Source organism: Malus domestica, chromosome 04 (genome assembly GCF_042453785.1).
Source record: "Malus domestica chromosome 04, GDT2T_hap1".
In the NCBI taxonomy this organism is placed as follows: Eukaryota; Viridiplantae; Streptophyta; class Magnoliopsida; order Rosales; family Rosaceae; genus Malus; species Malus domestica.
Genome location: NC_091664.1, coordinates 31,255,288 through 31,483,835, shown reverse-complemented (window position 1 = coordinate 31,483,835; position 228,548 = coordinate 31,255,288). Strand labels below are relative to the sequence as shown.

Here is a 228,548-nt window from a genome sequence, read left to right as displayed (position 1 = left end):
GGATAAATAACATAACAAGAAAATTTAAGGAGGCAATAATTGTGAGAGATCAAAATTACAAATTTTAAAATATAGTGCATTTCTAGAAAATAAAATGCAGACTAGGTAGCGACTAGTGGACATTTGGACGGGAGACTGTCAGTTGTGTGTATGCAGGATCTTTTGTTGAGTATGTTTCTTCCTTGATATTGCAATTGAATTTGAATAGGTTGTTGAGTTATATGCTTGATTTCCATCTCTCTTCATCATGCAACTAAATTAAATACAATGCATTGTTATATAACTTGTTGATGCACAAAATCAGTGAGGATTTTGGTACAACAGAAAGTGTTAAGTTTGTGACCTTCGCTAGATTGCTTCGGTCACTAGTGTGGATAAGTATGTAAATGGATAGGAACAGGGAAGCAAACACAAGATGTACGTGGTTCACCCAGATTGGCTACGTCCACGGAGTAGAGGAATTCTCATTAATTGTGAAGGGTTTACACAAGTACATAGATTCAAGCTCTCCTTTAGTGAGTACTAGTGAATGATTTAGTACAAATGACATTAGGAAATATTATGAGAGAATGATCTCTATTTATAGAAGAGAGTTTCTAGTTTCATTCTGACATTGACACGTGTTGTGTTATGATTGGCTTCTGATGTTGACACGTGTCGCGCTATGATTGGCTTTTGATGTCGACACGTGTCGTGCTGTGATTGGCCTCCTGGTTGGAGGGAAATTCTTCTGGGTCCTTGACGGTATAAAGTTGACCAATGCTTAGTAGTTTCGGGATTGGTCAAGTATGGTACAAATAGTGCTCCCCTAAGTTCCCGAGTGAGGGAAGCTCCTCGGTTGGGGACTTGCAAGATCCAAGCCATTGAGTAATCACGAAACTTCTAAGTACCGAAGTGTGGTATCATTTTCACTTGCCTTATCTGTCTCATATGTAGATGTGGCATCTTCTCTGGAAGTACTTTTCCTCCATCCAGGGGTGGTATCTTTAACCGATGAAGATGCACAAGGTAATGTATCAATTTCACTTGAAGCTTACTTTTAGTTTCGGGCTTGGTCAAGTGTGATACAAACTCTATAGTAGGAGTCCCCCAAGTCGCCGAGCTAGGAGATTTGCCGAATAAGGTAACAAACAAGGTAAGCAATTAGACTTCCAAGCAAGCAACCTGGATCGGAGGTTCGACTTTGGCTTCCGGTTGATTGTTCTCCTTCTCCTTGTGTCGTAAACAGCAACAAGGATAAGGAGAAGCAAATGGAGAAGAGATGATATGAGATACTTTTGCTTTTGAAGAAGTAATTTTCCACAGGCCTATTCTTGAACTGGGCTGGAGGGTTTTCTGGTTTCCTCCAGAGTATAAGGCCGACTCAAGAATTTGAGGGTCAAAACAAGTCCATCAAATCTAGAGTATGTTCGACCCTGATGATATGGGACACTTTTTCTATTGACAAAGTAATGGATGTATCGGCACGTGTTCTGTTATGCTTGTCTCCACATGTTTCCTTTTATCCTTCTCACTTGCTATATCTGTTCCTTAGGCAGATGTGGTATCTTCTTTGGAAGCATAAGATGTTGAAGATGAATACTCGAGAGCAATGCTAGGAAAGTAATCAGGCAAGGGGTTCCAGGCAGTCAGTTCCTGACTGGAAGCTTGATTCCAAGTGATGATTGAATGCTCTCTTTCTCCTTGTCTTGCAGGTAAGAACAAGGCCAAAAGAAAAGACAGGGAAAAATCATGATATGGGATACTCTTGCTTTTAACCCTAATGATAAGAGATACTCTTGCTCTGGTATGGCTTGTTTGCAGAGGTATTATCGGGAGGAAAAGAAGTTGAGTATTTCGAGAGACTCTGCTAACATGCCCTCTCGGATGTGAAGAAAAGTTGAGCATTTTTTTTTATTTGCAGGTTTGCCTGGCTGTGAAGGATGGAGGTCGACATATATAGGAGTATCCTTAACAACAAGTAGTAGTGTTATTCCTTTACCCTTCTTGGTTATAGCAATGTAGTGTGAGCTGCAAGTTTCACGTGTTTTAACTTTGTTAGAGCACTTTGAAAAAGTGGTCTGCGGTATCTGGAAAGTTGATGTTGCGTGTGAAGATTGCAGACAAGCTTTATCCAAAGAAATCTGGCTCTAGAAGTTCGGAGAGTGGTGCCTCTTCGGTTTTCGAACCAGCAATCCTGTCGGGGATCTGGCTCTCGAGATTCAAAGAACGATGCCTCTTCGATTTTTGAGAAAGCAATCATGTTGGGAGTCTGACTATTGAGATTCGGATAGCAGTGTCTTTTCGATTTTTGAGAAAGTAATCATGTTGGGAGTTTGGCTATCTAAATTCGAAGGGCGGTGCCTTTTTTATTTTTGAGCACGTAATCCTGTTGGGAGTTTGGCTATCGAGATTCGGAGAGCGGCGCCTCTTCGATTTTTGAGAAAGCTATCATGTTGGGAGTCTGACTTTTGAGATTTAGATAGCAGTGTCTCTTCGATTTTTGAGAAAGTAATCATGTTGGGAGTCTGGCTCTCGAGATTCGGAGGGCGGTGCCTCTTCAATTTTTGAGCACGTAATCCTGTTGGGAGTCTGGCTTTCGAGATTCGGAGAGCGGCGCCTCTTCGATTTTTGAGCAAGCAATCTTGGTGGGAGTGTTTTCTCGAATGTGAGTAAAGGTTGGGCATTTTTGTCAGTTTGCCTTGCCATGGAGCACAGAGGTTGACACACATTGGGACTTTCTAGTTATCAAGCAGTGGTGCTGTTCCTTTACCCTTGTAGGTAATAGTAGGGTAGCTGGACCTTCAAAATTTATGTGTCTAAACTTTGTCATAGATATTTGGCAAAATTATCTGTGGTACCCGATGAGCTGATGTTGCGTGTGGAAAGTGGTGCCTCTTTGGAATCCGGAGAGTTGTGCCTCTTCGATTTTTGAACCAACGACCCTGTTACCCTTTCTTTTATAAGGGCACCAATTGTGTGCAAGAAGTACATTAAGAGAGTTATTGCTTGTAGGAATTTTCCCCTTACTTCATAGATTTATTGCACCTCATTTCTCATTCATCATTTCTGAGAATGTCTGGCCCATCCGATTGTCGTTTTGACTTGAACTTTGGTGAAGAGGCAACCATGCCTCCTCAAGACAACATATGGCGCTCATCCTTCTTATCCCCTATTGGTCTTCTTACCATTGGGGACTCTATGATGAAGAATGATATGACCGCTGCGGTGGTGGCCAAGAACATTCTCACTCCCAAAGATAACAGACTACTTTCCAAACGATCTGATAAGTTGGCTGTTAAGAATTCTCTGGCTCTCAGTGTTCAGTGTGCAGGTTCTGTGTCTAATATGGCCCAACGCCTATTTGTTCGAACCCACCAAATTGAATCATTATCGGCTGAAGTGATAAGTCTCAAACAAGAGATCAGAGAGCTCAAGCATGAGAATAAACAGTTGCACAGGCTCGCACATGACTATGCTACAAATATGAAGAGGAAGCTCGACCAGCTGCAGGAATCTGATGGTCAGATTTTACTTGATCATCAGAGGTTTGTGGGTTTGTTCCAAAGGCATTTATTGCCTTCGTCTTCTGGGGCTGTACCGCGTAATGAAGTTCCAAATGATCAACCTTCGGTGCCTCCTCATTCTGGGGTTCTGCCTAGTACTGAGGCTTCGAATAATCACCCTCTGGTGCCTCCTCTTTCTGGGGCTCTGCCGACTGCTAAGACTTCTCCTGAGCAACCTTTGTGAAGGCTCCCTCTTGTTTGTTTATTTTGATTCATGTATATGTACATATTTGTAACTTATCGGAGATATAATAAACAAGCTTTGCTTCATTTCAACGTATTATGTTAAATACACCAAGGTCTTCTTCACTAAGTTCTTTGAATTTTTCCTTTTGTTGAAGCTTGTATGTTGAAGCTTTGTGAGTGAAGCATGTAGGTTGAGGTAGTGCTCCCTTAATTTCCCGAGTGAGGAAAACTTCTCGTTTGGAGACTTGAAAAATCCAAGTCACTGAGTGGTCGTGAGACTTCCGAGTATTAAGGTGCAGTAGCATATGGCAGGAGTCCCCCAAGTCTCTGGTCGAGGGAGTTGACGAATGAGGCATTTCATTTCTAAGTGGTAGCCCAAAACTCTTTGTTCATATATATTTGTTATGAAAGTTGTAAGGCCCAAAGAAGAGGAGGCCTAGGCAATTTTTTTCTTCGAAATTTTTTTTTTCAATTATTTTTTTTCTTCAAATTTTCGAATTTTCGAATTTCTGAAAATATATATATATATTTTTTAAAGCTTTGTAGGTGAAGCTTTGAGGTTGAAGCTTTGTTGGGTACCATGAATTGATTTTGCTTCACGCTATCTTGATCAAGATAGTGGGAAGCTTTTGTAGGTGAAGCTTTTGTGTTGAAGCTTTTGTGGTGGGTAAAGTTTTTGTTGGTGAAACTTTTATGAGTGAAGCTTTTGTGGTGGGAGAAGCTTTTGTGGGTGAAGCTTTTGTTGGTGAAGCTTTTGTGGGTGAAGTGATGCTTTTGTGGGTGAAGCTTTTGTTGGTGAAGCTTTTATGGGTGAAGCTTTTGTAGGTGAAGCTATTGTGGGTGAAGCTTTTGTAAGTGAAGCTTTGGAGTTGAAGCTTTGTAGGTTAAGCTTTGGAGTTGAAGCTTTTGTTGGGTACCATGAATTGATTTTGCTTCACACTATCTTGATCAAGATAGTGTGAAGCTTTTGAGAATTTGTAGTTGTCCTTCATTAATGAAGCTTTTGTTGGTGAAGCTTTGGAGTTGAAGCTTTTGTTGGGTACCAAGAATTGATTTTGCTTCACACTATCTTGATTAAGATAGTGTGAAGCTTTTGAGAATTTGTAGTTGTCCTCCATTGATGAAGCTTTGTTGAATTTTCCTTTTTTTTTTTTTGGGAAACTAGAAATTTGAAAATGTGGGAGAGACAACATATACAAATTTTGCTTCCACACTGTTGAGCAAGAGATTGCGATGCAAACCATACCTTGTAGTTGTCGAAGGTTTGGATGAACCATATAAATTGAATTTGCTCGTCTTGAATTTGCTTTGAAGGTTTGGGAATTGTAGTTGCCCTCCATTGATGAAACTTTTGTTGGCACCATAAATTGGTTTTGCTTCACACTGTCTTGATCAAGAGTGTGTGAAGCTTTTGAGAATTGTGGTTGAACTCTTTTGATAAAGCTTTTGTTGGCACCATAAATTAGTTTTGCTTCACACTATCTTGATCAAGAGTGTGTGAAGCTTTTGAGAATTGTGATTGCCCTCTATTGATGAAGCTCTTGCTGGCACCATAAATTGGTTTTGCTTCATACTGTCTTGATCAAGAGTGTGTGAAGCTTTTGAGAATTGTGGTTGAACTTCTTTGATGAAGCTTTTGTTGGCACCATAAATTGGTTTTGCTTCACACTGTCTTGATCAAGAGTGTGTGAAGCTTTTGAGAATTATGGTTGCCCTCCATTGATGAAGCTCTTGTTGGCACCATAAATTGGTTTTGCTTCACACTATCTTGATCAAGAGTGTGTGAAGCTTTTGAGAATTGTGGTTGAACTTCTTTGGTGAAGCTCTTGTTGGCACCATAAATTGGTTTTGCTTCACACTGTCTTGATCAAGAGTGTGTGAAACTTTTGAGAATTATGGTTGCCCTCCATTGATGAAGCTCTTGTTGGCACCATAAATTGGTTTTGCTTCACACTGTCTTGATCAAGAGTGTGTGAAGCTTTCTACGAGTTGTAGTGTTTGCATTGTTACAGAGGGGAAATGTTTGAAGCAGATGCAAGGGGGCTGAATAGCTTGATCTTTGTATGCCATGCACTGAAGTTGTTGTTGGCTTGCAATAAGACTTTGTTGGTGACTATAACTCTTGTTGGGCATAAGTGCTCCCCTATTTGAGTTGTCAAGCTTGAGGGTTTTTGATTATTTGTGAATGCTAGGAGTTCACATGTACAAGTTGTACCACTCGTCTTCTGGTAGGTGGAATGAATGGTGAGTTGCTTTCATCACTTGGTTGGTGGTACGAATGTGAGTTCCTTCATCACCTTTCATCATATTTCATCACCTGGTTGGTGGCACGAGGATGAGTTCCTTCTTCCCCTGGTTGGTGGCATGAATGGCAAGTTGCCAAATGATATTAGAGTACAGGTTGTACATTTCATCACCTGGTTTGTGGCATGAAGGAGAGTACAGGTTGTACATTTCATCACCTAGTTAGTGGCATGAAGATGAGTTCCTTCTTCACTTGGTTGATGGCATGAGTGGCAAGTTGCCAGATGATATTAGAGTACGGGTTGTACATTTCATCACCTGGTTTGTGGCTTGAATGGCAAGTTGCCAAATGATATTAGAGTACGGGTTGTACATTTCATCACCTGGTTGGTGGCATGAAGGAAAGTATGGGTTGTACATTTCATCACCTGGTTGGTGGCATGAAGATGAGTTCTTTCTTCACCTGGTTGGTGGCATGAATGGCCAGTTACCAAATGATATTAAAGTACAGATTGTACATTTCATCACCTAGTTGGTGGCATGAAAGAGAGTATGAGTTTTACATTTCATCACCTGGTTGGGGGCATGAAGATGAGTTCCTTTTTCACCTGGTTGGTGGCATGAGTGGTAAGTTGTAAAGTACGGGTTGTACATTTCATCGCCTGGTTGGTGGCATGAAGGAGAGTACGGGTTGTACATTTCATCACCTGGTTGGTAGCATGAAGATGAGTTCCTTCTTCACATTTCATCACCTGGTTGGTGAGGATAAGGGCAAGGTGTCGAGGCACATTGTAGCAAGTGTCGAAGACACAAAGTATGTTGAACCCTTTCGAAGCACAGTTGGCTTATGTATGGATGTGTTGGAATGTATAATGTTTATGTATGAATTGTTGGAATGTATGATATTTATGTATGAATGTGTTGGAATGTATAATGTTTATGTTGATTGATATGAGTGATGCTTATGAATGTTTTGCTATGCATGAAGGGATCCATGCTTTTGATATGTGAACCATGTTGGTTGTAACACTTAGTATCACATACTTTGTGTCAAAGTACGCATGTTGAAGCTTTGAGTTGGAGTATAAGGGTAGGTCAGCGTAGACCAAGTGTTCCAGTGCTAGGAACGCAAAAGACTCATATGAGGTTGTCTGAATTCCCTCTTCTTTAAATATTTGTCAAATGGCTTGTGTGACAAAAGATCTCAAGCGGTTAAGAGTCAAAACATTTGTAATGTGTATGTCTTCTTATAATAGCATTTCCTTCAGTACCTAGTCCTCCACTTTGAAAGAGTAAGGCTTGGCCCCATAGTCATAATAGTTGACGGTACATTCACCCCTGGTTGTCTTGATACGAACTTTTATCTTTCTTTTTGTAATGGGCTTGCTGAGAGTAAAAATCCTTCTTCTTACCAAGAGACAGATACGTTTGGTGACTTAGTGAGTAGCTAAATGAGGTAGGAGATGATGCAATGGGTGTCTGAATGGCCAATATCTCCTTACTTGGTAGAACTTGACTTCCACTTCCCACTTGTTGATAGGGGTTAACCATATGGGGTTCCCTTGGTATGTCATTGCTTCGGCGGAGACGTGGTTGTAAGTCTGTGCCATCAACTCAGAGTAAGTCTTCTACGTGTTGGCATTGATCATGTACTTGAAGAAACAATCATGTAAGCCTGCTGTAAAGGCTTTGAGGGCGGTCTTGTCATCTGCCTCAGCGCAGCGAGAATACTCATGGCTGAAGCGACCGATATACTCTCGTAGTGACTCGTCTGACTTCTGGAGAATAGTGTACAAGTCATCTGTAGAATGCAAGTGATCGGTCTGGAAGATGTGTTGAGAGACAAACAGTTTCCTCAATTCCTCAAATGAGTCTACTGTCTCAGGTGGAAGACGGCAATACCAGTTTAAAGCTCCGCCAGAGAGGGTGGAGGGGAAGAAAAGACATCGTTATTCGTTGGTGTGCATCTGATATGCCATGGTGGACTCAAAGAGGTTAAGGTGTTCAATTGGGTCCTCCCTTCCAGTATAGAGTTGTAAACCAAGCTTTTGTTTTGTCTTCGTTTGAAGGGGGTGTCGAGGATCCTTCTTATGAGAGGGCCATGCCTGGGTTGGTTCTAGTCAGGTATTTCGGCCTGACGTTTAGCCTTCAACTTGTTTACTTCCTCAATGAACTGTAGGACAAAAGGGTCTTGAGTGAAGTCATGTGCCATTGGAATTTTCTTTCATAAGTCTCCATTGCCTCTTGGAAGTAGGAAAGTTTGAGCAAAGGCGTGTGGTTTTTTCTTGGACTCGCCGTACTGACTTCTAGGTCGAGTCTGTCAGAATACCTCAGAGTCCCATATACCTTCATGTTCCTCTAGGACCTGTCGTTCCTTCCCTAGATTGGCAGCTGGCCAGGGTCGTGAGAGGGGACCGAGTCTTTTAGAAACCCTTGGGTCATTGATCTTCGAGCATATGTGGAAGGGATTCTCTCGACGTTGCTTTAGGAAGTCTCGGCACTCACGATAAACGGCTTTCGATCCTTCCAACCCATATGCAATAAGGTGTCTTCTTCCACTTTTTCTACTTCGGGTCGAACCATCTGGGTTGAGAGAAGTCTCATGTTGGTCAATGTTTTGATGATTAGCTTGCTTCTCATCAGGGATACCCATGTCGAATGGAGGTGACCCTCTGTGTTGGGGGGCACCCAGATGATGGTTGATATCTACAGGGGCAACGAGCTCGCGTGTTTAAGTACGCCTAGTTTCGTGGAGCGTCTCAAAGAGCTTCTTATACTGCTTTTGGAGGACCTCATTCTTCATTGCTATCTTGTTGTTCTGAGCTTCTAACTTATCAACTTTAGCTTGAAGAACAACCCTTTTTCCTTTATTCTTTCGTTGCTTCGCACTAGGTGCAAGAAGGATGTCATTCTGTGTGCTATGGCTTCCTTTGCTCCCCATGTTGGAGAGGGATACCTGGTCAAAAGAGAGTGTATGAATGGTGGAAACCAGCTTGGCAAAGCTGAAGAGATTGGGAATAAGTGTTGTTCCCACAGACGGCGCCAAATGTTGATGCACAAAATCAGTGACGACTTTGGTACAATAGAAAGTGTTAAGTTTGTGACATTCGCTAGATTGCTTCGGTCACTAGTATGGATAAGTATGTAAATGGATAGGGACAGGGAAGCAAACATAAGATGCACGTGGTTCACCCAGATTGGCTACGTCCACGGAGTAGAGAAGTTCTCATTAATTGTGAAGGGTTTACACAAGTTCATAGGTTCAAGCTCTCATTTAGTGAGTACTAGTGAATGATTTAGTACAAATGACATTAGGAAATATTGTGAGAGAATGATCTTTATTTATAGAAGAGAGTTTCTAGTTTCATTTTGACATTGACACATGTCGTGTTATGATTGGCTTCTGAGGTTGACACGTTCGTGCTATGATTGGCTTCTGATATCGACACGTGTCGCGTTGTGATTAGCCTCCTGGTTGGAGGGAAACTCTTCTGGGTCCTTGACGGTATAACATTGACTAGTGCTCAGTGGCTTCAGGATTGGTCAAGTATGGTACAAACATAACTCATAACCAAAACCAAACCATAAAAAACAATGTAAGATAATCGAATAGATGCCTTTCCGCAATTAAGTAAATTGTGTCGTTAATGATGAATGTTCACAATCACAGAGTAGTTCACATATTGAAACTCACATAGATTCTTGTGGTATTACACGAGAAAACTTCAAAAACACATCTTACTTAGGTGCTGGACAAATGATTGGTGCCAAACATAGCTTTGATAAAACTTAACACTTTTGACTGCACTTCTCACGTACGTTTCAATCCTTAGTTTCTTGATGGATACCATACCACTGCCTTACAGCCAACCCGAGCAATGATAAAGCCATGAACAACTGAACGAGATAGATTACTCACGCCAACTTACGCGTTCTGAAACCTCTTCTTGCTGGGTAGAACGCTTTGTAAAATTCATGCATATGCATATGCTGTGGTTTCAAATTCCTCGCCAGCATCCGCGCGATTAGCATTTTGCTCCACTCTTGAACAATTTTGAGCCTCTGCTTCCTGAATTTGCACAAGACTAGAAGCCTCCTAAATGTCTTCATCATTAACGCAAGTTGCTAGAATTGCACCATCCAGCCATCCATTCATCTCCATGTTTTGCAATTCACACACTCACTTTCAATTTCTTCATATCAAGTTAAAGAACATGCACATATGAGAGTGGGGGCCGAATAATCGACTAACCCGGCCCAAATAAATCATTTCTCTTCATCAATCAATTTGATCATCGGCCATGCTGTTCGACTGAAGGAATTTCCGATGGGGACGTTTCCTGGCCAACGAGCACACAGCTCCCCGAGAGGTTGGCGCCGGTTGATATTATATGTCAGACTTCTGCTTATTGGCAGGCTGTAAGAGAATGACAGAGTTAATTCTGAAAAATGCCTTTGTGAGGCCTTAGGTGTAGGCCTTGAGGCTCATAATCAAAAAATTAACTTTGAGTGTTCAGGCGTGCCACTGCCATCTTTAGCATGACAGATGTAAAACATATGTTATATCTACCCGAGAGACCAAGTTAGCTATGAAATATGCCTTTGTAGGGCCTTAGGTGTAGGCCTTGAAGCTCGCAATCAAAACTAACCAAGTACTCGAACATATATTGGTTGTTTCATTGTTGCAGAAGTATCACAACTGTTATCCTTTAATCACCCGTGCCCGAAGAGCAGAACGAACCCAGATAAGTGCCTTTGTAGGGCCTTAGGTATAGGCCTTGAGGCTTCCCATCAGAGTTAATTCTAGACTCAAGCGTTCTATGGCAATCATAATATAACAAAAGTAAAACTGAGAAATAGGCTGATTACTTGCACCACAAGTAACTTCGGACTTCTTGTTATCAAGAACTGTTGTTGATGGGTTAAGTCCACATAAAGTTCTTTTTTATGCCTTGAGACCAAAGACTTTTAATTGATCAATCTTGTATGCCCGAAAGGTTAGAACTTAGAAGTCTTTTAATCATAAACTTGCTAGAAATAACTTGGATGCATATGGAAGTATACATCATATTACTAGATTTATGAATAAAAAGACAAAACAAAAAGGGTCGGGCAAGGTTTTCACCTTGTCGGGTAAGACTGATCGTCTTGCAACTTCTTCTCTTTGTGATTTACAAAGGGTTTGAGTGCTAGAATGGGAGATTGGGGGATGAGTTTACAGGAGGGAATCGATACTACAACAAGATTTAGACAGGGTAGCAGAGCTTTTACAAAGGTTTTTTGGTGAAGGTTGATCCCGAAAAGGATGAAGGCTTGGTGCTGACTACAGCTTCGTATGCAAATCTGGCTTGAGCAGAGTTTGTGTATTTGTTTGTTTGTTTGAGTGTCCTTATCTCTGATTTCTCTTTCTCTTTTTATAGACGATTTGGCTTGGCTGCTTGCAGCATTAATCTTGCCCGAATGCAGCTGAAGAGTAGTGACTCATCAGCTTTTTACTTGTACTGCCATTATAAAGTACTTTTGGGCTGATTAGCTGGCTAGTCTACACCACTTGATCTCTAGGTAGGTGAGCAAGTGGCTTAAGTGTTCTGCACTTAGTTGGGAAAAGTGTTTCTTCCTTCTTCTAGGCTTTGGCTGGGCTCCGGCTTCCTTCCCTCTGGATCTTCTTTTGGGCTAACCTCATTTTGAGCCCAAAGTTCAAGTTTTAAACAAAACACCTGCCTTAACATCCCACGAGCCTGTCTGCGGGTTCCTCCGATTTTGGGGCCTCCCCTTCTCACTAGACTACTCTTGTTTTTTTTTTTTTTTTTTTTTTTTTTTTTTTTTTTTGTCAATGTACCACCAATTTTTCTTCAATGCACATTACTATATACACATCTTATTTCAATAAAAAAGAAAAACTTACACATTCGATTAGTAACCGTCTGATCAAAATGAAGACTAACTTAACTTATAACTGGTTGAATGAACCCAAATTGCGAAGTGCATATAGGATAAAATTTGAGATCCCGTGAAAATTGTCCCAAACACACTAATCCTTCAACCAAATGCAAATCCAGATTCCAGATGAACGTATTGGAGATTTTGGAATTTAGAAAGGGAAGTCGAATGCAAAAACTTTTATTTTTCTCTAATGTACAGATACATATGTTCAAATTACGTACAATAAAGAAAAACATGAAATTGATAGTGTTTGGTTTCTAGGTTAGTTTCAATGGAAGTTCAAAGGTTAGTGAAATACACCAAAGAAGAAGGAGAGAAAATGTATCAAAGGATTGTGTCGATTCTATTCACTTCACTTACTGACACACCCCGATCCTAAAATCAAGGCGTGACGGCTAGCACGCCTTGATTTTAGGATCGGGGTGTGTCACTTACATACTAAAAAAAAAACATCTTCAGCATATATGACAGTTAGAGGAGTGAAAAAAAAAACAATTTCACTCACTCTATTACAAAGCAATCACAACCATTCATTCTTAAGTCATCATGTAAGATGCTTACACTTGTCATGAGTTATGACTCATTACAAACTAATCTAAATGCCCTATGGAATATGATCCAAAGGCTCACATTTGAACACAACTTGCTTAACACAAAAACTATCACAGCAAATACATTTACATATCAATACTCCCTTCTAAATGTTTTGCTGATTTCACTCCAAGTGCAGTCCTCAGATACTTAAATCGATCGTTGGGAAGAGCCTTGGTAAAAATATCTGCCAATTGCTCTTCTGTACTGCAATAGCTCAGTTCAATTGTCCCATTTTGAATCACATCCCTTATAAAGTGATACCTTCTGTTGATGTGTCTTGTTTTCTGGTGAAATACTGGATTCTTGGACATGGCTATAACAGAGGTGTTATCACATAGCAAGGGTGTAGCTTCCACTTGTTCCTCTCCAAAGTCAGATAGTACAAACCTCAGCCACATTGCTTATGTTGTAGCTTCCGCAGCACTCACATATTCAGCTTCTGCAGTGGATAAAGCCACACAACATTGCTTGACAGAAGCCTATGAGAATATCCCTGAACCAAAACTAAATCCATAACCCGAGGTACTCTTCATGTCATCCAAACTTCCAGCCCAATCACTATCACAGTAGCCTATCAACACAGCAGCTTTACCCTTCACATACTCAATCCCAAAATCCAGTGTCCCTTGTACATATCTCAGAACCCTTTTAGATGTCCCCATGTGCTTCCTGGTAGGTTTCTGCATAAACCGAGCCAACAAGCATGATGCATACATTAAATCTAGTCTAGTAGCTGTCAAATATAACAGACTACCAATCATTTTCCTGTACAAACTTTGATCAGCATCCTCACTTCCATCTTCTTTAGATAACTTATCAGTGATTGCAAGTGGAGTTTTCACAGCTTTACAGTATTTTAAGCCAAATTTCTCAAGTAAGGACTTGGCATATTTCTTTTGATGAATAAATATGCCATTCTCAGTTTGAATTATGCCCAAACCAAGAAAATGATGCAACAATCCCAAATCTAACATTTCATATTGTTTCATCATATCCTTCTTAAACTCTTGGATTATTTCATCAAAACTCCATGTATAGATAATATCATATACATACAGAGATACAATAAGCACACCTGCATCACTGAATTTAGTATACAAAGTAGCTTCACTTTGACTTTTCTTAAATCCGAACCTGTTGAAGTATGTGTCTATCTCATCGTACCAAGCTCTGGGAGTTTGTTTTAGACCATATAAGGCCTTTTTCAACTTGTAGACCTTGTCTTCTTGTATTTTTACTTCAAATCCCTGTGGTTGATCCACATATACTTCCTCATGCAGTGTACCATTTAGGAATGCAGATTTAACATCTAATTGGAACAATTTCCATTCCTTTTGAGCTGCCAATGCAATTAGAGTCCTAGTGGTATCAAGTCTTGCCACTGATGTAAATGTTTCATTGAAATCAACCCCAGGTTTCTGAGAGTAGCCCTTAGCCACTAATCGTGCCTTGTTCTTCTGCACTGAGCCATCCAGATTAAGTTTTGTCTTATAAACCCACTTTACACCAATTATAGATTTGTCACTTGGCCTATTTACCAACTCCCATGTATCATTCTTTTCAATCATTTCAATCTCTGTGAACATAGCTTTTCTCCAAGCCTCCTCCCATGATGCTTCTTCAAAACACTCAAGTTCCACTACACAGAAATTGCATCTCTCATAAACTTCATTCAAACTCCTGAATCTGAGAGGAGTATGATCATACTCTTATGAATCAATGTGATCCACTTGCTCCTCTTGACTTGAAGAAGAAGCAATAGGTTGATCGTGTTGTTCCTGTAATGATTCTGTGTACTCCACATTTCCTTCATACTCTTCATTCTCAACATTGCTCCCTTCATTCCCATTAGCAACTGAAATAGGCAGGTTCTTCTTAGCACAAGATTTCCAGTCCCAGCAAGTATTCTCATCAAAAATCACATCCCTAGAAATAACAATTTTCTTGGTTTCAGGATTGTACAACCTGTACCCTTTTTCACAGGTTCCATAACCAAGAAGAATGCATTTGACACTTGTTGCTTCAAGTTTCTGTCTCATCTGTGATAGAACTTGTGCATAACATAGAGATCCAAACACTATTAAGTGTTTCATTCCAGGTTTCCTTCCACTATAGGCTTCAAATAGAGTCTTCTTGTTCAGAGCCTTGGTAGGACATCTATTGAGAATATAGACTGCAGTATTAACTGCTTCTGCCCAAAACTCAAACGGAATGCCCTTGAACCCACTTTGTAATTCAACAGTTGCTTTAAACCTTTTGAACACACCGAATGCCTCAGATTTGTTCCTGAGAAAATACACCCATCCCATTCTGGTACAATCATCAGTGAATGTGATAAAATACTTATTTCCTGCTTTGGTAGGTGTTTGCATTGGTCCACATATATCAATGTGGATCAACTCCAATGGTAAATCAGCTCTCCACTTGGTTTCTTTGGGAAATGCATCTCTGGAATGCTTGCCAAGGGCACACCATTCACACACTGTAATGTTCACTTTCAGCTCAGGTAAGTCATTGACCATATCAAGTTCTTGCAGCTGCATTAGAGCATTCATATTCAAATGCCCTAGCCTTCGATGCCATATCTCAGCAGGTTGCCTAACATTGGCTCTCATGACAATTTGAATTCCTGGTTGCAACTTCAAAGGAAAACTTCGATTCCCTTTCATTGGGATCTTGACAACTAGATTAGAACATGTGAGATCATCATAGATTTTGACTTTAGCACCTCCAAATACCAGATAGTAACCATGCTCCATCATCTGTCCTACACTTAACATATTCTTTTTTAAACCAAGTACTAACATAATCTCCTTTATGTACCTTTTTCCATGCTTAGTGTCAACTAGTAACTCTCATTTTCCAACCACATTAACCAATTGTCCTGGACCCATCTTAACTTTAGCAGTAACACTCTTATGTTCACCAGTAGATCTTCTCTTCCTGTCATGTGATTACTGCAGTCACTATCAACATACCAAATGTCTTCATTCTTCTTCACTACAGCAGACATACATACATAGAACATAGTTGGATTGTTCTCCACTTGTTTGACATAATTGGCCTGTTGAGTAACCTTCTTTGACCTGCAATCCTTGGCAAAATGCCCTGGCTTATCACAGTTTTGACACCTTCGTTTCCCCTTGAACCAGCATTCCCCAAAATGTAATTTATCACAGTATTTGCAAGGATTCTTGGCTCCATCAGAGGATCCAGTGAATTTCCCTTACTGATGTATAGGTTTGTTATCCCACTTCTTTCCCTTGGTTTTCCAATTCTTGGTGGGTTTAAAATGTTGATTAGCATTATATATAGGCTTCCTAGGAGCTATACTCAAACTGGAAAATGCTTTTTCAGTATCATTTTCAAAGTGTCTCTCCATCCGTTGTTCATACCCCTTTAGAGTAGCAACAACATCCTGCACATCAATAGTTTCCAAATCCCTAGTATTCTCTATCACATCAACAATACTATCATATGATTTAGGAAGACTAATCAATAATTTTTGCACAATTCTTTGATTTCCAATATCTTCACCATAACTTTTCATTTGTGTAATAAGATCAAATAATCGCACAAGGTACACAGAAAATGCTTCATGCTCTCCCATTCGAGTATATTCAAAATCACGCCTTAAGCTTTGAAGTTTTATAGATCTCACATGTTTGTCTCCAATAAACTCTTGCTTCAGTATATCCCAGGCCTCCTTTGCCGTCTCCAGGATGGCGATCCTTGGGAAAATCTCATTTGACATAGCTCCTTGAATAATTCCAAGAGCCTTAGCATCCTTGACTATGTTCTCCTTCAGATTCTTATACTCAGTTGCAGTGATCTCTTCTTCTCTCTTCGCTGGATGACTGTACCCTTTCTTAACCATATCCCATAGATCGTGAGATCTGAAAATGGTTTTCATCTTGATCTGCCAGAAATCAAAATTTTCTCCATTGAAAATTGGTGCGCGGAGATCCTCACCACTCGATCCAGCCATATTAGACTTGTTATCGAATTACCCAGAAATTTTCAGAGCTTTCTTCAGTCACAACAGAACCTGATTCTTGGTCGAGTTCCTTTGCTGTCACCAACCACGTCACAGTTTCACGCCCAGCTCGAGATCGAACCTGGCTCTGAGGCCATGATAGTGTTTGGTTTCTGGGTTAGTTTTAATGGAAGTTCAAAGGTTAGTGAAATACACCGAAGAAGAAGGAGAGAAAATGTATCCAAGGATTGTGTCGATTCTATTCACTTCACTTACATACTGAAAAAAAACATCTTCAGCATATATGACAGTTAGAGGAGTGAAAAAAAAACAATTCCACTCACTCTATTACAAAGCAATCACAACTATTCATTCTTAAGTCATCATGTAAGATGCTTACACTTGTCATGAGTTATGACTCATTATAAACTAATCTAAATGCCATATGGAATATGATCCAAAGGCTCACATTTGAACACAACTTGCTTAACACAAAAACTATCACAGCAAATACATTTACATATCAATAGAAATTTGTTTTGCTTTTAGTGATATTTATTCACCTGATATTGCTCTAATTTAGTGAACCACCATGTGAGTGAAGATGGTTGCATCGCCGTGCCATCCCATCATGCATCACTGTTGCAGATAAACAAGTCATGCAGAGAGAGAAGTGGGAATGGAAGAGAGAAAATCACTCCCCTATTTTCTTCGCCATTACGGCTTTACCTGCTGCTCATCCATTATTTGTCATTTTGTCACCTTTCCCGTCCGAGATACAGTAAAAACCCTTTATCGTAATAATATTCATATCTGCATAAAAAAAAAGGAACTTTAACGAAAAGCACCCGGTACTGTTCACTTTAACGAAAAACCACATTTTTACACTAAAAAGTCAATCCTGATACTATTCACTTTACCCTTTATTTTGTCCTTATCATTAAAACTCAAAGTTTTCAAGCCCTTTTCATTAGTTTTCCTTTAAAAAAAATTGTTTAAAATGGGTTAATTATGTATAGAAATAAATTTCATATTGTAATAAGTTAAGATTTGTAAGTCTTGTGTTAAGAAAACTCACCTTCATATAGTAAAAACTAAACATATGCTACGTCACAAATAAAAAATTAAGATGAACTAAAATATTTTTTTTAAGTTATTGGGACAATACGTTATTTTTTAGAGTTGTACCACATCTTTGAGCTTGTGGGTATACAATACCTTCTCAACATGTATAACTTCTTATTGAAGCCAAAATACTTTAGTTTCTCAAGCAACAAAAAAGGATGCCCGGTTTGGTACCTTTAGTCTAAGATTAGACAAAGAGCAAGGAGGATATGAAGCACTGCCGGGTAGACCATGGCTCCAACTGGGGTGGTTCATGACTGGGCTAATAAAAAGCAATCTCAAGCAGGGAAACGCGAGATGGAAGGTAAAACGACTTGGCTTTGTTTCATAGAAAAATGACCAAGGAAATTGAGTTCCGTAGTGGCAATGCTAGCGTCAGTTGACCTGATTAAAAAAAAAAGAATATATAAGGGTGATTTTGCTAGACAAATCGCACTAATGCAATTCATTCGCCCTACTATCCTACGGAGCAATTCAAACTCTTAGTAAGATTGGGCTCAGACGACTCGTTCTATTCTATCTGAGGTCGGGTGACAGAGAAATGTTAAAGAGAGCACTATACCCATACAACTTTCGTTAAAGATAACAAAGTAAAAAAAAATTAATATTTTTAACTACACTTTTAAGTATTGTTCAAAAAAAATAAAACTACACTTAAGTAATAACTTTCTTAAAGTTATAAAATTGGTTTGGTCTCTACGACCATATATATATATATATATATATATATATATAAGTTTTTCTGTATTATATACAAAATACATTCATGCTAGATGGTTACTCTTACTCTTAGCCCGCAAATATGTGTTCGTGTATTTTAAAATTATGGTTCTATACATGTTTTCCTTAACCCATGAGAATATAATGTTTATTCCCTTTCAGCTATATATAATATTATATATTCCCAACTCATATAAATGAGGTCTAAAATATCGATAATATCGGAAATATCAGTAGGCAAAAAACACGGAAATTTCGATGGAAATATCGGGATCGATATCGATAAAAATTGAATAAAAACTACGAAAATTGTAAGAAAAACTTTGGAATTTTTTATTGAAACTTTGCAGATGTTTATTTAGTCAATTATTTATTAGTTTATCACAAAAAATTAGAAACAAATGCATTGTATGATGAATTTAATTGATTTAAGTTGATTATATAGCGAGCTGACAAACATTGTGAATGTAGAAAATATGTAGTAATTAATGAAATAAGTTTAAACACACCATAATCATTTATATATAATGAATTAGTACAATATTTTACACTTTATACATTGCATGGTAAGATACATGAATGGCTTAATACCACATAGAGTTCCTATCAAAGTCTAAAATATAGATGATATCGGAAATATCGGTAGTCCAAAAACACGGAAATTTAAATTAAAATATCGAGATGATATCGATATTTTAGACTTTATGAGAGAGAGAGAGAGAGAGAGAGAGAGAGAGAGAGGCGCTGGGTAGCTATTATAGCGAACCTTGGTCATATTGGGGGACGCCCATGTTTTGGTGCGTGCTCTGAATTGTGAAACATAAAGGCCATTAATTCAAGTAATGCATGTAACGTAGCCCATGCTTTGCTTGATCCCGAATTCGCAATCACCACATCCAGATTAGAACGCAGTTCAGCATATCTATCTATAGAAGAGCAAATTATGTTTACGGTCGGCATACATACATTTATAAGTAAGGAAAACTAATTAAAAGAGCTTGAAAACTTTTAGTTTTAACGATAAAGACAAAATAAAGGCTAAAATGAATAGTACCATGTTTGACTTTTTAGTGTAAAAATGTGATTTTTCGTTAAAACTCCCTAAGTATTGCATATGATCACGATTACTACTCCACGATCAAGTCATCATGATCGGTTAGTATGTAGCTATTGATTATATGTCTATACAAACTACATATGCACGTATATTATAGGGGTGTGCTATCCACACACCCTAAATTACTTCTCACACACTCTTGTTAATTTCTATCCGTTGATCTTCTTCAATTCATCCGATCCGACGGCCGAAAATTAGAATGGTGTGTGAGAAGTAAAATGGGGTGTGTGGATATCACACCCCATATTATATATATATACACCGGATTTATGTTATCGATATCAAACTGTATGTGATTTTAGACCAGAAATTCATATTGCAGAAAACAAAGAAGGAACCTTTGCTGGCCTTGAAGACGGTGGAGATCAAAGGGACAGAGGATTTTTTTTTTTAGTTTTTATTAATTTTTTTTAATATCTAATTTTTTTAACTTTTTAATATCCACGTGACGTCCAGTTATTGTTGATATGGACGCCACATCATCAGTTAATAAAGGTTTTAACGGAAAACTTAACAAATGTACAAAAATATCCCAAAACTTGATTGGGATGAAAAAAACTTTATGTATGAAATGTGAAAAGCCAAATAAACTTCAGGGTATCAGACTACAACAAATCCACATTGAGACATACATGTAGATGTGTTGCATCCAAAAGGGAGTACCATTGAATGGAAGCCATGTGTTGATATTGGTATATGTTGCCATTGCCATGTGTATCTCATGCCTCTATTTAAAGTACTTGCGCAATATTTTAACTGCTATATATTGTAATTCACTTCAGGGTCGGTTCTGAGATTTTAGAGGTCCTGTGCAAGATCTAAACGGAGGCTCTTAAATGGCCTAAAACTTTGATTGTTATATTTTTTTTATACTTTTTATTTTTTATGTGTACAAATTGATATAGCACACAAGAAAATAAATAAAAATGAAACATGGTGTGTTGAGTTTGTGTATTTATCTGCCTCCCTTATGTTTTTGGATTCGAAACTCCTTACTTTTTAATAGAAAAAGCATGGTAGGGTGGATATGTACTTATTATATCACTGTTCAAATATTATAATTAGAACCATTCTTGCTCTTTATTATCATCCAAAGTTCATCTCAAGAAAAAATTATGTGTTAAACAAATCATTGATATATAGATCACAAAATGGTTTTCAAACAAAATGAAAATTAGATGACCATCAAATAGTGACTAGAAAATAAATGGTTAAATGATATCATACAAGAAAAGAAAATGAGGCTTTTAAAGATTATATCTTCAAACTTTTAAAATTTAAATTTATTATGATATTCCTAATTATAGATTTACTAGCAAAAGTTATCTTTTATAATGAAAGAATATAGCTACATATATTTAAAACAAAAAAAACAATAGTGTAGCTAAAAAAGCCTAAAGAAGGTAATCGTGCGGAACACTCTGTGGCATCTTTTGCATTAAAAAATGGAGGGAAGTATATTTGGGCATGTGTTGGTCCTCAATTCTTGTTTAATACTTTTGTTGAGGATGTAAATGTATCCATTTGTATCTAATAATATTTATCTACCTTTGGAGAAAAAAACCTCAAAACATGCCCAATATGAGATAAACACAGTTGAAAAAAAAATCATAATTAAAAATAAATCTATCCATTCGTATTTAATAATACTTATCTAGGTTTGGAGAAAAAAGAAAACCCCAGAAAATGCCCAATATGAAATAAACATGGCTGAAAAAAAAATTATAATTAAATATATAGGCAGGCACGGACTCGAACCCGTGCACAAGTAGATAGCAAAAACAACGCTTGCCAAATCGGCTATGACAGCTTTGCTTAACATGCTCACGTTTATAGTATATATATGTAGTATATTACAAAGGTTATTAGATTTAGGGGCCCCAAAAAACGGGAGCCCTGTGCGGTCACACTCCTCACACCCCCTCAAGGCCGGCTCTGATTCACTTCACTTAAGTTGTGGGTGGTCAATGGGTCGACATGGCCACAGGGAGCTAATAGTCATTTCAAACAAAAGACGGTGAAATTTGAAAGATAAATGCTAAGAAAACTGTTTCAAAAGTGGAATTCTTATTATTTCACATTTTATGTTTTTTACACAATATTTTTTAGAGAAATTTTATTTGAACCCTAAAAACTTCTTTCAAACACCTAACTTAAATATTTGGGAAATCTTATTTGAACTCATATAACCTCTTTCTACACCCAACTTACTATCTACACCCATATTTTTTTTAATTAAAGAATTAATATCTCTTTAAACCCAAACTTACAACCTAAACTACCCTCACAAACTCAATTCAAAATGTAAATTTATCTTTACACCCATTTAGAAAATAAAATTCCAAATTGAATAGTTTGGTGAAGTTTCTACTTGTTTAAGGGAATGAAAGCTTTCTAGATTTCGATTTGTGTGGACAAGTCAAATAATTTGATGAATTTTCTACTTGTTTATGAATCTTGTGAGACCACCACAAATTACGATAACAAAAAGTGGGCTAAATATTCTAATCTAACGACAGTCCTCATCACTTTTGGCTTCCTAATGAACCAATTTTCAGTAGCTGTGTCATTGCTTTTTTTTTTTTTCTTTTTTAAAGCAACGGCATGAGTTTGTATTAATAGAGATCCAGAAAAACACAGTAGCAAATTACAAAGTTTGGGATAAATCCTGCAACACTAATCGCTACAATCAGCCAACAATATGCTCATGTACTTTTGTGAGTGTTATTGTAATGATCGCAGAGAGCTACGCGATCGTCATCTTTTCTCCTTTTACTACTTTTTCCTTAATTTTTACTCTAGCAAATCATAAGCAATTAGACTCTTAAAGGTAATGACCACACACAAAGCATAGCAAACCCAAAAACCCATCTTCTCAACTTTCAGTGTTGATGGTCTTGAATTGAAACCCAAAAACTCATATTTTCAAGTCTTAGAAAAATTGAAATCAAACGATTTTTTTTTTTTTTTTTGCATAAATCGATTCATACTTTAGTTAGAGGATTTAAAACTTCAAAATCACTATCCATCAATAAAAAGCTTGTTTTTAGCTCTTAGATATTGAGTGTGGGTTTGTTGATGACTTTTATTTTTATTGTTAATTTCATCTTGCCCTTGATGGTAATAATGTAACAGGATTAAAAAGACAACTCATATTTAAATTTTAAGTTGGGTGTAGAAAAATGTTACATGGGTTGAAATAAAATTTTCCTAAATATTTTTGCCATTAAACTCTCCACTTTACCCCTAAATTAATGTGAGATAAGAAAAATTTATTGAAAGGAGATGAACCCATATCAACCCCACCAACGCCCACTGCTTTTCGGCGTCTTCTTCACTGAGGCGGGTGCATCTTTTGTGTCAACATCTTCTCTTTTCATGCTTTTTTTCCGTTCTCTTTATTCCCATCCTATATTCTCCTCCTCCTCCACCTCCTCCTCCTCCTCTTTGTTGCTCACTTCGTTCAACTGACAAATGCCGAAAGCAAATCGAGGCCTATATAGTTTTTTAGTGTTACAGAATCGACGACGTGGAGAATCACAACCAAGGGTACCTTGTAAGGAAGGTGTTAGATGTCAAAGCTTGTGGAAGGTAAATGGGCTGTTATGGAAGGCAGAAGTTGCCTTGAAAAATCACCAGCAAATCTCTAGTGGGGTTTATGGTAGAAGTGACAGTGGGTGTAAGAAGACATTTTGATTTTGTTTTTTGTTTTTCAGTTTTATAAAAGGGTGAATTAGGAATTTGAATAAAATATTTATAGAGTTGGGTTTAAAAAACGGTTGAATGAGTTTTAATAAAATTTTGCAATTTTATAATATCTACACATAAATTAAAGTTAAAATGTACGGTGGCAGATAATTTATAAAGAGTTCCATATTAGTCTCCTTAGGCCATCTCCAACCGAATGGTCCAGAGGGCCAGAGGGCCGAAAATAGCCCTAAAACCGTCTCCAACCGAGGGCTAGGCCAGAGGGCTCTGGAATCTGGGAGGGTCCCACGGGATCGGAGAGGGCTGGAGGGCTGGCTGCTTTCGGCCAGCCAGCCAGCCCGCTGGCTGGCTATTTTTTTTTTTAATATTTCCTATTGCTGTTGGTTAAAACCGACAGCATTAAAGGGTTTTTTTTTTTTTTAATAGTTCTGCTATTAGTGTCGGTTATAACCGACACTAATAGTTTGAAATATTTTTGAATCTAACGGCTAGCTGAGTCAGCTAGCCGTTGGTTTTTTTTTTTTTTTTTAATTTATTTTAAACATTTTTTTCTTCTATAAATATGGTGAAGTTCTTTCAATTCTTCACTTCATTTGCAATATTTCCTTCTTCAATATTTTTCAATATTTCCTTCAATATATTTTCTAATATTTCCTTCATCTATAATATTTGTTTTAATTTTTCAATATTTCCTTCAATATATTTTCCAATATTTCCTTCATCTATAATATTTGTTTCAATTTTTCAATATTTCCTTCATCTATAATATTTGTTTCAATTTTTCAATATTTCCTTCATCTATAATATTTCTTCACTTCATTTGCAATATTTCCTTCATTTTTTTTCAAAAAAAATGGCCTCATCTGCAATGAAAGGTAGGGCTTGGACCCGAAAAGAAGATGAAGCTCTTTGCAAGGCTTATAGATGGATCTCAGAAGATAGTGTGAGGGGATTTCTCAAACAAGTGAAGGTGTTTGGACTCGTGTGTCCAAAAAATACTTAGAATTCTACGAAGGCACCACTCCACCGAATACCCGAAACCACGAAAGTTGTTCTTCAAGATGGAAGAAACATCTTCATCCAAGTTTGAATAAATGGCATCAAGCACTATTAGCAGCAGCACGTAGACATGAAAGCGGCGCCAATTACTATGACGAAGTTAGTGTTTTTACAGTTTATTTTAAATGTTTAATTATATTACATTTAATTTTGTGAATTAATTTCCTAAAATTTTTTTAATTATATTTTCTAGGTACGCCAAGCGGAGGAATTGTATATGGAGGGCAGCTCAAAACCCTTTCAGTTTCACGGTTGTTGGGAAATTTGTAAAGGGTGGGTGTTATTTGAAGATCCACCTCAACATAGAGTGGATCCTTTGGAAGCTGCATCCCCATCTGTAGATATGAATGAAGATGGATCTCCTACCATTCAACAAACAAGGGTAGAAAATCCGACTCCGTCCGAAATTTCTTTACCTAGGGCCATGGGACGAAACAAGGCCCGAAGGTTGAGGGAAAAGGGCAAGGCAAATGCTGATTACGCCGCTCAACATGAAGTGGCGGCCTCATTTCGATTACTGGCGGAGCAAAATGCCCGTGAGGCGGAAGAAAGGAAGTGTAGACATGAAGAGCGAGCCAAACAAATACAAGAAGAGATGGATGATAAGAATATGGAAAGGAACACTTCGGATTACACTCCAATGAGTAAGGCCTATTTTGATAGGAAAAAAAAAGAAATTATGGCTCGGCGGCAATTGTTTACCTCTGACTATACTCCTACAATGGCGGATGATGAAGATGATATTAATTATGGATATTAAATTTAAGTCGTTGTAATTTTTAAATTTAAGTTAATGTTGTTTTTAAATTTAATTTGTAGTGTTTAAATATAAGTTGTTGTTTTTAAATTTAAGTTGTTGTAGTTTTTAAATTTAAATAATAAATTATGTTTGGTCCTATGGCCCTTTGGCCCTCGGTTGGAGACGGTTTTTTGTGACAGGGCTAAAACGAGCCCTTTGGCCCTCTGGCCCTCGGTTGGAGACGGAGGCAAATATGGCCCTGTACTGTTCATTAAAATATTAATATCTTGGGGAATCTTGGAGGGCTAGAGGGCTCAAACGAGCCCTCTGGCCAGCCCTCGGTTGGAGATGGCCTTAGCATTTCTCAATTTGAAAACTAAGATGTTCTTTAACAAATTTATATACTAAATATTGTAAATAACATAACATGAAAGTTGATGATTAAATTATTACTTAAGTGTTAATTAACGTACTTATTTTTTAGGATAATGCTAGAAATACCAAAATTTTAAACTAAATTTGCAAACCAAATGATGTGTCACCAATAGGAAATAAACACGTTTATCAATGCTTAAGTAATAATTTAATTATCAACAACCACATCATTTGGTTTGCAAATTTAATTTAAAAAAATTGGTCTTTCTAGCATTGTCCTTTTTTTTTATTGGTGACACACTATTTAGTATGCAAATTTTAGTCTACAAATTTAATCTTTCTAACATTATTCTATACAAAATATATAATTAGGGTTAAGCCATTTTGCCGGAAGAGGATCCTCTTCGAATCCATTTGTGGGGAACCTGGGGATCCCCACATCATTATCATTTATTGTACATCGTGCAACCAGTTTTCATCAAATACTATTTATGTTTAATTTTAAATAAAAAAATTAAATGATTTTTTACTACACGATACATAATAAATAATTAAAATATAGAAATTTCTAAAATCCTCATAAAGTGAATCCAGATGGGATCCAATTCTCATTTTGCCAACCCAAGATGGTCACATTGCTTTAGTAGTTCTAGGTCAAAAGTCATACTTCTCCACCTCTCTCTAAAATTTCCCTTGGATGATTTTCTCTGTCTAAGAAGAGGGCTAAGGTAAGGTTAGGCATGATGATGATTTAGATTACCGAGAGCATATTTTTAATTTTTACAGTGGTAACAGGCTTTGATTAATAATTGCTAACTTAGTTATTGATAAAAATAAAATTTTAAAGAAAGGTGGAGGGCCATGTGTTTTACCGTCTTTGATTCCTTCTTTGATGGTCAAACTTGTAGGGAGGTGTTTTTCGAAGCCTTCGAGATGAATCTCTCTCTCTATATCTCTCTCTCTCTGTCTCTCTCTTCCTTTCTGCACCATCTTCCTGGTTCACCCCTTTAATTATTTATTCATTCTCTCTCTCTCTCTCCTTAATTTGTTACTCTCTGTACCCTAACCTTAATTCAAATTTTGAAATAGCATACGTATACATATATACACGTACGTGTACATACATATAAGCGCACATATGTTTTCCTATATACTACGTATATCTAAGAAAATACCCTTCTACAATCAATTAATATTAGTACGTGTATTACTATTGGGGAGATATATATATATATATATAGGTACGTACTTGCAGTATGAAAAAAAATGATAATATGGAGTTCAGTGGAATATATAAATTAATAAGGAGAGATAAGGCAGGGAGGCAGAGTTTTTCTTTTTTGTTGACAAAAAACACTGAAAGTGAAGGGAAGTGTATATATATTTGAGAGAAATGGATTTGAAAGCTTGAGTGAGTAGATATAATAGTGTAGGAATGTGAGTTAGATTTTATAGCAATCGATCTGTCCCTATCAAAAATGACTAAATTGTTGATAGAGAATGAAGTTATAATCAAACTCACCAAAGCCCCACCCGGAAGACAAGGGTTAATGTCCTCGCATGGGGGTGCAGGCTGCAAGCCTCTCTCTCATATATACAATATCTCTGCTAGCTAGCTGCATGCCATGTACTCATGTATCATATAATATTATATGTTTTTCGTTGTTTTTCTTTCACTGTATACATGCTCATATATAATACTTATATAATTAACTAAGACTACTTTAGGATTCCATCCCCTCTGCCTCTGCCTAACTTTGTCTAATTTTCCGCAGTAAGCAAATTAACAGTGTTCTTTTTATTACAAGTGTGTCAGTCATATTCATATCTGCATACATGATATAAGTATATGTGGCGAGATAGTAGCTAAAGGTAGACAGACAGATCGAGAGACCCCGTTTGTAGCGGGGGAGCAGATTAATTATTAGATCATTTCTAAAGTAAATGTTAAATTTTAAACATAAAATTTAAATTTTGACAACTTATGTAGCATTTTGATATATTTTAAAATTTTGTTCTCAAACTGATATGCCAATTAAATTATTATTTTATAAAATAAATTATTAAAAGAATTAAAATTTAATAAAGAATATTTAAAGTTTAATCAGTAGTCTGTTCACCTTTCTTGATTGAAAAGAAGAAAAAAGTTGGATAATTGCATCGGTCTACTCAACATTAATTATAATAAATGATTAAACTAATTAAAATTTAATAAAATACATTTAATAATTAATAAAAAAAACATTTGAAGCTGCTGTCAAATTTGACAGCAACCTCTTTTGCTGACAATCCATGTCATCGTCACATAAGATTTTATATTTCAATTGGAGAATATTAATGTGATCTTTTTTTATTGTTATAATTAATGTGTATATTTTGCCATCTCTTTTTAAAATGTTCTTAGAACGAGGGCATAATATATAGTTAAATAATGTGATACGGATGAATGGAATGTGAAAAAGTTATGGGTGTATTTGTTTGTAGGCGGCAGAGAGAAAGCAGAAGAAGAGAGAGAGAGAGAAAGCGGATGTGCTGCAGGCATAGGCAGAGGTAGAGGCAGGGCAATGCAATGCAAATTGCAGTGAAATGAAACGAAAAGGGAGAGAGAATAGCTGGCTGGTGGTGAAAGGAGGAGGTCGAATCCTGATTGAGAGTGATCTGATTTAATTTCCATAATATTATATCTGACAAAAATGCATGATGAAATGACACATGTCTAAGTGGGTATGAATAAATGGGCGTCGAAGGGGGCTGCCGGCTGCGTCTGCGTTTGAGTTTTTTGTCACACTTCGACGTCAGTCATCAGAAAGCAACTTAATAGAGATAAGAAAGATTATTAACCAAATACATTTAACATATGAATTTTTTTTAATGTTGCGTAATACAACAAATAAATTATTAAAATGGAAAATAAGAATTTTTTCGTATCTTACTAAAGTACTCTAATATTAAAGGATAGCGTTGAAGCTAGACTTATATTATATATTATAGTCGGGATTCTTTTTTCTTTGTTACAATGAATATTAATACTCTAATCTAGATTAAAAAAATATAAAAAAATTTGAACTTGAAATATAATGAGTTAAAGAAAAAAAATCCTATAGGCCAAGGCAATCTATCACTTTCAAGAATCAACATAGATTTTATATTTCAAGTAATTCATGTCTAAGGACAAGGGGAAAAGGAAATTTGATCATGAACAGCTTGCAAGAAAGGAACAATATAATATGTACTGTATGTATGTGGTTACTTTAATTGTTTTAAGATTACGAAAGCACACACGGTCATAGTCTTACTTGTATATAAATTAACATATATATATATATATATGAGACCCATGCATGTGTTAGTCTCATAATCTCTTATAATTATAGTAACTTGATTTGAACCATCTTGTATCCAAAATATATAGAGGTATTCATCAATTCCCCTCCTGAACTTGTGACCATTGGCCAATTTCCCCCCTCAACTTTAATTTTGGTCAATTTCCCTCCACAACTCTCATAATTAGTCAATTTCCCCCCTCAACTTTAATTTGGCCAATTTCCCCTCTCAACTCTCATAATTAGTCAATTTACACCTACTGTTAATTTTTAAAATTTTTCCATCTATTCTTTTTTTTTTCTTTCAATCTTTCTAATAACTTCCAACAAAGTACTAAAATTAGCATAAACTCACCTGCATAATATAGGGTAAAATGTACAAAAACATAATACAATTAGTATGTGATATGGGTTGATTATAAGAAAAAGTTATGAATCGGATTTAAAGCATGTAGAAGAAGAAATAATAATCCTAAACTCATGGAACAGACCTATTTCAATAAAATGGGTTATTCTTAATAAGGAGTCGAAAATTATGAATTGACTATACATTTTTGCACTAAAGCTCGATTCTCCGCAATTTACTTGAACTTAGCTTTCACTTTTATAAAGAAAATTGTATTCACATACAAAAATGTACACATCAATCCTTTTCGTTATCAATTTTGTATAGTAAAAAATCAAATAAAATTACTCCATACTGATTTATTATGACTAATAATACTATCTGTGATAAATTGTAAAATTCTAAATTTTAATCTATTTGTAATAGGATAAAGACATAGGAAAATGATTAACATACATCTTATTTAGTTTCTTACACACACTTGTTTAATTATGATCAAATTAAAAAATTAACAGTATGGTGCAAATTGACTAATTATGAGAGTTGAGGGGGGAAATTGGCCAAATTAAAGTTGAGGGGGGAAATTGACTAATTATGAAAGTTGAGGGGGAAAATTGGCCAATAGTCACAAGTTTAGGGGGAAATTGATGAATACCTCAAATATATAATAGGCTCTGCTTGTTAGATATACACACTACCATTTTTGGATATACGAACACCTAAACGGTTAAATTAATATATACATTCATTTCTAAAGTAGTATACAATTGTAATGGTGTTCAATTTAAAATTCAATTCAATAATAATATTTTTTTCTTACCCTCGTACGTGTACCTTTTTATTAGTTTTGTTACTTCTCATTTTTCAGTCAAAACTTAGCAAGCAATTATTGATATATAGGTCCAATTATAAAAAATCTATAAATTAATATATTAACTCATTTAGTGATCTTGGCACCTGATTTTCATTTGTGTCTTAATAGCGATATAAGAATCACATTCATATAATAGGTCGAAAATTTTGAGTGTAATATTAATATATTAAATTTATGAGCGTGATACTAATATGTTGAATCACACTAGCTAGTGTAACAATAGTGTTACAGGTAAACTATAACACTACTGGTACACTAATGTGAGTTTAATAATTATTAGACTCATACTTTAGAACCTACTAATTTATAAGTATCACACTCTCATGAGTTCATTTTTTTAGTATCACACCAAATTTTTTTTTTTTTGGCGTACTGTAGGAGTGTGATTCCTATATAGGCTCAATTTATTGGTATCACACTCACTTTTTCCGTCATATTGTGGAAGATCTTAAACTTTTCATAGTAGTTTTTAGTATGTGTGATACCTATATATAAGGAATTAGGTATCAAACTCAGATTACTTAATTCCTAAATGTAAATATCACACTCATTCTAACTACGGTAGAATAAAGAAGATAAATATAAATGGACGCACAAGATGGAAAATCAACTAAGAAAACCTACCTACATTATATCAAACTACAATGATCCGAACTATTAGTCAAATAAGTTGCACCTCATAGATCATTCTTACAAAATATTAGTCAAATTAGAAATATTTGAGACATCTAATTGAATTCAAAGAAATTGACGAAACTTTCTATTAAAAACAATGAGATTTCATCGTGACAATTAAATAGGCAAATAGTTTTGGAGTGATTTGAATTTTTGCAAGGATGATCTATGATTGAGACTTAAAAAATAAACGGTTCAGGTGAGGGACGGAGCTACAAATTTCTTTTAGTGGGCCATCCCAAAAATTAACTAATAAAACCTTATTATAGTATGACTTATTCTCAATATGATAATAAGGATGCTTTCAAATGATGATGTATCACAATTCCATGTTACAAAAATTTCAGTATAGTAGTGGAAAGTGGAAAAATGATGAGAAAAATATTAATACATGATAGGTGGGAGATGAGTTTTTAGGTTTGAATGATAGAGTAAGAGCACTTTGTTTTTTTACTTAACAAACGAATTACTTGAGTAGGAGCATCTGTCTCCGTACGTGTGAAAGAGAGAAGTGGAAGGGAAAGAGAGCGTGTGTTAAAAATCTTGAAATATATAATTGCTTTGGAAGAAATGAGAGTCATTTCAATTAATTCTATGTCTGCAAAATTTTGACCTTTCCTCTTCTCCCTTTTGAGTCCCAATAGAGATTATACCCACATACCGCCATGGAAATGGATACTCTCTCTTCTCGCCTTAAACAATAGTTGTTTCTCAACCAGTTGGCTACTTCATCTTCTTCTTCTTCATGCATGGAGTACTAGTTGTCTGATCATCTCTTTTCTTTAACTCAAACCATTAATCAATATATATATATATATAGCTACATAGAATAATTTTGAGATGGGTTCCATGAACTGGTTGGGTTTCTCTCTTTCCCCTCAAGAAGTAGTTCCGGCTGATCCAACGATATCTGAGGGTACTGATCATCGTCATCAGCAGCACGGCCAAGATCATCAGGACTTATCTGACCAGACACTAGTCTCTCGCCTCCGCTCTAAGTACTCGGATGAAATCTCCGGTACCGATGCCTCCGGAGACTGCTTTGATCTCACTAATTCTCATGACGACTCATCTGCTACTCCTACTGCTCCTAATCATCATTCTCTCAACCACCTCCCTACATCTTTTGGGATGCTTCATCAAGCTGCGTTCGACTCCCAAGGTTTATCCACTCTTAACAAAACCCTAATTACCACCCCCCTTCATATAATATTATTATTAAAGACCTTTTCTGTTCTTTATTCTTTTTTGGATGAATGACTTTTTCTTTCATTTCTTTTTTCCTAGAGCTAGTTTTCACCATTATATAGTTGTTGAATTAATTTGTAAATTTTAGTTAATTGTTAATTTGGTTTACCATATTTGTAGCAGGTGCAGATTGGAATATGAACTCACCGGATAGCACCAACTACAAGTTCACATCAGACCACCTCTCTATGCTTAACTCATGCAATACCCTAAACCTTGAAAACCATCAAAATCGTCATCAGCAGCAGCCAAAGCTCGAAAACTTCCTGGGCCGACACTCTTTCATTGCGGATCATCCAGATCATATCCAGAGTAGCACTAGTTCTGCGCATGCATACAATAGTAAAAACACCGCCAGTATTAATACTACCGACAACATCTTCTCCAGAACCGTCTCTTCTTTGCAGCTTCCGTTAGAGATTTCCGATCCCACAAATGTCATCAACGGAGACGGTGCAGTCGGTAACATTAATATCAACAGCAGCAGCTCGAATATTGGGCTTTCAATGATCAAGACATGGCTGAGGAATCAACCGGCATCCCAGCTGCAAGAGATGAACAAGAACGATGTCAATGGCATCGGTGTCTCCAACACAAGTACTAGTACTAGCAGTGCACAGACTCTTTCGCTTTCGATGAGTACTGCAGGTGCTACTACGGCCGGAGATCAAACCTGTTCGTCAGATCGAGATCGAGATAGTAATAAGCAGGCAATTATTAGGACCGCTGCCCCCGCAGCGACTATTCAGTCTGGGATCGATAACCAGACTAGTATTGCTACCGCTATTGAGGCCGTGCCCAGAAAGTCCATTGATACATTTGGACAGAGAACTTCTATATACCGTGGTGTAACCAGGTTTCTAATTTTTTTCTTATTTCATTCATTTACTCCTTTTAATTAATTTTTGGATTTTGGGGGTTCAATGCGTTAAATGAATAAGCTTCTACTCGTTTCAATCTATGCGTACATACAGGCACAGATGGACAGGTAGATATGAAGCTCATTTGTGGGATAATAGTTGCCGAAGAGAGGGACAAACTCGAAAGGGACGGCAAGGTACACAGTCCATTTTAATTTAATTGTTGGATCTTTTAGGAAAAAAAAATGATTATTTCGTTTCAAGTTTATTTATTTATTTAATTTAAAGATACATCATGCATATCATGTTTTTCTTTAACTAATAGTGCTGCTTTTCTTTTGTGCGTTTCTTGATCTGGGCCGCCTTTCCATCTCAATCCTCTTTAATTTGCAGTTTATCTGGGTACGTACAGTTTAAAGGTCTATGCCTTTCTTCGCATGGATTTTTCACCCTTCCGGATCTTCTTTTTCTTTTGATCGATCTGAATAATTAATTCAATCCTTAATCCATAGGTGGTTATGACAAGGAAGAAAAGGCCGCAAGAGCTTATGACCTAGCAGCATTGAAATATTGGGGTACTACAACCACTACCAACTTCCCGGTGAGTTACAAAACGTAATAAAAAAATTAAATAAAGAATGTGTGTCGATTGATCATGTTGCCTATTTTGTTTGCGCAACAAAATCTGCTCAATGTCGGCCATTGGTATTGATATGCGCTCTTAGGTTAGCTTGGAAACTGGGGAAAGTGTTTCGACTACATTTTAAAAAAAAAGTTGTATATACACTCCCAACTGATATTAATTTTTTTACGGAAGTTAATCCCAGAAAATTAAGTATCATTAATTATATATTGTTCGCCGTTGTGAAATTATAGATGCATGCATGTCTTTCATTAATTATTATCTGATAATCATGATGCATGGACAACCTTTATGTTTTCTAATATAATTTGAACTAATGCCAGATTAGCAACTATGAGAAAGAGGTAGACGAAATGAAGCACATGACAAGACAGGAATATGTTGCATCTTTGCGAAGGTACGTACATATATGAAATTGACGGTTTAATTATATGTACTCAATCAGGGACGGAGCTACAAATTTCTTTTAGTGGGGCATCCCGAAAATCAACTAAGAAAACCTACCTACACTACATCAAAATTCAATGATCCGAACTATTTATTTTTTAAGTTGTACCTCATGGATCATTCTTACAAAATATTAGTCAAATTAGAAATATTTGAAACATCTAATTGAATTCAAATAAATTGACGAACACTTTTTATTAAAAACAATGAGATTTCATAGTGACAATTAAATAGGAAAATAGTTTTGAATGAATTTGAATTTTTGCAAGGATGATCTATAATCGAGACTTAAAAAATAGACCGTTTAGGTGAGGGACGGAGCTACAAATTTCTTCTAGTGGGGCATCCCAAAAATTAACTAAGAAAACTTTATTATAGTATGGCTTATACTCAATATGATAATAAGGATTCTTTCAAATGATGATGTATCACAATTCCATGTTACAAAAATTTCAGTATAGTAGTGGAAAGGGGAAAAGTGATGAGAAAAATATTAAGACATGATAGGCGGAGGAGGAGTTTTTAAGTTTGAATGACAGAGTAAGAGCACTTTTGCTCATATAATATTTGATATAGAGTACAAGTAGTATGAAGGTATGTTGGATATTAGATACGTATATTTTATTTAAAAATAACACGTGTATATTATATAACTCTAGTCTGCAACTTAACAAACGAATTACTTAAGTGGGGGCATCTGCCCCAGTGAGCCTTCATTGGCTCTGCCCATGTACTCAATGAATTTTCTTGTTGCAGGAAGAGTAGTGGGTTTTCTCGTGGTGCATCCATTTATCGAGGAGTGACAAGGTAATGCAACATAGAATGCATGTGATGTAATTAAATGTGTTATTGATTTGAAAGTGCATGGAGGCCCCAAGTTTGAGCAGCATTCAGTCATCAAATTATAGATTGGTATTTATATGCATGTTACAAGTATGCCTTATAATTACTTATATATAGTTTGTTTATGTAATTAATTTGGTTGCATGTACAACAGGCACCACCAGCATGGGAGATGGCAAGCAAGGATTGGAAGAGTAGCAGGGAACAAAGATCTCTACCTGGGAACATTCAGTAAGTTTAATTTCTTTTTCCTGCAATATTAATTTTAATTTGACCTTGTAATTAAGTAAGGTACTGATGATAATTAGCTTTTTACTTCATAATTTCCTAATGAATTTCCATTTATATATTCAGGTACCCAGGAGGAAGCAGCAGAGGCATATGACATCGCAGCCATAAAATTCCGGGGACTTAATGCAGTAACTAACTTTGACATGACTAGATACGACGTGAAGTCGATTCTGGAGAGCAGCACATTGCCCATTGGTGGTGCTGCGAAGCGACTGAAAGACGTTGAGCAGGCACATCACCAGCATCTGCACGAGATGACTCTACTGGCCGACGGACACAACAGATCAACGATGGATGATCAACGCGAAAAGCTGATGATGATGAATACTAGTAGTAATAGTCTCGATCAATATCATCAGCAACTGATAAATGGAGATCATCATGGAATGAGAATAAATAACGTCTATGGTACTGGAGCAGGCTGGCCAACTCTTGCATTTAACCAAGCCGCTACCGCTGTTGCCCATCAGGCCGCAGTGCCGCCCTTTGGGATGCATTATTACTCATCAGTGCCATATAATTCTAATGGCGGGCAGAGGGTTTGGTGCAAGCAAGAGCAAGACACTAATTCTCAAAGCTTTTATCAGCCACAAGATCATCATCGTCAAGATCTTCATCATCATCAACTACTTCAGTTGGGAAGTACTCACAATTTCTTTCAGCCAGTCAACCTCATGGGAAATAGTACTACGGATTCTATGGAACATAGCTCAGGTTCTAATTCTGTCATATATAATGGTACTACTGCCGGAGATCACGGTGGCTATATAATCCCTATGGGGACGGCTATAGCTAATGATCATGAGAATAATAGTAATGCTTTTGGAAATGGCAGTTCCGATCATGATCAGGTGAAGCCGGCGCTAGGTTATGAAAATGCGTTTGGCTCAAGTAGTACTACTACCACTGTGGATGCTTATAATCATGCAAAGAGCTTGTATTATCTTCCGGTTCAGGCGCCGCAGTCATCATCAGTTTCTTCAATAGGTGTGTCGACGAAGGGAAGCAGCGAGTATGACAATTGGGTGCCAACAGCAGTTCCAACATCTACTCACAATATGGCTCCTTTCACAGTCTGGAATGACACATAAATTAATGTGCGTACGTTTCAAATGGGTGGACAGATGGAGGACGTGTTACTGGTCTGGTATTAGGATAGGGTGGATTAAGAAAAGGTGTATACATTTGGAACTAATTTCCTAATTTTGATTTTTCATTCTGCATCTGTGCTAATTACTGGATGATGATCACCTAGCTAGCTAGTTAGGGAAGATAGGCATTTTTATAATTTGGTGTTTTGTTACGAACTTAATTTGCAGTAGGCGTACTGTATGCAAATTTGCAAGGGTCTATCTGAAGTTCAGAAATAGCATCTGAGATCTCTACTTTTCTCATTTGCTATGCATTTTGGGAACTTGAGAATATTCTAATGGATCCTCGGAAAGATTTATATATTAACAACAATCTAGATTTGTAGTTTTGCATAACCATGTATTTCATATATTTGATGCAAAGATCGATGGAGTTTTAACACTTCTAGTAGTGTATCCTACAAGTTAATCTCTACGTGTACATGACCAAAATAATTGAATGAAGTGCATTTATACAATAATACACATCAGTTAAATTAGTTGGGAAGTGTTGTTCATGTAGGGTTTAGGGTACGAAATCATCGAAATATACACAATGTGGAATGTGGATTATTTTCACCTTTGGCCGGTTTTGTGGATAACAATTATAATTTTTCCTTCGAAATATACATGCTGTGAAAGTTTTTTTTTGTTGTTGGACTGTGAAACTAAACAAATATAAATAAGATCAAGGATGAACTTACGGTTAATAACATAAATAAACTGTAAAGACGAAAACACATTTCCTTATCTATGCATCCAACCATACACACTTTTGTAGTTAGTAGTTCCACAAATGAACTAACGAAGATGGAACAAGAGTGGAATGAAGATATACGACAAATAAGAAAAATAATCATGGCATGAAAATCGAGGAGATGTTTATTTATAGAAATATTATATCAATTTTCCTTTCAAAGAGAGCCAAAGCCCCTGTGGGAACTGGGATCGCATTGGAGAAATCAGCGGAGCACCCGTGCCTTCTTGGAAATAATACCACAAAACTCCACACCCACTGCGTTAAAGATTTCTCTCTCTCGCACCCTTTATCCATGCAGCAAATATTTTTTTGGTAAATGCCATGCAGCAAATATTACAACCCCGGCCTGAGGCCTCCATTAAAGCAGAGCTTTAATTCCATGTCACCTAAGGAAAAGCAAGACTTTTGTTTCCTAAAGCTAAAAGGGTCCAACCCCTCGTTCCCATACTCTTTTTCCTCCCATCCCATCCGGTCTTGCTTTTTTTTTTTCTCCTTAATTATATGTTAGTTTTACATAAAACGTAATATTCACTTCTTTTTTTCATACACATTTATTTTTTAGTCATTGATTTAAATGAATCAAACAAAAACTATCAATAAGACTAAAAACAACAGTGTGTAGGTGGCTAAAAAGATCGTCTAATAACCTTTAAATAAGTGGAGTAAAAAAAACTTTCTTTGTATCCTTCTAATTTTATAATGTTGCATGGCAATATGAACCGGAGTTTTATATGTCCTTTTAAAATATCAGTTTTGATAAAAATGAACCAAAGTCAGAAACTAGTCATATGACGATCATCTAATGAATAGAAAAATTATTTTTTTCAATTAAATCACTGAAATAATAACAACGTTAGCCAAAAAGTCACATAATTTATCATTTTTTGTTATTTTTTAAAGAGTAAATCTTTAAAAGGCATCTTAAAAAATAGACGATTACGAAATGAGAAGAATTAGAAAGATATAATTTAAGAAAGCATTTCGTAATTACAGTTAGATTGTTAACTCTTCCGCAACTCGACTGAGTTCTTAAATTAACCTTGTCCTCGAATTTGACCGAGTATCCTCCATTAATCTATTATGTGTATGCTGCTTGCATTGCATGCAGAAACAAGGAAATGAATGGTTATTCATTCCATGAATTGGGGACCCTTATAAATTGCGAACCCTTCTTCCTCATGTAAACAAGTCAATTAAGTATAGCAGAGAGAGAGAGAGAGAGAGAGAGAGATGGGATTTGGGCTTTTCATTTGTCCATCGAAAAGGTAAAATAAATAATTAAACCCTGCACCGGCAGGTGGTGCTGTGCGTATGCGTGTCTGTGAGACTGACTCTTACATATCTCCTCCAAATAGAATCATCGCATAAGCAAACAGGTCCTAGGAATGCTCATTCTCGTCTCTTTTACTTTTCTCGGGAGGGGAGAGGGGGGAGGGGTTTTCATCACTCATTCATTCATATCTCTCCTCTCTAAATTATTTGCTCCATTTATTATATAGAATAATTCACATCGAACTCCAAAACCCTAGCCATTAAATAAATAAAATCTCTGTGTTTGGGATTCATACTTTTTTGACCTTTGACCGTGCCATTACCACGCACCATCTCTTCGTTCCACATCCGTCTCCCTCAATCTTCTTTCGGAAAGGTTAAAACAGACAATCTCTTAGAAATGGGACTTTATACGAACCTTTTTTACTTTATATTTTTATCATAATATTTTATAATATTGACGTAACAATTGATGTTAAATTGTGAAATAACAGAAAGTTCATAAAAAATCTTTTTAATCTTTCATCTTCTTTTGAATAATAAATATAATAAAACAAAGTAAGAAAAATAAAAAATTAAATTCTTTCAGCTTTCTTTGGATGTATTTCTTGAAGTTGAAGTTAGAATTTGGAAGCAACAACTAAAATAGATTTAAGTGTTGGTTGTCACTGATTGGTACTTCGGGCCCCGAGTTGATCTTCTTCCTTCCTTACCATGCGTAATTATATATGTGCCAATCAATTATTAATAACACTGGCTCCCTCTGCATTTATTAACTAGAAGGACATGCATGTATGCATGAACTCAAATTTATAAATCAAATTACTGCATTATATATAGCATGGATGGGATAATGGGGTCATGCGTTTGCGTGCGACTGAAGGTGGCTGTCTTCCACCTGTACCACTACCAACTCCTCCCCCCTCCTTCATTCCTGACCTGAGCATGTGTGTGTTATTAATATTAGGAGGACTAAAATTTTAAATTAAATTTATGAAATAAAAATGTGTTATTAATAGAAATTATAAACATTAATTGAAATTTAATTAATAATTTAATCATTAATACATATTATTTGGTCTCTCTCTCTCTCTCTATATATATATTATTTGGTTTCTCTCTCTCTCTCTATATATATATATGTATATATATATCTCTCTCTCTCTCTCTATATATATATATATATATATATATATGAGATTCCAGCTTGTTGATTTGGGTAGGCAGAAACCTTTAAGGGAAGGGATTCCTATTTTTTTTATAAAAATGAGGATTAGTTGTAAGGTCCACATCACATCGAATTTTAACGATCCGAACTATCTATTTTTCAAGTTGCACCTCATATATCATCCTTACAAAATATTAACTAAATCAGAAATGTTTAAGACATCTAATGAGTTCAAAGAAATTAACGAATATTTTTTTATATAAAAAACAATGAAATTTGTTCTTAATAATTAAATAGGCAAATAGTTTCGGATTGAATTGAATTTTTGCAAGGATGATCTATGAATCAATACTTACAAAATAGACGGTTCGGATCGTTAAAGTTCGATGTGGAGGCTAAATGTATCCATCTTTGTGTTTCCCTAGCCCTAGCTATGATTTTATTCAATTCTATACATATATCTGTATAGTAATTCATATTCATTAAAAATTATTGCGGTTCTTCTACTACAAATTAAGTTCGCATGATGTTCTTCAAAAGTGTTTAGTTTAGCGTGTTTAATTATGGTTAAGTGTAATGTTATCTTGAGATTAGATTCTGGTTCACCCTCACATCAGCAAACTTGGCCCTTTTATAGCTTTAATTGATCATCCACTTGCCACTAGCTACCCGGGTAGAAGATTTGTATCTTTAATTTGGGCAGGCCTAGCAACTGCAATTTGCAAACTTGCAAGGGGGCCAAGATTTGTCAAGCATGGCCCATGGGGACTCGCTTTTTTCACCCGGCAACTATACCTTCACTTCACTTGGTTTCCGATTCCATGGTGCAAGAGTATAAGATCGACAAAACGTGTTTTCCATGGCAAAATTCATTCATAGTATAAAAGTAAATGACAATCATGTGATTATTGTAGCGTATGTAAATGTGATTTAAATTTAATGTCACAATACCACCACTCGATTAACTATTCAAGGAAATTAACATGCATACCAACAATATTATACATACAATACTGAAATAACAAATAGCACTCAAAAGTCATAAATAAAGAATTCAGTACAATTTCAAGGTGCTATCGTAGCAATATTATTTTTAAAATGGAATGTCCTTTCATTAAATTTCAAGCAGATCGAAAAAGGATTTCACACATTTGCATGCTTATTTGAAGAGGCGTCTGCAACTTTGGATATCTTAGAATGTCTGCTGACCTTCTGTTCGACTCCCAACCACCTTTGGATATGTTGAAAAACTGTTTTGTCCCGCAATAATTCCCGGTGCCTTGCAGCTATTGCTACTCTTTCCACTGCAGCAAATCCATCTGCCTGTTCAATAGTAATTAAGATAGAAAGTTCGATCAAATTCGCTCAAATTCAGAAACCACAATAATACTTCGCAAATAAAACCCAGCAGGAACTATTGAATAGAGCATATATATTAACACTAGGAACATATGAAAGGTCGGATAGCGCACCTTTGCTGACTCAGCCGGAACTGTTTCATCTCCATCCACATAAGAATACTGAGGCTGGAAAGAAAGAGATCGTGTAAATCACAGAGAGGACATAGGGCATAAAAGCATTAACATCCCAGGGGTGCATAATCTGTGTCAAAACTGGAAGCTACTATTAAAGACTACTTCAGCGATCAGAGATCAAAGGACATATGATCTAGGCTGTTTAAAAGTTAAAACTATGAACCGATGGGATACCTACACACATGACTTGGAGAAAATTCAGGGATTCACAAACAGTAAATAACTCACAATTGAATGGCATATTTCAGACAGGTCCTGTATTGGAGATGTCTCCGAACCGTAACTGCATTAGTAATATATATGTCAGATCACTACCAAATTAACAGTTACATAACTTGATAGGGAAATGATACAGCTTATGAAATAAACAGAATGATACGCCTACTGGATTGTATATTCATCAAACCATTTTGTTTTACAATGTCAAACCCTGAGAACTTCCATTTAAATTTGTTCTGCTAGTCAATTTCTATTAGTTCTTTATTTTATTTTGCAAAATTAGTTCGCATGTGTACTAAAATAATAAACATCTCTGTCTCAACTGAGCAACCAGTCATACCAAGGATTGCAAACCCTGTTCACATGTTTCCTGGTTTGATTTAAGTATCGGTCCAGCTGCTACTTATTTTGAATTTAAATTCCTTACGTATTCCTATTTCATAAAGTAGTTCTCTTACATACCAAACATCAAAAGGGGTGTCGAACGATGTGCCATAAATGTTATAGAAGCTGACGCTATCTGGTAGTTTAGCACTGTTCAAAACTTGGTGAGTCTCAGCAGCCCATCTGAGAATAGAATGGTTAAATGGCAAAGCTACCGTTTTGCCATCATAATTTAGCTGCAATGAAAGAGATTGACATAAGCTCAAGCTATTGATTAAGAGAGAAAGAAGTAATGGCGAGACATTCAGATATGTGCAGGGAGACAAAACTCGGACAACTACTGCAACCCGAAACAACTATTGTCCACTGGCATTGACAACATGATTAATGTGTTACTAGATAAAGTTGTCTATAGTGCTAGGCTGCTAGCATAGTGTATCCATCTTGAGCTCTGATAAGTATTGGATTTAATCATATTAGATGTATAATTGTTTTCCTAAATACAGTACAACACCACACCAGAAAGCAAGATTTGCCCCAATGATTTAGGCACTTGACATAATACATAACAAAACAAGCCAAAATAACACAAGAAATTTTGAAGACTTTTCCCGAGTTTTGTAGAAAGAAAAATCAGAAAAGTGGTACCTCATTATGTTTCAATGCTTCTTCAAACAAAGGAATGCTTTCAATTGGGCCATAAGACTCCAAATCAACCAAAGTTTCCCCATCTGTAGAATTGTTCCTCCAAACCTGAATTTCTGGGCACCTTTTCCATTTAAATTTTGGATTTGCCAACATCTCATAGATTGACGGACACTCAACCAACTATATGTGAAAACAAACTTATTCAGGGTTAGTTCTTCCTAATAGCAACAGCTTATCGAATAAAAAAGGGTAAGAACTGAAAAATGTAGCCAAATACTTGTTATGGATGAAATGCTATAAAGAACAATAATATCTTTATTATTTTGATTGGCTGGACGGATATGCCCAACTTCCTAAAAAAGGAAAATAAGTATGCAAGTCAATTACATATTACAAGAACGACATTGAGCAATTCTTTATGGTGTTCAACTGTTTAATTCAATGTATTACCAGCTGGTGCATAGTCCACCTTGATACAAAAAAGTAACTTTCCAAGCCTTCAACAAACTGTAATCCAGTTAAGAGAGAATCATTGATGCATCCTGGTGCACCTGTAATTTGAATTGTATAATCAACAATCAGGGATGAAAGCATAAATATCACGATTTTTCAAATGCTTTGACTCCCAGTCTAAGAAGACTAAATATTGGGATGTTGAGCAAAAGAGGCCGAAGGGGAATGCATAGTATGGTTTTCTAGCTACCTGAGACGATTCAATGAACAGATTTCACTAAGTACCGCTGACATATGTCCAAATACGAAGACAATTGGCATAAAGGAAACTACCTTGAAAAGGGCAAGCTATGCAGATCCATTTACTCACGTACTTCGAAAATACCTGCCGATGAATGATTTGCCTCTAGTGAGAAGAGGAGTTTATATTTTCTGCATATATTCAATGAAAATTCATAAACTTCAACTAGTCACCAAGAGACAGTATGCGCACATCATTATGGAGTGACATAAAACATGTGACTAGCAGTCCACCCATTGAATGCGAAATTATATTCACTTTTCTACCCCCAGAAGCCTTGTAAGCAGTTTCCAGTTTCACCTTAAGACCTTCCATTAACTTGTCAATTCTGCCAACATAATAACCACGGTGGTCAGATTATTGGAAACAAGGAACCCAATTGTCAGACATTGTTGTGATAGTTCAAACACCAGAAATGGTTGCTTGCATACAATTACTCTATAAAATTTAGCCACCAAAAAGAAGTAACCAGCTGAAAAGGAGTTACCTATTGCTTTGTCGAAAATCATATCCGTATCCAAACAAAGTGGTTCCCTTCTTATATCCACATCCGACAAGCATATCAATCATATCATGGAACTGGTATACCTCTTTCAAACGTATCAATTTGACAAACTGGAAACATGAAGAAATATAATATAAGCCCATAATTCAGTGATGTCATAACCAAACTATGAGAATCCATGGAGACAAGTATAATTCTAACCCAGGAAGGATCTAGAATATCAATTGCATACAGGCCGTAATCGTCATCTGGGACCACAATTTCAGTGTCTTTGTCTAGCGTTTCAGTATAACCTGGAAAGGCAAATGAGTCTAGTAAGAGGCTGATTCTACACAGAACTAGAACATCGAATAACAGATGCAAAATTGGAGATGAATTTGTGATTTCCCTAGACTAACATGTTTTAGGCGTCTTACACGATTCAAATGGTAGGAAACCAACCTGGTGGCCGTTGGATTTGATGCTTCATTCATGTTTATGGGTAGATCATACAAACTAATCTTGAAGGGAAATGATAGCTCTTGAAATAAAATTTTGACTTGGTTATAAATTTTGAATGAAATCGTAACATGATAGATGAAAGTTGAAACATGTTTGCATATATCGAATTGATTCGAAAACATGTGAAGATATCTTAGCAATGAAATGGTAAATCTTAACACTGACTAAAAGTATCATGTTATGCATGGTCTCTTCCCAATCCCAGTAGAATCCAGCAAGCAAACAGTGACAGATGAGACGATTGAAAAAATTCCACACTTGTCTTTATCTTGTCTTTCTTTCCTGCATACATTTTGGTTTGGTTTCCCAATTGCCACCGACCCAATACAAGGTTCTCAATTTCGAAAGAAAACAATAAAAAGACCAACATTTAGACTTGTCTGTCGGAGTCTCTCGCTTGTATAATCTTGCTCCAGAGCTAATTGCAATTGTGTGTGTTTGTGGATGGATGGATATATATACATACAATATTAATATCACGCAAGTATAAACAGGAGGGAGGAAGAGTGTATAGAAAGAGAGAGAAAGCAACCTGTTTGGGGATTGTAGATAGACCACAGCTTCTTCTTGAACTCCAAGTCAGCCAATAAGATCCGGACCCAGACCCGGGTGTCGAACCCCAACTTCCTCCTCTTGGAGTGCAGAATGGAGCCTCCTATGCCAGAAACCAGCAGCACCGGCTCCACCTCCGTGTCGGAGGAGGTGCGGTTCTCGTGTTCGAAGTCGAAACAGGGGCAGAAGCAGCGGCCTGTCATGGATATTGCTATGCCGTTGTTCTCTTCTCTTCTCGTCTCCACTGGTCTCTCCCACAACTACTACGTATGCAGAGTGAGTCAAAGTGACAAGTGAGAAAACGGCATCACATCCACATGTATGTATAATGTTTTTGTTTTTGTTTTTGTGTCGTCTCACACCATCTAATAAAAATTGAATTTATAAATAAAAATTTGTAAATTAAATGATAAATTATCAATAAAAAAATGAACACATTTATTAACGTTTAAGAAATAATCTAATTGTCGATTTCTATATAATTTAAAATTATTGTTATTATTAATTTTTTTTGTCAAACGATAAATTAGATGTTATTATTATTTTGTGTTTGGCTTGTTAATCACCTTGCGCGCATAATTTTTTATTTTTATTTTTTTAATATCAAAATTCTAGTGCAGAAACGAGGAATGGCTCCGTTATTGGGAATGAGCCAAAAAATGTCCTCAAAAGTGAATATTGAAGGATTTCCTTCTTATTGCATTTAATTTTAAAGAAAATTAATTAAAAGAGTTTGAAAACTTTGATTTTTAACAAAATAAAGGGTAAAGTGAATAGAACCAAGATTGATTTTTAGTGTAAAAATATGATTTTTCGTTAAAGTGAACAATACCAAGAGTTTTTTGTTAAAGTTCTCTTTATTCTATGCTTTTATTAGGGGAAGTAGCTCATATTTTGACACTTTCCTTTTCCGTACATGCCACTTTGAATTATCTCATGGATATTAATTTTAAAGCAACGTTTTTAGATACTTGATTTTTACCCAACTCTTTTTTATTACTTAATTTTAAAGTGAAATAGTTTTTAAACTCATCTGCCCCCGCTCCCTCTCACCAACTGCCCTGGCTCTCCCTCTAATTAGTTTACTTTGTTGTTGTACCAAACCGTCCAAGCCAGTGCCACCGGCAATTCAATAGTTATCCATCGACGGATGAGTTTGGATAATGCGAGTGGTCCAACATACTTCAAGGCATCTAAGAAGCATATCCCAAACGAAAATCTCTTACTCACATTCTAGATTCTACCACTGTAAACCGTTAACTCCAAACACCAACACGGAAACACAAACCAGATGGATCCATAACCAAAACATCTAAACAAATCACTTAGGTCACACACACACATTTACCACAAATATCTCGGCATTTTAACATCTAATACCAACAACATTATCATCATCATCCGGCCATAATAATCTTTTTAAGTTCAAACAAAAATAGATTCATTCCATTGCTGCATTCACTAGAATTTGCCCACCAGCTACTCCAAAATCCTTGTTCAAGGGTCCTGAACGTTCAGACCTACAAATCAAAAGTACAAAAGCAATAATTAGCACCGTGGGTGAGCTTATAAAACAAAATAACAGATGGAAGTCCCCTGACTCAACACAAACTACTCTTCTCCAGGATGACATAGAATCCACCCCGTGCTCCACAACCGAAATATAGAACAACAATGGCAACAACATAATAAACAAGAGGGATTCATGCACATTAATTCACAATAAGAATAGACTAGTGCGAGTTGCCCACTAATAAATTACACCAGTCATCACGAAAATTTATACCTGGAGGAAGAGATTGCTTCAACTTGTCGGCCTTCTCAGAATCAAACACACAAAGTGTGTAAAGGTACTTGGAGCACCGAACCTTGAACTTGACAGCATCCTTGGTCCTCTTGATTTTGACATTGCGGGCATCCTTCCTTCTTGCAGTTAGAAGGAAATCCTTGATCTCATGGATCTGCTTCGGCTGTTGGTGCACACACATAGTATAAACATCACAGATCATTATACATTCTAAAGTTTACATCTACGTAAGGCACAATGTATGTTCACATGTTTCAACATCTATTATCCATTACTTGAACAGATTTATAACAGAACCAGATTCTTAGCGAGTAAATTACTTTTTAACATGATTATAAAATCTATACTGGTAGAAGGATACAAGAACAATGATGGGTGAAACACCAACAAAGAGGATTACAAAACACCGTCAGACGCTTCATATGAGAAGACCACATGTGTTTCATTTCAACCAACCTATGCAAAATTTACCACGAGATCGATACTAAAATGAAAGTCGCACTATTCTGTGACCTTGAAATAGTACCATCTGGTTAAAATTTTAGAATAAAAATAGTAACGGAATTTTAGTGCTACAACAAACCAGAAGCATTGGGGACTAGACAAGGCCGGGAGCATCAAAATCATGAAAGCAGTCAGAGTTCCTTTTCCAGAATCATAAGGATGAGAAGCACTGTTTTTACGATGAGCTCCAAAACACGAAATAAACAAGAAAAACAAAGGAACAAACAAAAAATGAAACTAAATTCCAAAAACATTTGAAAATGGCTAATTTCCCGTTATTTTTAATTTGAATCGTATGTTCTCTTCTCACCACTCATATCGATCATGTCGTGAATAAATCAGACATTGAAATATACTCACTTAGAAGTGGTCAATTCTACATACTCAGATCAAATCAAACAAAGGATGATGCTGATGATGAAGATGATGCATAATCTATCTAACAGTCTATCTATCCATCCATCTAAATTGAGTATAAAGAAGAGATGAACACAATTCTTCCTTTGATAATTATATGATACTAGATACGCAAGACAGTAGATTTGGTATCAAATTCATAAAGCTCATCTTACAAATGAAAATGCAAATTCAGACAGCAAAACCACCAAGTTCTAAGTGAGAAGGAAAATGCGCGCAGCAGTAAGAGTGGAAACGCACGTACCATTTTGCTCGTTGCTTGGTCGAGACCAGAGGCTGCAAGTTCTCTCTCAAACTCCGAGGAGGCTATGTACCAGATGAAACCCTAATTTAATTTTATAACTCTTCTTACATTTTTGTTGCCGGTTTTGTCCTTGGGGCTTTGTTGTGTTGTGATGTCCAAAAAGGTTGATGGGTATATGGCTCTCAATCAATTATAAGCCCATTTTGCAATTTTGTAACTTATGTTGGGCTCAATCAAAGATTTCATCAGATCAGCTTGCAGAAGTCTAGCATTTTCTTTGGTGCAAATATGCCTTGCGATTTGGGTTCGGAGTTGGCAGGTATTCTCGGTATGCAGCAAGTTAATGACCCGGGCCTATACCTTGGAATCCATTCAAATTGGGGAAGGTTTAAACGCCATGCACTTTCATGAGATGGGTGCTGATACTTGGGTCGTGAGATCTCCATCTTTTTTTGTTCATGTTCTCAACTACGACGGTCTACCTTGCACTTCTTCTAGTTAGTCCTTCTTGGATTGTTGAGGGGTGACGCCTTGCACTCAGTGCAGCGTCTAGTTTTCTTGATCCCCTCAATGATCTAGTTGTTGTCTGTATTATGTTATGTTCTTTGTTAGCCAAGTGCTTTTTAGCTTTTCTTATACTCAATTGGCTTTAGCCCTGACAACGAATTTACCAGTTTCACAAAAAAAAAAAAAAACTTTGTACTACACCAACAATTGAACTAGCTCTATTGAGCTCAAATGTTTTTAGGCTTCTTGTGAATTTGATTAAAATTAAACTCAAAATTTTCATCTCACAGCAAAAAGGCTTAATATAGGAGTCTCAAATAGTGGGCTGCAACTATTAAACTCGCAACGATACAACAATAGTGTTATAGGAATCACACTCATAATTTGTGTATGTATAAGAGAATCAAATTCGAATAAACTGATGGAATGCTAAATTCTATAAGAATTCATTTAGTTTACAAGAATTCTCACTTTCTTCCTTGCAATTTATTATATAGCGCACTTTCGTCTTTGTAGTTTCATTCCGTAAACATCGTTGGTCCAGTCTTTCCGATATGAATTTTCAAAGAGAAAGAGGAAGAGGTGCACAAAAATGGATGGAAAACCAACTTATTAGACGGATTTGGACTAAAGCGTAATCAAAACGAAACTCCGAGGATGAAAATGTAAACAAACGAAGTCAAGACTCGTTATTGCAATTTGGTCCCAAACAGTGCGAACACCACCACACGTCACCCACAGCGTACAAGCTAGGCGGGTTTTCTTTGTCATCCATACAATTGGACTAGCACTGGAGTCGTAAAACTATGTTGGTTTTGTGCAGAGCCTGAACTTGTTGTATCAGCAGCACAGCAGCTATGGAGCGTCATCTTCGACCTGTGTGCAGCTCAACGGCCATCTTATGCCCCTCGAAGTCTCTAATTACTAAACTGCCACTGTTACTGCAAAAGCCCACTTCCTCTCCTTGCCGTTTCTCCTCCTACACTTACCCTTCCTCTACACAGCTTTCTACCTCTCATCCGCTTCGTCCTGCAGGTTTCAGTTCACGCACTGCTTTTCTTGATTTCCCTCTGCCTCTGCGTTGTTTCCAATTGCTGAGCTTTATGTTGCAATTTTGTTTATGGGATAATATATTGGGTTTGTTCTATTTTTCCGTTTTTGTGAGTGTGTGGTTGCAAATTTGCAATTGGTTTTATATATCTCATTAACTTTTTTATGGGCTTCCACTTTCCAGTTGTTTTTGCATGTGAAATTTTCTGTTTTGGGTTTCTAGTTTCTACTTGCTTTGATTTCTTATGCTTAATATTTGAAAAATTCGATTTGACGGTTGTACTGTGGTGCATTTCACAGGACGTTACCGAAAGCAAAACACTTTAGATGCTCGAGTTTTCTATTTTTTGATATTTATTTTGTTTATATGCTGTGTAGAGAATGAATTCCGAATTGCTTACTGTTGATTTTTGATGTGACTCAGTTTTACTGGCGAAGCCGGAGAGCCAAGCAAGCGGCGGGGTCAACACCGACGCAAGAGAATGGGCAATGCAAGGTCTGTTTTGACTGCTTTTCAAGTTTGATTTGAATGAGAGCATGCGTGGTGTACGGATGGTGCTGCTTTCATTTGCACATCAATCACTGACAATGTTGTAGTTCATCTTATGTCTCACAGATTTTTATTTCTTAAGAAAGGATGTAGAAACTGCCGCAATACGCGTTAAGGAGATAAGAAACTCTGCTTGTCTGCACAAGTGAGAGCAAGAAGTTGCTGACTTGGAGTTGAAAGCAGCTGATACCGCCTTTTGGGATGATCGAGCTCAGGCTCAAGAAAACCTTTCGGCCCTGACTGATGTCAAAGACAGGATAAAATTGCTGAATGAGTTCAAATCACAGGTCTATGCCCAAATTTCTTTAATTCTGTTTAGAATATTGTTTTCGCATCGTTTCTATGGGGTGACATAGCATCGTTGTCGTTTTTCTGGATAATTGGTTGTGCTTGAAGTGTGATATGATGATATGAAGTGGGCAGTTTTAATATGAGTACAAAATCATACTGTCTAGTAGGAGATCTTTTACTAATTTACCTCTGCATACCTATGCTCATTTACAAATATTGAATATCAGAAAGTGAGCTCCTCTTAAATTGCATTGTGGATCAAATTCATTCAATGCAGGTTGAAGATGTAGAAACAATAGTCAAGCTAACCGAAGAGATGGACTCCATAGACCATGGACTTCTTGAAGAGGCTGCCAGTATCATCAAAGAATTGAACAAAGGAATGGATAGGTTTGAGTTAACTCAACTTCTTTCGGGGCCTTATGACAAGGAAGGTGCTGTCATCTTTATTACAGCTGGTGCTGGAGGTACTGATGCACAGGTAATTAGAACATATGCGCAAAGGAAGAGCAACTAGTCCTTTATGGTTCTTATAAGTTCAATGGAAATTTTAGATTCTGTGAGATGCATATGTAGGTGCTGTAACGCCATTACAGTAAAACATATTGCATTTCTCATGAATGAATTTCTTTTAGAAATTAAGACACATCTATCTCATTCATACCTGGCCAAAAGTAACTTATCTTACTACTTTTGAGAATACTGTATGGGGATGGTAAAGCTTTTGTTTCAGCAATTACTGAATTTATCATCAGCATCCCCTATTCATTGTTTAGAGGTCGCACTTGGTGCGATGGCAAGTGCCTTTGCTCATGAGCGGTAGGTCTCGGGTTCGAGACTTGGGAGCAGCCTCTCCATAAATGGGGGTAAGGCTAGCCGACATTCACCTCTCCCAGACCCTGCGTATAGCAGGAGCCTTGTGCACTGGGTACGACCTTTATCCCCTATTCATTGTTTGTGTGGACTTCTGCTTGATTCCATGGTTATGTGTTATTTAAGAGTGTTCAGGTTAGTTCACAAATCACATGTTTATGTTTTTCTTGTATAAAACCTTTGATAATTCTCAGTGCAGGACTGGGCTGAAATGTTACTCAGGATGTATGTGAGGTGGGCAGAAAAGCAGAGATACAAGACACGAGTTGTTGAGAAATCACAGGGAGAGGAAGCTGGAATTAAGTCAGCGACAATTGAAGTTGAAGGTCGTTATGCTTATGGGTATTTGTCGGGGGAGAAAGGAACACACCGTATTGTAAGGCAGTCCCCTTTTAATGCCAAAGGTCTTCGCCAGGTATCTATAAACCTTCTGGTAACTATGAATTATTAAACATTTAATTACAGAAACTGATTATGAGGGGACAGGGTTTTCCATATGTGGAGAGTTGACATTCGTCTTGTTGAGTTGAACAGCCTTAGGTACATAACTAGTTTGCTAAAAATTACTACTGAAAGTGGGCTTTGCACACATTTGGAAGGAGGGGGGAGGGAAAGAGAGTGGGCGCACGTATCCTATATTGTGTGTTCTAACTTGAAGCTGTGTGCAGACAAGTTTCTCTGGCGTTGATGTCATGCCTCTTCTACCTGAGGAGTCTTTGAAAGTTGAATTACCTGAAGAGGACCTGGACATAAGTTTTTCAAGGGCAGGCGGAAAAGGAGGCCAGAATGTGAACAAAATTGAAAGTGCTGTCCGGATGACTCACATCCCCACTGGTGTTACCGTTCGCTGCACAGGTTTCCTTAGCCCCATGATTTCTTTGTTGGTTTTCACCAGTGGAAATATTTTCCCTTGGTCATTTTTTTGTTGGTGGAAGTAAAAGAATGATAGCTTCTGGCCCCGTTTTGATTTTGTATTTGTGAAGTTTAATAAAGAAGTATGTGAGCTTTGTGATGACCTCTATTTCTTGACTACTACAATGCAGAGGAGAGGTCCCAGCTTGCAAACAAGATCAAGGCTCTAGCCAGGTTGAAAGCCAAGCTGTTAGTGATTGCCGAGGAGCAAAGGGCGTCGGAAATTAAGCAAATACGAGGAGATGTGGTGAAGGCAGAATGGGGCCAACAAATCAGAAACTACGTGTTCCATCCCTACAAACTCGTCAAGGACGTGAGGACGGGACATGAGACGTCGGATATCACTTCGGTAATGGACGGTGATTTGGAGCCCTACATAAAAGCTTACCTCAAATACAAATACAGTATGAAGGTGAGCTAATTAAAATTCAGCATGTAATTAATTCTAAATTATCTACACTACTTAATGCTTGAATTGTATAATTAGAAGCCGGGTTAGGTAGACAACATCAAGAAGTAGTATAGCGAATCATACCATACAAAAATTCTTGGGTGCTCCGGGGTATCGGGTGCCCCTGGTATTTTAATCGTTAGATCTTGAAGTTTGGATTTTTATCAAAGATCTAACAATTATTATTCATTGTCAAGAACATTAGTAGTTATGTATCGAATACTAATATTTTTTTTCTTCATGATATTGGAATAATGACTCGTATTTTATAAGAAAAAGGAAAAAAAGATCTATTCGTTTACGTTTATGCAATTATAATGAATTAGGGACTCTAGATTTCAATTTTAATAATAGAAGAATTATATTTTTCTTTAAAATTTATGTAAAACGTTGAATTGGAAAATAGAAAATGACTTAGATAAAGGTGAAAAAACTTGCCACCTAGTATTACGATTTAGTGGTATTTCTCTTTATTTGTAAGTAAGAGGTCTAAAATTTGATTCTCGTCAAAGATAAGTTTGAACCACATTACTATGAATGTAAATAATATCATTTGTTAAAAATAAAAAATAAAAAAAGAACCTGTACAGTACAGGCTACGCCTACAGCCCAGTAAATAATGAAGCACCCTACGCATATCACCCCTTTCACCAAAAATCCCCATGTACGGTACTCACGGGTCTCTGTCCTCAAATTTGAATTCGGATCCTCTTTGTGAGAATCTCAGATATTTGTAAATTGTGTTCATTTATCGTACAATAATAACTGATAAAAATTAATTACATAATATAGGATGAAAGGACACGATTCACAAATTCTTATGATCTCATCAAAAGGAATGTTGAATTGGAAAATAGAAAAATGACTTAGATAAAGGTGAAAACATTTGTCATCTAATACTATGATTTAATGATATTCTTCTTTATTTATAAGTAAGAGATCTTAAGTTTGATTCTCGTCAAAGACAAATTTGAACTACATTATTATGGCTCGTCTATTACGAGTGTAAATAATATCGTTTGTTAAAAAAAAAAAAAATCATCTGACCTGTACAGTACAGGCTACTCCTACAGCCCAGTAAATAATGAAGCACCCCACGCATATCACCCCTTTCACCAAAAATCCCCATGTACGGTACTCACGGGTCTTGGTCCTCAAATATGAATTCGGATCCTCTTAGTGAGAATCTCAATGATTCGTAAATCGTGTTCATTTATCGTACAACGGTAACTGATAAAAATTAATTACATGATGTACGATGAATGAACACGATTCACGAATTCTCATGATCTCACCAAATGAATGTTGAATAGGAAAATAGAAAAATGACTTAGATAAAGATGAAAGCACTAGCCACCTATGATTTAATGATATTTTTCTTTATTTGTAAGTAAGAGGTCTTAACTTAAGTTTGATTCTCATCAAAGATGAATTTGAACCACATTATTATGACTCGTCCTTTATGAGTGTAAATAATATCGTTTGTTAAAAATTAAAAAAAAAAGAAGAATTCATCTGACCTGTACAGTACAGGCTACGCCTACAGCCCAGTAAATAATGACGCAACCCACGCATATCACCCCTTTCACCAAAGAAGGATTCTCTCCCTTCTCCTAATCTCCCTCCTCTTCCTATTTGAACGGTCACAGATAAATTACGTCAACATTTTATATTGATTTTTTTTATAAAGATAATAAGACAAAAAATAATGTATGAGAGTAAGGGAGGAAAGATGATAAGAATAGAAGAGTAGAGAATCCTACTCTTTCACGAAAATTCCCCATGTACGGTACTCATAGGTCTCGATTCTCAAATTTGAATCCAGATCCTCTTTGTCAGGATCTCAGGAATTCGTAAATCAAGTCCATTTATTGTACAACAGTAACTGATAAAAATGAATTACACGATGTACAATGAACAGACATGATTCACGAATTCTCATGATCTCATCACGATTCACGAATTCTGATGAAAGAAGAAAACCCAACGACCCACAAAGAAAGTTAGAGAATCCCCCCTTCCAAGTTTAGTTTTCGACTCTCTCTCTCTCTCTCTCTCTCTCTCTCTCTACACATAATTTGATGAGAACCCAAAGCCCCCTCGGCAAGTTCTTTAAAAAGGTGACTGAGACCGACTCACTCACTCAACGTATAAATTCAATTCAATTCTCAAGTAAGTAATCCACATTTCCTGGAATCCATTCCTTTCCTCCCTCCTTCCTTGAGTCTCGCTCTTTCTTTACTCAACTCTCCCATTAAGTTTTAGTCTTGGCCTCTGCCTACGGGTAGTTGTTAGAATTCGATCCGTCGCTTGTTCTTGTAAGTTGCTAACTCAATCACATTGCTCACTCTTTCGTTCTCTGCAATTTTAATTCTCGCTTTGTTTGCTTTTCACTTTTCGATTTCTTAACGAATCAATGCTTTTGTTCTTGTTCTTGTCTCTTTTTTTTTCAAATTTTTATTTATTTATTATTTATGAAGCAGTGAAGCTATATCGCGGGGAGAAGCTGCAAAACCGGCTGCCATGGAGATCGACGGAGCCCAATTATCCGCTGGCCCTGATCCTCTCCCATTCGCCAGAAGGTCTTGTCTTATTTTTTTTTTTCTTTCTTCTTTTGCTCTTTTTAAATGTTAAAATTTCATTCACTTCGTACGGTGATTGCGGTTGAGTTTTTGGTTGGTGTTGTTGTAAAAGAAGGAAATTTGTTTAAATATGAAGGCTTGGTGAACCTGTCTGTTATGTTTGGTGATTGTTTGCAGTTACCAGCTAGAAGCATTAGAGGCAGCAATTAAGAAGAACACCATTGTGTTCTTGGAGACTGGCTCTGGAAAGACTCTGATTGCCATTATGCTTCTCCGCAGCTACGCTTATTTGCTCCGCAAGCCTTCTCGTTTCATTGCCGTCTTCTTGGTTCCTAAAGTTGTCTTGGTCAAACAAGTATGCACCTACTAACTCACTCTATATAACTAGTTTTACCACTTGCATATCTTAACTCTATGAGATTCTTGCTGTGTCTTTTAATACTAGCAAGCTGAAGCTGTGAAAATGCACACCGACTTGAAAGTGGGTATGTATTGGGGAGACATGGGAGTCGACTTCTGGGATGCGGATATGTGGAAGCAACAATTAGAACAATATGAGGTAGGAGTTTTTTGTTTGCCTTTTTAATACATAATGCTTTAATCTGCTTCATTTATTCAATTCATTTTGGACATTTCTTGTGATTTTAATTTCAAACTTCATACCTGTGACTTCTTGATTTGTTTCATGTTTTTGTGTTCTTCCCAAACTTTCTGTCATTGAAAACTGTTTCATGACCAAAGGCATCTGATTATTCTAAATGCACTATAAAAAAAGGTCGTACCTAGTGCACAAGGCTCCCGCTTTAAAAAATAAAATTTAGAAAAAAAAAACCTTCTATTGCACAAGTGGCAAGAACGTGTTTTGTAAATTCTCAAAGTGTCTGATTAAAAAAACACAATGACCGTTTATGTGGAGCAATTGGTAAGCAAGCCTCCCAAATCTTCAAGATACATGTAAATGCATCAGCACTAATAATTTTCTATTTTGCACCTGTCAAACGTGTGTATTTTATTCTCATCACTTAGGAGTAAACAATTGTGTGATATTCGTTAATGGATGAAAAACATTAGTGTTCTTTAACTTTCAGCTTTATAATTACAGGTGCTTGTGATGACTCCTGCAATATTGCTTAGTAATTTGAGGCATAGCTTCTTCAAACTAAGCATGATAAAGGTTTTAATTTTTGATGAGTGCCATCATGCCAGGGGTAACCACGACTATGCTTGCATAATGAAGGTGAGCGGTTTATCATTAGGTATTTGTTCATTGCCAAAATAATTACAGCGTCTTCAAAGGAAACCTGCTTGAGAGTTGATTAATTGTTTAATATTAGTTCTGTGGTCACTAAACTTGCCAGACTATTTCTGTACATTATTTGTGTGGCTTCTTCATCATGAGATTGTTGTTATAAAAAGGCTTGCTGTAATACTTGAAGGATTGTCTGATGTGCAGGACTTCTTTCACCGTGAGCTACATTCCGGTGAATCTGAACTTCCAAGAATATTTGGAATGACTGCTTCCCCCATAAAATCAAAAGGTAATGCCTTACAAAATAATTTATCATTTCATTTATTGCAATATCCAATGGTTGTCCTTCTATTCTGTTTAATTTTATCTATGTATAACTTTTCTTTTGATATAGGTGGAAATTCAGAGTCATCGTATTGGAAAATAATTGATGAACTTGAGACCCTGATGAATTCAAAGGTCGATTCTGTTTATATGAGGAAAACCTCTCCTTTTTAGCTCCCCCACTTCTCCATCCCTTTCTCGGTGTTGTATTTTTGTGTGATAATTGTTCTTTAAAGCTTTTAGGAACAATGGTAGACTGACAGGAGTTTAAATTTTACAAGCATGAGGAGTGTTTGTCTAGATGTGTAGAGAACACATGCATGTTTTAACCATGTCATTGTTAGAGAATTCTGTTATAATTAGTTGTATTATCCTAGTTCTCTGTAGACATTTTCTTGTTCTGTCTTTAGTTTTTCTCATACAACAATATCTACTTTTCATTGCTGAATTATTGTCCAATATTTTATCTTTTACCTGTGAGTTTAATATATCATTTGCTTGAACATTCTTTAAAATTACTAAACCTTTGCTTCCCCTGCTTCGTCTTGGTGGTTCAAGGTGTATACATGTGCTAGTGAATCCGTGCTTGCTGAGTTTATACCACATTCAACTACAAAGTTCAAATATTACAGGCATGAGGAGATTCCAGGTGGCTTGGTTGCAAATATAATAAACCAGTTGAATGCTTTGAAAGAAAAGGTATGTATCAAAATTTTTTATGATAAGATGTTGGCATTGAAAAATTTGTTTTTATGGGGAAGTAATTTTGCACCGTCCTCTGTAATTTAAAACTTGAATGGACATTTATGCTGCATTTCTTCTCTTCTGTTTCCTAGGAGGTGGAGTGTTATGTGCCTAATGTTTGTCTCTTTGCGATTTTGTTAAAGGGCGTATTTTTTTTTTTCAAATTTGAAAGGCAGTATAATGTTTGTCTGACAGACTACAGTACTAATTATTGGTCTATTTCTTCTCAGCATGAACTGTCACTAGAAAGTTTGGATCTCAGTCAATCTACATCACAATCCATAAGCAATAAGATGAAGAAATTTTATTCAGCTTTAACATTTTGTTTGGAAGAACTTGGTGTTTGGCTGGCTTTAAAGGTATTAAGCAATTTCCTTGGCTCTGTTCTAGTTGTCACTGAAATGAGTGACAGACTAATGGATTTGCATTTGAGGAACAGGCTGCTTGGTTCTTTTCCCAGAAAGAAAATGAATTGTTTTCATGGGGGAAACTGGATGTGTTGGGCGAGAAAATTGTGAGAAACTTCAGTTCTGAAGCTTACCAGGCATTTGCATCTTTTCTACCATCTGGTACGTGTACTGTTCATCTGGCTACTTGTGTAGAATTTGATCTGTAATTGATGCTTACATTATTTCCTTCTTTCCTTTTCTTTTACACCTTTCATTCAGATCGAAAGTGGACCATTGCGAATGACGTTACATACGATTTGGATAAGGGGCTTCTGACTTCAAAAGTTGTCTGTCTCATCCAATTGCTTCACGAATACAGGTTGACTTGTCGTGAATGACCTTTTATGTTTTTGAATATATGTAGAATGGTTTTGAATCTCTTAAGATTCGTTCTTTTAAGATCAAGATGTCCTTTGGAATGCACTGTTCCTTTTTTTGGTAAATCAATTGCCACATACTCTCAAATTTACAAAACATATATATATATAGAGAGAGAGAGAGAGAGTATACAGTTGAATATGGTACATTTTCTGCTACTCGGTTAAACATTAGATGTACTGAGTTTTTTTTATTAACCCAGGGGCTTAAAGGATTTGAGATGTATAGTTTTTGTTGAAAGGGTCATAACAGCTGTTGTCATCGAATCGTTATTTAGTACATTTTTTCCTAAACTCAATGGCTGGAAGACAAAGTACATTGCGGGAAATAACAATGCGGTGCAATTCCAAACCAGAAAAAGGCAGAACGAAATTGTTGAAGAATTCCGTAAGGGCATGGTATGCTTACTTTTTTCCTTTCTGAATCACAATACCTTGTCACTTACCAATTTCCATGTTTGATTTAGAAAATGTATATTTTTCAGGTGAATATCATTGTTGCAACATCGATTCTTGAAGAGGGGTTAGATGTTCAAAGCTGTAATTTGGTCATTAGATTTGATCCTTCCTCCACTGTTTCTAGTTTCATACAGTCTAAAGGTCGTGCAAGGATGCAAAACTCTGATTATGTGTTAATGTTGAAAAGGTAATTGTTCAGTCTGTCTGAAATTAATCTCTTCCCTACTTTTTCTCTAGATGTATTTGTTGCTCTAATGAAACTTGACCATAATTTTGTTTGTGCAAGAAAATTCATATTCTACTCTCTCCTTTAGTGAATTCATATTTAGTTTGACTGTTTAGGCCAATTCTTCTAGGATCAGTTCCTGGTACTATGCCTAATTATTTTTGTCTGCAGTGGTGATTCCAGTACACATTCTCGAGTACAAAATTATCTTGCAAGTGGAGCTATAATGAGAAAGGAGTCCTTACGCCATTCTTCTCTTGCCTGCACACCTTTGGAAATTGATTTGCAGGATGATGACTTTTATCGTGTTGAAAGTACTGGAGCAAGCTTGAGCCTTGCTTCCTCTATTGGATTGATGTACTTCTATTGCTCAAGGCTCCCTTCTGATGGGTTAGTTTAGTGAAACACTCTGTAATTAATGCTGCTATGTATTCTATTCATTGATTTTTCTGATGATTTATTTTTAATTTTTAATTTATTTTTCAGATATTTTAAACCTGCTCCAAGATGGGACAAGGAGACTTGCACTTTGCATCTTCCCAAGAGCTGTCCAATACCTGATGTTCATGTAAAAGGAAATGTTAAAATTTTGAAGCAACTTGCATGCTTCGAAGCTTGCAAGGAACTTCACAAAATTGGTGCTTTAACGGATAATCTTGTTCCAGATATTGTTGAGGAAGAAGGCACACAAGAGCTTGGTAACTTCTCTAACCTTTACTTGCCCATCCTTAGCTTCTAATATCGTTTTGAACTTGAGTATGTTTTTTTACAAATTCTAATTGGGCTGTGTGCAGGATCGGAACCGTATGATGATGTACAGTGCAGCTATGTCCCAATTGAATTAGTCAAGCCCTTTTGCTCAAATGATCCTAGTATATTGTATCATTGCTACTTAATTGAGCTGAATCAGAATTTTGAATATGATATTCCAGTTCATAACATTGTACTTGGTATGAGGAGTGAGCTGGATTGTGATATTGCAAATCCTCATTTTGACTTAGAAGTCGGCAGAGGTAGTGTAACAGTAAACTTTAAATATGTTGGAGAAATTCATCTAAATTCAGAACAGGTATTGTTTTGATTTCCCTACTGCTCTTTCAGTATTATATGATGCATGAGATAAACTAACGTGTTATCATGTTCATATGACTTTATTTGTAGGTACTTCTGTGTAGAAGGTTCCAAATCACAATTTTTCAAATTCTAATTGATCACAATTTGAATAAGCTGGGAGAAGTTTTAGATGGACTTTCTTCGGGAGGAAATGTTGGGATTGATTATCTTTTACTCCCGGGGACCAGAATACATCAGGAAGCTGTGATCATTGATTGGAGATGTGTTACATCTGTGTTATTTGCATCTGAAGAATATTCCAATGATCACGTAAATTGTTCAACGCTTAACGGCTGTTCCCGTTTGGTACATACCAAACAGGGTTTGGTTTGTACATGCATGATCCAGAATTCTTTGGTTTGTACCCCTCATAATGGTACCATATATTGCATCACTGGTTTGTTGAGTAACTTGAATGGAAACTCACTTCTTAAGCTCAGGGATGGCAGAGCTCTTACGTATAAGAAATACTACGAAGAAAGGTATGTGCTTTTGTTGTATCCATGTGAATTTGTTGCCATTGATGAGCTTGTGTATCCAAGAACTTAAATGATATGCAACAAGAAAAGAACATGATGAACTACGTGTGCTAACATTGTATCCCAGCCATTTATGAGTAACTCAAAATGCTTCTCTTGTTATAGACACAAGATCAACTTGTATTTTGATCGACAATTGCTACTGAAAGGGAGACGAATTTTCCAGGTGCAAAATTATCTACAAAGGTGCAGACAACAGAAAGAAAAAGGTTAGATATTCTAATTTTTTTACTCTCATGTCGATAGCCATGCTAAGTGTATGATGAGATTTGCAGGAAAATGACATGCATGCTTTTCTTTATTGCTTTGAAAATCAGTGGATTTTGCATAAAAACTTACAATGCCTATTTTGATTAAGTTGTATAATAATGAGCAATGTTTTTCGATCGTATAAAGAGCACAATGTTCTTGCAATGTTGCATAACATTTCATGTATGAAACCAAAAGGGAATTTATGGGGCAATTCGTATCGGTTTTTCATAAGAATGAGTTAAATTTGGAAATTTTTTTTATAGTGTCAGTGTTGAGATTTTGCCGATTGGATCCCATTCTTGTTTTCATGCTTACTTCTTGTTGAGTAATAAACTTAACGTGTTTTTTCTTTGCAGAATCGAGTCATACATCTGTTGAATTGCCACCTGAATTTTGTTCTATAATTATGTCACCTATATCAATCAGCAGTGTATATTCATACTCATTTGTTCCTTCAATCATGCATCAACTTGAGGCTTTACTTATTGCTGCCAACTTGAAAAGGATTGTTTTGGATCATTGCACACAAAATGTTATCATTCCAACCGTTAAGGTATTATACTAATTTGTTTTGAGGGGGAAAATACTATATTGTTTGTGACTTTTCTCTAATTTGATGAATTTGTTGGTTTGCTAGATTGTTTTCCCTTTCACTTCTGGCTTAGTGTTTTCTTGACATTAGTGAACTTGATCATTGTTTGTGGCTCTGCAATTAATTTGGTAAAGGCGTGAGTAAATTTATAAACTGATATGTTCTTGGTGGCTGTATGACTCCATATGTTTTCATAGTATTGACATGGAACGAGTATAATGGAGCAAAGTTTGAGTAAAACATCTGGATGGTAGAATGTCTATCAGGAAACTTGTGTAGTCTTTGCATATACATGTAGTATTGGTACCTTTTCACTTGAATATGGCACACAGTTGGACTCGGAGCTTCTTTTGTAATTTAATTTTAATTTTTATTTTACACTGCATAATTTTTCAATAAAGTTGTGGTAATGTGGTCCGTGACTATAATTTTGTTTTATTTATAGCTTTGTTAGTCCGTTCTAGTTTATCGTTGTACTATTGATATATTTGGTTTCATTGTGGTTCTGAACATTACATGTTGGTGCTATCTGATATCTATACGTAGGTCTTGGAAGCTATTACAACAAAAAAATGTCAAGAGAATTACCATTTGGAATCCTTGGAGGCTCTTGGAGATTCATTTCTTAAATATGCTGCTAGTCAGCAGCTTTTCAAAACATATCAGAACAATCATGAAGGCCTTCTTAGTGTAAAGAAGGAAAAGATAATATCTAATGCTGCCCTTTGCAGGCTTGGCTGTGACCACAAACTTCCGGTAATATTTCTCTATTCTGTTGCTGTTAGTATTTTCCATCATTTTATTTTCGTTAGTTGTGCTGAAAGTGTTAAATGTCCTACATCGGTGGGTTCAAAGAAACCCAATGGGTTTAAATAAAATTACCCTACTCTAACTAATACTGAGGCATTTTGTGGCAAAACCTCACACCTGACGGATTGGGCAGATGGTAAAGTTGGGGACAATATCGGTGTCGTTAGAGTGGGGCGGGCCCCGTGATCCAAAAATCCAACATGGTATCACAGCAACGGTGTGGACCCGTGCAAGCCAACGAGCTTGTCACCCATAAGGAAACAAGTCTGAACTCTTAATATAGAGACGACTGCTGAGTTCCATTGAAAACAAGTGGGCCTAACGTGAGCCGACCTCTGAGTTTCAATTACCGATGTGTGGATCTTCATGTATGAACCACTAAATAAGATTACACGTGAGGGGGAGTGTTAAATGTCCCACATCGGTGGGTTCAAAGAAACCCAATGGGTTTAAATAGAATTACCCTACTCAAACTAATACCGAGATCTTTTGTGGTAAAACCCCACACCTGACGGATTGGGCATGTGGTAAAGTTGGGGACAGTATCGGTGTCGTTAGAATGGGGGAGGCCCGGCGATCCAAAAATTCAACAAAAAAGATGCATAAAGTATTACCAGGATATATAAATAAATCAATTATGTATTGAGAATGAGTCCCACGTTGATGGGAGGAGGGACCTTGCATAGGCTTATAAGAGGTTGGGCTACTTCTCAAATTTCCAATTGGTTTTATGGTGGAACCCAACTTTCTTCATTCTACAACTCCAGATACTAAAACCCTCATTGTGCTGTTTCAAGTTTCCTTCATGACGTCAAATTCATTTTTTTTCTGTTTTTAGATAAATCACTTGCTGTATTTACGACTTGTTTGCCATTCGTATGATATTGTAGGGCTTTATTCGTAACGAGAGTTTTGACCCAAAAAATTGGTTTATACCTGGAGATTATTCTGGAAGTTATTTACTATATGAGGAGTTGCTTTATGACGGAAGAAAGATCTACACTAGGGAAAGACGGAAGGTAAAAAGTAAGAGTGTTGCTGATGTGGTTGAAGCACTAATTGGTGCATTTCTTAGCACAGGTGGGGAAGTAGCTGCCATGTATTTCATGAATTGGGTTGGTATAAAGGTGGATTTTGTCCATATACCATGCGAGAGGCACTTCCAACTGCAACCGGAGAAGCTTGTCAATGTCGGACGTATAGAGTCCTTACTGAAGTATTCATTCCGTGATCCTTCTCTTCTTGTTGAGGCACTAACCCATGGTTCGTACATGCTTCCTGAGATTCCAGGATGTTATCAGGTACAATGAAATTTATACATGGTATTACTATTTTGTAACTGAATGCCAACCTCCTCACGTGTGATATGCTCACACAATAACAGTGCATACTTTTACTTCATTTCAACTTCTTTGCATTGTCTGTTCAATACTTCAATGCTACATTACATTACATGATAGTAATCTGCTGCATTCGACAGTGGTTTTCCGTGCTCAGCACTGCTTAAAACAGTTTTCCGAGTCTCCATAATGCATCTTATTTCGTAGGCCATATGTTCCTTTACATGACCGGCAACCTTTCATCCTCTATCATCTGTTCTGCTCAACAGTAAATTCTTTCTTGTGCAGCGGCTGGAATTTCTCGGGGATGCTGTGTTAGATTATCTGATCACTATATATTTGTACAATGAGTATCCTGGGATGTCACCGGGAATCTTAACTGATATGAGGTCTGCCTCTGTGAACAACGACTGTTATGCTCGCTCTGCTATTAAGGCTGAGTTGTACAAGCACATTCTGCATGCTTCACACAAACTGCACAAAGATATAGTTTACACAATTGAAAACTTTGAGAGGTTATCTACGGAATCGACTTTTGGATGGGATTCCGAGACATCATTCCCCAAGGTTAGTCATCCGCCTATATATTTATATCTATGCATTAATGTATTCTACAAGAGAACTTTTTGCCTGCACGTCGTAATCGAACTCTCTCTCTGACGTGATGGTCTTATATTTTTCCCTTTATTGATAACAGGTACTTGGAGATGTTGTCGAGTCTCTGGCAGGGGCAATTTATGTTGATTCTGGATATGATAAGGAGATTGTCTTTCAAAGTATAAGTCCTCTCTTACAGCCCTTGATTACTCCAGAGACGTTGAAGCTCCATCCCGTAAGAGAGTTGAACGAACATTGCCAGAAAATGCATTATGACATGAAGAAACCCGTCAAGACTTCCCACAACGGTGAGGCTGCCATTACAATAGAGGTCGAAGCCAATGGGGTCACGCACAAGCATACATCAACAGCTTCTAATAAGAAGACGGCATTGAAATTAGCCTGCAAGGAAGTTTTGAGGTCCTTGAAAGAAGCTACGCAGCCTGCAACAAATTCATGAACATTTGTTCTACTGCTAGATAATAACGTGTTGGAGAACCAACGGTGTAGCCATGTCTAAAGTTACAGTATCTTCTCTAAAGGTGCGGTTGCGGTGCTGTAATTGGGCAAGAATTGGCGGATGGATTATATGTATGGATCTGTCGTTGGCGGATTAATGCAATTTTTGTACTGCTTTGTGCTAAAATATTGGCATACTTGATCCGTCCGTCAGGGAATTCCTCAGAACCCTAAACCTAATCAAACCATAATGCATTTTCGGTATTTTGGAAAGAAAACAGATGTACATGTAAATATGATTGTATGTTTTCCTTCAACATGGTTTCGATGTAGCCCCTCCCATCGAAGGCAGTGTCTCGTGGGTTGCTGCTAAATCAAATACAACAAGCTAGAGCTTCGGATCAAAAGATTCATGATGCCTTCTTTTTCCCAAACAGTAAGCTCAATGAGTAAGTGTTCCCCTTCCGTGCAGCTGCTTCAACTCGATTTCCACCAATCTAGGAATTGTATTAAACCAGCAACTCCATGTCAGTGTCAGAAATGCAGGCAACGGCCGAAAAGGAAAGGGCAAACTCATGCTAACCACAGATAAACCAGAGGTACAGAAATTACCTTGTCCATGAGCCAATAACCAATAGTTGGCATGTATTGCACCAAGTACATTACAGCCAGCACAGGCTACAATACAATCAATAACAAAATATGGATAAGCGTAACTAGGATAACATACATATTATCTTGGTAGTTAGACCTATACAATGGATGGCGATACTAATGTCAATACCTGGTAAGATATCCAAGCTTCTTTCAGACCATGGGTGGCAGCAACTATCGTCAACTCTGCACATCTTTCTGACGACACACGCTTCTGTTAAAACAGAAAAATAACACAAAAGGATTAAGAAACATTTCAATGCTAGAGGTTCAAATTATAACATGTCCCCAGCCCATTAACGCCCTCTCGAGTCAAAACGGGTTAAGTAGGCAGCACATAAGTAATGAATGAAAATAAATTAGATGTTTGGAGATAAACATACACAGCCAAAATGAATAACACATAGGGAGAAGGGGGAAAAAAGAATAATACATACATACATATATATCATCCTGGGGAATGATCCTGTGGAGAGTCATCCACTCAGGATGCCTGTTGATTGCACTAAATAGAAGGTGTGAGTGTGGGTGGGTGGGGGTAGGGTGAGTTGGGGGTTCTCCGCATGTTGTTACCCATACAGGGGGCAGGAGGACAATTTCATGTAGACATAACAAGATCATGGTAAGGACAATAAGAGCTAACCTCACGAGAAGCTTTATTTTCTGAGCTTGCTGCTCCAGAAGCATTTGATGTTTCTATTGGCCCAGGGCAAACAATGGTCACCTGGATTCCTTTCTGACACAGCTGTACTCAGGAAAGATGAACTAGCACCATTTGGTAAATATAGCAAACAGATATTATAGTTATATTAACAGTTTCATTTTGATAAGAATCATTTGAATAACGCATAAACACACCACTCCTCTTTGTGTCGTTATTAAGTCTAGATACAATGGAGAACTTTGATTAGTGAGAATTGTAAAGATTTTCCACTCTTATAAGATATTTGCATCATTCTAAAGTTTCCTATCTTTACCATTCCATTTCTTTGCTCAAAATCCTAAACTACCAGTGCAGTGTGTACTGTCACAATTAGTCCATCGTAAGGGACAAAGTATTAATGCCATTTAGCTCATGAGATATGAAATACATACAAGTCATAGAAATTCTATTTTACCTCAGAACGCAATGTGTGAAAGTACCCGTTTAATGCGTGTTTAGAGGCAGAGTACATGGCCTGACCTGGCGCCGGTGTCTTTCCCGCAGCACTGCTCATCTGCACATAAATTTAAGCAAACAAAAAAAAGATCTAAGAAGGGTGGAGAACAAAAATGGAAAACAAGCACAAAATGAAGATAATAAGAGAATATGCCTGACAATTAACACCAACAAATAACTAAGTACCTAATGTACTTGAATGCATGACAAATCCTATTAACTTATGTCTAGGTAGTCAGCATAACTACAGTCTTGGACATTTGAGATAGTCATGTGCAGGATAAAAAGTATCGATCCATTAGGTTCTTTACTAATCACATGTCACACTGCATAAAGCTATTGTGTAAGTCCTGCTGAAACTAATTAAAATTTATCCAATATATCTTTTCAATGAAATGAGTGGGTATGGCAGAGAATTTTAACAATATTTTCAACTTACCACAACAAAATGTCCCTTCCCCCGCCTCAGCATGTAAGGTGCTAGCAACCGAGTAAGCGTTAGTGTCCCAAGAACATTGACATTGAATGTCTCCTACTTGCAAGAAAGAGTAAACAGGATCACTTTCATACATAAGCATTTTAAAAGTATAAAAAGGAAGGAAAGTAGCAAAACATGGCTCATTGATCCATAGGAGCCGGTAATTTTCTTAGAGATATATATAGCATCAAACAACCCAAGGACTCCACATACACAATACCTTCAGACTCTCCTCAGTAACATCCAAAGCTGAAGTTTTCTGCCATAGGACAAAAAGAACAGAGTTAATTAGTTTCTACTTCTCCTGTCATAAACACAAGTGCTCCAACATACGAGAATTATAAGTAGTTAAATTTCAAATTTTAAGTTTGCATTTATGGGTTTCAATTGATTGTCTCAATAACCAACAATGCCTCACACTCAGAAATTAGGAATTGCCCACTTACAGGACGCTCAACAGCTGCATTGTGGATCATATAATCAACACCAGCATTAAGAAAGAAGGACTCTGCTTTCTCTACAGCATCCTTGAGATGATCTTCACCAGATGCCAAATCCAATGGCAAAACCTTTACACCATCAGGTACATGTTTACCTGGGCATGCTAACCAAATTAAGAGAGAGAGGGGAGATGTACTTAAAAAAGGAATGATAGCTATCCATAAAAGAACAGACCAGTCAGTTCTCTCTTGACACGCTCCAATTCAGCTTCATTACGTGCAGAAATAATGAGCTTAGCCCCCAATTTCGCAAGTTGCTTAGCAAGAATCTCCCCTTCACACAAACGTTACAGAGAGAAAAGTGAGAAAGTTTACGCATGGAAAATGACAATTGAGACGAAATTGAGGGGAACATTGGTTCAAAGTATTTGGGCAATTTTCACCAGATACAAACCACAACAAAGATAAAAGAATCATCCTCATGAATGTATACGTAACATTGCAGCAACATAATATGCACTATCCATTGGGAAGCAGACAAATATACAGTTTTGTTGCTACAACAACTAAACTTATGTACGGAAACATTGTCCATGTACTTGAAAACTGTCATCATTTACCATCCGCCAAGGTCATTGTTGCCAGAATAATAGTAATGATACAAACGGTGGTGATAATAACAATGAAAAGTATGAAAATGGTGACAATAACAAGGACAAGTAACTGAGGCTTTACGAAAACTAATAATCTGCAGAAAATTGAAGATAGAAAATCGAAGAAGAAGATTGAGATACCAATTCCGCGGCTAGCGCCAGTTATCCAAACAACCTGAAGAAATATGAGAATTACCGATTTGAAGAGAGAAATCAAAAGAAAAGAAACAAGCTTTTGATATTGATATGAAAAAATGGGGTTACTTTATCTTCAATCTGGTCGCGCTTCGCACCGCCCTTGGACGTCAAAGTAAAATCCCCTGCAGCACACGCTTGTAAGAGCTCAGAAATTCACAGATACATGTTCCTTGATAATATTAATAAATTGGGAAGACTGGAAATTGGGAAGAAGAAGGAAGAATAATAATGCCATACCATCAGCTGTTGCAAATTTGATTGCTAAAAAAACAAACAGAAACAGAGAAACGAAGACTATCACCGCCACCACCATCGCCATCACTTTCCTTTCACCACCACTCCAGGCTCCAGCATTCGAGAGTCGAGACCAGTGGATTGGTTGCTGCTGCCGGTAAATCGGGTTCGGTTCAGTTATACTATTGCTTTCTTGTTCGGTTGCCTTTCCGGCCCAACCCAACTTCAATTTGGATCTGGATAGATTTTGGAGGGTAGTGTTTTTATTCGTCTCTGAAAAAGCCCACATTTTCCAACAACTTTGTACCCGAACGACGACGTGTGACCCCAGAATGTGGCTCTCTCCATCTCTCGCGGTCTCACCCAACAGAAAAGAGAAGGCCATTTCTCTCTCGCCCTCATACTGTAGCCGACTGATACTGCAGTAGCAGCAGGGACGAGCGAAGAAAGAGCTCTCAATGGCGGCGTCTGCGAGGAACGTACTACTCAAGCACCTGAGAGTGCAGGTTCAAGCCGTGCCTTCTAACCCTAGCTCCACCGCCCCTCTCTTCCTCTCCCCCTTTGCCGCTATCCGACGCCGTCTCTTCTCCGAGGAGGTCAGGGGCACCTTCCTCGACAAATCTGAGGTCACCGATCGGGTCGTCTCCGTCGTCAAGAACTTCCAGAAGGTCGATCCTTCCAAGGTATATCAATCTATCTATAACTGAGATAAAAGCCTCCGATTTTCTCAGAAAATGGAATTGAATGTTTGTGGGAACCATTTTTCTAATGAATTGCAAGTTTGAACTAGTAGTTATTTGGTTGTTGTTGTTGTGAAGGGTGGTCATTTTGTGTATGAGGAGTTGATTTTATACTTGTAAGATCCGTTGTATTGAATAATTAGGGTTTTTGGTAACGTCAAATTTTTGCTGGTTGCACTGTCCAGTCATAGCATCTTATTGAATGTACCCATATCCACAAACAGAACATCTGTATGCCTATATGTTGATGGTGAATTGAAATATTGCTATTTGGGTTTCTACAAATTTTGGGCTGACGATGAAGTCATTTCTTCCAATGCAACAGCAATGGCTGGTCGATTACATTATTCAGTTTTTCCGCTGTCTTGTTTTTATGAGAAACAAATATGCACAAGTAGATATGTGCAACGAGGATAGATATGTGAAGGGCGTAGATCATATACTCTGTCACTAATGTTACAGTATTGATTAACATTGTTGATAAAGATGGGGGGTGAGCTGAGCTCTCATTCCTGCATCTGTTACTAATAGTTGTAAATGTATGATATTTCATGAGCATTCTTTTTTGTCTTTCTTCTTTGACCTTACACAAAGACTTGAATGTGTTTCTCTATTTTGCTTTTGCATCAGTTTCTATATAGGATGAATGTCTCAAGTATAACAGCACGGCCCCTTCTTGTTTGTATTTCTTATTGTTTTGCTTGAGTTGGTGCTTATATGTTCGAACGTGCTCATGTCCATTCACATTTCATACTGATTTCGTTTATAAGGCCATTATATTAATGCATTTTCATTATATTTCAAGAATCTGATCTCCTGCGCATTGTTTTTCTTATTTTGGTAGGTTACACCAAATGCTAATTTCGAAAGTGACCTGGGGTTGGATAGTTTAGATTCTGTGGAGATTGTGATGGCTTTGGAAGAGGAGTTTGGGTTTGAGATCCCTGATAACGAAGCTGACAAGATCAAGTCAATTGGTCTGGCTGTGGACTTTATTTCTTCTCACCCTCAGGCGAAGTAGGGGAAAGGCATGACGCTCCATTTTTAATTTTCTCCTGTTCCCTGCAAGGGTTTAGCTGTTAGAACTGTTGGATTTTTATAAAGGTGCCATTTTGGGATTCCTTCTCCTCCTATGAATGCTGTTTAAAGAGAGTAGTATTTTTGGTATGTTCAAAACTTGAGTGTTGCGGTTCCAGTTTTATGGAAAGTGTGTTGAAAACAACTCTTAGATTGTTTCATTGATGTTTTGTTGAAATAAAAACAATCGAGTTTATTGCTTATTAAACATTGCCGTTGACGATTGGCGGTGGCTTTTGGTTTCAGCTTGCTTGGTAAAAAAAAAAAGCTTAAATGATCTTTACCCTCGAGTACCTAGTTTATACTATATTGCTGGATTGCCTTTCAGTGTTTGTGCTGATTAATTTGGATATACTGCATCTAGAGCTTAAATGCCCATCTTTTTCCACAACTTTTACAACTATACTTCGGTTTGGTTTGTCCCATATAAGATTTTTGCTCTTCTAACTTGTATGGTCGTTTCTCATGAGTAATTGCAGACCTTTATCTTCCTCGTTGTAGTTGTAGACTAGTTAATTCTTAACTTTAAGTGAAATGCAACGAATGAAAGACTAATTTTATATTCAAATTTGAGTTTAGTTAAGTTGGCTACAGGAGTGTCCTCTTTTTTGCATTCAAATTTAACTTTATTTTAGATTAATCTAAGGCTTACTTTTGGCTATGTCTCTGGAACTCGATTTTAATCTCATTTTGCTTCATGTAACTCAAGAGTCGTTATTTTACTTGATGAAACTCAAAATTCGCTTCATTTTGCCTCATTGGGTGTTGGGTATGTTTTCGGAGGTGAACTATTAAGTTTCAGGGAGAATAGAGAGTCTGCAAGTTAAAGTGGAACAAAGGTAGAAGAGGGAGTTCATAAGTCAAAGTAAAACAAATTTTGAGTTTCAGTAAGTAAATTCATAGTTTTTAAGTTACAGGGATAAAGTGAAATTAAAATAGAGTTTCACAAGATGTAGCTAAAAGCCTTAATTTAATGTAAATTATAGTTTTGTATTATCATATTAATGCAGCAAGACCCAATAATAAATGAGTAATACCTATAAAATATAATTTGTAATTGTGCAGGCGAATGGCCGCACCAACGAGGATTTCTCATGCATACAACGAGTACGACAACAAAATAATAATAATAATAATAATAACTACCAACAATAATAATAATTATGATGTAGTAAGATTTTTTTTGAACAAATGATGTAGCAAGATTTAAATTCTAAGAATTTTGATTGGGTGCTGCAACGTCTCGTTCTTCTCTGATTGGTTCAAAACATATAAAAGTCCAGGTCAAGAGAGAAGGTCTTCTTTCTGAATTGACCAAACAGAACGGCAGGTGCAGACTCAGTGGGAGGCCAAGCTGGTGCTTTAACCTTGTACCCCACACGACGACTCCACCAACAATATACAAAGTCAATCAGTCTTCCATTTTCCAAGGGAAAGGAGAAGGGAAGGGCATCGCCGAAATTACACGGGAGACTTTGGGCCACAGCTTTTGCGTCCGTGCTATAAGTAAACCAAAAACACAAACGCTCTCTCTCCCAAGCTGCTTTTGGCTTTTGCCGTTGCATTTTTTGCACTTGTGCAAGCATGGCGAAGCAGCAAAAGCAGCTGGTTTTGCTAATATTGTCGCTCTCCTTGCTCTCCTTTTGCTTTCGTTCTTCACTTTCAGAGATCATTTTCGAAGAGCGCTTCGACGGTATATACCCATCCTTCCTCTCCTTCCACTTCCAACCATCGCTGCAATCTATCTACTTCTACATAATTATAAGTTTCTACTTGAGGTTTTAGTTGCTTTTTTTTACTCTGCTAACTTTATTCTGGTTGCTGCTGAACTGAATGCTAAACTCTCAACCAGCTCTCTCTCTCTCTCTCTCTCTCTCTCTCTCTCTGCTGTACAACACTTGCATCTCCCATTTCCCAGTTTCACTAGCTCTCTCTCTGACTATGAGAAAATATCCATGATTTTCGTTTTCGTCAAAAAAATAACTAAATTTTTTGGTCCGCGTTAAGCTTGTAATAACTAACTTTTGTACAGTTAGTTGACTTGACTGTGTGTGCGCTTGAACATGAGTAAAAATGTAACAAGTAAGGCCAAGAATTGATCTTTCATTCCACCGGAAAATTAATCAGTTAATCTTGATTTGTTGTGGATCAGACGACGAATGGCGAAGCCGTTGGGTGACATCTGACTGGAAAAGCAGTGAAGGTAAAGCAGGCTCCTTTAAACACACAGCCGGAAAGTGGTCCGGTGACCACGATGATAAAGGTATCTTCTGATTACCCCTTATTGATTAATCACTGCTAGTTTCTTATTATTTATCAATTCTTATCTTATATTTTTGTCTATTAAACTGTAATATTGTTGCGCCGTAAGCTGGTAATAACTTACTTACATTCAAGGTGGTTAAACCTGTGGTGTTGATTTACGATGGCATACGAAATCTTGCAGGAATTCAGACATCTAATGATGCCAAGCATTTTGCCATATCTGCAAAGATACCGGAGTTCAGCAACAGGAACAGGACATTAGTCCTCCAGTACTCGATCAAGTTTGAGCAGGAAATTGAATGTGGTGGTGGTTACATAAAGCTCATGTCTGGATTTGTTAATCAGAAGAAATTCAGTGGGGACACTCCATACAGGTTAGAATTCTCCAGTCTCTACGTCACGGGATGAAATGTTTCGAGGCACGTTCGTATGGCCTAGTCCTTCTTTCTTAAGAACACAATGTTGTAGAAAAGGACTTCGTACATGCACATTCGGTTTAGCTTTAGTTTTTTCATACGATGAGAGTTTCGTAGTAGTCAAATGCAGCCATATCGATTTGCCAGTGTGTATATACCATACATGAATGGTGGCCATTCTTTTTAGTTCATACTTCATACAGGGAATTTTCATTGGTATCTGATACCATGGAAATTGCCGACATGTACGAGCCCGGATTGCCTGTTTATATGATGTTCTTCCTTCTTCTTCTCTTTTCCAAATTCTGAATGTTTGCTGGACTTTGTTTTTGTAGTTTAATGTTTGGTCCCGATATTTGCGGCACGGACACAAAGAAGCTCCATGCCATAGTCTCCTACCAAGGCCAGAATTACCCAATCAAGAAGGATTTACAGTGTGAAACTGACAAGTTGACTCATTTCTACACGTTCATTCTGCGACCTGATGCAACTTATAGTGTCCTAATAGACAACCGAGAAAAGGATTCTGGAAGTATGTACACAGATTGGGATATTCTTCCTCCAAGAAAGATAAAAGATGTTACTGCAAAGAAGGTAGATAAACATGTTTATTCCAAAATGAATTCTAACTATAAGATAATGTTTTCAAAACCCAGGAAATCCTGTGAGCAACCACTTCGTAGAAGAATTAAGTTATAAACTTTTAATCTTTGTAATTTTTCATAATTAACTTATAAGTATCATTTTTTGTCCATCATAGCCGGCTGACTGGGATCTTAGAGAATACATTGACGATCCCAATCACATCAAACCTGAGGTATGGGAACTTTTTCCCCCTCTGCCTAAGACATATTTGTTCATTGGATGTATTACGTGCTGCTATTGATGCATATCTTTGTATTGCAGGGTTATGATTCAATTCCGAGAGAAATTCCAGATCCAAAAGCAAAAAAGGTTAGTTGATTACTTACGGAGCTGTACTATATACGACATCTGTTTGGTTTTTTGATGTTGGACTACTATTATACCCTTTAGTTTGATTTTAGTGTTTCCCTCTTGCGATTTGATGCATTCATATGGCAAGATATGAAATTTAATCAAGCAGTTTTGTATTTTCCCGTCTTCTAATTAGCCCGAAGAATGGGATGATGAAGAGAACGGTCTGTGGAAAGCTCCAAAGATACCAAATCCAGCTTATAAAGGACCATGGAGACCCAAGGTCGGTACTGTAGGTTGATTAAGCTTTTGTGAGGTACCAGACAAAACCGGAGGTCAATTCTTTTTTGCAGTATCAAATAACTTGATTTCTTCTGATATGTCAGAAAATCAAGAACCCAAATTACAAGGGGAAGTGGAAGATTCCTTGGATTGATAATCCAGGTAAGTTTAAATAGATAACTAAATAATCTATCTGTCTATATTGGTATACATAATTACAAGAGCCAGTTCCTTTTTGTTCTCCTATGCAGAGTTTGAAGATGATCCTGATCTCTATGTGCTTAAGCCAATTAATTATGTTGGTGTCGAAGTTTGGCAGGTAGGACGTTTTCCATTTGCTAGAGGATCGTATGGTCATTAGATCATTATGTTAATGGAGGTGAAATTATGCGATGCAGGTAAAGGCCGGTTCAGTTTTCGACAACATTTTAATTTGTGATGATCCTGATTATGCAAAACAAGTGGTCGAGGAAGTCTTCGCCAATAGAGAGGTAAGCCTCTTTTGACTGTTACTAGTATTTTCCAGTTCTTTGGCAAATATTTTATCATATGCATTTCTCTTATGGCGTTTCAGGCTGAAAAGGATGCCTTTGAAGAAGCAGAAAAAAGGAGGAAAGCACAGGAGGAAGAGGTTTGTGGCCGAAATAAATGGTTATTAGAATTTCTTGTCAGGCTTAGTTGAATTCCATTCATAAGTATTTTGAGCTCTGATCGTGCAGGAGGCTCAAAGAGCAAGAGAAGAGGGAGAAAGGAGGAGAAGAGAGAGGGGTTATGATCGAGGTCACCGAGACAGACATAGAGACAGATACCGAAGGGTGTGTTTGATTGTTTTAAATAATTTGTTTACAAATTCCATCCAGTATAAATTTTTCTATGATCACCTTTGCAATTAGAGGCATCCAAATCCTGTCATGCCTAACCAGTTAGTTCTCGGTCTCATGATATTCTCTTCCTAATGTTGAAAGAGGCCTCAAGTTTGAATCCCCCCTCCCTGTGATCCAATAATTGAACATTTCGTAGCAATCAATTGACGTAGTCTCAGTGATTAAGTTGCAACTTGAATGTTTCTCTTGCCTACTTCTAACTTTGGGCGTTTTATTTTGCAGCACCGTAATTGGGATCACTATGATCATGTAAGCACCAATATTCATGCCCTCTATGTCTCTCTCTCTCTCTATAAATAAACTCAAGATTTTATTGCACCTGTAAAAATTTATTTATGGATTGGTCTGCGGTTGCAGGACGAGCTATGATTGGGTCTCCTCCGGCCTCCATCTTCCTCTTGGTTTCGTTTTGAAGAGATTGACGGTCACTTTTTTCTGTCTTCGTTCTCAAGAAATGCAGTCATTCTTTTTTCAAGTTTTATGTCATTGTTTTACAATGTCCTTGTTCGTGTAAACTTTATTTCTGAATGTATGCATGGATAATGTATTTTGCATAATACTCAAGTAGCAGCTGCCCGCCTCACAAGCCTGGCTTTGTTTCTCTGCATTTTTTCTTTTCCCTTTCATTCTGCAGCTACCGAATATGCTAAAATCGTAACTAGAGTAAAACACAAAGGCAAGAATCGGGGAACTTAGGAGTCCCATTATGTTAAGTAAACGAGAGATTTTTATGGTCCCGGAACACAAGCTATGTAGTGTATGATTCCTTGAGTTTTAAGAGTTGGCAATAGGGTTTACATGTCTCACTTTTAGGATTTACAATAAAAAACCAATCTGAGTGGAACATTAATCCTAAGTAAATATGCCATATAGGTTTAGGAGTATCCGACTTTCCAATTGATTTCATACTGTTACCTAGGAGAAGGACTTAGATGGATCAGAACATCGTCCACAATGGTGTCTCGGTCAAATAACACAATATTATGTAGAATAAGATTAACACATGGCATCGTGTTCGCCGTGCTTACCAAGGAATTAATGGATTGTCGCTTTCGTTACCTAGACTCTTGTTTAGGATTTGATTATTTCCTATATAGTTGATCATTTCCTTTCTTGTGATGCAAGTCTCTTTCCTTCATCTTCTCTGCCATCTACGAATAAACCCTGCCCAGCTCTATATAAATACATAACAACGAGAATGAGTTGTCTCCGAGTCTGTGCGGAGCCATGAGGAGGATTGATGATCTCCAAGACCGTTTATTGGTTGAAATCTGTTGTCAACTTCCTTGTAAATCCGTTCTCCAATGCAAGTCGTTCGCTCTTATCTGTAATCTTTCTTTTCTTCCCCGCTTCCTATGTCTCCAAAGTGATTGGCAAACACCGACTATGTACTCCTGTTCCATGATATGTTTACAAATTATCCTCATCCTCAGCCATTGTATAATTCCGAATTCCTCGCCATGTCCAAACTTCCAGGGCTTAAATCACGCGGGTTGTCCTTGAGTTTCCTCCCTTGTTCTCAAGATGCGCCTAAATGTGAAGACGGCGAGCCTGCACTTGTGTTAGGTGACGACGACAATGATGGTCCAGCTATTGCAGCAACGTACAATGACTTAGTTTTGTGCTGCACAATGGAGAATAAACAACGTGATTACAACATTTGCAATCCATACACCAAGCAATGGGTTGTTCTTCCTCCCGCCCCTCGATCCCACAAGACAGTAAAAGTGGGATTAATCTGTGATCCTTACTGTTTTAAAGGTACGAATACTACTGGTAGTAGTGACATGACGATTAATGCCGAGTACAGGTGCAGGGTGGTGCGAATTCCCTTCCGAGCAGTTTTACACCCTTTGAATTCAACGTGGAGATGTTCTCTTCCCAGACGGGTGAATGGAAAGAGTTAAATCTTTAATACCGAGTACTGGTTTCCGTTCAGCTGCAAGTATGATTTACAATGGAATGTTGTAGTGGCCGGGTTGTGGCAACCACATTACCAACATCGATCATCAGAAATACTTCTGTCATTTCATTCCCGAGCCTAAGGATATGGTTGGAGAAGCAGCAAACTAGTAAGTGCCTAGGTGAGAGCCGGGGCGAGGTTATGCGGTTGTGCCAGTTGTTAAACCATCTAGGTGGAGATAGTCCATTAGAGACATCTATGCTTCTTGAGTGTTTTGGAGTTGAAGAAAGAAGATGATCAAGTGAATGGACTGGAATGGTGTTTGATAGACGGTGTTGGCAAGAGGCCTTCCTATATGAGCCTCCATGGTGGCCGACGACACGGCACCACCGATAATTAGTAACTACTTTCAGGTTCCGAGAAATGCCAATTGTTTCTGCCAAATTCATGAAGTTTCCAACAATGGTTACAGTTAATAGCTTGCAGTATCATTGTGACAGTTATTTCTTTACTTTCTATCAAGTGTCAATCAGCACAATAAGTTATGAAAATACCTGCACAATTCTCTACTATTCTAATCCCGAAATCTCCACCAATTCAACCTTCCAATATCTATTGCAAATTATAACAAACCTACTAAAAATTTACGACCTCGTGTTGGTCCCCATGGGATTAATACAATCAAAAGGTCGAACCTAAAATGTCATTCACTTAAGGTGCCTCCACATTGTTAAACAGAAATAGCAAACTGACTATCTTCTTCGCACAGCGGAACTTGACCCACGCTGCACTGCAGCCGGCTGCTGAGCTTGGCCTGCTGGCTGACCAGCACCCTCCTCCGCCATGTTCATTGCTTGAGTAATCGCATTCATGACAATGAGCCCAAGAGGGATCAGGTACATCCACTGATAACATTTAAGTAAGGTCAGAAACTTATTTTTTCGATACTATGAACACAATTAACAGAAGGAAGCTATGAAGACAATTAATTCTGTTGATACTCACATATTTAGCCCAAAACGACCTTTCTGGTGGTGGTACAATTTCACCTTCTCCTACCTCACCCCCAACCCCAAGAATCTCCTCAGCGAACACTGGAGCTCTGAGGAAACATTTGGCAATAAAATATTAAATTACAGGGCATTCACAAAGACCTGATGATCAACATAAAGATTTTTCACCAAATAAAAACATAATGATAAAGTTATAAATATTATCAGATCAAATGCCAATTGCTGCATTTCTATCCATCCTTAGGAAACATCCGAAATCAACAGAATTGATATCAAATGCACCGGGAACTCTAAATAAGATTCACCATTTTTCCACTAACAGATGTTGAAATAATTAAAAACATTCTGTAAGAGTTTAAGAAACTAGATCAAGTCAGAATCTGAACATATATTGAAAAAAGAACAAATGCAAAAGAATCACCTTGGTGCCTGCTCACTATTCTTCAAAACCGTGTGAGAGTTAAAGGACCATTTTCCAGGCTGAAAATACAAATAACAAAAGCCATTGGATTAAGGTAAGCTAATTCAACAAAACTATTTCCATCCTCAAAAATAGGGTTCATTGACAAAAAGACCAGGATGAAAAGGTTTGATCCTAACTTACAAGTTTCATTTGCCGAGGATATGGACATGCCCCAGGAGAACCATAATTAACTGCCAAGATGTTAATTCCATCCTGCAAAAACAAATTTAATCAAAGATATTAATTCCAGATGATGAAAAGTTTTAACCAAGATTTTGTTCCATTTGCCTCTGGTTCTAATTTGAAAAGCATGCCGATTGGAGAACATTCTTAGAACTGTTCCTGTTATGATTACAATGACTGATACAATAAAGAGTTTAGAAGTAAAACCAAACGGTAACATGAGAAAACAACAGCAAGAGTTTAGAACTTGAACAAAGTTGAAAGTTACCGTGTGTATAACAAAATGCTCATCCAAACCCTCTCGTGGAAGACATCTCTGGATATTTTGAAACATTGTTAGTAAACCTACAGCTTTACTAATCACATTTATATGCAGCCATAAAACCATCAGAGAGACAGCAGTAGACCCAGAATGCTGTTACAGTAGTAATTTATGATAGAAAGAAGTTCCTCTTACAGAAAGAAAAAAAATAAAAAAGTTTCAGGAACTTCTTTTTCAAGCATAGTTTCTCATTGCAAATATCAACATGGTGCAAAGAAAACAATTAGAAAAATATACAATCAGCTGGAAATAATAGAAGAAAATCCTTGCTTAAGAGAGGGTGCTTAAGACTTGCCGCTTTTACTGATGAAATGACATAATCCCTCCCAGGAGGATTCAAGACGCTGGACGGCAATCTTATCCTATAGAAGTCATCTCCCTTCAGTAGCAGCTGCAAGAAAAGCATTGTCATTTCAAGTCAAGACAGAGACCAATTTGAAATGGTAAAAGCAAAAAGGACCCAGGTTTAGGGGAGAAAGCTTACTGCAAACTTCTCCTTCTCCTCTTCGGTAAAGGCATTCCTCGAAAATCGTAGCTTTGTGAGAGTCTGTGACCAATAAAACCATGTTATAGTTAAGCTACATCGTAGGTTTCTACAAAGATAAAGTGATATACAAGGCCTTAGAGTGTTTAAGTAGGAATTACTACGCTTGACACTGTGTTCGTAAAGGTGCTAAAGTTAATAGTGTAAATTAAAATTCCCAAGTGCATCATCATGTACTTGCATCCATTGCCTTGCACCCAAAGAATTGATCAACAATACATTCATTTCTTTTTGGTTTTCGCCTAAATTTCTATGCAACCAGTTTACAAGAGAAACAAATCCAGTTCAAAACATCGAATTCCGATCTCAAATCCTCAACCACCAGAACCTCAATTCAATGACAACCAAATCCAACGGCAAAACCTGCAGTTGAAAACTCTCTCATTCACAAAAAAGTTTCCTCCTTTTCTGAGCAACCAAAACATACAAGAAAAAAAAACTAAAAAGAAGGAAGCAACCAACCTGACCACCGTGATTCCACGTCTTTAAACGAGCACTGAAGGTACCAGCCGGCGAGAAATCAGAGTCTCCAAAGGCGTGATGAAGCTGAAACTGGATCTTTGAGTCCGAATCCGGATCCGAAAACCTCTTCCGGGTCGGCGACGTAGTTGGTGATGCTGGCGTAGGCGTGGATTTGGTGTATGTGAGATCAGGAGACTTAGTGTGCAGCCCTCCTTCTAGACCGAACTCCTCGTCGTCCACCAAGAGCTCATCGGATTGGAAAGCTGCTGCTACTGTAATAGACAGCACGGCGGAGATTACGAAGATCAACCGCCACTGGGACGACCGAGAGGAGGAGAGAGAGAGCGCCATCGAGTTTCAGTTGAAGTCTGTGACTTTTGTGGAGTGAGAGAGTGAGGGCTGGTTTGGTGAAAAAAAAAAAAAAAAGCTGTAAGCGGCATAGCTCTTCTGACAATAAGCGTGAAAGACTATTTGGTAAATTTTTTTGTATAATAGCTTTTAAGAAAAAAAAGCAGTCTTTTTTCATTAAAGGAGCATTGTAGCTCTGTGTGCTCTAAAAAAAAACCAGTTTTCCAAAGCTGCAAATAACAACTTCAGCTTTTTCCTTTGATTTCAGCTTATTCTCACATCAGCTTCCAAAATAAGCCCCTTTTTTTTAGTTTAACAAACACCTAAAATCCTGATAGCTTTTTTTCATGGATGCTTAAGCATCTTACTCCCAAACTATCCTTAGAAGAACGATAATAGGCCCAAAGAGTGAAAATCGTAATGGGCCTGGGCCTGAATGTAAATATAATAACTCACGAGGGCATATCAGTAAAATAAATTTTGAAAATTACAATCCAAGTCCTCATTGGTATTCTTTTCCCCCAAACTCTCCAAATCCGAAACAAACGAGCCCTAATTTCTCTCTCTCTGATTAAAGCCAACACGCCAACTCGCCAACTGAAGAATCCACCATTCCAAAGCTGTCGAGGACGACGACTGGAGAGGGAGTGTGAGCGGCCATGGACGCGCTGAGGAAGCAGCTCGACCAGCTCATGGGGGCCAACCGAAACGGCGACGTCCGGGAGGTCAACCGCAAGTATTACGATCGTGATGTGTGTCGCCTCTACTTGGTCGGCCTCTGCCCCCACGAGCTTTTCCAGTTAACGGTAAACTAAGCCCCTTGGCGTCTTTTGATTAGTAGCACAAGGCCTTTTGCCGTAATCGTCAACCTTGACGGCGTTTGTTGTTTTTGTTTTCAGAAAATGGATATGGGTCCGTGCCCTAAGGTCCACTCTTTGCAGCTCAGGAAAGAGTATCCTTTTATGCAATTTCTTGCTTCAATTACATTTAATAATCGATGTGCATTTGAAATTTTGAATGAACTGGTGTTGTTTATACAATTCGATGGTACCAGTAGGGAAGCTTAACTCTAACCCAGATACGAAGAAGCGAAAGCGAATGGGACTGATAACTATGACAGAGACCTGGAGGATGTCATAGATAGGCTCATTGTTGAGTGTGATAGGAAAATTAATAGAGCTCTGAAGCGCCTCGAGGATGACGATGCCAAGGCTGCTATTGCCATTTCTGTCTCTGAGGTTACTCAGGTGATCCATCATTCAATCTTTTATCTTAATCTTTTCTTTGCATATAAGGTGAAAGAATCTTATGATTGCCTATTTATTGATTGTTTTGCAATTCCAGACACCAGAGATACTTGAGTTGTCAAAGCAGATCAAGGAGAAGTTGAAAGAAGTTGATCAATATGGTAACCTTTATCTCCTTGCTCCGTAGCTTCTGATGTCTCTTTTGCTTTTATTATTATTCTTCTTTCCAGATTGCTATTTCAAAACAAGCATGCCCTTTCTTGGTTTGCTTGGATTTTGTGTGTGTGCGTGTGTGTTTATTAACAATACATAGATGCTTCTCATTGCTTTTTGAGATTGGTTAATGCGTTAATGTCAATGAGTCACTAATATGTATAAGTAAAGTTTGACATTTATACTACGTTTCCACGGTTATTTTTACTGCTGATCTTATGTTTTCAAGCCCTTTGTTTCCAGTTTGTCTTTATTTATGAAACTTCAGTTTCTTGTATATTTTCAGTTCTTGAATATGTACTAGAAATTTTGTTTTGTGATTCAAATCTGCAGATCTTGAAGGCAAGACAGATCTTAAGATTCGGGCTCTGGAGATTGTAGAAGAACTCAGAGGCAATAGAGCAGATAAACAGGTCCATAGTAGATTCTTGGCAAATTTATTTGTATACTCAAATGTCTTTTGCGCTGTTCCAGTATAGTATTCCCTGGTGTGGTGGACATCTTGACAAGATTGTCAGCACCTTAACTTATATATATATATACAGAGAGCTTAAGGGGAGGGATCCCCATTTTTTTCAAAAAATGGGGATTAGGTGTGGGGCCCACTTCACATCTAATTTCAACGATCCGAACCGTCTATTTTGTTAGTCTCGATTCATAGATCATTCTTGCAAAATATTAGCTAAATTGGAAATGTTTAAGACATCTAATTGAGTTCAAGGAAATGAACGAATACTTTGTTATATAAGAAAATATGAAATTTGATATTGATAATTAAATAGGCAAATGGTTTCGGATTGAATTGAATTTTTGCAAGGATAATCTATGAATCGAGACTAACAAAATAGACGGTTCGGATCGTTGAAATTTGATGTGAAGTGGGCCCCACACCTAATCCCCATTTTTTTCAAAAAATGGGGATCCCTCCCCTTAAGCTCTCTGTATATATATATATATATATATATATATATTTGTGTATATTTTTATTTTTCTGTTAATAGTCCACCTTAACTTATATATATATTTTTTCTGTTAATAGTCCACATTACTTTTGGACGCTTTCAATAAGGATCGGGCAGCTTTACCACAACCCCTACCAAATCCACCTCCTTTGGCACCATTGCCCGTAGTTGTTCCTGATGCTCGAACACAGGAAATGATAAATGAAAAGTTGAAGAAGGCAGAGGACCTTGGTAAGTGAAAATAATACTCAAGTTTTCAGGATTATGGCCATCATGTGGTTTTATCAATTGATAATACATATCTTTTCATTAAGTTCAGGGTAAGGACTTTGGTAACTTAACTAGTTAATGCTCTGATACATCTTGGGCTAGTTTCTGCTCTAAGAATCAGGTCGTATATTGTCCCTAAAGTTCTTTAACATCTTCAGGTGAGCAAGGTATGGTTGATGAGGCACAAAAAGCACTGGAAGAGGCTGAAGCACTGAAGAAGGTATATTAGATAAGATAATAATCTTTTTGAGATGATAGTTAAGTGGTTCACCTACTCTACTAACCTTTTAACATCATTCTTTTGTTCTGAGTTTTGCATTTTTTGTGTTCTTTTTTACTTCCTTTCAATGGCTTCGGAGTGACTTCATTCTTCTCTATTTAGCTGCCTGCGAGACAAGAGCCTATCCTGGATTCCTCCAAGTACACTGCTGCTGATGTGCGAATTGTGAGTTCATGTTTCCTTTATATATAGTCATAGATGTCACTTTGGGCAAGTGTGAGAAGTAGATTTTCATTTAATATCAGGGTTGTACTTGTAAGCTTCTTGTTTTATTTTCTTTCAAGCAACTCTTAACTTGTTCATCATGGTGTTGTTACAGACTGATCAAAAGCTACGCGTATGTGATATCTGTGGAGCATTTTTGAGTGTTTATGACAGGTAAAGGTTGATTTGTTAGTCATGCTTGCTACTCTAGTTACTAGCTTTCCTAGGTACACAAGGGTTTCAAGTGCTTCAGCTTTTGACCCTACGATTATGCCTCCTTGTCACCAGCAGGCTCTTGTGCCCAGTTTTACGAGGATAACTTTTGCAGCTAAAGAATGTGCGTCTATTTCTGTTTTATGTTTATAGATCATGCTATTCTTGGCTAGAAATTTAAGGGGAATCTGCACTGTACATGAACATGACCTGCTGGAGCTATTGCATTTCTAAATTGAATGAATATTCTGATTTTTGTTGTTGTGCTTTTCAGTGACCGTCGGCTAGCTGATCACTTTGGCGGGAAGCTTCATTTAGGCTATATGCAAATCCGTGAGAAGTTAGCAGAGCTGCAGGTAAAGATGATCCATTTTGTAAATATATGAATTTATATTAGGTTGGTTTATTCCTTTTTTTTGTTGGGTAAAAAAATGGGTGGATGAACTGAAAATTTGTACTGGATAGTGGATACTGTTTCTGACAAATATGTTTCTGCATTTTGGGAAAGGTAGATCTGAAAATATATTGTCATAGTATTACATTTTTATCTGCAGAATCTTTGAATTTATTTAAGGTTGTATTCTGAAACTGTTGGTTCAGGTGCTATGGTATTATGTTTCAAATCTATAGAGATTCTCATAAATATGGTATCTGTGAGTATAAATTTATCAACCATCTTTTTCACTGTTATATAATTATTGAATCTGAATCCAAGTCTTGCAATTGTCAAGATATCCTTAAAGATTACGAAGCATTTTGGGGAAAAAAATTGTAATATTCTACGAGGATGTATTCATATCTTTTTGTTGTAGGATGTTTTCTGTCAGCGTCATCTTTGAGAAAGGTGCATGCATAACATATCGTGGTTATGAATTAGGAATGACCTTCCTCACTGTATCATGTACTGAGGCCACACTGTTTAAGTTCTGCTTTGATATTAGTAAGTTTACTACCGACGAAGTATTTTCCTTTTTGAAGAATTTTAGGAGTATGTTAGAACATAGCTTGTGTACCTTTGAGAGTGGGTACGCAATACACCCGTTTGGTTGTAGTCACCATCTATATTTGGTATTCCCTATAATAATCAAATGAAAACTGTGGAAAAAGGGATGATGTCTTTATCTAAGTGATTTTTAATCCACTGTGAAGAATTTTACATGTTGACTTTATTAGTAAGCATCCCCATTATGACCCTGTTAATGCTGAGCTTAAATGTTGCTTCCCAAATATGACCTTGTTATATCTCTCCATCAAGAGATTTCGTATTTCATGCCATCCTATTAACAAAAGGGTTGCCAATTGTACTTTCTTGGCTATTTATTTTTCAGGAAGAGAGAAACAAGAGTCGTAAGGTCGATAGGTCTGATGATAGGAGGTATGTTCTTTCGTTCTTTTACTCTCATAAATTTTTATACATCATGTATATTTTTTATGTAAGGTTCTTATAATTACTATTCTTTTTATCTTCTTCAAATATTTACCATGTAGATCAAAGGAGCGAAGTAAGGATCGGGACAGGGAATCAAGTAGGGATAGAGAATGCGGAGCTAGCCGCGACCGGGGTAGGGATCATGATCGTAGGAGCAGAGATCATGATAGATACTATGATCGAGATCGCAGATATGATCGCGAACATGACAGAGATTCAGATCGCTCCCGCAATTATGATTCGAGAAGTCGCCACAGGTCGCGGTCAAGGGAACGTTCCAGGGATTATGATCGCCACAGGTGTGTGCTCGTCCATGGTGGCTGATTTTTGAACAGTTCTGTTTATTTAACATGCAATTAGTTTTTTGTTCTCAGAACTGTAATAACAAAGCGCCAGAACACATGCAATACTTTCAGAACATTATTTTCCTATGTTTTTTGTATTTGTGCTTTGCAATTTTAAGGAAAAGTGCTATGAGCTTTTTTTATTATTATTATTTTGAAAATAGGCCTAGTGTTATAAGTGGTAGCCTATAACATGCCTTGACCAGCATCTGTATGAAAGAAATTTTTGGCTTGTCAACCTGTGTAAATTCTCCTCCCATTGTCATTTTTCTTAGTCTTACCTATTAAAATCATTGGTCTATTGGAGAGTTGCTACCTTTTATGGACTACAAGCCAAATTAGTAATTGATGACATTGCCTTATCCTGTATATGAATGGTGAACAAGTCAATGTGTATAAAAACTTGGATACCTTTCAGTGATCATTGTCTGATATAGTATTTTGTTCTTCCAGGCGTTATGATCGGTACTAGGTGATCCTTGCCGTGGAAGCATGTGGAGAAAAGGGCGTTTGTGTTCTTGTCTAGGTCAGTTTTAAAACTCATGTACCAAGATAAAGTTATGGTTTTTCCATTTGTTTTTTGCTGGAATTGAGCTGTTTCTCCTGTGATGGGTTTAAGGACCGGTGCTTAGTTTTTCTCAACTTCGTGTTTAAGAGGTATGTTTGGGAGGTATGTTTTACTTTGTTTTTAAGATATTGCTACTTGCATGTTACTTAGATATTTGGCCATAGAGGAGAGTGTGATTTAAGTAGTCACTTGAGCTATCTTCAGTTTGACTTCAGTAAGAAAGGATGGGCTGGGTTGGAGCATCCATTAATCATCATTTAGTGTAATCCATATGGAGTGATGGGGAAGGGTGGTGTCGGAACTTAACTTTACATGATAATCATAAATCCTTGCAAGGAAGAGGACGAAAGCTGTTTCAACAAATTTAGGAGTGAAGTTGTCGTTGGCACAAAAATTGTCTTGTGCGGTTTGTGATACGGTTTTGTTATATCGGTGATCTTGTGCCTAAGCTTCTTGTGAACATAAAATGCGTCTGGGAATGGTAGTTGTCAGGTATTAGCATCGTTGCCGAGATTATTTCATGATATAGTTACATGGTGATGTATGACCTATATCTTGCTTGAGAGAGATACTTTTGAAATTTCGTGTATAACGTTCTAGACCTATTCTTGAGGATGAAACCCCATTTGGGCAATGTTCTGGGAGCCCTTATATTTTGTTTTATTGTTCAATAAAGGGCAAAACTCCTGGCACAACTCATTTCAAAAGCCTTAATATCTAGTGAATATATATATATATATATATATATATATGTATATATTTTTTAAAGAAAAACGTGGGTTATGGAAATGAATGAAGAATTATAAGTGCAAAATTCATGTAAGACTTATATTGTTGAGGATAGAATCTCGTTTTGGAGATGTCTTGAGCCCCACCACGAATTTTTCATTTATTTTGTAGCTTTTGGCTGATTAAAACTACGGTTGTGACTATCAATTCCAAATGTATTATAAGGTATTTCTTAATGCTCAGGAAAATATTTCGGGAAAATAAAAAATATGCATTTTTTTACAAGAAAACGTGGTTTACTCTTGGATCTTACCCGGTTTTACAATTTTGTACAAATTTTAGACAATCTATTTGCTTTGACCTTTTGCCTCACTGTCGGGTTTTAAGAATTTGTGTAAAGACTTTCGTTGATATTCTTGAGGATGGAACTATAATTTGAAAATGATTTAGGTCTCGTGAATATCTTCTTTCCATTTTATTGTTTAGTTTTTTGGCTTAAATATTTTATTAAAAATATGTTTGAAGTTTAATAAATGACTAAACCATTTCCAAGTGTCTTATATAAAGTTTTCTTTAATGCTTGGGGAAAATATTTCATGAAATTAAAAATTTAGATTTTTCTCAACAAACGTGTGTTAACACTCACAATATGTAATCAGTTTTAAAATTTTGTACAAAATTCATTATAAAATTCATTTGTTTAACCCTTGCCTCACCGGGGGGCTTTAAGAGTTCATGCAAGACTTTTCGTTAATGTTCTTGAGTGTAAAATCCTATTTTGACAACGCTTATGGCCTCAATAATATTTAATCTATGCATTCTTTAGTTTCCGGCTTAAATATTCTATTAAAAATGCAAATGGGACTCAGTAAATGACAAAACCAATTCCAAATGCCTTAATACTCGTGGAAATATTTCATGAAAATTAAAAATTTGAATTTTTCCCAAAAACAATATGTTAACTCATGAGTTTTAGTCGGTTCTACAATTATGTATAAATTCATTATAAAATATATTTACTTTGACATTTGTCTCACCATAAGGTTTTGAGAATTAATGTAAGACTTTTCATTTAATATTTTTAAGGGTGGAACCCTATTTTGGCAACGTTTTAGGTCTCACTGTATTTATTTCGCTTATTGTTTAGGTTTTGACTTAAATACTCTATTAAAAATAAATTTGCAGGTCAATAAAGGGTAAAACCAATTCCAAGTGCCTTACAAAGTTTTCTTTGATGCTCCAGGAAAATATTTCGTGAAAATAAAAATTTAGATTTTTCCTAGAAAAACACGTGTTTACACTTACAGTTTTTAGTCGGCTTTACAATTTTGTACAAAATACAATATAACATGCATCTGCTTTCTCCTCCACCCCACCGTGAGGTTTTGACAATTCATGTAATACTATTCATTGATATTCTACTAAATATACATTTGTTGCTTAATAAATCGTAAAGTTGCTTCCAAATGCCTTATAAAGTTTTCCTTAATGCTCACAAAAAATATTTCAAGAAAAAAAAATATTTGCATTTTTCACAAAAAAACGTTGGTTAACTATCACGATTTTCAATTTGTTTTGTAAACTAATGTACGACTTTCTGTCGGTATTCTTGAGTGTGGAACCCGTTTTTCACAATATTTTAGGCCCTGCTACTATATTTTTCACTTACTTTTTTAGCTTTCGGCTTAAATATTCTACTAAATATACATTTGTTGCTCAATAAATCGTAAAACTGCTTCCAAATGCATTATATTGCTTTCCTCGATGCTCACAGAAAATATTTCACGAAAATAAAAAAATTTACATTTTTTCCATAAAAAAATGTGGGTTTACACTCATGGTTTTTCAGTTTGTTTTACAAATTCGTATATAAATCATCATTCAACTTATTTATTTTCACCTTCGCCTCACCGTGAAGTTATGAAAATTGATGTAAGACTTTTCGTTGGTATTCTTGAGGGTGGAACTTGTTTTTCACAATATTTTAGGACACATTATTATATTTTTCACTTACTTTTTAAGTTTTCGACTTAAATATTCTACTAAATACACATTCTATTGCTCAATAAATCGTAAAACCGCTTCCAAATGCCTTATAAAGTTTTCCTCAATGCTCGTAGAAAGTATTTCGCGAAAATAAAAAATTAGTTTTTTTCACAAAAACACGTGGGTTAACACTCACAGTTTTTAGTTGGCTTTAGAAAGTTCATAGTTAAATCATCGTTCAATCTATATTTTAAGCTTCGCCTCCTCATGAAGCTTTGAAAATTAATCTAAGTCTTTACGTTGGTATTCTTGAGGGTGGAACCTGATTTGACGTTGCTTTGGGCCTCACTACTATATTTTTCACTTATTTTTTTAGTTTTCGGCTAAATATTCTACTAAATATACATTTGTTGCTTAATAAATCGTAAAATCACTTCCAAATGCTTTATAAACTTTTCCTTAATGCTCACATAAAATATTTCAAGAAAATAAAAAATTTGCATTTTTCACAAAAACGTGGGTGACTCACGGTTTTCAGTTTCTTTTGCAAACTAATGTTAAGACTTTCTGTTAGTATTCCTGAGGGTGGAACCCGTTTTTCACAATATTTTAGGCCCTGCTACTATATTTTTCACTTACCTTTTTAGCTTTCGGCTTAAATATTATATAAATATACATAAATCGTAAAACCGCTTCCAATTGCGTTATATTGTTTTCCTCGATGCTCACATAAAATATTTCACGAAAATAACAAAATTTACATTTTTTCACAAAAAACATGGGTTTACACTCATGGTTTTTCAATCTGTTTTACAAATTCGTACAGAAATCACCATTCAACTTATTTATGTTCACCTTTGCCTCACTGTAAAGTTTGGAAAATTCATGTAAGACTTTTCGTTGGTATTCTTGAGGGTCGAACTTGTTTTCACAATATTTTAGCCACATTATTATATTTTTCACTTACTTTTTAAGTTTTGGACTTAAATATTCTACTAAATACACATTCTATTGCTCAATAAATCGTAACACCGCTTCCAAATGCCTCATAAAGTTTTCCTTAATGCTCATAGAAAGTACTTTGAGAAAATAAAAAATTTGCTTTTTTCACAAAAAAAACGTGGGTTAACACTCACGATTTTTAGTTAGTTTTAAAAAGTTCGTAGTTAAATCATCGTTCAATCTATTATTTGCAATGTCGTCTCCTCGTGAAGCTTTGAAAATTAATCTAAGACTTTACATTGGTATTCTAGAGGGTGGAACCCGATTTGACATTGCCTTGGGCCTCACTATTATATTTTTAACTTATTTTTTTAGTTTTCGGCTAAATATTCTACTAAATATACATTTGTTGCTTAATAAATCGTAAAATCATTTCCAAATGCCTTATAAAGTTTTCCTTAATGTTCACATAAAATATTTCAAGAAAATAAAAACTTTGCATTTTTCACAAAAAACGTGGGTTAACACTCATTTTCAGTTTGTTTTGCAAACTAATGTAAGACTTTCCATTAGTATTCTTGAGGGTGGAACCCGTTTTTCACAATATTTTACGCCTTGCTACTATATTTTTCACTTACTTTTTTAGCTTTCGGCTTAAATATTCTACTAAATATACATTTGTTGCTCAATACATCGTGAAACCGTTTCCAAATGTGTTATATTGTTTTCCTTGATGCTCACAGAAAATAACAAAATTTACATTTTTTCACAAAAAACGTGGGTTTACACTTATGGTTTTCAGTCTGTTTTGCAAATTCGTACATAAGTTATCGTTCAACTTATTTATTTTCACCTTTGCCTCATTGTGAAGTTTTGAAAATTGATGTAAGACTTTTTGTTGGTATTCTTGAGGGTGAAACTTGTTTTTCACAATATTTTAGGCCACATTATTATATTTTTCACTTACTTTTTAAGTTTTGGACTTAAATATTTTACTAAATACACATTATATTGCTCAATAAATCGTAAAACCGCTTCCAAATGCCTTATAAAGTTTTCCTTAATGCTCGTAGAAAGTTTTTCGTGAAAATAAAAATTTTGTTTTTTCACAAAAAAACGTGGGTTAACACTCACGGTTTTTAGTTGTTTTTAAAAAGTTCGTGGTTAAATCATCGTTCAATCTATTATTTTCAACTTCACCTTTTCGTGATACTTTGAAAATTAATCTAAGGCTTTACGTTGGTATTCTTGAGGGTGGAACCTGATTTGACGTTGCTTTGGGCCTCACTACTATATTTTTCACTTTTTTTTTTAGTTTTCAGCTAAATATTCTACTAAATATACATTTGTTGCTTAATAAATTGTAAAATCGCTTCCAAATGCCTTATAAAATTTTCCTTAATGCTCACATAAAATATTTCAAGAAAATAAAACCTTTGCTTTTTTCACAAAAATCGTGGGTTAACACTCACGGTTTTCAGTTTGTTTTGCAAACTAATGTAAGAGTTTCCGTTGGTATTCTTGAAGGTGGAACCTATTCCTCACAATATTTTAGGCCCCACTACTATATTTTTCACTTACTTTTTTAGCTTTCGGCTTAAATATTCTACTAAATATACATTGCTTAATAAATCGTAAAACCGCTTCCAAATGCGTTATATTGCTTTTCTCGATGCTCACAGAAAATATTTCCTAAAAATAAAAAAAATATACATTTTTTTCACAAAAAACGTGGGTTTACACTCATGGTTTTTCAGTTTGCAAATTTGTACATGAATTATCGTTCAACTTATTTATTTTCACCTTCGCCTCACCGTGAAGTTTTGAAAATTGATGTAAGACTTTTCGTTGGTATTCTTGAGGGTGGAAGTTGTTTTTCACAATATTTTAGGCCACATTATTATATATTTTGACTTACTTTTTAAGTTTTGGACTTAAATATTCTACTAAATACACATTCTATTGCTCAATAAATCGTAAAACCGCTTCCAAATGCCTTATAAAGTTTTCCTTAATGCTCGTAAAAAAGTATTTTGCGAAAATAAAAAATTTACTTTTTTCACAAAAAACGTGGGTTAACACTCACGGTTTTTAGTTGGTTTTAAAAAGATCGTAGTTGAATAATTGTTCAATCTATTATTTTTAGTTTCATGATCGCCTCCTCGTGAAGCTTTGAAAATTAGTCTAAGACTTTACGTTGGTATTCTTGAGGGTGGAACCCGATTTAACGTTGCTTTGGGCCTCACTACTATATTTTTCACTTATTTTTTTAGTTTTCGGCTAAATATTCTACTAAAGATACATTTGTTGCTTAATAAATCGTAAAATTGCTTCCAAATGCCTTATAAACTTTTCCTTAATGCTCACAGAAAATATTTCAAAAAAATAAAAAATTTGCATTTTTCACCAAAAACATGGGTGCACTCACAGTTTTTAGTTTGTTTTGGAAACTAATGTAAGACTTTCCGTTGGTAGGAACCCGTTTTTCACAATATTTTAGGCCCTGCTACTATATTTTTCACTTACTTTTTTAGCTTTCGGCTTAAATATTATATAAATATAGATTTGTTGCTCCATAAATCGTAAAACCGCTTCCAAATGTGTTATATTGTTTTCCTCGATGCTCACATAAAATATTTCATGAAAATAACAAAAATTACATTTTTTCACAAAAAACGTGGGTTTACACTCATGGTTTTTCAGTCTGTATTACAAATTTATACATAAATCATCGTTCAACTTATTTATTTTCACATTCGCCTCACCATGAAGTTTTGAAAATTGATGTAAGACTTTTCGTTGGTATTCTTGAGGGTGGAACTTTTTTTTCACAATATTTTAGGCCACATTATTATATTTTCACTTACTTTTTAAGTTTTGGACTTAAATATTCTACTAAATACACATTCTATTGCTCAATAAATCGTAAAACCGCTTCTAAATGCCTTATAAAGTTTTCCTTAATGCTCGTAGAACGTATTTTGCGAAAATAAAAAATTTGCTTTTTTCACATAAAAACGTGGGTGTTAGTTAACTCATGATTTTTAGTTGGTTTTAAAAAGTTCGTAGTTAAATCATCGTTCAATCTATTATTTTCAGTGTCGTCTCCTTGTGAAGCTTTGGAAATTAATCTAGGACTTTACGTTGGTATTCTTGAGGGTGGAACCCGATTTGACATTGCTTTGGGCCTCACTACTATATTTTTCACTTATTTTTTTAGTTTTCGGCCAAATATTCTACTAAATATACATTTGTTGCTTAATAAATCATAAAACTGCTTCGAAATGCCTTATAAAGTTTTCCTTAATGCTCACAAAAAATGTTTCAAGAAAATAAAAAATTTGCATTTTTCACAAAAAACGTGGGTTAACACATTTACGGTTTTCAGTTTATTTTGCAAACTAATGTAAGACTTTCCGTTGGTATTTATGAGGGTGGAACCCATTTTCATAATATTTTACGCCTCACTACTATATTTTTCACATACTTTTTAAGTTTTTGGCTTAAATATTCTACTAATATATATTTGTTGCTCAATAAACCGTACAACCGCTTTCAAATGCCTTAAAATTTCCTTAATGATCGCAAAAAATATTACACGAAAATATTTTGTCTGTTTTAAAAATTCATACATAAATCATTGGGGGACTGGTCAGGGAGGCTCGATCACCTCGTCTGGTAGTCACAGCTCTTTTGCAAGGGTATCGCCACAAAGCTCCTAAAACCGACGAAGGGAGGTCAGCCAATATGCATCCATTGGTCGGTGACTCAAGTACTCCGACCGCGAAAAGGCAGACGATTAGACCATCTTCTACCATTCGATTGGAAGGGTCTAAGCTGACTATAGTAACGGTCGTGCAACCTAGTAGCGCATCTGCCATTTTCCTGTCTCTTTGCAAGAATGTCCTTTAAGAGGACGACGTCGTTGGCTTCACCTTTGGCGAGGAAGGAAAGGTTAATTAGTAGGTAGCCTTCGTCTTCGACCTCAACACAGGGGTAAGTATTATTTCCTTAGTAAACTTTTTCCTTCTTGATTGAATCTTCTTTTTGCTAACATGCATGTTATCCTTTCATATTTTTTACATGCCTTGTTCGTGCACTACAGAGCGCTCATGTGGTTCTTTAAGGAGATAAAACAGAGCACCGGTCACGAGTAAGCCTTGGCGCAAATGAAGAAGGCCTTGAAGGCTAAGGAGCATGAGCTTGGGTTGTCAAGCTAAGCGGATGATGTAACATCCCACATCGTCCAGGAAAGTGGATCGGGTTCTGTAGGAACTCCGAAGTTAAGCGAAAAGGGGGCTAGAGCATTCCCAGGATATGTGACTCACTAGGAAGTTCTACTCGCATGAGTTCCCAAAAACAAAACCATGAAGGCGTGGTCGGGGCCCAAAGCGGACAATATCGTGCTACAGCGGAGTCGAGCTTGGGATGTGGTAGAGCCCGGGTTAGGATGTAACAATTTGGTATCAGAGCCAATCCCTAGTCAGAAGTGTGCCGACGAGGACGTCGGGCCCCTAAGGATGTGGATTGTAACATCCCATATCGCCCAGGGGAGTGGATCATTTAAGCCTTATATGTACATGTCTATCTCTTCCTTGCACGAGGCCTTTTAGGAGCTCACTGGCTTCGGGTTCTGTAGGAACTCCGAAGTTGAGCGAGAAGGGGGCCAGAGCATTCCCAGGATGGGTGACCCCTTGGGAAGTTTTGCTCGCGTGAGTTCCTAGAAACAAAATCGTGAGGGCGTGGTTGGGGCCCAAAGCGAATAATATCGTGCTACGACGGAGTCAAGCCCGGAATGTGATGGAGCTTGGGTCAGGATGTGACAGATGAGGTTACCAATTAGGACAACGCTTAGCTAAAGCGAATTGAATGACTTAAGAAGAAGCTGAGTGAGGCCACTTCCAGCAAACGCCAAGCTATTTTTGAGTTAGGAGAGCCTAAAAATGCTGCTTAGGCTCTTCGCTGCCAGGGGAAGGGGGCGACGAAAATGACACCATGTCCACCATCAATTTGGACATGGATGATTTTTTTGCACCCTTGAGGTCGTCCACTTCTCAACCTGCCTTCGTCTCCAACTACATGATGTTTTATAAGAAATTGAAGGTGGCTCACCCCGTCTATGATCTGGATATCAGGTGTGACGAAAAAGAGAATGATGGCTCTAAGCAGAATGGGCTGAATATGAGGTTCTTATGGTAAATGAGCCCGCCACCATAAACCTTACCGCTTTGCAACTCTTCGAGCTTACTACTGAGCTTGGTCGTGAGCCCGCCAACACCCATCCAGCTGACCTTAAGGTCAACCCTTCCGTGCATGATGCCCTAGACGCCTATAACTTACCAAACCAGTCCCTCTTATTTAAGCCACCAGTGTTGTTTTCCTTATAATTTTTCTAGTTGCAGACCAATTTTTTCACTTGGGTTGTAATAATTTCTTATTTGGACAATGCCTTATGCGTCGTTATGTTTATCATATGAAGTATGTCTTTTATTTCTTAAAGTGGTGTGGTTGCTTAATGAAATATGGGTTAATTTTAACATGACACTGATAAGTAAGAAAACATGGGTTCTTTTATCAAGAAAAACTAGCTTGAGTTAAAAGAATAATGCTATTGATCCTAGGGCAATCTGCTTGAACTAGTCTTGCGTCGCTCCACTAAGGATGGTCAGGAAAAGTTGAGAATTAGTGGCGTCGTTATTTTCCCGGCCTTCCACGACATAGATGAAGCAATTTAGGTGGTCATACGGGTCGGCAAGTCCTTCATAACTTTGTATCTTGAGAGCCTAGGTGTCACCGCTTATTGGTTCATCGAGTAAGGCTTTAGAGAACGGGAATGAAACTTCCCCTTCTAGGTAGTCTGGGTTCTTGGGTCTGTAGGCCTTTTCTATATCCCCTAACCAATCCTAAACGCTCTTCATTTCCTTACTCATCACATCTCATAGTGTGATTTGTAAGTTGGGGCGGCTCTAGGGTTCTCGTTTGAGTTATGGATATCTGGCTCAGCAGTTTGCGCCTCATTTTCCCAAGCGTCTTCCTTTGTTCAGACTCTTCCTTGGTTTATGACTTCGCGAGCATCCTCACTCCCACTTTCAACGTCTAAAGAGAGGTGACGACCCACATGAGTTGGGTCGCACAGGTGGTCCGTTGTCGAGAATTGCTTTCTATCATCTCTTTTGTCTTGGTGATCTGCTCTAAGAGTTCGACATACTTCTCCTAGTAGACACTGTTCTGGGCATAGAGGAGGTTTCACCTCATTCATTTCCCCCATGCCCGCTAAGATGCTCTCCATCTTCTCCTACAAACTAGCTAGCATGGCCTTCTCGACTTTCCTCATTCGCCTACTAACCCCTTATAAGCCATTGGATGGGGCTTTTTCCTTCATCATTCTACTTGTCATGCTTTTCTGCAAGTGTGTCTGATGGTTCGCCAATAGGCGTTCTTAGAACTGTTTGGTAAAAAACTCAACCAAATTACGTTGAAAGGACTGGAACTTCAAATATCAATCTTTTAACCTCTTAAAAAAATAAGTTGCCAGGATAAGAAATGCACCACCAAACAAATCAACAGACCAAAATTGGAATTGAAATTGGTTTCACAATGGAGCAAATAAAATTATGAAATGAAATTATACAACACAAATGCCCCACCTAAATTGGTACAAGTTGATTTTTTCAAAGCTGCAAACCAGCGAATCAACAACGAAAGGCAGGTACGGAGTCTGACCCAAAATACAGCTAACCAATCCATAAACGAAGCAAAAAAAGGCTCACAAAAATACCATTATGCCCCCATACCATGAGCTTGTACCCTAACTCGAACTGAAAATCCTCTAGACGAGCAATGGCAGCACCAACAACACATCGAGCGTCACTGCCTATATCGCATTGAACCACACATAATGGTTGAAGTTTGGGTTTTCAATGACGCCTAAGTAGAGGGCGAAGAAGGCCATGAAGTTTGTTGATGCACAAAATCAGTGAGGACTTTGGTACAACACAAAATGTTAAGTTTGTGACATTCGCTAGATTGTTCCGGTCACTGGTGTGAATAAGTAAGTAAATAGATAGGGACAGGGAAGCAAACACAAGATGTACGTGGTTCACCCAAATTGGCTACATCTACGGAGTACAAGAGTTCTCATTAATTGTGAATGATTTACACAAGTACATATGTTCAAGTTCTCATTTTGTGAGTACTAGTGAATGATTTAGTACAAATGACATTCGAAAATATTATGAGAGAATGATCTCTATTTATAGAAGAGAGTTTCTAGTTTCATTCTGACATTGATACGTGTCGTGTTGTGATTGGCTTTTGACGTTGACACGTGTCGCGCAATGATTAGCTTCTTATGTCGACACATGTCACGCTGTGATTGGCCTCCTGGTTGGAGGGAAACTCTTTTGGGTCCTTGACGGTATAACGTTGACCGATACTCAGTAGTTTTGGGATTTGACAAGTATGGTACAAACAGTGCTCCCCTAAGTTCCCGAGTGAGGGAAGCTACTCGGTTAGGGACTTGCAAGATCCAAGTCATTGAGTAATCACGAAACTTCTAAGTACCGAAGTGTGGTATCATTTTCACTTGCCTTATCTGTCTCATATGTAGATGTGGCATCTTCTCTGGAAGTACTTTTCCTCCATCCAGGGGTGGTATCTTTAACCGATGAAGATGCACAAGGTAATGTATCAATTTCACTTTAAGCTTACTTGTAGTTTCAGGCTTGGTCAAGTGCGATACAAACCCTAAAGTAGGAGTCCCCCAAGTCGCCGAGCTAGGAGATTTGCCGAAGAATGTAACAGACAAGGTAAGCAATCAGACTTCCAAGCAAGCAACCTGGATTGGAGATTCGACTTCGGCTTCCGGTTGATTGTTCTCCTTCTCATTGTGTCGTAAACAGCAACAAGAATAAAGATAAGCAAATGGAGAAGAGATGATATGAGATACCTTTGCTTTTGAATAAGTAACTTTCCACAGGCTTATTCTTGAATTGGGCTTGAGGGTTTTCTGGTTTCCTCCAGAGTATAAGGCCGACTCAAGAATTTGAGGGTCAAAACAAGTCCATCAAATCTAGAGTACGTTCGACTCTGATGATATGGGATACTTTTGCTGTTGACAAAGTAGTGGATGTATCGGCATATGTTCTGTTACGCTTGTCTCCACATGCCTCCTTGTATCCTTCTCACTTGCCATATCTGTTCCTCAGACAGATGTGATATCTTCTCTAGAAGCATAAGATGTTGAAGATGAGTACTTGAGAGCAATGCTAGGTAAGTAATCAGGCAAGGGGTTCTAGGCATTTAGTTCCTGACTGGAAGCTTTATTCCAAGTGTTGACTGATTGCTCTCTTTCTCATTGTCTTGCAGGTAAGAACAAGGTCAAAGGAAAAGACAGGGAAAAACATAATATGGGATGCTCTTGCTTTTAACCCTGATGATATGAGATACTCTTGCTCTGGTGTGGCTTGTTTGCAGAGGTTTTATCTGGAGGAAAAGAAGCCGAGTATTTCGAGAGACTCTGTTAAGAGTACCTTCTCGAATGTGAAGAAAAATTGAGCATTTTTTTATTTGCAGGTCTGCCTGGCTGTGAAGGATGAAGGTCGACATATATAAGAGTCTCCCTAACAATAAGCATGGAAGAAAATATCGATAATATCGGCGATATATCGCCGATATTATCGTTTTTTTCGTGCACCGATATTTTAGGTGGTATCCAAGGGGTTTTCGGAAAAATTTCGCGATAATATCGATAATATCGCGATATTATCGATATTATCGCGAAATGTCGGAAATGTGCAAGTCGGAGACGAACGCCGGAGCTTCTACAGCTCCGGCCGACTGTAAAACAACCCCCTAGACTCCGATCTAGGTATGAACATGAAATAGAAGACGAGAGGAACGTTTTTATAACGTCCGTTTGCCGTGAAACGGCCGGAGGTGTTCGGAAAGTTCGTCAACACCCACGGCCTCGCCGGAGATGGGTTTCCATGTTCCCGAGTCGAATTCATCCCAAAAACCTTGCAAAAAGAAGAGATAGAACTTCAATTTGACATCTAACCTTCGATCTAGAACATAAAAAGAAAAACCCCAAGCTTACCTAACCGGAGAAATTGAAGGAACTCGCCGGAGCAGGTGCGATGGTGTGCGTGTGGGTGTCGGTGCAGAGAGAAATGAGAGGTGTATGTGGGTCTCGGTGCAGAGAGAAAGGAGAGGGAGGAGCAGAAGGCCGTGGTGTGTGTGTGGGTGTCGGTGCAGAGAGAAAGGAGAGGTGTATGTGGGTCTCGGTAATATGGAACTCTATTTGCTGAAAGGTAATATGGCATCAAACTTCACTCAACTTTTTCTTTGGTAAATGGGTCTAGTCAACTTTTATTGTGACTTGTGAGGATGGAAGCAATAAAGCAACGATCAGATGTGGGGTGCATTCTTGTCGCTAATTGCAGTGAAAAGTAAAGGGAAATTTGGAAGAACTGTGGTACCTTGGTGGAAAGCGACTAGGATATGGTGCATCAAAGGTGGTAATCAAACATGCAAATTGCAAAGAGTCATGCTCACGTATCATGAAAAAGCTATTTATCATAAGAAAAAATGTGTCCACTTGTGTATTCTTGAATTTTAATAGTAGACTGTAAATGACACAAGAAATCGATATGACAAAGAAATTGACGAACATTATGTTCTAACAAACATTAAAATTTCATCATGACAATCAAATGAGGACTTAAAAAATAAACAGTTCGAATCGTTCAAGTTCACTATATAATGAGTCCCATAACTAGTTTCCTTTCTTTAGGAACCGGATCCCCTTCGGACCCAAATGAACTGAGTCCAAAGATCAAATGATTCGAGCCATTGAAATTCGATCCAACGGCTGCAATTTTTATAACTTTTAGAGGACCCCTTGTTTGTAGTCGTTGGATCAAATTTCAATGACTCGGATCATTTGATGAGTGGGCTCAGTTTCTTTGGATCCCGAAGGGATCTGGTTCCCATTTTTTAAAACATAGAAATCCTTTCGAATTAAGACTCTGATATAAGTGAATTTAAAAGTAAAAACATATAAATCCTTTCGAATTAAAACATAGAAATCCTTTCGAATTAAGACTCTGATATGAGTGAAGTTTGATGCCATATTACTCTTCACAATACACTCACTCTACACATAGAGATGATGAAGATAGTGAAAATTTTGAACCTCATAGGAACTCTATGTGGTACTAAGTCACTCATGTATCTTATCATTCAATGTATAAAGTGTAAAATATTGTACTAATTCATTATATATAAATGATTATGGTGTGTTTAGACTTCTTTCATTAATTACTACATATTTTCTATACTCACAATGTTTGTCAGCTCGCTATATAATCAACTTGATAATGTTAAATCCATCATGCAATGTATTTCCTTCCAATTTTTTTTGATAAACTAATAGATAATTGACTAAATAAACATCCTGCAAAGTTTCAATAAAAATTTCCAAGTTTTTCTTACAATTTCCGTGGTTTCCATGTAATTTTTATCGATATCGATATTATCCCGATATTTCCGTGTTTTCAGACTACCGATATTTCCGATATTACCGATATTTTATTCCTTGACAATAAGTAGTAGTGTTATTCCTTTACCCTTCTTGGTCATAACAATGTAGTGGGAGCTGCAAGCTTCACGTGTTTTAACTTTGTCAGAGCACTTTGAAAATATGGTCTGTGGTATCTGGAAAGCTGATGTTGCGTGTGAAGATTGAAGACAAGCTTTATCCAAGGAAATCTGGCTTTCGAAGTTCGGAGAGCAGTGCCTTCGGTTTTCGAACAAGCAATCCTGTCGGGGATCTAGCTCTCGAGATTCAGAGAACGGTGCCTCTTCAATTTTTAAGAAAGCAATCCTGTTGGGAGTCTGACTCTTGAGATTCGGAGAGCAGCGTCTCTTCGATTTTTGAGAAAGTAATCATGTTGGGAGTCTGGCTCTCGAGATTCGGAAGGCGATGCCTCTTCGATTTTTGAGCACGTAACCCTGTTGGGAGTCTAGCTCTCGAGATTCGGAGAGCGGTGCCTTTTCGATTTTTGAGAAAGCAATCCTGTTGGGAGTCTGACTCTTGAGATTCGGAGAGTAGTGTCTCTTCGATTTTTGAGAAAGTAATCCTGTTGGGAGTCTGGCTCTCGAGATTCGGAGAACAGTGTCTCTTCGATTTTTGAGAAAGTAATCCTGTTGGGAGTTTGGCTCTCAAGATTCGGAGGGCGGTGCCTCTTCGATTTTTGAGCACGTAATCCTGTTGGGAGTCTGGCTTTCGAGATTCGGAAAGATGTGCCTCTTCAATTCTTGAGCAAGCAATCTTGTTGGGAGTGTTTTCTCGAATGTGAGTAAAGGTTGGGCATTTTTTCCAGTCTGCCTTGCCACGGAGCACGAAGGTTGACACACATTGGGACTTTCTAGTTATCAAGCAGTGGTGTTGTTCCTTTACCTTTGTGGGTAATAGTAGGGTAGATGGACATTCAAAATTTATGTGTCTAAACTTTGTCAGAGATCTTTGACAAAGTTATCTGTGGTACCCGAGGAGCTGATGTTGTGTGTGGAGAGTGGTGTCTCTTCGAAATCTGAAGAGTGGTGCCTCTTCGATTTTTGAACCAACAGCCCTGTTACCCTTTCTTTTATAAGGGCACCAATTGTGTGCAAGAAGTACATTCAGAGAGTTATTGTTTGTAGGAATTTTCCCCTTATTTTTGTACTTAAGAGATTTATTGCACTTCATTTCTCCTTCATCATTTCTGAGAATGTCTGGCCCATCCGATCGTCGTTTTGATTTGAACTTTGGTAAAGAGGCAGTCATGCTTTCTCAAGACAACATATGGCGCTCATCCTTCTTATCCCTTACTGGTCCTCTTACCGTTGGAGACTCTACGATGAATAATGATATAACCGCTGCGGTGGTGGCTAGGAACCTTCTCACTCCTAAACATAACAAACTACTTCCCACAGACGGCACCAAATGTTGATGCACAAAATCAGTGAGGACTTTGGTACAACAGAAAATGTTAAGTTTGTGACCTTCGCTAGATTGCTCCGGTCACTAATGTGGATAAGTAAGTAAATGGATAGGGACATGGAAGCAAACACAAAATGTACGTGGTTCATCCAGATTGGCTACGTCCACGGAGTAGAGGAGTTCTCATTAATTGTGAAGGGTTTACACAAGTACATAGGTTTAAGCTCTCATTTTGTGAGTACTAGTGAATGATTTAGTACAAATGACATTCGGAAATATTATGAGAGAATGATCTCTATTTATAGAAGAGAGTTTCTAGTTTCATTCTGACATTGACACGTGTCATGTTGTGATTGGATTTTGATGTTGACACGTGTCGCGTTATGATTGGCTTCTTATGTCGACACGTGTCGCGCTGTGATTAACCTCCTGGTTGGAGGAAAACTCTTCTGGGTCCTTGACGGTATAACGTTGACCGATGCTCAGTAGTTTCGGGATTGGTCAAGTATGGTACATACAAAGTTCGAGTAAGGGTCAGCAACATGATCAAGGGTTCAAAGAGGAGACCCAATTTGGGAAATTACATAAATAGGTAGCGATCGTACTATAGGGAGTTGAAGAAAGGAAAGGTGTAAGCGACGACAGAGATTAACCGATCTGTGGCGGGGGTTGGTGTGCTACAAGTAATGGTGAAGGATTTGGGGTTGGATTTTCAATTGACAAATTAAGGAAATGAGAGTGACTAGACAGACAGGGTTGAGGGGAAGGCGCACAAGCAGAGAGAATGTAAGATTTTGGGATTAAGGTTTTAGGGGTGATGGAGAGGTGGATGAGATAGGCCATAACCACTAGCTGCAAGGTTTAAGTTGCGAGTTGCTTTGTGTTGTGTGTTAAAGAGTGAGAGAGTGAAAGAAAGATCAAGCAATGGGCTTGGATATTTTATTACACTTTATTGGGCCAGTAATTAAGGCCCAAGTTGAGCCCAAGATTCACTAATACAACAAGTGCCAAATTAATTAAGGCCCAACTTATATAGAAGGAATTCACTGCCATCATGGAATCCCGGTCTAATCATATAAAAAAAACTTACACATAGCAATATATTATTAGACCGAAAAGCCACATAGTGTTGACCCACTTTATGCAAGTCATTCTCTTCTAGTAGATATGAGCCCAACGAACACAAGGTGGTACAATAATGTTGACTCCTATAATACTAAATTTTAATGCCATAAACTGCTAAATGGGCAACCCCAAGCCAACAATGATCCCCGCTTTGCAATGTGGGTGGGGGGCGTCTACCGTAGCCAGCCTTACCCTTACTTTGCAAACACAAAATTCATGCCATAAACTGCTATGTTACAAAATTTTCGAACTTGAAACTACAAAATGTACTGACATAAAGAAATAATATGTCAAACAAAGGGAAAATGCAAACATATCATGCCTGCCGTAAAAACTAAAAGAACTAAAAACCTCAACATATATTATCACAAAAGAAACTCAATACACAACTCATGTCATTGTATCTATAATATGTAAACTTGAAATGATATAACAATTGACATAAGTTTCAAGAAAACTAGTCACCCAAAACCAACCAACCCGATCCCATCCCTCCCTGTCTCACCCTACTAAATTTATAGATCCTTTAATCTTCATTTTATCTTCCATACTCTCTCTCGCCTTCACCAAAATTGTTCTAATTTTCCCCACAAAGACACAAATTTCCTTGTTTCCAAAAAAAAAAAAAAAGACACAAATTTCAGTCCAACATGTACATATATACAGCATAGCAAACAACCAAGCACACATACTTAAACCTTAGGACCTGCCAAACTAGAACCTTTGACATCCACTTCAGAGAAAAGAAGACCCAACAAGAGCTTATAAAGTCCCCCAAGTTGATTAAGTTAACTTCAATCATATCTCTGCCTGCACAACCTATGAATCGGCCCTCAGCTCACTTTTCCGACCAACTCCATACCCAAGATTAAGTGATTCATTCTGCACAGTTTTATTCAACAACTTTAGCACCAGCTCAATTAGACACAAAAAATTTTACTTGAAAGCAGTACTAAGAAAACATCGACTGACGTGATAATTAGTGACATTATACAACACAAATGCCATACCTAAATTGGTACAAGTTGATTTTTTCAAAGCTGCCGGCCAGCGGCATCAACAACGAAGGGCAGGTACGGAGTCTGACCCAAAATACAGCTAACCAAACCATAAACGAAGCAAAACAAGGCTCACGAAAACACCATTATGCCCCCATACCATGAGCTTGTACCATAACCCGAACTGAAAATCCTCTGGACGAGCAACAACACCAACAACACGTCGAGCGTCATTGCCTGTATTGCATTGAACCGCACATAATGGTTGAAGTTAAGGTGTTCAATGACGCCTAAGTACAGGGCGAAGAAGGCCATGAAGTTCGAGTAAGGGTCAACAACAAGATCAAGGGTTCAAAGAGGAAACCCAATTTGGGAAATTGCATAAACAGGTAGCGATCATACTAGAGGGAGTTGAAGAAAGGAAAGGTGTAAGCGACGGCAGAGATCAACCGATCTGTGGCGGGGGTTGGTGTGCTGCAAGTAATGGTGGAGGATTTAGGTTTGGATTTTCGGTTGACAAATTGAGGAAAGGAGAGTGACCAGACAAACAGGGTTGAGGGGAAGGCGCGCAAGCAGAGGGAATGTAAGATTTTGGGATTAAGATTTTAGGGGTAATGGAGAGGTGAAGGAGATAGGCCATAACCACTAGCTGCGAGGTTTGAGTTGCGAGTTGCTTTGTGTCGTGTGTTAAAGAGTAAGAGAGTGAAAGAAAGATTGAGCAATGGGCTTGGATATTTTAGTAGTCACTTTATTGGGCCAGTAATTGAGGCCCAAGTTGAGCCCAAGATTCACTAATACAACAAGTGCCAGATTAATTAAGGCCCAACTTATATAGAAGGAATTCACTGCTATCATGGAATCCCGTCTAATCATAAAAAAAAAAACTTACACAGCAATATATTATTAGACCGAAACGCCACATAGTGGTCACCCGCTTTATGCAAGTCATTCTCTTCTAGTAGATATGAGCCCAGCGAACACAATGTGGTACAATAATGTTGACTCCTATAATACTAAATTTTAATGCCATAAACTGCTAAATGGGCGACCCCAAGCCAACAATGATCCCCGTTTTACAAGGTGGGTGGGGGGCGTCTACCGTAGCCAGCCTTACCCTTACTTTGCAAACACAAAACTCATGCCATAAACTGCTATGTTACAAAATTTTCAGACTTGAAGCTACAAAATGTACCGACATAAAGAAATAATATGTCAAACAAAGGAAGGGAAAATGCAAAAACATATCATGCCTGCCGTAAGAACTAAAAGAACTAAAAACCTCAACATATATTATCACAAAAGAAACTCAATACACAACTCATGTCATTGTATCTATAATATGTAAACTTGAAATGATATAACAATTGACATAAATTTCAAGAAAACTAGTCACCCAAAACCAACCAACTCGATCCCATCCCTCCCTGTCTCACCCTACTAAATTTATAGATCCTTTAATCTTCATTTTCTCTTCCATACTCTCTCTCGTCTTTACCAAAATTGTTCTAATTTTCCGCACAAAGACACAAGTTTCAGGCCAACATGTACATACATACAGCATAGCAAGCAACCAAGCACACATACTTAAACCTTAGGACCTGCCAAACTAGAACCTTTGACATCCACTTCAGAGAAAAGAAGACCCAACAAGAGCTTATAAGGTCCCCCAAGTTGATTGAGTTAACTTCAATCATATCTCTGCCTGCACAACCTATGAATCGGCCCTCAGCTCACTTTTCCGACCAACTCCATACCCAAGATTCAGTGATTCATTCTGCACAATTTTATTCAACAACTTTAGCACCAGCTCAATTAGACACAAAAAAATTTACTTGAAAGCAGTACTAAGAAAACATCGACCGGCATGATAATTAGTGACATTACATAATCCATAAAAGCAAGAATCACACCATAAATTTAGACGCATCCACTCAGAACTATCACATGCTCTATATAATAATCTCATCTACCAACAGTTGACACGGTAAGTGAAGAGTGATATTTCTTAAACAACACAAAATATCAGCATAAAGAAGTTCAATTGAAGAATAAATAGAATAGTATGGGTAAGTACTAATCCGGACAAAGATCGAAGTGCCTCAACCAATTGATACTGCTTGGGTTCGCAATAATGAATCCTTGCAATTGAAGACTAGTTGAAAATCTTAAAAGGAAACCAAGATAACATCACCAGACAGAAAAGAAAAAAAAAAATATATATATATATATATATATATATATAGAAGAAAAAAAACACTTGAAATTTTAAAAGAAGAGTATATTCAAGTAACGTATCGGCTCCCAACAAATTTGTCTTGATGAAAATTCCTGTAATGTTAGTTTTCTGTCGCACAAAGATGAGTATACAATTGAAAATAATTTAAACCTCAAATATTGTCCTATACTCAATGAATATTGAATAATACATAGACCCTAGGCACAGACAGACAACAATCAGAGCAACAACAAAACTTTACAAACCGTTAGAAGCTACTGAGAACGTATCAAATGATTTCACAGGAATGAAATCTTCAGCATGGATTTAAAACACAATTGAAGCTACTGAGGATGTATTAACTCAACCGGACATAAAACACAGAGAAAGGAGGCAAAGCAAAACCCAAAAAATTAATAGGGAAGAATGTGCCGCATATTTAACGCAGGAATCAAGCGTGTCCCAAAAGCTCCAGTTACTAAAAGAGTCAACAAAAATTTCATATGCCGTGCTACGCAGAGTTTGTGAGTTACGTGAAATTCTACAACCCACCATGTTCCACTAAATAGAATCCCTGTAGACTTGTGTACACTTTACCATTTGATGAGTCCACCACCACCACCGCTTATACTACTACCACCAACACCACAAACGATCACTCGCCACCATTTTGGATATTGGAAGTTTGAAACTAATAAAAACGCCCATAAATCAGATCACTAAGGCATCGTTTGGTAAACATGATTGGATTGGAATGGATAAGACACTACTTTTATAGGTATGCTGAAAAACGAAATGAAACAATTGTGAGCAATTTAGAGGTAGGAGAAGGATTACTCAAGAAGAAAAGTTTTCCATTCCAATCCTTCCCAAAATGGGAGGATTAGATGGGAAAAGTTTTCTTTATGTCTCCTCTTCTAATCCCCAGGCCTCACAATGAAAAATCATTCTCATCTACCTTCCATATGCCTTGAAATTAGAGGGTTATCCCTTTCAATCTAATCCTTTCTACCAAAATGAGCCCTAAAATGCTCATGAGAATCCATAGAAGTCTATTACAATCCACTACAATCTATGATAAAAAGTTTGTCACAATAAAATCCATATAAAATTCACTCAAAAGTCCATGTGGAGTCCATGAAAGCCAATTGAACTCCGTCAGAATCCTTTTAAAATCTCAACTGAATACACCTGCTAAACCTAGGGGTTGGTTAGTGCCGAGTTGTCCACTCCTCACAAATTGTTTCAACCTATGAATTATGCGTGTTCTTTCTTAACTAATGAATTAGCTGAGAAAGCATAACATAGTTCCTAAGTAAAACATAATGAAACCATAGTAAATCCTAAAATTGGAAACCTTAATCAGATCAACAAAACCCCAGGACACAAAATGAAGCAGATTATAAGAAATTTACCTCGAACGACGACGAGCCGGATGGGGAAGGGGAATAGTGGTTGGTGTCCTGAGCGGCAGGATTGAAGTTGGGATCAGAAGGGTCAACGGCGGTGCAATCAGGCGGCGATTCGAAGAGGGAGAGAGAGAACTGCTTATCGACGACGCCGACATCAAAATAAATGAGGCCGGAGCTGGGCACATCGACTCTGATCCCCTTGACCGGAAACCAGAGGAAGAGCTCCTGAGCCGACACGCCCGATAAGTTGGCGATTCGGCCGAAAGACAGAAAGCCGGAAACGTTAAAATCGTAGAGCACCTGGTTCTCGAATTTGGCGTGACAGGGCTGCTCCAGCAACACTCGGAATTCTCCGGTGGTGGCGTTGAGAGAATAGTCGGTGATGCCCTTGGGGAGGAGGCCAATCGGCAGGCCCTGTTTCCGCAGGTGGTCGTAGATGCTCGACGACGGAGTTCCGCTGGCGGGGAGGGGGAGGAGGAACGCTACTACGACAAGGCAGAGGATCGAAACCCATATTTCAGAATTTAGGGATTTTGGAAAAGAACCCATCTTTCCTTCTTACCCTTTGTTCTGTGATTCCGGGTGAGATAGAGGAGAGAGAGAGAGAGCTTCTGTTTGTGTTTGTTGATTGGTTCTGATTTTTTATTTTTTTTATTTTTTTAATTTTTTTAATTTTTTTATATTTTTTATTGGTGAACGGGTTAAGTTAAAAGAATGCAAGCTGGAATGGATAGCTTATTTGGGTTTATCGGTTAAATGGACTTTCACCACCGCAATACAACAAGAAGCCAACCTCCTAATTAGTTTTTATCATTAACAAACAAAACAAAGAAAAATGATTTCACTAACAAATAACAAATTATTTTGGCGTGTGAATAATATTTGTCGTAAAAAATTGTAATTAACGTTAAAAATCTGCAATAAATGACGGGAAAGAAAGTGATTTCCCATTTCCATGCTTTATTTCCAACATACCAAACACAAGCAGGTGTATCGGGAAGAAAAAGGCTGTGGAGATCACTTAAAAGGTCGTACCCAGTGCACAAGGCTCCCGCTTTACGCAGGGTCTGGGAGAGGTGAATGTCGGCTAGCCTTACCTCCATTTATGGAGAGGCTGCTCCCAAGTCTCGAACCCGAGACATACCGCTCATGGACGAAGGCATTTATGGAGAGGTGAATGTCGGCTAGCCTTACCTCCATTTGTTGGAGATCACTTGTGAAAACATAAAAATAAGAAACTTTCAATTTGATTGTACTGAAAACTTCCAACAAACAGAACACATGAACAAGATGATCCATCAGAAGAAACCTTTGGCTGCCGCACATCGTCGACATTGATAAATAGCTGTATTCAACAACTGGAAAACAACAATGATGTAGTTTATTCAGATTTCTAAAGCCTAAGTTTACATAAAATGCAAAATCAAAAGGTGACTGTCTCAATCACCAAGTCTTCCCTTCAACTTGTTCTGAAGCGGTTAGCCTCTGCTATGCTATCGACTCAACAAAACCCTCGAGATACTTCATCTTCTCAAAATTCTAGTCCTCCACCTGTGGACATGAAAAACAAATGATCTAACGCGTTTGATTTCAACTGAAATCCAAAATGAATCCATAACATTGAAGGAAATCACACCCATGCAATGAAATATTTACCACCCACATAGATATATGAAAACAAAATAAAATACGGCATTCTTTTGGCTTAAAATATCATGTGTATAAGACTAAGGCTAAGAATTCACCTAGCTAACAAACAGGAAGCCGTAGAAAATGATTAAAAGACCGGCATAGTTTCAATGAACATAACTTGGGCAAAGAAATATTATTTATTAGAAATGGATAGGCTTCTATACATAAGTTTATATATGTGTATGACTATGGTTCCCATCACTATACTCAATCATGGTGTTCTTCCAGTCTTGCTTTTCCTTTCCTCAAGCATAATAGTCTACGGTGTAACAGTGATCATATTCACCAGAGTTCAGAGTGCCACCGTCCAATGCCCTAACCCACTCAATGTTCCATACAATAGTACATGCCACCCAATGTATTATACTATCAGATTGTGTATCAACAACCATTTTCCCCAAAAAAAGTCTGACTTTGACCTACAACGTGCAATTTTGCTACAACACTCCATGCACATAGTTATTGCTACTCTACGAGGCAATAACAATTTTTCCCAGTAACCACATCAGAGCTTTAAACCAATACAAAAACATACCATGCAAAAAAGGGAGAGGGGAAAGACAATATCAAACAACAAAGTAACAAACACTGTATGATATAAGCTTAAGGTTATGAGTTTGTGAAAGAATCACCTGTCTAATGCTCCGATTTAACTAGTGGTTCAGATCAGTGCTTTCCTTTTTTCTTAGATTTTACAGGTACCACCCCATATGCCATGAGCCTAGAAGCTGGTAATTTTCTTGCAGCTTGGTGACGCCTTCTTCTAGCACTCCTCGATTCTGTTTTACCACCATTTGAGTCCCCTACTAGTTCTTTCCCATGTTCCCGGGCACTCATTGATGATTGCCCTGTGGCACCCTTTGATAAGCTTGAATCCTTAGCTGCATCACTTATTCTCAGCTTCTTGCGATTCTTTTTATTACCCACATTTCCATGTCTGAAAATCTCTTTAGCTTTCTGCTTTATCTCCATTCTCTTGTTGTTGGGTACCTTCCACTCTTTCTCTGTGTAAGGAGCAAGCTTCTTTAAAGACACATATTGATTCAACTCCTTTTCATCCATCGCTAATATCTCGGCAGTAGTCAAGCCATATCTATTAGGTTTTATTTTAGCATACTTGAATCTTGTCTTCAAGTCTCCAATTGTATCCTCATAATCCAACTTATAGTATTCATCCATCATCTCCTTCTTAGCTCTCTCCAATAAAGCTAATTTACGCTTTTTCTCTTGTTTATCTTCCTCACTCATTTCTTCTTCTTCTTCTTCTTCTTCCTCCTCTTCCTTTTCTTCTACTTCCTCCTCCTCTTCCTCTTCCTCTTCCTCTTCCTCTTCTTCATGGTCACAAACATTTTCCTTTTTCCGCTTCAAAACCTTCTCCCTGGCAGCTAAGAACCCATCACTAGACCCAACGGTTTCCCAACCTTTAGGAAGCCCAAGCAACTCATCCTCCTTATCAAAGTCCGGTTTCTCAATCTCATCATCCTCCTCCATATCACTATAACGCTCTAAGTCAGCATCCTCTGCCTGATAATACTCCTCACCGAAAGCCTTCTTCATCATCCTATCATATTCTTGGGGATCATATTCCTTCTCCAACTCCTTTGGATCAAATGTAGACTCCTCACCCTCCTTAAGCCCCGCAATCTCCATTATCTTCTTAACCTTCTCGTCGTTCTCCTTCTTCTTCAAATTCTTCAAATGCCTCAACTCCTCCTCCCTCTCCAACCTTGCAATCTCCATCCTCTCCTCCTTGCTCTTCCTCTGCTCCTTCCTCGCCTTGACCTTCTTCCTCACCGACCCCTCAACTTGCCTGGAATGCCCCATAATCCGATCACCTGCATTCTCCTGGAACCTGTACTCATACTCCTCCTGCCTTTCGATCTCCATCTCGTCCTCGGACACCATCTCCAAATCCTCCTCCTTTAGCTCAGGATCCTTATCCTCCTTCCACAGCTGATCCTTAAAGAACTTCTTGAGAAACATAGCATTTTCATCCGATTCGGGGAAACACTCGTCCAATGCCTTCTCATACTGATCATTATCAACAGTATCATCATTCCCCGCAGCATTCTTATTCTTCTCTATCAAAAACTCACCATCATCATCATCCTCCTCGGCTGCAGCGGCCTGTAAGAATTCTCTCCTTATCCGCTCTTGCTCTTCGTTGTAAACCTTACTGTTTTTATCAATGTTCTTGTCATCCTCCTCGGCCAGTTCCGGGCCATCCTCCATCAAATGCTTAGCATTAACATCTTTCAAGTACATCTTCTTCTTATTCTTTGCCTTTCCCTTTCCTCCATTGTTTCCGATCATTTCAGTTCCATCAGAATTAAACAAAACAACATCTTTGTTTTTCAAGATAGGGTCTTGCTTTTTTACCTTGAGCAGACCATCCAAAAATTCCAATTCCCTCTTCTTGGAATTTGCCACATGGACGTAGTCGTCGTCCGATTCAAAATCCGGTTCAGTGTCTGAATCTTCGGAGGGGTCAGCCACGAGGCCTCGCTTCTTCAGTTCCTCGTAGCGTTGGAGCTCCTCCCGCTTCTTGTTGTGTTCGTACCTGCGAGCGAAATCTTCATTGATTTTGAGCTGCGGAACGTCGTCGTTTCCGTTTTCGTTCTCGGAGTCGCTTCCGCTGTCGAGTAGTTGAAGCCCGCCCATATTGTTTCCGCCGACTATCTGAGTCGCTGCTGCTTCTTCTTCCTCAATTAATTTGGGGGCTGGGGCGGTGGCGGGGGTTTTTAATATTTAGGGTTTCAGAGCATTCGACTCCACTAGCTTTGCTTCTGCTTGAAACTTGAAATGGACTCCCCTTTTATATATATATATATATTTTTTTTTTTTTTTTTTTTTATGACCGAAAATTATAAATTTCACTCGTTTCCTATTTTTGTTTTAAACTTTTGCTGGAGGCAAATTGAAAATCACTTTTATTTCTTCTCAAGGCATCTTAAGTGGAAATTGTAAAACACTACTATAATGTAGTGGTATTTCTGTTCAGTTGAAAGTGAAAGGTTTTAAGTTCGATTCTGCCAAAAATGAATTTGAACCACATTACTGCTAGCCTATTGTGAGGCTCTATTTTTGCCAAAAACGAATATAAACCACATTATTATTAGCTCATTAGAGCAAGTCCACCCTTGTGGATTGCTCGGGGGACAGGCACCAGGAAAGGGCCCGAGGCCCAATGGACAACCCTCCAGCCTTGGAGAGCCCGAATGAGGGTGCGAGCCCGAGCACAAGGGGGTGGGGAATTGACAGGCCTGCAGCTCGAGGGCTAGGCATTTTTTTATTTTTTTTGTGTCAGCCCGAGGGCCAGCAGCCCCATTTCCATGTTTTTTTTAATTTTATATTATTTAAACAAACAAAAAAAACTAATATTTTATTACATATTGCCAAGAGGAGGGCTCCAATGGTGGAGATGCAAAAAGTAATTACTGTTCATTAATGAAAGTTACTATTCATTAAAGGCAGTTACTGTTCAATAGGGTGGATTCAATAGTGAATTGCCAAGGGAGAGGGCTCCAAGGATGGAGATGCTCTTATAAGGCTAACCCCACAATTTCTCCTAGATAATATCCTTTTTTTTTTTAAATTGAAATTTTAAAATATTTTACTCAAAATCTCAAAAACGTATATAATCGTCCTTATGTTCATAGCTTTGGAAAAAAAATAATTTTAATCACTTACATTATGACAATTAGTGTACTGAGTTATATTCCTGCAATTCAAAATAAATAGGATAGAGAAATCAGAAAAATAGGATGGAGAAACCTGAAATCAGGTTAATAAAGGAAGGTAAACAAACTTGGTCGGAAGAGGGAGGAGGGACAGGGTGGTTAGTATTGTTCCGACTTCCTAGTACGAAAAGATTTACAAAGTGGAAGACGTACAACCTCAGCAGCATCACACATTACCAACAGCATACATATTACAGCCTCAGCAAAATAATCTCTAAAAAATCAGGTGTTTTTAGCAGCATTACATTCCGCTAAGGTCCTAAAATCCTTCTTGGCATAATTTAGAAACGCACACAAGTATACTCAAGTATGTCCATCCATGAAACCTGGTTTACTGAGTAGTCACGCTCTTCGCAAGATTCCGAGGCTGATCCACGTTAAAACCTCTTAAAACGGTGAGATGGTATGCCAGCAGCTGCACCAGGGAAGGAAAACAAAGATATCAGATGTACGTGGGAGATCAGACAAGTTCAAAGGAACAACCATCTATCCATCCATCTGTTTATACATTGAGTCTTACTATATACTTAAAAAAGTACAAACGGCTAGCATTAAAGTCCGGCATAAGAAGAAAATGCAGGACCTCCAACCTAAATACTGATAATACATGCAAAATAAAGCCCAAAGAAAAATAGATAAATACCTGCAATGGAATAATATTAACCACGGGTTGAAGACAATCCTCAAGCTGAGGAACTTCAATCACTCGACAAGACCCCCCGGGGCACACTGATGCAGCATCTCCTTTCGAACACATTACTATGAGTCGACCTTTACGGGCACGAAGCTGCTGAATAACTGATTGCTGCTTACTGTAAATCACTGAAGGTCGTTAATAAGAAAATCAGGTAGGTTTTCAAAAGCATGTAAGTGCTCCCAACTGTGAAAGGACAAACCTGAAGCAAGCATCACGGGTGGCAATCACAAATGTAGGGAGAGTTTCATCAACTAAAGCCAAAGGACCATGTTTCATTTCACCCGCTAGTATTCCTTCACTGTGCATAAGGGCCACTTCCTTTACCTTCAAAGCACCCTCTAGAGATGTTGCGTAGTTGTATCCTCTCCCAAACACAAGAAGTGACTGATGAGCTATCAGTTCCTGTGCAAGATCCTTCATCATCTGGTCAAGCTTCAGGACCTCTCTGACTTTGTCTGCAAAGAACATAACAGACAACCCCACAGAGTCATTTTGTAATAATTTCTTACAAGTTACTTCTTGGAAAACAGACTGACAAAGAAATGCACTGCAGTTGACATGGTAAGAAGAGAAAAACTGGAACTTACTTGGCAACTCAAATAAACCGTCAATTATAGCCTCCCTTCGTGCTTGATTGGAAATTGTGTCACCTCCTATAGCTAGTGCTAGCATAGCCATCACCACTATTTGACTCGTGTATGCCTGTCATGATGATGATAAGACTGTCAATTTAAAACACAAAATCAAAAAAGCAAGAATAGAATAAAGTAACAAACTTACCTTGGTGCTTGCCACACCAATCTCAGCGCCAGCATTTATATGAACACCACAGTGTGTATTCCTGGCTATAGCACTACCAACAGTATTTGTTATGCCAACGCATAATGCACCGTTTTCTAACGCATATTCCAAAGCACTCAGAGTATCTGCTGTTTCACCAGATTGACTGACAAAGACAGCTGTATCTTCTCTATATATAGGTCCTTGCCGATCCAACAAATCACTAGCAATTTCCATTGTGACAGGAATACCTATAATGTTTATATGTGCAACAAACCGGAAAAGAATCAGAACTATTAAGTTATTAACAATCGGAAAAGGATTTCTGACAGACAAAAAACACTGACCAGAAAGTTCTTCCAAGATGGGTCTTGCAGCTAAAGCAGCATTGTAGCTTGTACCACAACCGATGAAAACAATTCTCCTGCTTCGCCTAATTGTTTTAAGGTGATCCTTCAGTCCACCAAGGAGAACAGTCTTGGCTTTGCAGGAACCTCCACGTAAAAGCCTCCCCCTCATTGTGGTAGTCAAAGATTCAGGCTGTTCATGAATTTCTTTCTGCATATAATGTTTGTAACTCCCTTTGTTTATTTGTTCAACCTCCATCTCAAGAATGGACAACGCTCGTTGTACTGATGCAACTCTTGAAAGTCCACCATGCTGTCCTTTATCAAACTTCAGGATAGAAACACCTCCATCCTGAAACAATCACCACAAAGAGGAAAAAACAAACAAAACTTATATGAATACAAAGCTCAAGTTTCCCCAAGCATCATGCCAATATGAAACTGCCCCATTAAAACATAATAAAAGACAATACTCAAATAAGTACCTTCAGATGTACCACTTCACCATCCTCGATCACCAACACCTTTTTAGTGTGTTCAACTACAGCATTGGCATCACTGGACAAAAAGAGTTCTTTAGCATGTCCACTTTTTGAAAGGAAATTATCATCGTGAAATGCTGATCCACCGCTAGCATTTTCGTTAAATTCCTAACAGAGATACAATAGTGTCAATATGAAACTATAGTGGGCACTTAAAAATTAAAATTAGCCAGAATTGTGAAACATTAATTCCAAATGAAGCATACTTTGACACCAAGGAGCAACGGACTGCCACGCTTGCAAGCAATCAACTCATTTGGATAATGCTGGCTTTTAAAAATCAGGGCATATGCACCTTCAAGATGCCTCATAACCTCAAGCACAACTTGACTAAATGTGATAGTCTGGTCGCCTGAAAAATAAACATCACACTCTAACATCGCCCTAGATTGTGATTTAAGATTTATGTGAAACAGTAAAAAGTATTCAAACAATACAATCAAAGGAAAATGCAGTTTATCAGTACATGCATAACACAATGATTGGCTTTATACTGCCCCCAACAACAGTAAAAAGAACTCATCCTGAAAAAGGAGGAACTAAATAAATAATTGAGTTGATCTGTCCACTCCTATCCTACAAAAGCACTTTTCCTGCCTTGGCTACTATGTTTTTTGGGCAAATATGGTAGGAACATATGAGCTTCAGGGTGACAAAGAAGCTTCTTTCCTCTAAGAACAATTCAATAGACAAACTTTTTTAGTATTCCAGTAATAAGTTCTGTTCTAATTGAAGACGGTCAAAATATCAGTTCACGATAACTGAAAGTAACATAATTATATGTACTTTATAAATTGCAATTCTACATTTACAAATATAAATTTTGAACTCCAAATTGTAAATTATACTTATGACGCAAATTTTTAATTACTTCTAATCATATATAAAATTACCTTCTCCTTCTTTAGCTTTATCATAAACATATTTGGCAAGCTTTGGAATTACTTCTGTATCTGTTTCAGATTCAAAGGTGAATCCGTGCCGAACTAGTGATTCCTTTAAGGCCTGAAAAAGTAAAGAAGTAAATCAGCATAAGCCATTGATGATAAAGGGTGTTTAATCCAGAAGCCAAAACAACAATCAAGAGCAACATAACAAGTTTCACCACAGAAATCTTAAACACACCTCATAATTAGTGATGACTCCATTGTGAACAACCAAAAATTCATTTCCAGAACCAGAGCTCTGTGGATGGCTGTTCCTTGGAGCTGGCTCTCCATGAGTGGCCCACCGGGTGTGCGCTATTCCAGCATGGTGAGAGAAAGATTCTTCCAAATTTAAATCTGTTTCAGCAACCTCTGGATTTACAAAAATCAAAGTTAATTCTAGGAAATCGGGTAAAAAAAGTGTGACATACACTACTATGAGCTTGAAGGGGGGCTCGAAAATTATTAAATGGATACATATTTGATATACAGTACACGTATGTAATCAGTCAGCGTTCCATAATCATTATATATACGAGCACACATCAAAATCCCAGAAACACAAGGTTCGGTTGGGTGAGCCAATTCAGAAAGCCCAAAGTTAATTGTTAACTTTTGATTAGTTTCTCTTAGTAGTGAAAACTCTGCAACACCCCCGAAACTTGAATTCAAACTCCTATTACCCATATTTATTTATGGTTTGAAGGGCAATATAATTCGTAGTCCCCATAAGGTTTGTCCGAGGACAAAGTGAGGTTGCATGATGTAATAAATGCATAAGAAGGGAAATACCAAAGAGACCGACTTTAAAGAAACTACTGCTAGATATAGAAACCTTTACGCAAAAAAAGAAAAATGTCCAAATTCTAAACTTTTGATGTGCTCTTTCTTTTTTGCATTCCAATTGTCATTCAGTAGGCAAGTTTAAGCTGGCAATGTCTGTGCTATAAACCCCACCCCACTAACAACCTAACCAATCATACTTCATCGAAAAGGAATGAAACAGAGCTATTCAAACTACGACCATTACTACAGGGTTAACCCGCCAAATTAACCGTGACCACTTTAACTGGGTCAAATTTCGTTCCAAAAAGAGTTTACCGTTAATTTTCTACACCATTTTCCCAGCAACCGAACACATGTACAAACAAATTATCCCGAATACCAAGTTAACCATGAAATTTCATTGAAGAAGAATGATACTTCATTGAAAAAGAATGATGCAGAGCAATCCGAACCACGATAATTCTTACTGGTTTAACCCGCCAAATTAACCCAGACCACTTTTTCTGGGTCAATTTTATTTCCGAACAGAATTTAAATGTTAATTTTCTAAACCATTTTCTCGGCAACCAAACAGAATGCAGAAACAAACAAATATGGACAAACAATAGAAAATTTGAGAATGAAGGGAGTTACCTTGGGATTACCAAAAAAGAAAGGAGTTACCTTGGGATTACCAAAAAATAAAGGAGTTACCTTGGTAGACGGATTTGACGAGGGTCTCGATATTTCCCTCCTGGCGGAAAACGAGGGGGGGAGGCGGGGAAGATTGGGGGGTGTTTGGATCGAAGGAATAAGAATGGTCGATTGAAATCCCGGCGGAATCGTAGCCCCGGTATTCCAGACGCCTCAGGCCATTGAATAGCACCTGCAGAATGTAACGCCTCTCTCTGTTGACGTTGTAATTCAGATACGCAAATATCCCACACATTTCTGATTTCTCTCTCTCTTCTCTTCTTCTTCTTCTTCTGCGACTTGTTCTGGGTTCTGGGGAGAGAAAGAGAAGACGAAGGAAAGATCAACTCGTAAATTTGACCTTTGACTTTCTCTTGGGATTTGAATTTTTAACTTTATCGTGTTCGTGGGATCTGTAAAAATGGACTGACAATCGTCTCTCTAGAAGATTGAGACACTGCAGAATGCAGATTGCAGCTTGGGTGGGTGAATGTATGGTTGTTATATTAGAAACATTCCAAGGGTTGTATTGTCTTTTAGCTTTGCATCACTGTGTTACGGTGGCCTCATTTCATTGGCTTGCAACATACATGGGCCACCAAGCACTTAGGGGTAGGACTGTAATTTCAAAAACACCACAAGCTCTTTCTAAGAAGGCATACGGACCTGCTTACATTTCTTTCATTCAAATTTCAACTGCAATTGCAAAGAAAGCGTCCCATGGATACATACAAGTACAGTAATCAGCTCCGGCGGACGTTTTTCTTTACGTTATTAACATCTCACGGAGAAAATTTAAAGGGTTTAGCTCGATCTAACAGCGTCTATAGCAACAACTAAATCGTCGAATTTGGCACCCTTCACCTCTTTTACAACCTTGTTGTCCTTCAAAATCTTGAAAGTTGGCACCACCCTTATCCCAAGCTCCTTCGCCAATGGCTGCTAACAAGAAACAATCACCGTTTAACATAAGACAGAGCACAGCAACGCACTTGAGTAAAAAGTATTCAAGCATGACAGATGGAACCAACCAACCAACCTTATTTTCTTGGCTACAATCAAGCTTTAAAAATACGACATCAAGATACTTCTTGGACAATTCTTGAAATTTTGGAGCTATCACTTTGCAAGGTCCACACCTGCGCAGAACGATGGGGTAACTAATCTCAAGCTTTAAAAATGGCGAAGAAGCAAAAGCAGGATGAGAAAATAAAACAGAAGAGGTGTTCAATCTACTACAGGTTTACATATGCCTTGACCTTAATAACGATCGTTATAAGCAAATACAGTTATGCATATCAGGCATATATGCGAACGTTTCTTCTTTATTGTTTTTCACTTGTTACATATCCCCGCTCCTCTATGGAATACAGAACAAAGTTCATACAACTTACCAGACGTGCTAAACTCGCGTCATACGGAATGATCAACTATTCCATAGTCTACCATTTTAAATTCAGATCACGTCTCAATGGTTGAAACACAGTATATCACCATCTTCAACTTGACATAAGTAACACAGATAGAATGAGAATCATGATGATCTAAAATATAGTCCAAGATCGATCCGAAGGTTCTGAACTACCACTCAAAGACCAAAGCTTTTGTTACTCCCACCTTTCCATCTTCCATGTCTGTACTGTATTTGTAAATGACGATTTTGGATCCCGTAAATGTAGAATAACTGAGATCCATTCAAGCGTAGGTGCATGTATATGGAATCATAATAAGGAAAGGATCATGTTGGAGGTGTGAATTAACCACGACTCTCGACATGAATGCCGGTAAATGAGCAGAAAATCAACAAGGGGGTCACCCTAATCAACGAACAAGCTAGGCCAGACTCAGTGCAAGTATTGTCCCGGGTTACAGTAATTCAATTTCCAAAGGCTTACCTAAACGGTTTGGGGAACTAGCATCTCAAAACTCAAAAAGTTTGTAACAACATATCTTATATAAGCAACTTAAGAGCTGAAATCAACATTCTGAAATTCCACTAAAACAAAATCATAAACTTTCAAATTGCACTTCACTATTCGTTGAAAACTGATCAGTTCACCAATTTTTTTCCCGAAATTAGCCGAAAACTTGCTTAAATTTTCTTGCTTTCTTAATTTCCGTTTCCTTTTCTTTCGAATTTATTCCTGGATTTTCTCGGGAACCAATCAGAAAGTGGAAGTATAAGCATAAAGAGACATACCATTGGGTATACATGTCGAGGACGACGGTCTTGTCGCCGGCGGCCTTGACTATGGGCCAGAAGGTGTCCTTGTCGACCTCCGTGACTTGGCCCACATTCACAGTGGGACCGACAGTGTCCAAGTTCGACCTTACCGTACACCCCCAGGAGCCCATCTTCCTCTTACTCAATCCAAGTCCAACCGCAGCCGCATTCTTCCTCTGCGAGAGGAAGCAGCTCGAACTCGAAGCAGAGGAGGAGCAAATGATCGGGTACTTGGCGGCGCAGGGTAGCGACGTGGATGCACCGACGGAGAGTGCGGCTGACTGCAGAGCCATTTTTGTGATGGAGAAGAGAGGAGAGCCCAGTGAATCAGTTGCAGCCAGAGATTAACAAACGACTATATTACAGAGGAGAGAGGTGATTTTGGAATGACTGATTTGTCCTCTGGTTCGTGGGATCTTATGACATATCCGCGTTCATTTTCGTCACTTCACCCAACGTGTTTTGTGGATGGAGGCCTGGGGATCGCGAGAATGGAATGACAGCATTGCCCTCAGCGTTTTGGGCTGTTTGTGGGAGACTCGGGGACATTTTCGTCGCTTAGAATAGTTTATTCAAGCAAAATGACGGAATGCCACTTTTGGTTTTCGGTTTGACGTGGGAAATATCGGGGTATTTTAGTCAATATGAGAGTTCAAATTTTGTGGGTTGTTTAGCGGATTGTAGTGATACGAATGAGTGGTGGATAGGGAGGGAGAGCTTTTGGGAAGGTGAAGTGATGGAGGAAATGGAAATGATGATGCCTTGTATGGTTTTAAGCATACAGATTTTGAGCAGACTAAAATAGTCATGGGATATTTATTTTGTAATGAAAAACCTAGTGGTGTATAAGTCATTTGGCCCATCATTTTTCAAGCAGTATATTTTGCCTCGTCGATATAAATGAGAAAGAAAAATAATTTACACGCACCACTTATGTCTCTTGATTGTTCTTTCATTTATTTAATCTAAAAATCATAAATAAATATACGCGCACCACTTATTTACTTATGTCTCTTGATACTTTTTATGAATAAAACTAGTTCTCAAAATTGAATCTCACGTTCCAAAACTTTAAACCCCATAAGGTTTGTACAAATGATATTTGTAACATCTCACATCGTCCAGGGGAGTGGATCTTGTAAGCTTTATATGTATATTCTCATCTCTACCTAGCACGAGACTTTTTGGGAGCTCACTGGCTTTGGATTCCGTATGAACTCCGAAGTTAAACGAGTTTGCGCGAGAGCAATCCCAGAATGGGTGACCCACTGGGAAGCCCACTGGAAAGTTCTCGTGTGAGTTCCCAGAAACAAAACCTTGAGAGTGTGGTCGGGATCCAAAACGGATAATATTATGCTACGGCAGAGTCGAGCCCGAAATGTGGTGAGGGCCGATGTGACAATATTAATAAGTTAGGATTTGATTGCTAACCTCGACTAAGTACAAACACCTTGTCATTTGGCTGTCAAATTTGATGAACATATATAGTTTAGTTTGTGATTCTAAGTACTAGTAAGAAATTATATACCCGGCATGTCCCGTGTGTGTGATCCAAGCATAGCAATTAGCATAAGCTGATAAGCAGACGATGTATGCCAAAGTCACTTCTTTTATATCTAATTCAGTTTGAATAATATATTTTGAGGTTACGCCTTGCTAAAAGTTCCATCATGTTTCGACATATGACATGTATAAAACAATAGAGAGAGAGAGAGAGAGGTGAAGGGCTTGAAGCAAAAGATTTCCCTCCAAATTCCAAAACCAAAACTGAAGGGCATCCATCATGTAGCGGCACCACTTTTCTCTCCTTGTGATAGACTTTCTCTCAGTTTCAGAGTTCTTCTCACTGTCTGTATGAGAGCTTCAAATTTGCATAGATCTGGTGGTGCCGACCTTAACTTCGGCTGGGGTTGGTTAGCCGTTCTGCCCTTCCTCTCATTGTCTCCTTTTCCTTTCTTCAACTGTGTTTTCCCCCTGCTCTCTATTTCGATTTGCCCTTTTCTTCTCATCCCACCTGCGTCCCTCTTCGTATTTCATCCTTACTCCTTACTCCTATAGGCATGTCCCGTGTGTGTTTTTTCGGCTTGTAAAGTGTGTGTTTTTTATTTGTAATAAATGTTGCTCTCTTAAGCTTTGATAAAAAACTGAAGAATATCCAGAATACATGGGAAACAGAAATCCCAGTAATTAAGGATAAACTAAAGAATTAAAAATAAATAAATAAATAAATAAAAAAGCAGATAAGAAACCAGAAAATCGACAACGAAACCAAAAGACCAAATGTGAAAATAAGTCAAAAAAAGTAAAACAATTACAAAGTTGACGAAATTTACTATTTTGGAAAGACGTGTCTTTCGCCATTGAAATCCCCCAACAATCTCGTTCCTCGTCTCTCTCTCTCGATTCTCCGTTTTTCTTTCTTGCATAAACTCCCTGTTTACACATCATATGCTTTCTCTCCCTCTCTCTCCCCACCGGGCCACCCACCTTGTTGCCTGCTCGTTTCTCCACCCAACTCGGCCATGATTTTCCCACAAAACCCACACTTCTAATCCAACTTATCACCAATTATTCCAAAATCCGGGTTTTGGCTGCAAAAAAAGGTGGCTGTTGTTTGTCGGGTCCAATCCAAACATTTTCTTTTATTCAATCTCGGTTTGGTTAAGTGACCTTAAAATTTTCGAAATGGCGGCAACAGCAAGGACAAGAGTAGCGCTGTTGGGTGGTTTTCTGGTTTTTTTCGCTTCGGCAGTAAATGTCTCGGGTAACATGGTGTTTCCGGTGAACCATAAGTTTAAGGGTCCTGGGAAGCAGGTGTCTTTGGGTGCATGGAAAGAACATGATGCTCGCCGTCACCGGAGGCTTCTCGCCGGCGCAGACTCCGCTATAGATTTGCAATTAGGTGGCAATGGCCATCCTTCTGAAGCCGGGTGCGTAATTGCTTTCCTTCATCCACAATTAATTGTCTCTTTTTCCAAATTTTTCCTTTGTTGTTTTAACATAAAATTTCGTTAGTAATGTTAAATTGCTAATGTTGGTAAATTAAGGCAATCTCTCTACTTCTGATATTATATAATCTACTTGCTTAACTTAATATGTATTTATATCCGCCGCTTGCACTACAGTTCGATACCTAATTATTATGGTTGCGACAGCCTAATCCCCCATTTATTAGTAAAATATCTCTGTATATTAAAAGCTTAATATTTATAAGCAACTGCGCCCCCTTCCATGTATTGGGAGCTTTCGTAAATTAATATCAATTGCATCATGTGTACTTATGTTGTCATAGTTTTCAGTTGGGTGCAAATTTAATTTTTATGATACTTATAGATTGCATTTGCCTGGCTGGATTTAGGCTCTACATCGCGAAAATCGGACTTGGCTCTCCTTCAAAGGACTTTCATGTGCAAGTTGATACAGGAAGTGACGTTTTATGGGTGAATTGTGCAGAGTGCAGCAACTGTCCTACTAAAAATAATCTTGGTGTACGTTTGCCTCCACCCTTGCCTTCTTTTTTCGCCCTACTTGATGATCTCCACAGCAGTTATCGTTATTGTTATTGTGATACAGTTTAAGCTCACAATGTATGATGCAAAGAGCTCTTCAACTTCAAGCAAGGTTACATGTGATCAAGAGTTCTGCACTTCCTCATTCAACGGTAAACTTCCTGATTGCAAGGCAGATATGCTTTGCAATTATAGTATCTCGTACGGAGATGGAAGCACAACTTCTGGTTACTATGTCAAGGACAATATCCAACTTGATAAAGTCAATGGAAATCATCAAACAACCTCAACATATGGAACCGTAGTATTCGGGTGAGTCTTGTGCCTTTGTCATACTAATACTAGCTCAATAAGAGATACATAACGAGATTACATTCAGCGTCTTTTTTGTTGCTTCCCGTTGTCTGTTTGAATTGGCTGACTTTGAATTTTCATAATTCATTGTTGCTATGCTCTTGCCGTGTGTATTAAGCTGTGTGTGTTGCGGAATAGGTGCGGAGCTAAACAATCTGGGAATCTTGGTAAATCTCCTGGAGCAGTTGATGGGATACTTGGTTTTGGACAGGCAAATGCATCCGTAATTTCGCAGCTGTCTTCATCTGGAAAGGTGAAAAAACAATTCGCACACTGCTTGGATAACGTGAAAGGTGGTGGAATTTGGGCCATTGGGGAAGTGGTGGAACCAAAAGTGAAAAACACAACTCCGCTGATACCAAATCTGTATGTCGCACAATCTCAGAATGCTTCGTAATACTTAACTTCAATAAAAAATATGCTGTAATTCGCATATGAAATTTGTGATAATTTTATTTTTATTGAAATGATCTCAGGCCACATTATACTGTTACGGTGAAGTCCGTTGAAGTGGGTGGCGATGTTGTAGATTTTCCCACAGATTTATTTGGCCTTTTCGAAGACCGGAACGGGGTAGTAATTGACAGTGGAACAACCTTGGCTTATCTTTCACCGGAGTTTTATGAACCTTTTATGAAAAAGGTGGTCACTGAAGATTTTTTCTCTCCATTTTGATTTTGTTGTCTAACCAATTACATTGCTTCCCTTTTTGGTTGTAAAACCTGACATTGTAATTTTTTGGTAAATTAGATATATGCTCGACAGTCTGGATTGAAAAAGCATACTGTTGACGAGCAGTTTACATGTTTTGAGTATTCCAGAAAGTAAGCATTGTCATCTTAGCTATAACATTTGCAGATTAACTTAAGCAAAGCATGTGAATATACGAAGAGCAGCGAGGCTTGCTGAAACCAACCTCACTTTTCCTTGCGTGTTTTTCTTGCAGTGTTGATGATGGATTTCCAGTTGTGAAGTTTAATTTCAAGAATTCTGCTGTGTTGACTGCATATCCTCATGATTATCTGTTCCAGTTAAAGGCAAGTGTTTTAGATTCTCGAACAAAATTAATTACCTTGACCTTGTTCCGTGAGTTCTTAACTAATTTACATTTGTCATGACATATACACAGGATGATGTCTGGTGTTCTGGTTGGCAAACCAACTCCATGAAATCTAAAGACGGAAAGTCCATGACTATTCTGGGAGGTAGAGCCTTGAATCACAAGTCAAAGACATATATTTATTAGTTGGTTTATTTTTCACATGAATTGGATCCTATTCATCGAATATAATCATTGTTCCAATTTGCAGATTTAGTACTTTCGAATAAGCTAGTCCTGTATGATATCGAAAACCAAGCTATTGGGTGGACTGACTACAACTGTGAGTAGCATCCCATTCATTGTTTGATTTGTTAGTGTTTAATCTTATGTTTCATTATCTTATGTCTTTTTCGGTTTGTTTTGATTTAGGCACTTCAAGCATCAAATTGAAAGATGAGAAGTCAGGGCAGGTGTACTCGGTCGGTGCCCACAATCTTTCTTCAGCTTCGGGTCCGATGATTGGAAGGTTATTGGCATTCTTCTTGTTAGTGATTTCCATGCTGCAAATATTGATTTAATTCAACCAGAAGTGTCACAGCAGCCCACTCATTCCTTGCCCTTGATCTGTCTTTCCAGGTGGTGATAATTTTTGTCCACCCTTTCTGGTTCGACCTCTTTATTTTTATCTATTTTTCTGGGATAAGCTTGTTTGCGATTTACATTTGAGCCTCATTGTCCTCGGAAATTCATTAACAACTCATAATGTTGGGTTGATATCTCTGAAGGATTCAGTGCATGCCTTTGATTAGAACATACGATTGGGATGAGCAGCAATCGGCATACTATCCGGGAATAGGATTCTATAGCATAAAGTGTTGATACTAACAGATCAGGAAGGGAAATGAAATCCGCACACCTTTTGCAGAATCGGAGAGTTAGATGATTGAGATGAGGTATAAAAATAAAAAAATAAAAATAAAGACTGGTATTGTTGTATGCTACAATGCTTCTCACTCTTGCTGCGGATTGTTGGTTGTAACGTTGTTGTATTAAAACTCATATTTTTATTATAGTTAACGAGTCTCAAATATTTCAAATGTATTGTATATATTCTGCCTGCATTGCAAGTGTAAAGAGGAAAGGGTATGGACAGTGACGCTACTGAGACTAAAACTTGATTGCATGAGAGAATCTCTCCTGAGGGAGGCTTTACTTTACAAGGTTGTCCTCAAAAGCTGTACAACAAAATAAACCAGTGCCAGAAACAGTCCAATTTGGTATACATCTCTTTGGAAACCGTCATCCCTTTGAAAGAACTGAATCAAATTAGCATGCAAACGATGCGTCAATCGATGGAAGATAGAAAAAAGGAAGGAATTTTAGCGTATGAACGAATAAAGTATTTGTGCTTCGTTTGTTTAATCACTGACCTTAGTTGGATCGCCTGAAGGGTCCGGATAAATTTCTGTGTTCTGTTTTTCTCTGGGGAACTTGCTGGAAATGGTTTTAGCAAGATCAGCCAAGTCCTTTCCACCCTCAATTGTTGCATAAAGACGGCGTGATGTCCAGAAATACGCTTTCGCAATGGCTGAGGAAGCTGATAAATCCCAAAACTCTTCATGTTCAATGACTTGTCCACTTATCTGGTTTAGAGTGAATTGGGAATTTATTCTTACGATCAAATCTCCTCCTATAATGTTCTTCGCCTTGCCTTTGATTGTCCACTTGATACTCAGGACACTCGTTGATAACATGCTCATTTCTTGAACACTCTGTTCGTATGTAACAATAACAACGAAAGAAGTTTTGATGTTGCATTTCTGTTGCTTGCTATACAAGGAATTACAAAAATAAATAAAAAGTAAAGATGAATTCAGAAGACTCACGACAGAGGGCTTTTCTAGTGCACTGGTTATCCATAGCGGTCTCTTGTACTTATCACGGCCGCTAAAACTTCTAACTGGATCCTGCAATAACATAATTAACCAATCTTAACTGGTCAGCTTGAGAGCATATAAAAGCATTAGATCTACTAACTGTTATATATAAGCACATATACCACAACACATTACATGTTAAGTATTAGTTATTTACCTTGTATTTAACAGAAACAGCAAAGGTTCCAAGGGCACGATTGCCTTCTCGTAGCTCAAGGATATCGCGTACAAGTTGTCGAGCTGTAGACTCCACCAAGGGGCTACTAATGCACTCAAACTCATTGCATAGCTCCCCAAAGTTCAATCCATCAACAATTCTATCAGCCACTGTTCTTTCATCCGTCGCCGACAATTCTGATTCAGTAGTACTAGCCGGATCATTTGTTACTGCATGCACCCCGCCACATGATCAGTTACAAGCTAATTTACTCAAACTTTTATTACGCTAGTTAAACTATGTTTCACAGGATATGTTACTAAGGAAAAAGTACAATTTGTTGAATGAGTTGATGAATTCAATCAATTGAACTTTACAAGTGATGTGAACCATGACACTCTACCTCTACCTCTAATCAGAAATTTGGAGTAACAGAAAAGTTCCCATTCCTGCTGATTAATTAGACGTTAATCTTGTTTCTAGCTAGATGTTTGTTTCACTTTTATACGCAAACGGAAGCAAATTCCAACAAAGTACCAAATATCAACATCGTAGAAGAAAGCAAAGAAACAATCTTAAAAGAAAAGCACAAGAGATTAACGTGGTTCGACGTAAAGCCTAGGGTGTTTACCTCTCACTAAATAAACGGCGAGTGTTTAACTCTCACATCCCAAATCCTACAAATTTCAAACCCCAAAAACAAACGAGTAGAGAACCCAAACAAACGAACGAGATCATTCTCTCAAATTGTTCTCTGAACTCTAAAACTCACAAACTGACTCTTACAAATAAGCCTCACAAAGTAAACCGACTCTAAGGCCCTATATATAGAGTATAGCACCTATACAGTGAAAATACTAATAGGAAGTCAATCCAAGACTTAATAGTCAAGGAAATCAAATTCATATCTTAATCAAATAGGTAAATTATCAAAATAACACAAACACGAATAAGGAAATGCGTGAGGATTTCTCTGCCCTTCTCCGATTGATCGCCTGCCATCTCAGATCGACCGCCCTGAAGTCATGACTCTTCAAACGCTGCTTCTTCTTTGCTTCTGTCCGATAGATCCCTACTTCCAGATTTCTATTTCATCACTCTAATTTTGAGTCGTAAATCACAAGACTGTTTTTATTTATTATGTATATTTGAAACCAAATGTACTAAGTGGTGGCATATATTATATAGAAGAACATGAGATGTAATTAGAATAGAGAGGGAATTGCAAATGAAAGGGTAATTAAGTAGGTACCTCGCAGTATGAAAGGGTGGTGGTATTGGGAGGAGGAGGAAGAGGAGGCAGTAAAATTGGGCTTGGAATTGGCGGTGGAGGTGAAAATTATTGATTTAGCTGCATTAGTAGTGGTGGTAGTGGAGGAACTAGTAGTTTTGCGGTGGAGATTGATGTTGGTGGCGGCGGCAGCTGCGGAGTTAGAGGCAATGAGGGCAGTGATGGAAACGGAGGCACTCATCTCTGGGTTCTCTGCTCCCTGCCAGTACTAGTACTAGTCCTTCCCCCCATATCCATATTGGTTGCAGAGGGAGAGAGAGTGTGTAAGCACATGCATGCATTGAGAGAGAGAGAGATGAGGATGGAATTAGAGCCTCTCTTTTTAATTATTTTGGATAGAATTTTTGGGTCTTCTTCTTTGTGTTTGGTTGAATAAGGATCCTCCCCCGATCCATTCATCGTACGTTATTGTGTGGTCAGAAATTATTTTAAATTTTTTATTTAAAATTGAACATAAATAATACCTGACGAAAACTGATTACACGATTTACAATAAACGAATACGATTAAATGATCTTCTGGATCCTCCTGGAGATCCTCATTCTCGTGTTGGCTGTAGCACTGCATAGTCACTCAGATCTTGCCATGTCAGCTAGCTTTGACTCTATTATTGACTTAATGGGCGCCAACTGCCACGGTGTAGTAGGGTAATATAATATATACACATACATACATACATACATACGTTTTGAAATTACAAAGATATGCATTTTCTTATGCATGTAGAAAGCCTTTAAGGGAAGGGTCCTCATTTTTCAAAAAAAAAAATGGGGGCACTCTCTTAACCGTTATATTTGGTTTTAATGAAATTTTATGGTTGAGATTCTGTAGCCTGTGATTTAATCTCAATCACAGAATTTTATTAAAGTCAAATCTAATAGTCAAGAGGGTGTCCCCATATTTTTTGAAAAATGGAGATCTCTTCCCTTAAAGGGCCTGTATATATGTATACATATGTATATACTGTGCGTGGTAGCAAGAGTTCCTAAACTTTATCTCATGTTTAGCTTTTATACTTAAATTTTCATGTTAGTTTTTCTCGTTCTTCAACTTGTTGCCTTTGGTCTTCCTTTAGCCTCATATTTTGGTGATAAATGCCCTTAGTTTCATTGGCTTTATTTTTTCAGTTATGCTTACTGTACCATGTACAAAATTTCACTTTATTCCCACATTTTGATTTTTCTAAAATTTATTTCATGTAATGGCGATTCATGTTCCTTAGAAACGGACTTTGTCAACTAGGTTGAAAGGGGTATTAATTTTGCAAGCGTTTCAAAGGCTCTTTGGTCTTTTCATCCCAAACCCAGCCACAAACCCACCCAGCCGCGCGGGCTTCCGCACCATGCGCCTCTGTTAGCACGTCTCAGACTCTGGAGCTGCTATCGTGCGCACATCGAATCTAAACACCCCCATCTCAGACTATGAAACTGTAGGAAAATGTCCTTTTGCATTCCATTTTTTGTTTAATTTTTACACAATCTGGGATATTATCTCATTCTTTGACTTGGGATTTTGATGCAGGTTTGGATTGAATTAATCAGGTGCCTCCACTTACAACAAGGCAAATAGGAATTGAATTGAAATAATCAGGGGCCTCCGTTTGATGCAGGTTAGTTTTCTAATAAATTGAATTGTGTTGCTTTGGAATTGAATTTTGTGAATTTTGACTTGGATTGTGAATTGAATTGAATTTGGTGAATTTGGATAGTGAATTGAATTCGAATGTTGAATTGAGTTGGATTATTTGAATTGAATTGGAATTGGATATGTTGAATTGTGTTGTGATATATTATGGTGCACTGTTAGTACATACGGAGACGGACAAAATCTCCGACCACCTCTGCAACAAAAGGTATGCCAATCTTCACCTTCAAAATTCGAGCTTGTTTCCTGCTGAATGCTTGCCGATCTTGTTTATCAATCCATTTTTTAGCTTCGATGTGTTTGGGGACTTTGGGGTTCCGCGAATGATCTTTGAATCTTTTTTTCCTTTTTGTGGAATTGGGTTTGCTACTTTGGCTCGTAAACTGATGTGGTTTAATTGCATATTTACGCCTTTTCGGTATGATGTGTTTACAAACAAATTTATATTTTAGATTTGATATTCTATCATAAAATAATAATTCAGGCAATGTATTGTGGATTTAATCTTTTAATTATGTATTTATGGTAATTATACCATGTTAAGAGTTAGTATAATCCAAGTATTTTCTCATATCTTGGCTTTTGTTTGTGTTGCAGTTAAGAATCTTGAGGTTTCTGGTGCAAGATGGTGAACGCTGTTAAAGGACTGTTCATCTCTTGGTAAGATACTTGTACGGACTTTGTATTGCGCTTTTATTAACTTTGCAGAATTTAGCGTGGTTAATAGGTTGTGGTTCCTCCTCTCCTTCATATATTTAGAAATCTACTTCAATGCATATAATGACAAGTTTAAAATCTTGCCTTGCTTAAAAATTATCTTGTCATTGGGTTGGCAGTTCTCTTTCTCTTTTGGGTCTTAGGTTTGACTTGTTTTCTATTGGTAGCTACAACGGAGTGTCCGGTCATCACTGAGTCACAATAGTGTTTTTGATTTGAAAGTGTGCACTTGGATTTAAAGCTCCTGACTTGTGTACATTCTATGATGATACAAAGCGCAATCCACAAGTAGATTTTGATTTATCCAGTGAAGTGATTTCTGTGGAGTTTGTATCTTTAGGCTTTTACTACCTGTTAATCCTGCTGTTTGGTTCATCCTAAAAGAATAGTTTAGTTGCGTCTTTGACCATGTCATGCTCTCTTCCTTGTTTCTGAAAGCATTTGTGCTTCTCCTGTGCAGTGACATACCTATGGCGCAATTCATCATCAATTACGACAATTCACTGCCAGCTTCACAGAGGTTCATAATACATGTCTTGGATAGCACTCACCTTTTTGTGCAGCCCCATGCTGCCGAGATGATAAGAAGCGCCATTGCAGAATTTAGAGACCAGAATTCATATGAGAAGCCTACTTGAATAATTTGGAGACCAAATGTTTGAATCATATCATGGCTTACAAGCTTTACTCCAGCACTTTGTCGACTGAAGCTCTTAGTTAATAGGAATCCCAGCTCCCTCTAAGAGAAATTATATTACCTTGTAGTCGGAAGACATGGAAGTTTGAATGATACCATGCTTTGTATTAAATGTAGTGAACCGTGTTTCGATTGCGATAATAAAATTTTGGTTGATCCTCTGTTTGCTGATCTTTAGCAATTGCTAGCTGTTGCTCAGCCACATGTAGCATCTAAAATGGGCAGAAATTCTCTTCAACGCATTTTTTCTCATAAGTGAACGGTTGAGATTTGACTAAATGAGATTTAGTTAAATCTCAACCGCACCCTTTTGTCATTTCAGCTCCTACAACGGGTGGAAGTAAAGCACAATGTGGGTGCCTTTACTTGGCAATTGCTTGTTCTGGTTCAGCCATAGTGCATGGGCCATACAACATCTAAAATGGTTGGGGAACCTAAAGCTTGAAGCACCAAGGAACTATTACCTAGCTGTTCATTGTCGCAACTCGTTGCAATAAATGACTTTCCTAATTCTTGAATTGAAAAGTGGGCAAACGTTGAATTTAAACTTAAGGGAAGGAAAATAAAACTTGGGTGTTGTGGAACCATGATTTTTCAGAGTTAAGTAAGGCGGAACGGAATATGCATACCTCAAAAGTCTGACTATGTAGGTCTCTAATAACGCAATTAATTATTCGCATTTTTAAATGTGAAATGTAGTAATGTACCCATATTTAAATATTTAGAAAAAGAAGAAAATCTGATGAGATTTCCCACAATTGAAAATTAAAGTAAAAAAATTAAAAGTCCATATTTGGTATTAATAGTATTGCTCCCTTGTAGTCCGATAATCCGATGAGATTTTCTTTGATGAAAGATTGTTTTGGTTTATTTCATAGTATTACTCCTTTATAATCTTATAAATATGTGAATTGAATGGATAAGAATAAATTAATTAAAGTTGGATTTAGAGAATCCTGAAATTTCCCCTTAACCTTTTGTTTTCAACTATAAGTTTATTGCTACGAAACTGCAGGTCCTTGTGAAACTCTTGATTAGTTACAAGGAGGCATTGCGGCCATGGCCAAGGCCAAATTCTCAGTACTCTCACTCTGCTGCATGCTTTTTGTGAGTTTGGTCGTGAACTTAATTGAGGCTGGCCCTCGAAGCTCTCTTGTCACTCATCTTCCTGGTTTTAATGCTACCTTTCCATCCAAGCACTACTCTGGGTAATTCAGTTATTTAATTCCACAAATATATATATATATATATATATATATATATAATGCGTATATATCTGTATATGTTAGAAGGACTACTGCTTTTATAATTTGATGGGAATTTGTTGAATTAATTTGTAGATATATAACCACAGATGGAAAGAATCTTTTCTACTACTTCGTAGTTTCAGAAAGGAGCCCAGAAAGTGATCCCGTTGTTCTGTGGCTCAATGGTGGACCTGGCTGCTCTAGCTTCGACGGATTTGTCTATGAACATGGTAAAACTAATAACTACCCTACATGTTCAAGTTCTATCACCTGGAATCTGTAAAATATGACAAAATCTTATTATTTCTTGGCAAAAAATTGATGTGACATCATTAACTTTGAATATAAGATCAGATTTTCAGGTTAATTTACTTAATTAATATTAAAATCTTAGAGTGAAACCTATATGAACTTGAATACTTTGATTGACAAACAAAATAATAAATTTTTGTATTAATGAAGAAATTTAATAATAAAAATTATTAAATCATTCTTAAATCATGCAGATACTAGGAATTTTTAACTTTTTTACTCAAATTTGAATATTTTGTGAAATCTGATCAGATTTTTTTCTTCTTCAAATTAAATGTTTTATTTTTATTTTAAATGTTGATGTTTTTAAATAAAAAGGGGTACATTTTAATTTAAATTATGTGTACAATATGAATAAATAAAAGTGAATAACTTCCCAGTAGATCATCTGTCATGGGATTGCTCTCGCGCGAACTCACTTAACTTCGGAGTTCCGATGGAACCCGAAGCCAGTGAGCTCTCAAAATGCCTCGTGAATCTCGCGCGAACTCACTTAACTTAGGAGTTCCACTAGCTCTCAAAAGGCCTCGTGCTAGGTAGAGATGAGAATATACATATAAGGCTTAGAGGATCCACTCCCCTGGGCGATGTGGGATGTTAGGTAGAGATAAGAATATACATATAAGGCTTAGAGGATCCACTCCTTTGGACGATATGGGATGTTACACACACACACACACATATATATATATATATATAGTGGTACATTTTTATGAAAAATGAGTACACTATAAACAAATCATGGGTACATTTTTTTTTAAATATGGGTACAAATGAAAGTTTAAAAATATGGGACCAAAAAAAATATATTTGGGTATAAACTAAAACTAAAAAGAAAATTGGTACGTATTAAAAAAAATGGTTGCAAATTAAATAATAGGTACATTAAAAATAGGAATATATAATACAAACTTTAGTCATAAATATGAGATATCAAATGTAATTTCTATCACTAAATGGATCTATGTGGAAATAGTTAAATCATTTTTAATTTAAAATTTATATATGCTTATATGTAAATATTTTTTTTGTTTTGTTTTGAACAAACAAACAATATTATTTACACTAAGGTAAGAGGGGTGGGATTAGCCTCACAATAAGTTAGCAATAGTGTGATTCAAATTCGCATTCAGGAAGAATCGAACCTAAGACCTCTTACTTATAAGTGAAGAAGAATACCACTAGACCGCAGTACTTAGTATAAATATTTTTTATTATTGAAATAATGACCTAGATAAAAGTTAAAGAGCATTGATAAAAAAAAAAATGAGTAAGGTTTTAATCAATGAAATAAAAAAAATGAGGAATGCAAACCTAATTTCTGCTTAATATTATATGTATATGTAGGACCATTTAATTTTGCAGAAGGAAAACCAAAAGGAGCATTGCCTGTTTTGCATCTTAATCCATATAGTTGGTCCAAGGCAAGTCAAATTAAACATTATTCATGTGGAAAGCTTACCATTTGTTTCCCCTTACTATTTTATCATCAATTTCTTTCTCTTGGCCATAAGTAACCAATTAATTGAATAATTATCAGGTTTCCAACATAATTTATTTGGATTCTCCTGCTGGTGTTGGGTTCTCTTACTCTCAAAACCAAACCAAATATATAACTGGGGACATCCAAACTGCTCATGATACCCATGCCTTTCTCCTCAAGGTAACTAATTTATTTTCCTAATTAATTAATCTACTTCTAATGACTCTGATCATTTTACATATCATACGCTTATTGATTATAAAGGAGATTAATGTCTAAGTAATTGATTTATAAAAAAAAAATGTTGTGTATCTTTGCTGCTATATCTTTTCTTTTTTGCTTCGTTTTCTTCTTGTATTTTGTTGATAAGAAATCTGTGTTGTTTATGTAACCACAGTGGTTTCAGCAATTCCCAGAGTTTCAACCAAACCCGTTGTACATTTCGGGAGAGTCTTATGCTGGAGTGTATGTGCCAACTCTTGCTTCTCAAATTGCAAAAGGTATCTAATTAGTTAATTGGTGTTTACATAATTACAACATTACACTAATTGCATATGTATATATGTATCTATTGGATTTAACTTCTGGTCTGTACCAATGTGCTGCATTTTCTACATATATGTATAGGTATTAAAAATGGAACAAAACCAACTTTAAATCTGAAGGTGCGTATTCTATCAAGTCAAGTTATATAAACTGATTTGTTTCACCACGTTATTAATTGTAGTAAAACGTAAGTGTAATGTGTGTAATCAGGGTTACCTGGTGGGGAATGGAGTCGCAGACCGAAAATTTGATGCCAATGCTTTAGTCCCATTTGCTCATGGGATGGGTATCATTTCAGAACAAATCTTTCAGGTAGCTAGCTGGCTAGAGTACTGATCACGTAATTTACTCACACATTATGTTTCGTTTTCGGTTTTCCTTGCTGAATTTCCACTGCTAAAAGTATGTGTGAGGCAAATATCTGAGATGCCTGTATGTTGCAGGAAATTATAGCTACTTGTGGTACTGACCTCCTTAATATTCCTCCTTCCAATCGTAGTCTATGCAACGAAAAGTTTCAACCATTTAACAAGGTGCAATTTTTAGCTCTTTTATTCAGCTTAACTAGATTCAAACTTGTCACATTATTAATTATAATCTAAACACAACTATTTGATTAATTAGGCTCTTGACGGACTAAACATCTACGACACCCTTGAGCCTTGTTACCATGGCCCTGGAACAGATAATAGCAAGAATTCCAAAGGAAATAATACAAGCAGCTTACCGTTAAGCTTTCAACAGTTGGGGACGACGACAGAGAAGCCTCTGGGAGTGAGGAAAAGGATGTTTGGCCGAGCCTGGCCCTTTCTAGCAAACGTAGAAGACGGCATTGTCCCATCGTGGCCTCAGCTCGCAAAGACGCTGAATTCCCGAGTTCCTTGTGTTGTAAGTTACTGTTAATTTAATTAGTTTAGGTTAATCTTTTAATAATTAATTTGGATATTAATTAATAAATTTTTCTGCAGAATGATGAAGTCGCAACGCTATGGCTGAACACTCCAGAAGTTAGGGAAGCAATACATGCAAAACCAGTAAGCTTTGCTTGATATTTCTTTTTCTTTTTTTTCTGCAGAAGTTAATGATCTAAGTAAAAGAAAAAAAGAATGAATGAATGAATGAAGTGTAGCAGGAAAGTGTGGCTGGTCCATGGGAGTTATGCACAGATAGAATAACATATTCACGCGATGCTGGAAGTATGATCCCTTACCACCAAAACCTTACAACCCAAGGTTATAGAGCACTTATTTTCAGGTAATTAATATTTGATAATCAAATTCTAACTGTAAAGTGAAACTGAAAGACATGGATTAATCAAATCTGGCTAATTAATTAAAAAAACACAAATATGCAGTGGAGACCATGACATGTGTGTTCCGTACACTGGGAGCGAGGCATGGACTGCATCACTTGGATATAAGATTGTAGATGAATGGAGACCTTGGCTCTCCTCTGATGACCAAGTTGCTGGCTACTTACAAGGATATGCAAACGACCTCACCTTTCTCACCGTCAAGGTCTGCATGCACTCTCTCTACTATGCTATGAATTATTATTGCAGTATATAGATGTTTCTTTATTTTCTCATAAATTAAAGAAAAATCTGTAAATATATGCAGGGAGCTGGACACACTGTCCCGGAATACAAGCCTCGGGAGGCACTCGACTTCTTCCAACGCTTTCTGGACGAAAAACGCATTTGATTGACAATAATACGACGAAATTGACCAAGCTCAAGCGACTGCCATTCCCTTTTTATTTTCACTTTTCAACACATCTCCCCTTCATTTCTCTATGTATCCATTCATTGAAAGGCCAGTTCATTAGTCCATTGAGTTTAACTTTAGTCTTACAATATCAAAGAAATTATTGAAGGGCGAGCCTTGGCGCAACGAAAGAGCAACTTTTTTCGAGTGGTGGAAACAACCTCTTAATTTGCAAAGAAAGAGTAAGGTTGCTTACAATAGACATTCCCCTCTTCGATTCTTGCAAAACGGGATGCCTTGTTGGCTTCGGATCGCCTTTTTTACAAAATAAGAAATCATTGATTATCTAGTGATTACCAAGAATTTCAATAATTTTCTCTTCTTTTTAAAAAATTATGGGTGACACAAACATAATTAAAACCATGACCACATCTAACCTTGTTATCAAATCAAATTAAGTTCCTTGGAGCATTAAACCAATGAAAACAACTCTACCTAACAATAATATCTGTACCGACGTCGTCATCGTTTCATAAACAAACTCAAATCAACCCTCACCTAATAAATAGAAATTTTCTGGAAATTTCAGAAGAGTTGCATTGAATTTCAGTGCTTATGGTCCTGATGAATGAATGATACTAGTCAGGTTCTGATTGGGACAAATTAAGACATGGTGGAAGGAAGCTTTGGTTCCTAAAGTCAAAAAGTAAAAGGAAGGAATGAATAACAGGGCAGGCCACCAAGTTTACTTTTGGGCAACTTGGCTTGGCTTGGATTGGATGATGCCAACTACCAAAAGGGAGTAGCTGAGATTTTCGGCCACCAGATGTTTGATCATCGAATCCTTGCCCAAGTACCTAACGGCTGACAACCCCACGGTATAAGATCTCTCCACCAATCAATTGCCAAATTAAATGCAAATTCAAAACTCAGCCAACTAACTAACTAACTAACAACAACAACAACACACAACTCATAATTTGCAAAATTACAATTGGAGCAACATTACAATTGCAAGTGTGTACATCTGAACACGACAGGCACTGCTGAAAATAGAAACAAAAGACAATTCAAGCTGAAAACTAAGATGAGCCTTCATTCATTCATCATCACAAAACTATTATCCACACGTCGAAATACATGAATTTCTTGTACGCAGAAAAACAAAATCCAAAAAATAGTCGGAGAGTTGGTTTTTACAAAACAATTCCAATTTTCCCAGACATTGCTAATATAGTCGGGAGCACCCCCACACGACCTCTCCGGTCAAAATTTTAACTTTCATTGACCCTATAGATCACTTATGTGTTGTAGAATAACATAGACAAGAAGGCAAAAGAAGATGAAGACGAGAAAATTTAATAAATAATACAAAACAAAATTATGATAGGATTCGAGAGGCAAGCAGGGGAATTCAAACCTTCTTCCACACCTTCTTGTCTTCTTTTGTGGGTGTAAACCTAGGCAGATTCAATAATGTGTTCACTCGAGAAACTCCTTCCAGAGCTGACCACTCTACACCTGGTTCCGAATTCATATCATCTGCAGCATTCTCCTTGCTTCCTCCTTCTACTTCGTCTTCTTCCTCGTCTGCAAGGATCTCTTCAGCAGTTCGGACAGTCCCCGAGTGGACCAAAGAAGCTGTCTCCGAGAGATCTTCTTCGGCATTTAGCTCATTCACTGTAGTAGGCTGCTCCTTCTCCTTCGACCCGTTATTAGCAGCAGTTGATACTGTGTTTGAGTCTAAGTCAAGGAAGAGACAAACTACAGCACAGTCATCTACTTTGGAAGTTGGGTACTTCTGTCTCCACGCTCGAACTGCTGTCTCTACCAGTGCTCGAGCTGCAGAAGAACGTGCTGGGGCTGTTGCTACAATGTCTACCACTTCTTTGTTAGAGAGGACATCCCAAATCTGCCAAGAAAGTTTTAATCTTAGATTTCAAGAGCACGAGGAATACGAGGGGGGAAAGGAAAGGAAATGTTATATATATCTTTTGTAAATAGCTTAAATTAGCTGGCTACGTACCCCATCTGTAGCCAGGACTATAAATTCATCCCTCTCTGTGAGACGCCGATAGGATACATCTGGTACAGAGATCAGGCCGAAATCCTTGAGGCAGAAATCTCCAAAAGCGCGTGCCATGGCAAGTCCAGGAGAGTCAGTGTTTGGCAGCCAGACCCGAGCAACCTCAGGTTCATCCTGAAGAGCAAAAACACGCCCTCTACACTTACGAATTCTTTCCGCTTCCGCTGTTAGTGAGGAAGATTAGGGAAAAAGCAGGTAAGAAGAAACAACTTAATCACAAGAAGCTAGTAAGCAGATCACAGTTGACCATAGTATGCCTTCCCTGTATACTATTGCATGTAGATGATGAAAGCCATTATCCAATGTACCAGGAAAATTCACTCTCTATAGTTTATGAGAAGTTATTTCTATTATTTCTGGCCCCAAGTTTCACAATACAGATTCAGAAACTACTGAGGCATGACAAAAACAATGTGAATATAGTCATAATTCTAATATAAATCCTACGCCAAAATAAACAGGGTCAAGTCTATGAAAAATATATTTCATATCTGAACATCTTAACAACAGAACAAAGTGTTTTTGGAACTTCAAACAGACCCCCAACTGGAATTTTTTTCATGTATCGAGCATCATTGGAAATGTGACCAGATCAGGTCTTGCCAAAATCATAAACCAAATTTGAAAAACTAGTAAACTGAAAACTATTAAGAGAGAGGAGGAGCCAGCTGGAAGAAAGAGTGATACCTGGAAGATTTGGTTTGAGATCCACAGTCAACTGAATTGCACTTAGAGTGTCATCTATTCTTCTCGTGCATAGAACGGCTCGGGAGTCTCCAACATTTCCAATGATTAAATCCCGACCCTAAGAAACACACCAATACATGCATGATCAAGATGAACACATCACCAAAAAGAAAACAATAACTCAGAACAAGTTGGCAAAGGATATGAAAGCACCTGTTTAATCAAAGTTACTGCTGTTGTCCCACTACAAAAGCAATCAATACTTGGTGTTGTTCGCAGCTCCCTGTCCATAACTTTAAAAGCCTTCAGAAAGGACTCTCTCAGTGTCTGAAAGATCTCAGGGTTTTTTTCTGTTTCATCAACATCCACGGAGGGCCTGAAATCTTCATCAACAGATACAAAAGCAGTATCATCTGAATTCAAGCTTCCTGCAGCGTTGAGGCTAATCTCTTTGAGAACTTCATCATTGACTATGTTCACTTCCCAGTTTGCACTCAATTTCAGAGGAAGAGAGTCCCTCACTCTTTTAGCAACCATATGACCAAATGGACCGTGCCCATCGAAAACACCACAGAAAACTGTGTCTGTTCTCAAACCGAAATTCTGAAATCCATATTTAAAAAATTTTAGACAATAATAACATTGTTCACCGCTGGATATGTTTCCTCTTAAGATACATATATCACAGCAAAATCTCAAAACGTAACATTCAGAGAATGAATACAAAATATAATAGTTTAAAAACACGGATAAAAAAAAGATCAAACTATCTGAAGTGAAGGTTAATATATGCCAAATGAACACATTGACAATGATGGTGAGCCAATTGCTCTGCAAACAGGGACTTGCCATAGCTAAGGAAAACGATCAAACAAAGAATTCAACTGCCACCACAGAACTAAGGCTTGCTAGTTTGGATAATAATATCTTTCGGAAAAATAGGTTGGACAAACTGCAGCCAACTAATACAAACGGATAAAAGGAATGCATTTTTTCTTTAAGAACAATTACAGGAAGCACAAAGGCTGAAGATTGACATCAGAAATCAAATGTTGCACAGGTAAATTTAACATCCAGATACAAAATGATCAATCAATTAATATATTAATTAAGCTGCACAAAAATATATAGAAAATGAAAACAACCGAGTGAAGTAAAAGAGCTTACCTCCCACACAATCATGGCATCTTGATTGGTTCCTTTCTTGCCCTGCTGTGTAAACAAAGATGCAACTTCACTGGACCCATTGAAGAACATTCTCTCGGGAATCCTGTGCAGCCGTTCTTCCCGGCGGTAATCAAAGGAAGAATTTCTCGAGCCCATTCTCTTCTTCGAGCTCTTCCGCCGCCGGACTCCCAAGGAGGGAGACGACGGCGAATCGGGCAGAGGGCTCCTGCTTTCTGCAGACAAGCAGGAACCCATTCTCAGGGCCCTGATAATGCTTAGTAGGCACTCCAGAACAGCTGATGAGCAATACAATCCCCCACTCTTTTTTATTGACGGATCCGTCGTCGCAAACGCCCTTCAATTTCACGGCCTTTGATTAACCATCCAAATCAAATCACTAAATTCACTCACTTTTGATCAGATTAATCCACAATCTGCAATCAAATTGCCAAATTTCGCCAGCAATCACTTGAAACTTTTTTACTTTTTCAGGAAATGAAAACACTATTCTCTTTCAATAACCCCTCTCTCTCTCCCTTTCAGATCAGGAAAGCAGATCTACGTAAGAAGATGTATTTCCGACGAGAAAGCTCACCAATTGCACGACCCCAATGGGTTCCCCTTCCTTTCTCTGATCAAACTTGAATTGTACGAAACCAAAAGAAGAAAATGCCCAAAATTAGAGCAGAGCAACAGAGAGAGAAGGGCAGAGCAGGCAGCTCAGCTCATGGCTCTGCATAAAGCAAGCATCTTTGTGAATGTTATCAGAAGGGAGGAAATGGGTACAGAGCCAATTTTAGAGAGAGAAGGACATGAAGGAGAGAGAAGGAGAGGCTTTCAATGTGAGAAATAATCGCAACGACCAACGGCAACTGAAATATATAAGATTGCAAAAATACCCGCTCTTACAGTATGACCTGACTTTCTAGAGAGAGAAACCGAGGGAAGGAAAGACTCAGGCCCACTAGAGAGAGAAACATCTAGTGTGAGAGTCGTTCGGGTCACATGATTGTCGGGGTTTATTGCATGTATCATACTTAGTTGCTTTGCTTCCCTTAAATAACATAATGCTCGTCTTACTCGTATTCATTGAATCATTTATATTTATGATACCCATTTACTCAATATTATGTCTAAGATAAGAACGAAGATTAAGATAAGAAATGATAGTTTTGGTAAAATGAGAGAGTTTATTGTATAAATATAAAATAAACTTATGGACATTAGGGTCCCACCCATGCAGCTAATAAAGTAATTAATCAACTGAAATCAGACAGTTGAATGTTTGGAGATGTTTGTTTGGTAAAATTGTTATTTTTATAAAATGGATCAGATAATGTAGAAGGACTTAATTAACGAATTTATATGTGGCGTCTCTTATCTAATAATATATTGCTAAATATAAGTTTTTTTTCCACATAATTGTCTATTATTCAATAACATGTAAGTTGCTCTCCAAATATGGCCTAAGACAATTTATTTTCACGGACATTACATATATAACGTTGTAGGTTTTTAGATGTCTCATAAATAGGATATTCAGACAGACATACATTCAACATCAGGATTCAGACATCTTATTTATATAAGAAAAGCGGATTTGTGTAGTTGACTGATTCAACTCAACTCACTGGAAGGAATTTTCGGGCGTAATCCACGAGTTTTGGTTCAAAATCTCTCTTAATGTAATGTGGGTTATTACGTTTTACCTACAATCTTGAGGGCTTTGTGCGTACAGATCATAAATAAGGGTCAATTAAGAAACTCTGATCTGTAGGACAATAATATGGTTTGCCCTCCCATCTTACACACATACACACACACGCATGTATATTCATGGAAGATAAGTGATGTCCAAATCATGATATATACAAACAGTATTGATCCCAACTATATATACGTATACATACACACACACACACACATATATATATATATAACACAGTAGTATTAAGTAGATATATACAAAAGAATTTTGAGAGAGGATACAAAAATGGATTAGGTTTGAGAGTTTCACCGTGTGGAGGCATATATCAGATATATATAATAGAACACAGAAAACAGAAATATAAAAGAGCATGCACGTTCTGTATAAAACGAACAGCTGTGAAAGTTGAAAGTTGAAACACATTTTTTTGTCCCTATAAAAATGCGAGGATCCTCGTCATTTCTACGTGTGACTGTCACTTCTCAGCAATCAGCTAGCTAGCTGCGAATAATTCTATTTTTGTATCATGCATGCATGGCACAGTACCATGTGTCATTTTACTTATCAAATATATATGCATACAAACTTTTACAAGTGCCCGACCAAATTCGTAGATTCTGTCGATCGAGCGGTCTCTTTGTTTTCAAATTAAATTCCAATCTCTTATTTCTTGGCCTAACATATACATATACATATATACATATATACATATATACATATATATATATATATATATAAGTATACAAGGACGGAGTTACCTAAGGTCCAGAGGGGGCATCCGCCCCCACTCAGAATTTTGGGCAATGAAAAAAAGTGTCATGACAATTAAAACAACAATTAAATTTTTGATTTTGGTTCCGAATATTCCACGCTTTCTAACCTAAATCAAACTCAATTGAACTAGGGGTTTCATAAATAGATTGGATTCAACCGATGAAGTATCATAACTTAATATAAAAATTTTACTCTGCAAAGTATTTTATATGAATTTACTTCATCCATTCGTTTGTGGCATTACAATTTAAAATTTAACTTTTTAATTTAGAGATTTTTCATTGTATCTGACCCTCAACAACTTAACACCCATTATTTTACTTGGTTGTTTTAGAACGCCCCCAGTCAAAAACATTTCTAGCTCCGTCCTTGTAAGTATAATGTATTCCTTCCAAGTTTCCAACATGAACATGGGTTCGATCATCTACGTATATATATGCTTTTAGATATCTCCCTCCCTCCCTCATAGAAAATCGAATATTTGTTATATTATATAAATATTAGATGCTAGGCTTGCTAGCTGCCACGTCCACAATTTGTAGCTAGCAAGATAAAACAATCAAGAGAAAACAACGGACTGCGTAGAGATGAATGCCAAATATGATGTGGGTTATCTCTAGTTCCTCTTTGTGGGGATTTTAAGAATCTTTATATCCTACCCGTTCATTGTATATTGTGCGATCAGTTCTCGTTAAGTATTATTTATGTTTAACTTTATATAAAAGATTTAAAATAATTTCTGGTTGTACAATGTATGATAAACAGTTAAGATGTGAGGATTTCTAAGATCTCACGATTTAGATCCGGATCCGAATCCGCTAATATGGAGTTGTTCAACCCAAATTAAAACAGGAGGACAGTGTAAAGCATAAGTGAGCTATTGCTGAGTTGGAGTTTTAATGGATTACAAGTTTATTAATTTAGAATCTTCTTATTCAAGCCTTCAAGGTGTGAATACAAAATATTATATTCCACGCAATATGTATGGACTCAAAGCAAATATTTCAACGAGACCTCTCCATACAAAACAAATATTTCAACGAAACCTTTTAGCATTATTTTTTGTTACGACATGTCCCAAATATTTTATGTGAAGTACCTTTGTGCTTTGTTTATGTAAAATGATCAAAATGTTCTTAGAAGAGGAAGTTATGTTGAATTTTCGGTAAAATTTAATAGTTGATAAGTTTAGTTATGACTTCATGTGAATCGTGGCTTCATCAACCATCCGGATGATGGCTAGCACACTTCGGCTTCTGTGTCATGGAATATCCGTGTCAGGGTGTGTCATTTGTAAAGGCTGCATTACCTAGTCAAGAGGCATAAAAAAACGTTACAAAAAATTCATATGATTAAATTAATAATCACTGTTTCCGTGCATCAATATAATAATTCTACAACATTCATCGGCTAACTACGTAAGTTGTTTATACCATATTTAGGGCCTCTGTATTTAGATCTCATACAAATACTCGGGGGACTTAAATGTAATTATGTAATAAAAGAATGGGCAAATATGTAATAAGTGAAGAGCCCTTATTCTATAAAAGGACTCCTCACCCTCACAATTAGGAAAGGCCAATTCCTAGGCCCTCTCACCCCCTCTCAAAGCTCTCACATTACAGGGCTCTCTCTCCCTCAGAAATACATAATCAGTGTGGACGTAGCCCAAACCTTGGGGTGAACCACGATACATCTTGTGTTATTTACATTTCTTGCAGATTCATGGTCGGATTTACGTTGTTCCAAGACCTCCGATTTTGATTTATATGTTAATTTCGTTACAAAAGAGAAGCAATCATATATGATTAAGTAGTATAAACAGAAAATGTAGTTTAAAAAACTGGAGCAGACGAAGAATGTGCAACATTTGTTAATCTTGTATACGTAGATTATTATAACTGATATTGATCTACTAACCAGACAAATCATAGCTAATTTAATAGTAATCTAATCAATAAGGTTATATTATAATAATTTAATCTAACAAATTGTAGCTAATTTTAGGATTAACTATCTAAAACCCCACAACCTTTTAGTATCAATTCAAATTGTTCTCAACTTTCTTAAACATTCCAAACAAATACCCAACTTATTGAAAATAACACATCCATTAAGCCCCAATTAATTTTCCAAACATAGATCATATTCAAAACGTACCAAGTAGGTATATTATGGTCCACATTAATATTATTTGTCTCAAAATCTAAACTTTAGACATAGACTATAATATGGAGTCCAATGATCAAACGGGTACTAGATTGAATAAAAAATGGACCCAAATTGAAATTACATTAGGATAGCAATTTCCTTACAAAGAAGAGGGTTAAAAATTCAAATATGATTTCAAGAAGCTAGTTTCTGCTCATGTGATTTCCTCATTCCCTAATTCTCAGCTTGTAAAGCTTCCAATTATTCTTTGTGGGGTATGAAGGTGGTGGTGGAAAAGGAGCGGCCAAAATTGAAAGTATTACGTAGCAGAATATGGTGGCGTGAGAAAACTAGTTCTATACTCTTTTGGTGCAACCGAAAGTAGGTGAATATGGTCAGTCTAAAAAGAAGAAAAGGAAAATAAAAGAGGTGAATTATTTGTGTTTTTTTTTTCCTTTAATTGTTTTTAAACAAATAATTAGTTGTTAAATTGATCGGTTATCGCAATATGGGCATAACGGATAACGGATAACGGATGTGCTCATTCTTATGTAGTCAAGTTCGAATTTCCATTTTGTACAGTTTAGAATAGTTAGTTTAAATCAAAACACCCCCTCGTGCAAAAGAAAAGAAATTTTGAATAGTTATCTAAAATTTGTCGGTTACTAGGCCGCCAGGGGGTAGGCTGCTCAGCTGAGGAAGATATGGGCTGGGAATTGCTCGGCCTGACCTGTTTGCTGCTAGTAGCAGTGTCCTCCTCTCCTAGTTTATTCTCCCCTTCCTCCTACTGAGGGTAGCGGGAAGTATCTGATAAAGTTTAGTTTCTTGTACAATAAGTAACTGATATGCATATGTGAATATAAATGAAGAATATAATTTTTTACATTGTATCAGCCTAGGTCTAGGTCTCACCGGAATCGTAGCAATTTTCGATCCCTTCTCTCTTCCTCGCGGCCGCTCATGCTTCTACCATTGATGCACTGCAGCCACTCTCCCTAGCCTCAGTACAGCTCCCTTCATCACGCTTTCTGAATCAAACCATCTTCTGAAGGCTTCTTTAAACCAAGCTATTCCTCTAAGCACTGTTCTAAAAATCCCCGCCTAGCGCCGCCTAGGCCCCGCCTAGGCGCTAGGCCCCAACCCACCGCCTAGACCACCTAGGCACCCCCCTAGCCCGCCTAGGCACCCGCCTAGACCCGCCTAGGTTGCAACTCACTTAGACAAAAAATACATAACTTTCATTTTGCATTTTGTTTTTTTCCAATAAATTGTAAGAGACTTGTTGCATACTTGAATGAACAAACATTATATCCTTATTTCACATGTTTTCATTATGTTCCAATACTTCATGATATATATGCATTCTATTTTGTAGTTTATGATGAAATTATATATATTTCAAGCAGAAGCAGACACTTATTTACATGAAATATGATAGATTTACTTAAATCCGCCTAGTCCGCCTAGGCGCCCGCCTAGGCCCCGCCTAGCCGCCTAGGCGCTAGGCCCCAGCCCGCCGCCCGACTAGCGCCTAGCGACTTTTAGAACCTTGCCTCTAAGGCCATGACCATGAATATCATTGAAGCCAATTTCATTAACTGTTCTTCTGGACAACACCATGCGACATGAAAACGCAAACACTTGTTAAGACTTAATTATGGTTTGTGTTTGCTAGCTATTTCCAACAACGCATGCATTTCAATTCATTTCTGAGGACGAAATGAATGGAATGGCGATAAGATACAAGTTATTCTTCTTCCTAACATTCAATCCCTTACATTCAGTCATATCAAGCTCTTCTAATAACCTTATCTCAGTGCTACTGCCATTTGCATTGGGGAGTTTCCAGTCAAAGTGGTAGAGCAGATGAGAAAGTGCAAGTTCAATACTTGCGGTTGCAAATGATATGCCTGGACACATTCTCCTGCCACCCCCAAATGGAACCAATTCAAAGTTGGTCCCTCGAAAATCAACAGAAGAGCCTTGGAATCTCTCCGGCAGAAAACAATCAGCATTCTCCCAATACTTGGGGTCTCTCCCAATTCCCCAAGCATTGATGAAGACTGTTGCTTCAGTTGGTATATCATACCCGCCAATAGTGCATTTTTCGCTTGCTTGTCTTGGGATGAAGGGAGGAGGGTGTAATCGTAGAGTTTCCCTTATGACCAAATTTAAGTAGTCGAGTTTCTTAATGTCTGACTCTTCAATCTTCCCCTTTCCTCCGATAAGTTGGCGTACCTCGGCCTGTGCTTTTTTCATTGCTCTTGGACTTCTCAGAAGTTCAGCCATTGCCCATTCTGTAGTAGTTGCTGAAGTCTCACTTCCAGCAGAAAACATGTCCTATATAAGAAAAGTACTTATTTGTTCACTTAATGCGCTTTTAAAATAACATAATCAATAGATCAATTTTAATCAAGAAAGAACGAAAGAAAACAAGTAATAAAAGTAAGAGATGTATATATGAAATGGCGCTCATTAATTACCAGGGTGACAGCTTTGATTTGGGTGGTTGTGAGATCACCAGACTCCTGGAGCCGCAGTAGCACATCAACTATATCTTCCTGATGGTCGTCTCCGGCAGCTGATTCCTCATTTCTTTTCACTCTATGATCGCTGATAATTTCATCAAGGATCTTGTCCATTTTCTGGTGTACTTTCTCAACCGCAGGCTTCAAATTTATGACATAACGGAGGAATTTGAGTGAAGGGAACAAATCCGGCACATCAAATTCTGCTGCAAGCCTAACTGCATCCTGGAGCTGTGATAAAAACTCTTGTTGATACTTGCACTTCTTTCCAAAGGCCGCACGGGCAATAATGACGCTTTGCATGGAGAAGATCATTTCACTGAGATTGAACGGATGACCATCTGATAAGGAAATTGATTCAACAAGATTTGATGCCTCTTCTTGTCTTATTGATGCAAATGACTCCACGCGTTTTGCACTAAGGAGCTCCAGCATGCAAATCTTTCGCATTTGTCTCCAAAAATCGTTATAAGGAGAAAAGATGATCCCTGAATTATAGGACAAAATTTCAGCAGCAAGAAACGTTGGGCGTTGTGAGAAAGCAACATCATGCGTCTTCAGCATCTCTTGAACAAATTCCGGCGATGAAATGACTACGGCTGAGAGTTGTCCCAGTTTGAGGTGCATGATAGGGCCATACTTGTTGGCCAAGTCTGTCATGCAGCGATGGGGTAAAGAGCTGGCGGCCATTTGATGCAAGTTTCCGATGAGAGGCAGCTTCCATGGCCCCGGGGGCAGCCTAACAGTTGTAGTACTAGTAGCATGCCTCTTCCAATATATAACAAGGGGGGTAACAAGGGCGACCAGACAAGTAAATATTACAGCGAGGAAAGAAATTTGGATGTCGAGCATTAGAGACATTAGAGAAGCTCTTACCTTTTTGATTGAGAAAAAGAGGTACAACGGCAGTGCCTAGCTTGATCGAGAAATTTTACTTTTAATACGAGTAATAGACAAAAAACAATTCATTTCACAGCAATAATGCATCAAGTTAGGTAGCATAGTCCAAAACATTGAGGACAATTCTCTGATTTCTGCTATGGACCTAATTACTGCTATGGTCCTAATTAATATACGTGGAGGAACCACAACCACTACTGCTAGAGGGTGTTCTATTTGCAACTATTAGCTGGTTATTGTTCTTGCTGCTTGTTATGTTCATCGTATATGCAGTTTCCCCTCCTTTTCTTGTGTACATGTAACTTTGTTTTCGTACAGTGTAATGATTTTCGCTCTCGTTTTTTCCTGATGCACTGCTCCTCATGTTTAAGTCCCTTGATCTTCTTTAATTCATCAAATCCAAGGGCAAGAAAAACCGAGAGGAGCCGCTAGGGGGGAAAACATTGACTACCCATGTTGAATCCTGCTGTGGCCTTCCAACATGTGTATTTGGTAGATTTTCTGTTTTTCACCGAGTAAATCGATTAATGTTGTGCTCATTTAACTAAATGTATCCTCTTTCATTATTTTTACCTTTCTGAAAAATGAAAGGAAGATCCAAATGGATTAGTAACACGTGCACACAATATCTGTGTCATATGTGAATTGTAATTTTATTGTAAAGGAACCGTAATGTTACAGGAGAGAATCAATCCAAACAAAATCATTGATTGGTATCACATTTGTTATAAATTATACACCTACTCACAAACTCTAACCGGACGTAGGAGACTCACCAAGAAACTCTGATCTCAACTGCATTAAAAGCCTGCCCAGATAATTTAGGCCTTCTCCATCCCGACCTCCTCCCCAGAAAAGATCATGTGGTGAAGCTTCAACAAGAACAGATCCAGCAGTTGAGAGCAACATAGCATTCAAATGTGGGTATATCGAGAACTTGCATTTCAGTGCTCTATACATCACTTCAATCTTGACACCTTCCCAGTCCAACCTTACCTGCATAGCACACAGGACAATTTTGAACCAACTTCAACATAAACCAAAAGTAATTGTGAACATGTCAGTAACGTTTAACAATCCTGGTTCCAAACAATTCCTATTTCCTTCTGCTAATTAGTCTTATTGATGCATTATACTAGGTGAGTCAAAAATACATGCGTTCACTCTCTTCAAGAAACCTTAGACTCTACAAAGGATCCTCCTGTTCTGGACATGGAAATTTTCTGTGTCGTCTTCCAAAAGTGTTACTATGATATGATGTCACTTACTACCATTGGGACAAACTATCATTTCAACATCTTCCATAAAGGACCATAGCATGGCATATAATGACTACATCATGTGTCAACACAGTTGATCTACTGAAAATCCAATCAAATGACAAAGTACAATACCAAATCAGGGTGCTTCCTCTGCATTGACCTTCCTATCCGTGCTGCCTCTTCCGGACTTTTGGCAGACTTAATATTTTCAACACAATCTTGTGCCACAGGATCATCCACCCCAACAAACTTCTGAGCCTACATGCTAGCATTGTTCTGTAAGAATGACTACTTTTGTAAGATGGAAGCCAGATTCATACAGAAAAGGAAATACCTGATAGTAATGCTCGACACTCAACCAAGTTGCATAATCACCATTGTCATCAGGCATCTTAATTTGGTGAGGTGAAAAATTTGAGAAAGCGCCGTAAGGGTCCCATGTTTTATAGAAGGATATGATCCTTGATTCATAAGGAGTCACAGTTGGATCAATTTCAAATGTTTCATCAACTGATGGAATAACAGGGGTCACATCTGGTATGGGTTGAAGAAATCCACTAACAAGCATATCAGGTCCAACCTGTTGTTCAAGTTCAGAAGTACAAAATATCCAATCAAGAGGCAGAATATATATATAAGCACAAAAGAATACATTGTTAGCATACAAGATTAATTAGAAAGAATTTATCTCAAGAAGAAATACCCAAAATCCCCACCAACCTGCTCATAGCAGACATCAATTAGATCGAAGGCTTGTGTCATTTCAACCATCCCGAGTTCACCCACAGGGGATGGCGCATTCTTTCCACCAATAATTTTAGGAGCAACAAATGCGAACACCTGCAACACATTGAATGTGGCAGAAGCAAAATCCCTGTTAACAAATCCAGTTTCAACAAAAGAATGATCCAGGATCTCCAAAAATAAACTGTGGATAAGCTTACGTACCACTCCAGCCTAGAGGAAACAACAACTATGACAACATCTCTAAGTCATCAGTTTTAACCAGACAAAAGAAGAAGATCAACAGTTCATAGAAAGAAATAGGAGCTGGAGAAACAAACCTTATGTATTACTCCAGATGAAATAGCTGCTGCAGCTAATGTCCCTCCACACTCCCACAAAAGTGAAAGATATCCACGATTATGGAAGTATTCCATTACTTCTCTGGGGTTTAAGATATCAAACTCCACCACTTCAATTCCTTTCGATGCAAGAACTTTCTGGAAATGCCTTCTTGCACCCCTTTGTGTTGCAACTATAGTAGATACATCAGAGGTATCCCAAAGGTGTGCTTCCTCAGGGAGATCAAGAGTCTGTGACATTACAATCCGCATAGGCATATGCCCACCACCATGTCTTGCAGTTAGTCTTGGATCTGGTTCAAAAGTCAAAAGATAGAACGTAAGAAGTCAGAACTTCAGGATCTGCAACTAGTATTAACACGAACAATCAAAAATTTGAGAAAATGATAATACTTACTGTCCCTGCGCACTGTATTTCCTCCTACAATGACTGCATCACTTCTACCCCGCAGTTCAAAAACTCGATTTCTAGATGTTCTGCTGCTGATCCATGCTGCATGTCCACTGCTAGCAGCGATTTTTCCTGTCAGCACCCAACAAAGACTAATGACTAGTCTAGCAGAAGACTTTATTTGTAAACTTTTTAGGCCTCTTTACAGAATTTCATATTGGAATAAGTTACACTATTCCTAAAAGAAAGCTTACCATCAAGAGTCATGGCATACTTGAGAACAGAGAAGGGGATTCGAGAAGCAGCTCTACAGATTAACGGAGCATTGACAAGCAGGCATGATTTACGCGCTTCCTGTTGGTGTTGGATCAATTATATGACATGTTAAACTAAAATGCTACTCATTTCACAGAAAAGCCTTCGTCTTGTTTTGGTTAAACGATACTTATTTCGCAGAAAAGCTTTCGTCTTGTTTTGGTAAACCACACGTAGTTATTTCAACTGGGAGCACAAGATCCCTACCTAATGCCTATGTTACTCGCCAAGGAATTGAAAAGAAGCGTTTCGCTAAGGTATGAAATGAGCATATTGAATTGATCAAATACCTCAAAGAGTTTACTGTTGAGGTCCTCACCAAGAACATCAACTTGCAAGCCTTGACTTCTCAGAGCCCGAATGGCATTCCCTCTTAAATGCTGCAATGGATGCCTCAACCCAATCACCACCCTTTCAATCCCTGCCTAATCCAAACAAATCAAATATTCAATCATTGTTTCCCTTCCTAATCCAAACAAATCATAACTAAATCATTGTTTTCTTTTCCCTTATACGACGGCTCGGAGGAAGTTGGGAATTGAAAAGGAAGAGAAAAAAAGGCAAAACCTGAACGAGAGCGGAGACGGCGGAGTGGTCACCGTGGCAATCACCGGGCTCCATATTGAGATAAGCGGTGGCGTGGCGTGAGAAGTCGCCAGCTGCATCGACGGCAAGGACCTCGGCGGGCTTGGTGCCCTGGGCGTAGAGGAAGCCCTCGCCGGCGACTTTTCCGGTTTTGGAGGCGATGACGCACCCGAAGTTTGGGTGGGGAGAGGTGAATCCGGCGGATCTGTCGGCCAGCTCCGCAGCGCGCCGGATGTGGGCGGCATCGAGCGCGTGGTTGCCGAGTAAATTGTTGTTGTTACTAGTGCTATTATGTGTGGCGGCGCCTCCGCCGCAGCAGACTCTCATTGGTGGGAAAGATAACGCCGCCATTGGATGCATAGATAGAGGATCATAGACGATACTCAACCGTTGAGTCTTCCTCCTCTCATACTCTAAAGCAGCAGTAACTAGTAACGAACGATATGAAGCTTAATTTTACCGCGATAAAAATAAACTAATTCAATTGGATAAGTCACGAGGCTACAGCCTTTACATTTTACATCACGTGTTTTTTTCAATCTGACCTCTCCACTAATATTATTGTTTAATTAAGATAACTTTAACGAAAAGCACCCGATACTGTTCACTTTAACGAAAAATCACATTTTTACACTAAAAAATCAATCCTGGTACTATTCACTTTACCCTTTATTTTGTCCTTATCATTAAAACTCAAAATTTTCAAGCCCTTTTCATTAGTTTTCCTAAAAATCAACCCACATTTAATTTTCAAAATGTGATGAACAGAGTCGAATCATATCCATTATAGCATCGTGCCAAAGAAATAAAAGAAAATGCATCAAATTATTTATAATGTAATATCCTCGCAACGACGTAGTAGTCATCGTCGTCGTCATCATCATCACCATCATCAAACATTCAACAGGGCACACCAAGCTTAAGTAGGTTTATAGATTATTTATGAGTTTGATTCTCTCCGAGTACACATAGATTTGAGTCATTGACAGTGGCAGTGGATGCTTGAGGCAGGGTACAGGTCCCTCGGTTGAACAGATGCAACAGCTTCATCTGCGTCTATTCCTCCTCTTCTGCCTCCTCCAGCCAGTTCACGAATGGCTCCAGGGCCTTCACAAAAGTTTGCCTGCAAACATTCATTTTCCGTAAACTTACAGTTACAAATGACACAATAAACCCATTGTAAACCACAAGCAAACGCATTAAATATCGTAATCCGATAGTTTAATGTTGAAACCAAAACACACCTGCCCTTGGGGTTTGTTCCTTTGCGGAACCAATGGAGAATGGTGTCTTCTGCAAGCACATCCTGTTCATAGAGGGATCTCACAATTTCAGGGAACAGCTTCATCAGCTTAGCATCCTCATAGCACTGCATCTGAACCTTGTATATCAGTTCCAGCTCAAGCTTCCCATTCGTGCAGAAGGTGTTCAACAGTTTCGCCCATGTTTTCACCTGCATATGTATTGGATATAAGTTAAACACAGCCATTTATTTGCTCGTCTGTATTCATATATGCACCAAGTACTACGGAGTTGGCAACTAATACAACCATTCTTTGTGTTTTTGAAGTTTACAGTGATCTAATATCTCAAAGTAATCAATCTTGATCATGGTGGGTAAAAAAAGCACAGCCTTGGATCTTAAATACACCAGATTGGAATGCTTATAAACATACTCCTCTAGGTAGAACAGTCATTCACTATCCTACATGAACAACAGATAGCTCTGTTTTTTTATTTCTTTTTAAAGTTTTACCAACTGATCTCATCTTGGTTAGCCCCTTAAACTCCTACCTTGCTCCTTTTATGAGTTCCAAACCTGAACTTGTACATACTATAGCACACAAATTATATAGGTATCATGGTGATTACAAGACTAATGTATACCTGGCGAAGAGCTGCATTGGCGTTCTGCTGCTGGTTCTTGCCGGACCACTGCACAGCATCCATAATAACATCCCACAAAATCCGCACAACTTCAACATCAGGCAATTTGGCGTCTTTAACACGCTGCTTCACAGTCTCAATGACTTCAGACATATCTGTTTCCTCTGTTATCTGGGTTGTTAAAGCAGATTTCATTTCCTTGAGCTTCACATCGAAAATTTTCTTCTCGTTGTATTCAACTAAGGCGACCAGCCCTTCCTTACTGAAAATTGATACAAATAAGCACCAAAGTGTGTCAATAAAACAACCTTTATTTTGGTACAAGGTGTGAATAAAACAAAATGAATGTTCAAGTTAACACATACTTCACATGAAAGCCATCAATGAGCAATTGACAATTAAAAATCACATTATCATTTACGGTACGATGTATTCTCATGGGGTGACAAACCAAAGGGACTACTAGGTAAAAATACTTCACAGCGTAATCAAAATTCATATTACAATTGACTGATGATAAAGACCACGAAAATCAACTAAATTTATATGATTCATAGCCTTTTACAAGAGAACCAAAAACTCTAAAATATTTTTCAGAGATCATACAGATTGATGAATCAACAATAAAACAAAATATGGCAACTAAAACATTGCAGTTGGCTGAACAAGTCAAGGATTGCAGCTACTTCAGAATCTCAGTCATGCAAAGAGTACAAAGAAACTGCAGGACATCAAAAGCATTGGCATATCTTAAAAACCAAAGATAAGTCTTATCTCACAAGATAGTCCATAATAAAATTCAATAACAAATCAAACTTACGTGAAATGCTCAGAGAAACTCTCATCAGTTCTCTTTGTGGATGGGAAGAATTCCAAAAGATTGTCCTCCACTTTACCCCGCTTCAGAATGGAGATCAAATCATCAAGGCTATTATCAATCAAATACTCCTTGAAGAAGTCAGTAATGAATGATAGGACTAGCCCTTTGCCAACAAGATTATCCTTGAGCATTGGCTGGAACACCGTTTCCGGTGGAAGTCCTGACAGCTTCTGAGAGAATGCAAGTGCTGTGAAAATAGCCAGCTTCTTCCTTTCATTTTCCTCAAAAAGCTCCAATGACTGAAGGAATCGTCGCATAACATTTTCGAGATTCTTAATAAGAAATGGCCTCCGCCTCAAAATTTTTTGAATGTAGATAACTGATGGCAAGATGAGTTCGCGTGTAGGCTCAGACTCTAGTACAGAGTAAGGGTGGCGCTCACCCTCATCAGATTTTGTTGTTCCAGGTTGTGTACGGCCTCCAGTGAAAACAACCTATATTAAATCCTCCAGTCAATACCATACCACATTAACAAATAAACAATATCTAAGGTTGCATCCAAAGGAAAATATAAAGAGACCAAAAGTCTCTACATTATTACGAAGCTTGCCTCAAAAAAGGTGTCACCGTATCTTGAAAAGTTAAGGTCTGAAGATTCAATGCTCTTGGCAATAAGTTCCTGCACAAAGCAGATACTTGTTTAGTTTTAACAGATGATTAAGTGATAAGTAGACACATGCATACAGATACAAATTAGCCGATCATTTATGCATAGCTAAATATTACCAGATCACCAGCATTATCCAGATAAATCTGGACCACTGCATCCGCAAAAGCTGCAGGGTCCAGCGGCGCTGCAATATTCCGTTTGCGGGTCTTAATCCGCGTGCCACTGTACATAAAGGAGAGAAACAAAGGAAAACAAAATTCAGTATACGGGGCTAAACAATTCAGACTAATGGGTGTGAAAAACTACAGTATGCAAAGATGAGCAGATAAACGTTTTCTATAAATCTTCCAAGTCCAAAACATACTTTCTTTGTTAGATTTCAAAAATTCATCATAACCTCAAATAATTAGAATGCCAGCATTATCAATTCCATTTAATTGAGTAGGGCCTGATGCAACAACTCATTTTACCGTCTTTACAAAAGGTCATAGGTTATAACTAATTAAAATTGATAAAAGTTCCTTCTTTAACATATCATATAGTTATCAGTTAGAGAAACCTTGACTCTGAAACGTAAGAAAAACATGAAAGCATAACCAAAAAACACAGAGGGTAAATCCGATGAGACAGAATATGACGAAGACTTACCCGAGAGTGGGTCTCTCCTTCGAGCTGCTGGTACAGAAAATCTCAATTAGTATACATCTAATGGTTATATTTAGCTATAACTTTTAACGTTCACAACACAAATAAGTTTATTAAGAAGACCAATGGTGAAGACCCTTCAAAAATTATAATTTACGTTCTGGATAAAGGCGAAAGTGCAAAACCCAACTCTAAAAGTTTCAGTTTTACCTGACCCCCACCCAAGAAAAGGAAAAGATTTACAATTGCACCACAATTAACATCCTAATTCAAATTCACACCACAAGAAACCGGATCGAAACGAAAAAGAATCAGAAAAACAGGAAATACCTTCACAAATATCCTGTATTTAGCTAGAATTAAATTTCAAAGAACTAAACGTCACTAACTTGGATTAATTCCAGAAAGGCCCAACTAATAATTAAGCAAATCTAACGAAATAAATGGAAAAAAGAGAGCAATAGAAAAGATTGCGCAAAACCCACCAAAAATTCCAACCTAGTAAAGAATCCAATCAAAGAAACAAAATTTCCATGAAAAAAAAAAAACTTGAAAGACCCCGATTTTTAGGTAAAGAACCAGATCTGTGACCCATAACATATAAACTTTTGCATAAGATTTTAACCTAAAACGCAGATATCACACAGTAGAAGTGGAACGGAAAGATCGATAGCGAGGGAGAGAGAGAGAGAGAGAGAGAGAGAAGGTACCTCATAAACCAAGACGAAAAGGGATCGGAGGCAGACTCTGAGCGTCGAGTGTTTTTTTCGAAGAGAGAGAGATTGGAGAGAGAAGGGGGAAAGATATGTGGGAAGAGGGGTGATGGGGGTGGGTTTGGACGCTGATATTTATTAGAGAGAGAGAGAGAGAGAGAGAGAGAGATGGGGAGGGAGGGAGGGAATCCCTCCCAGTTTCGGTGTCTTCCATCTGTTTGTGTAGTCACAGTTAAATCATTTTAACATTTTATATTACTATTTATTTTTATTTTATTATTTTTATGAAAAATTAATATAAAATATTAACATGGCTTAACTGTGATCACACAAAATAAGAGGCATTAGAGGACACCGAAAGTAGAAGGACAAACAATTGAAGGGAGAAGACTCAAAACAGACACAAAAACAAAAGTAAATAAACTACAAAGACCGTCGCTTGAAGTTACATAGTTTTTTGAGAAACTAATAAAAATTGTTTGAAAATTTTAAATTTTAACGATAAGAACAAAATAAATAATAAAGTGAATAATACAATGATTAACTTTATAATGTATAAATATAACTTTTCGTTAAAATAAACAGTACTATTAGCTTTTTGTTAAAATTCATAGTTTTTTTTTTTAGCCACAGGTTACAACGCAGTTAAGTTACACTACAAAAACAAAAATGTGTAAAAATCATTTTTTTGGCAAATTTGTTTTGTTTGGTTTTTTTTCTTCGGCCCTATGCTATTGTTTACGTGGTGTAAGTTAACCCTCCCTACAAGGTAAAAGGACATCTTTTCGGTCAAACTACAAGTATATAAATAATGTAGTTCGTATTCGGGTATAGTGCTCTTGTTTTATCTCTATTTTCAATGAAAATTCTACCAACATAATCGCGTATCCAATGTACTCTTTTAATGAAAATCCTTCTTTTTACCTTTTCAACCTTGTCACAAATCCACATCATCAACCTTTAATTAGAAGGTTGGTAAAACCATCTGTACTCCGGAATATTTTATATTCCAAATTTTTAATCAGTAGATCTTTGATTATTGTAATTTTGATTAAGAATCCAATAGTTAAAAAATTCGTCATGTGAAACATGACATGGAAGAACGGGACGGCAAGGGGCAAAAACAAAGGCCCTTAATCCGGGGCGAGACGAATGGTAATGCGTTTCTAAAGGAATGAGGTTCCCGAGCTATGCGATCGGATCACCTATGCTATCAGGCCATTGCTTCCTCCTAAAATCACGACCAGGGTTAAGCTTAAACACCCACTTAATTAGTCATCAATCTATCCACCATCCTATTAGGGTTTGGCTAATCCCACCTTGTCCTCTGTTCTGGCCTAAGAAAGTGGTAGCAAAATGAACACACATAACCAAACCCATTTGAGTTTTTGACAAACCCCGACCGGGGAATGTCGAAGCATGCTGGCCATCACCGTGAGGTGACGTAACCATAAAGGTAAGTAATGTAAGAAGTGAATAAATTTCAAACTAACTAGAATTAATGTAATACTAAACAGTGAATGTCATGACAATAAATCCCAACCATATAGCAGAATTTATCACAATTAATATCACTATAACGATACTTGGCAAAATAAGCGTAAAAGTGAAGTAAATACGTATTTATGGAAACTATAAATATGTATAGGTATAAAAACAAACTGCCCACTCACAAATATGTCGCTGGGTCGTAGCCCCCTAGCCTAGCTTGGCCTCGAACGTCCTCGGGATACGTTTCCCCTATAAGTGAAATAACTAAAATAGAATTAATTAAAGCACATATACGGAAACCTAAATAAAACCTCCATAGTTTGCTCAAACATAGGGTTTAAATATATGAACGTGATCTACTTGACGCCATAGACCTACACATATTTTTAGAATCGATTTTGGTCCACCCACGCGCCACCATGCGCCGCCACAAGGTGGTTGCACTGGTAGTGATACGCGGCACGCGCCGCTCACGTGGCTCCCTCACCACGCCCACACGCCTTCTTTACAAAACCTGCGATTTTTGCAGGTTTTGGTCCAACTTTAAGAGCTTTAAACGAGCTCATTTCTCAACCAAAATCCATGATTCAAAAACCAAATTAAAACTAGGAATGTGATGAATCGATCCCTATTCACAAAAAGTTCGAATATGTTCCGCGTTGTTCAGGAATATGACCTAAAAGTGGTCAAATGACCACGGTTTCATATTTCCATAAAACTGAAAATTTCTTCCTAACTTCCAGAGTTGATTTCTAACTCGATTCTTAACCAAACTTGATGATTCAAAAGCTATTTTGAAGTTAGGACTATAAAGAACAAGTTTGTACCTATAAGGAGTTCAGTTGTGGTCGAGGTTGACAGGAAAAATTTGTTGAAAGTGACCAAATGGTCACAGTTCTTGGCTAGAAAACGAGCAGCCTCATTCTCTCGAGTTTTCTATGTTAAACCGTATGTTCAAAACATAAACAAGAGGTCAATATCAACCCATAGGAATGAAAATGAAGGTTATAAGGGTTTCTCGAGGCTTACCTAAGCCATGAATAGCCTAAAAATCGTTGAACCAAGACTCACCGAGTCAGACCTTCCAAGTGGGTGAGTCAAAACTCGTCTAAGCCAGGTTTCAAAGACATGGTTGTGATCGTGAGACTGAGATGCGCACAATGGTGCAGTTTGTGAGTTCGATCTATGAGCTTTGAAGCTCGTTCATGGCGTTGCAGAGAAGAGGGAGTATACGAGAGGGAGAGAGATAAGAGAGAGAGAGTTTCATTTCTTTTTTTTTTTTACGGGGCGAGAAAATAAATAGGAGGAAAATGAATACGTCAACGTCATTCGCCACTAAGGGCATAATCGTCAATACACATGCTCGGGGAGGAATTACATAGAAAAATTAGAGACGGATCGTCACAGTTTTACCTCGCAATCGTTCGTGGAAATTATGACCCGGCATCCAAGTGATAAATGAAGTATATAACTATTGCTATCATACTTTACCACTCTAAATTTGCCATGGCAGGAGAAGGGAAAGGAACAATTTGAGGTAATAAATCAAAACTAAAGAGTATATGAAACCATCCTGATGCTTGATGTTAATTACATCTCGAAGAATGTCTATGTCATGTGCATTCTTTCTAATTGACACGAAAAAGATAAAAAATTATGCCACAACTTACCAAACAGTTTGCATGAACAGATAAATTATCCTAATTGTACAATTAGATTTCAGAAAGTTAACAACCAATTTGATAAAAAAAATTGGTCGCCGGAAGAAGCCAGCCCTTTTCATCTACGTGATTTGTGGTACCATTGCTTTAGTTTAGAGCACAATGAAAGGAGAAATGAAGAACATACACAAGAATCCATATGTGAGCAGCATTTCAATTAAGAGCCACAATAAACAATGAGATCGTACCATAAAAATGGAAACTCCGCGCACCAAAGATTTGAGAGCCATAATCATTTGTAACAATACGAAATACTAGCAGTAATTTACTACTAGTGTACAATCTTCAAAAATTGGATCGAAAAGTTTCCAGTGAGGACATTCATCAAACACATTACATACCCATTTCTCCAAACTCAAAACATGAACGAACATCCAATCCAAGTTGAAGAAATTAACAAAAACACAAAATAAAAAACTGGGGTCTTGTATTGGTCTCGTACAAACCTACGGTTTATCTTCTCGAATCAGTTCATTGGACTGAGTCGAGGTGTCTGCCATGAGTGTCTCCGTGTCGGCAGCAGTGTCGTGTTGCTGCGGCTGCGGCTGCTGCTGCTGCTGCTGCTCGGTGTTGGTAAGATTCTCCATGTCTCTCATCCTCGTCCTCACCACACTGGTGACCAGTACTGCAACAACAACAACAACACACCCGATTATGTAAAAATGTGAAATTGTAGAGAGAGAGAGAGAAGTCAAGAGAGAGAGAGAGTACCGGCGGCGGTGCCAAGTGTCCAGACCCAGAGGATCTTCAAGCCCGGACTCAACTCTCTTGGCATTTTCTATTCTATTTCTGCTTTCTGCAGTTGGAGGCCGTGAGTTTCGTCTGCAGGGTCGGGTTTTGCTTTTGAGTCGGGTTTTTGTAGGAGCAAATCGTAAGCCCAATTATCGAGTTTGGGTTTAGGGAAGGCCTAAAGAGCGTTAAACTTAGCGCCAATAGGCCCTCTTCGCGTCCTTATGGATCTGTTACATATTTGACCCACAAATAACTATATCTGCAAGAGAATAAGAAAGGAGGATAGGCTATGAATCTCAAACTCCACGTTCATCTTGTTGCGCCAGTCTCTTAGGTACAGTTTGGTACGTGGACGGGACGGAATGGAGTGGGACGAAGCGTTTCGTCTCACGTTTGGTGCGCCTAAAACGGGTAGAATGCGTTGTTCCATGGAACGAGTTTTGGTGAATTTTCGTTCTACCTCGCTCCCTAGAACGACTCGTTCCACATCCGTGGAACATAAATTTATAACATCTTCGTCTCCTTCTTCTTCCTTCTTGTTTCCATCCGAGGGCATCTTTGCTCCCTCTCTGTTCCATCCCATCATGTCCCGTCTCATTCTGTTCTGTCCCGTCCCGTCTGCGTACCAAACGGTACCTTATCTCCATGTTGTTGAGTTTTTTTATTTTTTTTATTTTACCGTAAAGTTCATCTCACTCTAACATTGCTATCAAGAAAAGTGACTATGAGGGGAACATTTGTGCTAATAACGTGTTAAAATTAAAATAGATTAGAGAGAGATAAGAAATAGACAAGAGAGAAAGTGGGAGAAGAGATCAGAGTATTCGTGCCTATTTATAGGCTTGAGATTTATATAGAAGATGTTATATATGTAAACTAAAAAATGAATAATCACGTAATAAATATTATTTATAACATTTAGTTATTATTTAGTCGTTGCACCTAGTAACAGATACTACTAAACCCCACTTATATTTACGCTCATAAATATGATGGGACACCTATTAAAAAAGCTAGGTTTGGTATTTTGAAATTGGGAGATTTTTTTTATTTCTTTGAAGAAAAACATCGAGATATTTTTGTTGTTGTATGTGTAAAATTAGAAATAAAAAGAAAAGTAGTTGAAGAAGCAAATCTATTTAACTAACTTGATATATTATTGATTAAAGTTGATTTTGTTGGCAATGTCGGAGCTAGAAAATTTTCATCGGGTGGGTTAGCTTAAAGATTTAAATCTTTATAAACAAATAAACTTGATACTATATTTTTTACAATATCAGCTAGCTCAAGCAAATTTCACAAGGTGAGCCAAAAACATTCATTATTTAAACAAATTCAAACTTGTACATGTATAAGAAACAATGAGAAAAAAAGATGTGAGAAAAAGAGATAGTTTGTTAATTGTATTATATAATTAAACCGAGATAATTCAAATCAGTTACTAATTATAAGGTGAACTACATTAAAAAATCAATAAAAATTACATGTAGAATTTTATTTTCTATCAAAAGCTACATAAGCTACAGCCCAGAATAGCCCTTAATGCCGCTCCGTATTTGTTGGTTCTCAACATTACCCCAAGAAAACGCATCGTAACGTCCAACTGAAAAATGCAAACAAATTTGGCTCATTTGACTTAAGCCGGGATGACAAAGTTGACCAAGACAAGCGAGGTTGGCGGTAGTATCCAATTGAATTAACTGAGCTGTTTTTTGGTGACTTGGCAAATTCTTGGGAGGTTATATTAAGAAATAAAATAAAAGATAAAACAATCAAATTACTCACATTACACTATACTTAAGGCCCTTCAACAAACTAAAATTGAACCCCTAATGTTTGTAAGTATATGTATTATTAATATTGATTTGATTAATTGGTATCGTAAACACGAATAAACGAGAGATTAATAAGAGATGATTGTTTGATCAGATAATGGAGAGATTTTTCAGTTTGACTGAAACACGGGATGGTACAACACGTGTCACTATACAAATGGTGGGATATGTGTGTTAAAAAGTTAATAATTTAAAAAAAAAAAATTCTCATCACTTATATAAAAACACGTAATGTACCACTCGTGTTCCGATCATAATAATTTTTTTTCCTAGACGATGAAGAAGGTACATCAGTCAAAGATACCCGGTTGGCTGCCTTGGTTGGTCAATCTTGGCCAACTCCATCACACTTTGCATAGCAATACCATAGTTTTGACTTTATTAATTTAGTGTATGCATATTTCGTTATATGCAACACTTCGTTGTTTAAATAAAAAAGAAAAAAGAAAGAAACTTACATGCAATTAGTATAATAAGTGGTGATATCTGAAACTTATCACACTTTGACGGTTTTTTACTATTTGAGATACAGGGTGTAATTGCAAATTCACAATTAGACAAAAAGTCAGTTTTCTATTGAGATTTACGACGGAGACTGACTTGTTGTTCTATATATTCGCTGTTCTGTTCCATTCCAATGAGTCTCACCACCACTCGCCTTCTCCACACACTCTCCTCCTTCTTCCCCAAATCTCCTCCTCCTCTTATCTTCTCATCCGCTGCGACTCGAATCTCTTCCTTCTCCAAGCCCTCTGCCTTCCCCTCCCTCTCCGCCAGGCTATCCCTCTCTCTTCACATCTCCACCATGGGCGACGCTCCCGACGCCGGCATGGACGCCGTCCAGCGCCGCCTCATGTTCGAAGACGAGTAAGTCCCTCCCTCCCCACTTTGCCCCTGCGTTTTCTTTTATTTTTGAGTGGTTAGGTTCATCTGTTTGTCATTTGCTCTTTTTATTTTTCTGCTCGGGAAACACCGGAACAGTAAATAAAATGAAATTCATAGGCTTTTTCATTTCTGTTTGGTAAATTCTAGCTCTTTATTTCAAATTTATTTACTGTTGTGGTCTGTTTGGTTGCTCAGAATTCGGAACAGATGAGTAAACGAATAATTTGTCAAAACAAACCTGTGATCGTGAGTTAATTTTCTTTGCGAATACTCCAGTTTCTAGTTGACCAAACAGAGCACAACATAGTGAAGAGGAAAATATAGTTTGAAAGACACAGATGTATGCACAGGCTGAGCTCTCATCTGAGCCATTGATACCTGAGTTCGAGTTTTTGTTCGATTTAAACGAGGCTACATCTGATCTGAAATCCCGAATTCGTTAGGAAATAACAACTGAAACAACCATTTATTGCTTTCCCCTTTAGTTTCTGCATCTTGCCGAAAACATTTATTCCTTTCATTTTTTGGAAATAACGTTTAGGGCGTAGTGTAATGTGCACAACCGGTCTCTAATTATCAATAGAGAAAGAAGGGGCAACTCCCCCCACTGAGCATCAGTTGTCTCTTCCATTCGTTCAATCGGTGCTGCCCCTTGTCCTTGTCCTTTACGATTTTAACCTTTGATATTCGGTCCAATGTATATTCAGGTGTTAGTCACTCCCTGGAGCTGACAATCTATTTTATTCAAATTTCTGCAGATGTATTCTGGTGGATGAGAATGATCGTGTTGTAGGTCACGACACCAAGTACAATTGTAAGTGACTTTGCTTGCATTAACCTTCTCATTGCGAGATTTCAGCGTGATAAATTTTTTATTTTTAGAAATTAATATTCTGTTTCGATAGTTTAGGACTTGAAGTTTTATGACTTCGTGCCGTGGCTTATGATGTAGTACTTGATAAACCGTTCTAGGACATCTAGTAATTTGATTTGAGTAAGATAGAAGTTCCGAGGGAAGAATTTTTGTCTCCTATTTTAATTTATTGCAAAGAAAACCCATATTAAAGGATCATCATATTTCCTTGGAGCTTGAATGTACTTGGTAATAATGCCTGATCTATGCATGTTGATACGACTCTTGTGTTCTTTCTTGTACATCTGTTGGTTTCTCAAGTTTTAATGTATTCTGTGAACTGCAGGTCACTTGATGGAAAAGATCGAATCTGAAAATTTGCTTCACAGAGCTTTCAGTGTCTTTTTGTTTAACTCAAAGCATGAGTTGCTTCTTCAGGTATTTTTCTTGGATCATGCTATTGAAAGTTACAGTGGTGGCAGCGTTCAGTTGAGTGGTATTTCACAAGATGTTCAATGGTAGAAGGGTGCATCCCGAGGATAGTGAGTAATGATAATAGAATATGAAGAGTGGATGACTGTGTTTTGCAATTGGTGGCATTGATTGTTCATTTGATATTTCTGGACAATTTCTTTATAACGATTGTTAAATATAGTGTTTGACATACTCATTGTGCATGTCTTTCTGTGTACAGCAACGTTCTGCAACCAAGGTAACATTTCCACTTGTGTGGACAAACACCTGTTGCAGCCATCCGCTGTACCGTGAATCCGAGCTTATTGATGAGAACTCTCTTGGTATATTTCTCTATCTATCTTACCTTTCAGAGTCAATTTTAATTGTCCTAATGTGACTTACTCCATCAGTTTTTTATCTCCATTTTGTTTCCAGGGGTAAGAAATGCTGCTCAAAGGAAGCTTTTGGATGAACTCGGTATTCCTGCTGAAGATGTGCCAGTTGATCAGTTTATCCCGTTGGGTCGCATGCTGTACAAGGCACCTTCTGATGGCAAGTGGGGAGAACATGAACGTAATATTCCAACTTGAGTTACTGTACATTGTTTACTATTACGCATTTGCGGTTGATTACCCTCTCTTCACTGTCCAAGATGCATTTGTTAGACTGGTTGTGATGATTGAACAAATTGTATTGTTTCAGCATTTTTATATTAACCCTCTGTGTTTGTATTATGTTTTGTTTGCAGTTGATTACCTTCTCTTCACTGTACGTGATGTTAATGTGCATCCGAACCCTGATGAGGTAGCTGATATCAAGTACGTAAACCAGGAGCAGCTGAAAGAGCTGTTGAGGAAGGCAGATGCCGGGGAGGAAGGTCTGAAGCTGTCGCCTTGGTTCAGGCTCGTGGTGGACAACTTCTTGTTCAAGTGGTGGGACCATGTTGAGAAAAACACCATCAAGGAAGCTGCTGACATGAAAACCATCCACAGGTTGACTTAAATCGAGTCTGCTGGGAAACTTTGATTGTGGTTTTATTATAGTTGGTGTTTTTTTCCTGTTCCAATAAGTTTGGACTCGTAAGGCGTTTTCAGTTTTTTCTTGACCGAAATTTAGAACTGATGAATCAATAAGAAACTTTTCGCCTCTTTCATCAGGAAACAGGTTCACAAATTTCTTTTCTGCATGTTTGTCTCAGCAGGGCAAGAACTGGATATTTAGTCCTGCTAAGAAACAAGTTTACTTGCTCTGCTGGGGGGAAACTTAATGACACCCGGAATGCCACAGTACCAGTATTCCATGCCGTCGTACGGCATTATGTATTTAAACTTTTACACGTGTTAGTGCACAATTGGTTTGGATACCACGGTTGTGGACTCCAATCACAAGTTGCCAGCATTGGAGCACTACCTAGTGTTAAAGGGACCTCACATCCCACATCGGCTGGAGCAACAAAGTTACCGCTCTTTATATTGACTGACGAGGGGCACAAACAGCACCTTGGGGTGCTGGGCTGGGATGTGCACGTGTACCTCAACCCTAAACCATCCCCCGATTATTCGGGTCAACTAGTGAGGGGTCTTTATCCGGTGTTTCCCCCGTGCGGTTTAAAAAAAGAAACAACGACGCCTCGCGCTGTATATTCCCGCGTTGACCAAAAAGCCCTCGAGAGGTTCGAAGGTGGTACTGCCGACGCCTGTTGTTCGTCCTCTCTTGGCTTGCCCGGGCGTCTCGCGGTACTTGTTGTCCTCACCTTTCGTGGCACCCTGCCCTATTTTTATTCTCACACCTCATATATTTTTTTATAATATTTTATAATATTAATACATTTTTTGTATAATATTTTATAATATTAATACGAAAATTAACGTTAATGTCACATCCTAGCCCGAAACGGACTCATATATATTTTTATAATATTAATACGAAAATTAACATTAATGTCACATCCTAGCCCGAAACGGACCATTTTTCAGGCCCGCTCTACCATCGTAACACGATATTATTCATTTTGGGCCCCGACCACGCCCTCACGGTTTTGTTTCTGGGAACTCACGAGCAACTTCCTAGTGGGCCACCCATCATGGGAGTGCTCTGGCCACCTTCTTGCTTAACTTCGGAGTTGTGACGGAACCCGAAGTCAGTGAGCTCCCAAAAGGCCTCGTGCTAGGTAAGGATGAGAATATACATTAAAGGATCACTCCCCTGGGTGATGTGGGATGTTACAGTTAAATTATAAGATAGCAAAGATTATAAAGTGTCACTTTAACATAGTTCCCTTAGCATTTCTTTTTCTTTTCCTTGGCATTTTTTTCTTTTTTATACACACGTGTGTCTGAACGGCTAAATTTGTTGAAGGTTTATGCTGAAAGCCTTGTAAAGTTATATCTCAATAATTGTATGGATATCCTTTGTGTCAAACTTCACAAGTGTTGAGTTTCAACTGTCTTAGAAATTTTGGTGAAAGCTTTGTAAAGTTATATCTCAATAATTGTATGGATATCTCAATAATTGTATGGATGTCCTTTGAGTGAAACTTCACATGTATTGAGTTTCAACTTTCTTAGAAATTTTGGCGAAAGCCTTGTAAAATTATATCTCAATAATTGTATGGATATCCTTTGTGTCAAACTTCACAGGTGTTGAGTTTCAACTGTCTTAGAAATTTTGACGGAAGCTTTGTAAAGTTATATCTCAATAATTGTATGGATGTCCTTTGTGTGAAACTACATGTATTGAGTTTCAACTGTCTTAGAAGTTTTGACGGAAACCTTGTAAAGTTATATCTCAATAATTATATGGATGTCCTTTGTATTGAGTTTCAATTGTCTTAGAAATTTTGGCAAAAGCCTTGTAAAGTTATATCTTAATAATTATATGGATGTCTTTTGTGTGAAACTTCACATGTATTGAGTTTCAACCGTCTTAGAAATTTTGGCAAGGCTGAAAGTGTCTTCATCAACCAAGCAAATTTAGTTGTCCAATTATGTAATTTCAATCTTTCTATCTCATTCGTCATGTGATACATCATGTTAATATGTCAGCAGCACCATAATGGTGTATCTGGTATAATTAATTATTAATAATATGACTACGCAGGTGTGAACATAGATCAGTCTTATCACAACTAAAAGCCATCTATGATGTGCTCCACTTATTATATCAACTATAATTTATTTAAAATTTAATAATAACACAGATTCTTTACGTTGAATACTTCACCAAACTTTCTTTAACATTTTCCTTTTGTTTTTACCTTTTTAGATTTATTTTGTAGATTCATCAAGTTTATTTCTTTCTTTCAAAGGATTCATCATCTCCCCAAAACTATAATCTATCTTTCCAAATAATCTCACTAAATAGGGAAAAAAAACTAATAAAAATAGTTCAAAAATTTTGAGTTTTAACGATAAGGATAAAATAAAAAGTAAAATGAATATTATCATAATTAACTTTTTAATATAAAAATGTAATTTTTCATTAAAATAAACAGTACCAGAATTTTTTTGTTAAAGTTAAAAAAAATAAATAAATAATGTAAAAGGAGAGAAAAATCCTCTTCAAATAAATAATGAAGGAAAAAAAAAAACAACAGACGAAAAAGACCGTATCTTGTACGCGCATTACAGCCTAAAACAGATATCAGATTCTCTCTCACCCTCAAGGCTTCTTCCTTTTCCTTCCTCTTCCCATGTTTATAGTGAGAGAGACGCAGACACAGACACCCACAATCATAACTCACAAGTGAACTGCTCAGCTGTGTTTTGGTGTCCTGCTCAGCTGTGTTTTGGTGTCCTGCTCAATCGTTCCAGGTATCAACTTTTCATATTAGCCGCCAGATTTCATCTCCTCTCTTCTCTTGATTCGTCTGATTTGATTATCCGATTGATCAAAATTGGTTTCAAATTCCAATTTCTTGTATTTCTCTGGCATACAGGCCGACCCGATATGAAAATTAATCAACTTTTTCTTTTTCTGTATTGATTTGGATCATCGGGTCGGGTGTCTTGCTTGGATTTGTATGAAAATTAGATTAAAACCAGCTTCTGTGATTAAGAATTTAATGAATGATTAATAGAGTTGAGCTTTCTGATTATCTTGTTAGTTCTGAATATGTATAATGATTCGAACAACATAAAGATCCAATCTTTGCGTGTGTTTGTGTGGATGAGGTTTGGTTTTTTTTCCGAGTTCAGAATGCATGTGTTATCTTATGAAAATTTGTATATGATTAATCGTATTTAGTTTTAACTTTTATTAGGAGGTTGAGATTTGTAATATACTGTGCAGTTTTCTGTAATTTGATTGAATCCAAACATGTAAGATTTACAAATCTTATCTGCCTTCTGTATTCTTGAAAATGGCGACTTAATACAAAATGCTGCTGGTTTCAATTTGTTTCCGGACTTCGAAAACCATGTCTGAGCTGGGGGAAAACGATGTCAGCGTAATTTATTCAAAGAGTACTATGCATCCTGTATTTGAATTCTTGAAAATGTTGATACTTTATTAGGTAATCATCTCGGGGGTCCTATTTAACCGATTCGGTCTTCTTCCACAGCAATCTTCGTGTTCCCCTGTATTTGTTGCGTATATTTTCCCTTTTTTGCTGTGACTGGCCATTGTTGTTTGTTGCAAATGAAATGAGTAAACCATTTTGAGCTTTTGAATTTTCTCATGTTGAAGGGAATTCTGCAGTGCTCCTCAGCTCTACGATAATTGGATTATGGGAGCGTGTGACTTGAACTATTAATGGGGTTTTAAACTATCCGTATCATGATTTTAATTTGCACAACTCCATTTCAAGCGCGGATTCTCCTACTGATGCTTTTGTTGATCTTAGTGTGTGCAAGACTAGCATTGCAATCTCTGCATTGTAACTGCTTTGTGTCTCATATAAAGCATACTTCTGTAACATTTAGTGTTTGGCATTCTTATATTTTCATTTCTTCCATCAAATCTCTCATGGCATCCTCTATGTGCTTTGCTATAACGTTTCCCGTGAAACCTTCTATCAGTCTAACACATCGACCCTTGTCTTGTCCTGAAGGTGCTGGGAACAAATGGCCTTGGTTACAACTGCTGAAGTTTGCGACGCTCACTCGCAGTTGATTGGAAGTGGTGATCTTCGGGTGCTTGAGCCAGCATTCCAGATATATGGCCGGCGACAGGTGTTCTCTGGACAAATAGTTACCTTAAAGGTATTTGAAGACAATGTCCTTGTTCGTGGGTTTCTCGAGGAGAAGGGAAACGGCAGAGTCCTTGTTGTGGATGGGGGTGGAAGCAAGCGGTGCGCAATATTGGGAGGCAACCCTGTAGTCCAAGCTCAGAACAACGGATGGGCAGGGATAGTGGTCAATGGCTGTATAAGAGATGTCGACGAGATTAATGGCTGTGACATCGGCGTGAGAGCTCTTGCATCCCATCCCATGAAAGCCAACAAGAAAGGGATTGGAGAGAAACAGGTACCGATAACCATTGCCGGGACAAGAATCTGTGACGGGGAATGGCTTTATGCAGACACCGATGGAATTCTGATCTCTCGTACCGAATTATCTGTCTAAACCTTAAACAAAGACCCTTCGGAAGGAAAATTTGTTTCCTGCAAACTGTTGTCCTGCAACGGTTGCAGAAACATTTTCTCCTTCACGAAGACGCAGCACGAAATGCATGTCTTTCTTTCTTTCAGTTGCTAAGCTGTTGTACCTTTGCCTCATTTTCCACACTTTCCAACTGTTTACTGTATTAAGCAACATTACGCGATATCGAACTCTTAATTATGTTTTAGTTGGTTTATCAATAATGATAATCATTTGATCAGTAACTTAGTCATGCGCATTAACACAAGGCAACAAGTTCATAATTTTTTACACGGTTTACATCGCCTTATAAACAGACCGATTCCGAGTCCCCGACTTCTTCGGGAGCAGCAACGCTTGCATCGTCTCTTGTAATGCTGATCGTTGAGGGTCCAGATGAGCCAACAGTTTCTGGCAAATTCAAATCCCCAGGTTGCAAGTAGATTGCCTTTCTTTTGCTTCTGCTTCGTTTCCATTTTCTTAGCAGCTCTTGAACATCCTCGCTCTCGTCATCTCTAGATATGGCTCGTGATCCCCTAGCACGTCGCCTCCGCTCTGCAGAGGATGATTCTCTGTTACTGCTATAACTCGGGACCTCAGCGACGTCCCCTGCTGCTGGGGTTGCGGCAGTACCGGCACTGATCATCGTCATGGGAAAGAAGAGTGGCCTGCAACAAATCATGAGAAGTACGAGGAACATAACATAAATGTATAGAGAGGTCCAGACGTAGAATGTCCACTTCCAGCTGCGCACCAATTGTTTAGTCCAAGGAAGCTGGGAGTTCATCACAATTTCAGCTTCGTACAACTGTGGAATGTACGACGTTCCGGCCCTTGGAATCAAAGTTACTCTTATGGCTTGAGTTCTTGGATAATGCCCTTCCTTGTTCTTGATTATTTGGACCGTTAGCTTCTGGGTTTCACCAGAGATTCCTAGCAGCAGAGGAACTCCCATCAGAAATGTTCGTGTGAGTCGAACCGGGAGGCTTCTAAATCGCAGCATGCAGGGCTGGCTTGATCTTGTAATTACATCACCGTTCACTGACAATTGTTCTGCACTCAACTGATGGCCATATCACCAATTAGTAATTAGTTAGTAACAAGCAATAATTTTAGTCAAATTATGATCAATTTCAGGTAATGTAACACTAGTCAGGCTTTCCCTCCCCTCCCCCCAAACTTTCAAATGTCGATTTCCCCACTAGAATTTTATTTCGACCAATTTTCCCCTAAACTATTATAATCGACCAATTTCTTGTACTGTCATGTTATTACTTGTGGTAGCGAGATACAAATTCAAGGAGAAATCGATGAAAAACACAATAGCCTTGACGAACATATGCGCGAACGAACGTCTTGCACAGAGAACTTTTGATGTAACACATCTAATACGTTAATAACTGAGAGATGGATAAATAGATACCTGAAAGACACCAATGTCCCTATTGAAATCAGATTCAGGCATCAAAAGCACCAAAGAGACATCAAAAGTGTGTCCAACAGGAATTCCCCTCACATACTTCCTAGAATATGAACTCTTATGTCGGTAAATATTATCAGCAGAACCAAAAGCAAAGACAGCCGTCGGATGAGGCTCCGTGTAATCGAAGTGCAGCCGTTCCCTGACGAACACCGGTTCCTCCACCCAAAGATTCACCAACCCAATTCCGAAAAGAGCGGATAAAAGCAAAACCATGACCAAAACCATGAAGACATAAGCGGCCCCGAGAAGCCCGAATCCGATCTTCTTGAGGAGGAGGGCGCTGCCGTAGGTGATGGTGGAGGGGACCTGGTGGACGACAGTTTCGACGGTTTCTTTGGCCTTCTCGGCTTGGTGGTAGGACTCGGAAGCGGCGGACAGGAGGGAGAAAATGGGAGTGGAGAGAGTGGCAAAGCAGTTGTAAATCAAGTCGATTTGTAAAGACGCAAGCTTTGAGAACCAATCTGTTGGTTTTGGTAAGCCATATTCATCATCTTCATCAAATGTTGGTGTCTCTGGCGGCAGCCGCGGTGGGTCGGTGAATGTTGAGTTGGGGTAAGTAGCTTCCATGTCTTTGAGAGTCTCTGACTGAGAGAGAGAGAGAGAGAGAGAGAGAGAGAGAGTGAGGGTGCTGTTGTAGCTTAGCTAAGCCAAACATGGCAAGAGGCAGAGCTCCAGGTGTGTAATGTGCATGAAAGGAAAAGACGCGACGTGGAAGTGTGGCTGTTTGAGAAGTTGACATCTGTTCTGTTCTGTTGTAGCTTAGCTATGTCATATATATATATATATATATATATATATATATATATATATATATATATATATATATATATATATATATATTTCGGATTTTATGTGCAAAAAGATTTGGTAATCCATTTATAAATTTTTCTTTCCAAAATGATTGATTACTGTATTCTATAAGCATGACTTTAGACATGAACACATCTTTGTACCATCTAAAGTCGCTTAGAGTTGGACATCTCAGATGGCTGAGTTGATCATGGATCTTAGAGGTGACATTACTAGGTGTTCCTATGAAGTGTTCTATGATTATGAAAAGGAGTGTGTTAATTGCGTCAGGGACGCCTTGTCCAATATGTTCATAAAAAATAAGTAATCCTTCTTCATCTTTTTTAACAACATTTAGGATTTCATTTATGGATTGTTCAGTGAGATGTTTCTCCCACCAGGAATGAAACAACAACTTGGGTTAACTGAGATTATGATTTGTGATATAGCTATTAGCAACCATAGAGATATGTTGAAGTTTATTAAGGAGTTCTTGTTCTGACAAACCATATATATTCCATTCATAAAGTTTATCAGAATAGATTGAGAATTAATTTTGAATATTCCTTTCTTCAAATTGAATATCAGGAGGAGTAGGTCTGCGATACCAATTTTTGGTAAGAGATGTTGGATTAACTCGTCTATTGTTAATTCTTTTAAGTTCAAGATTTTGAAAAGCTTGTTCAACTTTTCGAAGAGAATTTGAACCAGCTTCTGATCCAGAAGATGTAAGGGATGTTTCTGATTGAGATTCATCAGGATGGTTTATGGTTTGGACTGTTTTTTCTTTCTTTAATTCAAGTAATAACTGGTCAATTTTTTGACTTGTGGAAATTGAGGATGATTTCAAGGCTACTGCCTTTGAAGAGGATTCTGGGAAATTAACCAGAGGTTTTTCCTTGATTGTGGAGTTTGTTCGAGAAAGTTTATCAATTTTTATTTCAATGTTATCTAATTGTTAACCAATTGTATGGAGACTTTGATTAGTAAAATTGTTTTGTTCGATGATGGGTTTAGTTCCTACATCTTCTTTTGGGATTTTAAAAGGAGTTGCCGAAATTTGCTTATTAGCAGTTGTGATGAGAATGGTTTCTTGTGGTGGATGGCTTGAGGTAATAACCAAAGAAAATTACCAGAGTGCACCGGTGAGCGGGAATGAACTCACTTCACATGTGACGTTAGAGCATAAGCAAGTACAGAATAGTGAATTAAGAATCGTACCCTTTAAATAATCTCCAATACTAAGAATTGCCACGAGTCTTCAACGATAAGGAAGCTCAGCTAATAAAACATGGAGGGTGAAGACAAGACAAAGGTGAGTGGCCCTGTAAATAAAAATTTAATAGAAACCATATAAAACATTATAACCCCTTGCTACAACACCTGTATAATTTCCAGAAAATATCATAAATATACCACAAGACAACATCTCGTCAGCAATATCAAATAATCATGTGATTAATAACTCATACTAGTACGCAAGTCGAAGTCACCTATGGTGACTTGTACGACTTACCCATATCTCATCACATATTTCATCGCGTATGCTAGCTTATCGCATATTCATCATATATGATAGTTTATCACGTATTCATCACATATGCTAGCTCATTACATATTCATCACATATGCTAGCTCATCGCATATTCATCACATATGCTAGCTTATTACATATTCATCACATATGTTAGCTCATCGCATATTCATCACATATTCATCACATATGTTAGTTTATCACATATTGATCACATATGTTAGCTCATAAGTTGGAGTCACCTCTAGTGACCTGTACGACTTATCCGTATCTCCTCATATATCTCATTAATCATTGCTAGCATATAAGTCGGAGTCACTTATAGTGACATGTACGACTTTATTTATATCTCCCCATTTATCTCATCAATATACTAGCCGAAGTCACCTCACGTGATCTGTACGGCTAAATCAATATCTCATCAACATGTTATCCAATTAATATTTCATCATCCATATCTCATCAAATATCTCATCAATATACTAGCCGGAGTCACCTCACGTGACCTATACGGCTGAATCAATATCTCATCAACATGTTAGCCAATCAATATCATCCATATCTCATCACATATCTCACTACCATGGCGTGATGGTAGTGAGATATATATATATATATATATATATATATATATATATATATATATATATATATATATATATAACATGGCGTGAAATGCATAATCTGTAACGCCCTACTCCCGAACTACTTATTTTCGGAGATAATTATCAATGATAAGCCCAACTAGATACTAGTTTAATTAACTATCATTACTTACGTTTCCTTACTTCAAATTCCTGATTGTTCATACATTGATTTATGACCAATATTTAACCACCAAATCATAAGGTTAAATCTTATATTTTCCACCAATATCCCTCACATTACTCAATTCCCTAAACAAGGCCATTGTCTCTGTTATTTAGTCTCATTTATTATATGACTGCATCTAACGTCTCGTTAGATTGCCTATGTACCCTAAATAGGGATCAAGCCATTCGTAGTTCACAATAATTAATTGTAGGTAACATGCATAATTCACTTTAGAAGCATTTGAGAAACTATCAATTATATACCTATGATAAAAAGGAAAAGACCTACTCACCTGGAGTCCACGCTATGATTCTCTAGCACGCGCATCGAGGTGTCTCGAATGATTGGCGCCTGGAACAATTATAAAATCACATCTCAGAACTTTTATCAATAGAATACATAATTCACATAAAACACATCCTTAAGGACATTCTAAAATAGTTTAAGACTCATCGACCATAAGTCAACCGTCGATCAAATCGATGGTTGGGTCTACAACCTTGTAAACTCGCTCTGGAAGATCCACATATCAGATTTCCAATCTGAAACTTCCAAATATCCACATTATGCTTCTAGAATAACATACTAAAATTTCATTACGATCAAACGGTCGAATTTCCGTCAATTGCCCAAAACTAAGTGACGGTTAACAGTTATTTTATAAACTTACAAATCCAATTCGGGAAGATCATCGGATTCCCAATCCATAAGTTTCTATGATTCTCAAATATTACGTACTATAATGTATTGAAGTTTGGTAACGATCCAACAGTCGGATCATCGATTCATATCTTGACCTATTCACGTGTCGAAATGAAACTAAGCCCAAATAATGAAATTACGTCATACATATATCAATTATGAACCCAGGGCATCTAATAGTACTTAAACAAAAACATCATTGTCCCACAAGCCACGTGGCGCCGCACGCGCCGTCGCGGGTGGCGATTAGCCACCCCTACTCGCCAGAAAATTCAACTATTTTTAAAAATTCTCAAAAATTACAAAATTGAAGATCTCAACGAGTAGAGTAAACTTTATACTTGTGACCAAGTCCAATTTGGCCTAGAAAGGCTCCAATTTTGCTAAAACCATACGAAACCCTATAATTGGGTATGATTCGATTCGACCTCCAAACTTGCTTCGACGCCTCCACCACTGCTTGGGCTTTGTTCCTGGATTCTAGGGGAGTGTTTTGGTAGTGGTAATTGAAGGAAAACGTTTCACAAATGGGTGGATTTCGAGTAAGCTTCCCGCGGCACCCATCACCATTTTTGTACTAAAATACTATCAATTTCCCTCTAATTTTTTGGTGGAAGAAGAAGAGAAATGGCCAAGGTGATGATTATAAGCAGTTCATAGGTCCAATTCGTCGGAAAATTGGACGAGAAACGACGAGAAGCCGCCGGTTTGAAGACATGGGTTGCACGGGTCAAGGAAGACCTGTTTGGGTCCCCTCATTTTCTTCCTCTCACCTTTCCTCCTGCTCTCCTTCCTATTGGTTAGTCTTCTCTCCTCATCTTTTCTGATTGGGCAGCAGCCTTTCTCCTCTACTCTCTCTCCCGTCCCCCCTTCTTCTTCCTCATCTTCTTCAACTATTTTTAAAATCACTAAATGATAAACAAAATATATCATTATAAAAATGTATAAAATATATAAATAGCGACTAAACAAAAGTACTTCTCGGTTTTATAATTTCGTAACGTCGAGTACTTCAAGAAAAAGCTAAGTATTAATTCATACACCTCGCTATACGTTGGTCAACGGATGTCAAGACCTTCGCCTCTAAAGGCATTTTCGTACAATCACATTTTTAAAATTTATAAAAATGTAAAATTTGGGACGGATTGTCACATTTTATATTTGATTCCCACTAATTTCACTCTATCTAACAACTAACCATCTAATTCATTAACTCTTTCTACTAGAGATCAAATCTTCTACGTTCATTTTGAGTGTGGTCTCTCTATAACCTTGACCATTAACTGACACAAATTAAGTTTCTGAAAACAAAATAAAAAAAGTTTAAATTTATAAACACATGTTAATTAATTACGGGGCCACAAAAAATCACCCTCATCCTGTCAGTTGAATAAAAAAAAAAAATAGAAAAAGAAAACCATAGTCAGCAACGGAACTCCATATACGCACAGTCTCACTAAAGGAAGCGACAATGTTGGTCAAACGACAACGTTTCGGCTCTCCCTAGCATCATCTTCTTCGCCAGACGTCTCGCCGCCGACTCTGCTTCTGAAACATTTGAAATTACTAGACCCGCGTAATTAGCACATGATAATCTCCCTGATTAAGCAATGCAACACCCTTTCGTCCCTCAAAGCCGTACACGCCGCCGTCCTCAGAACCCACGACCTCCACCTCAACCTCTTCCTCTGCACCAACCTTATCGCCCACTACGCCTCTCTGGGCTCCCCCTCTCACGCTTACATCCTCTTCTCCGCCGTCTCCTCCGCCTCCGACGTCTTCCTCTGGAATGTCATGATCAGAGGCTTCGTCGACAATGGCCTGTATAACAAAGCCATTGCTCTGTACAGTAAAATGTGGGACGTGGGTGTTAGACCCGATCATTTTACTTTCCCTTTTGTGATTAAGGCTTGTGGGTTTGCTCGTAATTGGAGATTGGGTAAGAAGGTTCATGGAGATGTGATTGAATGTGGGTATGCATTAGATGTGTTTGTAGGTAATTCACTAATTGGGTTGTATGGGAAATTTGGGCAGGTTGAAACTGCACGGAAGGTGTTTTATAAAATTCCCCAGAGAAATGTGGTTTCTTGGAGTTCGATGATTGGGGTGTACGCGCAAAATGGGTGCTTTGAGGATGGGTGGGAATTTTTTTTAATGATGTTGAATGAGAAAATTACACCCAACAGGGCTTCCGTTTTGAACGCGATGGCATGTGTTTTTCAAGAGAATGATGCTGGTGAGGTTTGTGGAGTTGTGACCGATAATGGACTTGATTTGGACCGTTCAGTTCAAAATGCTGCAATGCAAATGTATGCACGGTGCGGAAGAATGGATATTGCTCAGGTGTTTTTTGATAGGATCAGTGATAAGGACTTGGTGTCTTGGTCATCCATGATCGAAGCATATGCGCAAGCTGATTTGCCTCTTGAAGCTGTTGAGCTATTTAAAGAGATGAGAGAGCAAGGGGTTCTCCCTGATTTAGTGGCACTTCTAAGTGTTGTTCGCGCTTGTTCAAGTTTAGCATCGTTTCAGCAAGCACGTTGGATTCATGGACTTGTTATTCGTAGCTTTTTCAGCAATTGCATTGCGCTTGAAACTTCTATAGTTGATCTATATGTTAAATGCGGAAGTTTGATGTATGCTAGAAGGGTTTTTGATGAGATGCAAGAAAGAAATATAATCTCGTGGAGCACCATGATTTCAGGATATGGGATGCACGGTCATGGAAGAGAAGCAGTTAACCTCTTTCATCAGATGAAGGCTCTTATAATACCAGACCACATTGCGTTTCTATCAGTGCTGTCAGCCTGTAGTCATGGCGGGTTGATTGCCGAGGGATGGGACTGCTTTAATTCCATGAGTAGGGATTTTCATGTCACACCAAGGCCCGAACATTATGCATGTATGGTTGATCTTTTGGGACGATCTGGTCGACTGGATGAAGCCTTTGAGTTCATTGAGAGAATGCCGGTAAGGCCAGATGCTGGTGTATGGGGATCACTTCTCGGAGCATGCAGAGTTCATTCAAATACAGAACTGGCTAAAATTGCAGCCGGACATTTATTTGAATTGGATGCAGAGAACCCAGGGCGATATGTTCTAATGTCCAATATTTATGCATCTTCTGGGAAACAGAAAGATGCTGATGATATTAGAGATTTGATGAAACAAAGAGGGGTGAGGAAAGTGGCTGGTCACACCAGTATAGAGATTAAGAACAAGGTCTACACGTTTGTGGCGGGTGATCATTCGCATGCTCAATCGGATTTGATCTATATGGAGCTGGAGAAATTGATAAACAGGATTCGACAAGAAGGGTACAAGCCGGATTTGAACTTTGTGCTGCATGATGTGGAGGACGAGATGAAGGAGAAAATGTTGTATGCGCATAGTGAGAAGCTTGCAATAGTTTTCGGACTGTTGAATTTAGGACCGGAAAGTGTGATCAGAATAAAGAAGAATCTGAGAGTTTGTGGGGATTGTCATACAGCTTCCAAGTTTATCTCCAAGGTTACAGGAAGGGAAATTGTAATGAGAGATGCTCATAGATTCCATCATTTCAAGGATGGTGCATGTTCTTGTGGGGATTATTGGTGAACATAAACTCATTAGCTTAACAGGTTGTGTTCATGTCAACCCGTTAAGAAAGTAGTAGTTGTAGCTAGTAAATTTTTTGGTTTAGTTTTATAAAAATACCATACTCGTTTAATGTTTACTTAGCGTTGGAAGGCAAACCTAAGCTTAGCGAGGTTGGCTAAAACATATGTTAATAGAGGAGGAATTATTACTCATTGTTTTGGACTATATAGAGAAAGCAAACCAGCTTCTCAAGATTTGTGGCTAGCCATTAGCATACCAAATCCCACGCTTAAGTCTCGAACTCCTAAAACATACCTATTACATTATTGAAAAAGAAATGCTAAAGCTCCCTATTTTATAATGTTAACACAAAAATTAACGTTAACCAATGAAAAGGTAAATAATTCATAGAAAGTCTCACTTTCGACATGGTCTCTTTAGCATTTCTCTTATCGAAATAAAACTACACTAATTACTGATCAATGAAGTAATACAGAAAATGTGCCAAGTAAAATGGATTTACTGTATTTGGTACGAGAATTAAGTAAATAATACTTAGCAAGTATTGTTGCATCATGCTTAACTTAAAAGGAATACAAGTAATAAATTAGATAAGGTTAAAACTTGAATAGAGTTTGACGGAAATATTTTCTTAGTCATGGATGGTGACAGAAAAACTCATAATCACTTATCCTTTGATTTGACACTAAAAACTAGATGTTCACTTTATCAAATCCAAATAGTATTTGACTATTGATCATCCAGTGTCCAAAAGTATGAGACTCTATAGTCGATAAGATAAGCGATGAAATTAAAAGATAATAATGCAATAAAAATAGTAGAAACTTGAAGGGAAAACAGAAATATTAAGAAGGTTCTTTCATTTTACCGTGAGACATTTCATAAACCTTTCATCATTTCGTATTTTTGATATAACTGTTTTGTAATATTGGTACGATAATTGTGTTTGAGAAATTCTTCTCAATATTTCTCAAAGAAAAATTGTAATTGAAATTTAAAGGAAGAAACGAAACCAACTTTATCTAGTTTTACGTGAAAAACATTGTAAAGAAATAACACGTATTGGATTTTGGGGGGAGTTTGTTGAAGTTCATGGTTTCTGATAAGAAGAAGAGATGTGTCGTTCCCGAAAAAAGCTTTAATCAGCGTCGGACTATTAACCCACCTCTCTCTCTCTCTCTCCCTCTCTCTCTCTTTCTCTCTCTCCTTCTTCTTCTTCCTCTCTCTCTGTGATAAATCCATTTGTTGTTCTTCTTGGAAACACACATAAATTTTGTACCATAAATATAGACATAGAAACTTGATCAAAAAAGCCTTTTCGTTTCCTGAGTTTTGAATCAAACCAATTTTTTATTTATTTTTAAATTTAATTTTCATTTCGATACAATAACAAGGAAGAGGTTTCAGCTCCGCAACCACGCAGGGAGGAGGAGCTGAAACCAAAAACCAGAGTCAGGGTTTTTAGAAAAGTCTTACAGTTAGATGGCGAGGCAGAGTCACAGCCTTGTCACTCTAGCAGGAAAATCCGACCAGACAGACAAAAAAATACAGTGTGTGTAAAAAAATAAGGGATTTTTTAGACTAATGGAGCAAGAAGACGACGCCGTCACGGAGAGCAAAGCAGACGGAGGAGGAGGCGGTGGTGGTAGTGGTGGAGCAGGGAGCGGTAGTAGCATTGCAGAGAGGAGGGCAGCCAAGTGTGGATTCAATGCGGAGAGGATCAACACGGTGCGTGTCAGGACAACCAACCCTTTGAATTCTCCGCCGGCGAGGTCCCCGTGTCTTACTATTCCGTCTGGTATCAGCCCCACGGCTCTGCTCGACTCCCCCGTGATGGTCCCCAATTCTCAGGTTTTTTTATTTTTTTATTTTTTATTTTTTTATCTTTGTTAATTTTCATGGTTTTTTTGTTTGTTGTTGTTGTGAAATTTTGGGTTTTTTCTTCTTTTGGGAGCTAAATGTATGTGACTGTATATTCTTCTGGGCTTTGATTAGTCCAAAAAACCGCGGAGTAAAGAATACTACGGAGCACCATAGAACTTTTCGCAGTGTGATCAAGGAAACGTATAACTTTGAATGTTTTTGGTATTTTTGGGTTTCTGAACGCCGTAGTATATCTGCATCTGGTTGCAAGCAATTGGTAGTAGGGTGAAAGTAAATGTCAAACAGATTAACTGTTTTTACTTCTTTTAGTATTTGGGTGCTACTCATTAATCTTTATTAGCTTATCTAACTAGAAAACTTGTGTTAAAAGGAACTAATTAACTTACCTCGTTCATTTATAATTTGGTTTTTTTCAGATTGAGAAGTAAAACATCTGAATTTGTCATTCTGCACTTTTGTATAAAAGTCTCTGCTTTGACATTGTTTGGTTCAAAATACAATCACCAAAAGCTACAAGGCATATCAACACTGTAGATGTTGAGAGTTGCAAAGTCCAAAGCTTTTTCTTTCCTTGTTATGTTGTCTAGGACTTCCTGCTTGATATGTGATCCTCGATTCTTGTATTGTTCTAGGCGCTTCCATCTCCCACCACCGGAACTTTTCCATTGCGTCCTCCCAATGATAACAGCTTGCTGCTGAAATCAGGAACTCGTGAAGATGATGGTTACAGGCCGGCCTATTCTAGTTTTGAAAATCAGGTAAATGCCTCAACTTTAGATGCGTCCTCATATCTTCAAATCATGAATGTCCAACGGTACTTGTTTAAACCAAAATGTCCAAGGGGGGAGTGATTTTGATAAGTTTCCCATGCGTACATATTTCGTGTCTGAAAGTACCAATAAATTATGTTAAGAGTTTTCTGTGAGGTTGTGTTTGCATGAGTTTGGTATCTTCCCATTGCGTTGTTCCTCAGGGATCTACTGTTGACTACCAAGCTCTTGTTTTGGAGCAACAACCAATGGAGTTTTCCAAAGAAGCTAATGCAACGGACTATGCTGTGGATCCGTCCACTGATGTTAGAAACATAAACAGTGGTGTGATTATGAATGCCAACAGCGCAGACTTGCAAATGTCTCATTCCAGCGCAGCTAGTGATCAAAACTCTCTTCCCAAAGAAGCGTTTCATGGGGAGGACATGGGGACCCATCAGTTTTCAGAAGGAGAGCATAAAGGGTCATACTCATCTGCAGGAATGGTAAGGACCTCAGAACACGGATACAATTGGAGGAAGTATGGGCAGAAACAGGTAAAAGGTAGTGAATATCCAAGGAGTTATTACAAATGCACGCATCCAAATTGTCAGGTGAAGAAAAAGGTGGAACGATCCTATGATGGTCAAATAACAGAAATCATCTACAAGGGAGCTCCTCATAATCATGCAAAACCTCAGCCTAACCGTAGAGCTGGAGCATCAGTTGGACCATCATTTTCTTATGATGACATGTCAGAGATGGGTGAAGGTAGTAGGGCTGCTGTCAAAGTTGAAGGTGGGCCAGTTTGGACAGATATTCAGTCCTGTAAGGATAGGAAAGTTGGCTACGATGGGAGGCCTGACGGTCTGGAAAGGACATCCTCAGCATCTGTTGTTACCGAGCTTTCTGATCCATTTTCAACTACCCAAGGAAAGTCCATGAATATCTTTGAATCAGCCGAAACTCCAGAGCTTTCATCCACACTTGCTAGTCATGATGATGATGATCGGGCCACCCAAGGAAGCATATCACTTGGAGATGATGCAGATGATGAAGAATCTGATTCGAAAAGAAGGCAAGTCAATTTCTGTTTATCTCAAAGGTATCTTTTTCCAGGAAGCCATGACTGAACAAGATTATAATCTTCTCCATTGGTTTTTGCTTCCAGAAAGAAGGAGAGCTGCATGATTGAAACAAATTTTGCATCCAGGGATGTCCGCAAACCAAGAGTAGTTGTCCAAATTGAGAGCGAAATTGACATACTTGATGATGGCTATCGCTGGCGGAAGTATGGGCAAAAAGTTGTCAAAGGAAATCCAAACCCCAGGTATGCTCTTCCTCTCTGTCACCCACTCATTTCATCAAACTTGTTAGTGTGGATCTCTACGGAGTTATGAACATAGAAGAGTTCATTAAAAAAATATAGAAGAAGGACAGAGGATGGCATTTTCATGGTGTAATTTATTTCTTCAATTAAGATATTAGCTCACAATCCGTATTTTCACAATTTCATTTGCATAAAGATTTCTATGTATCCGGTTAACTTTTTATCATTCTTCATCCTATAGGAGCTATTACAAGTGCACAAGTGCAGGGTGTTCAGTAAGGAAGCACGTGGAAAGGGCCTCCCACGATCTGAAATTCGTAATTACAGCGTATGAGGGAAAACACAACCACGAAGTGCCTGCAGCGAGAAACAGTAATCACATGAATTCAAGTAGCGGTAATGGACTCCCATCTACTGCCAATGCTCAGCCAGCTCTGGCATTACCTAGAAATACCAATATTCCAAAGCCTGAGACACAAGTACAAGATCTTGCACCTCATTTTGATAGAAAACAGGTATTCCATGACAAATACATGAGGACTAGTTTTCTCGGGAATTTCAGTAATGACATGAAATTTGGAGCTCCCTCCCTTTACCAAATGAAATATCCTCCTCCGCAGAATACCATGCTGTATGCCTCATTCGGAATGCATGCTAATCACAATGTGGCTCATCAGGCTGGTTCTGTTGTCCCAGACTTCCCAATTTCACTGCCTATGAGCCTTCCGCCATCCGGTAACCTCCCTCTCGCCAGTTATGGTTTCAACAACGGAAAATCAGTTTGTCCAGAACAGCCTTATTTTTCCAGACAGCAGCTGCAGGAGATCGATGTAAGATTCCTACAGCCTAAACAAGAGCAGAAGGATGATAACCTTTATGATGCCTGCTTCCCAACAATGGATCGGTCAAGTGCAGCATTGTCGTCGTCATCGCTATTCTATCACAGGGTCATGGGAGGTTATCCGTCATAATTTTTTCTCTTCTTTTTCTTCTAAAGCACAGCCGAGGCAGATTTTGGTTTCCCGCTCGCCTCGTTCTGGTTAAGGGTTTTATTTTCTTGCAAAATTTAATTGCAGACAGTTTCTTCTTCTTGTTTTCCATAAAACATCTTATAAAAATTCCCATACAAAAAGGTTTACTGGTTTCGTGCTCAACTCGATCAATCTTATAACAGTTAACTTTTCAAGTTGAAGTCTTTGGGGCAACAATATATACCACTCAGATAACTGACATATAAAAAGTCGACTTTCCAAATGCTCCAAACTGCATATTTCACAGATTCTATGCATCCCCAAATAGTAGGATTCTGATTTCCGCCACCGGAATCAAGGAGACTTCCGTTTTCCGGCGCCGGAAACAAAGACTGGAAAAGGGGTTTGTATTTGAAATTGTTGGAATCATTTAAACACAGCAACACAATAATCAGAGTCTTCAAACCACCATTGATATTTGATATGATATTCATTGATAACGATCAAAGATCAACAACATCAAGAAAGAAACTGATTTAAAAAGCACATGGAATCAATTCTCAAACATTGATTTGATCATCATCTTAGGCATAATAGAAAGCAAGACACATAAGCTATTATACATCCCATCATAAAATTCCAAATAAAGTACCCAAAATAACCTTAAACCCACTTCCCAACCATACCAAGCACCAATCCAGTCCGACCCCATTCTAGTAATTTTACCCCCCAAAGCACCGGTAAGGCCCTTCCTTTGGTTGATTTGAATCGATTTTGGACGGAAATTTTACTTCTTCAGGCTTCCACGGACGCCGGGGCGTGGCTTGTTAGCGTCCTTGACCGGCTCCGCCACTTGGGTGCTGGTGCTGGCGTGGCGGTTCACAATCTTCTCCTCCTCGAACGGGATCTTCGGATGCCGAGCTTCGTGGTGAATCTTGATCGACTTCACGTCCGGCGCCGTAATCTTACAGTGCGGGCACTCCATCTTCGCGTGTCCTCCCTTGTCTTGTCCGGTCCGGTCAGCTATCCCGGCCTTCCCGCCGCCGCGGTTGGTGGTCGCAGCATCGATCTTGGCGGCGATCTCCTTGGCCGTGTGCTTCTTGGGCTTCGCCTTGCCTGTCATCTTAGACGATCACTTTGATCGGACGGCGGAGATTAAAACCCTAACTCTAACAGTCGGACTCTCGGACGGAGAGGACCTTAGCCTTATGAGAAGATTGGGAGAATGTGTGTGGGTGCGCGGTTTTTATGGCTCAAAATATATATAGGGTTTATCTGTCTTTCACGATGACTTGGTGTACTCAGATGTACGTGAGCTCGGGTGACGTGCTCGGCTTTCATTGGTTCTTATAGTATGGGACTTGGTTGGATCAGCAGAGTTCGGACATATTTTGTAATTGGCTATTGGCGAATAAGGTTGATGATTCTTTTGACTCAAAACAAACGATTATTATGTCTATGAATTATAAGTTTTGGTTCTAACCACTTTTTTATTCGTGTCGATACCTCTAACCGGTATGTTTTGACGATTGTAATGTCAAATTGGATGTTAATTTTTATGCATTACAAATCTCTGAGTTGTTGCAAACGTTTTATGTTTCAGTTTCTCTTAATTTTTATGACAACTCAATCATCATAGTGTAAAATGTATACTAATTTCCTTGTGAGTTTTGCATTTTGTTAACATATATGCGCACAATAGAATAAACAAAATACAATGACGAAATTGACATTCGATGGAATATTAGCACAAACTAAAAATTTAGAGAGCTCAAAACGAAATTAAAAGGTCGAAGGACAAAGTTTCTTGGAGCATTGATGTGGAGAGAATAAGTCCAAACCTTAAGGATGCCCTTGAAATTATAAAACCTGCAATAGTCCAGCTTATCCCTTCAAAAGAGAGAGAGAGAGAGAGAGAGAGAGAGAGAGAGAGAGAGAGAGAGAGATTGAGAGGGTTGGTAAATAACATTCACAAAGTAGAAAGGTCTTTATCAATAGAGAGAAATTCTAAAAGAATAAACAAATTAGTAGTAGGAATCCACATTGTCCCAAGAGATGCCAATGGAAGACTAAATCCAAAAGAAATAGTTCCGAATCGATCTTTTACCGGAAGAAGCTAACGAGGATGACACCATGTACTCATATTATACACCACAGTGACAAACCGATGTATGTCTAAGTGAGACTAGTAGCAAAGCAGAAGGAAAAGAAATAAGGGCCCTCCAACTCCAATTCCGTAAGCTGTGTGTCAAACTTTCATGGTTTGGGGCTTCTGTAAATTGTCTTCTTTGTATAACAACCTCCTCTTGTTCGACCCGTAACCTTGATACTGGTAGATTATGCTGTACAGGCACTGCCTCAGCAGCATTATGTCAAATCCTTCTATAAACCTCAAATCTGTTGGTCTAGACTTCACGCCGGCAAAACGCTGGTACTCCTCAAACACAGAAGACAAACACCAATTCTGAAATTTTCGTAGGCAACCAACAAGGCAACCTGTCCGATGCTGTAACAAAGCAAAATTGCAAACAAAAGGTGAGAAAGAACTGCCATAACCCAAAAATTGTTACAATACTAAATGTTCCAGTCATTAACAAGAGAAAGTGCATATCGCTATATCAGTTTGAAATTCAAGGAGGCCCTAATGTGACACTAGTCCGGATATGTTATCTGTTGTTATACGAGGTTGTACTATTATGGAGATTTAGAGAAGGTTAGTGTTTTCCGCCTGTTCAAAAATGATTCCTGGCTGAAACCTAGAAACACAGATAAACTATATGCCAGCAAAAGACAAATTCTTTAAGGAAAGATCTCTCACTGATAACAAATACATCAGTAGTTAAAAGTACAGCATTCAGTTTCTGATGCTTTGCATGTTAAACAGTAAGAGCCTGAGCAAAGCCAGCCCGTTTTGGGAAATGACAGAGACTATTTTTCAAAAGCTGAATCCTATTTTCTTAGACATCTCGCCATAATATTAACAATGATCAACAACAAGAATGAAATGTTTACACTGTTTGAATAAAGAGAATCCCTATCGATCAAGAAAATAAAATCTCAAATCTAAATGAACGGTAATGCACTCTAAATTCTGTTCTTGAAAAACTAATTTTGATTTGTTGAACACTGAAATGAATGCTAAAATGACTTCTGAGGAAACAAGTAATGTAGCATAAGACACTGCATCAAAGTAAAACAAATTATGACAGGCTGATGATAGATAGAACTTATAAGACTTACCTTTCCACGCTTGCAGTGGATCAAAACTGGATGATTTCGCACATCTAGAAACACGAAAAGGTTACAGTTAGAAATTATGAAGTGTAATACTAAAAATTAAATACAAAGTTAAATATAAAAAAGAAAGGCAGAACTGCCATATTAGTCCGGTACCAATGAGGATTTTCAGAGCCTCCAGGATGGTATCCTTAAGAATAGATACAGAAGGCTCCTGCATATGGACATGGACATAAACCCATCAACACAACACATTATACAACATAGCCCATATCCCATCAAATGTCAGCCAAGCATGTCGTTCCCCATTCAATTAAAACGTAATAATTGTAATAATACATCTTAAATTTAAAGATGTGTGCGCTCGCGTAAGCATATATCAGGAGCAAACAAATATCATATATGAATCTCACAGAAAGATTTAAACTGATCAATTTGGACAAGCAATCACAGAAGGAGGGAGGGAGGGTATACCGTCTTCCCCTCAATTCCAAACTGCAGTAGCTGAATATTCTGAGACCGAAGAAACTCCAAATTCTCCTCTGGATACGGCTCGGGACACAAATATCTGCTCCAAAACCCAGAATTAATCACAATAAACGCTATATTCCCATTAAGGAAATTCATGACAATCCTTACAAAAACTTCAAAGTTTTTTGCTTTTTCTAATTCCTCTCTCCAGAAACAACTCAGACAACTCTCAATTAGTTTCTTGCTTTTCTTTCCCTCGATTTTCTTGGCAATCAAACGGTGTCCGAAAGTAAAAACAAATTCTTCAAACGAATTACAGACGTTAATCAGATTCTTCAATGCAGAAACAATTAATCTACGCTAAAAACTCAAAAACAAAGATTAAAAGATATTTATTTTCCAATATTTTCCGTTCTTTCTCACGTAATTCAATTTTCCGTCGGTTTTCTCAGCAACCAAACACCTCACAAATCGCAATGCGACCTTCAAACACACACACACACACACACACGGACCGATAGATGCATGCACACGAATAAAATGCTTATAGAAGATAAAGACTTTACATGATTGATCGGAGATTAAGCGATTTGAGGAAAGGAAAATTGGACGGCTGCGGGAAGCTGGATCTGAAAATGCCGTCCTCCACCATGGAGAAATTGATGGGTGGCTCCAAAACTTCGTCGTACTCGTCGTTCTTCATCTTCATCTGCTCTGTCATCCCTCTCTTGGTTCGTCTCTCTTCCCAAAATACGCGCAGAGACCAACACAGAATGCAGAGCGCAGGCGTTTGGTGTTACGAAATAGAAGAGGAGGAGGAGGAGGAGGAGGAGGTCATTGTTTTGGAAGGGGAAAAGAAGGAGGAAATGACGCCGCTGAGGGAGGGGGGTGGAGGTTTCATGTTTTCATGTGAAAGCGATTGGATTTTGATTTGGATTTGGATTCCAACTTTTCTTCCAACGTGTTCGAGGTTCATGTGGACTTGTCTTCTCATCTTCTGGCACCTCTTATAATCTTTTTTACCTCCATTTTTTATATTACAAAATAATAATTTGACTCGAAAATAATTTTTACATATATTTTTTTAATTTTTAACTGTTGAATCGAATGAATTGAACAAAAATTAATAGATAAAAATTAACAAGCGCGTGTATGAGGGTAAAAATTGGTGTGTAAATATCACTTTCTTTTTGTATTTTTGCATAATTTTTAATTTTTATTGATTTATTTAATCTCGTAGTCAAAAATAGATAAAAGAAAGAGAAAAAAAAGTGTGAAAATTAGTTTCGGTTTTGACCCTTGTTAAGCTTTTTTTCTTGCTATTATTTTTATTTTTATTTTTGTTTGTTGGTTTGTTTTTAGTAAAGCCATAATTTGGGAGGGTGTTAGGAAGTTTCCATTGGTGTAATTCAAAATCCACCATTCATTAAATTTGAGATGTCTCAGGATTTATAGAAAATTAGTTTTTTGGCTAAACAAATTAACCATACCCACCATTCAGTAGATGTCAATTTTTTATTTGTTTGGTTTACAGGTTACTAGCAGAGAGCGCACACACTTTGTGTGTGAACAATTTCTCTTAATGATAATTATTGTTTTATCCTTCTTATGTAAATATTGCGTATCAAAAGTAAGGGTAAAATTGAAAAAATAGGAATATGATTGTCATTTTGTCAAAAAGTACAAAATTACTATTTTGCCTTCCTTTTGTCAATAATGTGTATCAAAAGTGAGAGCAAAATAGAAAAAAAAGTTGACAAGAAGGATTTTCTTAATAGTATTGATATAGATAACAGCCAAATAGCTATGCATATTTCAACATAATTGATTTTAAATATTATTTTTCGAAATTAAAATAATTTGAAATATCGTGTTATGGACCAAAAAAAAAGAGAACTTAGACAAATATAACATTGATGACGGCAGTAGAAAAAAATAAGGATTCCCAATGGGAAGTTGGGATAAGGTCGGACTGAGTTTAATATTTGATCGTTTCCAAAACTCCACATAGATATGAACAACATATGGTCTGCGCTTTCAAACATGTTAGTCAAAAGGATATTATTCTGTCGACAAAAGTCCATTGCATTAAGTCGGGAAAAATTGTCAACGAAAGTTAGTTGAGTTGGTAAGGATCGTTCTTTTTATAAGATAAACGTCTAAGTTTATCTTGTTGCTTGCACTCCTCTTGGTGAACGATCTGTAAAAATCAAATAAAGGCTAAGATCCGCTCTCTTAGTTCTTAAAAAGACTTATGGTATGTCCAAAAAATAAAGAAAAGTTTCGTGTCATTTTCGTTGAGATTCAATGGATTTCTTCATCGCCACTCTTTTTTGATGGAAGCATCATTCATGTGAGCTTTCTGTGGCTGGTTTTTGAATTTGGACAATTTTAGTTAATAAAAATAAAAAAGTTGGTCCTTAAATAATTAAATTTATTTTTTTAGAAAAGAGTATTGTTTTTTGTCTGCCTTCCCCATCCCATAACCTTCATATCCCCTCCTATTTTTGTGATCACGGTTAAGCTACGTCAACATTTTATATTAATTTTTTTATAGAAATAATAAGACAAAAAGTAATGGGAGTATAAAATGTTAACGTGGCTTAATCGTGATTACAGAAATAAAAGGGGATGTGAAAAGTATAAAATGAGGGAGGACAGACAATCCAACTCCTTTTTTTCAACACGATATAAAGTTGAAACCCTCCCTCGTGAATTGATTGATTTGATTCAAACCATCCAAATGTGACTTGTCAACACACATTCAACATTCAACTATTAAAGCATGCAGATTGCAACTTTTCCTCACTTTGCTTGCAAGTTGGTTAAGTGGTTCCTTTTCATTTTTCTATAGTTAGACGCTTTCTAGCAATTTTAATGAAAACTGTGGATCATCAACGGTCAAAATAGGTTGTATTGTGTGGGAACCTTCTCAAAACTCATTCATTGTAGCTCATTGTTGCGTTTGGTTTAACGAGTCACCTGACATTATTATTCATGTCGTTCTTGTACTATTAGTATATTCAGCTATTTGATCTTGATGTGTCGGTGGAGAGGGGGAGGGGACTGTTTCTACTTGGAATTTGAATAGAGCGCACATTCAGCTGTTAAATGTTTAAAATCTTTGTATCATAGATGACCAGATGTCGAATAAGACGTGTTGTGGGTCCAACCCAACTTCCTATCACAAGAAGCCCATGCAATCAAAACGTCTAACCAGGACAGTCCAGCCCAAATCTAAACCAATACCAAAGCGAAGGTAAAGTCCTAGCCCAACTAATTTGGAAACAAAAGGGGTAACGTTGGATAAGGGATAAGGTTTTGGCAACACCTCATCCAGTGGAATCAGAGGGGTCTCTGACCACCACAACATCTCACTACATTTGCAAAATATACTTACTTGCCCAATATCTGCTCTCTCTCACTCTCCCATTCTTTGGTTACAACTGTGTCTGTGTATCTTCTGCAGTTGGTGCAAAAGTGATGGCCTCAGCTTCTCCAATGGCCAGCCAGCTTAAATCCAACTTCACCTCTCCGATCACCACCAGACCTGCCTTGTTTTCTCCCAAAGGCCTCTCTGCCTCCCCACTCAGGCTCTTCCCTTCCAAGAGACTCTCTTCCTTCTCCATCAAGGCTGTCCAATCTGACAAGGTACTTTTACTTCTCCTCATCATGCATTTTCACTTCATGCGTGTCAGTATTACTATCCTCGACTATCGCTAACAAAACGTACTGACATGTTATTGATACCTTATTAATGACGCGTCAGTCATTTTAACCGGCGTTTTGTATAGAGAATATCGGATATGAATATACTTCTGACCTATTGTATGATTTAGCACAGTAGCACTAGCCACTAGCCACTAGGTTTAGTTGTCTTATATAAGTAGGAAGTTTTAAGTTAAACTTTCGTAAATAGTTAACAACTTAATTATGACCTACTGTATGATTTAGCGCAAATACTAATGTCAATAACAGCTCCCTGAGTTTAATGTATTTGTAATTTTATGGTATGATGATTGAATCAATGTTGCAGCAAAATTTCCAAGTGATTCAACCCATCAACGGTGATCCTTTCATTGGAAGCTTGGAGACTCCAGTGACATCAAGCCCTTTGATTGCCTGGTACTTGTCCAACCTCCCAGCCTACAGGACAGCAGTCAGCCCACTTCTCAGGGGTATTGAGGTGGGCCTGGCCCACGGTTTCCTTCTGGTAGGCCCGTTTGTCAAGACTGGCCCATTGAGGAACACCCCCTATGCTGGGGGAGCTGGCTCCTTGGCTGCTGCTGGTCTTGTGGTCATCCTAACCCTGTGCTTGACAATCTATGGAATTTCCTCCTTCAAGGAAGGAGAGCCGTCCTCCGCGCCCGCTTTGACATTGACTGGCAGGAAGAAGGAGCCCGACCAGCTTCAAACCGCGGAGGGATGGTCTAAATTCACCGGCGGCTTCTTCTTCGGAGGCATTTCGGGTGTCACTTGGGCCTACTTCCTCCTCTATGTTGTTAACCTTCCTTACTTCTTCAAGTAGACTTGCTTCTTTTTATCGAACTGTAATCACTCATGTCGTGTATGCTACATTGTTTGTGAAATATATTTTATGTTTCATCACTTTGTCACAACTAACCTAATGCACTTCAAATTACCATAAATTCACAATTTTAAAAATGCCAAAAAAGTACGTGTGTATGTATATGTATAAGTATGCATATCAGATATCAGATGCCATATAATTAATTACAAACCCATAGATTCATCATTCATTACAGCATTCAAGCTTCAGAAAAACCATACTGGAAGATGTACGTAGCGGGGTAGACAGAGAATTCGATTTCAATTTTGATATCCTACGAACCAAACGAACCCTTGATCTTAAATATAATCACATCATCCCTCCACCACTCTTTTCAACAAATTTAGAAGAACCATGGACAAGAGGTGGTATTGCAGCTTCAGATTGTGAGGGCACAGAGAGCTCAAATTGCCTCCAAGAAACAGGGGAAACAGAGAGCAGATCAGGCGATACGAGATTATCCCAGCCCCCAAAGGGGTCAGTTGTTGCAGAGGCAGCGGAAGCTGAAGTGGAAGCGTCCCAACCTATGTGTGTCACATGTTTCACATCCGTTGGACACCCTATTTCCATATCCATTTCCAGCACTTCTTCCATATCATCCTTGTAAACTATCAAGGAAATGGCCACAAGAGTAAGTAAAGATAAACAAGATCTGTCGAGGGAGTAGTCACATTGGCTAGAGCGGATGTTCTCCCCAAAACAATGATAACCAAATCACGCATTCATTGAGGCTTACCAAATTGCTGAGAGAAGTTCTTGAAACCCTTGACGAGCCTATGAATACCGGTTGATATGTTTGGTTTCGGAAGAGCCAGGGATCTAAACGAGTTCTTCATGCTTTCGCCCGTTAAGCTATCTTCTTCATCTTCTTCCTCCTCAGCTTCTTTAGTTCCTTTTCAGAAATCATCAAAATAACATGAAAACATAAGCTAGCTAGCAAATTAGAGAGAGAAACACACTGCATGGAAGTACGTATATATATATGAGAGAGAGAGAGAGAGAGAGAGAGAGAGAGAGAGAGAGAGAGAGAGAGAGAGAGAGAGAGAGAGAGAGAGAGACTTATTGGAGACGGCTTTGTGTCCGGTTTTGATCTTCTGGGCGGCTGCTGCTTCACGCCGGCAACAGCAACGCTCGATTCAGAAACGCAACCAATTGCGTAAGGAAGAAGAATGAATCTTTCCATTCTTTCTCTCATTTTCCCATCAAACAACGCAAACAAAAAGAGAGATGGAAATGTGGAGAAATGGTGGTTGGGAAAATGCAAAATGGGGAGTGGAAAAATGGTTTGTTATAGCAGAAGGGTATGCGATGCACTGGCTTTGTTATCAAGTCACAATAATTTTACGTATGAAAAAGTCAATCTACATACGCAAGCATGTTTGGTAGCGATGGAGAAGATAAACACAAATTAACATTTGCAATACTCCAATTGATGGTTATGTTTGGACGTGATTTAAACATTAATTAAGTTGGGTTGAAAAGTTTAACCTAAATAATTTACATATAATTCAGATAAACTAATTAAATGTATACTTTTGTATACAATTACTCAAAAGTGGGTAGGGTTCTCCACTTCACTTACCTCTCTTATAGATTAAGCTACCAAATTCCACCTTTCTTTTTCTCTCTTCTCTCCTTTTCTTCCGTTTTCTTAATTTGGACTCTAGCCTCATGTAGTGCATACCAAGGGATCTTTCTTATGCATAAGCAGAGAAGGAGTTGCATAAAAAGGGAACGCTAAGGTGACAGTGTCTTAAATCATTCATAGGATGTCATGTAAGAAAATTAAAACACTTGACGACAAGTGATAGATTTGAGACACTGTCACCTTAGCGTCTCTGTTTTATGTAATTCTCTCTCAAACAATGTTGATGGCCAGGAATATCAACTTGGGTTATTAGTATTACTTACAAGTAGGGCATATAATATATGAATGATTGCAAGGATAGATAATACAGTCGTTGAGGGAAGAAAGTACGTTGTGTCACCACCAACCTTTATTTATTTATTTTTATTTTTTTGGTCAATTTGCTCATACCTTCTGTCCCTGCCTCTGGTTGCAAGACAAACAGCAATCAACAAACTCCGAGGCTGACTCGAGCATCGTTTGGCGTGGAACCAAAACAACAACATGAATCCTACAACGTCATTATCATCGACTTTGTACAAAGTCTTTCGTTAACTTTAAGTACTTCATCGTACACTAGGCCTTTGTCTTACCAGTATAATCTACACAGGAGCGGAGATCATGTTTAAAATGATGAAACGATAAACGAATCTCACAATTATTTCCCTATCTGAATGCTGATGAGAAGCGTATTTGATAAAGTTGCGACAATCAGTGCAAATTCCAGAAGCTGTACTGATGATGCCATAGGCGATTGCAAGCCCTTTGCGAAAAACGAAAATGAATTTCGAACAATATTTACGTAAAACGCAAACTTTTTATATTTTGCGAAATATTTTCAGCAAGTGTTAAGAATTTTTTTATAAGGCATTTAAAATTGAGTTTACCATTTATTAAGCCACAAATGCACTTTTGATAGAATATTTAATTCAAAACAAACAAAAATCATGAGTGTTAATTCACGTTTTTTGTTGCAAAATGTAAATTTTTTATTTCTTGATATATTTTTCGGAGCATTAAGGAAAACATTATAAGGCATTTAGAATCAATTTTACGGTTTATTGAGTAATAAATGTATATTAGTATAATATTTAAGTCGAAAACTTTAAAAAAAAGTGAATATAGTAGTGAAGCCCAAAACAATGTCAAAATGAGGTTCCACCCTCAAGAATATCATCGGAAAGTCTTATACATTAGTTTTCAAAACTTCACAATGAGGCGAATGTGAAAATAATATATTGAATGATGATTTAAGTATGAATTTTTAAAACCGACTAAAATCGTGACACCCACACTTTTTGTGAAAAATGAAACTTTTTTATTTTAGTGAAATATTTTATATGTGCATTAAGGAAAACTTTATAAGGCATTTGGAAATGGTTTTACTATTTATTGAGCAACAAATGTATATTTAATACAATATTTAAGCCGAAACTAAAAAAGTAAGTGAAAAATATAGTGGTGAGGCCTAAAACATTGTCAAAAACAGGTTCCACCCTCAAGAATACCAACGGAAAGTCTTACATTAATTTTCAAAACTTCACGGTGAGACGAAAGTAAAAATAAATAGATTGAACGATGATTTAAGTACGACTGAGTGAGGATCGGTTGCGTGGTACCGATCTTTCCCTATTCCAATTTATTTACTTTATTTGAGTAACCACTATTAAATTCAATTATCTTTCAATTTAGGTTTTAAATCGTTGATTATAAGTGCTTAAATATGAATTATAATAGATTTTGCACGAAAAATTATTTTTGAAGAATATGAAGATGATGGTTTGTTGTTGTGATAAGAGAAATAAAAGAAAAATTAACAAAAGTAAACAGAAAAAACTTTGAAAAGTGGGAATCGGTAGGATGCTAGCGACTCGTAAGAAATTTAGTCACTATATTAATAGTGACTTATCTTCTTAATAATCGCTATATTTCTAGCGACTATTCTTTAGAAATTGGTCACAAAGTACAGATTGTTTCATTTTCTATTAATTTCTTTTTCCCTTTTTCCATTTAATTTTTTTTCTTCGTATCTTACTTTATTTATAATTCAAATATTTTAAGATTTATATTTATATCCTTGTTTTCAATTGTTTTGACATGGATTATAAGAAAATCTTCACCGAAAATACATTTTGTAGAGCATGGAGATTATAATTTGGTGTTACAGTAAGGGAAAAAAGAAAATTTTAACAAAAAGATAAAATAGCAGCTTATAAATGTCCCACCCACAACAACAATGTTTCGTCCGGCCAACTATAGTTGACCCCCAAGATTAAAACTAGACTCTACCCCTATTGATGGCGGCTTATAAATGTCCACCCCGGCACCAATGCTTCATGCAAGCAACAATCGTCCATCCATGAGATTAAAACTAAACCCTACCTCCTATAAATGTCTTACCCTCGGTACCAATGGTTTGTACGAGTAACAATGATTGACTAGTGCGATTAACACTAAACCCTAGCCCATATTGATTGTGGAATAAATAGTAGTGAGGCCCAAAATGTTGTTACATAGGGTTTCACACTCAAGAATATCAATAAAAAGTCTTACACGAGTTTTCGAAACCGCATGGTGAGGTGGAGGTGAAAGTGAATGGATTCCATAATGAACTTTGTACAAAATTACAAAACCGACTAATAATTAGTGGAATAAATAGTTGTGAGGCCCAAAATATTGCCAATATAGGGTTCCACTCTCAAGAATATCAACGGAAAGTTTTGCATAAGTTCTCAAATTCTACAGTGAGGCATAAGTGAAAGCAAATGGATTATATGATGAAGTTTGTACAAAATTGTAAAACTGACTAAATAGCGTTAGTGTTAGCACATGTTTTTTTTTCTTTCCAGAAAAAAAGTCTAAATTTTTTACTTGGACAAAATTTTTCTTATGCATTAAGGTAAACTTTATAAGCATTTAGAATTGGTTTTACCATTTATTGAGCTCAAATGTGTTTTTAATATAATATCCAAGAACTAAACAATGAAGTGAAATAAAGAATAGTGAGCTTCAAAATGTTGCCAAAAGAGGGTTTCTTCCTAAAAAAAAATCAACGAAAAGCCTCTTTTTTGGCTATTTGTAGGTGAGATTTTTAAATGTAATCGGAATACAAGATAGTACACTACGTGTTATTATACAAATAGTGAAACATATATGTTAAAAAGTTAATAACTAAAAAACATACAATTTGCCACCACTTATATAAAAACAAATGGTGTACCAGTATCCTGGTCACGATGAAAAATTTCTCTATTTGTAGGACACGAAGCAACCAATCATGAATAGAATGAAGTCTCTCTCTTTCGAACACGTTACTGATTTCATTTTTCGCTTACAGACATTGTCACGAGCAACTGGCCTATTCCACGTATGCGGTTTTTTCGGGTAAGAGCTTTCCACTTTGATTCATCTCACATGAGGATGAGAGTCATAAGACCATGTAATTGAAAACGTTTGTAAGAAAATGGGTGTACATTTTCTTTCGTGGTATGCATCATTAACAATGGGGCAATGCAACCGAGGAGGGACGCAACTAATATCACTGTATAGTATATGCTATCATTTTACAAACGAATCAGAATGATATAGAAAAACAAAATGCGTGGAGCATTCAAGGCTCTTAAAAGAATCTGGTTATCCTAGGGTTCACAGTTTGCACTTACAGAGGAGGATAAAAATAAGACGACACGGAGAAGCATAGGAAGAGCAAGCCTCCAACTGTAGCGACTGTCCGTTGGGAGATTTTGGATGCCAACATACTCCCTCCTACCACAGCCACAGACGTGCAGACTGTATGTCCTAGTGTTGCACCCACCGCAACTCCAATCGCATTTTTGTGGGTTGCCAGCTGCAGGGTTCAAAGATACTCATCTCAGTTCAAGAGGAAAAAGTATGGACTAAATATAACATTAACTATGAAGGGGGACTTATAATATATCAGTTCAAAGATATTCATCTTACAGCAATTGTCGCTATTTGGCTGCGATCTCCCCACTCTGCTAAAAATGTTAAAATGAAAGACTGCAAGAGCAAACAGAATTAAGTTAGTACTGAAGGTTATCATAAGACTTCAAACTAACAGCTCAAAAGGTCTAAGCTGTATGAGTTGATTCTCAACATCGCTAGCTATAGAATAAGATATGGATCATATTTGCTACAAGCATGCGCGACAAGTATAGTTAAAATAAACCAAATCAGTCATACCTCCAAGAAGATAGGTGTACAAAATCTGGAAAAGAAACGGCGGAAGGGTGTCTTTCCCTGTCCAGACTCAAGTTTCTCTTCAACCTGGATATATCGGATGCCAAGCAAATTTAGACAACAAATCGACTGAAAATAGACTAGTGGATGGACAAAATTCATGTTGTAAGTTCATAAATGTGATGAAATCAAGAGGATATAAAAAGTGATCAGACATCAGGAATAATGCAGGCAAACAATTTAAAACAAATATGAATTCTAATAGATTATTCCCAATTCTCCTAAATGCCTAGTCCTTCCATGGCTAACTCAAGGGAAACCAAAGACCCTAAAAAATTTTAAACATACGACACCAATTTACTCAATGTCATCAGCCTACTTATCAGTTGCACAATTGAGGTAAAGTTCTTTTGCAGTCTTTATCACTATACAGATGAGGTTTTTTTCCGGAGGTTTCTGAAGACCTCCCCCGTTCACATGTTCCTTCAAAAGCATCAAAGCAATTCTTGAAATAATTTAAATATTGCTTTATCCAATCTAAAGTTGAATATTATGATCCAAAACTGGGTAGTACAGGCACCAAGCATTTGCTACTTTACCATCCATCTATCTAGAGATCATAAATAAACACAAATCACTTAAAGGCTAAAAAGTGAAAACATTTGATAAACTTACTTCTTCAATTTCTTTCTTCTGGGAAGATTTAGAATCTGATGATCTCCAAGCAATGTAAAGTAACCTCAGTCCAAAAAATAAATATAGAACTGCAAAGAAAATAGAATTAGAAAACTCAATTTACTATCAAACATTGAAGCAAGAAAATGTGTCTATGATTCTATTGCCACAAAAAAATATGGAAAATCCAATTCTCATAAAATTTCTTAGTGGTCAAGTAACAAAAAGAATGGGTAGCTTTACCTGTAGCTGCACTATTTGTATGCTTCCTTGATATCAAGTTTGGCACAATCCTACCAAGTCCAGTAGAAAGTACCTAATTGACAAACAAAACAACTTAAATCTTGATCAGATCGATGGTAACAAATTGCACTTTTCAGTTTTTGAAACCATTTTGTCATGGAAACAAATTGCACTTTTCAGTTTTTGAAACCATTTTGTCATGGAAACAAATTGCACATTAGAACCACTAAAAGAGAGCAGAGATATGGAAGGGGAAACGTTATTATACTTATTTCCACAACAGAAATGAAAGATAAGATAACTTACCGTCATTATAAACAAGGCGGAAAGTGCACCAGATAGGACAATTGACCTGGGGTGACGCATTGCCATAAGAGCTGCTATTATAAATGTTTCATCTCCAATCTAGTAGCAGTTATCAATTAGGAAAAATATTAGTTTAATCACCATAGCTCTCCTAGTTATACAGATTCAAAAACATAAAATAAAAACAGCACCACCATGCAAGCTTGATCATTTGTTTATACACTTGACCTGGTTCTAAGCCATTGAATTTCATTCTATTATTATGGGATCACTGATTACTAACTGAACAAGGAGGTGAGAACCTCTCCTAAATTACCACAACTTTCAAAGTAAAATTGACCTAAACAAGATTGGAAAGTTTGTGCACAAACCTCACTAACTAAAATCATTGACAAACTTGCGATAAAGGCATCGAAAACTCCAAGCCCCGAGTCCACGTGGAGGCCGATAGCAACTGAGTCGCCCTCTGTCTTGACTCCAAGGGTATTAACTTCAAGAATACCCAATTTTATCTGCACAAACAAATTGACATAGTATTAACAATGGGATTCGAAAAACAAGATACAGAATCTTCCATTTAAAAAATACAATTGAGTGTTATGCATACAGGCCACAAAACTCCATCCAAATACCCCAACAAAAGCATGAAACTATAAACGAATCGAATACTAATTTTGCACAATAGAACTAAATCCAGTTTAGTTTCGTCCGAATTTCAGACCTACAAAGCCCCACTTCCAAATAACTGTATCCAAGCTTCTAAAGCATCAAACTACAAATCAAATCAAATCAACTAACAAACTTACTTTGCGCAACACTACCTAATTCGATGAACATACAATTGAATGTTATACAAGCTACCAACTCCCCCACTCTAAACAGTTCTTGCAGTATCACATTGTAACTTGCTTACAATCAGAGAAGAGAAACATGACCCAACAGATAAATAATGGTTAAGAATTGTTTAATGTCTTCGTTCCTCATCAATTTTCTCAGTAACCAAACAGATTGTAATGAGAAAGAGAGGGTGATTGTCAAACCTTACTACGACGGCCCAGATTTTTGGATCCCCTAGAGTCTCCCCTCTCAGCTTCAGCCCCAGACTCCTAATCACCCAACAAATCACCACAATTAGAATCATATATACCTATACGCATACACAGAGAGAGAGAGAGGGAGGGAGAGAGAGAGAGAGAGAGAGAGCTACCTGAGCAGAAACGGCGAGGAGGAAGAGCAAGAGGAGGGGGAGGGAGTACGCAATCGTTCTGGGAATCGAGCGAAACCCCATGACTGCAGAAATTGGAAGGTCTGAACTCTGAAGCTGCGATGGGTAGACGGTGGAATCAGAGGGGAAAACTTTAGCGGGGATTTTCTCAGGAAAATGGATCTAAATCCTTGCTTAGTGGTTTACTGAAATCCTATGTAAAGCCTGTAGAAATGGGAGAGATCCGACGAGAGACGGAGAGGGAGAGATCTTTGCTGAAAGCGAAGATCTCCACAAGTATGAAGGTTTCACATATTAAAAATTTAAAATAGTGGAAGGGACTCTTCTCAAACTCTCAGACAGAGAAAGATTTGACCCCAAAATAAAGTGAAAAAGGCACGACGTTAAACATATTGACTTACACATTATCAGAGTTTTGATACTTTGCAATATAATGCTAATCAATCGCACAATTTGATCTCACTAGTATTAATATGACTTATACATTATCTTAACGATAAATTTCATATCTACAACATCATCAATTTAACGATTGACTGTATGTTCAAACAAACTTAATGACATATTTCACATCTATATTGCTTGTCACACGGTTAAACATATTGAATGTATAAATTGATATGATTTCCAAAGTAAAACTACATGACCAAATTGAGAAAATTACCTCAAACTGCTGTATATAATGGAGTTAGCCTGCACTAACTTGTATACAAAATTTCGAATGAATAATTCTCGATGTCACGTACTATAGTAAAGTCCATATAATTACAGAATGTTTCAACAATATAGATGATTTTGTGTGCTCAACTACATTATTGATTTTGTAAAGATATTTACAAACTCACGATAATTAGGTCTCTTTCAAGAGTCCAATTTCTAGTCAGAAGTTGAATTCGTGATATGGTGTGGGACTCCCTTGTGTTGTCATCTTCACATAAGCAATCAATGCACAAGTAATCCACAGTCGGAATTCACATGTCATTAGGTAAAATGGTTTTATTAAAGTTGCGCGTAAGGTACGTACTTGTTCACATTTATTGTATGTTCAGTTTAAATAGTCCAATACAACTTTGAAAAGAACGCTTATGAACCACGCTTATTGTGCTTTTATACACACAAATCAACTTTATACGTTACCAAGGGCCGAGTCTTTCAAATAGTAATAATAAAATAACATAATTGTACTTTTGAGTCGTTTAAAAGATATTCGAATTCAAATGCACATCACATATAAAAGATGTAAGGCACCATATGAAGATCTTATTATGGTGAAGTATAGTGATCAATGCATACACAAACACATGAGTCAATCGCTCTTCAATTGGAAGTGGAAATAATGGATCAATTGGGAGGGCCACTTGGTAATTCCACCAAGCATCTACAACCAACCAAATTGGTGTGAGAGGGTAGAAGAAAGCTCACTGCATAAATCCGAAGGCCGGAGGACAAATAGAAATCGTCCACGCGTACACTTCTAATCGTCTTCCTTTTTTTGTCCCTCTTCAAAAAAAAAGATGCGATTGCAAAAACAAAAAAGGAAAGGCCAGTGAGGGCCCAAAACTGGGCCTAACCCAACCCAGCTGAGCCGCTCGACCAATCAGGTTTGAGGGGAATGCGTTCGAGCTGCCGCCACTTTTGAATGGTGACAGCGAGAAGTGAATCTCCGCCGGTTAAGACTTGAAACGGCCCCGCCTCTTCTCTCCTCTTACGCCCCGGCGGATTCCTCGTGTTGCCACCAAATTCCACCTTGTTTTCCCTCCAACTTTCACTACTCCCCACCCTACTCATTTCATTTACGTATGGATTTTGTTTGTTTTTGGTGTACTAATATCTAGTTATTCTATTTTTAATTTAATTTAACAAAAAATATAAACGAGTAATGAATGACTCCATATAAAGTGTCTGAAACAATTTTTTTTTCTTTCTTATTGGGTTACAAAAGAGGACAAATTAGAAGATATCGATTAAACAAATAACTCATTACGCTATATGTCATCGTTAAACCTACCAAAAAAGATAATCTACTCGCTCAACAGAACAATAACCGCTCCAAATAATTGTGCAAACGGTGCATAGGTAATAGATTTAGCTAGAAAAATATATGGATGTCTTGACAACGTCATTCGTCAAGCAACTATCATAAAAGTAAAAGCATGAGAGCTTTACTAATTAAATAAGCAGCAGCCTACAACAAATCTTGTCATGTTTAGCACCACCGAACGTTGGTGGCAAGTCGAACTCATACGTTGAGCAAGGAGAGCGACCACCTTGTCTAAAGCCAATAATGCAAAGAAGGGATGTAAAGGTGCAAAATCTCAGTACCAAAATTAGGGCAGAAACAAATTAGAAGAGCTTCCGAAAAGTAATTAAATCCATTGCATAACATAAAGTGGGAGAAATTGACATATTGCTTTTTACAGGATTGGCAGGGAGTAGCTAGATATGATCTTGATGGTTAAATAACTAAAACAAATATGCATGGTTACCCTTCATAGAGGGCACAAAAACCATATTTATAGTACATTTACATAACCCTTTTTACAAGCTTGATTATCTCACCTTAATTATTGTGATTCTTCCCCCTTTTAATGCTCACTCCTTTCGTTTTCGTCTTAAAGTTTTCGTTATTCTTTGTAGTGGATGAAATTTAATGTTGACAGAGTTTTTTTGTGCTGTTATTAAAATTGTCATGTCGGTGTGACATTCCGTTACGAAGTTGTTTTTGTTTAAAAAATATCCCACGTGACAAGCCTTGACGTGGTGGAGTTTCAAGTTGCCAGGAGGATGGCCAGCTGGCTTTCGAGTGATAGATTGAGCTTGCGAGTGACGCCCGCTAAGTTGTCCAGGCCATCGGATTCCTGCATGGTGACTCTTCCTCGTTGGATTTAGTTGCTGAAGACATCAAAACGAGGCTCTAAGACTTTGTTGCATTTTAAGTATGTTATGTCCGCGAACTAACAATAATACGGTTTAAATTTTGTTTTTTTGATTGGCATATAGAAACATAACGAGGATGGACCCTGGACCCATCGTTTCGTAATTGTATATTCTGCCGATGGGAAAACTCATTCGTCAACCATGCATGCATTTGACTATTTTTGGTCTTGAAACCTTTTTAATATCTCAACTACTTTCCTTCATATTAATAAAAGAAAACATGTATAACTATTTTCTAATTAATATATCTCTTAAATATCTTTGTGAGTTTTTCAAGTTCTCGAATAAAGCAGGTTGTCATGACGAAATCACGTCACTTTTAATTTTAAAAAAACGTAATTAGTAAGATTTCGATTATTATTAAAAAAAATTGAAAATCAAAATAAAAAAAATTGGGAGGGAGAGCAGGCAGTGGAAAATATAAAGAAATAAGCTGGAAATAGTAAAAGCGGTTACAGGAAGCGGTCCGAGTTTCTGGTATCCGGTTTGGGGGAAGCGCATATTCGCAGCTCAGAGAGTGGAACCTACTCGCTGCGGAAGCCGACAACGTGTCGAATGAAAATTGGATGAGGGCATTGACGTCGAGCAAAAACGCAAAAGCAAATGGGAATGGTGAGGGAGGAGGGGCACGCGTGGAGCGGGGTGAGCGAGTATAGGAGCTGAGGCAGTCGCGGGGGAGGGAAATAATGTGGGGTTTGGTCCGTTTATTGCCAAAACGCGGGTGAAAAAGCTTGTCTGGTTGAGAGATGGTTGGTTTTTATTCCTCTTCTCGTTTGTGGAGAGGAGAACACACCGCTCTCTCTCTCTCTGTCCCTCTCATCATCTCTCTCTTAAAACTGCTTTCTCTCTCTCCATGTAAAAGTTTCTCTCTCTAGAAAGCTGTTATTCTTGTTAATTTGGCTCTCTGTTTTCTTTGTTTGGTCTGGGTTTGGTCTGGTTTAGATAGAGAGAGAGAGAGAGGAGAGAGAGGAGAGATATAGTGTGTGTGTGTCTGATCGTTGAGAGGGGGATTTGGGTAGAGTGCCGGGTGGTTGAGGGGGAGGGGGTGAGTGAATGAATGGGAATTCCGGTGGGGTTTGCTAGAGTGACGGCCAGGTGGTGGTGGTGGTGCTGCTGACGACGACTTAACTTACTGTCTCTCTCTCACCGGCGACGGAGCCATGGACTTCGATGCCGGAATACCCATGTCTCGTGCTGCCGCGCCCGTCACCGACGCTCGCTCACTGTCAGCCTCCTTGACCCAAGGTCATCTTTCTCTCTCTCTTACATAACGCAACGCACATACATTTGTCTTTGTTTGTCAATAATTGTCGTTGTTTTCTCTGTTTCTGCTTCTCTTTTGCTTCGCCATTGTTTCCTTGTTTCCCCAATCACGTTCGCTGCGTCCGCCGATGCAAATTGTCCCCTTTGACCTCTCAATAGCTCAATTCAGATGTGATCAATGCTTCAAATCTTCTTCAGCTTCGTCAATTTCGATTCCCAGGACTTGAATTCGCATGTTTTTCTGTTTTTTAATTTGATTTTTTTTCCGGTTCTCGAATGATTACAGAATGTTGCCTCTTGTTTTGTTTTGTTTTAGCCATTCCATGACGATTTAAATACGGTAATTGTTATATTCAGAACCAATTTAAACAGAAAATGCAATGTCAATGTTGTGTGATCGGCTTCTAAGAACAACAAGACGAATAATTGAATTTAATTACCAGTTTAAGGCACAATTTATTTGCTTGACTTCTTAAGGTATACAAGTGGTAACAGAATGCAGACGAAATGGACTCGTCGAAAATATGCCTTTCAATTGAATTTTGATAAGTTTGCATGATACAATGTAACGAACATAGTTATGAAATGTTATTTCAGATGCAATGTGGCAAATGAATATGAGATCAAGTGAAACAATGGAAGCCGGGCCCTATCCCGAGCGTGCTGGAGAGCCAGATTGTTCTTATTACATCAGAACAGGACTTTGTAGATTTGGGGCGACATGTCGCTTTAATCATCCACCTAACCGGAAGCTGGTATAGTTTCACCATGTTTACGCGATTTTTTATGAGTTTAGTACAAGGGTAGTACGCTTCGTGTCTGATGTTTAATAATTTCATTCAATTTTGATTGAAATTATATGTCTGTATAATAAGATTGTGTTTATTTCCAGGCTATTGCCGCTGCAAGGATGAAGGGAGAGTTCCCCGAAAGAATTGGACAACCAGAGTGTCAGGCATGTATTTCTGTGGAAGGTCGGTCGTGTAAATTTTGGTCTGACTTCAATAATATTTGTTAAACTTCCCTGCAGTACTACCTGAAGACAGGAACCTGCAAGTTTGGAGCAACATGCAAGTTTCATCATCCTAGAGACAAGGCGGGAATTGCTGGAAGAGTTGCCTTAAATATCTTAGGCTATCCACTTCGACCGGTTCGATTTTCTGTTTTTATCTCATTATTGTGCCATTTTCACCTCATTTGTACATTTCCGTTCTCTTTGCTTTACTTGAATGTCTACTTCGTAGTTTATTTTTGTGGCATACGGACAGACAGGGGACTCGCCAATTGGGTTGGCGTGGTGAATTTTAGAAGTAGTGTGACACAAAATAATGATTTAAGAATCACACATATATGCTAGAGGAGAAACCATATCTGCTTTAGAGATTGTTTGTAGATCTGTGTGTGCATCTTAGTTGGTACGATACATTCCTTACTTTTTATTCTTTGTTTTTAGCAGAATGAGGTCGAATGTGCTTATTATTTACGAACTGGACAATGCAAGTTTGGAAGCACTTGTAAATTCCACCATCCCCAACCTACTAATATGATGGTTTCAGTGGGCGGCTCTACTGTATATCCTACTGTCCAATCTCCAACTACTCCTGGCCAGCAATCGTATGCAGGAGGAATTACAAATTGGTCAAGAGCATCTTTTATTCCCAGTCCACGCTGGCAAGCTCAATCAAGTTACACTCCTCTCATTGTTCCTCAAGGAGTGGTATCAGTCCCAGGATGGAACGCATACAGTGTAAGTTTTTTGTACCTCTCTGTGCAAAATGCTGTGATGCTCTTGTTTTACCTTATGATAGCAGGTTAGGGTGCAACTAGTTATTGTTTGTCTCGGAATCAATCTAATCGGAGTTATATGCATGTGTGTTTAAAATTGTTGATCTTACTGCACAAATCATAGTTTGAAAATTTATTTCATGAGAAGAAAACAAGATGAAAATTGAATGGTTTGCAATTTCTTTTACTGCACTCCATCAGAAAAGCTCTAATACAGCAGCTTTTGAGTTTGAGTTCAATAGTATAATTGCGCTATGGTCCCCTGAGCAGAATCAACACGCTTATTTGTTGGTAATTTTTGCAGGGCCAACTTGGCTCCGTTTCATCTCCAGAGGGTCAGCAACAAACAGCGGGAAACAGTCAGATGTATGGAACTTCACAACAAGGTGAACCGGAAAATTCAGGATCTCAAGGGGGCTTTTCTCCTTACGGTTCCGGTTCCATCCCTGTAGGGTTCTATGCATTGCAAAGGGAAAATGTATTTCCTGAGAGACCTGGCCAGCCTGAGTGCCAGTTTTATATGAAGACCGGGGATTGTAAGTTTGGTGGAGTCTGTAGATTCCATCATCCTAGGGAGAGGTTAATTCCTGCTCCAGACTGTGTTTTGAGTCCAATGGGCCTTCCTTTACGACCGGTGAGTTACTTTTACTGTTGGAGTTTGTTTATAAACTTGAGCTATGGTTTCGAAACTAGTTGTGTGCTCTTACTACATGTTTCATTAAGTAGTCTAACTTGGTGGTATTTTACACGATGAATCTGGTACACTTTTTAACAGGGAGAACCGTTGTGCATCTTCTATTCTCGTTATGGTATCTGTAAGTTTGGACCAAGTTGCAAGTTCAACCACCCTATGGGTATCTTCACTTATAATCTCTCTGCATCATCTTCGGCTGATGCCCCAGCCCGGCGTTTGATGGGTTCAACGTCGGGGGCCGCTTCATTAAATTTATCTTCAGAAGGGCTAGTCGAAGCAGGATCAGCAAAGCCCAGGAGACTTTCATTGTCAGAGCCTAGGCAGATGCCTAGTGCAGAGGATAACATTGACACAGAGGAGTGAAAGGCGGCTCGAAAGCGAGCCATTTACATTAACAATCTTTTGAGGGATGAACAAGAGTCTGGTATGATATCTGTAAATTGAAGTTGATTGTGTCCTGAAAATGCATTCAGCTGACAGATTCAACTTTCTGAATTTCACATTGCTGCACTGTATAAAACATCTCCAAATATTGTCACTTGGAAAACCCAATGTGAACATTCTGTCTATCCCAAACCCCAAATTTTCTCATGTTATCATTTATCTTTCGCGGGTATTACATCAAGCCTTGTAAGTTGTAATGAAAAGTTTGATAAAAATAGAAAATTGTAGGGAAGGAGGAGTCGTCAGATAAAAAAGAGTTCAAAATATATTGTATGCATCTTGTAATTTGTTTTATATTTTTTTTATCAGGTTTATTGTTGACATCATTTGCCCCTTTCCACCAAATACACCTAGTTCGGGATCCAGACCGTTGGATTTTGATCCAACGGCTACAATTATTATAACTTTTAAAGGGCCCTCCTATTTGTAGCCCATTCTGTTTGTAGCCGTTGGATCAAAATCCAACGGCCCGGATCCCAGATTCCTTTCCCTGATCCGCTGCCAGCTCCCTTCCTCATGCTTTCCCAAATTTTTTTCCAAGTTTTATTTGTGAATTATACGAGTTTTTAAGTCTGGAAAAGGGGGGAAAGCTCTCCGTTCCTAGTTCTCATGTAGCTAGATCCTACGGTACCACAATAATCCTTAGTTAGAATGAGATTCCAACTCAACACCTTTCCTTTTGAGATTTTGAGAAGAGTTGCTCTTTGGAGAGAAGAGTTGCTCTTTGGAGAGCATAGTATGATGAAAGTTGTAAGCTATGTTTGCGCCGAATGGGAGAGTTATTGTCTATCGTTGATAGAATCAGTCAGGGCCGTTATACCGATACACTAGACTCGTCACAGTTGTTAGATATTGGTCTGCATGGATCGTCCGCACCTTTGGTCCGACAAGAGAAACCCTCGTACTTGTACTGCACATAATCAATCCTCCCTTATTCCTAATTTTTCCCAAACCCTTTCTAGGCATTTTCTTTACATTTGATTTTCCAATTCCTCAAACCCAAACCCAAACTTCCTAATCAAGCAGCTCAAAGCAAATACCCATTACGGACCCTTGTTACCATAACATTTATGATCCACCAAATCGAAATCAAAGGCCGCTCAAGAAAAAAGATCAAGGACCCACTTCCCAGCTCACACTCTTTTACCAAATTACCATCACCTTTTGCCACTCAAAGCTCACACCAAAGTAGCACCCATCTCAAGAAGCAATTCATGATGCCTGCTCGTGCTCATGGGGTCACCTTCTCTCTCCTCCTACTGCTGTCCTTTTTGGCTACTGCTATCTCCACCACTGAATCAGCAAGCTTAGACCTTGTGAGTGTTTTGCTTCAAAGACCCCAACTTTCCTTTCAATTTCATAGATCCCTGTACTTTTTTTGTCAAACGGGTCATGATTTTTTTTTCTGGGTTTTCTGTGATTTGAAGTGCTTGTTTGTTGTTTTGAACTTTTAAGGCCAATGGGTCTGCAGCTGTGGGGCCACTGGTGCCACTGATCGGAGCTGAAAAGATGAAGACTTTGGTGATGAATGAAACCAGGAGGAAGTTGGGGAGCTTTCAGATTTGTGCATTGTGTACTTGTTGTGGAGGTGCCAAAGGTCTTTGCTTGCCTTCTCCTTGTTGCTATGCCATCAATTGCAACATTCCAAACAGGCCTTTCGGTTTCTGTTCTTTCACACCCAAGACCTGTAATTGCTTTGGATGCCATATCTAACTCTTCCTCTCTATATTTTATAATTTTATAATTAAAAATTGTTTAATTAGGGGTAATGCTTGATTTTGTTGGGAGTCTGGATGGGAAAAAGAATATCTGTTCTTGATTTGTTTGCTTAGAAGTTATGAAATTTATTTATATTTCCAGGTTAGCTTATTTCTATATCTAGTGGGATAATTTTCCATTTTTTGGTGGAATTGGCATAGTTGTGAGGCATTTTAGGGAACATTGTCCTTGTTAATGGAGCTATTTGGGGTTCTTAATGATATTTTATTGACTTTCCAAAACAATATATTAATGTAAGTGCTCAGTAGAGCTGCTGTGAGTGACACTCTATGACAAGGATTAAGATTCAACTCCCATGTTCTATTATTTTAGTCTTGTGCTGATATTTTATTAATTTGTGATGAGTTTTTAGTTCATGTTTTTAAATGAAAGTGGATGCTACTAATGTTTTCTTTTGCTGCTTCCTTTACTAGTTTTCCACTTGATGTTTACAGAATGTGAAGGTTTCATTTCATCTGCTATAAATTGCTGCCTTCTGTCTGTAATTTCAAGCATTTCATTGGGTATATAGATACTTTAGAGAGAGAGAGAGAGAGAGAGAGAGAGAGAGTTCTCCTAGCTTAACTATGGCTTCTGAGTTACCTGAAACAGATGGGAGATTGGATATTGTTGGTGGTGGAGATTGGAGAATTAAGTAGATTAGATTTTAGTCGAACAGTAGGTGGGATGAGTTTGTGTGATGAATATAAATGCATGTAGCTGGAAGTTGGGTTGGCTGGGGGTGTGGAGGGCAATTAAGCCATAGCCACTAAGTTTTGCTTCCATGATGGTGATATGGTGTAGTCATACAATTCTTGGATGGATATTAATTGCATAACTTTTATTGGTTGGAATTTTCTGGTTTTTTCTATATCCTCGTGTAGATTGTTGCGTGAAATGCAAGTCTCAATGCACCAAAAGTTTGTGTTTAGGGTTTTTACCTTACATCTAACGGGGATGCTATTGTAATGGTATTTTAAGTTGAACACGCACTGTCATGCGAGAATGTTAAAACGTATGACAGTACGTAATTGGCTTGTGGAATCAAAGAGTCCTTTGAGGCATGGGCAGTGAGCCACATGATCTGATTTTGGTGTCTTGATGAGAGTGTTTTGGGGGAATAAAGGGAATCTCATTGACTTTGTGAATATTGTGATGACTTGGTTATATGGGGCGACATGCCAACAACCCATGGACTGCTCAAAGTGCTTGCCCTTGTTTTCCTCTCAACTTCCCTCCCTTGCTGGTCACTGGTCTAACTGAGGTCATGTTTCATTTATTCGTTTGACGAGTGAACTAAACAAGCGTTAGTCTAGTTGGTTAGGGCAGTATGACAAGTTGATCGAGTAGACTCAAAACTAGCTAGTGGTACTAGTAGTAGTGTAACTCGTGACAGAAGGAACCTTCAATTAAACCACAAGCCATCTATAGGCAACGTTGTAAGCTCAATCGGACGGCGCTAGTACGACAAGATCATCAGCATCAAGAGAAGGAGTTGTCATCAATATACAGGAGGCCGGCCGGCCAAGCCTCTCTCGAGTATAAAGTGGAGTTGATTTCTACATTCACATTTACATTTCAACTGTGTAAAAAAAAAAAAGAGGCAAAATTCAGGGGACTTAAAACCTTGCTTTGGATAATGATCCTCCAAATTTTACACCAACTTCTGAGCTCTGAGCCTCCTCCAAATAAAGGACGATGGACGACGATATTCATATACAGGATAGGAGCGCTCAAGCACTAACCAATTACTGGCTACCCGTAGGGATCGATCCAACATTTATCATTCTTGATGGCTCGTTCCCATTTCCTTCTGAACACTTTCATTTCGTTGTACGATTCCCGCCTCACCTGCAACATTAACAACATGAAGAAACGAAAACTGATTAATCAATCCAATGAAGACTATATGTTGAATACAATATTATCGCGTCAACCGTCAAGAGACTTGCATCAACTCTGTGGCCCTTTCTTGTAGATTTTGATGATGGTGACGATTCCTGCCAACGAATTTTATCTTTCGTCACGTGATCACTTTGATCATCTGAAGGTCCTCCCAGTGTAGGGCGGCCGTAATGGATTATGTACTCGGCATCCACAACCCCAACTTTTTTAGTTCGATCTCCCTATTACAACATGACATATACATTCAAAATCAAACACAGAAAGAATGCAGGTCTGTTTGTTCCTCAAACAGCAGAAGATCGAGGCAAAGGAAATCGTTTCCTTGCTAGAAAGGGAAGTATAAGAACTTGCCTGTGCACAATAGCCAATCTGTGTATCTAGTCCCCAAGCATGAATCAAGTCATTCTGCAATTAACATAATCAAACCGGTGCAATTTAAGCCGCCATTGTCTCTACTCTCACGCGAAGAGAAAAACAGCTATTTGAGTTGAGTTCCGGGAGGCAGGACAATAGAAATAAGTTAACACACGTACCTGGATCATATACCATACGCAGCGCCAGGCAGCCCGAGAGAAAACAGGAGCCATCACTTCTATCCACCTGCAGAAAATGCATTGCATTGTTTTAGTGGGTGACTTCTACAACTACAATACTAAATTACTAATGGAATTGTCTTGAGCAATCAAATGGAAACACAGTTTTTACCCGGTGCAAGGAGGAGCTGTACTGCTTTCATCACAACCTTTCCCATTGTTGCTTGACTTGTAAGTCCTTCTGCAGATACAACATGAACTATATCAAGTTGTTTGAAATTAAGGGTTCTTGAAATTAACTCATATGTTACCATTCTACAATATGTCCCAAGGGAGTTCATCATTTAGCAGTTATAAGTGACCTGTGTGCTACCGATCCTCTCATACGCACAGTAATTTGATGATGCACCTCTGATTTGGAATAATCCAGTGCAGGTTGTGATATCTCAAGCCCTTCCTTTTGAACAATGGATACGTACCTAACAGTAGTGTTAAATAACAAGTTGACAAAATGGGATTAGGAACCAGTAAGCAGCTTCCAAGTTTTAATGTCGGTATAATGTACAAGGTTGAGAAAAGAGATGCAGCCGGCCAACAATGTATATACCGTTGGGGGTGGAAATTGTCAACTCCGAGGTCCTCATCCCAGAGGAAAATGTAACTATATTCGGCAACTATGTCAGGATGCAAGAAGCGCTTCGCAAACCACCTAGGCATCAACCCGAAAATCACATTTCAATACTGCAGCTTTGACTTAACTGGTTTCAGGCATTCAAAGATAAAGAGTAAGACCAATTAGTTACCATTTAGTTTGATTGACTGCAGATACATGAATGACTTGGTCACTCCATTGAAATTCCTTCCACTGATCGACAATGCCATCATAATGGAAGAGCATCACAACGAAACCACTTGACAGAAACTGAAACACGGTGAGCGAAAAGCAATTACTTGTAAAGAGCTATGAACAATGAAAAAGAAATATCAGCAGCACTTAATTTGGACTACCTTTGTCAGCATTGTTTTATAGGACATACCTTTTTGACCATTTTACAAACAAGATCTTTTTGCTTTATCCCAACGGCCATGGCAAACAAACTAGATGAAGAATTTGCATCTTTCTTCTCCAACAATTTAAACGAAGGTTTCTGGGAAAACAGTATAACAAAAAAAAATATAGATAAGCCTGCAACACTGTCAATTGGAGCAGCAGGATGCAAAGTTACACAATCATCAGGTGAATGATTCAGGAGCTTCCGTTTCCAAAAACCTTACCTTTTTAGCATGCCACAACGGCTGCATTTCCAGATTAGAAGTATTGGCAACAATACCTCGAGGAAGTGGCTCACTTCCGTAAGGCCTATTTTGATTCTAAAACAGATACAAGAAATTATAAGTAATAAATCACAACAGCTCCTTTGATAGGAAAGATGAATGGTATGGAACCTGACTGATAAACAAACCTTGCATTTGTATTTTAGAGTTTGCAAATTGTTTGTGACTTTCCAAAATGACGATGAATCCTGTGCAGTAGGACGTGAAATAGTAGCGATTATGTCAACACCAACTCAACTTTCACTTCCAATGTTCAGGCCAGTAAAACTGATAATTTATAAGCTTAGACATAATACAGATTGGATTCGGGACTAAAAGTTGGTATGCATATACGCATACATACATACCTCTTTGTAATCTGATGATGATATGTATACACTCACTATGAGAAATAATATACACAGCAGACAAGCTGCCGGGATAATACTACAAAAACATGATTTTCCGCTTCTCGAATCTGCACGAAAAGTAACCTGACAAGAGAAGGCAATGAAAAAGTGGAGAAAACATGTCAAAACAATTTAGATGGCTGGAAAAAGAGGTAAAAATTACAATTTGTAACCAAGTTATCTGCAAAGAAATTAGAACAAATGTCCTAATTACCTAATTATTGCTACTTTCTGACCGCTAATCATAAATTAAACTACTAATTACAAAATCCATTGAAGAAACAGAAGTGATGATCAATTATGTACAAGAAAGCATGCATCCTCATCATATTTCTTAACCAACCGCTATTCAATTATGCTCAGTAGCTCCAAATCCAATGGCCAGGAAAATATGTGCAGAGGAATTCGAACAAGGAACGATGAATTCGATATATCTAACAGCCCGAAAAATCCCAATACAAACAAGAAAAACATACAAGTATCTGTCTTTATAATCAATATGTTCATTACCAATTACAAATTACAATATCGGTATTAAGGGAGTGAAAGACGAACAGGTGATCCGTGCTTACAGAGGAGGACTTCATCTTCCATGCAACAACCTGATTTCTGTTCTTTCTTTTCGTCCTGGGGCTCTTGTTTTCGATGAAGAATTATGAATGCCCAGCTCCGTTTTCTGGGTTTTCTGTTCTTTCTCGTTTGTAGTTTTTACAGGGGACGGAAAATGTGTTGCAGAAAGCAGGATGATGGAGGAAGGAGTGATTGATCACAGGAACCCAGAAGAAACAAGAAGCAGAAGCATCAGCTTTCGGATTCGGATTCGGGTTCGGATTGGGATTGGGTGATCACCATTCACCAATCATCACAACGTAGATTCGTCAAACAAGGCACGATGAAAAGGAAGAGCCTTGACTCTCTAGACACAGAGAGAGCGACAGAAGGAGGATGTTCGTTAACGGGCACCCGAATAACACGCGCAATATTATTTAAACAAAATTAAATAAATAATAGTGGGGAAGCTCTACTCTCACGATCTTTGCTCGTCTCTTGGTGCAAACTACAACCAGAATTATTTATAGACCTATATGGGAGGAGTAACGGTAGAGAGATTAAATTTGCAAATAAAATGATATGTCATCAATAGGAATAAGCACGTTTATCAACGTCGAAATAATAAACCAATCATTAACTTCCATGCCCTTTAATTTTCAAAATTTTGTTTTCAAATTTAGTTTTACTCATTTGGAAATGTGAAATTTTTTTGACAAATAAAAAGCTTTTTTGATTACGCAATCATAAATAAAAAAATAACAATAATTAAGAGTAATAAGACACTAACTTGATAATAAGATTACCGAAGACTTTTAAATTTGGCATTTTGCTTCTAGCATGATGTGATGTCACGTTCATGGGTTTTGTTTATTTTCTTTAAAACTATAATTGCATATATAGTAGGTAGGTGCCTTTTTGGGTTGTAAAATTTTTTGGTACTATTCACTTTAACGAAAAAATTATATTTTACACTAAAAGTCAATTATGGTACTATTCAATTTATCCTTTTATTTTATCCTTATTGTTAAAACTCAAAGTTTTCAAACTTTTTTCATTAGTTTTCCTTTGTATTTTATGTTGTATAACTAGTAAATTAATTATATTTATTTTTCTGTTGTATCATGATATATAGAATTAGTTATGAATTGCAAGCTTACCGAAAAAACATTTAGTGCACACCAAACTTTTGATACCGATTGACATCATTCTATTATAATATGGAAAAATGAGTAAAGGGTAACTATAAGCTCAAATAGCTTGTTTTCGGTTGTGGAATAACAAATAGTTTATAAAGAAGCGACTTATTTATTTCTGATTGTTTGATTGAATAGACTCGTTGTTCTAAAAAAAATCACTTAATACCATTTAGGCGTTAGGTGACTAGTTACCGTTCAGATTAAAATTTGGATGAACACTTAATTTCACAGCCCGTCCCGAAATTTCATTTATTGTGGATGTGAAATGACAGAATTGTCCTTAACAGTTGCTAAGGTACGTGTAACATGTTATTTGAATATTGCATACTCTCCTGAATTCTTGGAAAATTTTAAGTGGATTAAAATTGTATGCAATTGTGTGGCTAGGGACTTAGGAGGACACACACACACACACAGCAAACCTCACACTCTCTCTCCTATTATGTATCTCTCTCTTCCCTCTCAGTTTCTCTCTCTCTCTCCCTTCGAATTGTACGGACACACTCACCTGCAAATATCCAGGCATGGATCGAAGGTTTCGAGGGCATCATTGTGTTCGTGAGGACCCTACAAACACATCCATACCTATTTCAGGTAAGAAACCTTTCGATTTCACGTTGAAAACTCGAGGTCCGAATTGAGCACTGTTCACGAACTTTGTAATGGTTGGTTTTTAGGACAATCCAAGCTCACAGTGAGCTTAAGGAGGTTCCCACGAAGCTCGGGGACGTTCGTTTGGAGGTTTTGGACGTCGGGATCGCAGGGTTCGAAGTTGGCCGGTTTTCTTGGATTTTCTCCGGTGAGATTTCATGTGTTTTTTAGCCTTAAATTAGTTCATCGTGATTCTACATGCTTAGGGCTTCATTTTGGTATAAATTTCGTAAAAAATGGTTGAGAATTGACGAAGAATAAGGAGTTTGAAAATAACCTAGAAACCGGCGACTTTTCCGTCGCTGGCGAAACCAGTCCGACTACTGGAGGTAGGGGGTGACGCGCGTGGGGGCGCGTGCGGCATTGAAAATTTTTTTTAAAAATTTGGTGATGATTCTGAGGTTGTGTAGATCACTGTGGTATATTCATATACCCAAATTGAGCATCGTATGAGAAGTTATTACGTATTGTTGGTTATGTGCTTTAAAATGACGTTTTTATAGTTGTTTCGCATATAGGTGAGACCTATCCCGAGGACGAGCGTGTTAAAGGGCGTCACGGGGGTTACGACCATTCGACATACCAGTGAGTGGGCAGTTATTTTCTGTTATACCTATATACTACTGATTTTTCCTAGAAATTGAATTTAAATGGAAGTACGTTTTAAAATGTCATGCATACATAATATATGAATTATATGAATTAGTATTTGATGCATATATGTGAGATGGTGTTGTGGATGCACATGTGAGTATCAGGTGAGTTTTATGTGTTCATGTGAATTATTAATGATATGAATTGTGGTGAGAGCTCATAACCTGCACCCCTGGTGTTAGTGCTTATATTATTCACCCCGCACCACACGCTCACCTTGGATCCAAGTAGGTGCATGTTGAACAGACCATTAGAGGTGGTTCCGACTTGTAGGTGACTTTAGATTATTATACAGCTGTTGATGAGAGAAGCACTAGAGCGTATTCTTACATCATTCTTATCGTACAGGCTACTTCAGGTAGTTCCGATTTATGTGCAGAGTAGTGCCGTACAGGTCACAGTGGTGACTCCGGTTGGGTTGGATATTGAGCTATAGAATTAACCGTACATGACAGCTGCAGGGTCTCCGGTTGATTCATTATTTCACTTGTTATATTGATGCATCCTTATTATGTTCGAAGCATAACATGGCATATTTCTTGAAAAGTGTTAAAAACTTGTGTTTTGAGTTAATTGTTGTTATATATGGTTATATATACTATTTTTCTGGGAAAGTATACAGGTTTTACAGCGAGGGGTTAGAAGTGTTATTAATTAAAATATTTTCGAAAAGCTTTATTTTACTAACCCACTCAATCTTGTTTTGCGCCCCTCCAGGTTCTAGTTAGCGGTGTTGGTGACCCACGAGGATTTCCCACGGCGTTCTGACAGACTACTTAAATGTAGGCCTCACCTTCGGGTGTTGTAATTTAGTAATGGTCCTACTTGACTGCACTTAGTACTTATGCTCTGAATACGTGTGTTTCACACTTAAACTTACTCTAGCATGTTAGTTGGATATTAGTGCTAGTAGTTGGTTTTTATTCCTTCGTAATTCTTTTATCTTTTGCTTCCGCATCGCACTTTTGGTTACATCACGCCCACGTGACGGTCAGCACACCTTGATTCTAGGATCGGGGTGTGTCACTTAATGCATGTTTGTTCCACATGTTTTTAATATATTCTAATACTTTGTATTCTATGTCATTTTGTTTTATAATTTATGTAACACAATAAATTATGTTTTTTTAAGTATAAGTAAACAATTATTTTTATATTATATAACAAAATTAATTAAAAAGGGTATGAGTGCCCACCTAGGCCCTACCTAATCGTTAGACCATTATCCACAGCTCGACTAGCACTTAGCACCTTCTAAAACCTTGAATAAACTTAAATGGTTTGGTGTCGATTGTGGGATAATAAATAGTTTAGATCAGAGGTCCTCAACCTCATTACTCAATACTAAATAATGGATAAGCAGAAATTTAGGATTAAATGAGTTTTCCTTTTAAAATGGCATCTTTTGATCCTTTTTTCCTTTATCGTTAGAATTTCAATTCAACGACTTAAAAGGGAAATAATAGTAGCCAATAAAAAAGAAAAACAGCTTAACCTAACGTCAAATATTGCATATACCAGTAAAAGAAAAAAAGAAAAAATATATATATATATATAAAAGGTAAAAGGCAAAGAAAAAGGAAAAAAGAAAAACATTCCTTGACGAGCTCAATGAACATTGACCCGAAATCTGGACAGAAATATCCCACAAACTGGTTTTTCAAGACAGCCTCTTTATTTCTTTTTTATGCCAACGGTCAATTAACATATCTTTTCTGTGTTCATCACCATGTTAATATGTCAATTCAAACTATTAAATTGTTAATTGAATTCTTGATGCATCTATCATCATCATCACTGTGTCCTTTTCTGTGTGTTTTTATCGTTCGAGCCAAATTATGATGACCTTGGACAATCCAGTTCAGCCACAATATCAATCACTTAATCACGGCCCACAGTGGCGAAGCCACGTAAAGACCGGGACAGACTCAAGTCTATCTTGAATTTTTTTTTTTTTTTTTAGGAAGTTGATATATTTTTGGTATTGTTCATTTTTAACTTTAAGGACATTTTAAACCTAAAAAGTCACTCATGGTGCTATTCGCTATTCGTTTACAACTTTATTTTGTCATTTTGATTAAAATTAAAGTTTTTAAGGACTTTTAGTTTTTTTTTTATGCTTTTGTTTATGTTCACTAGCTTGTAGTTCTGGTGTCTGCGCTTTTGTTTCTTTTATTTGACAAAAAATAGTGTGTTACCGTTTTGTTATGAAACTAAAGCCTATATCAATTAGTCTTCCGTAGTTGGTTCACCATTTTGTAGTAATATTCGTTTAGCAAAACTTGCATACAAGATCAGTGCTTCTAATCTCAAGTCATTTTTTTCGTGACTCAGTTATTCTCTTTTGATCCAAATTTACATTCAAATACAAAAGAAGAACCTTCAATTTTCTCATAATACATTTTGTCTAATTTCTTCATATGGCCTCGAGCCCCTCCTAACCTTGATTTCTAGCTCTGCCATTGATGGCTTGAGTGCCTGATTTACTCACTTTTTACAACTTTCATATTTAGCAAATAATTGGAAGCTTCTTGTTTGAATTTATCTGAATTAATGATTTTGCACATTATATAGATAAATGGCAATGAAATGTTTCGAATTTGGAGTAGAAATAAAGTTGGAGAAGAGAAAAAATTTAGAGAAAGCGTTTCTTGGGAGACGGTGAGAATACAAATCATAAAGACAAGAGGGGATCCCCTTTGGCAGCTATGGTTTTTCTTTAGGGTTTTTTCGTAGAAAAATGATTTCACACTCTTCTTTAGCTTTTCAGATATGCTAATTTATTTTGATCATTAGATTGAATAAATCAAACAGAAATAACAGACATTCTTGGACATGATTAAACAGAGTTGTGATCAGAAGCTAAAAAAAGTGTATAAATTCATCTTTTTCTTACGTGTTTTAACAACTATGAATTAATGTGCTCCATGATGTTTTTTTTTTTCTGAGAAACTATTAGTTAATTTACAAGTCATAATGGACTCATTCTTTTGTTAGGCTTGCTCTTTTTGCACTTTACATTCGGCCTTTGGGGTGTCAATTTGGGTTTGAATGAAGCTACAGACGAACAAAGAATACTTCACAAAATGGTCAGAGAGTTGTTATTATCACTTATAAGTCACATCACGTAGTCCTCTCTAATGAGAAACATAAGCGAGGAAACCCCATGACGGCGGATTGAAGTGCTAATAATAACTCTCACCGACAAACAAAACTGTATCAAAATAATCCATGATCAAATATGAAATCACCAAATCAAACTTGGGAATTGGCATTGATGCTACATCCTCACTTGAGAATAAGTATGTTTGTATCAAAACTTCTGGGTTGAAGCCCAAGTAAAGCCCTTCTTCATCAAGATTAAGGTGATATAAAATTCAAAAGATTCGGAAAGTACAAGATCACTCTAATTTGTCATAAAACCACAAGGTTGAACCCTAATTAAAACCTCTTTAAATTAGGATGCATGATAATGTTAATTATTAGATTACAAGTTTTGGCAATTTTAAGAGTAATTTAATATTAGTCCCAACAGTTTTAGACCATGATATGGAAAATCAAATTAAAGCAAAAAAAACTAAAACAAAAAACAAAGGAGACAGGAGCAGCAAGGCAGCAATCCTTTCCCCTCTATAAATTCATTGAAACGTATATCTATATCTATCTAGCTGAAAGAGATGGTCGTCAATGCACAAATCCTAGAACTGCATAGTAAGCGATCAACACTGGAAGGGAGACCAACATGCCAAATATTACCCTGCATGTAACACAAAATATAAAAGTTAGAAGAATATATATAAAATTGAAATTTATTTGAAATATTATTGCTGCGAATTATCCAAGTAATCTCGTTGATATTTTTCATATTTAAAGTATGCATAAATTTGAGATTTGTAAATATAAAGAGGTGCATACGTACGCTGTACTGAGCACTTCTGCATGGAGTCCATACTCTTTGGCATATATGAAGGACGTAATGGACTGTGGCACTGCTGCCTGCAATATTGTATATAAATGATGATAAGTCATCTAATTAAACATTTATCATTTGATCCAAAAATAATAATTAAAAACATTTATCATCTGAAAAATAAAATTATCACGTAGAAAAAGAGAATTTTTTTATGAAGGCCGCAAACACAAGTAATGTGATAAACTATTATCGAAGTGTAACATTTACCATCTGAAAGATAAAGTCATCATGCAAAAATATGTATTGTCGCTTGCGCATGTTGTTAAAGGGAGATATGCGGACATTCTTATTTCAAAATTCATTTTTCTAAATTCATTTAAAGTTTAAAATTAGTGAGCTAACCTTCAATAGTATTACTAATTAATTTGAATTTGTTTAATTTGTATGTAGTTTGGCCACAAAAAGTTAATACCATTAGTGAAAAGGTTTCTGTTGTTGTCCAATCTGTTTTAGAGATGGAATATTATAGGAAATGAAAACACATATCATTTTTCTTCTCATACGTACACATTTATATTTAATCTTATTTGTTATTTGAGTTTGATTAATTCAATCTGATGGTTAAAATTAAAAATGGTGAATGGAAAATGAAAATATTTGGTTAACATTTCCCAACATAATTCCTTAAAACGGAAGCTCATTTTTCTCAAAATTCGTTATGTAAGTAAAAAAGAATATTAGGGTAGGGTGGTAGTGGAGAAGAAATTGGCCACTTAATTTGCTGGGCAGCTCATTGGAACAACCTTTATGTTATTCCACGTACGGTATATATATGACATGCAACCACTACTATATATACATATATACTCTAATTTTATAGGCCATGCATGCTTTATTCATCGTTTAACTCAGTGGCGGATCTAGGAAATAATATTAGGGGGGTCAGTAAGAATAGTGCACGCAGCGTGCACATTTTTTTATACCAGAAATAGCATACATATTGTCATTTCATCGAGTCTTGGTAGGCCTGAAGTCATTTGAAAATGCATACTACATACATGTTAATGTATGCAAGGGGGAGCACCCAAGGTATTCATGGACATTCATCAAGTTTTGGTAGGCCTGAAGGCGGTTGGAGGGCATGTATGAAGCCAACTCTAATCTTCAAAAGGGCAACACTCAAGGTATTCATGAATATTTACTGAAGTTCGGAGGGTCAGCACCTAAGGTATCTATAGACGTTCATCGAAGTTCGGAGGATCAGCTGACCCCCCTTGCCCCTTAATGGATCCGCCAGTGGTTTAACTTTCTAAGATATATAAATTGGCGAGTAAACTACCTGAATGATAGCAACACGTAAAACATCACCATGCAGACCCACAGCAATAGAACCAATCGCCATGGCTGCCGGTCCTGCAATAAACCTCAGAACCATCCCAATTATTGTTAGGCTCGTCCCACAGGCTACAAATTTTTCCTGCAGTGCCATGAAGATACCTGCACGTTGCATACATGATATATAGTTAAACGTTACCGTACAGATATATTCATTAGCATTAGCATTAATTAGCGCATATATATATATATATATATATATATATATATATATATATATATATATATGTGTGTGATTAAGTAGTGATCACTCACCCATGCTAAACATAGCAGTGCCTGTACCAGCTTTTGACATGATTGAAACAGATCCTTCCATGATGCTTGGCAACTCAATATGCCACCTGCAGCACCCATAAATTTATTAATTAATTTACAGAGACATATATGAAAAAACGTAAGATATTTAGTTAATCAATACTCAAATATAATTAATAAATATTTTCTTGCATATTATATAGATATATGCATATATTTAGTACCTTTTTGCTATAAGAGCCCAAGCAATACCAATAAAAACTGCATAGGAGTTGGGATTCATTCCAAGTTTCACCCACACAGCCTTCATCAAATACCAAAAGGAAGGCCTAGCACTTATTGTTATCTCCTCCATGGCTTCTACATCCTTCCCTTGTGGATCAACCGATTGAACTCGAGTGTTGACATTAGTACGACTTGAAACTATGTCTATCGACCCAGTACGTCGAAATTCCAAGACGAACAAAAGAATGGTGAGCCATACGATGGCCTGCACGACCGATGCTTGAACAACAAGGTCAACGGATGACGAACCATACATGGCTTTAATCAAGGGCACACCAACCACTAGGGAATTAGTTAACGTGCACAAAGAGAAGCTTGTGATGGACCAACTGTAGCTTCCTTTGCTGCTGCACTTGGCCCAAAGTGCTAGCACCACCACGATTATGAGCTTAGAGATGAAGTCGGCGCCGATGAAGCGGTAGTTCCATTTGTAAGGATCCACATGTGCAGTGAATTCGAACGTGAAGAGTGGGAGAGTAAAGAAACAAACGAAGCGGTTGATCGCGCCACACTGCTCGGGAGTGAATATGTGCCACCACCTTACTGAGCCGTACCCTAAAATTAGGGCAACATAGAGTGGAACCGTGGCCGCCACCACCTTGTAAACATCTTCCCACCCAATCATCTTAGTGTGTTAATAATATATATTTGGGCAACCTAGCACAATAGCTTGTAGCACTACTGGCAAGAATGGAAGAAATGAAGAATATGATGTAGTACTACTGGCAAGAATGGAAGAAATGAAGAATATGATGTAGTGCTACTGTGAATGGTTAATTAGCTTGACAATATTCATGAACTTGATTGTACTTATATATATGCATTCAGGGAAAGCCAACTTTGTTCCTTTTCTTCTTTTTTATTCCTTTTATCTTTTAGGAGTGAGATTGAAGTTATTGCAAAGATGACGTAACATGCAACGATGCAATGTAATTAAGATAATGACAAATAAATTAAACAGTGTTGTAACCAGTGACGGATCGAAGATTTTATCATTGGATGGTCTGTGCGTGAAGACCGGGGAAGAAAATGGTGCTGTGCTGATGACGGTGGCCTTCGGTATACATTAAGTTGATCTGCGCGTGAAGACCAGGGAAGAGAATGGTGCTGTGCTGATGACTGTGGTCTTCTGTTGGTTGGGGTGGAAATTAGGGAGTTAATTTGTTTGGGGTGGACTTTCTATGAACAAGTTGACCCGTGCGTGAAGACCAGGGAAGAGAATGGTGCCGTGCTGATGACGGTGGCCTTCGGTTGGGTGGGGTGGAAATTAGGGAGTTAATTCAGGTGGGGTGGACTTTCTATGAAAGTCGAGCCTTTGTGCTTTTGAAAAGAAAAAAAAATTGGTGAGGCTATCAGCCTCCGCGCGACCTGGCTGGGGTGGTTTTCTCAACAATACATCGATGCTTACCGTTTTACTTGGAAGGTCATCGTGACTTTCTGACAAAACAAAAAACCAAAAATAAAAGCCCAACGTGATTTAGGTGGCACGTGACTTAGAGCATATCTAATAAAGATGTCAAAAGATAACTATTAAATATTAATTTGATAGCTAATATGATAATGTTAGATTTTCTTTTTTCCAACCGATATGTTTTTTTGTTATAAATGATATTTGTAGGATCAATTTTAAAAAGAAATCAATTAAAATAAATTTTCAAAACCTATAATTAGTGCATTAAGGGGACTTACACAATAAAATAATTAAAAATTATTTGACATCACCTTTCTCAGACCATCTCCGAAAGAGATGTCAAATCTTAAGTAGAATGTCATGTAATCAAATTTGAAAGCAGGAGCAAGATTCAACATATATATTAATCCTATGTGGATAGACATATGAGTTTTCATATGTCAAATTTTACATATGAGAAAAGGTGATGTCAAATAATTTTAAATTATTTTATTATGTGGGTCCCATGGATTGATTTCTTTTTAAAATGGGTCCTACAAATATTATTTATAACAAAAAAACATATAGATTGGAAAAAGAGAAAATCTAATATTGCCACTTCAGTCATCAAATTAACATTTGACATTTATCTTTTGACATCTTCTTTGGAGATGCTCTCATACGTCAAATTTGACATATGAAAACTCATATGTCAATCCACATAGGATTGATATATCGGTTGGAGCTTGCTCCTACTTTCAAATTTGATTACATGACATTCCACTTAAAATTTGACATCTTCTTTGGAGATGCTCTTAGGATGCTTTTTGAAAAGGAATTAGTCATCTTCTTCTCTCCTTTTGGTTTGCACAAAGCTAGAACATTGTGCAGCTGCTGCTCTTCTCCTCCATCACGACTTGGATGGTCCTCGAAAGTTCTCGCAGCCAATTATCCAAGCTTCGGAGCAAGGTTTTTAAAGATGTTAGACATTGGTTGGGCGGCGGGTTGGGGCCTAACGTCTACACAGTTAGGCGGGAGTCTAGGCGGACTAGGCGAATTTAAACAGATTTATTATATGTTGTATAAATACGTACCTATTTATACTTAAAAACACACATAATTGTATTATGATACCTAAATCCAATAAAATGACATATAAATTATAAAGTATTAGAACATATTGAAAACATGGGGAAGAAACAGATAATGAAGTTCATCCAAGTATTCAACAAGTTTCTTACATTTTATTGAAAAATTAAAATGCAAAATGAAAGTTATTGATTTTCTGTTTAAATAAGAGTCGAAACTTAGGCGGGTGCCTAGGTAGATTTAGGTGGGTATGTAGACGGACTAGATAGATATCTAAGTGAGTCTAAGCGCACTTTCTTAATTTTTAAACCTTAAAAACTGATCAAGATGATGACCTGACGCTAGATAAGAATTTTTTAGAACAGTTCTACTTAGTCGTCTTGGAACCAATCAGGTCCCCTAATTGATGTGCCCCTAATTTTACCTCATTATTTGAGAAAAGAAAATGAGAGACATTGATTTTGACTTTGACGAAGATTCTTATAAATTGTGGCAGGCACTTTAGCATATTATATACGCTGATGTTGGGGTAGTTTTAACGAAAAATCCGCGATACTATTCACTTTAACGAAAAATCATATTTTTACATTAAAAAGTCAATCTTGGTACTATTTATTTTATCCTTTATTTTGTTCTTATCGTTAAAACTCAAAGTTTTTAAGCAATTTTCATTAGTTTTCCTTATTATTATATACGCTAGAGAGAGAAACGTGGGGTATGCTCTAAATCATTATTCAAGTATTGAACTCAACACAAATATAATACGTCATCGTCATCCATGTGAGTCAAGTTTGAAACTTCTTATTTCAAAGTGAAAATGAATATCACTAGATCGTATTAGCAATTGGTAAGGAAAAAGCTTTCTTAGAGCAACAGTTAAATTAGCTCCAGCCATGGATAATACTTCTCTTGTCTTAAGTGCGTTTGGTACGCAGACGGGACGGGACGGGACGGGACGGGACGGGACGGGACGGAACGGGACGGGACGGGACGGGACGGGACGGAACGGGACGGGACGGAACGAAGGTGTAATTTTTGAAAAAGACATGGGGTATATTTGTCTTAAAATGGTAAAACATTGTGTTCCACAGACGTGGAACAAACCCGTTCCAGGGGGGGCAGGTGGGACGCAAAAACACCCAAAATCTGTCCCGTGGAACAGCCCGTTCCACCCATTTTTGGCGCACCAAACGCGGGACGGAACGCCTCGTCCTGTTCCGTCCCGTCCCGTCCCACTTACCAAACGCACCCTAAAAGATCAATAAACTTCTTCCCATTCAACGTGACATTATTTAATTACCTTATAAATGTCATGATAGAAATAATTTATTCTCTTTATCATTAGCATCTAAATATCATTTTAGAAAAATTCATTCGATTTGAAGATTCTTTAGTCAATCATATGAACTAAAGAAATTGACAGTTTATAGTGAGGATGCTACTTGTTACCATAACCATCGATTTGTTCTATACATATGGATTTCAAAACGATCTCTAAATTAAAGGAAATTTTCAAGAAATGATCTTATATGATGATAAAGAGAATGAATGATTCAAATTATGTCGACACTTGAACCATAAAATAATCGTACCCAGAGAAAAATGAGAACTTTCCTTCTTAATGAAAATGAAGAAAGTATTAATTAATAGTTATGTTATGTGGAATGCCATACGAAATGGGTTATGGTGGGTGTATATGATTCCATACATGCGTTGCATTCTTCTTTCTTGGAGATATAGTGACATTAGTTTTCTTGCAAGAGTGAGTGCCTGAAATTGTAAAGTTGCTATCACCAATGGGTTATACATGGTCAGCAATTTTTTTCTTTCTATATCGAATAAGGAACGAGGTCCAGCAATAATTCCACCCACCTTTGCAAATTGGGGTTTTTAAATTTATTATATAGATTAATGTTCTTACTAATGTTACATCATGCTAGCCTGCTTGTGGAATTCAGAAGCGGATTTGTACACACTTTGTTTTAGGTGACGACGTTATACTACAATTTGCACCTTGTAATGTCATATAAAGTCCAATAGATAAATAGATGCCAGCTATGATTATTATCTGAGAATTCGATCGAACCAGATGACTATTTTTGCGACAGTACGTGATCCATTATATGCCCTCGATCAGCATATGGAATAAGTTCTGTGTATTTTCAAAAGTATTAAAACATGTCTGGCATAAACTCGATCATCTGTTTTTACCCCAATAGCTTAGCAAATTAATTAGTGAAATCCACTACTTGATTAGCGCGCAGGCCTGACTTAATCAAGTTGGATAGGATCATCGAACCATATGCTTCCCTTCTACATCAAGTTCGGATTCCCCTCCTTATATTTAAATGAATATTAGTAAAAATTATCTATTGTTTGTTTGAAGAAATAAGAAAGAAAAAAAGAAAACCACTTGATTAAGTACTGCAATTCCATGCATCAATATTCATATCATAGCCAACTTTACGTTTGATATGTGTCTACGAATTCAAACTCTACTGACTACACATATATTCTCTGCTTCCTCGGGGGTTTTGATGGGATGTAATAATATGCTCATCTGGTCAAGCATTGATTTCTAATGGTGGAGCTACTTGGCTGAGTTATAGGGTTTCTGCCTTTTCCGTTGGATGGTAGGATACTTGTTAGTTGCTACTATCATTTCAACATTTTGCTGTTTGTCTTGTACATAAATATATATAGGGTTAACACCATAAAAACTCAGAGAAAAGTTTGGTCCGCAGAAATTAAGCAGATGGTTTAATTTCTACCTTTTGTGTTCTCTGTTGTTTTTATTAACTACATTGTAAAAGATGAAGAATTGGTACAAAGGAAGATGAAGATGAAAGAGAGAAAAAACCAGAAAGATTGTATTGATTAAAATGGAGAAAATGTATACAAAAAAACTTAAAGAAATGATAGCTAAACAATCTCTTATATAGCCATATAACCTAATTACAATAATACCCTAATTACAATAATACCCCTTTCTGTTATATCAGTTATTACTCCCCCCTCAAACTGAACTCTGGAGTATCCAAGTGAAGTTTGAACTAGCCAAGTGAGATTGATTTGGGAAAGATGCAGCGACGCCCAATCGAAGTAACGTAATGACAGTTTACTCTCCTCCAAAATAGGACGCCCAGTGAAGCCCTGTTCTTCCGTGAGCATCTCTGAAATTTGCAAAAATACGAACTGATTTTGTATTGAAGAAGCCACTTAAAATGCTGATCCAGTGCCTCATACCACTCATCAGTGCCATGTTCAACACCACAACGATCTTCAATTATTGTATGAGATATGCCACAAACAGTAGGAAGTGCAGGAAGAATGAAGTCCCAAACTGTCATATTAATTTGGTCTTGGTCTGAACATATCCAACAAGTTTTCGACGGTGAACTGAGAATCCATAGTTGACACTACCAAGAAACTAAATCTACCAAGGAGAATGACACTCCCAAGAAACTAAACTACCACGGAGAATGAAACTACAAGAAACCAAATCTACCAAGGAGAATGACACTCCCAAGAAACTAAACTACCACGGAGAATGAAACTACAAGAAACCAAATCTACCAAGGAGAATGACACTCCAAAGCACAACATAAATCTCACACTTTTACTAAAAATACCAAATAAGGAGACTGACACTCCATGAACACAAATCATACTGCAACTTAGGAGAATGAAACTCCAAATCATAATGCAACTTAGGAGAATAAAACTCCAAGATTCATAGAAAGAATGACACTTTCTTCTTTAAATTGACAAGAAAACTAATACTTGTAGAGATCAACACATTAAGACCACAGCTTCACTTTAATTAAACCTTGAAAGTACATCAAAGACCACAACTTCAAGAAATAAGCGTTTCAAATCACCAAACACACAATGTCTTCACCAGATCATCAGAATCGCAGAAACTCCCACACATTATTGAT

The 228,548-nt window shown here is 37.6% G+C and overlaps 36 protein-coding genes and 3 long non-coding RNA genes across 60 annotated transcripts; 17 read left to right on the top strand and 22 right to left on the bottom strand.

Moving 5' to 3' along the window:
- Positions 1–24,180: 24,180 nt before the first annotated feature.
- Positions 24,181–25,113, top strand: LOC139195209 (uncharacterized). Its single transcript, XR_011579851.1, has 2 exons — positions 24,181–24,316; positions 24,411–25,113. It is a non-coding gene; the product is annotated as an uncharacterized lncRNA (long non-coding RNA).
- Positions 25,114–31,131: 6,018 nt separating this feature from the next.
- LOC103419537 (AP2-like ethylene-responsive transcription factor BBM1) lies at positions 31,132–36,368 on the top strand. The gene is made up of 9 exons (XM_008357638.4): positions 31,132–31,711; positions 31,918–32,653; positions 32,772–32,854; positions 33,051–33,059; positions 33,170–33,258; positions 33,624–33,697; positions 34,504–34,554; positions 34,745–34,821; positions 34,945–36,368. Exons 1-9 carry the CDS (start codon positions 31,390–31,392, stop codon positions 35,970–35,972), a joined length of 2,469 nt encoding a protein of 822 aa, XP_008355860.2. The 5' UTR covers positions 31,132–31,389; the 3' UTR covers positions 35,973–36,368.
- Positions 36,369–40,225: 3,857 nt separating this feature from the next.
- LOC103434288 (phospholipase A(1) LCAT3-like) lies at positions 40,226–44,667 on the bottom strand. The gene is made up of 11 exons (XM_008372624.4): positions 44,290–44,667; positions 43,458–43,549; positions 43,239–43,366; positions 42,944–43,079; positions 42,784–42,835; positions 42,448–42,548; positions 41,998–42,177; positions 41,428–41,585; positions 40,975–41,029; positions 40,684–40,737; positions 40,226–40,534 (listed from the first exon to the last, which is right to left on the bottom strand). The coding sequence occupies exons 1-11, from the start codon at positions 44,510–44,512 to the stop codon at positions 40,355–40,357; spliced, it is 1,359 nt and encodes a 452-aa protein (XP_008370846.3). The 5' UTR covers positions 44,513–44,667; the 3' UTR covers positions 40,226–40,354.
- Positions 44,668–45,586: 919 nt separating this feature from the next.
- LOC103434289 (uncharacterized) lies at positions 45,587–47,465 on the bottom strand. Its single transcript, XR_529252.4, has 3 exons — positions 47,282–47,465; positions 46,096–46,279; positions 45,587–45,829 (listed from the first exon to the last, which is right to left on the bottom strand). It is a non-coding gene; the product is annotated as an uncharacterized lncRNA (long non-coding RNA).
- A 990-nt stretch (positions 47,466–48,455) lies between these two features.
- On the top strand, positions 48,456–52,135 carry LOC103434379 (peptide chain release factor PrfB1, chloroplastic). The gene is made up of 7 exons (XM_029101511.2): positions 48,456–48,823; positions 49,263–49,334; positions 49,455–49,675; positions 49,957–50,160; positions 50,752–50,967; positions 51,221–51,407; positions 51,596–52,135. Exons 4-7 carry the CDS (start codon positions 49,996–49,998, stop codon positions 51,883–51,885), a joined length of 858 nt encoding a protein of 285 aa, XP_028957344.2. The 5' UTR covers positions 48,456–48,823; positions 49,263–49,334; positions 49,455–49,675; positions 49,957–49,995; the 3' UTR covers positions 51,886–52,135.
- Positions 52,136–53,908: 1,773 nt separating this feature from the next.
- LOC103434284 (endoribonuclease Dicer homolog 2) lies at positions 53,909–64,305 on the top strand. 4 transcript variants are annotated; one of them, XM_070820099.1, is made up of 23 exons: positions 53,909–54,233; positions 54,399–54,497; positions 54,675–54,852; positions 54,943–55,056; positions 55,600–55,734; positions 55,951–56,035; positions 56,141–56,205; positions 56,629–56,769; positions 57,045–57,173; positions 57,254–57,383; positions 57,483–57,582; positions 57,844–58,039; positions 58,126–58,286; positions 58,497–58,715; positions 58,812–59,023; positions 59,120–59,394; positions 59,487–59,920; positions 60,083–60,186; positions 60,586–60,782; positions 61,368–61,577; positions 62,522–62,932; positions 63,260–63,538; positions 63,669–64,305. In XM_070820099.1, exons 2-23 carry the CDS (start codon positions 54,439–54,441, stop codon positions 64,026–64,028), a joined length of 4,194 nt encoding a protein of 1,397 aa, XP_070676200.1. In that variant the 5' UTR covers positions 53,909–54,233; positions 54,399–54,438; the 3' UTR covers positions 64,029–64,305. The 4 variants fall into 4 exon arrangements, with proteins under 4 accessions (XP_070676200.1, XP_070676201.1, XP_070676203.1 ...); XM_070820100.1 differs by having other exon boundaries at positions 53,911–54,233; positions 54,396–54,497; XM_070820102.1 differs by lacking the exon at positions 60,586–60,782 and having other exon boundaries at positions 53,911–54,233; positions 54,396–54,497; positions 60,144–60,186.
- On the bottom strand, positions 64,174–68,228 carry LOC103434285 (uncharacterized). The gene is made up of 12 exons (XM_008372621.4): positions 67,847–68,228; positions 67,676–67,731; positions 67,553–67,586; positions 66,994–67,092; positions 66,765–66,913; positions 66,539–66,577; positions 66,280–66,372; positions 65,800–65,898; positions 65,325–65,426; positions 64,812–64,895; positions 64,640–64,705; positions 64,174–64,524 (listed from the first exon to the last, which is right to left on the bottom strand). The coding sequence occupies exons 1-12, from the start codon at positions 68,226–68,228 to the stop codon at positions 64,438–64,440; spliced, it is 1,290 nt and encodes a 429-aa protein (XP_008370843.3). The 3' UTR covers positions 64,174–64,437.
- A 27-nt stretch (positions 68,229–68,255) lies between these two features.
- On the top strand, positions 68,256–69,868 carry LOC103408700 (acyl carrier protein 2, mitochondrial). Its single transcript, XM_008347531.4, has 2 exons — positions 68,256–68,526; positions 69,428–69,868. The coding sequence occupies exons 1-2, from the start codon at positions 68,302–68,304 to the stop codon at positions 69,602–69,604; spliced, it is 402 nt and encodes a 133-aa protein (XP_008345753.2). The 5' UTR covers positions 68,256–68,301; the 3' UTR covers positions 69,605–69,868.
- Positions 69,869–71,088: 1,220 nt separating this feature from the next.
- Positions 71,089–75,050, top strand: LOC103434283 (calreticulin-3-like). Its single transcript, XM_008372617.4, has 14 exons — positions 71,089–71,353; positions 71,813–71,923; positions 72,107–72,299; positions 72,677–72,935; positions 73,102–73,158; positions 73,248–73,295; positions 73,474–73,560; positions 73,664–73,721; positions 73,811–73,878; positions 73,958–74,050; positions 74,134–74,190; positions 74,279–74,374; positions 74,666–74,692; positions 74,801–75,050. Exons 1-14 carry the CDS (start codon positions 71,245–71,247, stop codon positions 74,810–74,812), a joined length of 1,275 nt encoding a protein of 424 aa, XP_008370839.3. The 5' UTR covers positions 71,089–71,244; the 3' UTR covers positions 74,813–75,050.
- Positions 75,051–76,834: 1,784 nt separating this feature from the next.
- Positions 76,835–79,752, bottom strand: LOC103434282 (uncharacterized). The gene is made up of 8 exons (XM_008372616.4): positions 79,334–79,752; positions 78,812–78,874; positions 78,623–78,718; positions 78,274–78,321; positions 77,964–78,035; positions 77,781–77,839; positions 77,352–77,448; positions 76,835–77,251 (listed from the first exon to the last, which is right to left on the bottom strand). The coding sequence occupies exons 1-8, from the start codon at positions 79,682–79,684 to the stop codon at positions 77,099–77,101; spliced, it is 939 nt and encodes a 312-aa protein (XP_008370838.3). The 5' UTR covers positions 79,685–79,752; the 3' UTR covers positions 76,835–77,098.
- Positions 79,753–80,173: 421 nt separating this feature from the next.
- On the top strand, positions 80,174–86,110 carry LOC103434378 (uncharacterized). Of its 2 annotated transcripts, XR_003772779.2 has the most exons (14): positions 80,174–80,487; positions 80,581–80,633; positions 80,760–80,928; positions 81,026–81,089; positions 81,475–81,554; positions 82,181–82,334; positions 82,532–82,593; positions 82,756–82,818; positions 82,973–83,031; positions 83,345–83,426; positions 84,399–84,445; positions 84,559–84,798; positions 85,297–85,369; positions 85,463–86,110. XR_003772779.2 is itself a non-coding variant. In XM_029101514.2 (13 exons), the coding sequence occupies exons 1-13, from the start codon at positions 80,341–80,343 to the stop codon at positions 85,313–85,315; spliced, it is 1,239 nt and encodes a 412-aa protein (XP_028957347.2). In that variant the 5' UTR covers positions 80,174–80,340; the 3' UTR covers positions 85,316–86,110. The 2 variants fall into 2 exon arrangements, 1 of the variants encoding a protein (XP_028957347.2); XM_029101514.2 differs by having other exon boundaries at positions 85,297–86,110.
- A 16,838-nt stretch (positions 86,111–102,948) lies between these two features.
- Positions 102,949–103,364, bottom strand: LOC139194942 (uncharacterized). The gene is made up of 2 exons (XR_011579741.1): positions 103,187–103,364; positions 102,949–103,058 (listed from the first exon to the last, which is right to left on the bottom strand). It is a non-coding gene; the product is annotated as an uncharacterized lncRNA (long non-coding RNA).
- Positions 103,365–104,442: 1,078 nt separating this feature from the next.
- Positions 104,443–107,578, bottom strand: LOC103408698 (uncharacterized). Its single transcript, XM_008347529.4, has 2 exons — positions 106,805–107,578; positions 104,443–104,948 (listed from the first exon to the last, which is right to left on the bottom strand). The coding sequence occupies exons 1-2, from the start codon at positions 107,348–107,350 to the stop codon at positions 104,886–104,888; spliced, it is 609 nt and encodes a 202-aa protein (XP_008345751.3). The 5' UTR covers positions 107,351–107,578; the 3' UTR covers positions 104,443–104,885.
- A 451-nt stretch (positions 107,579–108,029) lies between these two features.
- Positions 108,030–111,304, bottom strand: LOC103419536 (uncharacterized). Its single transcript, XM_070820098.1, has 2 exons — positions 109,126–111,304; positions 108,030–108,352 (listed from the first exon to the last, which is right to left on the bottom strand). The coding sequence occupies exon 1, from the start codon at positions 111,152–111,154 to the stop codon at positions 109,160–109,162; it is 1,995 nt and encodes a 664-aa protein (XP_070676199.1). The 5' UTR covers positions 111,155–111,304; the 3' UTR covers positions 108,030–108,352; positions 109,126–109,159.
- A 954-nt stretch (positions 111,305–112,258) lies between these two features.
- LOC103419534 (glutamine--fructose-6-phosphate aminotransferase [isomerizing] 1-like) lies at positions 112,259–117,468 on the bottom strand. The gene is made up of 11 exons (XM_029101517.2): positions 117,005–117,468; positions 115,725–115,897; positions 115,493–115,604; positions 114,806–114,951; positions 114,543–114,707; positions 114,058–114,409; positions 113,711–113,961; positions 113,518–113,632; positions 113,130–113,385; positions 112,877–113,045; positions 112,259–112,648 (listed from the first exon to the last, which is right to left on the bottom strand). The coding sequence occupies exons 1-11, from the start codon at positions 117,237–117,239 to the stop codon at positions 112,565–112,567; spliced, it is 2,058 nt and encodes a 685-aa protein (XP_028957350.1). The 5' UTR covers positions 117,240–117,468; the 3' UTR covers positions 112,259–112,564.
- Positions 117,469–117,628: 160 nt separating this feature from the next.
- On the bottom strand, positions 117,629–119,964 carry LOC103419533 (thioredoxin F-type, chloroplastic-like). Of its 2 annotated transcripts, none has more exons than XM_070820097.1 (3): positions 119,184–119,964; positions 118,023–118,122; positions 117,629–117,925 (listed from the first exon to the last, which is right to left on the bottom strand). In XM_070820097.1, exons 1-3 carry the CDS (start codon positions 119,498–119,500, stop codon positions 117,788–117,790), a joined length of 555 nt encoding a protein of 184 aa, XP_070676198.1. In that variant the 5' UTR covers positions 119,501–119,964; the 3' UTR covers positions 117,629–117,787. The 2 variants fall into 2 exon arrangements, with proteins under 2 accessions (XP_070676198.1, XP_028957351.2); XM_029101518.2 differs by having other exon boundaries at positions 117,629–117,922; positions 119,184–119,936.
- Positions 119,965–121,551: 1,587 nt separating this feature from the next.
- On the top strand, positions 121,552–125,209 carry LOC103434279 (aspartic proteinase 36). 6 transcript variants are annotated; one of them, XM_008372614.4, is made up of 12 exons: positions 121,616–122,137; positions 122,566–122,695; positions 122,781–123,028; positions 123,209–123,436; positions 123,547–123,712; positions 123,821–123,894; positions 124,017–124,107; positions 124,200–124,275; positions 124,381–124,452; positions 124,542–124,638; positions 124,749–124,777; positions 124,898–125,092. In XM_008372614.4, the coding sequence occupies exons 1-11, from the start codon at positions 121,893–121,895 to the stop codon at positions 124,753–124,755; spliced, it is 1,434 nt and encodes a 477-aa protein (XP_008370836.1). In that variant the 5' UTR covers positions 121,616–121,892; the 3' UTR covers positions 124,756–124,777; positions 124,898–125,092. The 6 variants fall into 6 exon arrangements, 3 of the variants coding, with proteins under 3 accessions (XP_028957352.1, XP_008370836.1, XP_028957353.1); XR_529248.4 differs by lacking the exon at positions 124,749–124,777 and having other exon boundaries at positions 121,552–122,137; positions 124,542–124,748; positions 124,898–125,209; XR_529251.4 differs by lacking the exon at positions 124,749–124,777 and having other exon boundaries at positions 121,597–122,137; positions 124,542–124,748; positions 124,905–125,209.
- On the bottom strand, positions 125,160–127,885 carry LOC103434278 (uncharacterized). The gene is made up of 5 exons (XM_008372613.4): positions 127,459–127,885; positions 126,207–126,436; positions 125,999–126,079; positions 125,543–125,884; positions 125,160–125,428 (listed from the first exon to the last, which is right to left on the bottom strand). The coding sequence occupies exons 1-5, from the start codon at positions 127,676–127,678 to the stop codon at positions 125,327–125,329; spliced, it is 975 nt and encodes a 324-aa protein (XP_008370835.4). The 5' UTR covers positions 127,679–127,885; the 3' UTR covers positions 125,160–125,326.
- An 808-nt stretch (positions 127,886–128,693) lies between these two features.
- LOC103434277 (general transcription and DNA repair factor IIH subunit TFB5) lies at positions 128,694–130,716 on the top strand. 2 transcript variants are annotated; one of them, XM_029101522.2, is made up of 5 exons: positions 128,694–128,926; positions 129,019–129,106; positions 129,304–129,349; positions 129,739–129,801; positions 130,319–130,716. In XM_029101522.2, the coding sequence occupies exons 4-5, from the start codon at positions 129,767–129,769 to the stop codon at positions 130,494–130,496; spliced, it is 213 nt and encodes a 70-aa protein (XP_028957355.1). In that variant the 5' UTR covers positions 128,694–128,926; positions 129,019–129,106; positions 129,304–129,349; positions 129,739–129,766; the 3' UTR covers positions 130,497–130,716. The 2 variants fall into 2 exon arrangements, with proteins under 2 accessions (XP_028957355.1, XP_008370834.1); XM_008372612.4 differs by lacking the exon at positions 129,304–129,349.
- An 875-nt stretch (positions 130,717–131,591) lies between these two features.
- On the top strand, positions 131,592–135,989 carry LOC103434375 (serine carboxypeptidase-like 20). Its single transcript, XM_008372709.4, has 13 exons — positions 131,592–131,763; positions 131,896–132,032; positions 133,462–133,538; positions 133,655–133,777; positions 133,995–134,097; positions 134,225–134,262; positions 134,354–134,455; positions 134,587–134,676; positions 134,768–135,031; positions 135,112–135,177; positions 135,276–135,397; positions 135,498–135,660; positions 135,763–135,989. Exons 1-13 carry the CDS (start codon positions 131,615–131,617, stop codon positions 135,844–135,846), a joined length of 1,518 nt encoding a protein of 505 aa, XP_008370931.3. The 5' UTR covers positions 131,592–131,614; the 3' UTR covers positions 135,847–135,989.
- A 929-nt stretch (positions 135,990–136,918) lies between these two features.
- On the bottom strand, positions 136,919–140,817 carry LOC103434276 (probable protein phosphatase 2C 33). Its single transcript, XM_008372611.4, has 5 exons — positions 139,790–140,817; positions 138,836–139,225; positions 138,623–138,740; positions 137,876–138,099; positions 136,919–137,761 (listed from the first exon to the last, which is right to left on the bottom strand). Exons 1-5 carry the CDS (start codon positions 140,042–140,044, stop codon positions 137,264–137,266), a joined length of 1,485 nt encoding a protein of 494 aa, XP_008370833.3. The 5' UTR covers positions 140,045–140,817; the 3' UTR covers positions 136,919–137,263.
- A 5,179-nt stretch (positions 140,818–145,996) lies between these two features.
- LOC103408697 (melianol synthase CYP71BQ5-like) lies at positions 145,997–147,854 on the bottom strand. Its single transcript, XM_008347528.4, has 2 exons — positions 146,906–147,854; positions 145,997–146,762 (listed from the first exon to the last, which is right to left on the bottom strand). The coding sequence occupies exons 1-2, from the start codon at positions 147,809–147,811 to the stop codon at positions 146,121–146,123; spliced, it is 1,548 nt and encodes a 515-aa protein (XP_008345750.3). The 5' UTR covers positions 147,812–147,854; the 3' UTR covers positions 145,997–146,120.
- A 13-nt stretch (positions 147,855–147,867) lies between these two features.
- LOC103408696 (riboflavin biosynthesis protein PYRR, chloroplastic) lies at positions 147,868–151,943 on the bottom strand. Of its 4 annotated transcripts, none has more exons than XM_029101523.2 (10): positions 151,471–151,942; positions 151,194–151,328; positions 150,843–150,942; positions 150,595–150,720; positions 150,177–150,490; positions 149,833–149,952; positions 149,447–149,692; positions 149,245–149,370; positions 148,627–148,846; positions 147,868–148,351 (listed from the first exon to the last, which is right to left on the bottom strand). In XM_029101523.2, the coding sequence occupies exons 1-10, from the start codon at positions 151,846–151,848 to the stop codon at positions 148,236–148,238; spliced, it is 1,881 nt and encodes a 626-aa protein (XP_028957356.2). In that variant the 5' UTR covers positions 151,849–151,942; the 3' UTR covers positions 147,868–148,235. The 4 variants fall into 4 exon arrangements, with proteins under 4 accessions (XP_028957356.2, XP_028957358.2, XP_028957359.2 ...); XM_029101525.2 differs by having other exon boundaries at positions 147,868–148,427; positions 151,471–151,897; XM_029101526.2 differs by lacking the exon at positions 150,843–150,942 and having other exon boundaries at positions 151,223–151,328; positions 151,471–151,943.
- Positions 151,944–152,294: 351 nt separating this feature from the next.
- LOC103434273 (uncharacterized) lies at positions 152,295–156,422 on the bottom strand. 2 transcript variants are annotated; one of them, XM_008372607.4, is made up of 8 exons: positions 156,221–156,422; positions 155,514–155,537; positions 154,982–155,087; positions 154,806–154,874; positions 154,196–154,689; positions 153,376–153,637; positions 152,733–152,941; positions 152,295–152,611 (listed from the first exon to the last, which is right to left on the bottom strand). In XM_008372607.4, exons 1-8 carry the CDS (start codon positions 156,223–156,225, stop codon positions 152,545–152,547), a joined length of 1,236 nt encoding a protein of 411 aa, XP_008370829.1. In that variant the 5' UTR covers positions 156,226–156,422; the 3' UTR covers positions 152,295–152,544. The 2 variants fall into 2 exon arrangements, with proteins under 2 accessions (XP_008370829.1, XP_008370828.1); XM_008372606.4 differs by having other exon boundaries at positions 155,514–155,540; positions 156,221–156,366.
- A 3,231-nt stretch (positions 156,423–159,653) lies between these two features.
- On the bottom strand, positions 159,654–160,289 carry LOC103434272 (uncharacterized). Its single transcript, XM_008372605.4, has 2 exons — positions 160,147–160,289; positions 159,654–160,060 (listed from the first exon to the last, which is right to left on the bottom strand). The coding sequence occupies exons 1-2, from the start codon at positions 160,208–160,210 to the stop codon at positions 159,882–159,884; spliced, it is 243 nt and encodes an 80-aa protein (XP_008370827.3). The 5' UTR covers positions 160,211–160,289; the 3' UTR covers positions 159,654–159,881.
- A 2,132-nt stretch (positions 160,290–162,421) lies between these two features.
- LOC103419532 (isopentenyl-diphosphate Delta-isomerase I) lies at positions 162,422–165,357 on the top strand. Its single transcript, XM_008357631.4, has 6 exons — positions 162,422–162,869; positions 163,646–163,701; positions 164,087–164,178; positions 164,435–164,537; positions 164,632–164,769; positions 164,945–165,357. The coding sequence occupies exons 1-6, from the start codon at positions 162,640–162,642 to the stop codon at positions 165,196–165,198; spliced, it is 873 nt and encodes a 290-aa protein (XP_008355853.2). The 5' UTR covers positions 162,422–162,639; the 3' UTR covers positions 165,199–165,357.
- A 2,428-nt stretch (positions 165,358–167,785) lies between these two features.
- Positions 167,786–170,020, top strand: LOC103408693 (putative 4-hydroxy-4-methyl-2-oxoglutarate aldolase 2). Its single transcript, XM_008347524.4, has 2 exons — positions 167,786–168,008; positions 169,247–170,020. Exon 2 carries the CDS (start codon positions 169,260–169,262, stop codon positions 169,758–169,760), a length of 501 nt encoding a protein of 166 aa, XP_008345746.1. The 5' UTR covers positions 167,786–168,008; positions 169,247–169,259; the 3' UTR covers positions 169,761–170,020.
- LOC103434374 (seipin-1) lies at positions 169,674–171,864 on the bottom strand. Its single transcript, XM_008372708.4, has 2 exons — positions 171,199–171,864; positions 169,674–170,838 (listed from the first exon to the last, which is right to left on the bottom strand). Exons 1-2 carry the CDS (start codon positions 171,823–171,825, stop codon positions 170,083–170,085), a joined length of 1,383 nt encoding a protein of 460 aa, XP_008370930.3. The 5' UTR covers positions 171,826–171,864; the 3' UTR covers positions 169,674–170,082.
- Positions 171,865–176,568: 4,704 nt separating this feature from the next.
- LOC103434372 (putative pentatricopeptide repeat-containing protein At3g49142) lies at positions 176,569–178,805 on the top strand. Its single transcript, XM_008372705.4, has one exon. It carries the CDS (start codon positions 176,684–176,686, stop codon positions 178,691–178,693), a length of 2,010 nt encoding a protein of 669 aa, XP_008370927.3. The 5' UTR covers positions 176,569–176,683; the 3' UTR covers positions 178,694–178,805.
- Positions 178,806–180,147: 1,342 nt separating this feature from the next.
- On the top strand, positions 180,148–183,804 carry LOC103434373 (probable WRKY transcription factor 2). 2 transcript variants are annotated; one of them, XM_070820096.1, is made up of 6 exons: positions 180,148–180,547; positions 181,213–181,338; positions 181,554–182,407; positions 182,501–182,659; positions 182,901–183,174; positions 183,280–183,804. In XM_070820096.1, exons 1-6 carry the CDS (start codon positions 180,281–180,283, stop codon positions 183,628–183,630), a joined length of 2,031 nt encoding a protein of 676 aa, XP_070676197.1. In that variant the 5' UTR covers positions 180,148–180,280; the 3' UTR covers positions 183,631–183,804. The 2 variants fall into 2 exon arrangements, with proteins under 2 accessions (XP_070676197.1, XP_017187259.3); XM_017331770.3 differs by having other exon boundaries at positions 182,901–183,804.
- A 297-nt stretch (positions 183,805–184,101) lies between these two features.
- Positions 184,102–185,182, bottom strand: LOC103434266 (protein METHYLENE BLUE SENSITIVITY 1). Its single transcript, XM_008372600.4, has one exon. The coding sequence runs from the start codon at positions 184,751–184,753 to the stop codon at positions 184,418–184,420; it is 336 nt and encodes a 111-aa protein (XP_008370822.1). The 5' UTR covers positions 184,754–185,182; the 3' UTR covers positions 184,102–184,417.
- LOC103434267 (inositol diphosphatase DSP3) lies at positions 184,102–188,343 on the bottom strand. The gene is made up of 5 exons (XM_008372601.4): positions 187,905–188,343; positions 187,342–187,435; positions 187,024–187,081; positions 186,871–186,914; positions 184,102–186,136 (listed from the first exon to the last, which is right to left on the bottom strand). The coding sequence occupies exons 1-5, from the start codon at positions 188,057–188,059 to the stop codon at positions 185,879–185,881; spliced, it is 609 nt and encodes a 202-aa protein (XP_008370823.1). The 5' UTR covers positions 188,060–188,343; the 3' UTR covers positions 184,102–185,878.
- Positions 188,344–190,556: 2,213 nt separating this feature from the next.
- LOC103408692 (photosystem I reaction center subunit XI, chloroplastic-like) lies at positions 190,557–191,946 on the top strand. The gene is made up of 2 exons (XM_008347523.4): positions 190,557–190,989; positions 191,375–191,946. The coding sequence occupies exons 1-2, from the start codon at positions 190,822–190,824 to the stop codon at positions 191,864–191,866; spliced, it is 660 nt and encodes a 219-aa protein (XP_008345745.1). The 5' UTR covers positions 190,557–190,821; the 3' UTR covers positions 191,867–191,946.
- Positions 191,947–192,003: 57 nt separating this feature from the next.
- On the bottom strand, positions 192,004–193,330 carry LOC103434269 (CRIB domain-containing protein RIC4). Its single transcript, XM_008372603.4, has 3 exons — positions 192,968–193,330; positions 192,645–192,800; positions 192,004–192,516 (listed from the first exon to the last, which is right to left on the bottom strand). Exons 1-3 carry the CDS (start codon positions 193,101–193,103, stop codon positions 192,218–192,220), a joined length of 591 nt encoding a protein of 196 aa, XP_008370825.3. The 5' UTR covers positions 193,104–193,330; the 3' UTR covers positions 192,004–192,217.
- Positions 193,331–197,059: 3,729 nt separating this feature from the next.
- On the bottom strand, positions 197,060–201,032 carry LOC103419528 (GDT1-like protein 3). Of its 2 annotated transcripts, XM_008357628.4 has the most exons (9): positions 200,167–201,032; positions 200,000–200,065; positions 199,331–199,471; positions 198,960–199,058; positions 198,654–198,726; positions 198,411–198,499; positions 197,739–197,822; positions 197,496–197,555; positions 197,060–197,382 (listed from the first exon to the last, which is right to left on the bottom strand). In XM_008357628.4, the coding sequence occupies exons 1-9, from the start codon at positions 200,245–200,247 to the stop codon at positions 197,194–197,196; spliced, it is 882 nt and encodes a 293-aa protein (XP_008355850.3). In that variant the 5' UTR covers positions 200,248–201,032; the 3' UTR covers positions 197,060–197,193. The 2 variants fall into 2 exon arrangements, with proteins under 2 accessions (XP_008355850.3, XP_070676196.1); XM_070820095.1 differs by lacking the exon at positions 200,000–200,065 and having other exon boundaries at positions 200,167–200,595.
- A 2,778-nt stretch (positions 201,033–203,810) lies between these two features.
- LOC103419527 (zinc finger CCCH domain-containing protein ZFN-like) lies at positions 203,811–207,573 on the top strand. The gene is made up of 7 exons (XM_008357627.4): positions 203,811–204,366; positions 204,982–205,139; positions 205,277–205,339; positions 205,415–205,534; positions 205,841–206,131; positions 206,474–206,803; positions 206,945–207,573. The coding sequence occupies exons 1-7, from the start codon at positions 204,282–204,284 to the stop codon at positions 207,224–207,226; spliced, it is 1,329 nt and encodes a 442-aa protein (XP_008355849.3). The 5' UTR covers positions 203,811–204,281; the 3' UTR covers positions 207,227–207,573.
- Positions 207,574–208,268: 695 nt separating this feature from the next.
- Positions 208,269–209,392, top strand: LOC103419526 (uncharacterized). The gene is made up of 2 exons (XM_008357626.4): positions 208,269–208,623; positions 208,763–209,392. The coding sequence occupies exons 1-2, from the start codon at positions 208,378–208,380 to the stop codon at positions 209,018–209,020; spliced, it is 504 nt and encodes a 167-aa protein (XP_008355848.1). The 5' UTR covers positions 208,269–208,377; the 3' UTR covers positions 209,021–209,392.
- Positions 209,393–210,541: 1,149 nt separating this feature from the next.
- Positions 210,542–214,256, bottom strand: LOC103419525 (uncharacterized). 5 transcript variants are annotated; one of them, XM_070820094.1, is made up of 13 exons: positions 213,800–214,256; positions 213,186–213,311; positions 212,967–213,026; positions 212,779–212,874; positions 212,541–212,651; positions 212,307–212,425; positions 212,111–212,212; positions 211,866–211,982; positions 211,676–211,744; positions 211,504–211,570; positions 211,318–211,375; positions 211,018–211,187; positions 210,542–210,916 (listed from the first exon to the last, which is right to left on the bottom strand). In XM_070820094.1, exons 1-13 carry the CDS (start codon positions 213,812–213,814, stop codon positions 210,821–210,823), a joined length of 1,206 nt encoding a protein of 401 aa, XP_070676195.1. In that variant the 5' UTR covers positions 213,815–214,256; the 3' UTR covers positions 210,542–210,820. The 5 variants fall into 5 exon arrangements, with proteins under 5 accessions (XP_070676195.1, XP_008355846.1, XP_008355845.1 ...); XM_008357624.4 differs by having other exon boundaries at positions 211,018–211,191; positions 211,322–211,375; XM_008357623.4 differs by having other exon boundaries at positions 211,018–211,191; positions 211,322–211,375; positions 213,783–214,181.
- A 5,374-nt stretch (positions 214,257–219,630) lies between these two features.
- Positions 219,631–223,502, bottom strand: LOC103419524 (auxin efflux carrier component 5). The gene is made up of 5 exons (XM_008357622.4): positions 222,068–223,502; positions 221,844–221,929; positions 221,533–221,690; positions 220,200–220,276; positions 219,631–220,037 (listed from the first exon to the last, which is right to left on the bottom strand). The coding sequence occupies exons 1-5, from the start codon at positions 222,751–222,753 to the stop codon at positions 219,965–219,967; spliced, it is 1,080 nt and encodes a 359-aa protein (XP_008355844.3). The 5' UTR covers positions 222,754–223,502; the 3' UTR covers positions 219,631–219,964.
- Between the last annotated feature and the right edge of the window lie 5,046 nt (positions 223,503–228,548).

Bases quoted from the DNA above. Each gene is read 5' to 3' on its own strand.
- LOC103434279 (XM_029101519.2), top strand. From the start codon at position 121,893: ATGGCGGCAACAGCAAGGACAAGAGTAGCGCTGTTGGGTGGTTTTCTG. The intron at 123,713-123,820 runs GTGGTCACTGAA...TTGGTAAATTAG, and splicing joins ATGAACCTTTTATGAAAAAG to ATATATGCTCGACAGTCTGG. The intron at 124,276-124,380 runs GTAGAGCCTTGA...TCCAATTTGCAG, and splicing joins GTCCATGACTATTCTGGGAG to ATTTAGTACTTTCGAATAAG.
- LOC103434272 (XM_008372605.4), bottom strand. From the start codon at position 160,210: ATGCCAAGAGAGTTGAGTCCGGGCTTGAAGATCCTCTGGGTCTGGACA. The intron at 160,061-160,146 runs GTACTCTCTCTC...TTGTTGTTGCAG, and splicing joins GACACTTGGCACCGCCGCCG to TACTGGTCACCAGTGTGGTG.
- LOC103408698 (XM_008347529.4), bottom strand. From the start codon at position 107,350: ATGGGTTCTTTTCCAAAATCCCTAAATTCTGAAATATGGGTTTCGATC. The intron at 104,949-106,804 runs GTAAATTTCTTA...AAAATTGTGCAG, and splicing joins CCGGCTCGTCGTCGTTCGAG to AATGAATCACTGAATCTTGG.
- LOC103419533 (XM_070820097.1), bottom strand. From the start codon at position 119,500: ATGGCTCTGCAGTCAGCCGCACTCTCCGTCGGTGCATCCACGTCGCTA. The intron at 118,123-119,183 runs GTATGTCTCTTT...CGTTCTGCGCAG, and splicing joins CTCGACATGTATACCCAATG to GTGTGGACCTTGCAAAGTGA. The intron at 117,926-118,022 runs GTTGGTTGGTTG...GTTTCTTGTTAG, and splicing joins ATTGTAGCCAAGAAAATAAG to CAGCCATTGGCGAAGGAGCT.
- LOC103419526 (XM_008357626.4), top strand. From the start codon at position 208,378: ATGATCCACCAAATCGAAATCAAAGGCCGCTCAAGAAAAAAGATCAAG. The intron at 208,624-208,762 runs GTGAGTGTTTTG...TGAACTTTTAAG, and splicing joins AATCAGCAAGCTTAGACCTT to GCCAATGGGTCTGCAGCTGT.
- LOC103434267 (XM_008372601.4), bottom strand. From the start codon at position 188,059: ATGACAGAGCAGATGAAGATGAAGAACGACGAGTACGACGAAGTTTTG. The intron at 187,436-187,904 runs GTAAAGTCTTTA...GTTTTGGAGCAG, and splicing joins CTTAATCTCCGATCAATCAT to ATATTTGTGTCCCGAGCCGT. The intron at 186,137-186,870 runs GTAAGTCTTATA...GCTTTGTTACAG, and splicing joins TCCACTGCAAGCGTGGAAAG to CATCGGACAGGTTGCCTTGT.
- LOC103434373 (XM_017331770.3), top strand. From the start codon at position 180,281: ATGGAGCAAGAAGACGACGCCGTCACGGAGAGCAAAGCAGACGGAGGA. The intron at 180,548-181,212 runs GTTTTTTTATTT...GTATTGTTCTAG, and splicing joins TGATGGTCCCCAATTCTCAG to GCGCTTCCATCTCCCACCAC. The intron at 181,339-181,553 runs GTAAATGCCTCA...GTTGTTCCTCAG, and splicing joins ATTCTAGTTTTGAAAATCAG to GGATCTACTGTTGACTACCA.
- LOC103434277 (XM_008372612.4), top strand. From the start codon at position 129,767: ATGGTGAACGCTGTTAAAGGACTGTTCATCTCTTG. The intron at 129,802-130,318 runs GTAAGATACTTG...TCTCCTGTGCAG, and splicing joins AAAGGACTGTTCATCTCTTG to TGACATACCTATGGCGCAAT.
- LOC103408693 (XM_008347524.4), top strand. From the start codon at position 169,260: ATGGCCTTGGTTACAACTGCTGAAGTTTGCGACGCTCACTCGCAGTTG.
- LOC103434374 (XM_008372708.4), bottom strand. From the start codon at position 171,825: ATGGAAGCTACTTACCCCAACTCAACATTCACCGACCCACCGCGGCTG. The intron at 170,839-171,198 runs GTATCTATTTAT...TATGGCCATCAG, and splicing joins GGGACATTGGTGTCTTTCAG to TTGAGTGCAGAACAATTGTC.
- LOC103408692 (XM_008347523.4), top strand. From the start codon at position 190,822: ATGGCCTCAGCTTCTCCAATGGCCAGCCAGCTTAAATCCAACTTCACC. The intron at 190,990-191,374 runs GTACTTTTACTT...TCAATGTTGCAG, and splicing joins AGGCTGTCCAATCTGACAAG to CAAAATTTCCAAGTGATTCA.
- LOC103419537 (XM_008357638.4), top strand. From the start codon at position 31,390: ATGGGTTCCATGAACTGGTTGGGTTTCTCTCTTTCCCCTCAAGAAGTA. The intron at 32,654-32,771 runs GTTTCTAATTTT...GCGTACATACAG, and splicing joins ATATACCGTGGTGTAACCAG to GCACAGATGGACAGGTAGAT. The intron at 33,698-34,503 runs GTACGTACATAT...TTCTTGTTGCAG, and splicing joins TATGTTGCATCTTTGCGAAG to GAAGAGTAGTGGGTTTTCTC.
- LOC103419532 (XM_008357631.4), top strand. From the start codon at position 162,640: ATGAGTCTCACCACCACTCGCCTTCTCCACACACTCTCCTCCTTCTTC. The intron at 164,538-164,631 runs GTATATTTCTCT...TTTTGTTTCCAG, and splicing joins TATTGATGAGAACTCTCTTG to GGGTAAGAAATGCTGCTCAA. The intron at 164,770-164,944 runs GTAATATTCCAA...TTTTGTTTGCAG, and splicing joins CAAGTGGGGAGAACATGAAC to TTGATTACCTTCTCTTCACT.
- LOC103434266 (XM_008372600.4), bottom strand. From the start codon at position 184,753: ATGACAGGCAAGGCGAAGCCCAAGAAGCACACGGCCAAGGAGATCGCC.
- LOC103419525 (XM_008357623.4), bottom strand. From the start codon at position 213,821: ATGGAAGATGAAGTCCTCCTCTGTAAGCACGGATCACCT. The intron at 211,192-211,321 runs GCAAGTTCTTAT...ATGTTGTAATAG, and splicing joins AGATTGGCTATTGTGCACAG to GGAGATCGAACTAAAAAAGT. The intron at 210,917-211,017 runs GCAAGTCTCTTG...TTAATGTTGCAG, and splicing joins GAAAGGGCCACAGAGTTGAT to GTGAGGCGGGAATCGTACAA.
- LOC103434283 (XM_008372617.4), top strand. From the start codon at position 71,245: ATGGCGAAGCAGCAAAAGCAGCTGGTTTTGCTAATATTGTCGCTCTCC. The intron at 74,051-74,133 runs GTAAGCCTCTTT...ATGGCGTTTCAG, and splicing joins AAGTCTTCGCCAATAGAGAG to GCTGAAAAGGATGCCTTTGA. The intron at 74,191-74,278 runs GTTTGTGGCCGA...CTGATCGTGCAG, and splicing joins GGAAAGCACAGGAGGAAGAG to GAGGCTCAAAGAGCAAGAGA.
- LOC103434269 (XM_008372603.4), bottom strand. From the start codon at position 193,103: ATGAGAGAAAGAATGGAAAGATTCATTCTTCTTCCTTACGCAATTGGT. The intron at 192,801-192,967 runs GTCTCTCTCTCT...ATTTCTGAAAAG, and splicing joins CACAAAGCCGTCTCCAATAA to GAACTAAAGAAGCTGAGGAG. The intron at 192,517-192,644 runs GTAAGCCTCAAT...TTTCCTTGATAG, and splicing joins GAACTTCTCTCAGCAATTTG to TTTACAAGGATGATATGGAA.
- LOC103408696 (XM_029101523.2), bottom strand. From the start codon at position 151,848: ATGCATCCAATGGCGGCGTTATCTTTCCCACCAATGAGAGTCTGCTGC. The intron at 150,721-150,842 runs GTAAGCTTTCTT...GGGTGCTGACAG, and splicing joins GTATGCCATGACTCTTGATG to GAAAAATCGCTGCTAGCAGT. The intron at 149,693-149,832 runs GTTGGTGGGGAT...CTTGAACAACAG, and splicing joins TTGATGTCTGCTATGAGCAG to GTTGGACCTGATATGCTTGT.
- LOC103434378 (XM_029101514.2), top strand. From the start codon at position 80,341: ATGGACGCGCTGAGGAAGCAGCTCGACCAGCTCATGGGGGCCAACCGA. The intron at 82,594-82,755 runs GTATATTAGATA...TTCTCTATTTAG, and splicing joins AGGCTGAAGCACTGAAGAAG to CTGCCTGCGAGACAAGAGCC. The intron at 83,427-84,398 runs GTAAAGATGATC...TTTATTTTTCAG, and splicing joins AGAAGTTAGCAGAGCTGCAG to GAAGAGAGAAACAAGAGTCG.
- LOC103434379 (XM_029101511.2), top strand. From the start codon at position 49,996: ATGGACTCCATAGACCATGGACTTCTTGAAGAGGCTGCCAGTATCATC. The intron at 50,161-50,751 runs GTAATTAGAACA...TTCTCAGTGCAG, and splicing joins CTGGAGGTACTGATGCACAG to GACTGGGCTGAAATGTTACT. The intron at 51,408-51,595 runs GTTTCCTTAGCC...ACTACAATGCAG, and splicing joins TGTTACCGTTCGCTGCACAG to AGGAGAGGTCCCAGCTTGCA.
- LOC103419528 (XM_008357628.4), bottom strand. From the start codon at position 200,247: ATGGGGTTTCGCTCGATTCCCAGAACGATTGCGTACTCCCTCCCCCTC. The intron at 197,823-198,410 runs GTAAGTTTATCA...CGATATATCCAG, and splicing joins AGAAGAAAGAAATTGAAGAA to GTTGAAGAGAAACTTGAGTC. The intron at 197,383-197,495 runs GTAAGATGAATA...TGAACCCTGCAG, and splicing joins GCCAAATAGCGACAATTGCT to CTGGCAACCCACAAAAATGC.
- LOC103419534 (XM_029101517.2), bottom strand. From the start codon at position 117,239: ATGTGTGGGATATTTGCGTATCTGAATTACAACGTCAACAGAGAGAGG. The intron at 115,898-117,004 runs GTAACTCCTTTA...TTGTAAATCCAG, and splicing joins CGTCAAATCCGTCTACCAAG to AGGTTGCTGAAACAGATTTA. The intron at 113,046-113,129 runs GTTTGTCCTTTC...AGTGATTTACAG, and splicing joins ACCCGTGATGCTTGCTTCAG to TAAGCAGCAATCAGTTATTC.
- LOC103434278 (XM_008372613.4), bottom strand. From the start codon at position 127,678: ATGAGTGCCTCCGTTTCCATCACTGCCCTCATTGCCTCTAACTCCGCA. The intron at 126,437-127,458 runs GTACCTACTTAA...GGGTGCATGCAG, and splicing joins CCACCCTTTCATACTGCGAG to TAACAAATGATCCGGCTAGT. The intron at 125,885-125,998 runs GTGAGTCTTCTG...ACATACGAACAG, and splicing joins CACTAGAAAAGCCCTCTGTC to AGTGTTCAAGAAATGAGCAT.
- LOC103434282 (XM_008372616.4), bottom strand. From the start codon at position 79,684: ATGGCGCTCTCTCTCTCCTCCTCTCGGTCGTCCCAGTGGCGGTTGATC. The intron at 78,036-78,273 runs GTAACTTTCAAC...TTGTTTTTGCAG, and splicing joins AGCATTTTGTTATACACACG to GATGGAATTAACATCTTGGC. The intron at 77,252-77,351 runs GTGAGTATCAAC...AAATGTTATCAG, and splicing joins GGTCGTTTTGGGCTAAATAT to TGGATGTACCTGATCCCTCT.
- LOC103419527 (XM_008357627.4), top strand. From the start codon at position 204,282: ATGGACTTCGATGCCGGAATACCCATGTCTCGTGCTGCCGCGCCCGTC. The intron at 206,132-206,473 runs GTAAGTTTTTTG...TAATTTTTGCAG, and splicing joins CAGGATGGAACGCATACAGT to GGCCAACTTGGCTCCGTTTC. The intron at 206,804-206,944 runs GTGAGTTACTTT...ACTTTTTAACAG, and splicing joins TGGGCCTTCCTTTACGACCG to GGAGAACCGTTGTGCATCTT.
- LOC103408697 (XM_008347528.4), bottom strand. From the start codon at position 147,811: ATGTCTCTAATGCTCGACATCCAAATTTCTTTCCTCGCTGTAATATTT. The intron at 146,763-146,905 runs GTAATTAATGAG...TTTCTTATATAG, and splicing joins AAATCAAAGCTGTCACCCTG to GACATGTTTTCTGCTGGAAG.
- LOC103419524 (XM_008357622.4), bottom strand. From the start codon at position 222,753: ATGATTGGGTGGGAAGATGTTTACAAGGTGGTGGCGGCCACGGTTCCA. The intron at 221,691-221,843 runs GTGAGTGATCAC...TGCAACGTGCAG, and splicing joins CACTGCTATGTTTAGCATGG to GTATCTTCATGGCACTGCAG. The intron at 220,038-220,199 runs GTACGTATGCAC...TGTTACATGCAG, and splicing joins GCAGAAGTGCTCAGTACAGC to GGTAATATTTGGCATGTTGG.
- LOC103434284 (XM_070820099.1), top strand. From the start codon at position 54,439: ATGGAGATCGACGGAGCCCAATTATCCGCTGGCCCTGATCCTCTCCCA. The intron at 55,057-55,599 runs GTAGGAGTTTTT...TTATAATTACAG, and splicing joins AACAATTAGAACAATATGAG to GTGCTTGTGATGACTCCTGC. The intron at 59,921-60,082 runs GTATGTGCTTTT...CTCTTGTTATAG, and splicing joins AAGAAATACTACGAAGAAAG to ACACAAGATCAACTTGTATT.
- LOC103408700 (XM_008347531.4), top strand. From the start codon at position 68,302: ATGGCGGCGTCTGCGAGGAACGTACTACTCAAGCACCTGAGAGTGCAG. The intron at 68,527-69,427 runs GTATATCAATCT...TTATTTTGGTAG, and splicing joins AGAAGGTCGATCCTTCCAAG to GTTACACCAAATGCTAATTT.
- LOC103434285 (XM_008372621.4), bottom strand. From the start codon at position 68,228: ATGGCCTTCTCTTTTCTGTTGGGTGAGACCGCGAGAGATGGAGAGAGC. The intron at 66,373-66,538 runs GTATTGTGTATG...TCTTGCAAGTAG, and splicing joins TTACTGAGGAGAGTCTGAAG to GAGACATTCAATGTCAATGT. The intron at 64,896-65,324 runs GTTAGCTCTTAT...CTGTTTTAACAG, and splicing joins AAAATAAAGCTTCTCGTGAG to AAGCGTGTGTCGTCAGAAAG.
- LOC103434276 (XM_008372611.4), bottom strand. From the start codon at position 140,044: ATGGGTTCCTGCTTGTCTGCAGAAAGCAGGAGCCCTCTGCCCGATTCG. The intron at 139,226-139,789 runs GTAAGCTCTTTT...TATGGATTTCAG, and splicing joins ATGCCATGATTGTGTGGGAG to AATTTCGGTTTGAGAACAGA. The intron at 138,100-138,622 runs GTATCACTCTTT...CCTCACTAACAG, and splicing joins TCTCAAACCAAATCTTCCAG to CGGAAGCGGAAAGAATTCGT.
- LOC103434288 (XM_008372624.4), bottom strand. From the start codon at position 44,512: ATGACAGGCCGCTGCTTCTGCCCCTGTTTCGACTTCGAACACGAGAAC. The intron at 40,738-40,974 runs GTGAGTTATTTA...CTTTCTTTCCAG, and splicing joins CTGAAATATGCCATTCAATT to CCTCAGTATTCTTATGTGGA. The intron at 40,535-40,683 runs GTGCGCTATCCG...ACTATTGAACAG, and splicing joins TTCCGGCTGAGTCAGCAAAG to GCAGATGGATTTGCTGCAGT.
- LOC103434375 (XM_008372709.4), top strand. From the start codon at position 131,615: ATGGCCAAGGCCAAATTCTCAGTACTCTCACTCTGCTGCATGCTTTTT. The intron at 134,677-134,767 runs GTGCAATTTTTA...TTGATTAATTAG, and splicing joins AGTTTCAACCATTTAACAAG to GCTCTTGACGGACTAAACAT. The intron at 135,032-135,111 runs GTAAGTTACTGT...ATTTTTCTGCAG, and splicing joins ATTCCCGAGTTCCTTGTGTT to AATGATGAAGTCGCAACGCT.
- LOC103434372 (XM_008372705.4), top strand. From the start codon at position 176,684: ATGATAATCTCCCTGATTAAGCAATGCAACACCCTTTCGTCCCTCAAA.
- LOC103434273 (XM_008372606.4), bottom strand. The intron at 154,875-154,981 runs GTAATATTTAGC...TGCTTTGTGCAG, and splicing joins TGGATAATGCTGGTGATCTG to GAACTTATTGCCAAGAGCAT. The intron at 152,612-152,732 runs GTGTGTTTTGGT...GAATGTTTGCAG, and splicing joins GGAACAAACCCCAAGGGCAG to GCAAACTTTTGTGAAGGCCC.
- LOC103419536 (XM_070820098.1), bottom strand. From the start codon at position 111,154: ATGGGCGGGCTTCAACTACTCGACAGCGGAAGCGACTCCGAGAACGAA.